This window comes from Leopardus geoffroyi, chromosome C3 (assembly GCF_018350155.1).
Source record: "Leopardus geoffroyi isolate Oge1 chromosome C3, O.geoffroyi_Oge1_pat1.0, whole genome shotgun sequence".
NCBI classification, from domain to species: Eukaryota; Metazoa; Chordata; class Mammalia; order Carnivora; family Felidae; genus Leopardus; species Leopardus geoffroyi.
Window position 1 is genome coordinate 29713407 of NC_059338.1, and position 288358 is coordinate 30001764.

At 41.4% G+C, this 288358-nt stretch overlaps 4 protein-coding genes and 2 long non-coding RNA genes across 18 annotated transcripts; 3 read left to right on the forward strand and 3 right to left on the reverse strand.

Annotated features, from left to right (window-relative positions):
- Positions 1 to 24493: 24493 nt before the first annotated feature.
- Positions 24494 to 45281, reverse strand: INAVA (innate immunity activator). Of its 2 annotated transcripts, none has more exons than XM_045456553.1 (10): positions 45059 to 45281; positions 38686 to 38834; positions 37807 to 37931; positions 37179 to 37295; positions 36232 to 36454; positions 31741 to 31794; positions 30697 to 30907; positions 30299 to 30472; positions 27774 to 28431; positions 24494 to 26445 (listed from the first exon to the last, which is right to left on the reverse strand). In XM_045456553.1, exons 1-10 carry the CDS (start codon positions 45259 to 45261, stop codon positions 26353 to 26355), a joined length of 2007 nt encoding a protein of 668 aa, XP_045312509.1. In that variant the 5' UTR covers positions 45262 to 45281; the 3' UTR covers positions 24494 to 26352. The 2 variants fall into 2 exon arrangements, with proteins under 2 accessions (XP_045312509.1, XP_045312511.1); XM_045456555.1 differs by lacking the exon at positions 45059 to 45281 and adding an exon at positions 41745 to 42000.
- A 7-nt stretch (positions 45282 to 45288) lies between these two features.
- On the forward strand, positions 45289 to 62923 carry LOC123586924. The gene is made up of 2 exons (XR_006707023.1): positions 45289 to 46748; positions 62595 to 62923. It is a non-coding gene; the product is annotated as an uncharacterized LOC123586924 (long non-coding RNA).
- Positions 62924 to 66536: 3613 nt separating this feature from the next.
- On the reverse strand, positions 66537 to 68535 carry GPR25 (G protein-coupled receptor 25). The gene has a single exon (XM_045456556.1). It carries the CDS (start codon positions 67940 to 67942, stop codon positions 66839 to 66841), a length of 1104 nt encoding a protein of 367 aa, XP_045312512.1. The 5' UTR covers positions 67943 to 68535; the 3' UTR covers positions 66537 to 66838.
- A 12362-nt stretch (positions 68536 to 80897) lies between these two features.
- CAMSAP2 (calmodulin regulated spectrin associated protein family member 2) lies at positions 80898 to 193268 on the reverse strand. Of its 9 annotated transcripts, none has more exons than XM_045456560.1 (18): positions 192193 to 193268; positions 170159 to 170418; positions 132607 to 132768; positions 121832 to 121915; positions 112067 to 112099; positions 109119 to 109260; positions 108671 to 108810; positions 100881 to 100974; positions 98774 to 98867; positions 95280 to 95362; positions 94345 to 94414; positions 91753 to 93955; positions 89232 to 89368; positions 88656 to 88876; positions 87429 to 87501; positions 86545 to 86660; positions 84601 to 84719; positions 80898 to 83837 (listed from the first exon to the last, which is right to left on the reverse strand). In XM_045456560.1, the coding sequence occupies exons 1-18, from the start codon at positions 192329 to 192331 to the stop codon at positions 83532 to 83534; spliced, it is 4476 nt and encodes a 1491-aa protein (XP_045312516.1). In that variant the 5' UTR covers positions 192332 to 193268; the 3' UTR covers positions 80898 to 83531. The 9 variants fall into 9 exon arrangements, with proteins under 9 accessions (XP_045312516.1, XP_045312514.1, XP_045312515.1 ...); XM_045456558.1 differs by having other exon boundaries at positions 87429 to 87528; XM_045456559.1 differs by having other exon boundaries at positions 100878 to 100974.
- Positions 99786 to 118252, forward strand: LOC123586928. The gene is made up of 3 exons (XR_006707024.1): positions 99786 to 99797; positions 115853 to 115861; positions 118133 to 118252. It is a non-coding gene; the product is annotated as an uncharacterized LOC123586928 (long non-coding RNA).
- A 71026-nt stretch (positions 193269 to 264294) lies between the features above and the next one.
- DDX59 (DEAD-box helicase 59) lies at positions 264295 to 286837 on the forward strand. Of its 4 annotated transcripts, none has more exons than XM_045456566.1 (8): positions 264295 to 264574; positions 265818 to 266635; positions 267806 to 267973; positions 272494 to 272583; positions 278726 to 278977; positions 279674 to 279826; positions 280318 to 280446; positions 286043 to 286837. In XM_045456566.1, the coding sequence occupies exons 2-8, from the start codon at positions 265829 to 265831 to the stop codon at positions 286304 to 286306; spliced, it is 1863 nt and encodes a 620-aa protein (XP_045312522.1). In that variant the 5' UTR covers positions 264295 to 264574; positions 265818 to 265828; the 3' UTR covers positions 286307 to 286837. The 4 variants fall into 4 exon arrangements, with proteins under 4 accessions (XP_045312522.1, XP_045312525.1, XP_045312524.1 ...); XM_045456569.1 differs by having other exon boundaries at positions 278801 to 278977; XM_045456568.1 differs by having other exon boundaries at positions 264301 to 264488.
- Positions 286838 to 288358: the final 1521 nt, after the last annotated feature.

Consider the following 288358-nt stretch of genomic DNA (forward strand, 5'->3'; position numbering starts at 1 on the left):
ACCAGGATGGTCTGGGATCTTGGAGTTGGCTTGGTCTCTACCCAGAAATGACCCATGGAAAACCCTTCTCTTTCCTTTCCTGGGAGAGAGAAAGCACGAATGGCTCAGGTCCTTGACCCCTGTATTCAGTGGCCTGGCTTCACGAAGGTTCTCTCTGTCTGATCCTGAGAGTTTGGTCCACCCTCGATGTAATGACACACCGGACCTCTGGACCTCTCTATTGCTTCCCCGGGTGCCATCTCTTGAGAGCATGCCCTTGGCCTCTGCCTCATCTCACCATGTTCCCGTGCTTTGTGAAGGTCTCCACCACCCGCAGCAATAGCTTTACTATGGCCGGCTCCTCACACTGGAACCAGTTTGCCAGGATGTGCACAGTGACTTCATCCACGGTGGCTGCCACATCTGGGCACCGAAGCAGCTGCAAAAGGAGACCAAGAAAGACTGGAATGGTGGGCAAGGAGAACAAAAATCTCCAGTGATTTTTTTGAATCTGGGTTCCTTTTATTCATAAAGAAACGTTCTTAAGGATTTGGAAAGACAGGTAAAGAAGCCAAAGCTTAGTTGAAAGGTATCGTCGCACTCCATGTGAGAAGGCATTCACCCATTCTGCAGGTTTTCCCTTAGGCATCTTTGATGAGGGGAGCTGTTGGGGATAAAGTAAGAAGTGTACCCGTGTGTGTGTGTGTGTGTGTGTGTGTGTGTGTGTGTGTGTGCACGCGTGTGTGTGTGATTATTTGAGCACGGACAAAAATATGGAAGGATACATATTTGGTTGCTTGCATATGAAATACTCAGGAAACGAAGAGGCGGCATGTAAAACTGATATAGCAGAAGGGAGGAGGCACGATGGGAAAGAACAGGGGCACCTCGGTGGCTCAGTCGGTTAAGCATCCACCCTTGGCTCAGATCATGATCTCGTGGTTTTGTGAGTTCAAGCCCTGCGTCAGGCTCTGTGCTGAGAGCTTAGAACCTGGAGCCTGCTTCGGATTCTGTGTCTCTCTCTCTCTGCCCCTCCCCTGCTCATGCTCTGTGTCCCTCTGTCTCTCAATAATGAATAAACATTTAAAAATTGGGAAAGAACAGGGGTGCCTGGGTGGCGCAGTCGGTTAAGCGTCCGACTTCAGCCAGGTCACGATCTCGCGGTCCGTGAGTTCGAGCCCCGCGTCGGGCTCTGGGCTGATGGCTCAGAGCCCGGAGCCTGTTTCCGATTCTGTGTCTCCCTCTCTCTCTGCCCCTCCCCTGTTCATGCTCTGTCTCTCTCTGTCCCAAAAATAAATAAACGTTGAAAAAAAAATTAAAAAAAATAAAAATAAAAATAAAAATTGGGAAAGAACAAAAAGGCTACAATAAAAAATAGCATGCATGACTTCCTTTGTATATTTATGTAAAATTATATGGGTCTATACGTTATTTGAAATAGAATTTTAAAAGACAAAAGCCAATCAGATGCATTTAAACGAGAGGAACTTGCTTTTGTGTGTATGCACGCATGCACACATGTATGTGTATCTATCTATGTTCACAGTGTGATCCTACCGGCAAAAAAAGTTGTCATGGACAGTGCAGTCTTTGGCCGGCTGCCAGGCAGACCCACCTAATTTACTTACTACCTGAGCAAGTTTCTTAAATTCTCTGAGTTTCAGTTTCATCCTCTACAAAATAGAGATAATAACACCTTTTTCACAGACTTACAATGAAATCAAAATAACTGAGGTCTCCCCTGTTCCCTAAGTACCCTGAAGACAAGTACACAGCCCTGTCTGTTTTCAATGTTTCTACTTAACGATCCTCCCAGGGAAATGGCCGAGGGTAACAAAACAAACAAGGGCGTTGCAAAAGGCTGTGAAATATTAGAAAGCTTTCACAGCTGTGGTCTCTTGTTTATAGAGTTTGATCAGCTTTTTTAGCGGGTACATCAAATCCTGTTGGTTCTCCACCTTTTTTTTTTTTTTTTTTTTTTAGTTTATTTATTTATTTAGAGAGAGACACAACGGGAGTGGGGGAGGGGCAGAGATCCAGGGAGACAGGATCCCAAGCAGGCTCCCTACTCAGCATAGAGCCTGATGCAGGGCTCGAACTCACGAAACCGTGAGATCATGACCTGAGCCGAAACCAAGAGTCGGATTCTTAACCGACTGAGAGCACCAGGTGCCCCGGTTCCCCACTTTAAAACTGGGTCTTGGGGCGCCTGGGTGGCGCAGTCGGTTAAGCGTCCGACTTCAGCCAGGTCACGATCTCGCGGTCCGTGAGTTCGAGCCCCGCGTCAGGCTCTGGGCTGATGGCTCAGAGCCTGGAGCCTGTTTCTGATTCTGTGTCTCTCTCTCTGCCCCTCCCCCGTTCATGCTCTGTCTCTCTCTGTCCCAAAAATAAATAAACGAAAAAAAAAAAAAATTTAAAACTGGGTCTCTGTTTAAATGCCCAAGAGTGAGTTTCACCTAGCTCCTTACTCAGGGGCAGTTGGGAGCTTCTCCCCAGCCTACTGACGCCTCCCTCCCCTCTTCTCAGCCCGAAATTCCAGTAAGGGTGGCAGGTGAATAACTGCCATTCACGTGTCCGCTTGTTTAGTTGGGTGTTATATATTTGGGGGAACTTCTCGAGTGGTTCTCAATACTGTATTTCTAGAAAAGAGCTTTAAATTCGGGAACTTCTAAAATAAACCAATGCCTGGACTTCATCCCAGAGCAATTCAAACAGAATATCAAGGCAGGGAGTAAGACGAGGGAGTGGAGTTGTGGTTTGGCATTAGCCTTTTTAAAGCTCTGCAGAGGATTCTAACATGCAGCCGGAGGTCAGAACGACTGCTCTTCAGAGAGTGCCGTCCACCTTCCGGTCTCCCACCCAGGCTTGCACCTCGTATTGTTCCTCAAAGCTGGGGCCAAGGACCACCTGTACTGCATCAACCCCGGGAGTGTTGACAGAAAACTAAGACTTCCAGGCCTTACTCCAGAGCCACTGAACCCAGGTCTCTGGGGATGCGGCCCAGGAATCTGCATTTAAACAGCTTCCCTAGTGACATGAGGTCCACTAATATTGGACACCCACTGAGCTAAGGCATTCTCTTCCGTGCAGAGTTCTGCACCTTGCATGCACATTCCCACATCCCCACATCCCTAGCAAGAGTTCTGCCAACATGACATACATCCTTGAGTGCATATATCAGCACTCCTGCCACCGTGCACATATCAGCTCATGGCAGTGGGCACCTTCCAGCAGGACAATGTCCCCCAACCTAAGTAAGGACACATTATGACACACTAGGAGAACATCTGCTTATATTCCAGTATTAGCACTGTATTATCTTCAGTTATGCTGAAATGTAATCCTGCTCCTGTAAAAAAAAAAAGTCAGGTGGCTTGAATTTTAAAAGGAGCCTATTTAAAAATATTGTGAGCCAGAAATCCCAAAACCTTCCCCAAACACTGCTGGCGGAAGTGTGATTTGGCCCAACTTTACTGGAAAGTAATTTGGCATTCATGCCAAAATCATAGAAGACATTCGTATTTTCTGAGCCAACACTTGTACTTATATTCAATATTTAAAGGAATAATCTAGAATATGGGCAGAATCTTTTGCACAGAGATGTCCATTACAGTAATACTTATAATAGTATAAAATTAGAAACAAAATGTCCAATAAATTATAGAACAGCTTTGTGATGAAATATTACATCACCATTAAATTCTGGTTTGAGGAATGCCTGGGTGGCTCAGTCGGTTAAGCATCCGGGTCTTGATCTTGGCTCAGGTCATGACCTGGGGGTCGGTGAGAGGGAGCCCTGAGTCAGGATTCTCTCTCTCCCTCTCTCTCTGCCCCTCCCCTGCTCACTTGCATGCACATTCTCTCTCTCTCAAAAATAAAATAAAATTTGTTTGAAGATGCTTGAAGAGAGCAGGATACAGAATATTAACAGGAAATGATGTCAACCCTGATGAAGAAACACACACATGGGAACACACACACATACCCCCCTCCATTCAGGCCAAAACCTGAAAGTGCGTTCCCCTGGGTATTGTGATTACTAAGGGCTTTATAATTTTTTGACTTAGTTTTCATATTTTCTAAATTTTCTACACCTTTTTTCTGTCAAATGGCTGGAACGTACTGACTCAATCAGCGGCGCTTAGCAAAAATTAGGCTTTTTTCTTAATGTTTATATATTTTTTTCATATTTAAATGTTTATTTATTATTTTGAGAGACACAAAGAGGCAGAGCTCAAGCAGGGGAGGGGCAGAGTGAGAGGGAGACACAGAATCTGAAGCAGGCTCCAGGCTCCGAGCTGTCAGCACAGAGCCCGACGCAGGGCTCGAACTCACAAACCATGAGATCATGACCTGAGTCGAAGTCGGATGCTTAGCCGACTGAGCCACCCAGGCACCCCACAAAATTTTAGAAGACTGATGAGAGCTGAGGTGGCTGAAGGAAAGAGCTATGTTTTCCCATGAAGTTGGGACAGAGTTGAGTTGCCTTAAGATTCAAGGAGGAATCACACCACCTACATTCAAAGCCTGTGACTCAAGGTAACGTCACCGTCGTTAACAATGTCCCTCAACCCTTCTGTGAGGCAGGGAGCCACAGGAAATTAGGCCTCCTCCTCCTCCACTGGCCATCCCTGGAGGTGTCCCCTGGGACACCTCTGCTTTCCAGAGGAACTACCCTCACCTGCCCGCCTCCCACCAAGGACTGCTCACTTCAGTCAAGAACATGAAGGCCGTTAAGCGATTTTTGTGGTCTCGTTCTTGGAGAATCCTGATGAGGAAGCTGAAGATGGGGCGGTTGTGCCAACAGTTCTTGATGACCATGGCCCTGCCGAGGAGAGCGGAACACTCAGGATCGGGCCCAGGCCCCAAGAGAGAGCCAACAGGATGGCACAGACCTACCTGGCCAGTAGAGTGACACCCTCATAGTGTCTTTCAGGACTGGTGAGCAGCTCCCAGCCTCCAAGTTTCTGAATGTAAGACACATAGTCCCCATACCCGGTACTTCGCATCAGCGTCTTCAGGGCCTCCACGGAGGAACTGGGGGGTGGGGAGGGCAGAAAGCAGACAGGAAGCCATCCCCCACCATCTGGGCTCCTCTCCCATCTACGGGAGCCTCCCTTAGAACTGATAGAACTCTATCAGTGAACTGATAGAGGTGGGGCAGCCTGTAGAGACAGACCCAGGCTAACATTTTACAAATGAGAACCGAGGCCAAGAGAGATGCGGGGTTCCCGCGGTGCTGCAGGAAGCCAGCAGAAGGGTAGAGAGTGGAGCGCAGGTGCACTTCTTATCCATTATACTGATTTTACTGTGGAACAGAATCTCTGTGTCAGGCCAGTGAGTCAGAAGGAGAGAGTCCTCTCTAAAAAGTCCAGTAAGACTTGTGGAAATGATGTGTGGGGAGCACACGCAGTGCCCTGCCCAGGAGGTGCAAGAAGGCTGTCCAGAACCAGCAGCCTGGGACCAGGCCAGGCAAGTGGCAGGGGGATACCTGGACACACATGGGAGCTGAGCAGACGGGCCCTGGGGCACAGTGGCTAGGAACTCTGGCCCAGAGGCCAAGGATACCTGACAGGGTCCGTCCGTTCGGTTGCATGCTGCTGATCCTGAAAGTCAGTGTCCCCTTCAACCACGAGAAAGGAGATCTGGAACAACAGGGCCATACACAGGGAGGGGAAGAAGGTCTGCACCTCCGTCCGCCGACTCGGTTCCAGAAGGAGTTCCTGGATAGCCCTGGTGGCCTGCGGGTGGGAAGGAGAGCAGGGGCATTATCATTTTATATTCCAACTCTTGCGTCCTGTCTTCATGAAATCCCTGCCCATAACCTATCACCATGAAGGGCTGGCCCCGAAAAGCCCATACTGCCAGGGCAGGTCAAGACTAAATTAGTGTGATCCAAGAAAATAAAGGGCAATTTCCAGAATGTTACTACTTTAAAGTGCTCTCATCATCGTGGTGGCTGTTTCATTCTCTTATCATCCTTGAGAGTTAAGGAGGGGTTGGGGGGGGGGTGTGTGTCTTACCTAAGCCCACTGGGGGAGAACGAGAAGCTAGTTTTTCTGTCTCCCTACAAGGCAGAGGCAACTAGAAAACCCTCCCTCCAAGCACCCCCAAGACTCTGCCATTAAAATGTTCAACCAAACACGGATATGTAAAAGGGAGAGGCTCCAAGAGCTCAGGACAGCCTGGGACAGGGCACTGGGATGTCCCCCACCCAGCCCCCAACCCCCTCTGGGGGCCCCTCCATACAATCAATGGAGAGATCTCTGTACTGTGGCTGGGCTCCTGGCCCTTCGGTTTCTGGTATGGAGTCAGCTTCTGCAGCAGAAATTCCATGATGACTTCATAGCCTTTGGGGAACGATGCCAGGATTTCCCAGGGCTTGCAAACCCCTCTGTAGAGGCAGAACCCCACCAACGTGGTCACTCTCCACAGATTCCCCCTGGAAGGGACCCTAGGCTCCTTTGCCCAGTGTTTCTAGCCCCTCTCTTTCTCCCTTCTTCTTCCTTTCCTCTGTCTCCATTTTCTTTTTCTCCTTTCACTCCTAATTTTCCTTCTTCTTCACCTCCACACCTCCCTGTTCTCTATCGTCTCACACATAGGTAAATCTGAAGATGTTCACTTGGCCTAGGAGCCTAAAATGAGAAAGCATCTCAGGCCACACTTCGATGTTGCAGATCAGTCAGAAGAGCCCCCTGTGGTGTCCTCTCTATTGCCTTGTCCAAGCTTTTGTTACCTACTCAGTACTCATTAGACATTAACAGGCAATCTTAATTTCCCCAAGATTAAGAGTCTCTCAATTTCCTTAATTTCTTTGCAGAGAAATTATGTCCTTTCAGGGCTGCGCTGGCCAAGACAGAGCAAGCACATTGCATTTGATCTCTTCCTCTGGTTAACGCTAAAAGTGCTGGTCAAGTACGAAAGCAACTACTTGAAGATTTTGAAAATGATTCATAGCAAGGAGACTGGGTGATGAAAGCCACAATTTGAAAAGGAACCCTTACTGGATGAGCGTCCCAGATTTTTTTCTTTCTCTTTTATCTCCCAACTTTGACCGGAAGCTGGCTGCAGTGTTAAACTTTGCAGCAGGCACACGAAACAAAATCTCTGAGTAAAACCCTGTCATTCTGCAGAAGATCTGGTAAAATGGGAACCTAGGAGTTGTGACTCTATGAGAGGATGGGTGGAATCTTTCTTTCTTTGTCCCTGTCCTGGGGATGGTTCCAGATGCAGAGCTGTGTAGTGGAAATGGAGGTGGCCGCAGCAACAAAGGGGACTAATGACCTAAAGAGTATGTGTGTATGGCAGGGGATCCATATTTGCTCTCTCTCTTTTCTCATTTTACTGCCCTAAATGTGGACCCAGTTGTGCAGTTGTAGTTTTTTAAATGTTAATTTTTGAGAGAGAGAGAGAGAGACAGAGTGCAAGCAGAGTAGGGGCAAAGAGAGAGAGGGAGACACAGAATCCAAAGCAGGCTCCAGGCTCTGGGCTGTCAGCACAGAGCCTGATGTGGGGCTTGAACTCATGAACCATGACATCATGACCTGAGCCAAAGTTGGATGCTTAACCGACTGAGCCACTCAGGTGCCCCTAAGCAGTTGTAGTAGCACACGTGGTAAAATTCTAAGAGAAAGCCCAACTTTCTAGACAGAGGACCTGGAAAATGCGTTTCTGAAAGCCGGAAAATACATTTCTGAAAGCCAGAAAATAGGAGAGGTCTCCAAGAGAAGAGAGAGAGAGAGAAATTCCTGTAAGTCCTGGGATCATTCCAGAGCTGCACGTATGGGACAGACCCAACAACCCCTGAGAAGCACATGCATAAGACAGACCCAAAGCAGTATAGCAAAGACTTTAAAAATATAACAGACACTGAAACTATGTCCAACAGAAGGTGAGACAGAACTTGCCGTCTAAACCATACACCAGACTGACTGCTTAAAAAAGAATCGACGTTCTCCAGGAAAATTTAACAAGACTAAGAGCCTCACAACATCATATTAAAAATGTCCAGACTACGATCCAAATTTACTTGACACACAAAGAAGCAGGATAATGTAATCAATTCTCAAGGAAAAAAAAAAAAATCAGCAGAGGCCAATCCTGAGATCACCCAGATGCTGAAATTAGCAGTTGATAAAGACACTGTGTAAATTTCAGGTGTATAACATAATGGTTTGACCTACACATATTGTGAAATGATTACTGCAATAAGTGTGGTTAGCATCCAGCACCTCACATAGATAAAATAAAAAGAGAAAGAAAAGAAAAAAAAAATCCCCTTGTGATGAGAACTCAGGATTTACTCTTTTAATGACTTTCACATATATTATATGGCAGTATTAGCTACAGTCATCATGTATATTGTTAGATCCCTAGTATTTTTTTATCTTGTCACTGGAAGTGTATACCTTTTGGCCACCTTTCTCCAATCCCACCCTCACCCCACCGCCTCTGACAATCATCAATGTGATCTTTTTTTCTATGAGTTTGTTTGTTGTTGTTGTTTTTTAAGAGTCCACATATAAGTGAGTTCATACACTATTTGTCTTTCTTTGTCTGACTTATTTCACTTAGCATAATGCCCTCAGAGTCCACTCTGCTGTCACAAATGACAGGATTTTCTCATTTTTTATGGCAAAAGAATATTCCATTGTATATAGATAGATAGATAGATAGATAGATATGGTTGGATTTAAATCTACCATTTAATGATCTGTTTTCTGTTTGTCTCCTCTGTTTTTGTTCCAATGTTTTAGGATTTCAGTGGGTCTTAGGATTCTTTACATACCTAACTTTTCATAATCTACATAGAGTTGATATTTTACAAAACTGTTTAAGTTTAGAAAAGGAAATTATAGGGCACTTGGGTGGCTCAGTCAGTTAAGCACCCAACTCTTGGTTTCATGATCTCACAGTTCATAAGTTCAAGCCCCACATTGGGCTTCATGCTGACAGTGCGGAGCCTGCTTGGGATTCTCTCTCTCCCTCTCTCTCTGCCTCTCCCCCGCTTGGACTCTCTCTCTCTCAAAATTAAAATAAACTTTTTAAAAAAATTATAAAGGAAATTATAGTGTAGTAGATTCATACCATATAATATCATCCACTAAAATTATGTTTACAAAAAGGTTTTAACTTAAGAAAATTCTATGATTAAGATGTTAAATGAAAAATATGCAAATTGGCATGTACGATATGGGCTTGATAATCCGTTTTTAAAAACCATTTAAAAAATTTTTTTATTGAGAGAAGCCGCAAGTGAGTGAGGGCAGGGAGAGAGAGAGAGAGGGAGAGAGAAGTGAGGCTCACCGGAAGAGGGCCTCATGTTCACCTGAAGCAGAGCCTGAGCTCACCTGAAGAGGGACTCGAACTCACGAACCGTGAGATCATGACCTGAGCCGAAGTCAGACACTTAACCAACTGAGCCACCCAGGCGCCCTCTGTAAACCATTTTTAAAAGGTAGACCAATTATAAATTATACTTAGGTGATAAAAGATGTTTTTTTTTTCTTTTTCAAAAAATTTTACAGGCTTTCAAATCTGCCGCAAGAAGTCCGTATGACTTTTACAATCACCCTGCTCCCAAATAAAATATATAAGGAACTGACTTGTATTGAAAACTGGGTACATTTTAAGAATAAGCAAAGTAAAAGAGTGTTGGGGGCTTGTCCGGGGAATTGATAGGGTCACCTACCTCTGTGACCCGTCTTCCATGTTGAATAGTGTCAGGATAACCTCTTCCGTGTAGGTCTGAGCCAGCAGGTAGAGGATCTTCTTTATGGTCTCTTGGGCTGTGGTTTCAGTAATTCTGTTCATATTGTGGTAAATGTACTGGATGATTTCTGGCACCTGAAGTTGGAGGGGGCCAAGGAAGAGCAAGGTTGTTTCTGGACACTCAATGCCAGCTCATCGGGAGGCATGTAACTAAGCGCCCACATAAAGTCTGTGGATGCACACAGATCTGAACCTGTCCCCAGCAGTCACTGTCCCATTCTGGTTAGGCCACACCTGTGTGGCTGGGGGCTGTCCTGTCCCCATATGTTAAGAGGGGCAAAATGGAGAGCATCAGGGAAGGGTGACTCAAGTCATGTCTGGAAAGCATGTCATGAAGAATGAAGCAAGTGTCTGGGATGAGCAACTCGGAGAAGGGAGGACGGGAGATATAAGGCCTATTGTAGCGGGAAGGGGAGGGCTCAGGTCTCACCATTTATTGGCTACATGGACTCAGCAGTGTGCCTAGTGGTGAACAGCATGGGCCCTGGAGTCACACTGCCTGAATTTGAGCCTCACTTCCTTACCTACCAGTTGCGTGACCTTGGGCAAGTTTTCATCCTCTCGATGCATTATTTCCTCATACAGAAAATGAGAACAACTTTACCCACCTCCATGGTTCTGAGCTAATACATCTACATTGGCTGGAACAGGTCTGTCACATAATAAGTGCTCAAGAAACTTCAGCTACTAAGGCTCATAGCCTTCTTGAGCCTTTTCCCCATTTCTAAAAAGAAAACCATTACTTCCTTGCAGACCTGTTGTAAGAATTCAACAAAATAACATGTGGATGAGGCTAGGACCACACATGGCACCTGGTTTTAGTAAAGTGTGAATATTAATTGATTTCCGCATAACTCCAAAAAGTAAGCTAGGGCCAGAGTCTGGAAACTATGGGGATGCAGATTTCAATCCACAAGGTGGAACTTTCTTATAATGAAAGATTCACAAATTAGAATGAGCTATGGTTTAAGGTAGTGAGCTTCCCAAAAGTGCTTTCAGCAGAGGCTGGCTGCTCAGGGGTGTTCTGGAAGGGGTTACAGGCATCGAGTGGGAGGTTGCAGTGGCTGACCTCTGGGGTGGCATTCAGCTCGAAGAGCGTATTCCTAGTCTACTCTGAGGCATTTGGATGAGTGTTCAGGCCAGAGAGAGTGGCAAGGGTAAGACTCAGGTTGCTAATTGGACCTATCATGGAGGTGTCATTAGCATCATAGAGGAGTGGGTTAGGCCATTAAAATGAGAGTGAATCTATCAATCCATGAGACCTTTAAAAATGGCATAACAAAAAGACAAAGATAAACTATGCTGTCTTAATTTTACTAAGAAACAATCCCACCTCTGACAAAAGAGTCTCTGTATTCCATTTCTGATTCAGGTCAGTGTCTCATAAATTCATATACATATAATATAGATATATGAGATCGATCGATCGATCGATAAACAGACCTCTGTCTTCACCTTGTATTCTCCCACCTGAATGAAGATGAAGGCGCCCACAGACCTAACATACTGTCTGGAAGCAGGAGAGAGAACTGAGTTCTCTTCTGGTCCTGCGCCCCCACAAGTAGCCTCCTGCTACAACTTTATTCTTCCCTTTCTGGTAGAAGTGGAGACTGGGAGGTCACCTTTTCCAATGGAATGGCCTTCCACACAATTGCAAACAACTTCTCCTTTAACTTTTTCTCCTCTGGGCTAAAGGATTGCAATTCCTTGAACCCCAACCAGTAGCAAATCAAACAGAACAAGATCCAAAACAGAGTGGAAGAATCCTTAAGTTGACCTTGAACCATTAAGTCCCTCAGAGCTGGTACCTTCCCAATCTCTGGCATAGGGTGCTTCAGGATCATCTTTAACATCTTGGAAGCTGCGCAGACATCATGCCTGCTGGCATTGGTCATGGCCTCCATTGGCACCATTATCACATCTGCTCTCTCTTCGGGGGTCAGGTATTTCCTGAAGAACTGAAGAGAGAACAACAGTTGTCTCTGCAATGTCAGCATCCCACTCTGGGAGTGCCCGAAGCCTCTGGACTCCAAAGAGACCAGGCAACCAGGGTCCAGTGGAGGCAGCCCCTGGCTACTATCTGGCTGTTCCATGGTGTGAGGCCAGGCTCCCGAGTGTCATTAGCTCTTAAGTCCTCAGGTAACAACAATGGTCCAGACAACATGATACTGAGAAAAATGCAATAAGGCATTTCTATTTTGAATCTGGAACATAATTAGGTGATTCCATTTGGAAATAAGTTCTGATGTTTTCCATTTCCATTTCCATTTGGAATTTGCAGCATTCCAAAGCAAGCAGTGACTGCCAGGGTCTAAAACAGATGTGCCTCCTGTCTCTAAATGTACACACCTCAGTGAAGCTCATGCACTCACACAAGGCACCCTCTGACTTTGCCCTCAAGGAACTTACTGTCAGGGCAGGGCAGGGAAATAGGCAGTCGTGGTGCCATGTGAGAAATGCCAGTGAGGGATACTGGCAGTGGGGACAAAGCTAGACTTGCAAGATTAGACAAGGCTTCCTGGAGGAAATACCTCCGAAATCCATACTTGTTGAAAGTGGGGGAAAGAGTTCCAGGCAGGAAACAGACTCTGCAAAGGCCTAGGGAGGTTTTGTGTGGTCACTGTGTCCTGCAAGGGACCTGGGCCAGGTGGGAAAGGGGAATCAAGACAAGATGAGGCAAGGGAGTCAGGCAGGAGCCAGATCGTGCAGGACCTCATTGGCTATATGAAGTCTGGCCTTTAGGATAAGAATAATGGAGAGTCAGTGCAAAGTCCAAAGAGGAATAATATGATGATATGTGCATTTTAGAACTAATTCTCTGATGACAGTACAGAAAATGGTGTGACAAGAAGCATGGTTGGAAACAAGGCAATCGACAGGAGGCTGTTGCAATAACCCAGGCAAGAGATTGATGGTGGAAAAGCTGTGGTGGGGCCAGAGCAGAGTGGATGGATTCAAGAGCCACTCAGGATGAGGGTGGACAGACATGGGATTAAATTGGATGTGGAAAGTGAGGAAAAGAGGGAAGGACGACTCTTGGATTTCTGGCTGGCGTGTCTGAAGTAGATTAAGCTTGAGGACACCATTGTTAAGACAAGCAATACACCCTTGCTGATTGAATAGGGTTAAAGCTAGTCCACAAATAAAGGTACATGAACACAATCAGTGAGTGGAGGATAGGGTCGACTATGCCCCTATTTTAAAACTCTCTCAATAACCTCAAACTTCAATCAACTCAAGTGCAGCTAGGGGAATGGGCCTTACCCCTCCAGCATGCTGTCCATGAGACCTTGATTTGGGGGCAGTTCCCTGTGTGGGGGAGTACTCCTCTGTGACCCCAGCCAGGCTCTCTGTAATCTCTACTTGGCCATCTTTCTCCCCTGTGAACGCTCCCCATCGGGGCATCCCATACACCCATGGAGAGCAAGGGTTACCATTGCGAGATTCTGTATGTTGGCAAACCATCCTCCGCGGAAATTCTTCTGCAAATCCTTCAGGATGATCTCTGTCTTCTGTTTCATACCTCCGATCCAAAAACAACAATTAAGGGGCAGGGCCTTCACTGGGAGAAAGGAACACACCCTCCCTCACTTCCCCTCCAAACCTCAGAGAAGATCAACAAGGTTCAACAGGTGGAGTAATGTTTGCCCAGCAGAATGGGGAGAGTTCCCTAGTGCCAGGTTGATGGGTGGAGGGAGATTGTAGTTGGCAAGGTGGTCTGGTCCCCTGGCCCCTGCTGTCCCCGTACCCATGCCACAGTGAGAACTGTTCCCACTCCCCACCCCCACAGCTAGCAAAACAGGAAGCACATCCTACTGAATCATAAAAAGCTAAGGTTTCTGAAACTTCCTCTAGGGCACATTTGCAAATTCCTCTAGCACCTCTGCAAGTGTGTGTGGCTGTCTGTATCTTTGGTTTTTCTGGGACAGAGAAGGTCTTGACCAAAGATTCCCAAGTTTGTTCCCTGAGAAACAATGCTCACTTTCTCAGTCCTACACCCAAGCAGTAGCCATGGGACAGCGGGAAGTTTTGGAGATGCACGCTGATCTCATAAGCGGCTGCAAATCTAGGTCTCCCTTTTTGCCAGGGAGTTCCTAGGATCTTTTATAACAGGGCATTTCATCAGCAATGGGTTTGGAGTTCATTTAGGTAAAGCAGATTTATTCCAGCACCCCCGCACGAGAGAACTGCCCTTTGGTGTGCCTGTCACAAGGCAGGCACTCAGTGACTGGTGCTTGTATGCTCCTGCTACTCAGCGCGTCCCCCAACTGCAGCCACATGATGGTCCAGGCTCATATCACTTACTTCTATGAAGCACAAGGATTTTGAAAAAGTAATGCAATGCCTCCGATGCCTCTACGCCGATCTCATGGTTGGCGTTCATGCAGGAGAGACCTAAAATGCCCATCATCTTCCCAGTCATCGAGAACTCCATCATGTGTTGCTGGGAAGAGGAAACCATTACCTCCTCACTGTCCCCAAAGGAGCTCCTCCCCACCATGACCATCATCCACCTCCAGCCTTCCCTTTCTTCCCACATCACTAAATTATTTGCTTGTGTGTGGCCTCTCACCCCACCAGCACCATGTTCTGTCCTGGCGTGGGGAACCTTCCAAACTGACACCCAGGGAAATGGGACAGCCAGGCACCTGAAATACGTTAGCCGATGCAAAGCTGTGGACCCATCCCAGCTCTCTAGGACAAGTTGCCCCACCAAGACTGAGATGTGTCTGGCCAGTTAGTTAACTAGGCTGAGGGCAATATCCCATGGAAGCAGAAAAGGCACGAAGGCTAAATAAACAAATAAATAAATAAGGTGCTCTAGTTAACCCTTGCAGAGCCTCAGGCTCAATCAGGCACCCCAGAGAGGCAAGGCCCATCGGGTCAGCCTTTCCTGCCACCCCAGGCACTCACCGACGGTCTAGGGAAATTGCAAATAAATCTCAGCATCCGGGAAATGGTGCCCAAGGCCCGGATCTGTTGATGCACTTTCTCTGACAGTGTTAGCCAAGGCAAGATGATCTGGAAAGGCAGCATAGAGACACCAACAACGCCTTCGATGGGAAACATCCCTCCTTGTTTTGAGTCTACATCTCTAACTGCCGAAAAGACAAACAGCTGCTCGCGCTGGCAGCGCAAATACCAAAAAGACAAACAGGAGGGAGTCGCAGCAGGTGACAGCTCCATGAACTTGGCAAAGCAAGGGTGTCTTTGGCCCTTCACCTATTACCTTCTGAGACTCTTCCTATAGAAACGGTTAAAGACAGTGATGCACTTGGAGGAGGAATTGCAAAGCAGAAGAGCTGGGAGGGACGAGATGCCGTGGAGAGCAGGGGTTCTGTTCACATCATAAATGCACAAACTCTTCCCCACTAAGCCCAAGCCAAGGTGGAAATAGTCTCCGAGAGATGAGATTTGGAAGCATTAACTTCTATTACTAGTAGTAATACTCCTAGTGACCAAACATATAAGTTGTCTGTGTATAATAATTCACTTTATCCTCCCAACAACCCTATGAGACAGGTTGAGACACCATCAGGTGGGAGAGACCTGTGTCCTGTTCGGCACAAACCTTTGGAAAAGTGTGTCCTGCTTGCAATGGAGCTGGACAGATGCCCTTCAGGGTGGCCTTTCTGCCAGAACATTAAATCCTATCGTGAACATTCGGAGGCAAAAAACAAATAAAAATAAAAACGAATGAACCACCACCCATACATACCTGACACCCAATCCAAATATTAATTAAGAATTGATCACAGGCATAAATCTAAAACCTACAACTATAAACTTCTAGGAGGAAAATAGGAGAAAATATTTGAGATCTTAGGTTAAGCAAACAATTCTTAGGTAAGACAATAAAAGTATAACCATAAGAGAAAAACTTACTATTTGGGCTTCATCAAAATGCATACCTACTTTTCGAAAGACCCTGCTAAGAGAATAAAAGACAAGCCACAGAATGGGAGAAAACATCTGCAATTCACATATCTGACAAAAGCCTTATATCCAGAATAAAGAACTCTCAAAACTCAAAAATAAGATAATAAACCAATTTTTTATTTTGTAATGTTTATTTATTTTTGAAAGAGAGAGAGAGAGCAAGCTGGGAAGGGGCAGAGAAAGAAGGAGAGAGAGATCCCAAGCAGGATCTGCTCTGTCAGCTCAAAGCCTGACACAGGGCTCAAACCCATGAACTGTGAGATCATGACCTGACCTGAGTCAAAGCCACAAGTCAGATGCTTAGCCAACTGAGCCACCCAGGTGCCCCAATAATACCCCAATTCTTAAAAATGGGCAAAAGATATGAATAGACACTTCACCAAAGCAGATATACAGAGAAAAAATAAACCCACGCAAGGTGCTCGACATCATTAGTCACTAGGAAATGCGAGTTAAAACCACAAGGAGATACCACTACGCACCCATAAGAATGACCATCTTTAATAAAACACACTAACAATACCATGTGCTGGCAGGGATGCAGGCTGGCTACAGTTCTAGTACATTGTGGATGGGATCACAAAACTATACAGCTACTCTGGCAAATACTCTGGAAGTTCCCTATAACAGTAAAATATGCACATGCAATTCGGCAATCCCGCTCCTAGGTATCTGCCCAAGTGAAATAAAGAATCTATGTATGTTCCCATTTGCAACTACGTGGACGGAACTGGAGGGTATTATGCTAAGCGAAATTAGTCAGAGAAAGACAAATATCATATGACTTCACTCATATGAGGACTTGAAGACACAGAACAGATGAACGTAAGGGAAGGGAAGCAAAAATAATATAAAAACAGGGAGGGGGACAAAACATAAGAGACTTAAATATGGAGAACAAACAGAGGTTTACTGGAGGGGTTGTGGGAGGTAAACAGAGGGGTTAAATGGGTAAGGGGCACTAAGGAATCTACGCCTGAAATCACCATTGCACTATATGTGAACTAATTTGGATGTAAATAAAAATAAAATAAAATAAAATAAAATAAAATAAAATAAATAAAAATGTATTAAAATCTTCTAAAATATGAACAGTAAAAAAAAAAATCTATGTATGTACAAAAGCCTGAATGCACATATTTATTGCAGCTTTATTCGTAATCACCCCAAACTGGAAACAAGCGAAATGTTCCTCAACTAGAGAAGGGGTACACAGCTGTGATCCATCGGGACAATGACAAAATAGAAAGGAATGGGTTAGTGATATATATAACATCATGGGTGAGTCTCAGATACACTGTGCTATATGAAAGAAGACAGACATAAGAGGCTATATGATTCTGTTTATATGACATTTTGGAAAAGGCAAAACAATAGGGACAGAAAACTGATCATCTATTGCCAGGGTGGGCACAGGGGTTGACTACAGAGTCATGGGGGGATTTTTGGCGTTGGTAGATCCACTCGGTAGCTTGATTATCGTTGTGGTTACGTGACTGCGTTTGTCAAAACCCGTAGAACTATATGCACTAGGAAGGGTGCATTACACTATATGTAAATTATACCTTAACAAAAATATGAAAAATAGAACAAAGACAAAAAGAGAGAGGAGCCCTTTGGAAAACTAAATAGGCCTTAAATGTTTTTTTTTTTTTTTTTTCAAAATTAAAACTCTTTCCGATCCTGCTGTGCAAAGTCAAACATGAAATAAGTGAAGTGTCAGGCAATCATATAATTTTGTAGGAAAAATTATGTCTAAAATAGCCACACTTGATTTTTTTGTTTTCAGAATTACCTCGAAGTAGCAAATATAATCCAAATGTTGTTGCATATAATAATAGCTATTTTTCTCATTTAAATTTCATTTATCAAGATAAATCAATAAATGAAATTTTGGAAACTACATCAAGCGGTGCCTTTGGGGGGCACCATTTATCTTTGGATAATGAGGACCCCAGTAATGGATTTCCTGAGGACTCCACCCTGATGGAGAACCAAAGTTCAGCATCTCCATCCCCCATAAACTCAAATTATAACAGTGCATTTACTAGTTCGCTTACAGTGAAGGTACCCACAAAGCACAGAAACACATCTCAACAAACATACCAGAAAGGATACATTTCAAAAAAATCAAGTCACTAATCCCAATATGGATATGTTTCCTCTCTAGACACAGCCCTCATCAAAGTTGTTTTTATTATTTCTTATAATGTTTATTTATTCTTGAGAGAGAGCGAGAGACAGAGTGAGCACGAGCAGGTGGAGGGGCAGAGAGAGAGGGAGACACAGAATCCGAAGCAGGCTCCATCCAGGCTCTGAGCTGTCAGCACAGAGTCCGACGCGGGATTCGAACTCATGAGCTGTGAGATCATGACCTAAGCCAAAGTCAGACACTTAACCGATTGAGCCCTCCAAGCACCCACAAAAAAGTTTTTTAAAGATATCCAGGCGATCCTGTCTCTTCATTTGTAGTCACACATAATGTTTTATCCAAAATTGTATTATCCTCATGAATTACCATCTTGATGAAAGTAGGTTTCATGTGACTCTGGACTACTTCCCCAATTCAAATTCAACCCCGAGAGATGACAACGTATCATAACTAAGAATATTTGAAAGGCTCTAAAGACAGAAGGAGAGAGGAAGTGGTCTCCAAGTCATTGTGATTGCTCTCTGAGGCTTGAGAACTGATGGCCTCCGTGCTGAAAAGACCCCCAGACTATCCCCATACTCCTTATCTTTCCTCCCAAAGATCAGACTTAAAATAGGGCTTCCGTTTCCCCGATTTCTCCAGCCACTTACCTCCAGGAAGTTCTGCAGCAGGGACATGTCGGGGTCCATATCCTCCATTACAAGAGCTTGTAACATGTCATCTAAGGCCTGGACCGTCTGACAAGTGAGGAAGCATGGAGTGTAGGTGGACCGACAGCCGCTGTGCTAGCTTGGCTCCCTGGGGCACTCCCCCCTGTCCCTCAGATCCCACCTCAGGAGGAAAGAAAGTGGGGGCCAGGCTAGCCCTGCTGCCACACTCCCATCTTCCCAAGTGCTGACCTTTCTTGACCTCACTGAAGGCTGGGCCAAGGCCAGTCCAAATTGTAAACCAAGTAGTAAAATGTAAGCATTGGGCAGTTCTCCCCAACAAATATAGCCCCCATGATATTCTCACCATTAGAGATTCATTCTGATAGATTAAGGAAAATTCTATTTTTAAAACTGAAAACTCTTGAGAAGATGTGGCAGTCCATTGGCCGGTTAAGTTATTCCATAAAATTTGTGGGTTTTATCATTAGACTGTCTCTTCCTAGAGAAATAGGAGACTTAGTGAGAGAGGACACAGGTAGTGTGGCAGCATGGGCCAGTCCTCGGGGAGACAGGTGATGATGGGGCAGAGGGGTTACTTCGAGCAGCACGAGGGCCATGGAGCTATGAGCTCCTGAAGGTCAGAGAGGAGGGGAAGAGGGTCTAGGAGCTAAGAGGACCCAGGAAGCCTCTGAAGATAAATCCTCTCCTGTGGAGACCTCCACCAGGAGGCGATGGTGGGGATTACCTGGAGGTAGAGACTAGCACTCTCTTTTCTGTCCAGACTAGGCATGATGAGCGGCAGAGAGAATATGCTAGAGATGCCAGCATTCACCAGATCCAGTTTCTGGGATAAGTAGAATGGTGGATTCACCTGGCTGGGGTGAGAGGGGAGGAATGACAAGAGAGCTTTGGAGGATATCAGTGGCAGGGTGGGATATGTTTCTAGGACCCTGGGGCAGAACCTTCTCTGCTCTCCCTTCTGAGGCACAGCAAACAGTAAGGACCTGGGCTCCCAAACACCTTCCAATGACCTCCTTGCCAGGAAAAGAGGTCCTGTCCTCTTGGGGAGCCTTCCCTACACTGGATGTCCTAATAGGCTTCTGATAGTGAAACTGGGGGTACGTCCACCACCCCAGGATGCTGGTAGATGAGGCAGCAATCATGGGGCCCTGCCACCCACAGCGCAAAACTCAAGTCCCCAAACCTTGCCCTTCCTCCCAACCCAAATGTTCACAGCATCAAAGGCCCAGGGGCTCAGAGGAGGTAACAGCAAGGAAGGAACCTCAGGGCCACGATGCAGAGCATGGCTCGCTGATGCACACTGCTGACCAAGACCTCGGTGGATTCTTCGAGGATTAATACCTAGAAGGGCCAGGAAGAAACAAGAATCTCTCTCAGAGAGATGCCAGCCCTTGGCTCTGGGACTTGGTCATCCTCATCCCTGGATGACCAACTCCCAGAAGAGCTTGGGTCTCTCTCACCTCAATTTTCTTGGCCAGAATGGTTTTGGGGAAGTAATCATTCATATTGCCATTTGCCTGGGCCCGAACAGTGGCACTCAAGGTTTCCACAGCCCTCAGGAACTTCAGTTTTTCCGACTCTGACTAGGGAAAAAAACCACAGAAATTTCTTGCCTGTGAACCAGGCCTCAGCCCTTCACTTCTCCTACAGGCTGCACCCAAAACCTGTACCCCAGACCCTGCCCCACACACCCAGCCCAGACCTCAGAGCAGCCAGGATGGATAGCTCACTTGATTTCCTCAACACAATTCCCCCATCCCCTAGACTGACACTCATCAATGTCCCGGTCCCCTCACAGCCCTCTGGGGACAGTGGAGCTAGGGGTCCCCATGGAAGATTCTTTCAGGTCAGATTGTCCAGGTCAGAAGGCAAAAATGGGCCGAATTTCAGGTGCTTTTCAAACCAGGGCTAGTATCCAAAACCCAAGGAAACGTGAGTTCTCATTTTTTTCTACTTTCTCCTCAGCTCTCAAAAGGTCCAGACAATTTCCTTACCGGTTGTCCTTCTTCTAGAAATTCCTGAATGAACTCACAAGCTTCTCTTTCTGACTGGCGCAATCCTGCAAAGGGATGTAGTTGGGAGGAGGCTGGCTGATCACCTCAGATGGAACAAGAAAGCAGGGCCATCCTATCCCCTTATCCTCTGCCAAGAAGGTTCAAAACCATCAGGGCCTGGGCGGGTATCTCAGCTCCAAGAACCAGCTTCTCCAGATCTAGGGCCTGGTGTGGATCTCTGAAGACTAAGTGGAAAAGCAATCATGTGGGGAATCAGGTAAGACTCCTGGCTTCTCACAGAGGCATGTCTGACAATGGACAGGTGTCTGCATCACGAATGGCCAGATATAGAAGGGTAATTATAAAGAGAGAGATCTTTAAGTCACCCCCAGTGGCCACGAACTACTGGAGCTCTCCTAGACAGGCTTTGAAATCCTGTGAATGGCCTTGAAATCTCAAATGAGCCTTGGAACCTCCCTTGTCAATTGGGCTGGTAGAGCCCTCTGGGAAAGCCTCCCCGAGTAGGGCCCCAGAGGCTGGGGGGGGGGGGGAGGGGGGCGCAACGCTAAGAACGCAGACTGAGCACCCCCAGGGTGTCAGGAGGGGTGAATCAAGAGGCTGGAGGTGGTAGCAGTTCTAGAGCGAGAAGCAACAGAAGCAACCAGACCTGGGTTCAGGCCAAGTCGTATTGCCCAGCCAGCAGAGCGCGCTGAGGGTGGGGCTGAAAGCCATAGCACAGCAGTCAAACCCCAAACTGCCTGAGTTCAAAGCTCAGCTCTTCTACTTTATTGGCTCCGTGAGCTTCCTCAAAGCAAACTCTCTCAACTTGTATGTCCCCATCCGTGCGATGGCAAAGATGATGGTTAACTATTACCGTTGTAAGGCTTAAATGGATGAATGCATGTAAAGAGCAAATTGAATGTCCCCAGCTTCAGTTCTGTCATCTTCACATGGGATGATAATCACGGTATGTATGATTGTGATGAGGTCTGAATTCATTCATTCATGTAAAATATTAGGAGAATCCCTGGCACATAGCAGGGAAATCAATGCACTCATTCTTTGGCATCTGTTTACTGAGCATCTTCCAGGGAAAAGGCCCTCTTCTAAGTAGAGCTTACAGGCCAAATGGCTCCTTCACGGAAACTCTGCCTACTATTGTTTTAAAGGTATTCTTTTTGTATTTGCTCATATAGGTTTGTATACATACATGGAGGTCAGAGAAAAGCTCACTGACTCAATTCGAGCAGTCTTGAAGGGCCGGTCCTTTACGTGAGGACCAAACCATACAGATATCTAGGGAAAGAGCATTCTAGGCCCAAGGAACAGCAAATGCAAAGGCCCAGAGGCAGGCTCATGCCTGGCATGCTCATGGAAAGCAAGGACCGTGTGCCTGGAGTGGAGGGAGCAAGGAGAATGGTAGGTGACAGAAGCGGAGTGGTAATGGGACACGTCACAAGGGCCTTTCAAGGCCTATGGAAAGGGCTACTGTAAGGACTCGGGCTTTGGCCCTGAATGGGACGGAAGCCCTGGATAGGCTTTGAGTAAAAGAGTGGTATGGTCTGACTTTTGTTTAACAAGATCAGTCTGGCTGTTCAGCTGAGACAGGCATAGAGATGCACACAGCAAGGGGGGCATGGGAGTTGGCTCCCTGAACAGCTGTGATCTGGGTGAGCTTTAATTCAAAGCCCCAGCGTCCTGTTCCCCGCCTGGCTCCAGGCTCCTCGCGGAGGCAGTTCTGAAGACGGACACCAGCCCAGAGCTGTGAAGGAGGCAGCCGGAAGTGGGTAGGCTCGTGCCCACCAGGTGACATCTCGAGCAAAGGCTGGGCCTATCACCTTCACCTCTGGAACTGCAATGAGTTGAAACACAGCCCGGTCCGGGGCCAACTGCTCACCCGTTAAGTCAGGATTCCAAGAGACTTGGTGAGTTGATCGCGACAAGGCGACTCTGCCTAATTGGTGCTTGTGAGGATATGGATTCATCTGCATCCTTGGGGCAGCAGCCTGCAGCCTGTGAGGACAGTAGCCAGGTCAGGCGTTAGATACTCCTTCCTAGGGATGCAGCTTCTCCACCGAGGGGTGAAGCTGTGCGAGGCAGGACATTTACAAGAAAAGAACTGGCTGAGCAATGCCAGTGCCAGCTTCTCACCGTCAGCTCCCTTTCCCTCCCCTATGGGAAGATATGCGACCCTCGGAAAGGGCCCTGACTCATCCCGACTTGTCTACGAGTCTTCCATTCAGGGCGTGACCTGCACGGGCAAATTTCAGCTGCAGACGTGGTCTCCTGGGGGCCTCATCACTACTGTCTAAAATACAGAATCAGGCACCAATGATGTCCGTCCCTCTGCCTCTGGGTCAAATTGACTCTGGGAGTCTTGTTGCTAAAATCCTAAAGCTCCCAGGGTGCCTGGGTGGCTCAGTGGGTCAAGCGTCCGACTCCTGATTTCAGCTCAGGTCATGATCTCACAGGTTCGGTTTGTGAGTTCGAGCCCCACCTTGGGCTCTGCACTGACTTTGCAGAGCCTGCCTGGGGTTCTCGGTCTCCCCCTCTCTCTGCCCCTCCCCCTCTCGCTCTCTCTCAAAAATAAACATTAAAAAAATAAAATAAAATAGAATAAAATCCTAAAGCTCCCTTATACCAGAGACTTCTGTCCCCCTTCCCCAATTCATCAATCCCATTCTGCCCTGTGGTAGGGGAGCTAAGAGCCCCTAAATATCTGTCCCGCCCGCCCCCAGACACTGCCCAGGAAAATCTTCTGGTGGACCAGGAGACCACTGCCTGAGCCAGTTCTCTCATTGCCCTGTCCTTGGGGTCCCCAAACTTGTGTATCCCATTATGGGCTGTTCTTAGAAGAGCTTGACAGAGGGCCTGCCCCTGCCTTCTTTTGTGTCCCCATGTGTTAGCTGGTCTCTGTCAGTCCTGTGGCTGGGGAGCTTCCTCCTCTGACTGGTTGCCCCCTTGGAACTCCCCAGCACTTGGTCGCTTTCCCTGGGCCTAACTCATCCCAATTGTCTACAATACAGAATCAAGCGCCCTGTTATGAGCAGTTCGGTTAAGTTGAAGATCCTTAGGTCCACAATTAGGACGCTCACTCCTCCAGAGACCCCTAGAGACCTGCTCCACCCACGCACCTCTACCCAGAATGGAGTCTCCCCTAAGCCTGAGAAAGCCAAGCCCCTGAAGCCCACAGATTCCCCCGGTCCCCAGGGCTCAGCACCCAGGGCCAGGCTGGAGTCACCCCTACCCGTAGCCATCGGCCCTATGTGTGCTGTGGAGAGGGACAGGCAGGCAGGGACCCCTTTACCTGACACACCGGGCACCTCAGATCCAGGGCACGCGCTTCTCCTGGGCATCGTGGCTCCAGGGGGCGCTGTGCCCCGGGTCCTATAGCGGCCCCTGCAGGGCCGGCAGGGAAGTGGGCTGAATTGGAGCTTTCCTCCCCCTCCCCTCCCCCTCCCCGCACAGGTCCCCAGGTGGGAGGGGCTGTGGGCAACCCTGCCCAGAAGTGGGGGAGGAGACCTTGTGGAAAGCGCCTCTCCCCACCACCCCAAGGAAACTCCTGCGTTGTAGAGCTTTGGAGAAGCTCCTATTTCTCATGGAAACCTCCACTCTGGGCAGGCCAGAGCTCCTAGAACCGCTTCAAGGAACAGGAGACTCAGCCCCACTCATCGCCATCCACTGCCTAGCCTGGCCTGGGGGAAGTCTTCAGACTTCCTGGAGCGGAAGTCCCTGCCGTTGAGAAAGTGGCTCCCAGAGCCCATCTCCTCAGGCCCTGGGGACCTAAGGAGCTCTGGCAGGGACTGTTCCTCATTCCATCCTGCCAGGGAGCAGAGAACCTCTACCACCCCGGCCATCCCCCTGCTCCCCAGGGACCAGGCCAGACCCGCTGGAGACCAGGCAACTCTGCCTCCCTGGGCAGGCATCTTGAGGGCTGGGCAAAACCTCTGCTCAGAAAACTTGGCACAAAAGAACCCTTCATCAGCTCAGGCCAATCACAAAGAACAGACTTTATTGACATATTTGGCACTAAAACCCACACAGTTCCAGCCCCGCAGCCAAGTATGCAGCCACTTCGCAACTGCACCAGGCATTACACAGGACAAATAAGTTAACATAAAGGACCCTCATGTGTGTGTGGGGGGGGGGGGGTGGCGGTGCTGGGATGTCTCCTGGCTCAGCCTAGGAGCTCTGGGCTCCCAGGAGGACACAGGGAGGGGAGATAGCTTTACACCAGGGACCAGAGACAGGTGCTCAGAGATAAAATGGAAGAGAACAGCATCCGAACTAGGACATTCTAACATAATGGGGCCAGAGTCCACCCAAAAAGGAGGGAGCTGCAGGATGTGGTAAGAGGGCAGTGACAGAAATGCAGGTGCTTCCCCTCAGGCTCTCCTCTCCTCCCCGGGATTCCTGACAGGCCACCTAAGTTCCTCCCTTGGCACGCTTGTGCAGTTGGCTACACTGCCTTCTGTCCAGTGGGGACAACTGTGTTTCTTTGGGGTCAGGCATCAAAGTGATTGGGGGTTTAAGCTATATTTGTAGTTTCTGTCCAAGTCCAGGCCACTCAGAGGGGAAAGGGGTCCGCACGGGCAGAATCAGAACTCTGTTCTTCCTAACACCACCAAGCTTCAACTTTGTGCTTTCTCCTTGAGGCAGGAGATCTGAGTATGTGACCAGGCAGCAAAAAGGCCCTGGGACGAGAACCCAGAGACTATCGGATGGTCTTAGCACAGGAAGTGTCCAGGCCTGCTCAAGTCTTAGCAGATGGGATGATTAATGAACGCCCTTAAGAGTGAGTATTCCCATATTTGTAAAAATAAGGACTTGCCCTCTTTCAAGGAAATCCAGTCTCAAGAGCAGAAGCACAGCTGGGTGAGGGGTAAAAAGGGCAGGGACCCCTACCCCCTGCTAGGAGAACATGCCACAATAGTGTGCCTCTCCAAAGATATCTGGAAGGTTTTCGTTTTTAGGATGATAATGAAAAGATGACAGAGAAATGGGTGGGGTTGCAAGCTCTCACGATGCCCAGAGACGGTGGTCAAAGCGTGGGCTGCTCTCCACCAAACACCACCACGGGCCAGCCCCCAGCCCGGGCCTCCTAATGCTACAGTCCGGTGAAGCCTCAAACGTAAGGCTCAGAGGTCTGGGTAGATGTGGGAGCCCACACGGCACAGAGAGCATATGGTGAGTGACTGGGGGCCCTCCAGAGGGGGTTATGGGGTGAGGAAAATAGGGCCCAGGGAGACAATACTCCACCAGGATGTGTGGTCTTTAACCTACCACTTCGTGTGTGCATCACAGAGCACATTATAAAGGGGGAAGAAGATTCTCCCCCTGTCAGGCACCCCTACAGTACCCAGAGAGCTGGGAAATGGGGGTGGTGAGGCGCACGAGTGTGCCTCCAGCTGCAGTGAGACAGGAGCTGTTCTCCGGGGACGTGCTCTGAGCCAGAGAATAGTCTGTGAGGAATCCCGACGTGGCCCTCTCTGCTCCACGTGTCCCCTGCCACTTGTCTTGCAGAAGGAGACAAATGCTGTCAGTCAGACAGGCAATGCCGCAAGTCCAGTAGACCAAGCTCTGGGGAATAAAGCATCATCATATTATTGGGATCTTGAGGACAAATCACAATATAAATCCTAAGGCCAGGGTTTCTGAACAAAAGACATTAAAAAAAAAAAAAAAAAAAAAAAGGCTCAGCTCCAGGTCATCGACCCGCGATGGGGTAAAGGAGCCGAAGAAGGCACTCGAGGCAGGGAGGTCTCGGTTCCAGCCCTGCTGTGGAACAGTCTTTTCCGGCAGCCAGGTTGAGGCATTCAGGGCACACGGTGACACCTGGCCTTGGTTACACCTGGCTGATGATCTCGCCATTCTCAGGCACAAAGACTTGCACAGGGGCCCCTTCGGGCGATCTCCGGGGCACATACACTGTGGTCACCTGCCGGGGTCAGGAAGAAAGGAGAGATCTGTAAGCCAACCAGGTAGAAATGTCAAACAGCAAACACAGGTACACCATCCCTTTCCCTTAAGGACACTGACTGACAGCTACAGGGGCCCAGGCACTCAGCCCCTGCTTTTCCAGGAGGTTCTATGTCCCCCAGTGATCACCCTTTATCCATTTTCCACTCCACTTTCTTTGGGGTGTGCCAGGCGCCCTGCCCTCCTCCTCCCCGCATTTCCTGGGCTCACTTCTTGTCACCCTCCCTGTCTGGCAGGTTGGGATAGGCTGGGCCTGGGCTGAGGACAGGTCCAAGCTGGCAGGAAGGGAAAAGCAAAAGCACGTCAGCTGGAGGGTGCGGCCTGGGACCCAAGCCAGGCCGCTGCCAGGCCAGGATGCCAGCTGCAGCCCAGAGACCTGGTGGGTGGGGGAGGGATGTGCAGCTGGGCCTGGTAGGGATCTTGGGTCTCAAAGAAGCAGCCTGTTGGTAACTTCTGGAGGCTGCAGAGCCCTCCATGCCAGGGAGAAAGAAGACAAGACGCATGTGTGTTATCCCTACTTCCAGAATGAAGAAACTGGGTCACTGAAACCAGAGTGGGCAGCCTTACCTCATGTCTACCTTACCAATCTGGTCCTTGGCGGATAAGAATACCGCTTACTTATACTTACTCTACACTGTTCTGATCATTTTACACATAATAACTCATTTAAAGTTCATGGCCCTCTGAGATAGTTGTCCAATCATTAATATCCCTTCCAGGGAGCAGGGCTGAGATTTGAACCCCCCCCCCCCCCCCCGTAGCCTGGCTTGAGAGGCTGATAAGCCTGTGCACTTAACCATTAGCCACCCTGCTTCTCAGCCCTGCAGGCAGGAGGGCTGCCGGAGGGGACGTGGACCCACAGGCAATCACAGGTCCTGGCTTCTGCAAACACTGTCCAGACTCTCCCTTTGTCCTGGGCCTTCACATCAGGAAACTTGGGGGTTAATTCGGATTGGACTTCTGCTTCTAAATACAGGCTTATCTGCTTTGCGGATCATCTGTGGAGCCTGTAAGGAAAAGAGTCCCGCTCTCTTCCAGGATTACCTCCACCAGTGTACGTGGGTGAGCGCTCTTGAGCTAGAGTCAAAATTGGGAGGTGCGTGGGGGGGGGGGGGGGTGTCACGAGTGCCTTCCAAAGCCAAGAGGAAAGGTTCTGTGGCTTGTCCTTCCCAGCTGGGGACGGCGCGGCCACCAGCCTAGTGGCATCAAACCTCTCTACTCTGGGGCCCGCTAGAATCGCAGCCCGCCCCCAGCTGGAAGGCCCCGTGACCCCGGGGCCGCCCGTACCTGTGTCCGGGGAGCCGGGGCTCGCGCGAAGCCCTCTCTCCCGGGGGGCAGGCTCCGGACGCGGAAAGCCCCCTGGCGGTCCAGCGAGTGCGGGCGGCCGCTCCGGAGGCGTGCGCGCTCGTGCCACGACTTGAGCTCCTCGGACACGGCCGCCTTGCTGAGCGCGCGGCCCGCGGGGCTGTCCTTCAGGGAGGGCGTCCGCACCAGGCGGCCGCGGGAGGCCACCAGCCGCTGCCAGCGCAGCGCGGCCGCGTCCTCCTCGTAGGCGGGGCCCAGGGCGGCGCGGCCCAGCTCCCACTCGCCGGGCGGCGGCAGGTGGCTCTCGGCCACCAGCACGTAGCGCCCGGGCGGCGGCAGCAGCTTGGGGTAGTGCGCTCCGGCCGGGACCCAGGCCCCGCGGGGACGGGGCGGCTCGGGCGGGGACAGGGGCCGCAGGAAGGAGATGTCGGGGCTGCTGCTGCCCGGCGACGTGGGGTGCGAGATGCTGGAGACGTCGGAGCCGCTGTCCTCCGAGCAGGAGTGGTAGGCGGGGTGGGACAGCGGGGGCTTGGTCGGGGGGAAGCAGGAGTCGGGCACCGTCACGGTGTAGTGAGTGGGGCGGCGGCGGGGGAAGGCGCTGCGGCCTCGGCCCTCGGGACCCGCCCGGAAGGAATCCATCCTGAGGGGGGAAGGGGAGACACACTGAGTCGGGGAGGCCGAATCTAGTCCTTTGGGCCTGGGGGGGGGGGGGCGGGTGAAGATAAACAGGTGAGGCAGACGCTCTACAAACCTCCCCCGCCCCCCTCCAGGAAGCATCCAGACACCCTCCTGGCCTGGTGTGCCATTCAACGTATCCCTCCTGCTGCATTCACACTTCTGTGCTTTGTGCAAAGCGTGCCACGGCCACGTGGGCTATTTTCAGCTGCTTTAGGGACCCTGTGTTCAGCCACATGACACCCACAGAATCCGTGGTCAGGTATCTAAGCTGGACCTGTAAAGCTGTCATGTGGTAGAGACCGTGTGAAGGAAGTAGATGGCCATGCACAAGGCAAGGAGAAGCCTTAGAAGAAACCAACCCCACCCTGATCTTGAACTTCCAGCCTCCCGAACGGTGAGACCATATCCTTGTCATTAAGCCACCCACTCTGTGGCATGTTGTTCTGGCGGCGCCACCAAACTACCATAGGGGGACTGCACGCAGGTCGACCCTCCACAAGGGGGCAGCCCAAGACCCGCAGGGGCTGAAACCCAGCCCCTTTTCCCAGTTTGCACAAAGGCACTGTTTGTAAAATAGCCCTGGGAGTATGTAAAATATAAAATTCATGGCCTGACTTGAGAGCAGTTGTCCCAGGCTGCACCCAGTCCAGTGCTGCCTGATGAGTGAATTTAAACTGACAGAAGAGCCCAGCAGTGGTGCCCAGGGCTTTCCGTGGGGTGTAGCTAACAGTGCCTTTCATAACGCTGTCACTGAAACTATCACCAAGAATACTGATAAAGCACTTGGAAAATAACATACAACTGACTCTCATTATTTGCAGATTCTGTATTTGCAAATCCCCCCCCATAGTCAAAATGCATCTGTAGCCTCAAAGTCAACACCCACAATACTTTTGCGGTCATTTGTGGACGCACACACAGAATGGTGAAGACTTTGACATGCCTAATAGGCACATTCCCAGCCGAGACCGAACAAGGCAATGCTCTGACTTCTTGTTTCGGCTTTCGTACCATAAACGAGTATTCTTGCCACAGTCTATTTAGTGTCACGCGTTTCATATTCTTGTACTTTTTCTTGGTGACTTCACTGTTTAGAATGGCCTTAAGCATAGTGCTGAAGTGCTGTCTGGTGTTCCTAAGGGTAGGAAGGCTATGTATGAAGGTGCCTTCAGTAGAATATACATAGGAGATGAGTTTTATTCGGGCATGAGTGACAGTGCCATTGGCCAGTTCAATGTTAATGGGTCAACAGCATATATTAAATAAGGTGCCTTTCAACAGAAACACACATAAAAAAGGTTATGGACTGATCGATTGACAAAAATGTTGTGACCAGAAGCTCTCGAGAGCCTCACCCCGTGCTTTCCCTAGGAGCAATGGTTCAGTATTGCTACTTTACTGTCTGCGGTGACTTTATAGGACGTCAGACTCCCACAAATAATGAGAATCGACTGCACATCAATTGAGAGAGTGAATCATCCACTGTCAGCGACCAGTAATACAACAATCTTAAACAGTTGCAAAAGTATCTACCAAGGCACATATTCTCATGCCATAGGAGAATATAGGTTGAATATAGGTTGGGGGGGGGGGGGACTTGAATTGGGTTGTGCAGAAAATAGCTTGCTTCATAAGTGACTTGCCTCTGGTTTTGCTGATCGTGGCAAAGCCTCTATTGAGAGGTGCCCCAAGAAGGGATGGAGAAGCCACAGCACTAGCCATGTGTTACCCAGTCCCACCTGTATCCTAGAAGCCACCACCCTCCAAATGTAAGCTCTCAATAGTGGGTCTCGCCTCCCCCTGCATCTCTGGGGTGACCTGTCTCTTACCTCAGAGACTGCGCCTGGCCCCTCCTCCCCTGCATCTCAGGGGTGGCTGGGGCACTGGTGCGGCCCTGCCGCTGGCCAGGAACGCTGCGGATGGGAACCACATGGTAGGAGGCAGGCTCCAGCAGCCATAGGCTGGAGGCACCGGGCCCGTCCTGTGGCGTGGTGGCTGGGCTGCTGCAAAAGAATTAGGGACAGGTCAGTGGCAAGAATGCCTCCATTCAGGGCCTCAAGCTGTGCAGAGGAAGGGGGCACCGTGGAAGGGGGCCCCAAAACTCACACCTCTCACCATCACACAGTTAAGGAGAGGGGCAGTCTCCTACGCCTTGCCCTGCCTGTACCCCCCTGGCTAAGCACAGCTCCCACCCACTTCCAGCCCTCCCCTTCTTCCCCGTCCTGACCTGGACTCGCTGTTGGGTTCAGAAGATTTTCTGGGCTTCTCGTAGGGGTGGTCCAGGCTGGTCTCCTTCCAGGGACTGTTCTGGATGGGGGCCCGCTCCAGGCCCCCAGTCTCAGGTCCTGCTGGCTTCAGCCCCTCCAGGCTCTGGGGTGGGAGAGGCCGGGAAGGTGGAGCTGGGGACTCTGGGGGAGGTTTTGGCACTTGGGATTCCTCTGCGGGGAGTGAAAAGAAACCTGGTGAAGGCAGTGGCTAGGAAATCGGCCCAACAAGAACCTCCGTGGCCCACGCCTTGCTCTCCCTCCCACGGCTGCTTATCTGGCTGTTCCAGGCTGTGGCTCCAGGCCCAGATGCTCGAAAATGTTTTGTTCTCCTTTGGGACTTCCTCACCCATAGCTCTATTTTACACCTGCCTCCTTCAAGAAACCTCCCCAGATTGACTGCCTTTAGTTCACATCATTCCACCTTCTAACCTTTGCTCCTAGTATTATATCTGCAGCTACCTTTCCGCTTACCTAATTTTCTTGTTCATGCTGTGCCCAGGTGCACTATTTCCTTATTGACCTGGACACTCCCCTACGTAGGACTGCGCTACCCTCTTGGTCCACCTTGACCCCCAGCATCCTTGAGGTTTATAAACAGGGTTCTTAATCGATGGACAGTGTTTCTTTCCCCAGTGCCATCCTCTAGTCAAAGAGGGCAAGGATTGTGGCCAGATGGCTCTTAGGGTCCCAGGGCAAAGGCAGGGACCCCAGAGCCCATAGGCTCTGCTAGAATTCACCTTTTCCTTCCCTGTCAAAATGATTGAACTTCTAGAATGGGAAAGGGTCAGCACATCCCCACCCTCAAATGAACGTGTGCAAGGGCACATAGAAATTAGCATCAAGTAGGAGCAGAGACCTGGAGCCCAGCCCGGCACTCCTGCCTTCACTAGTTCAGTAAATCTCCACTCCCCATTTGAAGTCCCCAGCAGTGAACTCTGCCAAAGCCCCACTGTCTTCTGTTATGAGCCCAATCCTGACAATAGGCCCTAAACTACCCCTCTCACCTTCCTCCAGGAGCAGCCCATCTGATAGAGAGCTGTCATCTGAGGCGCTGAGCTCTGGAAAAGTCAAAGAGGAGAGAAAGAGGTGAGGAAATCAACTCCCAGATCTGGCTTATCTGGCAGTATTGACCCCACCCCCTTCCCGATAGCGTCCCGTATCAGGAAATACCAACTGTGTACTAAATACTATATTGGATATGAGTTTATTACTCGGAAGTGGAAAAAAATCAGAAGTTAGGAGGAAACGGGAAGCCTGATTTCAATCCTAGCTCTTCCATTAGCTACACAACCTTGAATAAGCCATTGCAATGCTCTAGGCCTCAGTTTTCCTGTCTGTAAGAAAAAAGGAAAAAAAAAAAAAAGCCAGGGCTTTTTCTGACAGGGTTTCCCAGCAGTGGAAGGGAAAGGCGAAGTGTCATTCTGGAAGGCCTTTGGGATGGAAATAATTTGCCTAACGTTTCTATAGTCTTCTGAGATCATGAATACAACTGAACTCAAAGACCCCAAATCTGAGAAGCCCTGCATTACCAGTACCAAGGGCAGCGCAAAGTGGCAGTTTGAGTTGTGGAGTTGTGGGATCAATTCACAGCGATCTGATTCTTCAGTTGGTGATATGGCAAGTCACTTGCATGAAATGGGAGTGTGACATTTCTGCATGGCACAACAGCAGCTGTGACCCAGGAAATCAGAGGGAACTTACATTTGCCATTGCCCTTGAACAAACTGAAACATTTAGACCCTGAGAATACTCTACTGACCCGGATGGAATTCACAAAGTATTTTCAACTATGTTTGATAACAATGATGAGGGGAAATTAACAATAGCCAATATTTCTGTTGGACCAGTCAGTAGTTTTCTAAGTACTTTATGTATATTAATTTATGTCATCATAACCACCGTGTAAGGTAAACACTATTATCATCATGTAACAGCTAAGAAAACCAAAGCTTGCAGGAACTGAGTAACATGGCTTAGGCCAATCCACCAAAAGGTGACTGAGTCAGAATTCATACCCAGACAGTCTGACCAGAGTCTGGCTTGTCACCGCTACCTACCATTTATGGGTTCTCCTGTTAGCTAGCATCTAATGCACAATTCATTATCTAGAAAGTTCTAAGACAGTTAAACAATTCCAGTCATCTTAAAATCCTTTGTACCACGACTGGTAAACTATGGGCCCTCACTGTTTTTATAAATAAAGTTTTATCGAAACACAGCTACAGATTTATTTACATAAGGTCTGGCTGCTTTTGCACCACAATGGCAGAGTTGAGTAGTTGTGACAGAGACCTTATAGCCCATGAGGCCTAAAATATTTACTGAGCCTCTACAGAAGTTTGTCAACCTTTGCTCCACAACTTAAATGAATTAAAAAACTCTACCCAGAGTAGTTCTTAAACCACGTAGGGCATACTGCCCAAGGAGCTGGGCGACTCCCAAGTAGCCAGCTAGGCCATGCTGTGCTTGGCTCGTACTAGCCTTTGCTTTGGGGTTCAAGTGAGGCTACACCCTTTTACTGAATTCTGGTTCTCTGCCTCTAATCTTTTACAAAACCTCGGAGAATAAAGAGTGTTCTTTTTTACAGATCCGTCAAGTTGAAGAATTTGTGGGACTGTTACTATCATGGTCCCATGATGCAGCTGGGGTTAGTGTCATGTGTTTTGGTTTGACTATATGATCTGGGAAGAAAGACATCATCTCCCATCATCCCTAATCTTCATAAAAACAAGCATGTCAGAGACTCATTGGCCAAACAAATGCAATGCAAAGAGGGTGATCTGGAGACCCGCTGCTTTTGTAGAGTTAGGACATGGAGGGAGCACATCTATCTGCCAGCCAAACACAGCGGTTCCCGAGGGCCGCTCACTGTCTCAGCCACACTGCCCCCAACCCAGCCCCAGATCAACCTCACCCTGCCCTCAGGCCAGCACTGGCAGCTGGACCCCCCAGGTGAGGAGGTAACTACAGAGGTCACACCCACCAACTCTGCACATTCTCAAAGGCCGCACTGTTCAACGGGTCGCCACTAGCTGCATGGGGGTTATGTTAATTAAAATGAAATAAAATTAAAAATTCAGTTCCTCGGTCAAACCAGGCACATTTCATATGCTCTAGCGGCTACTATAGACAGCACAGATATGGAACATTTCCATCACCGCAGAAATTCCAATAGATAGCATTGCTAAAGGAAGGTATTGTCAGTCCACAAACGCATTCCGAGCACCTACTAAAATTAGAGGTGTGTGTCATGGGGGTGTGGGGGGATTTCTCATCAAATTCACTGTGGTGAATTAGTTTAACACCTGACTGCTCCCTGCCACCTGCAAGGTACTAGCTAATTACCCCCACTTGGCATAATTAGTAATTATCCTAAATTGAATAAGCCTTGTGTGGAGACCAAGGGGGCAGGGTGGCTTTTCCTTTTCTTTTTTTTTTTTTTCTGTTTGCTTTTTTTTTCCTTTTTAATTCAAAACACCTCTCAGCTGCTAACTAATTATTAATCCCTTTCTACTTCCTCCTTCTGGGGAAAGCACAGCTGGGCAGAGGAGCCAGAGAAGGAATCACTGGTCTAGAGCTGCTTCCTCCTGCGCTCCCAAGGCAAGACATTAGAACCCAGGACCTCAGGCCCACCGGCAAGACAGGGTTTGAAGGTGGAGGGTGCAGCGTCTTTTTCTCTGGTCTGGAGGGTGAAAGGCGGCCGCTACCCCAGGTTTCTTCTCTACAGCTGAGTGCACCGAGGTTTCAGAACGGCCTGTCTCCCATGGAAGGTTAACCAAAGCCCCAGGCACATCCTGACCTGCTCATACCCCCAACGAGAAGCATCACTGGTCACAATGGCAGCAGCAGTGTGATATCCCCCCACACCCTCTGCCACCCCAACATCTGCAGGCTGCCGAGCAGTACGGGGCTGAAGAAGACACAGGAGGGGCTGAGGCAAACTGGAACAGGGGCATTTCTCACTCCGCCGCCGGCTCCCTACCAGCACAGCGCAGGTAAGCCCTTCAGGGACTTCCACAAGCCAAGTCAGTGGCTGCCTTTCAAGGGGGGGGGCTCAAGTCCTGGGGATCCTGTCGGAGTGGAGGGAGGATGGAGAGCTTCTTTTCCATCTGAGCCTGGGAGACCACGAGTATTGTCTTGCACCCAGGCCAGAGCCAGTCGACCCAGAGAAGTCTGGCCATCTGACTGGGTCAGGTGCACGGTCTCCTGGGTTTACTGGGTCAACTGTCACACGGAGGTACCTCCTCCCTCATTCTCTGCTTCTGCTGGAGGTGACCTGGGAGGTGTCTGGTCACACCCTTTCTCACCTACATCAGAGACAACGTGCGGCAGCAGGGACTCTGGAGACCTGTACTAGGAGCATCCCCTTGCCCACAGCATGGGCCACTGGGCGCGGGGGGTTCTAAATACGAGTGTCCCCAACCAGAAGAGGAGAGCAGCCTCTGTGAAAAGCCAACCCAAGGTGCAGGGGTAGAAGCCGGAGGGTGTGGGAGAAGTAAACAATTCCCCAAGCCCAGACCAAGGCCTTGGTCTCCAGTTCCAAGGATGACCCCAGGCCACCCCTCCCTTCTTCACCCCAGGTCCCTCCCCTACAACTGGGCCCCATGAGAGGCCAGGGGTTGAGGCAAGCGACGGGCATGATGCCGTGAGAAGTAGAAGGTTGGGCTGCGAGTGGACTTGACAAGCTGGGTTTGCATCAGGAGAGGGCAAAGCCAACACAACTGAGGGCTCAGAACCACTTGTTGGAAGGTAACCCGGGCTGGGTGCATCAGTGTCCAATAATGGCAGGTCCTGGGCAGGGACGACTTTCTAGGTGCCCCACAGCCCCAGGTCTCTGGGCCACAGGGCTCAGGGACTAGACTAGAGGCACAGTAAGAGCAAAGAGCAGAAGTGGAGGGATTCCCCTTGACCAGGGTGGTTCTAGGTGCTTAAGGGATGGTGGGGTGTAGCACTGGGGGTGCTGGATTTCAACCTAAACATCCCACGAGTAGCCCTGGGTCCCTGAGCAGCCTTGCTCAGGCCGGGGGACAGTACGTCAGCTCAGAGCCTCAGGCTCACGTCAGCCTCACGCTTCCTGACCACATAAGCCAGCCCCTGGGGCCTGGAGGGCAGGAGGGTGGACCTGGCTACCGCAGCTGCATAGACCCTGGGAAGAAGCTCGAAGTCAGCCTGGGGAGCACCTTTCTGCCTAGAAGGCCTTCTTGAGGGCAGTGGGTTTTGAGGCGGACGTGGAAGGAATGGGACGCTTCCTAAGGAGATTGGGGGAGAGGGCCTCACGGGATGGAGAAGCCCTGGGCCACAGCTTCTTGGGGTTGCAGAGGGTCAGGATGGGGTAGAGGTGGACGGAGGAAGCAGGTTTCCCAGCTAAAGCCAATCTGGACTATTAAACACAGTGCTGGGCACGAAGGTGAATGCAGTGGCCCCGGGGCCATGCCACCTAAGCTCACACGAGGCCCGCGTGGCCCGGGACGGGACTCTCAGGGCGACCGGCTCACCTCGGCCCAGGGGCAGGGCAGCGGCGGGAGGGGGCCCGCTGGTGCGCCGCTGCTCGCCCAGGCAGCGCTCCAGCTCCCTCAGCTTCTTCTCCTCCTGCAGCATGGCATGCTTCCGCTGCCGGCGGGCCTGCCTGCTGAGGTTCCCCTCCCGGCACAGGCGGCGGGCCGCTTCGGCGATCTGTAGCTGCAGGGCTAGCTCCCGCTCCAGGCCGCTCAGGGGGTCCTGAGGAGTGGGAGAGGCAGGGGGCTCGGTGGCCGTGGGGACCCAGGTAAGGGCCCCGACGGACCCCCAGCCCGGGAAGCAGATGGCAGCACGGGCGGCCCTGGGGCCCTGGGGCGGAAGGTGGAGCGGTGGGAGATGCCCGAGAGCAAACCTGTGGGCCCGAAAAGCCGGCACGGGGACCCACCCGCCAACCTGCCCACTGAGCCGGGCAGAGCGGGCACCAACGTGGGCCTCTCTCCCTCCTGACCCCAAGGGCCGGGCAGGCGAGCCCAGGGGACACTTGCCACCTTTCGCACCATGGGGAAGGGATCCTGGGGCCCGAGCCGCCCTCTCACCACCTGCCTTCCCCCGCTGAGAAAGAGGACAGCCCTAGGGGCCAGAATAACCTGTTTAAATGGGCCATTGCCTCCCTGGGCTGGTGGTTGAGCTCTTAACTGATCTTCTGCCTACTGGCCCAAACAAACCCAGGGTCCTCTCGTGAGTCCCCAGCTCTTGCACACCTTCCCCATGGCCACTGGGCTACATGTGAGTGGGTGCCCCTCATCGACACAGAGCCGAGCACCCTGACTGGGTGTGATGGCGGGGGGCGGGGGGTGGTGGAGATTGCCAAAAACCAGGAGAGGCCCCTGTGCCTCAGAAGCTGCCCCTCCAGACGGTGAGGCCTTGGCTCAGGGATCAACATTTGGGTGGCGGGGATGAGAGACAGCCCCCTGAGGTGCCTCACCTCTCTGTGCAAGGCCCGCTCGTCCAGTTTATAAGCTGCTCCAATCCTGCGGCGGACCTTGGGGGCCTTTTCCCCTGGTTTGAGGGGATACTCGGCCGGCAAGACACCCGTCAGCTCCTGCAGTGGAAGCAACGTCAGCCAGGCCCTGCTCCAACTGCCCAGCCCTTGGCCAACCAAGCATAGCCGGTACCCCCTTTGCCTGTGCCCATCCTTCCCCAGAGGCCCCTGCCCACTCCCCACCCCATCCCGTCCCCCAGGCCTGTCTCACTGGCCTCTTCAGGGCACCCTCTGCATACCCTCCTCTTTCCCTTCTACCTTCTGCTCACCCCCGCCAGAGATCTACTCTGGCCCTGGTTACATTCCCACAGGCACCTCTGTCAACTCCCTCTGTAGCCCCTCTGTCTTTCCCTCCCGTGTCTGGGGGCCCCACCTTGGCTACTTCCTTCGCTCAGGGCCGCTCAGGGCCCAGGTCAGGGACTCCAGGCACCACACCCCCATCTGATTTCCAGAACTCTCCCCCAAACGGGGTTCCCTTCCCTCAGCCCAAACATCCCCAAATGTGGCTCTAGGGCTCCTCCGGTTAACCCCAAGTTATTGGGAGGAACCAGGGGCCGGCCGAGGTTCTCACCGCCTCCCTGAGGCAGAGTCTCTTCAGCTCCTCCAAGTGTGCCTCCAGCCGCTCTTCCAGGGCCCTCTGCTGCTTGCGCACAGCGTGGGTCAGCTCCTTCACCGGGGACACCGGGCTGTCAGGGCCTAGGGGGGCCACAGGGCACTGGCTCAGGGAAGCCGAGGTGGGTAAGCCCCTCTCAGACACTCGTTAACTATCCCAGGCCCACACGTGTACACACACACACATACATACACACACACACACACAGCCTCATGCCTGCCCACTGATCGCAGATCTCAGGTGCTGCGGCCTGTGTGATAACTACAAACGCCACATCTCCTGGCTGTCCGAGGTGGCAACATGACAGCTCAAAAGGAAGGGCCGCCTCAACAGGCCATCTGCAGGTGGTGGGAGGGCTACCCGGTCAGGGCTCCGTTCTCACCCTTCTCACCCTCCACCCACACAATTTACTGTTGCCTCCTCCTCCTTCTCCTTTCTCCCTCTCCCTCTCTCTTTTTCTCTCTCTCATTCACACACATGCTTCTTTCTTCTCTTCTGTCAAGACCAGACCAGGCCCACAGACTCAGGCCAACCAAAGAGACAGGACCTTTCCATCAGCCAGATAAGACTTTTCTACTTCTTAGTAATCACTAGGGCCAGAGTTGCAGAGACCTGTTCCAGATAGGATCACACCTCCAGGCCAGACCATCCAGGAAAACTGCAGTCCCTCTCGTATTTAGCCCCCAGAAGAGGCCTCTCCCACCCCTCCTGCCCTCCCCCTACTCCAGTCTTCCAGCTTCTCAGCCTGGCCGGCCCTGGGGCCTGGGGCCTAGGGCCTGGGGCCTCAGAGAGGCAGGGCTAGGGGGCCCACGTGGCGGGATTCCCCAAACCACTCACCAGACTGCAGGATGATGCCACTGTCAGTGTCGCTGACCTCATCCTTACTCTCCATGGTGGATTTCTGGGAGGAGGGGGCACAGAGTAGGGAGGGGTGACACCGTTCCCAAGCTGAGCCAGGATGTGTCAGTGGCCTGCAGTTTCCCCAGCTTTTAAGAGAACAACAACAAAAAGATAGATGTGAAACCCCTTAGTTACAAACAGAGCCTAAGGATCAGATATCTGAGGGCACGGGGAGTGGAAGTGAGGGCCTTATTTCTGGAACAGTCTGGCCTGGGGGGTTCTTAGCTCTGGGGGTGCTACCGAGAAGGCTCTGTGGGCCTCACCAGCAAAGCCGCTCTCAGGGGCTCTCTGGGCCCACCCTAGCCTCCTGCCTCCTCCTTCTGAGAGGGGCCTCTCAGCCCAAGAGAGTCAACAGCAGCGGTGGCCACAGGGACCACTGAGCCTGGGGACAAGGACAAGGAAAAGAGCAAGAAAGAGAATGAAAAGGAAAAGATAAGAAAAAATGGGTGGGAGGACAAAGCAAGGAGGAAAGGAAAGCAGGAAGGGGAAGATGTCTTCTTGGGGCACAGCCATCGATCGCCATAGGGCTGACTGTCCTCAGCCCGAGAACCCAGGAGGCATGAGACCCATCCCGCTGCCCCAGTGGGTGACAACACTTCAAAACTGGCTGGGCACTGGGTACCCACCCAAGCCTGTGCTCTCGGGTCCTCAAAGCCCAGGCTACCCTGCCCTCTGGACCAGGGTATGCATCCAAAGGCAGGTGCCAGAGAGCTGTCCCAAAGTTCTGAAATAATTCCCAAGCCGCTATGTCTAGGAGACCCCTCAAGGAGGAGTCAGCTGAGATCCCCTATCCCCCACAGCCAGAGGAGACCCGGCGTGTGTGTGTGTGTCAGGGTCACGGGGGAGGGGGAGGGGCTGTGTGACTAGAGTGGAAGCCGCCCGAGGACAAGAAGTCCACCCACTCCTCTATCTCCCTGGAGCACTTGGGTGGCACAGGTACAGTCTCAGCGTGTGTCGGCCCAGCTAGGGGTACCAGTCTCCAAAACAACACCTGCTCCTCACCGAGCCCACATCCCTGGGTCAGGGTCTCAGCTGGCCGCGGCCTGGTAGCTGTTGGCTAGAGCAGGGGTAGGGAGGGGCGGGAGGAGCCCAGGCAGGCGGTCTGGAAGGAGAGCCCAGCCACCTCCTCACTGAGTCAGCCCATTGAGCAACAGTCCAAAAGTCCTCCTGAGTTTCTGTCTGGAGCTTATCCTGCCTCCCCACGGCACAGGGCCACGGGGTGGAGGAGGTGGGCTCCACCCCTCTGCCACCAGCCAACAGCAGAGGCAAGTCAGCCCTGGGAAAGCCGAGCAGAACCCAAGGCCAAGAGAGGGAGAAGGGACTTCGCACAGCAGGTCCCCAGTAGGACCTCTGCCTCTTGAGACTGGAAGAGCAGGACCGATGGAGTGCTTTTATAGACCTCTATAAATGGCACAGGCCAGTGAAGTACCGTGGGCAATAGCAATAAAAAGGTAGCCTTGATAACAATATGTACCTGCACTGTGAAATTGCATTTTTCCCAGAAAGTCCAGAGAATGGATGATAGGATGAAGGAAAGAAAGAAAGAAAGAAAGAAAGAAAGAAAGAAAGAGAAAAAAGAAATGTTTACATAGGGCCTTTGTAAACATGCCAAAGAGAGAGACCAGCCCGTGTTCTAGAAACCCAGAACAGGGTAATTAGTGTGAGAGTTACCTCTGCATGGCCCATCCCTCCCAAACCTTCATGCCCCCTGGAGATGAGAGCAGGACAGAGGGGCAGGCGGCTCACCCACCTCCCACCTGCCACGGGCAGCCTCTGACCTTCCCCAGAAGCCAGGGCCCGGGCCCAGCCAGAACTAGGAAGCAAGGGTGTCTCAGCTAGCACGGTGAGCGTTCTGCTTTGCACAAGGGAGGAGGTAATGTGGGAGAGAAGCCATGAATTAGTCACACTTGCTAATTAATTATTAACCACGAAGGAGTTGCCTTGGCAAGTTACGATAACTCAGCCCCTGCTTTCCTCCTTGACTGGTGTGGTGTGTAGGGTTACGTGGACAGAGGGGTGGGTATGAGAGGAGAGCCCCCTTGGCACACCCCCTCTCCTCCAGTGTTCGCCGCCAGGGTCAAGGGCACAAGCTGCCAGGGTCTGATGCTGGGCACACTCTGGGCTAACTCACAGCTCCAAGCGAAGCAAAGAGCACAGGACCCAAAGTTGAGAGCTTCAAGTTGTAGTTCGGCTACTGCCTGTGTTGTCCTGAGAAAGTTACCTGGCCTGGCCAGCCTCCTTTCCTCGTGGACACAAAGACTAGACAGTGTCCAGGGAAGGCCCTTTCCAGCTCCCCGCTCAGAATCTGGACCTCTTGGACAATGCCGGGCTGAGCAGGAACCCCAAACAGCCATGTAGCAGTCGCCCTCATGTGCCCTGCCAAGGCAGCTCTCCTGGCCGTGGGGACCCTGCCCCGGGAGCCCAAGGGATCAGCTCAGCTCCAGCCTCCACCAGCACCACAGGAGTCCCTTGAGCCTTAGATATTTAAGGCATTGCTTTCAGATAAAGGCAGTTCAGGGAACATGCCCAACCCCTTCCCAACACAGGAATCTCTCCCTGCCCTCCAGACCCTCAGCTCTAAGCGGCAAGCCCCAGGGCTGGGTCCTAAGAAGCAGCCCACCTGACTGAACAATGTCCCCAGGAAAAGGCAGACAGGAAAGAAGAGGCATAGAGGAAGGAAGGGAAACACCAGTGCAGCGTCCCTCAGGCTGAGCCACTGAGGACCCTCCTCGATCACCCATGTGCCCCCAAAACCAGGTCCTGGGCCTCTCGCTTCTTCCTGTGGAGACTGAGGCCTGGGGACTACAGCAAAACTGTGGCAAACCTACAGCAAGGGGCTCCTCATCTGGGCCCACCAGCACCCCCCTATCATCCCACGCCCCAGACACAAGGCAGAGAAGGAGGTGGTGACGAGGGCTACTACAGGGGCTCCCCCCACTCCCGGGCCGGCCTGCCCCCCAGCCCCAAAGACCTGTTCCACCCTGCCCTGCTCTCACCTGCTTCTGGGGTTTAGTCCAGGATTCCGGGAAACACCCCCGTTCCCAGGTCAGGGGGCCGAGGGGTGTCGCATGTCGCCTCAGGGTGTCCCAGGCCACAGGCCAGTCTCCCTTGTGCTCTCCTCTGACCTGGCTCCAGCTCTCTACTTGCCGCTGCCGATGGCCGCCCCTCCCTCTGGTCCCGCCTGCTGGCCTGCCTGCCTTTCCTTGTAGGCTGCCTTTCCTCCTAGGCTGCCTGCCGGGCCAGGGGAACCAGGTTACTTGTTACGACTTGAGTCAGAGGGGAGGAGCAGGTGAGCAAGTCCTTCCCTGAACTAATCCTGCCGTGGCTGTTGCCAGCAGGCAGCTCCTGGGCCTCTACGCTTCCGGGGGTGGGGTGAGGAGGGAGAGAGGGGCTCCCCGTGGACGAACCCCAGAGGAAGGCAACGGGGGGGGGGGGGGGGGTCATGTCTTCACGGCCTCAGGGGACTCCAATGCAAAAGTGGTGAATGGTTAGGGCGCACAATTGCTCTCCTAACCCTTAGTCTCCCTAGCAAGGAGAGAGGTCAAGGCATTCGAGACCCCCAGGAGCAGGGTGAAAGGCCACCGTCCATGGGGAATACCAACAAGAAGTTGACAGAATGACAAGAATAGGTCATGACTCTTTCCATACACAGTCATGGAAAGCAAGGCCTGGGTTTTGTCTCTCCCAAATCAGGTTTAAGGAAATTTCAGGCAAGGCAGTAACTATGGAAGTCCATATGGGAAGGCTCTAGGGTCCCCAAGAAAGCAAGAGTGGTCTCTCTTTTCATCCTAGTCATTTCCTCCCAGGATCATCAAGGCCTATTTATTTCTTACATCCATCCCTCAACAGGGTCCACGGTGCACTAAGCTGAACCCCAGTCCTAGCCCCTACGCCACAGGACAGCCACTGGACCCCAGGCTCTAAATCCACTCCCCAAACATGAGGCACCAGGGACTGAAACGGAACTTGTTTTCTACGGAAAACAAGCCTCCACTGATCCTCAGACAAACCCAAAACTGTTTAGAATTCAGCCCACTTCACTGGGGGAAGCAAGGGCTAAGGCTACCTGTGGCTCCACGTGGAAAACACATAGACGTGATACAGATTAAGGACTACACCCCTCAAGGCTTACATGGCACCACCTCCCTTTCTCCCACTCTGATGTTCCCACTGTGTCCGTTCACGCTGGGGTATCAGCACCTCAGCATCTCTCTGGATTGCTCCCCTCTCCCAGCCCATCTCCAAACGCCCTCCCCTTCCCCGTGGCTGGGCAGGTAGAAGTGTGCTCCACCAAGTGTCCCCTGTAGAGCAGAGCTGTGTCACCGGATGGAGTTCCTGTCTGCCTCCTTCCCTTCACCTGCATCCCCCACAGTCCCTACACACATACCCAGCTCACCTTCACATCCTATACACACTCTCTTTCCAAACAATGCTAGCCCCAGAGTCCTCCAGGCTGACCACTTCCTCCTCTCCCCAGGCTGAGGCTATGGGGAGGGCCCCCCCAACCAGGGGCAGACCCCTCCCGTGATGTGGAGCCAGCTTTGGGTGTCCCAAAGAGCCTGCAGCCCTCCCCTCCCCCTACTGGCTTGTCACATTCTTCCAAAGAAGACAAACACAGAGAGATTGACTCTGAGTGGAACTGGTCCCCTTCTTCCACCTTGCCCATCCCCCAGCTCCAGGTGGGGGGTGTTGGAAATCTCTGGAACCAGCCCATGGCATGTTTTTAATGCACAAAAAAGAAATGAAGAGAATCACCAGGAGAACGAATTATATTACAGTTCTAAAAACAAGCACATAGTAATATATAATGCTTCTTTATTAATGTTAAACGGGATGTGGCAGTGGATAGTTTCATAGAAGCGATGAATGTAAACGATGCTTCGAGACAGAACAACTGCGACGTGACCGTAAACTATCTGTGAATTCTATCAACGGCAAAGCCACAGCTTCTGCCGATGGTTTCTTGCCTTCGTGATTGAAGGCAATGTTAAATGTTTGTTAAAGGTTGGTGTGAAATAAAGATATTTCTTCCCATCTAAGTTCACAAACCCTCTGAATTCTATCCACAGATGCTTTGGTGCCCGGGACCTGGTGAAGAACCCCACTATCAGGTAATCCCCCCTCTCTGAGTTCAGAGGAGAGAAATACAGATAATCAACTCACCGCATTGATCCTCTGGAATTTTTGTAAACCCCCTGCTCCCTCAAATTCACATGCAGCATTTCCTGACCCAGCAGAACGTGAGGTCTGGAATGCGACTAGCCAACCAATTCTCCCAAGAACCCTAGATCCAATGGGTTGGATCTCACTGTCTGCCAGGCCACTCAATGCAAAATACCAAAAGGGAGGTGGGTAGTACCCCCAGGAGCTGGATGGGGTTCAGTGCCCTGCTGCCGGCTGGCCTAAGGGATCAGGGTTCTCAGATCAGTGCCCTGCCCCAACCCCCAGAGCATCAACACCCAGAGCACAAGTTGGTGAGGACGTGGAGTGTCCTTGAATAAAGTCAGAGTACTTGGAATCTGATTGTTCAAAGGAGAAAAACTGCATGTCTTTAGGATTTTCACTTCCCAAGGAGAAGTGCTGCATCAGGAAACTTCCACACTCTGTGGCCATCCACTCCCACAGGTTCAAAAAGTCCCTTTGAGTTTCTTCTGATACACGAGATTGGAAGTTCTCGAAAGCAAGAGCCTCATCTATCATCTTCACATTGCCTCCAGCACCCAGCAAAGAACAGTCTCAGGCATTCCCAAGATCCCACTTAATGAATTAACAGATCAATGGTCAGCCGCCGGAGCCAGCAGTGCAGAAAGAAGGGGAACAGCCCGGGACCCTCAAGGAAGGAGGGTGGAAGAGGGTCCTTTAACTGGTTTCTTTCTCCACTCTTCTCCGTCCCCACTGGGAAAGGTGTTCGCCTCCAGCAGGCGATGGTGGAGTGGGTTCTAGCCAGGAATGCGCCCTGAAATCAGACCTCTCGGCTTTCCTTAAAAAGCCCCTTTGTCCGGTCCACCCTGCTCCCCTCCCCCACCGCGCCCCTCCGCATCCAGGCGGCCCGAGACTTTGCTCCTTTTGTTTGGCTGCTTTCTGGCTTCCCGGAACCTGGCCAGGGGATCCACAGGCGTGGGGAAGGTCGAAGGAGAAGGGTTGAGGAGTCGGAAATGTGCACTTTGGGTAGGAACTTGAAATTCCCACCCCCTTTGTAAATCACTCCGTTCCTGGTAGGGCCAGCTCCGCTCAGGCCACGGACCAAGGGTTCAGGAGCTGGAGCCCCCCAGTTCGCCCGCGCTGCGTCCCCCTAAGTTTTCCCCCTTACCTGTCCCATGGAGTTCTGGCGCCGCCCGCCTGTCCCCGCGCCCCCCGTTCCTGCCTCGAAGCTTCAGGACCTGTTTGTCCAGGCCATCTTCTCTCTCCCCGACCCTCCTCCCGGCCTTCCCTCCCGGGAGGTATTTCATTTAACTTCGGCATTTGCAGCATCCCAAATGTTAAAGATCCCAAGACATCTGTCCCCTGGGGCATACCAAGGCCCAGAGGAAAGAGGGGAAAGACGCAAGAAGGGATTCGAGATTCCGATCCAAGAGTCGGGGCGGGACCCCATGGCGGGGTGGTAAGATGCCAGCGAGAATGGGTACCCTTTGGGGACCCCGGCCCGGGGGGGTGAGACTGCCCCCTTCTCCCGCTTTGGGACGCCGGCGTGGCGGGACACCCCCGGCACTACCAGTTTCCTCCGCCCAGGCGGGAGGAGGCTCCTCTCTCCGTCCGAGGGCCGCCTTTCATCCGCGCGCTCCGGCCTGGCCGGGGGCCGTTTCCATTCCTGGAGACCCCGGGGTGAAAGAATGAGAGGAGCCGGCAAGAGGGCGCCGCGCCCCTCCCCCGCAGGCCCCGTCCCCCCTCCCCGCGAGTCTGCTTCCCCCTCGCTGGGCACCGCGGTGCTGCCGAGCCACCGCGCGCTGGCGCAGCCGCAACCGCCTCCCCCTCCTCCGGCCCGAGCCCAGTCCTCCTCCTGGGCGCCGGCTGGCCGGGCTCCGCCGCGCAAGGAAAGGAGCCCACTCCCGGTGAGCGCCTCCTCCTGCTGTTACCGCTAGCCTGGTGCCCTCCCTCCCTCCATCCGTTCACTCACTCACTCACTCACTCTCTCACTCACACGTCCCTGTTTCCATTTATGCGAGAAGTTTATGGAGCACCTACGAGTGCCCAGCACGGTGGATCAAAGTTCAAATTCTTCCCTGGATGATTCCCCAACCTAGGCGAGTAATCAAGTAGCAATAGCATCAATGAAGCAAGGGCTGAAATTCAGAGCAGAGAGAGAGAGAGAGGCCGTGCGCGCGGCTGGGCCAGGCTGAGGGTCGCAAAGTCTGGCGGGAGAAGGCATGTGCCCGGGGAACTGGCGGGAGAATGCAAGAAGGATCTTGAGGCAGCTATGACGGGATATACGAACGCATAGTGGCAAAGAAGCACGGGGACCTAGGAGCTGCGCGGACCTTAGGGTGTCGGATGAGGAGGAAGGAAAAGAATGAAAACAAAGACAAGGCTAAAGTGGCAGGCAGAGGTTCATCAGGAAGCAGGGCAGCTCTGTCTGGTCGTCCACGTTTCCACCATACTAAGAGGGAGGGCTCACCCGTGTTCCACCCACCAAGCTGTGTGCCCTGCCTAGATAGAGGTGGTGACTTTTCCTCATTTGTACAAAGGCACTATATGAGCTAAATTGACTGAAGAGCCTCGTGGGCTAAGTAAGGATTTAAGGTTTTTATCCTGAAACTGAAGAGAAGCTAATTGTATTAGTCAAGGTTCTCTAGAGACACAGAATCAATAGGATATATGTATATAATACATATGAGAGAGAGAGAGAGATGGAGAAAGAGATTTATTTTAAGGAATTGTTTCATTCCGTTGGAAATGCCGTCGAGTCCAAAATCTACAGGGTGGCCTGACATGCTGGAGACCCAGAGAAGACAGCAGTTCGAGTCCAGAGGCAGTCTGCTTGCAGAATTCCTTCTTCATCAGAGGTCAGTCTTTTTTCTGTTAAGACCTTCAACTGATTGGATGAGGCCCACCTACATTATGGAGGATAATCTGTTTTACTCAGTCTACTGTTGGTTTAAATATTAATCTCATTTAAAAGTACCCTCACCGGAGCACCTGGGTGGCGCGCAGTCAGTTAAGCATCAGACTTTTGATCTTGGCTCAGGTCGTGATCTCTCGGTTCAAGAGTTGAGTGGAGCCCCGCATCCGGCTCTGCACTGATGGTGTAGAGTCGGCTTGGGATTCTGTCTCTCCTTCTCTCTGCCCCTCCCCCACTTGTGCTAGCTCTCTCTGCCTCTCTATCTCTCTCTTAAAATAAATACATTAAAAAAACTAAAAATAAAAATACTTTCACAGAGGGGCACCTGGCTGGCTCATTTGATAGATGAGTGTGCAACTCTTGATCTCGGGCTTATAAATTCAAGCCCCACATTGGGTGTAGAGATTACCTAAAAATAAAATCTTTAAAAAAATAGAAAAATAAATATACCTTCACAGAAACATCTAGAACAATGGTTGACCGGATATCTGGGTACCACGGGCCTAGCCAAGTTGACACCTAAAATGATCCATCACACTACTGAAAACTGTCGATCCGGAACCTAGGCAGACTCCGTTTTAGATCACTTTGATGAATGAGCGAATGGAGCGGGGAGCATTCAGAAACAGCTTTTTAGGAGGTAGACCTGGCCTGACTTCACAGTTGACCGACTACAGACGTGGCAGGGAAAAAGAGGGAAGAGTCTAGGGGTTCCCAGGTTTTTAGCTTGAGGGTTCAGCGTAAGATGTGTTCACCTGAGGACATTGAAGGTAATGTCCAGTGAGCAGCCTGGCTGGGGGTTCTAAAGCCCCAGGAAGTTTGGAGAAGGGGGCTTGAGAGCCACTACAGAGCTGCAGCTCTGGGAGTAGGTAAAATCACCCAGGAAGGGTGTGGACAATGAGAACAGGACAGGGAAGGGGGTGGGATCCTGGGAACGTTTAAAGGGGTAGACAGAGGGGAAAGTGCCTTTGAAGGTAAACATTATTGGGGCACCTGGGTGGCTCAGTCGGCGTCCAACTTCGGCTCATGAGCTTGTGAGTTCAAGCCCCGCGTCGGGCTCTGTGCTGACAGCTCGGAGCCTGGAGCCTGCTTCTGGCTCTGTGTCTCCCTCACTCTCTCACCCTAACCCACTCACATTCTGTCTCTGTCTCTCTCAAAAATAAATAAACATTAAAAAAAAATGAAGGTAAACATTATTATTATTATTACTCATGCAGTGGGACAATTTGCTGAAATATTGATTTGCATTCCTTTTCCCTTCCCATTCACCCCTCTCTTTTGTCTGGGTGGAAAGTGGAAGCTTCCCAAAGGCCTTAGCCCTAAGCCTGCTGAGACAGTGCCAGGGGTCCCCAGGGACAAGGGCAGCGAGGTGGCTTTTGAGAGCCAGGAAAAAGAGGTGCGATGGCCTGGGAGTGCAAAAGAAAATGATGTGTGTCCTGAGCAGCAAGGACCTTCATGCAATGCCCTTCAGAGGCGGCAAGACCTCAGCAGGGCTGGGAGGTGGGATGCTGGACCCCAAGTTTCTAGCCACGACAGGCTCTTGCACCACACACATCCAGGAAGCAGGAGCCCAGGCTACAAGAGGTCCCTGGGGGCTACAGCATCTAGATGTCCACCCTTACCCTGCTTTCTGGCATCCCCCTAAACCTTCAGGATTCTGCTGGAGAAAGTAGCCGGTTTTTGCCATCCCAGCAGGCCCAGAACAGAATCAAATTGATTTAAAAGAAAAGAAACGACCTGTGTGCCTTGCAAACCTGAGTTTGTAGCTGGGGATTTGTAGCAGTACTATTATCTTCATTTAGAGATGAGGGAACTGAGGCCTAGAGAAGCTAAGTAATTGCGTTAAAGCCACACAACCAGTTAAGTCTCTCTCTCTCTCTTTTTTTAATTTAGATTAAATTTAATTAATTTGTTTATTATTATTTTTTTTTAATTTACATCCAAGTTAGTTAGCCTATGCTGCAATAATGATTTCAGGAGTAGAATCCAGTGATTCCTCTCCTACATATAACACCCAGTGCTCATCCCGACAAGTGTCCTCCTTAATGCCCCTTGCCCATTCAGCCCATCCCCCCACCCACAACCCCTCCAGCAACCCTCTGTTTGTTCTCTATAGATGTCTCTTATGTTTTGTCCCCTTCCTTTTTATATTATTTTTGCTTCCCTTCCCTTATGTTCATCTGTTTTGTCTCTTAAATTCCACATATGAGTGAAGTCATATGGTATTTGTCTTTCTCTGACCAATTTCACTTAGCATAATACCTTCTAGTTCCATCCCCGTAGTTGCAAATGGCAAGATTTCATTCTTTTTGATTGCCAAGTAATACTCCGTTGTATAAATATGCCACATCTTCATTATCCATTCATCCATTGATGGACCTTTGGGCTCTTTGCATACTTTGGCTATTGTTGATAGCGTTGCTATAAACATGGGGGTGCATGTGCCCCTTCGAAATAGCACACCTCTATATCCCTTGGATAAATGCCTAGTAGTGCAATTGCTGGGTCGTAGGGTAGTTCTATTTTTAGTTTTTTGAGGAACCTCCATACTGTTTTCCAGAGCGGTTGCACCAGTTTGCATTCCCACCAGCATTGCGAAAGAGATCCTCTCTCTCCACATCCTCGCCAGCATCTGTTGTTGCCTGAGTTGTTACTGTTGGCCATTCTGACAGGTGCGAGGTGGTATCTCATTGTGGTTTTGATTTGTATTTCCCTGATGATGAGTGATGTTGAGCATTTTTTCATGTGTCGGTTGGCCATCTGGATGTCTTCTTTGGAAAAGTGTCTATTCATGTTTTTTGCCCATTTCTTCACTGGAGTATTTGGTTTTTTGGGTGTTGAGTTTGATAAGTTCTTTATAGATTTTGGGTACTAACTCTTTATCCGACACGTCACTTGCAAGTATCTTCTCCCATTCTGTCGGTTGCCTTTTAATTTTGCTGATTGTTTCCTTCGCTGTGCAGAAGCTTGTTATTTTGATGAGGTCCCAGTAGTTCATTTTGGCTTTTGTTTCCCTTGCCTCCGGAGACGTGTTGAGTAAGAAGTTGCTGTGGCTGAGGTCTAAGAGGTTTTTGCCTGCTTCCTCCTCTAGGATTTTGATGGCTTCCTGTCTTACATTTAAAATTTTTATTTTATTTTTGAGAGAGAGAAAGACAGAGCATGAGCAGAGGAGGAAGAGAGAGAGAGGAAGACACAGAATCTGAAGAAGGCTCCAGGCCCCGAGCTGTTAGCACAGAGCCGGACACAGGGCCCGAACCCGTGAACCGTGAGATCATGACCTGAGCAGATGTCAGACGCCTTACTGACTGAGCCACCCACACACCCCGAAGTCACACAACCAGTAAATGACTGATGCAGGATTGGAAGACAGATCTTTCTAATTCCATAGCCCTAAACCAGTGGTTGGAAAACATCAAACACCTAAAGGGCCTATCAGATAAAGTGAAGGAATGAAGTATGTCAGGTAGAAGAATTCTGGCATTCCAACATGGCCATATTTAGTTTGTCCCACTACAACTTGTACCTTGGCCTTGGCATGTGTTGTGGCTGGAGGGGAGCATGGAAAGGCGTGGTAGAGACTATGGCACATTCCAACACTGAGGTTCTGTCTCAAAGGTGGTTGTCACTGCAATGTCACAAGCAAAGGGCTTCTATTTTAAAAACAAATGCTGGAAATCCAAATGTTTATGCGAAATCTGATTTGTACACATTTGACTTTTTTATTAAAAAATCAAAAGGAGTCAAGGGGCGTCTGGGTGGCTCAGTCGGTTAAGCGTCCGACTTCGGCTCAGGTCATGATCTCCCAGTATGTGGGTTCGAGCCCCGCATCGGGCTCTGTGCTGACAGATTGGAACCTGGAGCCTGCTTCGCATTCTGTGCCTCCCTCTCTCACTACCGCCCCCTCCCCTGCTCCTGCTCTGTCTCTATGTCTCTCTCACGTATAAATAAACGTTTAAAATTTTTTTTTATTCAGAAGGAGTCAAGAAAAATGTGTCTGCCCTCCTTGGGCTGAAGTTTGAGTTGCTGCTGCACAGCTCTGAGCACAGGGCCTGGGGCTGATTTGAACGGGGTCTGCTGAAGCCGGGGCTTGGGAAGCAAGTGTCCTGGAAGCAGAAACCAGAGCCCTCACTGGGAACGGACTGGTTCGTCCTATGGAAAGAAGGGAAGGGGTGCAAGTTGGGAGAGGTTATCAAGTCCCCAGTACGTTCCTCTCCTCACTTTGGCTGAAGGGGCAACCGTTCATCTCTGTCAGGTGGTTATTCCTGAGAAATGGTAGAGGAGGGGTCTTGGGAAAAGCTCTCTGAGCTTTGGCTGGAGAGGAGAAAGAGGAACAAGCTGGGATCTCCATGGCGTAGCTTCTAAAAGCCTCCCGGGGGCTGGGCGGCTGCCTTTCTGCACTGCACACAGCCCTCCCACACACACTGGGATGGGGACTCGCCCCAGACCTCTCCCTGCCCACGGGTGCTGCTGACTCAGGCAGCCTCGGGGCCGCAGGCCCAGCAGAGGATGAGGCTCACCTTGTCCATCCTCCCCTCCCCCTCTCCTTCCTCTATGGGCTGGATGAGGAGAATGAGTCGATTCTCAGCGGCCCAGACAGTGCCCCGTCGATGCCCTCAGCAAGGAGCTCTTTGGAAACCCCAGAATGACTCGGAGCCGGAGGCCCTGTTTCCTTTCCTGACCGCATCCTGCAGCTCGCAGCAGGGGGCAGGTGCAGGAGGGGCAGTGCCCGTCTGCCTCTGTCTCTGTGGGCTACAACCTGCTCGACGGGGCGCAGGCTGGCTGCAGGCAGGTGAGTAGCTATGGGAAATGCATATGACCAACTTCGGGGGTCAAGCCAGGCGGCTGTACTTAACTGCCTCAAGGGAAGAGCACCCCCTTAAGAAACTGGGGCTGGGGGACACGGAGTCTAGGGAGCCGCTTGGAGTGCAGGGCAGACCTATCACTGGGACTCAGACTCCCAAGTTGCATGAGATGGGAAAGGACCCACTTCCCCAAGCCACACCAGCATCCTCCAGGCCAGCAATTCTCAGCTGGTTTCTGAACGCGGTCCGGTCCTCTCCACAGTGTTCAGGGTCCTGCCCCTTACCCTCCCCGCCTCCTCTCTCTCTTCTCTTTCATCTTTCCTCCGCCTTCTCTCATTCCTTCTACCCCTTCCTCTCCAGCTTCTCCATCCTAGCCACGAGGGCTTCCACAGGATTCCAGGGACCGCAGGATTATGTCTGAGCACCTGTACAGAGCACTGGCCTCTGAGCCGCCTTCCTCCCCCGTCCCTTACTCTGCAAGCCCCTGTTGTAACTTGCTCTCCCCGGTGGGACCACCAGGGGGCGAGAGTTGAGCGCTCTTGGGTCTGGACCAACTACGTTCTGGTCTTTCTTCCCTGCGCCCTGGAGAAAAAAATCTTGAGAGCAAAAGTGATGGAGGGCAGAGTGGAGTTGCCTGTAGGCTCTAATCTGGCCTGAGACTCTTCCATGCTTCTTATGGCCCAGCTGGTGCAGGACGTGGACCCTTCCTCTCCGGAGAGCAGGACTGGCCCCTCCTTCACTGCAAGCCCCAAGTCCCCAGCCTACCTTCCCTTCCTTCTGGGACTACTGCCCAGCAGGCCCGAAGGCCCTGGGCTCTAGCCATTCCCTCTTCTGTTTCTAGAGACCCACAGAGAACGTGAAACTAAGAAAAGATAGTGAGTTATGTTAAAAACAGCACCACTACAAAGATACAAAGTTAATACCAGAGCTGAGAGAGCAGTGACTTTTGGGGGGCTTTCAAATGTGGCAGCATCCAGATAGACAGGACACCTGGGTCCCGAGGGCGCCTCTGCTCCAAGCTCTCCACACCGGCCTCCCCTTCCAGTTCCCACAAAGAAAGCTCATATTTGCTTGTAGTCAGATGGCACGTAGTAAAGACACTTTGTCAGCCTGGTCCCCACTGCATTTCTTCCCTGGCAGGGTTATGTGTGGTAGAGAATTCCCAGGCCCCTGGGAGCAGATCCCTGGCCGCCCAGCCCCTGTCTGAGCTGTACCTCAGGAAGGCTGAAGACTGGGCAGCTGACAGGAGACGTTGCGGGAAAGGTGGAGGGTAGGGTGGCGGTGCCTGCGGCTCTCACTGGGGCTGGATTATTATCAGAATTCTAATAACCGGTTGCTTTTCTCACAGGCCTAGAGATAGAGGTGCCCTCCAAAATAGCACTTGACCTACATAGGGCCTTTTCCTCACTTTGCCTGTTAGGTGGTTATTAACCAGCTCAGGTACCTAGTTTAGGAGAGACATAAAAAGTATGTTTTGGAGTCAGACAGCCTCAGTTTCTTCATATATAAAATGGGGGTGTAGATCAGATGCCTTTTAGAGCACTTGGGTGGCTCAGTTGGTCGAACGTCTGACTTCAGCTCAGGTCATGATCTCATAGATCATGGGTTCGAGCCCCACATCGAGCTTTGCCCTGACAGCGTGGAGCCTTCTTCGGACCCTCTGTCTCCCTCTCTCTGCCCCTCACCCTCTCTCTCTCTCTTTCTCTCTCTGGGGCTCATTAAACATTTTTTTTTTTTAAGTAATAAACATTTTTTTAAAGATGCTTTTTAGCATTATGCTTTGCCCATAGTAGGCACCTAAGGAAAGGCAGTGATTTTTTTAAGAGACATTTTTTCCCACATTCTTCGTCTTAAAAGAAAAATAAGTTCCTCGTCCTCACACCCAACTCTCAGGGAAAAAAAAGAAAGCAAGAAACTTCTGCATGATAATTACATCTTCAGTGGTCCAAACCTGTTTACTGGTGACCAAGTTTCACTTCCTGTGGTTTTGCAGCTCGAGGCTTCAAAGGGCACCTTCCTCCTGTGACCAGGCCCGAGCCTGGGGCCTTGGCATGGATCAACTAGAAACAAATTAGTACCTCACGCCTCTGTCTCCTCTTAAAATACTCCACATGATGAGAAAGGAAGAGAAAAGAGTGTGTTTTAAAGGGAGGGTGGTTTAATTTGAGGTACGATGCTGTTGAAATCAATTGAAATGGTCCATAAACCCGGTGATGTGTGACCTCTTCACACCTCCCACCCCAAAGCTCTTGTCCCAACCCCTCTGCACCTGGTCAGTGCATTTCCATCTATTTGTTCATAAACACATGCACTGATGTGTTCTCAGTGCTTTGATAGCTCTGTGGGAGGTTGGTGGAGAGAGAGGGCTGAGCTGGTCCTATGGAATGGTTGAAAGACGCCATGCTGGGTCTGATGGAGGGTCCTGAAGCCAGGGTTAGCTAGGCGCTCATGATGGACAAAAAGCCCCCTCAAGCTGAAACCAGGAAGGAGAAACCAGTTAGTTTGTCCAAGAAGCTTCAAAAATGCCTTGGATGCTGGAAAGTAAGTGATGTCTATTTTATATCCTTGCCCACTGCTGAGAGCTGGGATTCTAGCAGGAGCAGCTAAGAAATTGAAAAATAGTCTCTATACACCCAAATGCTGGGGTGGAGTCTGGCCTAGGGACTGGGGGCCAAAGAGGAGTTGAGCTTTACTTATCATTTCTGTGTGGACTTTTTGCTGTGAAAATGTATTCTTTATTCATGTGTAATTTCTGTAATTAAAATTAATAGTTTAAAACTTTTTATTATGAATACCTTCCAACGTAAGTGAGAGTCTAGTATAATGAACTCTCATTTATCTATCACCTAGACTTACTGATATCAACATTTCCCTATATTTCCTCAGTTTACCTTTTCTTTAGCAAAATATTTTGTTTTATTTTTTTTAATTTAATGTTTATTTATTTTTGAGAGAGAGACACACATACACAGAGCATGAGCAAGGGAGGGGCAGAGAGAGAGGGAGACACGGAATCTGAAGCAGGCTTCAGGCTCTGAGCTGTCAGCACAGAGGCCGATGTGGGGCTCAAACCCATGACCTGAGCCGAAGTCCGATGCTTAACCGACCGAGCCACCCAGGTGCCCCTTTAGCAAAATATTTTATTTTATTTTATTTTATTTTATTTTATTTTATTTTATTTTTTCAACGTTTATTTATTTTTGGGACAGAGAGAGACAGAGCATGAACAGGGGAGGGGCAGAGAGAGAGGGAGACACAGAATCGGAAACAGGCTCCAGGCTCTGAGCCATCAGCCCAGAGCCCGACGCGGGGCTCGAACTCACGGACCGCAAGATCGTGACCTGGCTGAAGTCGGACGTTTAACCGACTGCGCCACCCAGGCGCCCCAGCAAAATATTTTAAAGAAAATCCTAATCATGGTGACATATCACTTGTAGATGTTTCAGAACGCACCTATGAAAAAAATTGGACACTTTTCTTACATAATCACATGACTGTTATCACAATAACTCCTTAATATCACCTGACACCGAGTCACATTCAAAGCTCCCCAGTTGTCCCAACACGGTCTTTTCAAGTTGGTCCGTTTGTATCTGGATCCAAGTAAGGTCTACACTTTGCATTTGGCTCTTTTAATCCTGTGTAGGTCCCCTTCCCCCACCCGATTTTTTTCTTATCATGTCAGTGCCTTGTTGAAATCAGGTCAGTTGTCTCATGCCCTACATTCTGTGTCTTATCTGCTTGCCTCCCCACATTGTCATTTAACTTACTCCCGACCCCCGTATTTCCTGTAACCTGGACATTAGCGGCAAAGGCTTAAATAGAGTTCGGCGCATCATTTGTGGCAAGAACACCTCACAAGTGGTGCTGGGCGTCCCATCCGCCTCGTCATCCTCCACCCTCACCATCCTCGGTTGTCACATCGTGTTGTCTCTCTTATCACTGAGAACTAATCCCTGAGGTGACACGTCAGCATCTTGTAATAGTCCAGCTCTCGCCTCGTGGTTTTAGCACCCACCAATGATTGTTGCCTGAACCATTTTCTTAGAGGTTGCACAAGGTGATTTCTGTTTCTATTTAAAATAATTTTTTTCTGGGGCACCTGGGTGGCTCAGTAGGTTGAACATACGACTTTGGCCCCGGTCACGGTCTCGCAGCTCATGGGTTCGAGCCCCGCGTCGGGCTCTGTGCTGACAGCTTAGAGCCTGGAACCTGCTTCAGATTCTGTGTCTCCCTCTCTCTGGCCTTCCCCTACTCGTTCTCTCTCTCTCTCTCTCTCTCTCTTTCTCTCAAAAATAAATAAAAACGTTAAAAAAAAATTTTAATACACAAAATAAAAGAAATAAATAAAATAATTTTTTTCTTAAAAAGCAATAGACTGCATTGTGATGTGAGCAATCACGTTCTTATTGACCTACCTTCCAAATTCAGATTGTGATAGAAGAAAACCCCCAAAAGACGCCTGTATTGATTTATTATATTATATTTTAAAATAACTTCCCTATTCATGCAGTCTGCTGGGGAGCCCCTGGCAGGCTCTGGTCAGGAGTCTTTCAGGTCTTGAACCTCTGAGAGTACCCAGAGTATGTATGCATGGATTTCTCTTGGTGTAGGACCACAGAGAAACAGGTTTTCAAGTGTCAAAAGCGTTTATTAAGTGGGCTGATAAATGAATTTTACATTCAGACCTAATGTAAGTTGTTTGTCTTGCCTTGATCTCCTTTTGATGGGATTGGTTGTGGTAATGGATGGCATGGTCGAGTTGTTGCCTTTGTGTGTGTGTGTGTGTGTGTGTGTGTGTGTGTGTGTGTGTGTGTATGGATTGTTTTGCTTTGATTGTTTAATTAAAAAAATTTTTTTAATGTTTATTTATTTTTAAGAGAGAGAGGCACAAGTAGGGAAGGGGCAGAGAGAGAAGGAGACACAGAATCTGAAGCAGGCTCCAGGCTCCGAGCTGTTAACACAGCTAACATGGGGCTCGAATCCACAAACCATGAGATCATGACCTGAGCCGGAGTCGGACACTTAACCGACGGATCCACCCAGGCGCCCTGATTGTTTAATTTTTAAATGATGGATATGTGTTTCCAGCCTTTTGATGAGTGCATTTTATAAAATATTTAAAATATTTTTGAAAGTAATAAATTCGATATATCTCTGGAAAACAGATTGGACCTGTATTCATGGGACTATGGAATCTTTGGTCTGACAGGGACCAGAGAGGTCCCCTCATCCTACCCCCATCCAGGGCTGACTGTCCACCTCTGGACACAGTTGTTCAGCAAGGCTGTTGCTATGTATAAGTCTCTGAGTCCCACTCATTTCAGGGAATGCTTTGGGCTCAGCAGGAAATTCCCAGCCCTGAAAGACAGAATAACCTGGGTCTATACACAGGTTTTCACTCAAGAGACACTGTGATCAACCAATTCTCTGGAAATCAATGATCTACAAAAGTGACTTATTCAGAGGACAGAAGTCTTTGTGTACTTTTTAGTTTCAAGAAAAAGGAAAGAAGAAAGATAACATGTTGCCCCCAATTAACGGTCCACATGGCTTTTATTTCCTTCTTTTACACCAGTAAGCCCACATTTCCCGTCTTATTTGTGTGTGTAGGATAGAGACTCAAGCTTCGGTGGTTGTTCTGTAGAGGAACTGGAAGTCTTTAATTTGTGTAGCCCCATGGCCTCGCTTACTAACTGGCGCATCATAAATGCAAAATAAAAATGAGTTGAATCCATGAATTTGAGAAGAGAAATCCAAAGCCATGGTATAGTGCAGTTCCAGTCAACAATAGTTTGTATTGTTTGTTTTACTCCCAATAGTTGTAGCAAACATACGATGCTTAATACGTGTCACATAGTTCTAAGCGCTTCCTATTTGAACACATTTAACTCCTTCACATGCCCAATGACATAAGAAGCATTGTTCCCATTTTACAGATGAGGATTTTGAAGTGGAAAGGGTTGAATAACTTACCCAGGTAACAAAGAAAGTGAGAAGCAGAGCTGGAACTTGAACGCGGGCAGTGGTACTGGTTTACGGACTAAAGCCCTACGTTATATTATCTTTCACCGTTGGTTCATTAGGGTCTAAAATAATAATAAACAACTACTGACATGCCCTTCATTCCACTAATGTGTTGTGCTACTTTTCAAAGTGCTTCCAAAATGCATTGTTCATGAGTCCATGGCCGCTGTTCTTGAGGTGAGGGGGTTTCCCTGTTTCTGCTCCTCACAGACCAGAAGAGGTGATAGAATCCCACGAAGGCGGCGAAGGAGAGAGGCTGAAGGAGGGGGAGCAGGTGTCAGGGAGTTTCGTTCGGTTTGGAACAGACGTTCAAAACCAGTCCTGAGCTAGATGGGAAAGCTGCTCACTGCAATGTATTTATCAAAGCGAAAGCTCTTGAGCAAGTTGAATGTCTAATATGGAGGATTGTTGTGTTACATGGTGGTTTACCCACAGAGGGAAACCTTCAAAAACGACCATTGTGAAATCTACATAGGGGCAGAGAAAAACGTTTACAGTATATTCTGCAAAAACAAAACAAAACACAAAAACACCCAACAGTGACAACAACCCCCAAACACCAGAATGCCTCATGAGTAACAGCAATGTAAAATGTGACCATGATAGAGAAGGGTTCGGGAAGAGAATGTGCAAACAAGAAAATGACTGCAATTAGGGTGGGGGGTCTGGAGTTATTTTACTCTTAATATGACATTTTCTCTCTTTATGCTAATAAGAACTTAAAAAATGAAACCTGAGAAGATTTGGATCTATAGGTTATTGAAAAAAAAAAAACCCAAGATTTTGTTTAAAAAGATAGAAATTCAGCAAGCCTCGTGACCTACATAGTATGTTGTGTCTTTGTGTGCATAGGGCCCAGTATGGGGCTAGTATAAGGCATGACCTTCTCGCTTTGGGGGGTTCGGGGGCTGCAGTGAAGAGACATATTGGATTAGAGAGGGGATGTGAGCATGCACATCATGAAGACAGTCATTTTCAGAGCAGGGTGAGTGAGATTAATCACCCTGTGTCTAGCACATCTCCCTGGGGCAAACCACAGCCTCTACCAGACGCTGGCAGCCGTTGTCTCGGGTCTGCACTTCAGGCTTTGCTGCCCACCAAGGCCAAGTGCCTCCACTTTCGCTTGCCAGTTAGGACTATGCAGGCAACATGGTGGGTTTTCGCACTGTTTCTCCCATTTGGACCCCTTACCTCAGCACATCTGTGAAGAGCCCCATTCACCCTCTCAGATGCCCAAGTTCTCCTTAGTGAGAGGACCCTGATTATATTAGTCTGGATTCTCCAAAGAGACAGAACCAACAGAAGAGATACAGTTCTATGTCTATTTATAGACCTGTCTCTAAATCCATCCATCTATCTATCCATCTATCTCTAAAGACATTTATTATAAGAAATTGGCCCACACCCCTGTGGAGGCTGAGAAGTCCCAAGATCTGCAGCTGGCAAGCTGGTGACCCGAGAGAGTCGATAATGTAAGTTCAAACCCAGTCTGAGTCCGCAGGAAGAAGACTGATGTCGCAGCTCTGACGGCAGAGAATAAATTCCCTCTTACTCAGTCTTTTTGTTCTCTTCAGGCCTTTGATGGATTGGGTGAGGCCCCCCCACCCCACCTCGGGGAGGGCAACCCGCTGTACTGAGTCTGTTGATTCAAATATTAATCTCATACACACCTAGGGACACACTCAGAATAATATTTGACCAAATGTCTGGGCACCTCGTGGCCCAGTCAAGTTGACACATTAAATTAACCATCAATTAACCACTGATCTTTTGATAACAGAAGCAGGGTGATTTCTCTGCAGGGCCAGTAATGGTGGCCTTGACCTCAGTGTGCCCTTGGTTTAGTACTGATTAGTGATAAACAGGGCAAGGCAGGTGCTGGAGGAGTAATAGAAGATGGAAACCGACTTGAGCTGTGGTCCAGGATGCATGGGATTTGTGTTCTGCTGTGTGTGTGTGACCCCGGCAAGTCATCAAACCTCTTGGGACTTTAGTTCCTCCATCTGTAAAATGGGGATAATAATACAAGCTCTTTAGAGAAGATACTTGCACAAGTTACATAAACTCAACGAGACTCAACTCTTTAGTCTGTAGAACAGGGACAATAAATTCTATACCTCATAAAGTTGTGAGGATAAATAAGACAATATATATAACCTTTAGCTCGATGCCTCTCATATAGTATGTGGTCAGTAAATATTAGCTGTTATTTTAACATCTCCTTCAGAGGGATGTTGTGATCACACATTATGTATAAAAAGTCTTTGGAATAATACAATAAGATGGCATATTCTTTCAAAGTTTGGTGGAAACCAAACTGACAAAATATTTGTTAAAATAATAATGCCTACACCTCTAGAGAGAACATAAATTTTTCAACAATTTGGCACAACGTACCAAAAGTCTCAAACTGTTTATAATCTTTGATGAATACTTTCACTTCTAGGAATTTGTCCTAAGAAATGAATAAAAGTTTGTTATAAAAATCTTTGTACAAGGATGTTCATCATAGAATTATTTATAAGGGTGAAAACTTGAAACAAGATTAGGGGGTTAGGGACTCCCGGCTGACTCAGTAAGAAGAGCATGTGATTCTTGATCTTGTGGTCGTGAGTTCAAACCCCGTGTTGGGTATAGAGACTACTAAAAAAATAAATAAACGTAATAAAAAAAGATTAGGGGCTTGTTACATGAATGAGGTTTTATTTCATATATTGATGTAATGTTACCTTAAAAACATGTTTTAGAAAAGTATCTAATGATATAAAATATAGCATATTGCTAAGTGAAGAAAGCAGGCTACAGAATAATGTATACATTGGTGCTTGGCTGGCTCAGTTGGTAGAGCTTGTGACTCTTAATCTCAGGGTCGTAAGTTTAAGCCCCACATTGGGTGTAGAGCCTACTCAATTAAAAAAATTATATTATAAATTTTATATTATAAATAAAAAAATGTATATCATATACATTATTTTGATACCAAAATAATGTATATGATATACATTCCACATATAGTTACTGAGTCCCAGTTTTGTGCCAGGCACTGATTATACACTTGGGAACACAGTAGTCTTTGGTCTCATGTAGATTGTCCCCAATTTAGCTGAAAAAAAAAAAAAACAACAAAGGGCACGTCTGTATTATCATCTACATAGGAAAATATTCTAAGGTGTCTCTTCATGGTGTAATAATGGGTGTTTTTCATTTTTTCCTTTATGTTTTCCATAATATCCATTTTTATTAATAAAGAACCTGTGATTAATAATCAAGGGATATTAGGGGAAAACTTAACGATTACGGGAAAACTCTTAAAAATTAAAAAAAAAATTTGAGTATAGCTGATGCACAATGTTACATTAATTTCGGGTGCACAACAGTGGTTCAAAAACTCTATAGGTTATGCTGTGCTCACCAAGAGTATAGCTACCGTCTGTCACCATACAACACTATTACAATATCATTGACTATATTTCCTATACTGTACTTTTTATTCTCGTGACTTATTCATTCTGTAACTGGAAGCCTGTATCTCGCACTCCCCTTCACCTGTTTTGTGCACCCCCCCGTCCCTCGAGCAATCACCATTTTGTTCTGTGTATTTCTAGGCGTGAGTCTGCTTTTTGTTTGCTTATTCATTTGCCTTATTTTTTCGATCCCCCATCTAAGTGAAATCAAATGGTGTTTGTCTTGGAAACTCTTAAAATTTTTAAGAGAGGGCCTGGGTCAGGGAGTCACTGAGTATGACTGGGTTCAGAATGGAGAGATCATCTCTTTGGGTCTCACACGGGCGGGATGGCAGGGGAAGAAGAGAGGGCAGGAGAGTTAAAGGTTTGAGCTGCGATGTTTGCTTCTCTGTGACCTTGACCAAGCCTCTTTACTTGTCAGTTTCATCATCGATACAATGGAGCTAATCGTTCCCGCTTGCTTTGGGGTCACGATAATTGATGAAATCATGTGTATGTGCTTTTTAAAAATTTGTGATGTGTTACAGAGACCTAAGTGGTGTTATTATTACCTTAAGCAAGTGACTTTCACCTCTGATCCTCAGTGTCTTCTTAGAACGGAGAAAATGGGTCTCTAGCTCTAAGTTACTGTGATGGAGTAAATGTGAATCTCAGGCACAGTCCACTCTTGTGGAAGATGTGATTAATTACACACCCAATAAACACTTTTTGGCTTTGATGATAATGACGAGGAAGAGTGATTTCACATCTTTGCTTCCTCTTTTCCTCTCACTTACCAAACATTCCCTGCTCCTTTGGCTGTGGGTCTTTCCGTCATTCTCCCCACAGGACTGAGGCTGGAGGGCTCGATGCCCAGCAGGGGTGGTAGGGAGCTTCCTGCTGGCCACTCAGCCTGGGTAAGGGAGGGATTTAGATCTGATAAACTCTGCCACCTGAGATGTCCTCACAAGTGTCCAGAGCCCTCTCTTTACCCCCAGAGTGACATGGGGGGGGGGTGACACGGGGGTGAGTCATATCACCAAGTACAGCTTTGCCAACTCTGCCATTCTTCTGAACTCCCCAGATCACTCATCACCCCGGGAGGCCCTGGGTTCCCACACTGTGCCCTGAGAAAGAACCCTGGGGTCAAAGGAGGTACCAAAAAAAAAAAAAAAAAAAAAAGCCCAGAATTAGTCACAAGAATGAAATCAGAATCACACACAGCCCATGTGCCCAGGCTTTGACCAGGTGCTGACCTTTTTTTTTTTAATATATTTTTTTAAATTTGAGTATAGTTGATGCTGACCTTTTAAAAACCCAGAGCAGCTCCACCCTTCTTGTCTCCACAGAGAGGGCGAGGGCGAGGGCCTGGGTGGGGGTGGTGGTGACGGGGACGGGAAGGGGGCAGCCAGGCCTGGAACAAGACAATCCCAAGGGCGGGGCTCCTGTGGTTTGTTTGTCTAAAACACCACAGCTTGCAAAGTACTTTCAAGAACATGATTTCCTTTGATCTACCAGGCAGACCAAGCAGACATGATCATCTCCATCCTTCAGATGAAGAAAGTGAGGCTCCTGAGGCGGAGAGATACCCCAGGACGGGTGGCCAGCTGGGACAGTGGGAGACCGGACCCAGGCTGATTTTAGCCCCAGCGCATCAGCGGTTTCACAGCCCTTTGACAACTGCCCTTAAAAAAAAAGGTTATAGAAAATTTCAAGAATGAAGAGAGGGAGGAGAGAAAGCATCTGTAATTCCCTTACTTTGACACAATCACTGCTAACATTTATTGAATTCTCTAGACTTTCTTGTGTACCCTTTTCTCAAACATACATAAAACGCAATAACCTTCCTCTTCCTCTTCACAGTGCATTGTATTATTTTATACTGCGATGTGGTTCTGATGAGCATTCCTTCGACAGGCAGTTCATGAGCGCCTACCGCATGCCCGGCAGTGTTCCAGGCACTGGGGATACAGCACTAAATAAAGCAGACAAACTCCTTTCACTATGGAGCCCATATTCTGATGGGAGAGACAAACAATGAACAAAAAATTAAAATAGATGACATTTCTTACCTTAGCACCAAGAGGAAAGAAACATACCTATGATGCTTAAAACTTGGGCTAAAGAAAGAAAAGAGCAAAAGATAGTTTTTATCCAGAGGACTTTGTGGCACATAATGTCTTGCTTCAACAAAACCAATGCTAACAATTATTTAGCTTGAAGTGTGGGGGTATTTAACGCAAGTAATTTTGTCACCTTTTTTAAAAATTTTTTTTAATGTTTTTTATTTATTTTTGAGAAGGAGAGATAGAGCGCGAGCAGGGGAGGGGCAGAGAGAGAGGGAGACACAGAATCTGAAGCAGGCGCCAGGCTCTGAGCTGTCAGCACAGAGCCCGACCTGGGGCTTGAACTCATGGACCACGAGATCATGACCTGAACTCAAGTTGCATGCTTAAGTGACTAAGCCACCCAGGTGCCCCTAAATTTCTTTTTTTTTTTTAATGTTTATTTATTTTTGAGAGGGGGGTGGGCGGAGGGGCAGAGAGATGGGGACAGAGGATCTGAAGAGGGCTCTGCGCTGACAGCAGTGAGTCTGATGCGGGGCTCAAACCCCCGAGAACCATATGATGAGGACGAAGCTGGACGTTCAACTGACTGAGCCACCCAGGTACCCGTTACCTTCTTTTCATTTACTGTCAACATTTTCCAATCTGACATTAAGCAACATCTTAAAATTTGCATAACAGTCCCATTATACTAAGGAGGGCATTACACCACTGTTGAATATTCAGGTTGTTTCTTTCAGGCGTAAGTCTTTCAGAATGTCTTAGAACGCAGTGCATCAAACTTGTTTTATTCAGGAGTACTGGCTTAGAAGAGAGTGGCAGACAAGAAAGCACAGGGTAAAAGGAATGAACATTTTGGGGGGATGGGTATGAATATTTTTAAAGCTGTGGATATTGATTGACAAATTGCTTACTTCTTTTTTTAAGTAGGACTGCCCTTAATTTTTTTTTTTTTTTTGAGAGAGTGTGTCCGTGCACCTAATTGTGAGAGGAGAGAGAGGGAGAGAGAGAGAGAGAGAGAGAATCCCAAGCAGGTTCCACGCTTAGCATGGAGCCCATCCGGGGGCTCGATCTCACGAACCCAGAGTTCGTGATCTGAGCCAAAATTAAGAATCAGAGTCTTAACTGACTGAGCCATCCAGGCTCCCCAACTGACAAATTACTTTCTAAAAGAATCTGCCGCTTACACACCTCCCAGCAATCTGTGTGGGAGTACTTATTTAACCCGTTCTTTCCTGAACCTGTGCCTCATCTGCCTCCGTAGCAACTGGAAGTTTACTGGTCCCCTTTCATTCTTGACTGAGTATAAAAGAAAATTGCCAAGGGACACATGGCAGACTAATTCAGTGACCTACCCAAACGACGGGAGAGAACTTTCTCTCCCCATCAGCCATAGTTCTGCAGTGGGAGAGAAACATTGAGTTTCAATAATTCCTGCAGGAGGGGCTATGAAAACTCAGGCATGGAGAAGCCTTCTTCCCGCCTGCCTTCAGGGAGCTCAACTGGTAAATCAGGAGAAGTAAATTGGCAGGAGTGGAGGTGGGGATTCACTCAGAACAGCCTCGTCGTTGGACGTTTTGCCACATGCAGACCCAGATGAGAGCCAGCTTCCCCATCCTGCAGCCCCACCATATGACACAGAATAATTTCTTGCCCAGAGAGGAACGGTGAGGATGAGAAGAGCCATGATATACTTGAGTTCTTAAACCTTAGTGTGTCTGAAATTTGTCCCACTGGCACCAGCAACCCCACAGGCTGCAAGGCTTGTGATTCTCTGGGTATGTGGGAGGAATGTGGTTAACGTTTCTTAACAGCCTCACCTGCTAGGGGCAGCTGACAGGTGGGGTCAAGGTGGAGTGTGACATTCAATGCACTCTAATTCAACAGCCCCAAATGCTGAACGCAAATGCAGGTATTAGGTAGGGGGTTAAGCAGCTTGAAAATGAATGCCCAGGATACAGAACCAACCTCACATTGCCTTGCCGATCTGAGTGGACACTGCCCCCAGAGCCTACAACTTTATGATTGGCCTGGTGGGGATCTGGCTGGGAGGTGGTTTTCAAGAATTACATTCCTTTCCCTGCCCCCACTAACATTTCTTTAGGCCAAATCCCCTTAAATCAAAAGTATACACACCGAATTTCCAAACCCTCCAGAAACCTCAAGGGGTAAGTTATAGTCAGAAAATGGATAGATAGGCCCAAAAAGGATAGGAAAAAATGCCCAATACATACTTAAAATATCACATTGACAGATACCCTTTTTCAAGTGACACCTGGCTGGCAGATGCTCTTAAATCTGTTTTTATTCTCCCCGTAACCTTCAAAATGTGAAACGTCCTTTAAAATAATAAGAGTAAATGGGCACCTGGGTGGCTCAGCCGGCTGAGCGTCTGACTTCGGCTCAGGTCATTATCTCCCAGTTTGTGAGTTCGAGCCCCACATCGGGCTCTGTGCTAACAGCTCGGAGCCTGGATCCTGCTTTGGATTCTGTGTCTCCATCTCTCCTGCCCCTCCCCCTCTTGTGCTGTCTCTCAAAAATAAATAAATGTAAACATTAAAAAAAAATTGAAATAATAAGAGTAAATGATTTGCTGCCTTTCTGTAGGATTACTGCACCCACAGGTGGTACAGGTCTTTGACCTCACACCAAATTCTGATCATCCTGAGGGCAGCCTCAACTACTGGCTTGAATTTTGTCTGGCACAGTATTGGATTTGCCTCCTGATGCTCATTTCACTCCCATTGCTCAAGTAAAAAAAGACACGGTTGTCAGATTCAGGCTAGCAACAGTGTTTATTGAGAAAGGTGAACTGATGCAAGAGATTCTGGTGTCCCTGGCCAAGTGACAGAGACTGGTGAACGAGTTCAGAATCTTCTGTCCAGAGGGAAGGGCCGAGATACTTTCCAGGGTGAGTCCTTCAGCTTCGTGGGAATGGGGAGAAGATACAAAACCAGGGCAGGCCAAGCACATGTAGGGAAATTGTCCGGAGGGATAAACTGGGCAGCTCACGCTGGGGCTGGTTCCCATGGCTTTGGTGAGCTTTGAAAATGAAAGTCTGAACTGATAGTGACTAATGATACAGCAAAGACAGCTACAAAGATGACTAAGTACGAAAGGGCTGTCGATTCCCATATTCTATAGAAATTTTGGAGAATGAGAGGGCCAGAGAGTGTGACTTCGAGAAGGTATTTCTCAGAAGGTAGTAGCTATTTGTAGGGGTTCAGAGAAAGCATAGCCGGAGACAACAGTCACTCTTGGGGGAGTCTGGGTTTGGTATTCTGGCCCGTGTTATTCCCGATGGGGCAGAGGAGGAAACCCACTTCTCCTTCTTCTACTTGGCGAACATGTATGTGGGTGTCCAGATTGCTGTCTGCACGGTCTCATAGGACCTTTATTGGACTGGAGAAAATTACGCCCCCCCCCCCCACGCCCACTGGGCTGAGAGAACAGCTGGTCTCAGCAGACTGGTTTGGGGGCGGAGGTGGGAGAGAGTTCAAAAGGCGCTGAGGTTCTGAGAAAGCTAATGAAGGAGACCCTGGGAGTCCAGGCAGCGCCGGCTGGGGCGGCCCGCAGCCAGCAGAGAAGGCATGTCTGGGGAAGCCGGCACCACCCCCACCCCCCCCCCCCACGCACTCCCGCGGGTCTCGTCCCCCCGCGGGCTCCGGGGCCGCCACCTCCACCGGGCCGGGGCGGCTACGGCACTGCCGAGCCAGCGTTCGCCGGCCGGGCTCGCTCCCAGCTGCCGGCCGGACTCCGGAACACTGAGCTGTCGTCCCTGCAGAGCGAGGACACGGAGCTGCCCCTGCGCGCCGGGCGGTCGGCGCGCAAGCAGACTCCGCGCCAGGCCCGGGCGCGGAACGAACGGTCCAGCAGCAGGTAGATGAGCGGGTTGGCGCAGCTGTTGACGAAGGCCAGGCAGGTGGCGATGCTGAGGCCCCAGCGCAGCGCCAGCAGCAGGCCGCAGGGCAGCGGCACCGCCCCCAGGCGCGCCAGGTGGAAGACGGCCCGCAGGGTGCCGAAGGGCAGCCAGGAGCCCACGAACGCGCTCTCGACGGCGAAGATGATGCGCAGCGAGTTCCTCCGGGCCCGGCCCAGGTGCGGCGGCCGGCGCAGGCGGCAGGAGATGCGGCAGTAGCAGACCAGGGTGACGCCCAGGGGCAGCACGCAGGTGAGCAGCAGCACCAGCAGGCTCAGGCCCTGGAAGGCGTCGGAGGGCTCCTCCCCGCACTGGCTGCCCCCGCCGCCGGGGAGGGGCTGCAGCCCCCGGTAGGCCAGGGAGGGCAGGCCGGCCAGGAGCGCCACGGCCCACACGCCGCAGCAGACGGCCAGCGCGCAGCGCGGGGTGCGCAGGGGCCGCGCGTCGAGCAGCTTCACCACCGCCAGGTAGCGGTCCACGCTCAGGCCCGCCAGCAGCAGCGCGCCTGCGCAGCGCGTGCCGGCCAGCGCGAAGCCGCTGAGCTTGCAGAGGCCCTCGCCGAAGGGCCAGCGGCCGCCGCTCGCCGCCGCCGCCGCCCACAGCGGCAGCGTGAGCACGAAGCCCAGGTCGGCGGCGGCCAGGTGCAGCACGAAGGTGTCCACGAGGCGTCGCGGGCCAGGCCGCGCGGCCAGCAGCCACACCACGAAGGCGTTGCCCAGCAGGCCCACCACGAAGGCCGCCAGGTAGAGCGCGGGGATGTAGGCGTAGCCGTAGGGCAGGTCCGGGGCCAGGCACGGCTCCAGCTCCTCCAGGGCGCCGGACCCCGAGTAGTCCCAGGACGCCGTCCCGGGGCTGGGGCTCCTGGGCTCGGTGGGGTGCATGGCGGGGGCCGTCGGGCCTGTGCCGGACGCAGCCTGGGTGCGGGCTCTCCCAGGGAGAGGTGGGGGGTTGCTCTTCACGGCCGGTGCCCAGCACCTCCCTTCCTGCCACCCTCGACCCAGGCAAATGCGTGGGCAGGAAGGTGGGGGAGGAGGGGGTGGAGTGGGAGGGGCAGGCTCCTGGGGGTAGAGACCAACGATTTGGGGCTGGCCCCAGGCGAAAGACGGGGACCTGGCGGAGGGGGCTTCACAGCTGGATCCTCCGAGGACAAGGCCTCGGGGCTGGGAGACCCGCTCTGCCCCCCAGGGGGAGTCTGATGTCAGGTTGCAACAGGTGGCGGGTGCCCGAGAGGCTTCCTCCCTTCTCGTCCCCCACTTCGCTCCTTCCCATGCTCCGCGCTGCTGCTTTCTCTAGTTTTATTAGGGGTGAGGGCCTAGAACCCCAGCTGAGGGTTTTGTAAGGCTGGTGCCTCAGCCTGCTGCGGGTCCCCCGTCCTCTAGGAAAGAGGGGTTCTGCTATCTGGTGTGCAACGGGGTCGGGGTGAACTGGGGAGCCTGTGGCTTCGGGGCCTGCCTCCTAAGCAGGCATCGGCCATCAGAGCTCTTCAGCTGTTGTAGGCTCAATGTCTTAACTCAAACAGTGGCTTTTCTGACCAAATCAAGTCTTCATGGAGCCACGTGGGAAGGTTTTCAGCTAGAGAGGGAGAGCTACCCAGCTAGAAAGGATCAGAGCCTGGGATTTTAATCCCAGCTCTTCTCTATCTGCCCTCATCTGGCCAAACGTCCCTATTAAGCCAAACACAGAAGTAAGCTCAGTACAAAAGATGACTCAAGATGGTACCCAATTTCGCAGCACATTAGTTGTCTTTAATTAGGAGTCAGGAGTTTAGAGAAGGATGAAATCCCTTACCTACTGAGGGAGTCAGGGGGAGATTCATGAAAGGGTAGGAATGATGCCTGACTTTGAAAGGAATGGGGGCCCCAGGAGAGGATGGGTGAGAGAAAGCTCACCCTTACTCCAGAAGGTGCCCTTGCTTCTCCCCATTTTGTTTGGTTGATGATTTCCTTGGTTGTGCAGAAGCCTTCTATTATGGTGTGCCCTTTCCACATCAGGGATTTGGGGCAACTCCAGTTAGGTCGGGATCCTTTTTTATCTTTTCAAAAAGTTCTTATAATTTTAAAAATTATTTTTAATTGGATTATTTGCGTTTTGTGTTTAAAGTATAGTTGACATACAATATTAGATTAATTTCGGGTGCACAACATAGTGACTTGACAATTGCATAGTGCTTACCACGAGTGTAGTTATCACGTCACCGTGCAACATTATTACAATATTACTGACTATATTCCCTATGCGGTACTTTGCATGCCTGTGACTTATTTGTTTTATAACTGGAAGTTTGTACTTCTTAATCCCCTACCTAATTTGCCCACCCTCCAACCTTCCTCCGCTCTGGCAACCACGAGTTCTCTGTATTTGAGTGTATTTCTGTTGTTTATTTGTGGGGTTTTTTTGTTTTGTTTTGGATTCCACATATAAGTGAAATCAAATGGCATTTGCTTTTCTCTGAATATTTTACTTGGCAGGATCTTGGTCTTTTTTTATGGCTGATTAATATTTCGTTACATAGAATTAGAGTATACATAGAATAGACAGTGCACACACACACCACATTTCCTTTGTTGATTTGTCTACCAATAGACACAAGTTGCTTCCATATCTGGACTTTTGTAAATAATGCTGTGATGAGCATAGGAGTGTAAGTATCTTTTTAAATTAGTGTTTTCATTTTTTTCTGGGTAGATTCCCAAATGTGTGATATTTCTGTTTTTATTGAGGAACCTTCATACTGTTTTCCATAGTGGTTGCACCTGTTCACATTCCCACCGGCAGTGCATGGAGGTTCTCTTTCCTCCACATCCTTGCCAACACTTGCTATTTCTTGTCTTTTTGGTATTAGCCTCTTTGACTGGTGTGAGGTGATCTCTCGTGGTGTTTTTGATTTGCAATTCCTTGACGATTAGTGATGTTGAGTATCTTTTTATGTGTCTGTTAGCCATCTGTATGTCTTCTTTAGAAAAAGGTTTGCTCAGGTCCTCTGCCCATTTTTTAGATTGGATTATTTGGAGCGCCTGGGTGGCTCAGTCGGTTGAGTGTCTGACTTCAGCTCAGGTCATGGTCTCATGGTTCATGAGTTCGAGCCCCGCCCCAGGTTCTGTGCTAACAATCAGCTCAGAGCCTGGAGCCTGCTTCAGATGCCGTATCTCCCCCCCCCCCCCCCCCAGCTCATGCTCTGTTTCTCATAAATAAATGTTAAAAAATTTTTTTAATTGGATTGTTTGTGTTTTCTGGTGTTGAGCTGTAAGTTCTTTGTGTATATTGGGTATTAACTCCATATCAGACACATCAGTTGCAAATACCTGCTCCCATTCGGTAGGTTGCCTTTTCATTTTGTTGATGGCTTCCTTTGCTGCGCAAAAGCTCTTTATTTTGGTGTGGTCCTGCTTGTTTATCTTTGCTTTTGTTCTGGGTCCGAATTCTTCCTAGCAGACATCCCTCCCATGAGATACTGTGCTGGAACCCATGTTTCAATATGTGTGCTCTCCCAGACCCCACCACACTGTCACCAGGAGCGAGTGACTGACCCATTGGGTGGATTATCAATTTTATTTGATTCAGTTCACTTAACAGTGAGCTCCTTCATGTGGCAGGCACTGTTTTCAGGCATTGAGAGAGAGATGCCACCTTGACCTTGGAAGTTCGTTGTTTAGGCAGGGGAGATAGATACATATACAGTATGTGCAGGGGCCAGCCTGCCAGAAGTCAAACTGGTAAATGTGAAAAGCAAAGTTCTCTTGGAGCTTAGAGGAAAGAACAGTTACTTCTGATGGGAGGGGGTATCAGAAAAGGTCTTCCAGGAGACAGCCCTTGAGTTTAGGTCCAGGAAGGAGCTGAAGGGTGAACAGAGCGGCAGTACATGGGCCCAGTGTGACCAGAGCCCAAGGTGGGAGGGGGGTGGCAGGAGAGGAAGCAGGGAGCAGATCACAGGGTGATCTTGATTTCATTCTGTAGGTAGTGGAGAGCCACTGGACCTTTGAGGGTAGGGCATGACATCCGTCTGTTTTGAAAGGATCACTGGCAGAACTATGGATTGGACAGGGTGGAGGCCCAGGCCCCAGAGTGGACTATTGTGATTATTTGTGTGGGGATAGGGAGCATGTGAAATAGATTACTGGCAGTGGGGACAGAAAAACGAGGATCTGTTCAAGAGATCATTGTAACATTGTGGATCTCAGCAGAGAGGAGTCAAAAGATGGGTCTGGGTGGCTGTGTTTGGGAACTGTATGAATGCTGTTCATTGGGCCTGGGAATACAGAGAGGCATGTGTGTGTATGGATTCTGTTTCTTGTTGATTTGAGGTCGGGTGATGAAATCATGTATGATCAAACCGGAGCACTTCTGAGAGTGAAAAAGGATCTATGGTAATTAACTCAGGCCACAAACCAGGACTGTTCTGGGCAAACCGGGACATACGGTCACCCTAGTTTGAGGTCCCTGTGGCCCATGGGAATGCCCAGGGAGTGGGAAAAATTACGGAGAGTTGGGCATGTCTGTGTCTAGGCTGTTCTTGTCAAGACTGTTTCTGCCCGGCCAATTACAAGAGGGGGACAGGCACACAGGAGAAGAGGCTAGGGAGTCGTTGGTTTCTGGCCTGTCCCTCCATGGGCATCCCAAACCTCAGGCTTGAATTTCCTCTGAAGACCACCCAGAGAGGGTGAGAATCTGTGGGCTGCTGGAGACTCAGAGCAGTTTTTCTAATGTCTGGTCACACGGTTGCTGGTGAGTGGCACTGAGGCTGGGTGGCCTAGGGGGCCTCAGCCTCCTTCCCTACAAGGCTGGCAAGGACAGCGCTTGCTTGCCAGAGCCTGGGGACCATCGGGGACGGGCCCGGTGCTGCTGGACTTCACCTCCCCTCAGGCATAGTCAGTCTGGGGCAGAGAAGGCATGAGTGACCGTGAAAGCTAGAGATGAATGGGCCAGGAAACCACCAAGTCGAGAAAGAAGAATGGGGCAGGGGACTGAGAGGGAAGCCTAGGCAGGGGACTGAGGGGGAAGGAGAAGTAGGTTGTTTAGCAAAAACACAGAGATTCTGGCTTCCTGGGGCTATGGTCTCATACCCGAGGGAAGTCTGTGGCCCAGGGCACGTGGTGGATTCTCTGTGCCATGGCCAAGTCCTGTGGTCCTTTGTGGACCTGTCTGGAGGGGAGGAGGCATCAAAGACTGGATAGATTTCTATCCAACTTGCAGTGACCAAGGCTAACTAACTCCACGATACTCTCTCTCTTCTCCTCCTCAGGGGGACTCCCCACAGGATTAGAAACAAGCCAACGAATAGAATATTCTTCCTGCTTAGCTGAGAATCTTGGCCAGTCTCTGACAGGTGTCAACAAAGCAAAGCAGAAGTGGTCTTCCCTCGTTCTCCGTCTTGCCCTCAGGAGCCTTCTCTGGCCTCCGTACCTTATGGGCCTTCCTCTCTCTGGACCGACTTTGTTATGTGGGTCAGCCTCGCCTTGCGCATAGAGCTTCTCTCTGTCCATCACCATGATTGGTACGAGCCTGAGAACAAGCTACGTAACAAAATACCCATTGCTTTGAACTAGGTTACTTTCAAGAGTAGGTTCCTTTAATTTCTGCCCTTTTATGAGCTATATATATAAGCTCTTACCTCTTCTCCCCCGCCAATTTTAATTTTTCCGTACACAGAATTTTAACCTTTAGGGAAAATTTTGAACGTGATATTTGCCTTTTTCATGATAAAAGCCATGTAACTAGATTGCAGAATATAAAACAAGCCAAGTCCACTCAGGCCTGGTCCTGCACTTTGGTGAATTTCTTTCCGACCAGAGAAGGAGAGAATTTATTTGTAATCCCATATTCTTAGATTTTTTTTTTTCACATTCCATTTCAGATGTTCTCCACATATTTTTTTACACAGCTACTTCAGAGTCATTTGTAATTAGAATGTACATACTTTTATAGGCTGCTTTTTTTGATTAATGCCATATAAATCCACATTTTTCTAGACTGCTTCTAATACTTTGATTTTGAATATTTTGGATTTTTCTAGTGGTTTTTTTTTTTTTTTTTTTTTTTTGCTATTCTAGAAATTTGTAACAAATAGTTGCACGTATGAACTTTTTCTTTCACATCGTCCTCATGATATATGGTAAAAGTCTGAAAATGGCTTGATATAGATGCTTATAGTGACAGTAATTGTATGGCATTGTACAAGGGTAACAGGTTCAACATAGTCGTGTTAGAAATATTCATCAGCAAAATATACTTTTTCCACTTTAATAGGTAATGAGGTAAAAGTGGTTCCTCATTTTAATTTACATTCCCTTGAATATAAATAAGATTCAAAGTCTTTCCATACTTAATTCCTCTTATGTGAACTGTCTAATCATGTCCTTCATACATTTATCTACTATAATCTTATATTTTTTTATTTATATGAACTATTTAGGATTAAGCATTATCCCATTTATTGTTTAATGTTTATTCATTGTTTTTTATTATTTTTTATTAAAAATTTTTTTTACATGTATTCATTTTTGAGAGACAGAGAGAGACAGAGCACAAGTGGGGGGTGGGCAGAGAGAGGGAGACACAGAATCCGAAGCAGGCTCCAGGCTCAGCCCGATGTGGGGCTCGAATTCACAAACTGTGAGATCATGACCTGAGCTGTCAGATGCTTAATCGACTGAGCCACCCAGGCGCCCCCTGTTGTTTTTAATTTTAATTTTTTTAAATTTACATCCAAATTAGTTAGCATATGGTGCGACGTTTCAGGAGTAGTTTCCTTAATACCCCTTACCCATTTAGCCCATCCCCCTGCCCACAACCTCTCCAGTAACCCTGTTTGTTCTCCGTATTTATGAGTCTCTTCTGTTTTGGCCCCCTCCCTGTTTTTTATATTATTTTTGTTTCCCTTCCCTTACGTTCATCTGTTTTGTCTCTTAAAGTCCTCCTATGAGTGGAGTCATATGATATTTGTCTTTCTCTAATTTCACTTAGCATAATCCCATCCATGTAGTTGTAAATGGCAAGATTTCATTCTTTTTGATTGCTGAGTAATACTCCATTGTATATATATACCACATCTTCTTTGCCCATTCATCCATCAGTGGGCATTTGGGCTCTTTCCACACTTTGGCTATTGTTGATAGTGCTGCTATAAACATGGGGGTGCATGTGTCCCTTTGGAACAGCATCCCTGTATTCCTTGGATAAACACCTAGTAGTGCAATTGCTGGGTCGTAGGGTAGTTCTATTTTTAGTTTTTTGAGAAACCTCCATACTGTTTGCCAGAGTGGCTGCACCAGCTTGTGTTCTCAATAATGTTTATTTATTTTTGAGAGAGAGAGAGAGCACAAGTGAGGGAGGGGCAGAGAGAGAGGGAGACACAGAATCTGAAGCAGGCTCCAGGCTCTGAGCTGACAGCACAGAGCCCGACATGGGGCTCAAACTCACAGACTGTGAGATCATGACCTGAGCTGATGTCGGATGCTTAACCGACTGAGCCACCCAGGCGCCCCAAGCATTATCCCATTTAATTCCAATATTTTTCCAGACTTTTTTCTTAGCTGTTTTTCTTTTTTTTTTTTTTTGGTTTTACATTTTCATAAGGTCAAATGTGTTGCTCTTAGCAACTTCAGAGTTTAGAATGTTACTTTTTCTTTGATCTGAAAACATTCAATTGTATTCTTGTTAAAAATAATTCTCTAGCATCTTTTTTAATCTACCTAAAGTGTAATTTTTTTTTTAGATTTCTGTCCAATTTTCCCAACACTGTTGAATTAAAAATATTGTTTTAAACCCTGCGGTGTTGTGATGTCAAACTTATTAAATACGTATCTTATATGTCATTGTGTCTGCTTGTGGTCGGTGAGCAAACAGAACAGGTCAGATTATTAGCGGCACGAGTCTGGCTTCTGCATCACTTCATAACGTGACAGCGGGGCGATCTTGGGCTCCAGTTTCTACATCTTCAAATGGGTGGGATTCTGTGTACCTGATTGGGTGTCGTGGAGGTCATACTAGCCCCAGCGGAATGAAGGCCCTGTCCCCGAGTGGGGGATCCGGTAGAGGCCCTCCCCTCCCTATGGGCTCTGCACCTGCACCCCCGGCACACTGTGTTCCAGCCTGCACTGCGTCACGGAAGACTGCCCTTGTGTTCACCTGTCTTGATGCCAGACTCGCCTCCTCACGCCGCTTCTCCTCCCCTCCAGGACATGATGTTTTCTTTGCACACAGTGGGTGATCAGCAAATAATTTTGGGATTGCACTGGGAATCCAGGAGATAATCCCCATGGGGGGGGGGGTCTTTGAGCCTTAGACAACCAGAGCTCCCTGGGCCTGGCGTCACCGATGGTGAATTTCAGAGAGTGACAGAATGCTGCAGACAAACTGCTGACAGGACCAAAGCGCAGACAGATGGCATTACGCCAGCGCAGCTGTGGCCGACAGGGAGGTTAACAGTGACGACTCCGCGTGCTGAGTGGGAGGGCGACCTTGAAAGCCATGTTTCCTTGGGCGTCCACGCCCTCTCTTGCTGAGTTATTGAATTGGGAATGGGGAGTCCTCTGTTTTACTCACTGTTCCTGACTGGTTGCCAAGATGAGGTTTCCCATAGACCACATCCCTTTGAGCCCCACAGGAGAAGTTTGTGTGTGTGTGTGTGTGTGTGTGTGCGCGCGCGCGTGCGCGTATGTCAGGCAGGGGTAGTAGATTAAAAAAGGCAAGGACAGTCCTTGCCCCTGCCCTGCAGCCTAACCACCTGAGGGATGGCGGGCACACACCAGGGAAGGGACCCCACCCTGGATGCCAGAGGCCACGCAGAATGTTTCAGATGTTTCTTTCCGAAACTTTCAGATACTAAATCTGGGGTGGCCGGGAAAGGACAGCGTCTGAGTTAGACATGAGTGTTTGGGTTCCAGCCCACGCTGCTGAGGGGTGACTCAGTGTGAAAGCCTTGTGGCCCACAGCTGTGTAATGGTCCCCCGGCCTGATATCCCCCAGACTTCATGTTGGTCCTTAGGAAGCCTGGGGGAGGAGTTAGGGTGGAAGTGGAGGGTGAGGGGAAGAGTGTGGCTTTCAAGGAAAGTAAGGCTCCCATCTATCTGCCCTCCCTCGCAGGTTTCCACAGCTCAAAGGTTCAAGGCAAAAAAACCAACCCATCAGAAACTTAAAAGACCAGCAGCAGGGAAGTCCCTCAATATAAAAATGGACCCAGAATTTGTTTGGAAAGGAAGTAACATTTTCTCTTTGCAATGATTCTGCCCACAGAAGCTTCTAAACTGGGACTTGCCATTAACTTTTCAGTGACTTCACAGAAAGTTGGAGTGGGAAAGTTAGTGTGCATTTCCCGTTATTCGCAGCAGGAATTCAGCAGTGTTCCGTGTGTGTGGATAGGGATGCCCCACCCCTGTGCTGTGATTCCACCACTGACCAGGGAAACCAGTTTCTAAGGTCACCTTCAATTCAGACTGACTGTAAACAGCCCCTTCCTACCACGGGGCAAACACCTTCTTTCTTTTTTTACATTTTTTAAAATTTATTTGTGAGAAAGAGAGGGAGAGAGAGAGAGAGAGAGAGAGAGAGAGAGACAGAATCCCAAGCAGGCTCCACAGTGGCAGCACAGAGCCCAATGCAGGGCTCCAACCCAGCAACTGCCAGACCATGACCTGAGCCGAAATAAGAGTCGGCCGCTTCATCAACTGAGCCACCCAGGCGCCCCAAGGACTGTCTGTCTGTCAGGCAGCATTATGGATACCAAGATTTTGACATGGTGCTTCCTCTCAAGCAGCTCACACACTACCTGAGAAAATGAACTATACATATCTTTGACGTGAGGCTGACTGTGATATCCTGCCTTCTATCAAGGTCAGAGCAGGTCAGCCTCTCTGAAGAAGAGGTGTGTTTACAGGAAGGCGCACTTACAACATGGCGAGTGAGACCATTCGTAGTCCCAAGTGCCAAAGGGTTACAGATCACAACACCCCAGCCCCCTCCTCTCTCACCCCCATCATACTTCTCGTGATTACTTTGATGAGTTACCTTGAAACGTCAATTTTTTCTGAGTTTTAGTGTGCCTCTTGGGGTGTCTAGGAGATGTTCTGATGTCGCTGAAAAGCCAAGTTGGGGCAAGCCTGTGAGGGCTTTAAATGCTGCTCCCATGAGTCTGAGTTCTATACTGTGATCATAAGGCCCTGTGGGAGTTTTTGACCGGTGGGGATGACAAAGTGAAAGCAGTGTCTGAGGAAAATTGGGTACCGGTTGGCGGGACTGTTTGGGGTGGGGGGGGGGGGGAGCGGGCAACAGAACTAGGGAAGGACTACTTGGATGCTCTTGCAAAGTTGAAGTGCCTGGACGCAAGACTGGTGGCAGTGAAAATGAGGAACAGTTTAAAAGTGTGAAGATTGACGGGATTTGGTGGTTGTCTGGGCATAAGGCGCCTTCCCTGTGGGAAAGAGGAAGGAGTATGAGAAAACGTGAAAGGTTCCGGCCACGGTGGCTACATGTGCGCCAGGAAGGAGTCGGTTTTACTAGGAGGTTGATTCCAGTTTTTTGAGGTTGAGGACAACGGAATTTCCAGGTGAAAGGCCAAGATGGAAGCTGGATGCACGAGTGGGGCCACAGGCCGCTTTCGGGGCTGGAAGTGGAGATTGCGGGCCGAGGGGTCGGTGGAGCTGGTGCTGGCAGCCTTCTTGGACGGAGACTAGGAGGACGAGCAGGGCACGGAGAGCTGAGCCGTAATTCGGGCAGGGGCAGAGCACGAGGAGCTAAGAGAGAAAGTAGGGAATCGGAAGGTCGCTGTCACAGCCACCAGTGGTTTGAATTTTCAAGCTGCACTTGGGTCCCCTGAAATGGTATGTGTGAACCACAGGGAGTCACAGCAGGGAAGTCAACGTCGAATTTCCATTTTTAGGGCAGGAGTATCTACAGCAGGAAATTCGTGGGGGCCTAGCAGAAATCAAACTAAATTTTGGGCGTGATTTTGAAGTTGACCCAGACAGTACGAGGCAGCCTTCTTTCATTTATTCATTTGACAAATAACTTCGGAACACCTATTGTGTTTAGGCACCGACTGTAAGGATAAAGAAGCTAAGCATGAACTGCCTCACATGCAGATGTGTCCGTGGTTCTCTCAAGTGTTCAAGGTCAGCCCTCTGAGGGGACTGCACAGCCAGCCTTTCTGTGTCCGGTGGGAGGGGACAACAGAGGAGCGAAAACAGTGCAACACAGGTGCCTCTGGCTAAGGAAGTAAAGAGGACGCAGTTGACAATCAGCTAGTTTTGTCAAGCGATGATGATCATAAAGTAGGCCCCTAAGACTCAGCTGCCAGAACCGAGGTCTCTGCAGTTCAAAACTCAAGTCGAAAGAACACTAGGATGTGGCATCTTACTGGCTTACCTGCCCTTTACTTTGGGTCCACACTCTATTAGCGCATAGAGTTTATCAGATGTTTGTAAAGGTCTAACCGCATCCGCCCCCAGACAGCGGGCTCCTTGATGGAGGAGCCCCCGTGTCTTTGTGACCCGGTCTCTTGCACCTAATTACTGTTTTCTGGATACATCTGATCAGCCTGCTGGCAGCATTCATTTATTTCCACCACACCTGTAATTTCTCCATTCTTCTGTCCTTAGAAGTCGAGATGTTTGAGAGCACAGGAACACTAGTCTGGTATTGGCTGCTGTTGTGTGGATGCTGGTTACAGTTATTAGGTGAGTTCTCAGTTTTCCTTCAATGGTAAATACGTTAGTGACCAGTGCAACTGTCACGCTTTTAAGTATTTTTTTCTTAGAAATTTTTTAACGTTTACTTATTTTTGAGAGAGAGCGAGCGAGTGAGCACGAGCGGGGGAGGGGCAGAGAGAGAGGGAGACACAGAATCCGAAACAGGCTCCAGGCTCTGAGTGTCAGCACAGAGCCCGACGCGGGGCTCGAACCCACGAACCGCGAGATCATGACCTGAGCCGAAGTCAGACGCTTAACTGACGGAGCCACCCAGGCGCCCCCAGACTTCTAAGTAGTTTTATTACAGCAGTGGAAAACATGCAGTGTGTGGCACAGTGAAGGGGACGTGAAATCGCATTTAGGTTCCAGCTGTGATGCTGCCACCTCCTAGCTCTGGGTCCCTGCTAGTTCCTGACCTTGTAAGCCTCATCAACCTCATCTGTGAAATAGAGATGTTAATGGCTCTTCACAGAAAGCAAAAGAAATAAGTAAATAATAAGAAACTTTAAATCCTAAAGCAGTATTAACGTGAAGAGTTTCTATTTACTTCAGGCTTGAGAGCCGCACTTCCTTTCTCATGTAAACATGCAAACCGTAAAGTATGAATAACTGGGTGGAGTCAGGAATCACTGCAGCTGAATATAATCGTAAACTTGTGGCACAGCAAACGACACATGCCATCCTGTGTGTTGTTGAGCCCTGTGATGCTTCTGATGCCAACAGAGGCTACTGAAGAAAGGAACAGATAGCCACCTAAAATAACGGATTGAGGTTAAACAGAATAAAATACATCAGTGCTTTTAAGTACCGTGGTGACTTTGCTTAACATGGTTAAAAAAAAAAAAAAAGCCTCAGTGGGTCTTAAAACATTTTTTTGTCAACTTGTTTGCTTGTATCTTCTTCAATGGAAAGTGAAAGAAGTCATTTTTTTTTTCCTTTTTCTGACATAAATATAAGCCACTGTGGATAGAGGAGTTTAGTTGCAAACACCACAGTGACATGGGACAGAAGCACAGACGAATTCTTGCTGTCTGAGCGTCTGGACTTGGAATCCCGAGGTGCTCGCGGGCCCGCACACCACACAGGCCAGGAGCACACGACCGAAGCTAGAGGCTAGATGGCCTCACGGGAAGAGCAGCTGGGATGCCCCAGCCCAGACACACACACTGCTCCCTTCCCAAAAGGACTCGGAAGTTTTCATTTGCTTCTTTTGAAAGCAAAACTGTCCTTTAACGAGATACAGATTTGTATTTTAAGCATTTATACACTTCCGAGGGATGACAGAACTTCACACTCAATTTATACGTGTGCTTTTCCAATGCCTGACTCCTAGGTCAGAGTATTACAACTACGTTTCTTTCACTGGATGTTATTCTTTATTACCTCTGTGTGGACAGGTTACAAAATAAAAACACTCCTCTGCACTGCAGAACATTTTCCTCTGCCTAGTTAGGAACTATCAAGTAGCCAGATCGTGGAGCACCCTCTTAAATTATGTGTGGGTTCTAAGGCACCTTGGTTTCTATGTCCTTCTCCAATACTGCCTGAGTCTTATGGTTAAGTATTTTTATTTCTGAAAATTACATTAGAAAGTATTGTGGAAGCACGGCTCTGTTCTGAGCTTTGAGTACCCTGTCAAAGGATCAAAGGTAGAGAGCCATGCTTCTGTTTAGCAATGGCAGATATTTCTTCAGGTATATAATTATTAATGAAGATTTTTGTCGTTTTGTTATCAGGTCTTTTTTTTTTTTAATTGCTCCGGTCTGAATGAACAGAATCCTCAAAATCAAAGTGAAACTTACAGAGTAAATCAGGAACTGTTTTGGCTACGATGAGTTCATCAGCCATTCAATTTCAAAGGTACAGGGTGTTAACTGTGGTACAATTTAATGATTCACCAAAGGAAAGTGATTTAACATGGACAGAATTAACGTAAGATGAACAGAAGCATTTATACACCACTAGCACAGAAAGTTATAGACTTTTTAACACTGCCTAAGTCAGTATTCAGATAATGCCTAATATCATTAAAAGTTGCCTCTTCAAACTGTTACGTTTAAACATAGGTTAAGAGAGAAACCATACGATGAGTTCACCCAAGTTCAAACATTAGGGAAAAAAACCACAGTTTATTCAGGAAACAGAAAAGGAGTCATTTGGTGCCATGCTTTTTATTCAAATGAAAGGGGAAAAACTACACTGTACCAGGAAATAGCAAATAGGACAGTATCTTACAGCACAGCATCTTAAAAAAACCTGTAAGCAATGCTCTAGAGTGGACAGGTAAGCACACCATACGCCGTACATTGCCCAACAGTGTCCGTGAAACCATAATTAAAAAGCTGAATTTGGCTTTAAACAGCCAAATAAAAACTGTAACAGTCATTCTAAAACAAAACTGAAAAGTCAAGAGGAATGAAAAGCTTTCCAAAGCTGTGTCAAATAGCAGAATTTGACAGGCTGCACTGGAAACCATGACAAGTGTTTGGCAAAACCTAAGTGAATAATCGTCATAGTAATTTGACCTCTAATGATGAAAGCACCAGTGTGTTTCAACAAGGTTGATGGAAATCTCCAGACTTCATGAAATGGCATAATTTTCCTTTGTATAGTTTTTAAAACATAATTTTTTTAAAAAGCTGCACCATAATAAAAAAAAAATCTGCAGACTTAAAGAAATATATCCATATTCCTTCTGTATTAATAAAGTAAAATATTATACTGAGAGCAATGAACTTTTGTAGCAATGTTCACATTCTACCTTTAGACATTATGGACATTCATTGTTGAACACACATAAATTTAAGAAAGGGTGGTCCTACTTAGTTTTAAACAGTCCCTCCACTGTCTTGCATCCAATTTTTAAAAATTTAATGGCCAGGTAATATCACAAAGAAGATGGACTTGATAAGGGAAATTTGATTGAAAAGAACAAATTTAGTAATGTAAAGTGCTTATTCTCCTTTTGACTATTATTTACCATATTTTGATTAGATTTACTATTTTTTAAACTAGTCTTAATCTAAACATGTATCTGACAATCATTTCCTTCTGTGATAGAAACTGTTGTCTGAAAGGTAAAATGTGCAATTCCCCATTCTTAATATTCATATATTATATACACAATATGTATACACTTAAAATATAAGAGTTACATATCCTGGTCTCTTACATGCAAACAGTAGATCACAAATAGTTTTGAACTACACATATATCTTGCACAGGTATTGGAAAAAAATCTGAAATTTTCTTTACAGTTTTAACAAATATACATAAATATAAGAACATAAATTACAGTAAAATATTGACAGCGTTTGAGAAAATGTTGATAACCCAGATGCACTGATGCCTAAAGGCCTTATAATAATAGAAAAGTACAGTTCAGGGACATCTCATTCCTATTCTCTTTTAAAATAAGTAAATACATCATATGAGATATTAGTTATTTCTCTAAACACCTCGATTAGAGAAATGTATATATTTTAGTCTCTACTTCCCACAAAAGAAAACAAATCCCGCATCTCATTTATGATACAATACTGTCTCTCCCCTCTACGTTTACACAGTTATCACAACACTGAAACATAACAGGGTCACATGATCATTCAAGTCTTTTCCTGAGAATGAAGTTTTTCCCCAACTAACCCTCTGATATACATTGTTAAAGGAACAAAGATCATGAAGAGAAGATTTCAAGTGTGTACTTTAGGCTGTTCCACTTGAAGAGAATAAAAAAAGAAAAACTCAATATAAGTAAAATAATGTGAAGCTATTTTAAAATTAAAATGTAGCCCTTTGTACATGTTTAAAAATCCTAAATATAATTTTTATGTCAGTTATAAATATAAGGGAAAGACCTCTCGAGAACTTGTGACAGAGGCCCTACATCTTCAGATTGAAAGACGACTCTCAAAGTGTCATTTACTTCTGCCAGCTTATAAAGTGACTTACTTTAAAAGAGATAGAAAGCCTTTTTTGTTAAAAGAACGATCTAAATTATTCTGAGTTGGCCAGAAGTGGTGTAAAAACAGCACTGATTTAATCAGCAATTTCTTATACACATTCTTGGTTAAGCTCATGTGGTTTAAAGCGAACCTACTAGCAGCTCTTGACAAAACCTCCTCTTATTTAACAGAGAAATGTTAATACTTGAGTGAATAATAAATACAGAATTGTAAATACTTAGAATAATTCTTGCAAATGCTCTAACACCATTAAAACATGAGGGTTATTGTGAAACTAAACACTAGTGTTTCTCTTAGCATCGTAAGAAAGGTGCAAGTTACCTCTGAAGGCGCATTTCCTACGCTCATGGTCTCCACATGAAACAAAATACAAAGGTATCTTAGAATAAACCTCCAGGAGAGAAAAAAAAGCAAAATCAACTATCTGAAGACAAGCATGTACATTAAAAGGTTTAAAAAAAAAGGAACAAATAAAACATACAGTTTGTAATCTTAGCCACATCTCAACCCTAAGTCCAACTAGTGTCCGTGAGAATTCAGTGCTTCAGTGTGTCTAATATCAAGCAGGTAAACCCGATGACACAAATCTCCATTTGTGAATCAAAACGTGTCCTTCATCACCTGGACTTGGACTTACCAGCTACGTCAGCACCTTCTGCGCTCCAAAATACTGTGGTTTACATTCCAGTTGTTCATGACAACAGAGCTTAGTGTTCAGTTTCAATTAATAAAAGTCTTGTTGGCAATTAGAAAGATTCTCTATAGGCAGGAAAGATGAAGTGCAAATTTACCGTAAATGTTCTGAAGCAGATACTTCCCAAGTCCTATGCTTTAGTGGGTAGGAGTTTTTTGGGTGTTACTGGTCTCTTGGTCTGCCATAGATGACTATGAATGGTAATGGCATCGACACTGGCAGATAAAGTTTTAGCAGGTATGTGGCTAAACTGTTTCCTGTCAGAATTATATTTGTAAAGTCCCTCAATCATTTTTTTAGTGATGGATTTAGGGCCTATCCCAGTCAGTTTATTAATTTCTTCAGTTTCTGGGCAGTAAGTATACAAAGACCTGAATTGGCAGCCTGAATCCCGGAACAAGATTAGAAAGTTGTTGGCATCTGACTTCTCCATTTCCTTTAGAATGAAACAAAACAAAACAAAACAACAATAAAAACTCTTAAACATTTTGCTGTATAAAATTTATATAACTAATTCTGAATAGGCAAGATAAAATGTATATTATAAAAGCAAACTACATTCTAATTAAAAATGTATGTGAACACATTACTACTGAGGTTCGGTTGGCTTTCTGTGAATATTATCATGTAGGAAACTTTTTGTTTGTTTGTTTGTTTGTTTATTTTGAGGCAGAGCGAGTGAGAATCCTGAGCAGGCTCTGCACTGTCTGTGGGGAGTCTGATGCGGGGCTTGAACTTATGACCCATGAGCTCGTGACCTGAGCTGATATCAAGAGTCAGATGCTTAACCGACAGCCACCCAGGTACCCCTGGTGTAGAAATAGCTGCCAAATCTTGATCTTAGTCAAACAAACATTAACAAAACAGGCACTGATGATCTCCTTTGCAATACAGCCTCATTTTAAAAAAGGAAAATTATGTTATTTACATTTACGAAACATGAATGAGTGACTGGACAAAAAAAAAGAATTTATAATTTTACATTATCATCCAAGTCCATCCCAATCTTAATGAAGCCTGCAGTCTTCTAGAAAAGGGAACTAATTCAATCTAAAATTAAAACATAGTTACAGATCTTTTATATGCTGTCGAAATCCCAGCAGGGGATGAAGAGCATTTTCTCTTGGATTGATAGGAAAGATTCTTAATTACAATTTTACAGTTGTTGCCAAATTTAATTTTTATGCAAACATGCTTACCTCCAGTATTTTTTTCTTCTGACCTTCATTTACTTTTCCAGCCAAACAGCAATGAGCTAAAGCATTTTGTATTATGTGCTTATTGGATTTTGCACTGGGTTCTTTGTAGAGCTTTGGTCCTGTAGTAAGAATTTAGAAGCAAAATAAAAATACCATTCCTAAGTGAGAAATACTACCATGTTTAAATGATACAATTGTTTCTATACTGAGGAAACACTGTAACAAGAAGTCAAATTCTGTGTTTGAAGGCCTCTCCTGACTGGCTGTATACTCCATTAGAAAAGTCTTATCCACACAGGGATGTATCTTGAAGATATTCCCAAAGCTGCTCTGGGAGAGTAGTGCTGCAAATTAGACATCGCTAGGATTGTCACACTGTCTGTGTCACCTTTCTCAGATCTGATAAGGTTACTGGTGAACTTCAAGCAGAATGAATCCATGAACAAATATACCTTTTAAAAAGACAAGAAAAAGCTACATCTTTTTCTTCTTCCACATATATTAGTTTTTTAAGCATTTGCTTTCTTTAACCAATGATACTCCTTGGTCTGGAAAGCACACTTTTTGCCATTTTCCTGGAACATTCCTACTATGAAGGGAACTTTCTACTATGAAGTCTCCTCGCTTCATACTAACTAAAACTCTATCCTGGAAGGCAGGGACTGTGCCTTAGGGTCAGTAGTGAGCTGAGAAACCAGTTTTTTTTTTGGGGGGGGGGGGGAATTAGCATTTACCTATTTCTGGGATATAAATTACTCCTACCATGGCTAATATCAAGCTGCCAATGGTTTTACAGCTGCATAATTCCTGAAAATTTAGCAGTTTAGCCCTACAGCAGGAGCTGGTCGGGCACATCGCTGCTACTCTGTAGCTCTAAGTTTGGAACAGCAAACCTGGTAAACATGATTTTTAAGTGAACCTAACATAGAAGCAGAGGGGAAAACCAAGGAAATACTGTCCAATTCCAAGCATTAAAGGCTGTCAAACTGGCCACAGGAGGAGGCTATTAAAAGCCACTGAATAGGGAGGGGGAAAGTAACAGAGTGAAGTACACATGGAAAGTTGGCAAGTTCTAGCCTCCTTAGACCTTCTTGGGGCTTCCATTTCCAGTGGGTCACCAGCAGATGGAGGCACTCTCCACTGCCCCCTGCTCCACCCCTGCATGTCCTTCTGTGCCTTTAACACTTCAGATCTCAACGGCTGCTCACATTTCTTCTCGTTTTCCCTCCTGCTGCACTTCTTTAAAAGCATCTTACCTACACTCTGTTCTTCAACTTGCTTTTGCTTCAATAACGCCTACCCAAACAAAGTCTGGAAGAGGACCTGATAGAGATATGTGAGGCTGGATGATCTCCTGGATCCAATGCATTCTTCTTATCTTTTAGAGCCCCTTAATACTTTTTGTTTTTAGTAGGCTCTACGCCCAAGTTGGGGCTCAAACTCACAACCCCTAGATCAAGAGTCACATGCTCTACCGACTGAGCCAGCCAGGTGCCCCACCCCCCCTTAACATGTTTTAAAGATGCACAACTCTAGATACCTGAAATCCCGATGTTAGAGAGGCCTTTGTGGATTCTAGCCTTTTCTTGGTACTTAGGACCTATGTATTGCTGAATAGAACCTCTCTCAAACTTCTTCAGACCCAAACCACAACACAGAAATGGCCAGCATTTTAAAGAAGTAGACGGATGAGGTGTAAATGTTATTGCTAATTTTGTTTAGAAATTGATCTCAATTCATCTGGGACAAGTCACTACCTCCCTAAGTGCAACTGTATCATTGAAACTGAACTCCCTGTAAGGGACCATCTGCACTCAGTGTTCTTGATCATACTTTCCCATGTCTAGACCAAGAGATGAGCCCATGAAACGGTAGTATAGCCTGTATTTATTCTCATGACTGTGTTAAATTAAAATGTTTCCCTAAAAATGGACAGACACTAACCCGTGTATTCTGTTCCAGAAGCCACTGAAGAAGTTGTTGATGCATTTTCCCAGTCCTTTTCCCCATTTCGACTGCCACAACGACTTGGAGACAAGAAGCCTTCTACAGACTCAGATCTAAATGGTAAATAAAATATTTTTTATGTCTCAAACAAAAGAAGAACATTTGGGGGCCAGAAGGGTATAAGTGACAGTTCCAACCCAAATCACCCTGGAAGCTTACAAGTCAAAAGATGCTGTAACTGTCTTACTCATAGCTATACATCCAAGTGTCTGGACACAGCAGGCACTCCATAAGTCCTTGCTGACGGAAAGGATGAGTGTTTTCCATATGAAAATTGGCAGTTACTGGCTTAGGATGGTAATGCAAAGATTAAAACTCAACGCTGATGCCTGTCACTACAAACACTCTCTTTATATATGGGTATTATAGTATAATGTAGTAAGATATGACCTTTAGTTTTTAATCTATATCCGACAGAGACAATAATACAAAAGAGATCTTTCCTAAGTCAGGCAACCTACTTCGGAAATATTCTAAGGGGAAAAAACTATATTGCATGGGAAATAAACTAGAGAGGCTGGCGCTTACATAAAACATGTACTATTTCTGCACACTGATTTTATCACAACCATATCAGCAATTACTGTCAATGTTTTACAGTTTATAAAAAGTACCTTATCAATGTCAGGAACTAAAATTCTAAAAGATAAAAAACAAATATGAATAGACCTCTTTATATGTAAATTTCTTTTAACGGAAACACAAATAGTCCCAGTCAGCAAAACTATAAAAAATTGTGCTATGATTCATTCATTATAAAATACAACATAAATGTGGGGAACATATTCTTTCTATGAAAAATGTTCACATTATGGATTTACCTTGGTGTCCTCTTGCCTGAATGCACACTCTCGTTATCACCTGTGTTCAGTGATGCCAAAGAAAGGCTAGAGACTGAAAAAACACGATAAATTCGTGATCCTGAATAAAAACAAAATTAGAAATTTAAAAGGAGCAGCTAGAAAAGAGTCTGTTCATTAGAGAACACCAGCATATGAAAATTGAGCTTCTATAGTTTTTTTTCCTCTTTTAATCTAAACACATAATATGCTTGCATGCATATATACACAATTTATATTAAATTAGCACACACACAATTAAAATTAGCAATGAACTGGGGCGCCTGGGTGGCTCAGTCAGTTAAGCATCTGACTCTTGATTTCAGCTCAGGTCGTGATCTCACGGTTTGTGAGATCAAGCCCTGCCTTGGGCTCTGAGCCGACCATGTGGAGCCTGCTTGGGATTCTCTCTCTGCCCAACCCTCCTGCTTATGTGCACATGCACTCTCTCTCAAAATAAATAAATAAACATTAAAAAATAAATTAAATTAGCAATAAATAAAATTAGCTTTTAAGAAATAACAGTAAAACTAACTGTTGTTAGGATTTATTCCACAAGGAAAGTGGTAATATACATTGATACTTTAATCATAAGAAAAAAGTTAACAAAAGAGGTCTCTTTAAACAGTCAACGTTATGTTATTTTCCCTCAGTTTTAGAATCACTATGGGAATACTCTAAAATTCTCCACAGTGTTTAGTTTTAATGCAAATTTTTTTAAATGTCTATGCATGTTAAATTTTAAGAAAAGACACATTCTCTAAGTTCCAAAAATTATAGATTTGGACATCTGACCATTTCTCTCTTAAAGGAGGGACTCATGAACTCTTGTTTTTATATTCCTTATTATACCAGTGTGTTTCTACATATTTCCATGCACACAATGTGTATCCTTAAATGTACGAGTATAGAGAGGGTAGTTAATAATTCAGAGAGATTATATCTGAGGGCAGAGTTCCCTACTAGGTTAGTATTTAAACTGCATGTTTCAGCATTCACATGTGTTCTATTGAATATATGCATGCACACATAACACATCAAGTCATTAATGTGCTCATTTGCTTTGCTCATTTTGGTTTTCCAAATAAGGAGCATGCATCATCTCAAATAACGGATCCAATTTAGCATACCAAGGCACAGTTGAGTTAGTATGACAGAGCAGGCTGGTGTTTTTTTTATGAACAGACTCTTCATGGTAAGCTGTGTTACCTGGAGGACCTTTTATTGGTGTTTTGGGAGATTCGATATGGTCTCTGTGAATAGATTTGGGACGCTGTTTTTTTTGTTTTGCTATTTGAGGACGGGGTTTAATTACTGTATCCATGTCTTCCATCAGCTTCAGTTGTTTTCGCCTCATATATTCTTGTCTGATAAATTCCCTGCGTGCTCTCTCGTCTTCCTTCTTCTGGCGCTCTTCCTCAGTTTTACGCCTAAGAAACCAAATGGTTAAATTTCTTATTCTGTATACTAAAGAAACCAGACACTGGAGAGTATGTGGTGTGAGAAGGGAGAATTATTATATTTCAGCACCTTGGGAAAAAATGGTTTGGTTAAAATATGCTTGAGATAATTTAGAATGTTAAAATATACATAAACATACCATTAGTAAATGACTGCTTAAAAAAAAGTATGTTTGTGTGTAAAAACCAGTGAAGTTATTTTAAACCAACGTTTCTGGAGAACTTTACTTTGAAATGCCTCAAACTGAGGATAAAAATGTACAAGTAACCAATACTTCGGGAAAAGAAAGCACCAGAAATCAGCATTAATTCAGTTGTCTATTACCTTGTCTCTTCTTTCTTATGCTCCATTTCCGCTTCCAGCTGCTGCTTCCGAAGTTGAGTCTCCTTCTCCCTCCGTAGTCGCTTCTCCAACAAAGCTGCCCGTTTCATTGCCATATCATTTTCTGCTTTTTGATCATCCTAAGTAGGAATTCATTGAAAAACATGAAATGTTGTAGGCACCTGTATTCTTATTTTCAATTGTGGTCACATTTGTAACTGAAAATATGAACTATCCTATTCCAACCCCACCATACATGGACACATTGCAGAAATTATGGAGGAAAGAAATGAATTAAACTTACTTAATTACATGTTTTCAAAACCTATTAAGTTCACAAAGAACAACCATAAAAAGGAAATAAAGACAAGATTTTTTTGGACCCTAATAAAAAACTTAAAAGTAGGGAGTTTCCCCTCAGTTTTTAAAATTGCATTAAAATTGGGGCGCCTGGCTGGCTCAGTCAGAAGGGCATGTGACTCTTGATCTCAGGGTAGTGAGTTTGAGCAGTCCCACGTTGGGCGTGATTACTTAAAAATCTTTAAAAAAAAAAACTGCATTAAAATTTTGCTTAAAATATATACTCAACAAAGAAAACTCAAGTAAAAGCACCAAAAAATTACCTACACGGTTCTATCACATAAATGATGGAATGGAAATGAAGGTGTAGATGTGCTTGCCCGTTGGACACTAAAGCATTTCCTCCCCTCTGTGTTCCTTTCTCTGCAAGGAACAGAGGTAACAAGGGTCTCCAAAATTAGTAAACTGTATCCAATCATGTCTATAGTCATATTCTACTAAAAAATAGTCATTTTACACGGTTAAGAGACAAAATATGACTCATGTTCAAATTTCTAAACATTAGAAGAGGCATAAAGGGCAATCACCCTGAGATCAACTTTAAAATAAGTTACAAATTTCCAATATTGAATAACCAAAAGTAGAATTAGCAGTTATAATCACTTCAATATTCTTGGGTTCTTATTCCAGTAGGATTTGCTGTTTCAATTTAAAATCTTTTTTTTTTTTTTTGTAAATTTTCTTTTAATGTTTATTTTTGAGGGAGAGAGAGAAACAGAACACAAGTGGGGCAGGGGCAGAGGAGAGGGAAACACAGAATCTGAAGGAGGCTCCAGGTTCTGAGCTGTCAACACAGAGCCCAGCACGGGGCTTGAACCCATGAACCATGAGATCATGACCTGAGCTGAAGTCTGCTGCTTAACCGACTGAGCCACCCAGGTGGCCTTCATTTTAAAATCTTAAATTATAAACTGATGCTGTTGGGTATTGTCTTTTTTCTCTGTATTCCAGCAGTGGAGCTATATAGGATCAGAGATGATCTACTTCATTAGTCCCTTAATTAAAAAAACATGAGTAACACATCCACGTGTTTCTGATTAAAAAAATTCTTTCCTATATGTAATTTGGAAAATACAGGAAAACATAAAGATGAAGAAAATGGATGATAATTAGGAGACAAATGTTAAAACGTTATTAGGCTTTTCTTATTTTTCTAATACCTATAATACATTTTAAGATCTTCACCATCAAGAGATGATATCATTCAATATTTGTGTTAGCTGGCCACAGTACATTATATCCAATGTCAAGATTAGGAGTCATACGCTAGAACTTTATCCAATGCTTTTAAAAGGAGCTATTTCAATGATAACTGTTCAAACTATGTATGTTGTTTTTAAATGTTTCACCTTGGGGCGCCTGGGTAGCTCAGTTGTGAAGCATCTGACTTCAGCCCAGGTCATGATCTCACAGTTTGTGAGTTTGAGTCCCACATCAGGTGAGCTTCTGCCCCGTTTCCGGTAAAACACGAGCCCCGGGTGAGCCCCACTTCTCTCTCTGCCCTTGCTCACTTGCACCCTCTCTCTCTCTCTCTCAAAAAAAAAAAAAAGTTTCACCTTGCAAGATTATGCCTGGTCAAATTTTTCTTCAAGATTTTTCTTTTTTTTTTTTTGAAAGTTTATTTATTTTGAGAGAATCCCAAGCAGGCTCTGCACTGTCAGCGCAGAGCCCAATTCGGGGCTTGAACCCATGTGCTGTGAGATCATGATCTGAGCTGAAATCAAGAGTCAGATACCTGACCAGCTGAGCCACCCAGGAGCCCCCACCTTTTTTTTTTTTTTAGATTTTTAAGAAACAAACATAAGGAAAGATGTTGAAAATTAAGAAAAAAACAAAACCTAAAATACGCTTACACACAATGCCAAGTTATGTGCTTTTCACAAACTGGCAATCTTTGAAGAAACCCAAATAGCTGACCATTTTTTAAAAGGCTTTTGTGAAAGTGAGCAAGAGAGGCAGTGGGGCAAGAACAGTGTATCTACACATGTCTGGTGGCTGTGGTGAAAGGAGGCCTGTTCGCTGTGCTTTAATGTTACTATGGTCCACCAAGGGGAGCACCAAAGTGTACTTTAGGGTTAATGGCAGCTTGTAACAAAAGGGGCTACAACTAAAAAAGCTACACCCATCTAATGATAATGCCTAAAACTGGGAAGATTAGTATTACCTTAAAAAAGAACCCACAGCATACTTTCTGGTCATCATCAAATTGTTCCTTATCACTTTCTCCATCATATTTTTCAACGGATACATCAGTCTTTTCAGGAGGTTTCAGATCTGAGAGGGAAACTTCAATCAGATTAACATTTTTCGGAGCAGCAGGTGGGAAAACAGGTTTAGGAGGAGGCTCTGAGGGTTGGTTCAGGTGGTCCTCATTTGGTGTCAGACGTACTGTCTCTGTGATAGGCTGCGACAGGACTTCAGAAACTGTGGACTCAAGAGGCTTGATCTCCTTTTCTTCTGGGTTATGTACATGCTCTCCCAAAGTCCCTCTGGGTTCCAATTCCTCCTTTTTAACTTCTTCCTTAGGTTTGGATTCCTTTAACTGAGGTTCTCCATCATCCCCAAAACACACAAACGACCTAGTCTGAATAGGAACTTGACTTGGTGAAAACCTCCGTAACCGAGGAAGACTATCCACAGACCGAGGGGGCGTCAGTGTTCGATTCAAAGGTGTTATTTTTAATTCATTTGGCCTAGGAGTCCTTTGATTCTTAACAGAAAAAGATGTGCTCTTCCTGTTGGAAGACTGTGGAGATGGGTGGGTAGGACGGGGGGAGTCTGACGAAAAGGGTGCGATGGTTGACGACAGGCCCGCCTGCCTGGAGGGTTTAAAATCTCGAATCTGTTTTTGTGGAGAGGGTTGAGGAGGTGAAATCACCCAGGACTGTTGCTCCCTCATCTGCATTAACATCTCCTGCTGAAGGGACAAGCGCTGCATTTCTTGTTGTAGGAAATGCAGAGATGAATTTAACTTTTCAATGGACTTTGTATATTCTAAGATCTCTCCTTCGTTTAAAGTTTCCTCTGAGGGGCTTGCCAGGTTCCACTGCTTCTCTGGATCAACGGGTGTGGTTGGAGACTTTAGCCATTTGGCTTGAGGATTCTCCATGCTTTCTTTGATATCTGCCAGAGACTTACTCCTCTGTCCATTAGCCTTTTGCAAATCCTTTTCTTTTGCTCGATCAGTATATACTTTCTCATCTTCTGCACCGGCCGCTTCCTCTCGAAGAGGGGAAATCCCTTCCCCTTTCTTTTTCACAACAGTAAGAAATGCCGTCCTTCCCATTTTCTGCCTCTGTTTAGTAAAAGCGGCTTCCATTTTCTTCTTCTGGGCTTCTATAGCACGTCTCTTTTCTTCAAGTTTCATCCTGAGATGCACCATTTCAGAGGCCAACAGCTGGGTAGTGTCCCGTCCTTGTGGAAGGCCTGTTTCTTCTGGAATTTGTCCCCAAGCAACCACGTGAGGGATATTAAGTTCAGAGCCCTCTGGTGTAGTTTTCTGAGAACTGCTTCCGCTACTTTTCCCATCAGTATGGTTCAGTTTCCTGAATTTCTGTTCTGCAAAGCTGGTCATTTTAACTCCAGAACTAGAAGAAGCACTGCTACCTGGCTGAGACTTGGTACTTACAGTACTTGGACAAGGACTCAAAGCTTCTCTGGGATTGCAGGTTCGAATATCATAATCCTGAAGAAATTTAGAGGCATCGTCCATGTCAGAGTCTAAGCTCACAGTATAATCTCTCAAAGAAGAATCTTCATCCATAGTTTCAGGGATGTCTTCTGAAGGAACATGAATTCCAGTGTCTACTTCAGTATTGTCAGTTATGGGACTCAAGGCACCTTTTGTATCAGTTATGTTATCAGGACTAGACTGATTTAGCTTGATGTTTGAATTTAGGATACTCATTTCCTGGTTATGAAGAAAGAAGCCATTAGCAATCTGATCTGGCTGAGATGTATGGGGAGATTTTTCAGTATCATGAATTATTTGTAATGCTTCTTCAATGCTTGGTGTCTCAATCTGATTGCCAAACTCATCCAGAAGTACTCTGTTTTGTAAAGCTCCATTTGGAAGCTTATAATGAATATTCTCATTAGAATTTAGTTCATTTGTATTAAGGGGCATGTAAGATTTGAGGTCACTGTGACAGTCTGTATTAAGTTCTTCTTCAATGCTTTCTGCTTCCTCTTCTCCATTTACTGGCTTGAAGGACAAATTTTTCCTAATATTTTTAGATACACGATTATTGTTCAGAGTAAGTCCTTCATTACTAATAGAACGAGTGATTCCTCGGTTTGGAGTGGATCTGTGTACAGTGTTTTCTCTATCAAAAGAAATATCAAACGAAACTCCATGCACTGATGATCTAAAAAAAACATTGAAAGAGAAAATCCTTAAACACTCCCAGAAATGATTTGGTAATCCTTTAATAATTATTTGAAATGATACTTCCTTTCTTTTCCCATTCCTCATAATCCTATTGTCCTCAAGGTAAGCATAGGGCTACCAGGCGACCTTTAACAAATTTAGCCCCATTTGCCTGTATTGCCCTTTTCAAAGTTAGGTACTAATTAAAAGTCTACTGCAACTTGGCTATCAACAACAGCTATCAACAGAATTAGCATTTCTTTCTCTCTTTTTTTAATTACTGAAGTATAGTTGACAATGTTACATTAGTTGCAGGTATACAATATAGCAATTCAAAAAACTGCACTTGATAATGTGAATATACTAAAAATAATTCCCTCTGTTTACCTTTTCTCTTTGGGCCACGTCCCTATGAAACCATCAACATAGGACATAGATGAAGACCTTCTAATTCCTCCTTCAAATGCAAAAAAGAAAAAGTCATTGAAAGTATGTAAAAAATTTTAACTTACAGCAACTTAACAGATTTCAAATATTTGCAGATTAATAGCACTAAAACGTAAGTAGTTATATATGGAGAAGCAGATATCATTTTATTAAGAAAAGCAAGTACATCCAAGGGATACAGGTGTGCTGTTTCGAAGGGACACATGCACCCCAATGTTTACAGCAGCACTATCAACAATAGCCAAAGTATGGAAAGAGCCCAAATGTCCATCGATGGATGAACGGATAAAGAAGATGTGGTATGTGTGTATATATATATACACACACACACACACACACACACACATACATACACACATATATACACAATGGAGTATTACTTGGCAATCAAAAAGAATGAAATCTTGCCATTTGCAACTACGTGGATGGAACTGGATGGTATTATGCTAAGTGAAATTAGTCAGAGAAAGACAAATATCATATGACTTCACTCATATGAGGACTTTAAGAGACAAAACAGATGAACATAAGGAAAGGGAAACAAAAATAATATAAAAACAGGGAGGGGGACAAAGCATAAGAGACTCATAAATATGGAGAACAAACTGAGGGTTACTGGAGGGGGTGTGGGGGGGGGATGGGCTAAATGGGGGAGGGGCACTAAGGAATCTACTTCTGAAATCATTGTTACAGTATATGCTAAGTAATTTGGATGTAAATTAAAAAAAATTAAAAAAAGAAAAGTACAGAGAAACAGATCAACCTTTTTGTGTGTATGTAACACTTCAAAAAAAAAAAAAAAAAGACTGGATATTTTTATTTACATTTATTCTCAATCATTTCCCAGTTAACCAAGGCTTTTTCAAAAATATTACCTGAGGCTGAAGAATGAGCTTGGGTGTGTGAATGTCTAGAAGGCAAATGATGATGAGAGTGTGTAAATGCAGCTCCTTCCCCACTGCAATGTAAAATAAAAATGTTTTAACATGTTTTAGTTCTTTTATATAAACTTTGCATAAAATGGCTGAATTAGAAACATTATCACCTCTGATTCTTTATCCTAAATAAAAAAAAAATTAAGAAAACAATATATTGTTTAAACCAAAAGTAGCAGTGCATATATGTATCTATATTTTATGTCTTTTAGTCAAAGAGCCTGAAATATTTTCATACACACCTCAGTGTCCTTGTGAGGTGAAATATGGCATATTATTTTCATTTTACAAATAGAAAAACCAAGAAATGAAGAGGTTAAATGAAAGTCATCCATCAGTTTGAAATATCTTGGTCAAATTTAAATCTCTTGAAAATACAGGTGTAATAAAAACCCTTGCAAAAGATCCTGGAAGCCTCCCTGCTCACATACCTCTGTCTGTACATCTCTAACAATTACATCAAAATCAATATCGCGAGCTGCACCTTGAAGACTTCAATTCCTATAAAGATATGAAGCTTTCCTGTTATTTCTTCCTATTTAATTCCACCCTATTCAAACTAACGCAGGGGATTAGGTAGTCTAGTTCTCCAATTAATAATGACATTTGGCCTGAATATTTCTCCAAGTTTCAAGTGTGTCGTAGCCTACCATGTAGTCAAGTGCACAAGTTAAGCATCCCCACCTCCAATGAGTTGAGAATAAATTGGGGAACAGGTTGTATGTAGTGACTCTGTAGATCCCTCAAATCACGTTATCTTTTGGCTATTGTAAACCAAGAAGATGTACTAGTCAACCAAAAAGTTCAAAAGTAAACAACAATGAATGCTCAATCAGTGAGCAAAAGCTCACTAAAGGCAACAAAACCTGACGAACTTGCGTGCCTTTGTTCTCTCCAAAGCAGATGTTTATCTGCTTCCCTGTGCCTTTCCTCCCTGAACTGCAGACCATATTTTCTCTCAGTTTTGTCTGTGATCGTTTGTTAGGGACTATCAGGGAATACTCAATTGACCCCTGTCATGTTTGTTTGTTAACCCTGCCTCTAAAATCACCCAGTTTCTACTCTCCCTTACATCTATGATGGGAGGCTAATCCTGAATATACAAGTTAGTAATTAAAATATATTCACTCTCTTCTTCTCCAAATAATGGCTAAAGCGTTTTAAGTTCCTATTAATTGTTTCACTTCCACATCTGCATAGAGACTTTTGATCTGGTGTAACTGCTGAGCAACTTAGTAGCCAAGTGTGTGGAGTAGCTGCTACAAATGTCTTTTGCTTTTTCCGTCTTCCTTTTTTTTTTTTTTTTTTCCCCTCATAACTTCATTATTTAGAGGCAATCGTGTTTGTACATGTGACTGCATTATTCTCAGAAAGTGTCGAAACTTGACTCCTTCCTGAAAAGTGGTTTATTTTTATTTTTTTTAGAGAGACAGTGAGCGAGCGTACAGGCAGGGGAGAGGGGCAGAGTGAGTGAGAGAGAGAGAGAGAGAGAGAGAGAGAGAGAATCTTAAGCAACATGGGGTTCTATGCCATGACTCTGGGATCATGACCTGAGCTGAAATCAAGAGTCAAACACTCAACCAACTGAGCCACCCAGGCGCCCCTCCTTCCTGAAAAATTCTACAATGGGAGAACTCCAGTGAACCACATGGAGACTTTCGGAAATGAGAGGATTACTAGGATCCTAGACTGACAGCTACACAGTATCTCCTCAAGGAAAAGAATTTAGACATCCATCTGTAGGAAAAATGAGTAAGGGTAGCCACTCAGCTTATCCGAGAAACAGAAAAGAGAGTTTTCCAGAGGGTCTTAAGACATTTTCCAGGTTCAGAAATGTGAAAAGTGTCCAACTCAGATTCCTAGAAATAATAATTATGGGGTAATCGAGTCTTGAAGTGGAAAGTTTTAGAGATTTTATTTTTTTAATGTTTATTTTTTTTTGAGAGAGAGAGAGAGTAGGAAAGGGGCAGGGAGAGAGGAAGACAGAGAGAGAGAGAGAGAGAGAGAGAGAGAGAGAGAGAGAGAGAAAATGAGTGAGTGAATGAATCCCAAGCAGGCTTGGTGCCGTCAGCATGAAGCCTGACACGGGGCTCAAACTCACAAACCGTGAAATCATGACCTAAGCCGAAGTCAGATGCTCAACTGACTGAGCCACCCAGGCACCCCATAAAGATTTTAAAGATTTAATAGTACAAGAGTTAGAACCTAGAATACTGAATGCCTTCTAAATTTTCAAAGAAAGGAAATGTCACTGTGTAACCAACCCAGGAAAACAATGAGGAAATTAACACGTAGAAAAATGTTTCCCATGGGAAAAAACACAGAGAAGCTCCTAGATCAGCAATATCTTAACCTCTTCCTGGAAAATCTCAGGCATAGTTACAGAATAGAAAACTTAATGGAAGTAGTAAGACAATTCATAGTAGTAAATCAGAGGGTAAGGGAAGGAAAATGCTTTCTTAATTTGTAGGAAGTACTTCACAGACATCAGCCAGTTCAGAGGTAAGAAGCCCTCACAAAGGGATGAGGGTGTTCTGAGGGTTCTGTCAAGGTCCCAGTTTCACACTCATTTACACCCACTTGAGAGAGTGTGTGAGCAGTGGGTGACAGCTCAGTACAAGCTCATATTTTTACATTAAGCCAAGAATTCATAAAGTATTTTCAATGTCTTACTCATCATTTTTAAAATGTACTTGAATGGATTTGCTTGAATTTCTAAACCACCACAAAATACATCGATTTAAAACTTTAAAAAATCAGATAAATTAGGGAGTCCAAAGTCAATATAAATGTTAGGTTCTGATAAATACACATAAAAAGCTACTTATAGGATCTGCTGAAAAACATTTTTAAACAAACTAATGTCTTTACCACATGTTTGGGTCAGAAATCAGGATTATCCTGATAGTAAATTTTTACTTTGCTTTGAATTCAGTTCCTGATATTAAAAATTAAAACATTACATATAAAGATTCAGTATTACAGTAAACATTTTATTGTGATCTTTGATTAGCTATAGTAACCAGCAAAGAAAACAAGAGAGAAAATTAATGTCAAAGATTTTAAAAAATCATTAAAAAGTTTTAAATACAAACAGAATTTTAAAATTTCCCCCTGAGGCCTAAAAGTTGCCTACATTTAAGCAGTTCTCAATTATAAACAAGTTCCACAGCGAAAGTATGGTTTTAAGCTGGTTATCTGAACTCAGAATGTATTCTCCCACTTTTCAGTGTGATTCATAAAAACCTATTTAAGAAACACTCATTTCTGCGTAAATTTCAATTACATTTAAGTTAAAACAGGCTATAATTCCGTAAGTTAATTTAAACTTATTTCAAAGTGCAACTGAAATTTTAAAAAGTAACAAAATTTTATTTTTATTTCATTAGCAAGTAGAATGGAAATAGTGAAAATAAAGTCACTCTGGAATCTACCTTGAAGTGAAGTCAGAACTACACGAACCGTCCACAATGTTTGTTTTGGCAGCATTCAAGACAGGAACTGAAGGCATATCGTTCATAGGTTCAGCTACAATGAAAGATAAAAGCCTCAAAATTATGTACTTAGCATGTTCCAACATTATTTCATGAATTAACCCCAATTTTTCTTTATTTAAAATTTTCTTCTTAAATAATTTTCAAAGGTAAATTTTAAAACTCTTCCTAAACTGTTCTGGCTTAAAAAAATTCACTTGATTAAAGCTAACTGATGGGGTAGGGCAGGGAAGAGGCCTAACATAAAATAAATACAGATATTTAAAAAATAAATCTGAATGTCTAATTTTGCTGAAGCTCTTATAGAATCTGTTACATACAGTCATTTTTGTCCCTTTATGAAATAGCTGGTGTTTTGGCAATCAGGAGACAGAATTTCACTGGTCAATAATTAAACCCATTGGTAGAGTTTACATTTTTGTAAATAACTCGGGGGAAGACTCCATTTACTTTTTGCCTTTGAAACCTAATGTAATAGCTATTGAGTATTTTGAATAGTGGGCTTCACAGATAAAAATCACAGAAAGCAGGGGCGCAGGCCTGGGTGGCTCAGTTGGTTGAGTATCTGACTTCGGTTCACTTTAATGTCATGATCTCACATTTCGTGAGTTCGAGCCCCACATTGGGCTCTGCACCAACTGCCTAAAGCCTGGAGCCGGCTTTGGATTCTGTGTCTCCCTCTCTCTCTCTGACCCTCCCCTGCTTGTGCGTGCTCTCTCAAAAATAAATAAAACATTAAAAAAAAAAAATCACAGAAAGCAGTGTATGTGAAAATTCTATATTAATTGTAAAAAGTTGTACAAATATTGGTTATGATAATTACTAAAGACACCTGACTTCACTTCATGGCCTTAGGGAAGATCTCGGTTTATCTGTAGGTATTCTTTGATACAGGATGGCTTAATATTCAGAGTCTGCCTTAAGCAGCTTAGAGATGGAACAGATGAAATACTCTTTTTATTGCGTATTTCACAGAATTTTGCCTGAGATGGAAAGCTGGAAGCAAGCTCATTCTACTCACTAGAGTTACATGCCTCGTTTGACTACATCTTTTTTCCTTCTTCTTGATCTCCTTCTTTTAATTTTCTTAGAAGGGAGGGTACAGGGAAGAAAACAAGGTAATGGCAAGAAAAATACCAAAATCTGGAGCCAAGGAAAGCAGCTAGGTAGCTGGGATGCACAGTAATCATGTTTTGTGTTTGGCAGGACACCCACTGGCAGCAGAAAGAACTGGTCCCATAGTTATGCTGGAAGAAAGTTCTTTTTGTTTATTTGTTTTTTGTTTATGTATTTTTGAGAGACAAAGAGACGAGCATAAGCAGGGGGGAAGGGCAGAGAGAGAGAGGGAGACAGAATGTGAAGCAGGCTCTAGGCTCTGAGCTGTGAGCACAGAGCCTGACAGGGGGCTCGAATTCATGAATTGGAAGATCATGACCTGAACTGAAGTCAGACACCACCCAGGCATCCCTGGAAGAAAATTCTTTAGTGGAACTAAACTTATAATTTAGGATTCTTTTTTCCCAATAGAAATAAACCTCTGGTTTCATAATGGAAGCCAATGGAAAATCTGTTTGTTTAGAAAAATGATTTTTTTTGTTCTTTATTTCCAGGGATCTTTACAGTGACCCTCTTATTCCGTATTAGTTTCCTTATGTGCAATCAATACATCATGATACTGTAATAATCATAAAACATACCAGGCTTTATATATAATATATATATAAACCTTTTTATGGTTTAATGGTAAATTCAAATTCTAGATTAAAGCCAAGCCATCATTTAAGTGGATTCTAGGGAACAATATTAAAAATTCAGAATCTAACGGGGAATAAAAGCTAGAGATGGGGATAAAAGATACAACAAGAAGTAGGCAAACAGCTGAAGCTAAAAGTTCCACCACACAAGGCCTCAAATTCAGAGCCGTTCTCTCCTACATCACCTGTATCTCAGAAAATTTACCTGTTTTATAACAATAATAGGATTCTCTCAAATAGAATAACCAGGTGAGGTTATATAAACTTTGTTTGTTTACAGGAACACTTACTACCTCCTTGTGGACGAACAACACGAGGCTGAACAAATGATGGCTTCACAACTTCAAACCACCAGAAGAGTTCTGCCATGAACACCAAATAATTACTCTACATAAGAGAGTTAAGAAAATCAGAAAAAAAAATAAGTAAAACTTGACCAAGAAAGTAACGATAAATATAATTTTATTGTTTTACTTATTAAAACACAGGTTTAAATCTCATTCATCATTGGACTATATTTACTCTAGGTTATTAAATCTGGGACAGAGTATTAACACTTTTAGGTAAAATTTATACAGCTATTCAAAACCTCTTTGCTGCTTTTCTCTACATTTCCAGGATTGCAGTCCAATTTATGTGGCAGGCATTGATACCTCTGTGTAGAACTTTTAATATGTAAGATACTCTTCATCCAAAGTCGGTAAAAAGAAAAACAGCCTTTGACACCAAAGAGTGTCTATCATTTAAAAAAAAAAAAAAAAAAAAAAAAAAATTAAGCTCTTTCCAGATCCCTAGAAATTTCTCCAAACCTTAATCAGGTATCTATTGGCTTGATGATGCTAAACTCAACAGTAATTCAGGTACTAAATAACAAAAAGATTCTAGATTGTTAAAATTATTAATTTTGAAATACATTATTTATATACTATATCTACCTAACTTTGAAAAGGTAATAGTAAGTTAACAAGGTCATTTGCCTCTTATGATTTATATTTGAAAACGTGAATAACTTTTAAAATAGCTTAAAATTATAAGAAATACAAGAAAAGACTAAGAGGGTCCTCAAAAGCACATTTCTACTACAAGCTTATATTTTAAGATGTATATATCCTGAAAGCTATAAACCATGAAAAGTTATTTTAATTGTAGGCATCTGGCAAGTTTAAAATATAGCACTATACAAAATCTGTTTTTATAATACTTAAAATAGTATGCCTTTAAATTGTGGGTATTTGGCATCTTATTGTTACTACTGATTAATATTTAAGGAGATCTTATTTCATATTAAATTTCAGTTTTCAAAATTATCATTGGAAATATCGGTGTTTTCCAATGCCTTGCCCTCCTCCTACCTGTTAATTATGAATAATCCTCAGAGTTCTATATACTGTCATTTAGAGTTTATCCATTCTCTGTTTTCTCATATTTAAGCTGGTGACTTTCAAATATTCGTCTCTTACCTGACAGTTCCAGAAGGCTACTATGTGTGTAGGAAGTGAGAGAAAGAGAAGAGTCAAGGGTGACTTAGGTTTTTGTCTTCAGTAACTTATAGTTTCCCATTTAATGAAATGGAAAAGATTGGGATAAATAGGTAGTGGAAGGAATTCTGAGTTAATACTCTTAGATGTTCATTAGACATTTAAGTGGACTTGTCAGGTAGGTGGTTGAATGCAGGAGTTTGGAGTGTTATACAATATCAGGCATGATTGGTGAAGAGAATTTGGTAAGTTTCCTACTTTCAGAATTTGCTTTGAACTATAAATTCCCAGAATATTCAAACATATACAATATATACTATTTTAAGCAGTCATTAAAATTTGATATTTTTAGAAAGGAAATGAGAATGCTCATAATCCCTAAGGCTATGTGTTGGATCCCATCCCTGCTTACCTCCTCAGAAACTTTACATTCTTAATTATATTTCTTTCTCCTATATATTTATCCTTCCCCTCAACTGAATCCTTCCTACTTGGCTTTTAAACATGCTCAAATCTCCCACATGAAAAACAAAAGAAAACCTTCACTCAGTAACTCCCCATTCTCCGGTTTTTCCTTACTCCCACCTTCTTACCTCTTCACACACTTCTCTATGGTAGGCCTGTGCTAACGATCTCCTTTCATCCTTCCTGCTCCCTAATCCACTCCAGTCTGGCCTTCAGGTGCATCATTCCTCCAAAAAAGCATTTGCTCAAGTCACCAATGATTTACATATGTTGCTAAATCAAACAGATTTTTCAGTCTTCATCTTACTTGACCTCTCAGCAGCATCTGATATTCCTGATGTCTCCCCTCTTTGTAAACTGCCATCCACACCCGTCAGCTACCAAATAACTCCCATCTGTACTTACATATGCAGTGGTCTACAGAGCATTCTCTTGGATATTCCAAAGGCAACTCAAATGTCCAGAATTGAACTAGTGATCTTCCCCACAAATCTGACCTTATTCCAGTCTTATCTCACTGAATGGCATCACTATCCCAGTATGCAAGCCAGAAATCTAGGAGTCCTCCTTGATGCCTCCTTCTTTCTCCCTCCACATATCCAGTTCATCACCAAAGCCTGCAAATTTTGCATATCCTAAATATTTTTGGAATCCACCTACTCCTCTCCATATTCATCATAATTACTCTGATTCAAACTGTTTCCACTTCTTGTTTAGAACACACTAGCTTTCTGACTATTAAGCCAAACAAACTTTTCAAAGTATAACACCCCTTCCTCTACTTCCACTGCTCTTGGGAAACTGGTTATGGGCTTTAAGAAGGTACTTGATTGGGTCCTTTTTTAATTTCTCCAGCTTCATCTAATACCGTATTTTCCAGGGTTCCTCAGGCTATCAGACTATAAAGTCTAGAAGGACAAAGCTCGTGTTCATCATTACATCTTCAGTTTTTAAAACAGTGCCTGGGGGGCGCCTGGGGGCTCAGCTAGTTAGGCTTAGGACTCTTGATTTTGGCTCAGGTCATGATCTCATGGTTGTGAGATGGAGCCCCACATCAGGCTTCACTCTGAGCATGAAGCCTGCTCGGGATTCTCTCCATGCCCTTCCCCTGATCATGTGCTCTCTCTCCCCAAAACAAAACAAAACAAAACAAAACAAAAACAATAAAAACCAACCAACAAACAAAACCAGTGCCTGGTACATAACAGATGGCCAATAAATATTTATTGAATGAATAAATATATAACAAAAGGTCACCTGGCAAAATACCAAACTGTTGACAGGCAATATCTCTGGGAATAAGATCACCATGATTTACAGTTTTTCTTTACACTTATCTCCACAGGGTATTTTCTAAAGCCAAAGTACAAAATTATATTTAAAGTATTGGTCCTAGGTTCCACTCTACTAGTGTATAGTTAACTGAAAGCTGTCTAGATCTTTTGGAAAAACACTAAGTGTTCAACTGAATTGTCAATTCGTAAGAAATTAATATTTTAAGGACTCTGGTGTTCAGTATCACTAAACATGGGAGAAATGCAAATCAAAGCCACAAGGAGATAACTACCTCACACTTGTTAGAATGGCTATCATCAAAAAGATAAGAATAATCTTATCTTGGCAAGGATGTGTTGGCAAGGATGTGGAGGAAAGGGAACCCTCGTACATTGTTGGTGGGAATGTAAACTGGTAGAGCCACTATGGGATGCAGTGTGGCAATTCCTCAAAAAATTAAAAATAGAACTACCATATGGGTCTAGCAATTCTACTTTTGAGTATTTATCTGAAGAAACAGAAACCTGGATCTTGAAGAGAAAATCTGTATTCTTGTGTTCATTGCAGCATTATTCACAATAGCCAAGATACATACATACATATATACATATATATATATATATGGAAACAGCCTAAATGTCTGTCAATATCAGATCAATGGGTAGAGAGAATGTGATGCATATATACAGTGGGATATTATTCAGCCACGAGAAAGAAGGAAATCCTGCCATTTGCAACAACACTGATGTACCGTGAGGGCATTATGCTAAGTAAATAAGTCAGACAAAGAAAGACAAATTCTGTATGATTTCACTTATCTGTAGAATCTAAAAAACCTGAACTCAGAAACAGAGAGTAGAGTGGTATTTACCAGGGACTGGGTGGTTGGGGAAATGGGGAAATTTTGGTCAAAGGGTAAAAACTTCCAACTCTAAGTGAATAACTGGGAATCTAATGATTATAGTTAATGATACTATATTGTATACTCAAAAGTTGCTGAAAGAGTAGATCGCCACAAAAAAGAAATGGTAATTATGTTACATGGTGGAGGTGTGTTAACTAATCCTCAGCGGTAATCATTTTGCACACTTTAAACTTATACAATATTGTATGTCAATTATATTCAATAAAGCTCAGGGGAAAAAATACTTTGGTATTTTTTTTGGAAGATACCATGTTTGACCACAAGATGTCAGCATAGTAAGAGACAGTTTTCCCAGTAACTAAAGCTTAAAAAAAATCATTTCTTTCTGGATTTATGATAATTAAACAGCAATAAATCTGTTACCATATTCCAGGCATGATACCAAATTAATTTCACTTAAAAGCTTTTCTTTCCTTTTAGTTAAGACAGACAACTGTAGGGGCGCCTGGGTGGCTCAGTCGGTTAAGCGGCCAACTTCGGCTCGGGTCATGATCTCACGGCCCGTGAGTTCGAGCCCCGCGTCGGGCTCTGTGCTGACAGCTCAGAGCCTGGAGCCTGTTTCAGATTCTGTGTCTCCCTCTCCCTGACCCTCTCCCGTTCATGCTGTGTCTCTCTCTGTCTCAAAAATAAAATAAACGTTAAAAAAAAAAAAAACCAGACAGACAACTGTACATTAACATTCTTAAACAATGTAAACAATGCTAAAAAATTAAGATACAAAAAACACAGAATTTAAAGTATGCTTTAACTACTCTCCCCTAAATTCTAATCACACTCAGAAGAAATCACTGTTAACAGTTTTGTGTTTATCTTTCTAATTGACCTTTTTCCATGCATTGATTTGCATACAAATACAAAAAAAATTGTTTTTAATATATAAATTACATCATACTATGTTTCGTACTTTAATAACATCTTGGAGGGCTTTCTGAATCAATAAAAAATACCTACACCTCCTTCCTTTCAACCAGCTTGGCTATATGACAAAATATTTTAATTAGGTCCTTCCTAAGATGAATTGTTTCTAACTATTCACAGAAGTTTCTAACTGTTTCTGTTTCTAACTATTCACAGAAGTCATACATGACTTCTGTGCATTTCAAATTTGATTAGACAATGGCACACTGGTGTCTAAAAGGACCATACCAGTTTATACATCCACCAAGAGGGGAAGAGAGTGCTCACTCCCTTTATTCTCATAAACACTTGTTATTAAAGTTAACCAAGTAACAAGGTGCCCAGTATCATAGACCAAGCAATCCCTTAAAGGTTTGAAGTCTTCAAATATTCAATGGAAGTCAAAGTTGTGATTCTAATAATTTAGCAAAGAATACGGAAAGTGACCAAAGCCTTCTCTGCAGTTACTTTTTTTTTTTTTTTTTTTAAGCCCCTTTATTTTACCCATCCTTCCACCTACCTTCCCTCTGGCAACCACTAGTTTGTTCTCTGTATCTAAGAGTCTGGGGGTTTTTTGTCTCTTTTTTTCTTCGTTCATTTGTTTTGTTTCTTAACTTCCACATATGAGTGAGGCCATACGGTACTTGTGTTTCTCTTTTTTATTTCATTTAGCACTATACCCTCTGGGTCTATCCATGTTGTTGCAAATGGCAAGATCTCATTAATTTTTATGGCTGAGTAACGTGTGTGTGTGTGTGTGTGTGTGTGTGTGTGTGTGTGTACACACCTCATCTTTATCCATTCATCTATCGACAGACATTTGGGCCGCTTCCAAATCTTGGCTATTGTAAATAATGCTGCAATAAATATAAGGTGTATATTTCTTTTTGGATTAGGGTTTTCATTTTCTTTTTTAACAATTTTTTTTAAGACAGAGAGAGACAGAGCGTGAGTGGGGATGGGGCAGAGAGGGAGGGAGACACAGAATCCGAAGCAGGCTCCAGGCTCTGAGCGGTCAGCACAGAGCCCGACACGGGGCTCGAACTCACGAACTGTGAGATCATGACCTGAGCTGAAGTTGGACGCTCAACCGACTGAGCCACCCAGGTGCCCCTTAACAATTTTTTTTTAATGTTTATTTTCGAGAGACAGAGAGAGACAGAACATGAGCTGGGGAGGGGCAGAGAGAGGGGGAGACACAGAATCCGAAGCAGACTCCAGGCTCTGGGCTGTCAGCACAGATCCTGATGTGGGGCTCAAACCCATGAACCGTGAGATAATGACCTGAGCCGAAGTCGGATGCTCAACCGACTGAGCCACCCAGGCGCCCCAGAGTGTTTTCATTTTCTTTGGGTAAATACCCAGTAGTGGAATTACTGAATCGTATAGTAGATCTATTGTTTGAGGAACCTCTATACTGTTTTCCACTGTGGCTGCAATTTGCATTCCCACCGACAGTGCACAAGGGTTCCATTTCCTCCACATTCTCTCCAACACTTATTTCTTGTCTTTTTGATTCTAGCCAGGTGTATCTGTCAGTTATATATTTTAAATATGCCTGATGTAAGAAAATGTCTTTATATCTGGATCATGCCCAAGTTGATTTAAACATCAGAGCTACATGTTATTTGTTGGCAGTCCAAGGTAAACAACTTAAACAAATGTACTTGATCTTATGTCACCATGTATTTAATGAGATGATTTCTTTTCTTTGTGATTACAGAGGTAGTATTTAAATTTTTTAACAGACAAGTTTAAGAAAAGGCATTAACAAAATATATATGGAAACAGTTATTCCCCAACTTCCATTCTGATCAAAATAAATTAACGTTTTTATTCTGATGCATCAGATAGTGGGGAGTGGGCACTATTTTTGGTCAATAGAAATAGTGGCTTATTTTGGAAATGCCTTTACCATTGGCTCTATCTTCTACCTGTGGTGATCCAGAAATGAGTGAAAGAAAAAACAGGTATCAGAGAATAAGAATTTAAAGAACCCCAAGGCACTAATCTTATGGTAAGAGGGGTCCATTAGCAGTTTGTTAAGGCCGACACTGTGATTGGAATGATAAAAAAGCTGTTCCTCTCAGCCAGACTTAAAAAAATCTATTATCAGATGATTTATTCCTAAAATCCTGAAACAGAAGTGGTCAATTTAGGTCTATAAAAGACAGAAAAGAACTTTGTAGCTATGGGCTGCTGGGAATAATGAGGTATTGTGTCACATCATGAAATTCTGGGACAAGTGGCTGCTTTTTAACTCACTCAGGAAATTCTGGGACAAGTGGCTGCTTTTTAACTCACTCAGAAGCAGTTATGCCTGCCACACATCTCTCTTCACTACTACAAAGCAAGTTCCACCGGAACAGGGATCTTTGTTTTGTCCACTTAATTATCCCAAGCACCCAGAATACTACTAGGTGCTCACTAAACAGTCCTTGAAAGAATGGCCGTAAGCAGCGGCCTGAGACTCACAGGCAGTGTGTGTATGACATTCTGAAGCAAAGCACACACTCATGAAATTGAAGTCCTTTTTAAAAGGTTCATTTCCAGACTATTTTCACATTTCCTTCCCTTCTTTCTTTCCCTAGGTTTTGTCTCAAGTCCTGGGACCTGAATGATTCCTTCTTCTGGACATATTCCATGGTCTTGTTGAGCGGTGAAAGTGACCAGAACCTCCTTTGTGCTCCCTCCTTTATGCTGTATTAGCATCTACCTAAGACTCAGAAACATGTAGTGGCTTATCCTCCATTGTGCTAACATTAGGGCAATAGATCAATTTTGTACTATAACTTTAAGTTTAGCTTTATATTGTAAAAGAAACCTATAGCTAACAGTGTATTTAAACACACACACACACACACACACACACACACACACACACACACACACAAAATAAGCAGAAAAATAAAACTTTTTTCAAAAGCTCTTTTGACTAATATTACAGTTAATTTCTAACCTTACTATGCCATTTATATATCTAGTTATATTTTTTTTCCAAAAACTTAAAGCAAAACACCCAAAAAACCCAAGAACAAATTACCTTTATGGATGAAGCAGCATACAGCATATCTTCCAGGGTAAAATGGCAACACTGGTTCAAATATTCTTGGCAAAATTCTTGAATCAGCTGCAGATTATACAGGCTATCGGCCAAAGACATGGTTTCTTTCAAACAAATATCTTCAAATAGGAAAAGAGCAAGGTGATGACTTGGGGCTAATTTGATAATATACATTTCATATTCATTTTGTAACTAGTGGCTTAGAACAAACACAATTACGTGGAATCTGGTTTACACACTCATACGAACATAGTGGTCACTCCACAAAAAGACTTAGCACTACCACACCTACTCAACTATCTTCCTCAGGATGATACGTAAGAAGGTTCTTTAAAGAGCCTTCATTACTTACTAAATACTGTTACTGTTGTCTTAATATCTGTTACCATCTTTCTGTAGCCCAGCAATATTTCACTGGAACACTTACCCTCTAATCTGACCACACCGGGACAATAAAAATGAATAAGAGCAGCTAAAGCACAGCCATCTGTACCATCTTTCAACAAATTTTCTACCAATGGAATGCAAGGCAATTGCTTGAGCAATGTTTGCTCCTTCCTATAACGAGCCTACAATGAAAAAAAAAAAAAAAGAGAGAGAGAGATGAAAATAAGTAACTAGCAGCCAACATACAGGAAAAAAAAAAACAAACAGTATTGTAGATTATAGCAGTAATGCAAATCAAGAGAAATAAAAACTACTCACCAACATCCTTCTTTTCTAAATAATACCAAATATTACCAAAGTAAAATACAGAGCAACAGCATTATAGTTCCAAAGTACTTAATATAACATGATATTGCCAATTTATATGAAATGACATTTAGCCTAAACATTTAAATATAAAAGCATCACAAAATAGATTCTGGACACTTTGTATCCAAATTGTCAGTTCTGTCCTTTTGCAGATACTAAAATGCATTTATTTTAATGCTAGAATTTAGACCACAAGTTATTTTATGGGAAGAGCAAGAGTGCCACTTGAGCAGAATTGTAAGAATTTTCAAAATTGGGGAGCAGGTCTAAGAATATGATACTATTCCTACAGGAAATTTGGCAATAAGAAATATCACTTTGAGGAGCTGGAATATCACCAAGATATTCTGGCTTGGTATCTGAATGTTAAGATAACATAAATGAAGTGTAGTAACTGTGGAACTGAAAAAACCCTCCCAAGTGAGGTTTTCTTCAATGACAGAGCAAATGTAAGGATTTCTGTTCCCCCTCAGAAAAACAGAAGAAATCTTTGTTTTCCAAAGACTGCCTGGTGTGACCAGATGCAACTTTACAAGAGTTTTCTAAAAACCGAGATGTGCTGTAGAACTCAGTGGTGACAAGAACAAGCCCTTGAGTCAGATGACCTACGTTCAAATCCTGTTTCTGACATTTACTGGCTCTGTGATCTTGGACAAATCATTTAAACTCTCATTTCTCAGTTTCCCCATAGGTAAAATGGGAATAACAGTACCTATTTCACAGGATCACTGAGGGATGAAGTACGGTGACGCCCGTAAAGTGCCATGCACACTGCTGGGCACATAGCCAGCAATAACTAAAGGCTGGCCTGCTACTAGCTATTAGCTCTCCTAAAGCCAAGAGAATAATGCTGATGACTTAAAGAAGATGCATACCGAAGTGCTTTATTAGGAAAATGTATGATTATATTGGTTACTGACATTTTAAGTTTTTTAAAAAGTAACCAAAACTAACTTTTCTTCTAACTCCATCTGAACTGGTCATCTCTACATTTTATAATTCAAATATAATTATGAAATAAAATACTTTTGTGAGAATAAGAACAGAAACATAATTTACTGAAAAAGAATATTTACTATTAGGTGGTGAAGTGATATCCCTCAGCAAAGTATATGCATTAATGAAGAATTATTTATTCCTATTTCTGTCTACCCAAGATTCATGGAACATTTTTTCCTTTTGAAGATTTTCAGAGAGCTTGTTCTTTTTAATCAGTGCACACCAGGCATCCACACTGAATGGTATGTTCCAAACTCAGAGTACCTATATTCAGAAAAAATTTACATACATGCATTATATAAATTCTTCAATGGATTATTGATTTTAATATCCTTAGAAAACTCCCTTACTTTGCTGCTAGTAGACAGTTTAAAATTCAACCATGAAAAAAGAGGAGACAGGAGGTGAAGGGAGAGGAGAGAAAGAAAGAAGAAATCAACCAGTAGCATCTTCTAGCCTTAAGCTACCCTTCTCACATTTGGTAAGTAAGCCACAGTTCCAGATCCTTACACCCCTTTCTCTGGCCAGCTAGAAACAAAATAGTCTCCCTCTCAGAAATCCTCCAAACTGGCTGGGCTCATTCCCAAACTTCCCAGATCTCTAGGAGTAGCTTGTTTTCAGCCTACAGTCTGAACTGGACTGAGTCGAGCGCTCAGGGTCATGAAACAAAGAACTGAATTGTGTAACTTGTCCTACTGCTTGCTGCCAAGTAGCACTTCTGTACAAGGCACACACACAAAGCCTTGTGAGGCTTTAGCACTAAATGCCAATGGTTTAGAATAGACTATCAGGGATTTATGAGTGGTATGCTAAAACATTTTCCTGAAGCTTATATCCTAGAAGATGTATCAGGTAAATCAACTTAATCCTCAAGTCCTGTACAACTCCCATTTGCAGTTCATGAGAATTATAGAGTCTTTTGCACTTTATCTTACTATATGGCTTTATAAAGTTACTGCATGGAGACATTCTGTATTCTTTCTACAAACTGAGAAATTTAGCATTTAAAGGGGCATCATATTTTCTCTTTCAACATTATATTGTATTTCTAAGTTATATTTTTATTTCTGAGGGCATAAAATACTTCTTACGTGGTCTATACACCCAGATTTAATCCTGAAAGAATCACCCTTCAGGTCAAATCAGAACTGAATACAGTTTAGGTCCAATACTGGTAGGACCACAGGGAATATGTCACTTTTTATCAAACAAAAAATGTACCCTACAACTCAGGCTGAAAGGAAATGATTCCTTCAAAAATATTTTAAAATACAAAAAATTTACATATACAATTCATACTCACTTTTCTCCTAAAGTTATTAAAACTAATGAGAATCTCTATCCATACATTTTTTTTACACCTATTTACCGACAGTCTGTAAATATCAGTAGGACTAGCAAAATAATGGTTACCTTAAACTATTTTTAAAGCTTCTAATCCAAATTTTGGCCAGATTTTTTTTATCTCTTTATTTTACATTATGATCAAATACCATAAAATCCAATCTCTATGCAGCAACTAACAGAATTACAGGAAATGATTATACCAGCAAGACATAAACAATACCATTCTGTAATTACACTTCTGGAGAGCAAGTTGAAGTAGTTGGGCAAACTTACTGGAACCAGTTTCCAAAACCATTTGGAAGGAGACTTCAGAGGAAGCAGCAGGGAAAAAAGGGAAAGCAAAAGGTAAAGGGAAAATTCATCAGAATGGTTTTTAATTAACAAGTGACAGTCAAGTTTCTGAAAGTGGAGTTCCAAGTTATAGTTCTCATAGTGTTTTTTAAATGTTAATTAATACTTTAAATATACAGGTTCCTACTAATAAAGACCTCCACCTTCTCCTCCCCTCATCTCCTCTCCCAATATAAAAATTCATTTTTCAGATATTCAGAATATTCTGTATACTTTGGCAGCAAAGAATTTTATTTCTGAGTTCTAGAATCACACATCATATTAAAAAATAAATCCAGGGGCACGTGGGTGGCTCAGTCAGTTAAGCATCTGACTTCTGATTTTGGCTTAAGTCATGATCTCACAGTTCATGAGTTTGAGCCCTGCATCGGGCTCTGTACTGACAGTGCAGAGTCTGCTTGGGATTCTCTCTCCTCCTCCTCCTTCTCCTTCTTCTTCTTCTCTCTCTCTCTCTCTCAGTAAATAAATAAACATTAAAAATAAAATAAAAATAAAAAATAAAACTGTATCACAAAAAGGGAAGTAGAAAGATTCTAGAGCTAGATTTGCAATCATTATCATTCTTAAACATTAGTAAAGCAAATCCGTTCAGGCAGTGTTTCTTTCCCAAGGGAAAAGAAGAAAGACTGTATCAGTAAATATACGAATAAAGCAAATCGCATTGCAGACTTGAAAAACATAATTTCTTTCAACTATATGACAATTTCATTTAATTAATGGACGGAAGACTAGTTGGCAATTCTTACTAAGATTTTTACAGAGTCTCTAGGGCAAGTAGCTACTTACATAAAGAGAATATAAATGTTATTAATTTTACTATCTGGAGGTATCCCAAAGAATATAATTTTATTTCTTCAAAATGATAAATACAATAAACTCATAATTTCAGTTAATATGAATTAATAATTTGTGATTGTTTAACTCTATTTCCTAGCACAATTTCTAACAGCCCTGAATAAACATTTGTTGAATGAACCAAACTAAATGGGGTCTGAATTAAAATTCATATTCAACTTTTATGTAGAAAGTTTATCCTACAGGGGCTCCTGGCTGGCTCAGTCAGTGTGACTCTTGATCTCGGGATTGTGAGTTCAGGCCCCACACTAGATGTAGAGATTACTTAAAAATAAAATTAAAAAAAAAAAAAAAAGTTTTTCCTACATAAAATTAACTGTAAAAATAAGACTATTTGGAAAATAATATGAATAAAGTATTTTCAAGAACTTCAAGAATCAGAAAAAATGTCATCTCAAGACTCAGAAAAATTCCAACTTTCCATAAAGAGAGAACATGTCCAGTAAGTTTTTCTTATTGCATCAGGAAGAATAACCTTAACAATTTTGTTGCATATATTTTAATCTGTCATTTAACCAGAAGTCTTTGGCAACTGCAGTTATGATAACCATAAAAAGTATAAGAGCAGAAGCAAAAAGAAGGAAGCCACTGAGAATGTGTCAGGATTCCAACGGATAACAGAAACTTCAAAAACGGGTTTTCTTCTTTTTGAGACTAGAAAAATCCATTATACGGAAACTGATAAAAAGCAATTTATTGCCAATTATTCAAAACAGGAGAGGTGTAAAGGTTCAAGTTACTCCATATATCTTGTAAAATATTCAATGTGACTTTTCACTAATTCAGACTGCTTTGGCCTTCTTCCCACCTCTCCACTGATCTAATTTAGTGATAGCGATCCTATTCAAGGGAACAGGAAAACCATATAGATTGGCTATTTGAAGGAAATATGACTAAAAAAAAAAGTAAATATACTAAAAGAACAAATAAATATCTATGCTATTCATCATTATAAACTCATACTTCAATAAGTTCAAATATATAGCAAAATTTCCTTGCTGAAGGACAACTGTATTTCTGAAGTGAATAGCAACTTCCCCTCCTTTTACTTTTCAGAGAACTAGGCAAACAGCAACTTCAAATCCTGTTTTAAGATGTAATTATGAGACCAAACATTTTAAAAGGCCACAGACAACAAGTGAAAAATTTCTTATTTTTATTAAGTCCTTACTGATGACAGGGGCCAACCTGGGCAGTTCAGATTTTCTGGAATAGTTCCCATTTCCAGCATTCCTTTGCACTGTCTTCAACACACATATGTATGACTCATCGTAAATTCTGGTTAGTTGTTTTAGGACTTGCCATTAATACTCCCCAAATAGCTCTATGTCATCCTCCGGGTATCTATAACCTCTCTGGGATTTGGGATAATTCCTGAACTTCTAGGTGTTCTCAAGCCACTTTGGGAGGATGCTGGTTTGACCGGGCCTTTCCTGGAGACCTCACAAAGTTGGAATTCTTTAAGGAGTTAGTCAGAGCTGTGACCTGTCACCTCACGACTCGTGAGACCGAAATGTCTTCTATTTTGTAGGTCTGAGAGCTATGCTACACTGCCAACAGGAGTGTAAAATGGTACAAACCCCTTGGAGACTTTGGCACTAGCTACCAAGACTACAAATGCATTTACCTTCCAATCTAGCAATCCAAGTCCTAGAGTATTTACCCTGAAAATCCAAGAATACAGAAGGACATTATTCTTTGTAGTATTATTTGTAATTGCAAGATACTAGAAAACACTTAAATGCCCATAGGAAAGTGGTAGAATAAACTATGGTACACACACACAACAGAGTACTGTGCTGCTGCAAAAAAAGGATGAGGAAGGTATCTAGGGACTGTATGGAGTAATTTCCAGGATATACTGTTAATGAACAACACAAATTGCAAAAGATTAAATATATTTTGTTAGAGGAGAAAAAACATATATATATATATATATATATATATATATATATATATATAAAACAGTATATATATCTGTTACCTATATATAAAACAATATATAATACTGTGATATATATATATATATATATATATATATATATATATATATATATATATAAACAAAAATGAGGATAAACCAATTGGTTACCTACAAGGGTTAGCAGGGAGTGAGGGGTAGGAAAGAGGTAGAAGAGATACAGGGAGGGAGTAATACCTTTCTGATTATCACTTTTGTCAAGTTTTGACTTTTGGAATTAATATAATTTGGAAATCATATAATGTTCTATATGTTCAAAAAAACCAAAATTAAATCAACAAGGATGGTGCAAAAAAGTCACTACAACTAAATGAAAACAGAAACCAATAAACCCAAATATATTTCAAAGGAATAACCCAAGCAACTTCAGAACACAGTATTTTGACCATATATTATCAGTCTAAAGAAAGAAGAATTATATTGTACTACATGAGATGACAGATGTTAACCAATATACAGTGCCATATGTCAATTATATCTCAATAAAACTGGGAAACATATAAAAGCATTATAAGGGTAAAACAAACCAAAAAAGAAGAAGAAAAAAGAATTGCAAACAAATCTTAAACTCCTTAGTGGGTTTCTTTTTCACATTGGTATACACATAGAGACTCTGAAACTATTATATACATATTGTAGTATTGAGCAAATTAAAATTAGTACAGTTGACCTTGAACAATACAGGCTTGAAACTGCACAGGTCACTTCCACATGGGTTTTTCTAATAAATACAGTACCATCTTGGAAATGTATTTTCTCTTCCTTATGATTTTCTTAATAACATTTTTTCTCTAGCTTACTTTATCATAAGTATTCAGTATAAAACACATATAACATACAAAATATTGTGTTAATGAACTGTTCATTATCAGTAAGTAACTGTAGCCTTATCAGTAAGGCTTCCAGTCAAGAGTAGGCTATTAGTGGCCAAATTTCTGGGGAGTCAAAAGTTATAATCAGATTTCTGACTGCATGGGTGGTTGGCACCCCTAAGATCCTGCATTTTTCAAGGGTCAAATGTAAATATCAAAGTATGTCATCTCAAATTATTTACTGTAAAAGTAAAAATAATAACCATGAAGTTAAGAAACCAGACAATATCTTAACCAACTAATGAAAATCAACATCACCTAGTGGGGCAAATGGGTATCATGTGCCTCTTGATATAATACTGTGAGAAGGGCACAACTTACATAGCATTCCAGTCTAAAAAAAACAACCCCTCAATTTAATTATGAGGAAATATCAGAAGAAAACAAATGGAGGGATTTCTTTAAAAATGTCAAGGTCACGAGCAAAAAAGAATAGCTAAAGAACTAGTCCTGTTTAAAGACTATAGATATGACAACTAAATACATAACATGATCTTGTACTGAAAAAAAATTATAATGTACAATTGAATGCAACTGGGACAAGTGACAAAAGTGGAATATAGGCTCTAAGTCTGATCAAAGTATGATACTGACATTAAATCACTTGTACTTTGATTATATAAACAAACAGCCTTGTTCTTAAGAAATACACCTTGAAGTACAAAGGGGTAATGGGATATGATGTGTACAACCCTCTTTCAAATGTTTCAGAAACATTTACATACATATGTGTTTGTGTATGATGTATGTGTGTGTGTGTGTGTATATATACACACATACATACCTGCATACACACACATATATAGAGAGAGAAAATTAATGGGGCAAAATGTTAGACTGATGAATCTGGGTCAAGAGTATACAGGGTTCTTTTCTATCTTGAAACCTTTCAGAAGTCTGAAATATTTCAAAATAAATGTTCTTAAAAAGCTACATTAAGGGGGCACCCGGGTGGCTCAGTCAGTTAAGCACCTAACTTCAGCTCAGGTCATGATCTCACGGTTTGAGAGTTTGAGCTCCATGTCAAGCTCTGCGCAGACAGCCTGAAGTCTGCTTTGGATTCTGTCTCCTCTCTCTCTCTGTCCCTCCTCTGCCCACACTCGTCTCTCTCTCTCTCTCTCTCTCTCTCTCTCTCTCTCTCTCTCTCTCTCTTTCTCCCTCTCTCTCTCTCAAAAATAAACATTAAAAAAAATGTTATATTAAGTCTATACCAGTCCAAATCTTTGTTGAGTCTGTATCCAAATGTATCCAACACCACCTATACATCTGTTAAAGAAATCTGTTCTACAATGTTCTTAGGCAAAGATGAAAATCATAGTGCTAGCATACCTAACTCATATTTACATCTCTCTAGGGCAAGCCATCTTTGTAAAATATTGCTTGGAGAAAAAATATCACGGTACCATCTCTGAATTTTAAATATGTTTAAAATGCTAAGTTCCTCATTTAACTATACTAAATAGGTTGATAATACAACAGAGGCATATTCTAGATTGGGAAGTTGCTTTACCAGTTACCACAAGTAAATGACTATGAAACAAAAATAGTATATTGGCAATAGGTATAAAGAAAGAATCAGCATTGACCACAGAAGTCCACACAAGAATAAACTATGATTATAGAATAGAATCTTAGGGGTAGAATTCCTTAAAAATGATCTAATTTAGGCAGGTGAAGTCTTCAAAATTATTTGACTGAAATAATGGTATGAAAAAGAAACCAGGTAAATAAGAATCAAATCAAATGATGTATCTGAGAATGATGTACTATATTAGAACTTTAAATGTTTTATGTATTTATATATGAAATAGGCAACTTCATCAATTACAAAATTATAGGTTACAAATCAATGTTCCCCAAAGCATGCTGCAAATAACAGTAATTCCACAGGATGTTAGTAGAAGTCATTCACAGAAGAGGTCAAAAATTAAATATATTTGAGAAACAGGCTTCTTATGTAGGCCTTCAATGTACTAAAATGGGTTTTAGTGCCCATTTTTAAAGGGGCACAGACAAGGCAGTGTTTCCCAAATGTATTTGACTTTAGACTCTTTCTTCTGGGGTGCCTGGCTGGCTCAGTCAGTAAAGCATGTGACTCTTGCTTGATCTTGGGGTTGTGAGTTCAAGCCCCACATTGGACACACAGCTTTAGAGCTTACTTAAAAAACAAACAACAAAAACAACTGGATTTAACAACACTTTTAAAAACTTGATGTTATTTTAAAAAATTTCTTTCCAATAGTATCTAAAGTACTGTTTGAATAAAAAGAATTTTAAAAGTTGGTCATAGTTTTTAATTGCGTGGAAATTCACATAGGCTGAGGTAATCAAGCAAAGATGTAGAAGCATTCACCTACTGTCTCACTGGGGAAAGTGTGGTCTATTTTGAGACTATACCTTTAAATGAAAAGCAACTAGAACTCAGTTAATTTCTTTTCTCCAAAGGCAATTCCTTAATCCAATTCCCACCCTTCTATAAAATATCTCACCAGTATTTCTGTTTTAAAAGTGAAGAATGTTGCACCGAGTAGACATGTATCTTTTAATACTGTGAGAAACAAACTTTACTCTCTATAGAGCTACTACTGTAAATTTAGGAATAAAAACCCATGAATATCCAAATGGTCTACTTACCAATTCCTAAATATACATTTTACTTGTAACTTATGTTATTCCCTATGACCTAGTGTCCTCCTTTGCAAATATCATAAAACCTACTAAGGCCATGTTCAAGTCCCACATCTTCTAGAAAACCTTCTTAGGTATTCCACAGTTATCATAAAACTACAAGTAACATATACACATATGAAACTTTATGATAACCAACTGCTGAATATTTTCACTAACCTTTTGCTTTGAATTCCTTACTTTTACTAATATATTGAGAAGGAAAAATTTGAAAATCATTTTAGTCACAGAATTTAGAAGCCATTTAATTCAACTTTAAAATTTTTGCAGATAAAGAAAATGAGGCCCAGAGAGGTCAAGTGCCTTGGTAAAAGTCATGAATTTAATCAGTGGCAGAACTATTCTACTCTGTCTATACTCATTTTGCCATAGCACTCTGTACAAACCCCTTAAGAGAATGAATGTTGGGCTTAATGTCATGGCTATAAACTTTAGAGATATTTTACGTAGGGTTGCCAGATTTAGCAAATAAAAATATGAGATGTTCGTGCAACTACACCAAAAAATTGTTGGTGTTTATCTGAAGTTCACATTTAACTAGGCATCCTCTTTAGAATAAAAATGAATATTAGAAGCAAAAGAGCAACTTAAAAAAAAAGCAAACAGAAAATAACATTAGTAAACTTTTTAAACAAAACATTTTCCTAAAACATGGCACTACTTAAAATGCCTTCCTTTTAAGAACACCAACCAATCCAACAGTCAGAAATACACCATTAGCAGATTTAACAATCTAAAGAAATAGCTTTGGAATTCTACTTTTCATCCAGCATTAACAATATACAGTGTAAGTATCCCTCAACGTATGTATGTATTTTACCAAGAAGATGGTTGTAAAAAAAAAGTTTCATAAAATAGATTTTATTGAACATCTAAGTTGGGAATAGGTGGGCAAGGACAAAAAGTTAAGAAATATCCAACACCATGGGCTCTGTCTATAGCTGGATAAATCATAGAAAACATGGCTAGCATCTGGGTCACTAGGCAAGCTAGCTTAAGTAGGTGGAAGGCATGGCAACTTCCTACCAATCGCATAGCAATAAGGAAGAGCAAGTCATTCTCTCATCCCTAAAAAGAGGACAGGGTGAAGAATGTTGCTTTTGTAGGAATAAAAATCAAGAATGAAATGATTAAATTTCCAGCCAAATCAACTAGTTCAAATGCCAAAAATCTCACTGTTAGGTAATAGAGACTGCTTTCCCTAGTTTATGCTGTCACAGAGTGATTCTTCATGATGATGATACCTACTTTGCAGTAAGACTATGTAAAATTGACATTGTCAATTTCACATAGATTTCACAGAGATTCTATCAATGGGAAAAAAAAGAAAATTCATTTGAAAATAAAAACGTGTTGTGCTAAGATAAAAATATGTATTAATCCACATATTTAAAAATGAATCACATTCATTCCTTCATTTACTCAGTCATTCACTTAACAAATATTGGTTGTGAGGTTAATATGTGAAATTGCATGGGGAAGTGCTATTATAACACCAAAGTGGTAGTGGCGTCTGGGTGGCTCAGTTGGTTGAGCATCCAACTCTTGGTTTCGGCTCAGGTCACAATCTCATGGTTCGTGGGTTCAAGACCCTCATCAGGCTCTGTGCTGACAGTGCAGAGCCTGCTTGGGATTCTCTCTCTCTCTCTCTCTCTCCATCTCTTTGCCCCTCCCCTACTCATGCTCTCTCTCTCTCTCTCTCAAAATAAATAAATAAACTTAAAAAATAGTTTTAAAAAAGTCAAAGAGGTATAATACAAGTAGTGTCCAGATTCCATATAGCTTTTAAGAAAAGTAAGGCTTACTTACTCTGTTCAGAATACAAATGGCATTTTTCCCCCAACAGAAATAATGTTTATTGGGTCCTATGCCAGCATATAAAATCCCTATTTAGTTCATGATGTGTATGCAATACTATAGGATTTAATCATTTTTTTTTTTTCAACGTTTATTTATTTTTAGGACAGAGAGAGACAGAGCATGAACGGGGGAGGGGCAGAGAGAGAGGGAGACACAGAATCGGAAACAGGCTCCAGGCTCTGAGCCGTCAGCCCAGAGCCCGACGCGGGGCTCGAACTCACGGACCGCGAGATCGTGACCTGGCTGAAGTCGGACGCTTAACCGACTGCGCCACCCAGGCGCCCCATAGGATTTAATCATTTAAATAATCATGGAAAAAGGTCATTAGTATTATAATTTAGGATGATGCCATCTAACTTACTCCCAATTAGTTCCAGGCACAAAACTGGGGGCAGAGGTTTCAACTCCTACGGGATGAGAAAGAGAAAAGGAGGGAAACTAATAGGAAAGGACGGCAATGGCGGGAGGTGGGGGAGGGTGAGGAAGCAGGAGGGAAGAGAGAGGCAGAAGCTGGTAGAAGGCAGGGAAATGGAGTATGTGATCTGGGTGATGAAAAAAAAGATTTCCATTCTCATGTACCTTTAGGGGGAAAGGACATCAACAAAGTTAGAATGAAGAATCAAGTATGGATAGTATTTTCAGGAGCTAGTCAGTAAGCTAAATGAGGGAATTCACTGTGATGCCGAAACATCAAGTTCTGACAAAATTTTAGGTGGTCTCCCACAAAGTTTTCTGTTGAAGTTGATAATACACAAAACAGCTTTCCCTTTCCTTCCTTTTTTCTCTTTCTCTTCTTACAGAGGTATCAGTGACCAGGAGCATTAGCCCAAAATGAATAGAAAAACTGTATAATAATAAACTTTAAATAATCCAAATTGGAAAATAAGGTCGCTGAATAATTATAATTTCTTACACCTCAATTCAAATGCTACACAACATGATTAAAGAGCTCTCATTATAACAAAAACACAAATTTTCAAAGAAGGAAACTCTAAAAGCCACACGAATTTTTAAAGAATGAATCCATACTAATGTTGCTTCTTTCTTCACAGAATAACCATATGTACAACTTACAATTACTGGAATATATTTAAAAGGCTGGTCTTAAGAGAAGTCATTGTAAGGCTGGTACACTGAAAATGTTTTCTGTTGTTTCATACGTTTTGCCAAAGGCAAAGTCATTATTTCTGCCAAGTACTCCACAAATTGAGTTCTAATCATTAACAATTTTTCCTAAATACCTCCACCCGATTAACCTTCATTTTGCACTTCTTCTCACTTGGTATTTATGACCTTTCTAGGGCACACAACACCACCAAAAAACAATTTAATGAACATATCTATTAATTAATATATGTATTTCCCAAACAACACATACATGTGAACATACATAGTCTCATAAAGACACCTTATTTTCTTTGAAATATATACCTTTTGACCTCCTGGAGCTTCAACTGTGTGATGTTCTTTCAATTTCTGTTCTTGTTCCATAATGTCTTTCAAATGCTCATTTACCTTAAAATATAAAAACACTAATTTGAATTTATATTCAAATATGATGATAAAATAACATGCACCTTGAAAGGCCTGTGGTCAGATCTCTGATGTCAAATATCAGTACTATTCAAATGAGAAAGTTTCATTTTCCCAACCAGAAAAAAGTATTTTACAAGTGTTTCATTTGATATTCTGAAATTAATTCATTAATTTATTAAACATTTGTTGAGTACCTACTATATGTCAAGAATTGCTTAGAGTGCTAGAGAAAAAAGGGTACTCAACAACTTCTAATTTTAATGCTTAGGAAACAATAAAACTTTATTTTTTTAATAAATTTTTTTTAATCTCTTATAAAAGAGATTAGCAAAAAAAATTACTTTCCCTAAAATTAATGTTTTCTTATCGTTAGAAAACACTTTAGGGGGCGCCTGGGTGGCTCAGTCGGTTGAGCGTCCGACTTCAGCTCAGGTCAGGATCTCACGGTCCGTGAGTTCGAGCCTCAATAATTTCTTGATACTTCTGAGCCTTAGATACTTTTTAATAAAAGCTATTTCATAAAGCAGTTGGGATATTATGGCTCTAAAATGGTCCCCACTGATCCCCTGGAGTGTGGGCTGGACCTATATTTCTAACCAACAGGACACAACTAAGGTGATGGGATATCACTTCAGAGATCAAGTTACATAACATTCTAATTTCCATCTTGCTAGCCAACTCCAGCTGGCTTTGATGAAGCACGCTGCCAAACTGTTAGCTGCCCTGTGGAGAGGCCCACATGGCAAGAACCTGCCAACCTTGCCTTCAGCCCAGAGACAGTAAGAAACTGGGGCCCTCGGTCCAACTGGCTGCAATGGACACTGCCAACAACCACATGAACTTGGAAGTGGATCATTCTGTAGTCATACGTTGAGATAACACTACAGGTCTGGCCAATGCCTTGACTGCAACCTGGCCGGACTCAGAGAGAATGCAAGGAAGCAGGGCCTAGATCTGTGACCCACAGAAACTGATAATACTGGAATAATTAGAATAAATAGGTAATTAAATAAATAAGCAACTGAGAAAACACAGAGGACAACAGAAATAATATATAAAATACACCAAGTAAAGTACATGATACATAGCACATGTTCCATAGATTCTTATAAACAATATATCCTCAAAGTTATACCAGATAGTTAAATCTCTATAAGGGCTTTAACAAACCTTAATAAAATACTTTAAGGTGATGTAATGGTATAAGTCATCCTAAATACCAAAATCATGATTATAAGAAAATTTTACATGTTGATAATTCATTAACTTTCATAATAGAATAAAAGAAAACTACAAGACATGTTGCAGACATGACAAGACATGACATGCTACTTAACCTACTTGGGTACCCAAAACAGTGAAGTGAAATAATTAGCTTATTATTATAATAGTTAGCTTTATGAATATAATAATCAGCTTATTAATAATTATTAATAATTAGTTCCCAAATGCTGGTTAGAAAGTTCTACTACTGAAGTTGAATCATGATATTTTTTTGTACATCTCAAGGAAAAAAATTAAAGGGATGTGATGTATTAGAGAGCTCATCATGACTCAGAGGGAGGTCACCTTCTGAACAAGTGCTGAGGACTAGTGAACTAGAGAACAAAAAACAATATTTGGCTTTAGTAGTATGAATTAGGTAAAAATAAATTTGTTAAAATGATATATTAGATTTAAAATATCTATTAATTTAAAAATATACATTAGCTTTTAATTTTTTTCATTTTATTTATTTATTTATTTATTTATTTATTTATTTATAATTTTATTTCAAGTGAGTTAATATACAGTGTAGTCTTGGCTTCAGAGGTAGAACCCAGTGATTCATCTCTTACATATGACACCCAGTGCTCATCCCAAAAAGTGCCCTCTTTAATGCCCATCACCCATTTAACCCATCCCCCACCCATCCCCCCTCCAGCAACCCTCAGTTTGTTCTGTGGGGAAGCCTGACTGACTCAATCTATACAGCATGTGACTCTTCATCTGGGCGTTGTGAGATCCACCCCCACGATGGGTGTATAGATTACTTTAAACATTTTTTTTTTTATTTAAAATACAAATAGTAATGTGTACCCTTGCCTTAGTATAAGTCTAAAGTTATTCAGTATTTTACCTTCCTTGTGAACAATACAAAAACCTCAGAAAGCCTTTAAATCAAATCATACCCTTCCATCTCCATGCTTTTTCATTCAGAATTATAGTTTGCTTCTTATGGGCCTCAAAATGAGATATTATGATTTTTTATAATACTTATTTAGATTTACACAAATGTGTAACAATTCTGCTTTTTATCATCGCTTCCTGCATCCCACCTCTTTTTTCTAGGTTCAATTTCTTTCTTACTGAAGTACAATCTTTTAGTAGTTCTGCAAAGGTGAGTAATGAACTGCCTTTCTTTGTTTGAACAAATCTTAGTATCACCTTTAATCTTGAATAAAAGGTCTAGAACCCTAGGTTCATTATTATTTTTCTTCAGCACTTTGAAGACTCTGCTACATTGTCTTCTGCGTGCAAATATTACTACTGAGAAGGCTACTACAGTCTAACTGCCATTCTTTTCAGAGGCTCTGTCTTGTATTTTTGGAGTTCTGCAGATTTATGATATGTGTCAGTATGGATCTGTATTAATTTATCCTGGTTGGAACTCATTGTGACTCCTGAATTTGAAAGTTTGCATCTTTCAATGGTTGTAGAAAACTTTGTATTTCTTCAAATATATTCTCTCTTCCCCGCTTCTCTCTGGTAATCTCTTTTTGGAATTCCAATTAGGAATTCCATTAATCTTGATTTCATATATTCCATCTCATCTCTCTGGGCTTCATTCTGGGTAACTTTCTTTCGGCAAGTAATTCCCTCTTTACATCTAATCTTCTATTTTAAACTTTTGATTTTTAATGAACATTTTTGATTTCTGAAGTTATTTTGGTTATTTTTCCGTTATGTCCCCATGGGGCCTTATTCTTTCCTATAGTTTTTATTCCATGTTTTATTTCCAGTCATTTAAACATTTATTTTTGGGGCCCCTGAGTGGCTCAGTCAGTTAAGAGGCCAACTTCGGCTCAGGTCATGATCTCACAGTTTGTGAGTTCAAGCCCCGCGTCGGGCTCTGTGCTGACAGCTCAGAGCCTGGAGCTTGCTTCGGATTCTGTGTCTCCCACTTTCTCTGCCTCTCCCCCACTTGTGCTCGCTCTCTCTCTCTAACATAAATAAATAAAATGTAAAAAAAAAAAAAAAAAAAAAACCCACACATTTATTTTTATAGTCTTTTCAGACTGTCCTTACTCTCTGAGGTTCTTGCAATGTAACCCTCACTTCTCCATGTGTTTCATAATTTTTGATTGTCAGTACTTTTGAATTTGCAGCAAAGACTCTCCCTCCCCTGCTGCCTTTGGGTGTGGAAGTGAACTTTCAGAGTATTTTTAAATTTGCTTCTCTGACAGGTGCCAGAAAGATTATTACTGGCCTAGTACTAGTATTTTGTTAATTTGTTGCCTTCTCCCATTTTCCTTGATCATCAGCTAGCTGAGTGCTCATCTTCCTGCATGTTCAGTTAAGGAGGTCTCTTTCCCAGACCTAGAGGGAAACTCATAATCAGCCTAAGAAAATCATGATAGCCTCATTCTTCTTGCTAAAAGATGGTTTAGGTACAGGCAAAAGAATCTATCTTAGACAACAGGACCTCCTGGTGGGAGGACAATCTGAGGGCAAGTTTTCTTTGTAAACAGAAGAGTCCAGAAGACCCTCTCATCTTTGCTAGACATTATTGTGACTGGGTATGATCCCTGGAATCACTGGTGCCATTATACAACCACAAATGGAAACACTGTATAGAATTAAGAATAACAGAATAGAGGGGCGCCTGGGTGGCTCAGTCGGTTAAGCGTCTGACTTCTGCTCAGGTCATGATCTCGCAGTCTGTGGGTTCGAGCCCCGCATCAGGCTCTGTGCTGACAGCTCAGAGCCTGGAGCCTGCTTTGGATTCTGTGTCCCCCTCTCTCTCTGCCCCTCCCCAACTAGCACTCTGTCTCTTGTCTCTCAAAAAACAAAATAAAAACGATTAAAAAAAAGAATAACAGAATAGAAAAGAAGGAAAGCCCCTATATTCTTGTTGCTGCTGTTGAGTCCCTAAATTAACTAACCCTGGATATGTCCCACCTTCAGATATGTTGCTATGTGAGATAATAAATCCTTTAAGCTACTTGTATTTGGATCTTCTGGCAGTTAAAATCATGGCTGATGTGCTCCCTTTCACTGAGGGTCCAGCTTTCTGTGCATCTTTTGTGGGTCTAAATAGAGGTTGCAGTTCCTACTTCCCACAGCAGGCAAAACCAAGGCCTTTCCTTGTGTCCAAATGACTTTAAAACTCTAGCATATGCTTGATAGCCCAGTGGGAGAGCCACCAAAACTTCCAGGCCCCACTTTTCCTGGCACCTGAGAACTTCCTTTTCCTTCTTTAATGCTCACCTCTGTAATATAAACTTTTCTAATTACAGTTTATCAAACATATGTCTAGGTGTTTATAAGCAGGAGGTTGTAGTCTTAATCCAACATGTTGCCAAAATCACTAACGTTTTCTGTCTTGGTAATTTATGTGCTACAAAGCAGCTTTATAATTTACATGCATCTTGACATATTTTGATCAATTTACCAATTGTGTGGTGGGGAGAGTTAGGCAGAAAGAGGTGATGGAACTAAAACCTGGGAAAGTTTATAAGTTATTCTGTTGTTTTTGGGGGGTGGTGTGTGTGTGTGTCTTCTTTTTTTTTTTTTTTAAGGTTAAAAAAGAAATACTTTCTAATTCACTGCTATGTAGTCACAACTGATCTATCAGTTTGGAAATGTCTTCATGATTTTTTAAAAAGTTTTTATCTAAATTCTGTTCAAAAAGCAAATCGGTCATATATTGATACTTTAAACCATTATTCATTCATTTATTCACACATTCAACAGCTATTTACTGAATGCTAGTTATGTAACAGACATTGTATTAAGAGGCTAGGGATACAGTGATATATATAAATCCAGAATGGTCCCTATCCTCATAGGACCAAAAAAAAAAAAAAAAGGGCAAGAGACCCCCAACTCCACCCCACCAAAAAGGCAATTTATTAGGAGAGCTGTAAATAGAGAGATAAGAAGAAAATAATGGGGGTGAGAGGGAGGACCTATTTTAGGAAGGCTGGGTGTGTCGGAGAAAGCCTCCATGAGAGGTAACTTTAGCTGAGACCTAAAAATGAGAAGCTGGCCATGGTAAAAATAGAAAAAAGAGTATTCCAGACAAAGAATAAACAATATAAGCAAAGGCGTTGTGGTGGGGAAAATCTGGTATGTTTGAGGAACTGAAAAAACAGTATGGCTGAAACATGGCGAGGAAAGGAGGGGTTACAAGATGAAACCGGAAAGAGAGGTGGAACCAAATAATGTTAAGGTTCATGTATTCATAACTTGTGGGTACCCCTGCATGAGTCAGTCATTTAGTACAATCTTGTCTTCTGTGATTTTGCTTATTTTTAAATTCAAATTCATTTTCTGCCAATCATGCTATTTTCGCCATGTTATTCTCACTTTTCTATGGTAGGTTTTTTTATACCTATGGGTGTATTATCCAGAAAAAATGGCAACTGGGTTAGGGTAACCCAAAATAAGAGCCAAAAGGAACAAGGACATACTAAATCTGAGAGGCTAGAGTGAAGTCATGATGAGAAAATAAGTAACAAAGCTGGTGTTCATAGATTGGAGCAAGAAAAAGTACACTAGGAGGTTCAGGTTGAATCAAATGTTTTCAACCTCTATCTAAAAACTAAATAGGATGGATATGGCCGCATAAAGGTGCTGAACATTCTTAAGTGATTTCTTTATCCTTCTATAAATTCCCAAAGTTCTAAAAGGCCTAGCTTAATTCTGTAGCTTTACCTACCTCTTTTATTTATTACACATCATCTCTCTGCCAAACACTGAACTAGTCTAGGCACCAAGACTAAAAAAAGAAAAATGGGCATTGTACCTATCCTCACAAAGATTACTCTACTTAGATTTCTTTTTAGTGTTCTTTTTTAAATGTGTATTTATTCATTCTGGGGAGAGAGAGAGAGAGAGAGAGAGAGAGAGAGACAGAGACATTGTGCGCACACAAGCAGGGGAGGGGCAGACAGTGAGGGAGACACAGAATCTGAAGTAAGCTCCAGGCTCCAAGCTGTCAGCACAGAGCCCGAAGTGGGGCCTGAACCTATGAACGTGATATCATGACCTGAGCCGTAGTCGGACACTTAACCAACTGAGCCGCCCAGGTGCCCCAAGATCATCCTAGTTTGTTTAAGCAATTAAGCAAAATAATTACAAACTCTCGGAAGTGCTATGATGCAAAGAAGATGTGTTGCAGCAGAAAATAAGACTTGACAGGTGTCCACTTCAGACAAGGTTGTGAGGAAAAAGTGCTGTCTAAATTGAGAAATGACGTGGGGTGCCTGGGTGGCTCAGTTAGTTAAGTGTCTGACTCCTGATTTTGGCTCAGGTTATGATCTCAAGGTTTGAGAGACCAAGCCCCACATCGGGCTCTGCGTGGAGAGCATGCAGCATGCTTGGGATCCTCTCTCTCCCTCTCTCTCTGCCCCTCCCCTGCTTACTCTCTCTCTCTCAAAATAAATAAACACTAAAAACATAAATACACTGAGATGAGGCAGCTGGGTGGCTCAGTCAGTTAAGTGTCTGACTCCTGATTTTGGCTCAGGTCATGATCTTACAGTTTGTGAGTTTGAGCCCCACACTGGGCTCTGTGCTGACAGTGTGGAGCCTGCTTGGGATTCTCTCTCCTTCCCTCTCTACCCCTCCCCTGCACTCTCTCTCTCTCTCAAAATAAATAAAAAAAATATTTATCAACAAAGAAAGAAACAATGGAATGGAAGCCGTGCAAAAACCGGGAGATGAGCTGCCCAGGAACGGGACACATCATGATCAAAGGCCCTGTGGGGAGGCAGACAGCTAGAATGAAGTGAGTGAAGTGTGAAAGGAGAACAGTGGCCCCAAGCTGAGAATGGAGAAATGCACAGGATGTAGGCCATGGTGCATTCTGCATTTTAAGTGTAAAATGAAGCCCCTAAAAGTTTTAATAAAGGAATGACATGATTCAAGTTACACTGTTAAAAAGATATTCTGAGATTTTGTTCTGATAACAGTGGAATAGCATGTATCACACTAAGCTCCCCAGAAGAGCAGTTATAAACTGGATAAAGTACAAAAAAAGCAACTGCTGAAGGTATTGGAGAGCAATCAAAAGCAGACAGAAATGGGAAAGGATGTGACCTTTGAAAGGAGGCAATATGCTGAGTGAAATCTATGTTTTTCAAGGGCTTTCTCCTCAATTCACACAATGCACAGTGGATAGAACCAAGCAGAAAACTAGCTGTGTTGGATTGAAGAACTGAGGGAGAAATCGGAGACTGTCAGAATGGCTGGATATTGAGGAAGATCCTGGAAAAGAAGGAATCACGGTGGAGGGGCACCCCAGTTGCACATCTAAACCGCCCTCAAATCCTTGGCTGAGCCCTGAACTATGCACGTGTAGGAAAGACTCAAAACAGTCAAGGGGGCGGTGGGGGAGGGGGGAGGAAGGGGGGGGGGAACAACTGCTGAGAGGCTGAAGAAGCTGCCTGCTACAGGGGAGCTGGTGTGGCACTCGAGTCCCACACCAAGGTTAACACCTTGGGTTCTCCACCAAAACTTTAGAAGGGTCACACATGATTTAGAAGTAAAGGCTGAATTTAAGAGGAGTACAGAGAAGTATTCACTCGATTTGTCAAGATGAAAGCCAACTCCCAAACCAACTCAGTATAGGGGTGGGGATGGGAGAGAATGCAGAGAAGGCCAGTGAATGAGGAAATAACTCTTTGGAGAAGTTCTGTGTATGGAGGAATTGGGTTGGGGAAGTTTTATCAGAATGGGAAACACTAGTGTAAGTCTGTATTCTTGTAAGAATGGTCCAATAGGGAGGGAGAACTGGATGATGCAGAAGAGTGAGGGAATCACAGTGTGGTCCACAGACCAGTAGCATTAGCATCACTGGAGCTTCTTAGAAATGCAGACTCTCCACCCCAACCCCAACCCCAACCCCAACCCCATAAAGTCAGACCCTGCATTTTAACAAGTTCCCTGGGGACTCTAACGCACATGGAAGCATGACAAGAACTGAACAGAGGACCAAACACAAAGACAAGGGAAGAAAGCAGAGTTCTAGAGTAATAAGTAATGAGAAACTGGTCTTTGACAGGAAGGGGGAGGGGTCACTTTCTCCACTTTAAAAGCAGGAAAGAAAGAAAGACAATGAATACTGATGTGGAAAAGTTTACAGATTTGGTAGCAAAAAGAAAATTCCCACCTGATGACTTCCCATCTCTGGTCTCAAAAAAAGGATGAGGCAAGGTCCTCAACTGACAGTTAACAAGGGATGGGCTATGGAAGGTCTGAGGATTAGAGAAGAAAGGATGAAATAATTTTCAAGTGTGGGAAAGTGAACTTCTTAGGGACACACTTGTTGGCCTGGCAGTAAGCACTGAGTATTTATTTGAAGTCTGTGCTTATAAATTTAAAGCGAAACTAGCTTCTTTGTGTAAATTTCTCCTTTATATACATAGCTGCACCCTAGAGAGAAAGCAGGTAACTGAGCTCAACCAGGGTTGTGTCACATAAATCACAGGGAGAGAAAAGGAGGCAAAGTAGCTGACAGTACTTGCAAGAATCTAGTTCAAAAAAGAAATCTTAACTGAGACTGTAAGAATTAACAGCCGCAACTCATGATGGAACTCATGATGAAGCTGAACACTGTTAACAGTAGGGGTATTTGAGTAAGTGAAGGAATTATTTAAGAATGAGATGTTTGTGGGGTGCCTGGGTGGCTCAGTCAGTTGAGTGTTCAACTCTTAATTTCAGCTCAGGTCTTGATCTCACGGCCATTAGATCAAGCCCCTCCATGCTCAGTGCAGAGGCTGCTTAAGATTCTCTCTCTCTGCCCCCCTCCCCTGCTCACACTCTCTCTAAAATTAAAAAAAAAAAGAAAAGATTAATTAAAAAAAAAAAAAAAGAATTAGATGTTTGCAATAAGATGTGAAGGTTACATCCTGATGATTGTCCAGAGCTAAGGAGGAAGAAATCAAGGAACTCCAGGAGCAGAGTATTAAATGGGCTTTCTACCTTGATACTGATAACGATGATAAATGAAGTTTTTTACATTTAGCTTCTCGTTATGCAAGCATTCAAGGAAGGATACCTGAAGGTACAATTTCTTTTAGATCTGCTCAGGTCTTGCTCATGGGTAAGGTTTCATTTTTTTCTGGAGTGATAGTTACAAACAAATGCAAATCAGGAGGAATTAATTACTCAATTTGGCAAAGGGAGTAATAAGCTGACAATTTAAGCATCTTCAGAGCATAAATAACTAATCACAGTTCCATAAAAATTTCCAAGAGAAATCTACAATCAATACAGTCTTATGCAACTCAGTCAAGCAAACCTAAGAATCAGAGAATAGGAAATAGGAATTACTTCATTATTAGATTCAAAAAATACTCACTGAACACCCACAGTGTATAGAACACCCTACTCTGAGTGCTGGAAATTTTCTAATAATCTGATATGAACTAAATCATTATTAAATGTAATTACAGATATTGTAGAATATACAGAAATCTATTTTCATCATTTTAACAGATTTTTTTTAATCAAAAGGTAATGGGAAATTTTAAGTAACTTAAACAACTTTAGCTTTCATTTTGATTTAAAACAAAAACAACATGGGGCGCCTGGGTGGCGCAGTCGGTTAAGCGTCTGACTTCAGCCAGGTCACGATCTCGCGGTCCGGGAGTTCGAGCCCCGCGTCAGGCTCTGGGCTGATGGCTCGGAGCCTGGAGCCTGTTTCCGATTCTGTGTCTCCCTCTCTCTCTGCCCCTCCCCCGTTCATGCTCTGTCTCTCTCTGTCCCAAAAATAAATAAACGTTGAAAAAAAAAAAAAATTAAAAAAAAAACAAAACAAAACAACAATGGAGTGTGCCTTAGTCTGTTCAGACTGCTGTAACAGCAATAATCACAGAACAGGTGGCTTATAAACAGAAATGTACTTCTCACAGTTCTAGATGCAGGCAATTCCAAGATCAAGGGGCGCGTAGGTCTGGTGTTTGGGGAGGGCCTGCTTCCCGGCCATCTTCTTGCTGTAACCTCACATGGCAGAAGGAGCAAGGGAGCTTGCTGGGGCCTCTTTCATGTGGGCATTAATCCCATTAATGAGGGCTATGACCTAATCACCTCCCAGAACCCCACTTCCTAACACCATCACATCAGGGGTTGATTTCAACATAAGAGGGGTGTCTCGGTGGCTCAGTCATTTGAGCATCCAACTTTGGCTCAGGTCATGATCTCATGGTTCATGAGTTTGAGCCACATATCACGCTTGGGGCTGTCAGTGCAGAGCCCACTTCAGACCCTCTGTCCCCCCTTCCCAGCCCTCCCCCGCTCACATTCTCTCTCTCAAAAATGAATAAACATTAAAAAATATATTTCAGAATAAGAATTTGGAGCAGACAAAACCTGCAATCTACAGCAGAGTGGCAATATATGATTAAAGATTGTACTTTTTCTGGTTAGGAGACTCATTTTTACTCAAGTGAGCATATTCCTACCTTGTTTATCCAGTACATGACAGCATCCTCAATATCATAGGGCAAATCCGTGGCTTGAAAAAAAGCTGAGTACTGTTGAGCACAGGCAATTACTTTCTCTATACTGACCATTTCTACGGTATAAGCCATCATTAGGGTATCTATCATGGCCAAATGAGCACTCTGAAAATATAAAACAAGAACAGAGTTTAAAAATTACACTTAGAAACTGCTATTTATATATTTTACAATATTAGTAACAATTCCTAACAAAAAGTAACAGAACTAAAGACTACAGAAGATAAGCCTTAACAAGAAAGCACAAATGAGAGATAAGCTAACTGAACCAAACAAACTTATCACTGAAATAATTAGTGAGGATCTTTAAGACACTCATTCTCTTCTATTCAGGGAATGTTCCTTTTCCTGTTTTTCCTATTTTTGATAATGTTGTAATCATTTACCCATAATACAATTTACAAACTTCAGAGCATCTTTGACTATGCTCTTTCCTCAAGCTTCATAACCACATAGTAGAAAAAGTTTATAGATCCTGCTTCTAAAATGTCTCTCAAATCTGTCGTCTTCCTCTTTCTGACTGCACAGTTCCCGCGCAGACCATCAACATATCTCACACTTGAACAAGGCAAAGGACTCTCTGATTCTCCTGGCTCCAGCTTTTTCCTTATCCTATTCGTCCAGCAACCCAGGACCTCCAGTCTTTCCTTTGCCTTTTTGTGTTGTGCGTGTTTGCTTGTTTTTAAATACAAAAGTGTTGTTACACCCTGATGCTTGAAAGTTCCAAACATTACAAAATACATAAAGTAGAAACTACCCCTCCTGGTCCTCCTCCCCTAGCAATGTGAACAGTTTGGTAAGTATTCTTACAAAAAAAAATTTAACGCACACCAAATAGATAAACATTTACATCGTTTCCTATTCGCTGGCATTATAAACAATTCTACAACACTGTATTTCCCCAGGGATAATTCTTCACTGTGGGGCTACTGGACCCAAGAGCAATCACATTTTAAGTTTTCATAAATAACCATTAATCTGCTCCCTAGAAAGTCTGAAGCAACCTTTATCTCCCACCAAGAATGTTATCACTGTGCCTGTTTCCCCACATTTTTTTCTTTGTCAACATTTGGTACCATTCACTTTTTATCATATGTGTCAGTCTGAAAGGTTAAAAAAAAGAAACACACATACCCTCATTTGACTTTGCATTACGCTGAATAATGATGAGCATCTTTTTACATGTTAAGCAACCAACTTGTATTTTGTCCCTTGGAAAACTGCCTGTTCATATCTTTTGCCTATTTTTCTCTTTGAGATGTTCATCTGTTTTTATTTCTTGATTTGTAAGAGCTCTTTATATATTAGGTATATTAGCTCTGTGTCATTCAGATAGCAAATACATCTTCCTAGTGTGCCTTTGGATTTTCAACTTTATTTGGAGTATAGTTAGCTACAGAGAAGTTCTAAATAGATACTTGGTAAAATCTGTCAATCTTGCTATTCTCCTTTATGACGCAGAACTTATCTCACGTTTGCAAAAGGTTTCCTCACCCCACAAATACAGAAATATTTTCCTCTATTTTTTTCTATTGCTTTAAATCTATCTAGAATCTGCTTTTGAAGATATTATAAACTAGGGACTAGTTATTTTTCCAAATCAGAGATTTCATTATATCACATTCTCTCACGAAGTCTACCTCATTTACTTTATATTAAAGTCTATACTCCTTAAACAGAGGTAAAGTACTTTAACAGCTGGTCCCTACCTATTACTCCAGCCTTTTAACTTACCATTTCCTTCCCCCAAATCACACTCCTTTCAAAATAGCCAGAGAAGACTGCCATTCCCCAAATCTGTCACCAATTTTCAAGTTTCCATGCCCTTGCTGTTGCTGTCCTCCTTATAATCTAGACTAAGTCCTGACATTGGCCTGATTTTTATCTTCATTCTAAAGGCTTTTTCCAATTCACTTTCCAATCAAAATGACTCATTTTTCCTATAGAATGAGTACAGGTTCCTACAAAATAGTGTTTATACCTGCATTAAATTCTGACTTATCTCAAGTAGGGCATGAGCACTGGTATTTTTAAAAAGTTCCCCAGAAGCCAGGGCTGAGAATCACTGACTTCTCTCATCATAGTACAGTTACCTGTATACAACCCTGTTTCCCTCGTTAGACAGTAAGACTCTTGAAAGCAAGGACATTATCTTAGTTATATTCATACTTCCTACACCTAACATGGTACCTGGCAACTAGCAAGAACTGAAGAAAGTTGGAAGGGAAGAAGCTAGTCTGGGGGGTCACCATAAGGAATGGGGAGCTAGCTTTACACTGGAGCTTAAGAAAGTGGTTTTGACTAGGAGGTAGTAGACTAGCCTATCAAAAATTTAGCACTACTTATAGAAAGGCAGATACTTTATCTTAATAACAACAATCATACAACCAATGGTGACTCCTACTTATTAAGTCTAACTTATGTACCAGATACTGTGCTAAGTATGTCATTAATATATTAGTTCTTTCATGTCAAATCTCTTCTGAAATAAAGCCGGAGATAATATACTTTCTACAACCCTCACAACTCTCTAAAGGAAATATCACTTACACATTTCATATGTGAGGAAGCTGAAGTTCAGACAATTAAATAGTTTGTCCAAATCTAATGGGCTCTTTCTATTGTATCATGCAGTTGGCAGAAATTAAGTTATTTAGTTAGGCAAGAAATATGTTTTGGAAATTCTAAATAAACATATGCACGAAAGAAAAATAAACATAAATAATTGTTTCAAATTCAGATATTTTCATGTTCTACTCTATCCAGTAAGTCTTTTCCAGACTGCTACTGCCCAGGTAGCCCAGTTACTCCTTCAGAGTTGAAGCGGCACACTGTTATCACTTCTAGCACCTCCTTTCACTCAAGTCATTTATTTGTATGTGTCCTCTCCATTCAACTCTTCTGGCCCTAGTGAGCAGACTGTCTTTCTCATCTTTGTTCCTAGCACAATGATTTAAGGAAGAAAGTTCTCAGAAATCAGTATTTGATAGCATTAAAAAGCATAATTTGAACAAAAAGGTGGGAAAACATTTCAAGAGCCACTAAACTATTCATGTACTCTTTACCACCAAGATTTTTTCTCTTGGCAATTTATTCTACAGACATAATTTGAGAGGAAAAAACAGCTATGTGAATGAAAGTGACCATTACAGTATTATATATAACAAAAAGGAAGGAAACAATGTTACAACCATAATGAGCTATTTATGGTATCCTGAACTATTTAACAATAGGGATATGCACAATACAATACTGAGTAGAAAAAACACCGTACTATAATAATGTTCAAGATACACACACACACACACACACCCCTATACATACACATACATATATGTATATACATACAGGTATGTATATATACATATAATATATATAAAAAGAGGAAAGGAAAAGGTGCAAAGAAAAAACTTACTTAGAAATTACCTTGTTATAGTATGCAAAACACACACATAAAATCTATAGTTTACTTCAAAAATTAGGATGCTAAACACTAAGTATGATTAGTAATACATTTTCAAAATAAAAACATTTTCTCATATTGTCCTTATAGTTATGTCTATATGATAATCACCCACTTCTTTAAACTAAACTTTCAAATTTTAATATGACTTTTTTTACCCTTTAATTTTACAATATGAGGTACAGATAAATTAAAAATTATATAAAACAGAAAGTATATAGTGAATCTAGAAAAGATCAGTAGTAAGAAAAAAATAATAAGCTCTAGGTCACAATCAATATAGAGTAATTTATATCTCTAGATAAAGCACACTTATTTAATTTCTTACCTGAAGAGTTAAGATCAGAATAACAACAACTACAGCTAACACAGATACTATGTGCCATGTAATATTTTCAGCATGCAATGTCTTCAGCACTTGTATTAAACTCATTTAATACAACAACCCTGTGAGAGGGACTATTATTATACCTGTTTTCTGGATGAGAAAATTGTGTAACCTGTTCAGGGTTACTCAGCAAGGAGGTAGTGATGTAGGGATTCAAACCCCGAGGTCTGGCTCTAGAGCCCATAACCATCTCACATCCACACTGCAGATTCCTCCCAGTGCCCCACTCTATGGCGCTGCATACTGCAGCAGGAGGCAAGACAGAATCTTGCAGTTCCAACAGCCGTGGCAGAAGCAACAGTTGTGCACTGAGGCCACCGGGGGGCAGAGCAGAATATGCTAGGATCAGCAGTATAAAGACTGCTTACGGAATAAAAAGCAGTTCCAATGAAAAAGGAAAGGCTACAGAATTCCACTGAATTTATTGAATAGAGCTTAAAGTATCATACAAAGGCCTGTATTAGGTTCTGTATCTGTGTTACAAAAATTGTATTTTTGTTACCTCCAATCAGTGGACTCTACACAAAACAAGTTACATTTATGTATTAGAAATTAAAGTTAATGCTATTACACAGAGGCATCTGGGTGGTTCACTTGGTTGAACATCCACCCCTTGATTTCCACTTCCAGTCATGGTCCCAGGTCATGAGACGGAGCCCTGTGTGGAGCCTGCTTGGGATTCTCTCTCTCTCCCTCTGCCCCTCTTCCCTACTCATCACATGCTCTCTCACTCTCAAAAAAAAAAAAAAAAAAAAAAAAAAATTAAAAAAAAAATTAAAGGGGCACCTGGGTGGTTCAGTTGGTTAAGCACCCGACTCTTGATAGCAGCTCAGGTTGTGATTTCATATTTGGGGAGACTGAGCCCTGCCTCAGACTCTGTGCTGAAGGCACAGTGCCTGCTTGGGATTCTCTCCCTCCCTCTCTCTCTGCTCCTTCCCTGCTCTCTCTCTCAAAAATAAAGGTTTTTTAAAAATATATTTCCTTTAACATTTATTTACTTTTTGAGAGACAGAAAACAGTTTTTTTAATATAAAAATAGCTATTAAATAAGGAGAAGCATTTAAGTGTTATAGGTGAGAAATTTATTAGTCTCAAAAATTAGTAAGATATAAGTCCTAGTATTGCATGTCTTTTATTATTCTTATATCAGATTTAGACATGGACCTTAAAAAAAATTCCTAAGAAGAATCCAGGTCTTGGCCTACTGTGGTATAGTAGCTATTAAGTGCCCATGTCCAAGTAGTCCTAGAAGGGTATAAGAAGGAGCCAAGACTTAACAAATCAATCATGAACATGAAGTATTTGAATCATTCTGCTAAAGTGATATGCACAGCATATACATATCAGACTGGGGTTTGTCAGAGTTAATTCCAATTCAGAAAATTATACTTTATCATTTATTTATAAAACAAGTTTACTGTAAGCTTCATTTATCTTTAATTAACATGGAGATAAAAGTAAAACAGCACTTATAACCCTACTGAGATACCACTACATATCCATTAGGAAGGCTATAATTTAAAAATCAGATAATAACAATTGTTGGCAAGAATGTGGAGAAATCAGAACTCCTATACACTGCTAGTGAAAATGTAAATGATGTAGCCCCTGTGCAAACAGTTTGGCGTTCTTCAATAAGTGAAACAAAGGTTACCATTTGATCCTGTTATTCTTTTAGGCCTATATATCCAAGAGAAATGAAACTATGTGTCCACACAAAAACTGTTCACAAATATCACAATAGCCAAAAAGGTAGAAACAACCCAAATGTCCATCAACTGATGAATGGATATACAAAATATATACATTCTATACAATGGAATACAATTCAGCAATAAAGAGTGATACATAGAACACAGATGAACCCTGAAAATAATATGCTAAGTAAAAGATGCCAATCACACACACACAAAAATACACATCATATTATTCCATTTATATGAAACGTCCAGAATAGACAAATATATAGAGATAGAAAGTAGTTAAGTAGATGCTTACTTAGGGTTGGGGCGGGGGGGTGGGGAGATAGGATGGGTGACAGTAAAGGGTGTTAAGTAGATGCTTGGGTCTCTTTTCAGGGTGATACAAAATTTTTTAAATTGTGGAAATGCCTGCACACATCTGAATATACTAAAACCCACTGCACTATACACTTCAAATGAGTGAATTATATGGTACGTCAATTATATAACACAAGCTATTGCCAAAATAAAAAATCAGATTAATTTCTGATGCTCTCCTCCCACGCTTTCAGTATAAATACCCCATAAATCACCATTTATGGCTTTAAGTAATCCATTCCATATGTTTGCAAAGTATCTTTATAAATATTTCAAGGTGAAAGGTGATTTCTTTTTCTAGGTAGTGAAGTATTTTAGTATTTTAAGGAATGTCTAAGAAAGATCATAAATGATCTTTAAAAATAAACTATATATATTTTATCTAGATTTTTTGGAGCCATAAGAAATTGAAAATAAAAAACTGCAAAAGGAAAATAGAATTTACCATATTTATTTATTTTTCTTTTTATCATCAATATATAGATATTTCCTGCTTAAAGATATGCAGAATGCAAACTTATGGAAATAAGCAAATGTTATTTTTAATAATATCTAAAATGCCTCATTGTTTAGAAAAATAAATCACCCTTCAACCTTGAAGTAGCCAGAATCTTAGAGATAGATGTCTATAGTTGATATAAAAATTGAAATTTTCAAGAAAAAAAATTATGCCTTTTAATTGTTTTAATGTTTAGTTTTGAGAGAGAGACAGAGTATGAGTGGGGGAGGGGCAGAGAGAGAAAGAGAGACACAGAATCTGAAACAGGCTCCAGGCTCTGAGCTGTCAGCACAGAGCCCAAAGTGGAGCCTGAACTCACTAATCGTTGGAGATCATGACCTGAGCGGAAGTCAGATGCTTAACTGACTGAGGCGCCCAAAAATTCATGCTTCTAAATCATAAGGTCTGTCCTCTGGTATAAGGAAATCTTCACATATCAAAAATCCAGCCTATCAAAAGTGAGTTGATCCAAAGAGCAAAAAGCACTAGTTTTAAACACAAAGTCAGGAATATACGTTGACCAACAAAGATTTTAGTTGTTACCTACAGGAGAGTTAGGGCACTGTTGTTCCTGACATACTGATGTTGTACCCGAGCTGTATTAAACATGGTCAGGACCAAAAGTGCCACTGTTGCTCTGCTATCACCAGATGGAATGGTGAAAACGGCAGCTATGCCAAAGGAGACGACGTCCATGGGATTCAAAATACCCCTCTCATGAGATTCAACATTAGTTCTGCCCAAATTTAACAAATAGAGCACACAGCAAAACAGCTGAGAGTTCTCTTTAATCTGTTTCTATAAGGGTAGTATGAGCATCTGGTTTATATTCTGTCATTTACATTTGGTGAATTTGACAATCACAGTACCCAATGGTGAACTATTTTCAAGATCACTTGAAGCAAACTGATACTAATCTTTACTGAAAAAGAATATATACAAAAAAACAGTACGGCTCAAACATCTATTAAAAGCCCCTGACCAATGAAAGATATTATGTGTCCTGAGGAGTTCCATCAACTTCATCTGGAATATGTTTAACGTCTAACAGCAAGTGTACTTTAAATGAGGTTCTGCTGGGTGGACATATAAAGGAACAGCATACCAGTAGTCAAACAAATATGGTAAACAAAGGAAATAGTTTACAGCAGTGGTTCCAAATCTGGCTTATCATCAAAAAATTACAAATTCCCTAGCCCAAACCTTAGAGATGGTGATTCTTTAGATCCCCAAAGAGGCCCCAGAACAACATCCTAACTGGAATCTTGCCTCCAACAGTCTCCACAGCCACAAGAAATTAACCTTCTACAGCGCATCTCTAATCACAACATTCTATAAGCAAAAGCCTTCCATGACTTCCTAGAGCCTACCAGAAACGTCCAAAATTATTTGATTAATGAAGTTCTTCATGATCTTAAAATAACCACTCGTCAGGTCTCATCTTCTGCTACATCTTATTTGAACCCTATGGTCTAATAGCATAAATTAAGAAGAGCAAGAGCTATTTAAGTAGAGTGCCTGGGTTCAACCTGGACTCTGCCACCTACCATATGGTTTGGGGCAAAGTCCTCAATTTCTCTGTGCTTCAATTATCCTCATCTGGAAAATAGGATAACAACAGTACAAGGCATTTCATGCTCTAAAAAGAACATGGTTTTATGTTAAGAATAGGGTTGGGGTGGACTACTCAAAAGCCATGCCATTTTGTAAACAGGAGGTAACCTGGATTGTCCAAGCAGACAGCTCATCCTGGCTGGAAGCAGCTGCAGTATACATTGAAAAACGCACAAAAACAACTGTAGAAATGCTTCCGGCACTCTAACTAGAGCATGGCTGGTGGACGGTGAGATAGTGCTGATGGAGGTAGATCTCAGCTGGTAAAGCTGTATTAAGGTGGGCACAGGTGGCAATGCAACTGTCCCCAGGCAAGAGCTGCATCAGGCTGGGGATGCACCTCTCTGGGAAGGAGTCCTGGGGGCAGGTAGTTATTTTAAGATTCAAATATGGAAGAACCCTATGGTTTCAGTTTTGAATTATAACCAATAAAGAACTCATGATTATATACATCTATTTTTCCTAGCCTTAACTTGAATAAAGGGCCTAGAAGCAATAACTACTAAAGTAGCAATAAATACGTTTGTGCCCAGATCTTGGTATCTAAATAACAGTTCCCCATTAAAATAAAACTAAAGCTCTTTAGAAAATGGCTGATTCCAAGTCAGAGGCAAAAAAAAAGAAAAAAAAATACAAAGTGAGCTTGGAATGTACAGGCGTGTCAAAGAGAAAAAAATATTCAAAGACTGATGGGGAGATGTCAAAAGATTATACAAGCCAGCTTGCATGGGGCTCCCACTGGCCAAATATGGGCCCACATGGGTATAAAAAAGATTCATGACAAGGGCACCTGGGTGGCCCAGTCAGTTGAGCATCGGACTTCGGCCAGGTCATGATCTCACAGTTCGTGGGTTGGAGCCCCGCATTGGGCTTTGTGCTGTCAGCGCAGAGCCCGCTTTGGATCCTCTGTCTCCCCCCACCCCCTGCCCCTACCTGGCACATGCTCTCTCTCTGTCTCTCTCTCTCTCAAAAATAAATACTTAAAATAAAAGATAAATGACAATAATGAATTATAATACAAGGAATTAAAAACAAAAAGCATCCATGAGTTCATGATGATAATCATTTAGGGAGAAAGAAAGACAAAGCTCTTCTTTACAGAATAATGCCAAGTAAGAAATGTAAAAGGAATGACAGTATTTTAAAAATCCCCATATTGCAACCACCAATGCTGTAATTAATTTGGCACAGATCATCAACAGACTATGAAACCACTAGGTGGAGCATTACTGGGAACAATATGCAATCAACTCCACATAATGCTTCCCAATTACAAAAGAAAATATGGTCAAACTTAGTGTCACCAATAATGGGACCAATTGACATGATATGCCTCCTGATGAGATTCAACTGAAAGTATACAACATGACCTATGTAGCATTCATGCCAAAAAATTTCAATCTGAATCTAATTAGGAGGAAACAATCAGACAAGTCAGGATTAGGGTATAGTCTACAAACTAACTTGCTTCCATTCTATGGAATATGAATGCCATGAAATAATAAAACAAGGTGGGGGGAGACAACTGTTCTAGACTTAAAGAGAACAAAAACATGACAGCAAAAAGTAACAGATGATCTTTGATTGGTCCCTGGCTTGAAAAAGGAAAAGAAAAAGCTATAAAGAACATTTTAGGCATGATAATTGCAGAAATAAAAATATGGACTATGTGTTAGATAATATTATTGTAACATTTAATTTCTTGGTGTAATTACGGCCCTGTGATTATGCAGAAAAATGTTCTTGTTTTCATAAGATTCTGGAATGACTGTGTGTGTGTGTGTGCACACACACACACTAGCAGAGACTCTAGAAAGAGAGAGGAAGGGAAGGAAAGAGGAGAGAAGATAAAAGCAAATATGGCAGAATGTTAGTGTCAAATATTTTTTAACTTTTTAGCAAAACAAAGTTTTGCTAAACATAAAACTCATATTCATTTTTCACAGAAATCAGTTAAGTACATTTTATACATACATCCTTATATATGCTATACCTAAGTCAGGTAAGGTCTAAAGATGAATTTACAGATCTTGTACTGATACTCTTATCCCAAAACATTATGTTTATAGAGCAAGCTCTGTCTGAGTGATATCTGGCTAAAACTGGAGCTGCTAATACATCCACAGAATAAGTGTTTCTGTTTACTTCTTTAATTCCTAGGTTATTGGTGGCTTTCTTCCCAAACTATACCTCATAAGGAATGTATTTCAAATGTTTATTTGTTCAAAAAAGAAGTCATTAGATGGGTACAGGAAAATACAAAACCTTAATGTAGTTCCAATTAAGCAATACTTGTCAGTCTTGTTGCTACCATCAGATATAGTACCTGAGAAAGTTTCAATAAGCCAAAAAAAAAAGAAAAAAAAGATTAAAAAATCAAGAAAAACAGCTTTAAGAATGAAATGCCTTCAATTGGGGTTTCAAAATAGAAGCCACTTTACTGCAGCACCTGAATTAAGCATCTGACTTCGGCTCGGGTCTTGAAATCACGGTTTGTGAGTTCAAGCTCCACATCGGGCTCCACGCTGGCAATGCAGAGCCTGCTTGGGATCCTCTCTCCCACTCGCCTCTCTCTATATATCTCAACATAAAACTTAAAAAAAAAAAAATTCAAGCCACTTTACTGATACTATAAATATGGAAAGCAAGACACAAATGTTTTTAGGTCACAACACTGTCCTGGCATCAGTAACATCCAAATGAATCAGGTTTCTTTCCAGGAATCCTTCCAAAACCAATTTTATTCTTGCGCAATTTTAGATCTGAAGTGAAAATAAATTGTATTCCTTTTAGCTATTATTTTGTTTCATCATATACAAGTAATCATTTTTTTGAGAAGACAGAATTACTCTCAGCAACTTTCAAATATAAAACACAATATTTTTTTAAAGTATAATTGACATAAAACATTAAATTAGTATAATGTTAGCTATGGGTTTGTCATATATGGCCTTCACTATGCTGAGATATGTTCCTTCTATGCTCACTCTGTTCAGAGTTTTTATCATGAATGGATATTTAATTTTGTCAAATGCTTTTTTTGCATGTATTGAGATAATTATATGATTTTTATCCATTTTGTTAATGTAATATATCACATTGATTGATTTCCAAATATTGAGCCATCCTTGCTTCCTGGGAATAAATCCCACTTGATCATGGTGAATGATCCTTTTAATGTATTTTTTAATTCAGTTTGCTGATATTTAGTTGAGGATTTTAACATCTATGTTCATCAAGGGTATGGGTCTGTATTTTTTTTTTTTTTTTTGGTAGTGTCTTTGGTTTTGGTATGAGTAATGCTGGCTTCATTGAATGAATGTGGAAGCAATTCTTTCACTTCTTTTTTTTTTTTTTTTTTTGGAACAGTTTGAGAAGAATAGGTATTAACTCTTCCTTAAATGTTCAAGAGAATTCACTTATAAAGCCATCTCACCCCGGACTTTTGTTTAAGTAACCATTTCTTATATCAATACATAGAGGGGTGCCTAGGTGGTTCAGTCTGTTAAGTGTCTGACTCTTAATCTCGGCCCAGGTCATGATCTCATGGTTCAGGCTCTGTGGAGCCTGCTTGCAATTCTCTCTCTTGCTTTCTGCTCCTCCCCCACTCACGCACATGCTCTCTCTAGTTTTTTCTCTCTCTCAAAATAAATAACCTTAAGAACAATTCAAAGCTAACTATGTTATTTTGAATTAATTTGTACAGAAATAAATTCAACTTTTTAAAAACCCTAGGAATAGAAGTCGGGCAATAAAAACCCATCATAATTACTAAAGTTTACTGATCTCTTATTATAGGTCAAGTACATTAGATGCTTCACAAGCACTATTCTATTTAATCTTCACAGTCACAGAAGGTAGACAATATTTTCATTCTTCAATACCAATAAAAAAACCATAGCTTCCAGTTTTAGAACTAGTCCAAAGTCAAACAGCTAATTGTGCAAACCCTAGTCTGTCCTACTCTAGAAACAAAATAGTCAATCACTACAATTCAGCCTCGCTGGCAGTGAAGCATTTGCCGAAAGTCACCGAAATTATTTCTGCTCCAAACTGTGGCATTTCTTTTTTAATCTTAAACATCTATTCTTCAAAAACATTTTTGTGATTAACTTTTTATTTTGAGAAAACATGCAATTGTAAGAAACAACACAGAGATTCCATGGACCCTTTACCCAGCTTCCTCAATGGTAACAACTTCCAAGTCCATAGTACAGTATCACAATCAAGATACTGACAATGATACAATGAAACTACAGAACCTTCCATCACCAGGATCTCTCCCTGCTGCCCTTTGCTAGCCACATGTACTTTCCTCCTGCCCTTCCCTCTCCTTAAACCCTAACAACCATTAATCTGTTCTTCACTTCTACAGTTTTGTCATTTAAAGAATGTTACATAAATGGAATTATCCACTATGAAATTTCTGGGGTGTCTTTTTAAAACAGCATAATTCTATGGAGATTCATGTAAGCTATTGTATATATCCATAGTTTCATTCCTTTTTTACTGCTGAGTAGTATTCCAATAAGCCTCTTAAAACACTGATTTGAGATTACAATAATCAATACTTTTATAAATGTGAATACATCAGCTTGAACTACACATTAACATGCAACACAAACTATCTCACTTATACCTTTAGAAGACTGCTAAATATAGTAAACTGAAGTACTAAATTATTTAATATAATGGGTAGCTCAATTTTCCCAATTTACCTTTCTTGTTTAAAGTTTTAACTGAATTAAAGTTTTCACTCTCAAAAAGAAGAGCCCCAAGTTATAGGCACAGTTAAAATTTAAAAAATAGTGGGGCACCTGGCTGGCTCAATCCATGGAGCGTGCAACTCTTGATCACAGGGTCATGAGTTCGAGCCCCATATCAGGTGTGGATCCTACTTAAAATAGTTTATTTTTGGTCAGTATTAATTTAATTTTTAACCTAACTAGTTCATACACAAAGTAAACGCCTGTGAGGGTCTTTCAGGAAAGGAAATAATCACAGGAGGCAGCTGCCCCAGAATATACCTTTGAAGGAGAACACAGGAATAAGACCAGAAATATAAGACTTTCTTGTTTTCAACTTGCGGTAATATTTCAAATTATCAAAGAAGTAGTAATATGAGGCAGCCTACTCAGAGATACTCATATAAGCACAAATACACATGCATGCATGTACACACACACACACAGAACTGCCAAACCATAAAAGTCTAAAAATGTTTTTAAAAATTTCACAAGTACTTATGTGGCAATGAATAAAATACACATCTTTTCTGTGCTTTTAAATGGAATCATCAGTCAACTATTCCTTTTACCCATGAGAAAATTTTAAGCTAATTTCTATGCATTTCTTTAGTTTTTAGACAAAATATCACAGTATCCAGAAAGTTCCCTCTCACCACTAATCCCTACCTCTAACTAGATTAGGATTAGGTGCCCTCTGATAGGTTCCACAGCACTTAACAGTAGCAGTTTCCATAAAGTAACTGCCTAGTTTCTTGTCTGCTTCCCCTTCCAGATTCTAAGTGTCCTAAAAGCAAGGAATGTGTTCCCATGATGAAGCTCCACATTTAACACACATTAGTGATCACATTTGCTGAATGAATATGCATGAAACACATATTATAGTAATGACTAGAAGACTTAGAAACTAGTTCTTCCATGACATTGAATACAATGTGCTTGTCCATGGTACCCATTTTGACAAAGGCAATTATTTTATACATACATACATATATATATATATATATATATATATATATATATATATATAGTTTACTTCTTTATTTTGAGAGAAAGTGAGCACAAGTGGGGGAGGGGCAGAGAGAGAGAGAGTGAGAGACAGGGAGAGGGGGAGAGGGAGGGAGGGAGGGAGGGAGGGAGAGAGAGAGAGAGAGAGAGAGAGAGAGAATATGCCAAGGACACTCCATGCCCAGCACAGAGCCCAATATGGGGCTTGATCTCACAACTGCGAAATCATGACCTGAACCAAATCAAGAGTCAGATGCTTAACTGACTGAACCACCCAGGCACCCCTTGCTGGAGACTATTATTAATTATTTTTAAATCAGACACCTTAAGATATAATGCTATGCTTGAAAAATAATTACTATTATAAAAAGAGTAAACACCACTCTACCTAAATCCTCTAGAACCAAGTCATTTTTCAGTCTAACATTCATTTACCATGTAGACTGGAACGTTAAGAACTTTAGAGGAGGGGCACCTGGGTGGCTCAGTCAGTTAAGTGTCCAACTCTTGATTTTGTCTCAGGTCATGGTCTCACAGTTGTGGGATTGAGCCCCATGTTGGACTCTGCACTGACAGTGCAGAGCCTGCTTGGGATTCTCCCCTCCTTCCCTGTCCCTCCCCTGCTCGCTTGTTCTCTCTCTCATAATAGAATAAACAAACCTTTAAGAAGGTGTAAAAAATGTACAAAAAATGAAAGATTCCTGGATGAGCTTAACAGCAGAGGAAGCACTGAAGTAAACTTGAAGACACATCAAGAGAAATTATCCCAAATAAAGCACCAAAAGAAAAAAAAAAAAAAAGCATGAAATAACAAAAAAGAACAGAGCCTTAGTGACCCAGGGGACAACAGCTATGTAAATGTAGTACAAAAAAGGGGGGGGGGGGGAGACAGATATATTCAAAGAAATAATGGTTGAAATTCTTCCAATTTTGGTGAAAACTACAAACTCACAGATTCAAGTAGTTAAAAAAAAAACAAATCCCAAACAGAAAAGCTCATTAAGGCATATCATAACCAAACTGTATAATAATAAAGAAATCTAAAAGTAGCTAAAGAAAATGGCACATACATACAGAAGAATGGTGATAAGAATAACATCTGACTTCTCTCAGAAACAAGGCAAGCCAGGAAGTAGAATGCCATCTTTATTGTTCTAAAAGAAAAAGTTGCCAATCTAAAATTCTATAACTAGCAAAAATATCCTTCAAAAATGGAGGAAGAATAAAGACATCTTTAGATAAGGAAACACTGAGAAAAGATGACATCAGCAGATGTGCACTACAAAAAATGTTAAAGGAAGTTCTTCAAGCTGAAGGAAAATAATACCAGATGGAAACTAAAATCTAATCAAAGAAATGAAGGCACCAAAAAAGTTTATATACACACAAATATGAAAGATTTTGCTTCTCTAGTTTTTTAAAACTCTTGCCAAAAAAGAAAAAAATTCTAAGGTTTATAAAAGCTGTACAAATCTCATACAAAGGACAAAACAGAGGGGTTCCTGGATGGCTCAGTCAGTTAAAGCATCTGACTTCAGCTCAGGTCATGATCTCATGATTTGTGAGTTGAGCCCCTGTATTGGGTGAGCACAAACCCCGCTTTGGGTGAGCCCTGCTTCTCCCCCACACCGCCACTGCTCTCTGCACCTTGTGGGAACTCTCTCTCTCCCCCCTTCCTCTCTGCCTCTTCCCACCCCATATGTGCATGTGAACATACGCTCTCAACAAAAAGAAAAAAGAAAAAATTAATTGGCCTCCATCAAAATTTAAAATTCCCTGAAAGAAGACACCATTAAGAAAATGAAAAGGTAGGGGCGCCTGGGTGGCTCAGTTGGTTGAGCATCCAACTTCGGCTCAGGTCTTGATCTCACAGTCTGTGAGTTTTAGCTCAGAGCCTGGAGCCTGCTTCAGATTTTGTGTCTCCCTCTCTCTGCCCCTACCCTGTTCACACTCATGTCTCTCTTTCTCTCTCTCAAAAATAAATAAACATTTAAAAAAAAATTTTTTAAAGAAAATGAAAAGGTAAATCACAGATTAGGAGAAAATATTTGCAATAGATGTACAGTATTTGACAGAAGACTTGTAGTCAGAATATATAAAGAACTCTCAGAGTAATAAGAAAATAAAAAGCCCAATAAGAAAATCAGAAAAAGATTTAAACAGACACTTCACAAAGGAGATTTATGAATGACCCAATAAGCACATTAAAAAAACACTAAATTACATTAGTTAACAGGGAAATGCAAATTAATTCACAAGAAGACACTAATTCACACCAGACTGGCTAAAAGTAAAATGATGATACCAAAACTGTTGGCAAGGATCTGGAGCAAATGGAACTTTCATACACTGCTAGTGGCAATATAAAAAGCATAACCACTTCGGAAAACTGCTCAGCAGCTACTTAAAAGTTAAATATACACTTACATAAATATGGCCCACCAATTCAACTCCCAGGTATTTACCTAAGAGAAACACAAATGTTCGCTCACCTACTTATAATAGGTGAAAAACCTGGAAACATCAATGTCCAACAACAACAGGTGAATAAACAAATTGTGATATTCACACAATGGAATAATACTAAGCAATAAAAGGAACAATCTACACATAATATGGATGCATTTCAAAAATATGAGCAAAAGAATCCAATTTTAAAAGAATTCATACATTATGCTTTCATCTGTATGATATTCTAGAACAGGCAAAAATAACCTACAGTGACTGAAAGGAGATTAATGGGATCCTGGAGTAGGGTGATGGTCCGAAGGCAAAGAGACACAAAGGAATTTGGAGGATGATAAAAACATTTTATATCTTAACTGGAATAGTAGTTACAGGAATGCATACATTTGTCAAAACTCAAAACTATTTACTGCAAACAGGTATATTTTATTTTATTTAAACTATGCTTCAACAAGGTTTGTTTTTAAAAGGAAAGATCTGACCTTAGGAAGTCATTTAGACCTCATGGAGTTTCACCTTCCTCTGTTAAATGTGGATAATACCTGATTTATCCCCTCACAACATCACTTGAGATGTGTACCAAAGTAGTCAAAAAAGTTCTAAGTGATATAAAGATTTACAGTGTTTTTATTACTTAAGGTATTAGTCAGTATATGACTACGGAATTAACCTACAGAATAGTCTATTATTTAAAGATAATCTTCTAACTTCATTGTAATCATTTATTTTTATGTTTTCCCAAACAAACAGTATTATCCATTAATAGTTTAAGGAATTAAATTAGGAGATTTCTGTAACATCACCTTCACGTGCTTAGTCCATTAATAAAGGAGTTGCCAATGAGCCATCAAAGACATGTAAGCAGGAAAGAAACAACCAGCACCAAGATAATAAAACCCTGTCTTTATGAAAAAAACACTAGAATAGATTATTATATCCAACAGATGCAGATTTAAGTACAGAATATATGTATTTTCCAAATGTCCTAACCATAGTGACCTGGGCAAGATTTATTTTTATGATAGTTTATATATGGCAGCTCAGGCCTGTCCACCACCACTCAACATAATTACTGCCACCTTATGCCAACAATGTAAAATGACAGCTATGTTCTTTCATTTGCTAACCAAGATGACATTCCTAGTATATTTTAACCAGGCACATGTGGTGTACTTCAAAGTATGTTTGTGCTTTACAGCTTTCCAGATTTGAAAGTTTCCCAGGCATATGTGATGCTGAGTCAAAAACTGCTTCAAATCTCAAATCTAAAACAAGCTACATAAAATACACTGAAATATGCTTTATCATATGAAAATAAGCATCAATAAAAGCTCCACTTAACCCTGAAAAAACTGCCTGAAAGGAAGTCTGTCAGCAGATTTCTTTCAGCTGGGAGTGTATGAAAAATCCTCCCGACAGTACTCACTTTACCAGAAAAAAAAAGAAACACAACACAATCCTAGCTGTCTCTAATTTGGCCCTACCACCCAGTCAGGCTTCATTTCCCAACACTACCTATGAGAAAGACAAAAAGGAAGGTCACGATGTCTTCCTTGGTAACTACCAATCCTAGGTTTAAGAAAATGCAAAGACAATTTAAGACAGAGAAACAACAGGGGAAGTTTCACCACATTTGAACATAGCTCTGGCAGAAACTCAAACAGCATAGTAAAAGCACAAATACCTTTCCTCCAACCTACCAAGTTTCTAGAGGTCACCCACTTCCTTCTAGATGAATGCCCGTTGGCAAGCAGTGCCCAGACTAACATGGCGTAGTGGTGGGACTAAATGATTACATTTTACCTAAGCCAGTCTCATGGCCTCTACACACAGACACTGACCAGAGCCCACAGAGCAACAGCTGTCAGAAAAAGCAAAGAGCTACAGATCTGGGAGGTACCTCACTAGCTAAGTTGCAGGGATGCTCACTTGAAAGAAATTCAAATACATGAACCAGTGTGCTTAAAATGGATGCTAGTCAGCTACAAAGCTATTTTCCTTGCCCCTCCCCCCCAAATAACCTGATGACATAATTCTCAAGAAATGCTCCTACCTACAACAGAACTGTCAAATCTTTACTCTGTGAACTCTAAGGTGAAGAAAAATGCAAAGAGATCAAAAGTCTCAAGTTTTGTTTTACCCTCTTGGATGGCAACACATGACTAGCACGGCTTCAAAAAGTGGACAAGTACTGCCCATATAAAATGCCACCTTCATAATTTGGGTAGACCAAGATATATATAAATCCATTAAAACATTAATTTGTAATGAATCATTAAATATTGACGTTATTAAACTTAAATTCTAATTTAGATCATTAAAATTCAACCAGTGATGCTATTATTTAATAATGTTATTTAATAAAAGATTAAAAATTAGTTTTCCTTGCATTTTCAGGCCTTCTCCTTATAACTATAGGGAAGCTAGTGGTATGACATAAACTTTGTTAAAGATGAGAAGGAAAAGCTTATTATACACAAGTGGTACCAAGACAGTATTGCAGGTGATAAAATGTCAAAATATCCCCCAAATTTCTGAACCTATGTGCCGCAAAAATTTTTAATTAAAAACAGTACTTTTAGTTTTTATTTCAAAACTACTTTAGAAAAATCTGTAAGATTACTATACATATATCCTGATGTTCTGTATTTATTAAACAGGCTGCTAAAATATTTTCCCTATCTGAGATAAAAAGACCAAAAAATGATTAGCAAACTGGGGGAAAAAATCAGAAGTAGGTATCATATAGATCAAGAAGACTCTGATACAACTCAGGGTTGTTCAATTTTTATCCTACACTTTTGACTCTTCTCCACAGTATCTTCTATTCTATGCATTACTTAAATATTTGTGCTTCTATACATGGCCTTCTTTTCATTCTGAAATATCCCCTCCCTGGGAATTTTAACCCCATGGCTTCAACTAACCATTACTACTCAGGTGGTTCCCAAATCTCTGTCTTCAGCCCACACCTCATAGGGCATGTCTTCTTAGTGGAAGTCCTGAAGGCATTTTAAACTTAAATCTATCCAAAACTAAATCCATGATCAATTATGCACTCTACCATAGCTATCTCCCCCATTTCAATTCCTTCCTCTCATCTTTTCCCTATTTCAATAAAGGTCACTACAATATATAGTCAGCCTGCTTAGCTAGTAACATAGCCTCATTATTTCTATCTTTTAAAAACTGAACTCTGATCATGTCATTGTTTTGCTTAAAAACCTTTTGGTGTGAAGAAGTCCAAAACATCATCAACAAAGGATTAGGCAACTAAATTATGGTATTTTCATGCCACAGAGTATTGGGAAGCCTTCAAAAATGAGTGTATGAATCTATATTCACCAATATGGAAAGATGGTTATGAAGCCTTTCTAGGCACTCTCCCTATCCCTAACAACATGGTTTGCCATGGCTCCTCCAGCCCTAACTCTACCTCAGGACTCTGCTTAATTTCCTAATTTGCTAACAAATAAATTCCTCCCATGATTTGTTCAGATTTCTGAGGCAAAGAATCTGATCGCTGCACTCATCTTATGCAGGCAACTGAGCAGAAGCCACAGGTCACTTACTACTCTTTAAATTTTATCTATGCTTACAAAAAATGGCTCTGGCCAAAAAAATAAAACTCTGTATCAGCTTTTATAATTAAAATATTTCTAGATCAATACAATGCAACTACATAATGAAAGAATATGAGCAAAAATTTAAACTATATTGTAACTGGATTTAGTTCCTAAAATACATCCTTAGTATTAATAGACCTAATTATATCTCATGCATGCTTCACTTCATGAAAACAAATTGGTAAAAATACAGGTGTTACATATGAAACAGAATTGTTAATTTTTTTTTTTTTAATTTCACCTTCATTGAAGAATAAGTGACATATAAAAGTGTAAGAAACTTAAAGTGTACATTGTGGTGATTTGATACACCCATATTAATTGTTATATTCTAACAACACAGCTGAACACAAAAAGCAAAGGTAGAGTCTTTACTCTTTTACCGATGATTATCTGAAACTGGATAGACACTTATTATGTTAAAACGATAAAGTAGAAAGCTAACAATCTAATCACTTAATCAAATTCTATTATAAACTCCCTGAGTTCAGGAGCCTCCCCCAGAACACCTAATGCTGGAAACTCAATAAATACTCACTTTAGAAATAATTACAGTTCACTCTATTCAAATCTGTAGGAAAACCAAAACCAAATCTCCACTGCTCTCTTAGTGGTAATTCTAAATGACTTCTCTTTCAAAATATACTTAACTCTTCATTTAAATGTTCACTAACATCTCTTATTCCTTCACTGATTCAGTTATCTTCTATGACCCAGGTACTGGAAATAGGAAAAAATGATCAACATGGAAGCTGATTCTGTCTTTGTGAAGCTGATTCTGTATAAAAAGCATACTTTCTATTAGCCTTGCTTGGGTGGAACAACTGTAAAGTAGTAAACATTTTTCCCTATTAAGAACTTGATTTGAGGAACTGCACCTTGGCTCGAACACATATAAATAAACTGAAATCTATAATACACCTTTCCTAAAAATGACTTCTAGAAGTTTACAAAAACAGGCTTTAACAGATAAAGTTTTTTAGTACTTATAGTGTATCAGTACCATCTTTCTTCATTTATCACAGAAAGAAAAGTCTCAATAATGGAGAAATAACAAATGTGGTAATCATTTCACAATATAGTAAAACCTTGGTTTGCAAGCATAATTCATTCTGGGAACATGCTTGTAATCCAAAGCACTTGTATATCAAGGCAAATTTTCCCACAGGAAATAATGGGAATTCAGATGATTCATTCCACAACCCAAAAATATTCATATAAAATGATTACAATACTGTAATGTAACACAAAATAATAAAGAAAATACAAAATATAAAGAAAAATAAACAAATTAACCTGCACTTACCTTTGTAAACCTTCGTGGCTGGTGTAAGAGAGACAGGAGAGAAGGAGGTTATTGTGTAGGACAACTTTCACTATCACTAACAGAATCACTGATATCTATTGGTTCAATGGAAATCTTTTTCTGCATGGGGGCCATTGTATACACTTGCATAGATGTTGACTACAGTACAGTATTAATAAACTCTTGTCATATACTGTATTTAATGTAACTGGCAATAAGGCAGCAGAGGAAAGGGTCTCTGTCTGCAGGTAGCCAGAATGACCTAGAATGAAGCTTACTCTTGCATGGTGAAACAAATAACTGTCCATAGGTGCTCTGATGTGACAAAAAATACACTATTGCCAGTTGTGGGCACCTTCCAATGCTCTGAAAAATCACTGATTTCTGCCAAACGCTGCAGTCTGAGACCAAGCATCCGAGCATGGGAGAGGATCACCCACAATCCCTCAGAGAGAAAGAGAGAGAGAATAACCACTGGCTCAGTTGTGATCATGTGACATTCGCCATCATGTACTACTCATGTTGCAAGACATCGCTCATTTGTCAAGTTAAAATTTATTAGAAATGTTTGCTTGTCTTGCAGAACACTCACAGAACAAATTACTCGCAATCCAAGGTTTTGCTTATATGCATATATCAAATCATTATGTTGTATATCTAAAACTAATACAGTGGTATATATCAATTACATCTCAATAAAAATAAGACACTAAAAGAAAAAGCGGAGATAAATGCAATATTCTATGTCCTTTCAGATTATTACACAAGATGTTTCACCATGTCTCCTCCAACTAATTTTAAGTGTTTTTTTGAAGTAGCTTTATCATATAGACAAAAAATTTAAAATCTGAATCCTTTTAATCATAAAGTTGACTTAAGGAGAAGGAAATATTCTTTCTCTTCTGAGCAACCCCATCCTTTCCTTTACTCCATACCCAAGAAAGAGAAATACTGGTAAGAAATACACTCCAAAACACTGACTAGGCCCCCACATTTTGCAGGGATGGTGTATTTAAATATCAATGTCATCGCTAGGTCATGCACTGCCTCTTCTCTGTTGGCTGCCCATGTGTCAGCAGTGCTCATGAGCTCAGGACCTGCTCCCTGTAAAGGAAAGGCCAGTCGTCCTTCTCTTGTTCTCTCTTCTCTATGACCAGTAAGATATGAAGAAGATCTGTGAGAAAAACCAAGTTCTTTCCCTCTTCTTTAGGGATTTTCCAAGAGAGCTAGAGGCAGCACCTGCCTGGATGCTATCTTCTCCCCACTCCAACTCCTTTCCCCACCTTCAGTCCTCACTGCCTGTCCCTCCTTCTGCTTCTCACTCAAGTTCTCCCACTCCTTCCACCACTGAACAGTTCTCTACTTTTTCCTGCCCTCCCTGCACCCTTGCCCATGCTTCTCTCTCTTATTCTCAGGTTCTTTTTCCTCTGAAACAGGCAGGATAGCCACTGCCCTACTGGAGTAATCAGTCCAACGTTTGGTTGTGACAGGAAAATAAAGGACATCTTATTATTACTTGGTTCTAGGCCAACATAACTAAGGACAAGAGCCCTTTCACTTGGGCCAGTGTAGCACCAGAATTGTGTACTGGGGGCCAGAACCAAACCTGAGCTAACACATTTTAAATGTTTTCTCTGCCATGCTTTGCTTTTTCTGCCTTTTCTTTCAAGTATTTCTCTACCAAGCAATCTGAAGTCTTACTCAAAGGACAACATGAATGTTCCTCAGCTCCCTGACCAAATACTAAGATAACAGCACTAACTCCTTGCATTTTCAACACTTAAGACTAATTTTTTCAAAAGAATATGCTTGGGAGAACTTTATGATAGGAGGAAGAAGCTTTTGAATGTTCTTACCTGTTAACTCACTGGTTCATCACATAAGAAATAGTGATTTTATATTAGCACATAGTACTATGTACTTACTAAAGTTCTCACACACGTGTCTTTTCTTTCCAGTCTTTTCTCAAATTATTTTGTCTTACTATAATGTTACTATATTAAAATACTGACAATCCTGAGAAAGGAAGCTTTTCTGCTATAATTACTATAATGGCTTTTAATGATTCTCTATTCACCTTCTTTTCCTAAGTGCTTTCATTCAGTCCCATGGACTTCTAATGCTCATGACTCTCAAATTTAAATCTCCACCCAGGACTTCTGAACTTCAGACTCACATATTCAAGTACTGACAGCCAAAAGGCACTGAGAAGTTAACATGTCTAAAATACAATTCCTGATTCTCCAGACGCTTCACCCCATGCTTCACCCCACCCTTCTCGCTGCCCCCAACCTCACCTTCTACAGCTATTCTCTACAAAGCAACCTGAAAGCACTTTTTAAAAAGTAAACAAGATCAAACTCATCGTCCTACTTAAAATCCTCCAATGATTTCCATGTACACTCAGAATAAAATTCAAACTTCTTATCGTGGTCTACAGGGCTCTACCTGCTTTGGGTACAATCTTTAACCAGGTCTCATACCACTCTCCCTATCAATCTTGCTCATGACTAACCTCACTGGCCTTCTGTTCCTAAAACATACCAAACTCATTCCTACATCAAGGCCATTAACCTTACTCTATTCCTTTTTGCCTGGAATGTTCTTTTCCCAGACTGTCACATGCCCATTCCCTCTGGTATTCAGGTCTCAGTTCAAATGTCAACTTTCCAGACAGGACTTCCCTAACTACCTCCTATGAAAATATCATGTTCCGCTTCTTCTAGCCACTTCTTCTGGATTTATTTTCTTCACAGCATTTTAACTATCTGAAATTGTTGCGATTTGTTTAGCTTTTTACTGCTTGTCTTTGCTACTAAAATATTAGCTCTGTGAAAGCAAGGGCTTAGTCTGTCTTCTCATTACTACATCCCATTGCCCATGCCGAGAAATTTTCAACAAATGCTTACTGAAACATGTACTTCATATTATACAAATTATATAAGCTTATGGTAAATAAATGCAACCCTAAAACTTCAATTCCTGAAAATGTTTCCTCCAGGAAATTCTCAGTTAGGAATCTTATCACCCAGACATGAAGTTTATTTATTTTTTGGACAACCTATCAATTCAGGGCCTTTGAATTTGTTCCTTCTGTCAGCAATGCTCTTTCCCCTTATTTTTGCCTAACCGGATCCTCATCTAGACCTCTGCTTGAATACATTCCATTTAAGGGTGCCCCTAACTATTCTAATTAAAGAGAATAGCATACAATTCCCTCAGATCACATTATCCTGTTTTTACTTTCTTCATAGTCCTTACCATTCTCTAAAGTCACCTTGTTTTGTTTACTTGTTTGACAGCTTAACCATAAAGTAAAATGTACAGATTCAGGCAAAAAATAATCAGCATTCTTACATTCCTGCAAGTTTATCAGAAGAACTTCCTGAAAAGAAAGATCTCTGGGACAGCTTTGTAACATATCTCACTTTGTAACATAGTTCACTGTAACCCTCTTTAGCCACAAAACAGTACAGACTCGGAAGGAATCTGAGTATTATAAAGATTGTTTTTTTATTACAGAAGCTCATTTATCCAGGTGTCTGAACACAAGCAAGCATCCAAATGGCACAGTTGTTAAAGTTTTTTTTTTTTTAATGATCATCTATTCTTTTTAAATCCACATCACTGACATGAATTAAAAACAATTTGTTAAACTGCTATAATCCACCAAGCTGCAAAAATGGATTGGTATCACAGGGTTGAGGTGGGAGATCCCTCTGTTCAACACACGGGGGAGGGGGGAGAGGGACACCTACAGACAACTGCTATGAACACCCACTGCTCTATAGCAATGGACTATAATTGTGCAAATTAGAAAAATCTACATTTCTATATCAAACCTGCTGAAACATCTCAATCTCTGTGCTCCAATTATATATGTATATGTATAATTACATAGTAATAATTATGTATCATATATAAACTATCTTCTACTGTACCATCTACTGAAGCTTAGTAACCAACAGCGAATATATACTTATCTTTCTTCTTGTTTCAAAAGATGAAAAGTCCTAGCTAATATATGTTTAATTAATCTTCAATAAACATTAAAAATTATTGCTGACAGGTCTGTAATATCAGACAACGTCCTAAGTATCTTAGCTTTTGCTACTTCAAATGAGTTACGAAGATGGCATTAATTACAAACAAAAAGAATATAAAACTTTCATTATTGCAGAGTGAATTATCAAAACATTAACTGGAAAAGATATATGTACTCCCATGTTTATTACAGAATTAATATTGTAAATACCAAGATACAGAAACAACCTACATGTCCATCAATGGATAAAGAAAATGTGAAATGTGAACACACACACACACACACACACACACACACACACACACAATATTATTTAACCATAAAAAAGAATGAAATCTTGCCAACTGTGAGAACATGGATGGATTTAGAGGGCATACGCTAAGTGAAATCAGTCAATCAGAGAACAAATATCATATGATCTTACTTGTATGTGACACCTAAAAAACAACAACAAAAAAACAAGCTCACAGATATAGATAACAGACTGGTGGTTACCAGAGGTGGAGGGTGGGGAGTGGGCAAAATGGGTGAAGGGGGTCAAAACGTATGTACAAACTTACATGACTTAAGTTATGAGGATATAATGTATAACATGGTATCTACAGTTAATAATACTGTATTGTATATTTAAAAGTTGCCAAGAGTAAATCTTTTTTTGTTTGTTTATTTTTGAGAGAGAGACAGAGTGTGAGCTGGGGAGGGGCAGAAAGAGAGGGAGACACAGAATCCGAAACAGGCTCCAGACTCTGAGCTGTCAGCACAGATTCCGATGTGGGCCTTGAACCCACAGACCATGAGATCATGACCTGAGCCAAAGCCAGGTGCTCAACCGACTGAGCCACCCAGGCGCCCCACTAAGAGAGTAAATCTTAAAAGTCCTCATCACAAGGAAAAGAAAATTTTGTAACAATGTATGATAATGCCTGTTAACTAGACTTACTGTGGTTGTCTCACAATACATACAAATATCAAATCATTACGCTGCACAACTAATATTACATATCAATTATGTAATAAATAATTCAATAAAAAAACAAAAAAATATTTTAAAAAGTTTTCCATCATCTTTAGAGGCTAACTATGAAAAGGCAAACATATTAAAAAAAAAAAAGGAATTATTACAGTTTTTGAATTGAGAAATAAGATAGATATCAAGTGTCATTTCACGAAAATTAATCTGGCAGCAGTATACCATAGAGATTAGATAAAACAAATCTTAAGAAGGCAAGTCTACATACAAACTCTATTCCCATATTTTCTCTCATTAAAACAGAAACCATTGACAACGGCATATTAAAATACAATTAAAAAATTTTGTTTACATTTATTTATTTTTGAGAGACAGAGAGAGACAGAGCATGAGTGGGGTAGGGACACAGACAGAGGGAGACACAATCAAAAGCAGGCTTCAGGCTCTGAGCAAGCTGTCAGCACAGAGCCCAACAAGGGGCTCAAACCCACAAACAGTGAGATCACGACATGCACCGAAGTCAGATGCTCAATCGACTGAGCCATCCAAGAGCCCCAAAATACATTTTTAAGAAAAACATGGGAATGTTATTTAGTTTTCAATACCAAGACTGTCATTTATTGCTCTTCTCTAGAATAATAAAGGAATTACTGAGTTGGTTTTTTTTAATTTTTAAAAAAAATTTTTTAATGTTTATTTTTGAGAGAGAGACAGACGGCAAGCAGGGGAGGGGCAAAGAGAAAGGGAGACACAGAATCTGAAGCAGGATCCAGGCTCTGAGCTGTCAGCACAGAGCCCCATGCGGGGCTAGAACTCAAAAATGGTGAGATCATGACCTGAGCTGAAATCAGCCGCCCAACCTACTGAGCCACCCAGGTGCCCCTAAATTGGCTTTTTAACGTGGGTTTATAATCCATTCATGGGTCATAACATGAAGTCAATTCAGTTAGTCACAACTAATATTTTTTCCAACTAAACTGAACAAAAATCAAGTCACAAGTATAAATACTTTTGTTTCTGTAATATACATATAACTAACTAGACTATGGTAAATACATTTGCAGTAAAATGTACTTCTGTGAGTCACAGCCAAAACAATTTCAAAACTCCAGACCAAATGATTGCTAGGGTCTTTCGGCTCTAAAATTTTAGGGGCAACTGGGTGGCTCAGTTGGTTAAGTATCTGACTTCAGCTCAGGTCATGATCTCACTGTTCATGAATTCAAGCCCCGCGTCAGGCTCTGTGCTAATAGCTCAGAGCTTGAAGCCTGCTTCATATTCTGTGTCTCCCTCTTTCTCTGCCCCTCCCCTGCTTACGCTCTGTCTCTCCTTCTCTCTCAAAATAAACATTAAAAAAAAAAAAAATTCAATTTTACCCCTATAGCTAAAATCAGTCTTCAACTGGGGAAAAAAAATCAGTGAATGGCTTTTTCTTTACTTAACGTACAGCTACAGTTCTAATAGCAAGCAACCAAATATAAATGTTGAATTAACTATGCTAATTTAAACAAAAATTGGGACTTATTGAGAGGACACTAGAATAGTTCACAGAACCTACAGAAGAGCTGAACCACTAAGCTCAGAACGACAGACACTGAGCAGTTCCAAGGAACTCAGCAGCAGGGGCTCACAGACTTCTCTGCCTAGGGCACTGCCTTGGTATGACAGGGTAGTTCCAACCACCTACTATCACTGTGCTGTGATGTGCTCTCCATTTAGGGTTTCAGAGAGTCTCAGTAAACAATCCAATCAGCCCACCATACACCAGGTATCTTCACCCTTAGCAATGGCCAGGAGCAGGGTCAGAAGTGTATACATGGTCTCTGGAGAATTAAGAAGTTGTCCACCATCCCATTCGTCTAAAACATCTGTTCTTTGTGGCCAGAAATTAGCACTTCATTTATTGAGCCCTTATGAACCTGACACAATACTTGGGTCAATGTGATAAATATATACAATATGTATACTAAAACATTAAGTTGTGCACCTTAAATATATGCAGTTTTTGTCAATAAAGCTAGATAAAAAAGGGGAACTACAAAATATGTTTCAATATATAAAGAAGAAAATGGATTTGATATAAGAACAAAACTTGAAATATAATGAAAATATACTGAACGTTACAATATTTTTCATTTCACGTGTTTTTAAAAACTTAGATATTGTAATTTCTATTTTTCTAAACCAGCATTATGAAAACGAATCCTAAAATATTTTTAAAATAAAAACAGTATTTTGCAAAGTGAATCACTCTATTTCTTAAAATATGTAACTTTATATGCCAATGGTCACTAAATGAGATACATCACTTATATAAGAAAAGAGTACCTGCTATGGTCTAGATGTTTGTATTCTCCCCAAATTCTTAAGTTGGATCCTAATGCCCACGGGAATGGTATTAAACGATAAGGCCTCTGGCAGGTGATTAGTTCATGAGGGCAGAGCCTTCATGAATGGGATTAACACCCATATAAAAGAGGCCCCAGAGAAATCCCTGCCCTTTCCACCACGTGAGGACACAATGAGAAATTGGCAGTCTACAACCCAGGAGGCCTTCACCAGAACCCAACCTGCTGATCCTTGATCTTGGACTCTAGAGCCTCCAGAACTGAGAAAAATTAGTTTGTTCTTAAATTACTCAATCTGTGGTATTTTTGTTACAGCAGCCTGAACAGACTAAGACAGTCCCCTTAGTGACCAAAACAATCTCCTTTCCCCCCTACTACTCCTATTCTTGGGATTCCCCTTCATTGCTGCACAGTCTCTCACTGTTATGACATTGTACTTCATGCTGACATTCTCTGCAGACCTCCCCAGAATCAGTGCACATTATAATCGACAAGGACAAGGAAAAGTATGGCAGCACAATCTACCTGTAGAACAAGTATTGGGTTAGGAGTCAGGAAGACCTGGGAACTATCTCTGCTCTGTCACTAACTAGCTATTTGATCATGATCTGTTCACTTCCTCTTTCTATACCTCTTTCAGAAGGAACTAAATAAGAATCGATTAGGGGTGCCTGCGTTGCTCAGTCAGCTAAGTGTCCGGCTTCAGCTCAGGTCATGATCTCGTGGTTTGTGAGTTCAAGCCCCGCATCAGGCTCTGTGCTGAAAGCTCAGAACCTGCAGCCTGCTTTGGCTTCTGTGTCTCCCTCTTTCTCTGCCCTTCCCCTGCTCATGCTGTCTCTCTCTGTCTCTCAAAAATAAATAAACATTACAAAAATTTTTTTAAAAAAGATCTATTAAACAAATCCATCCATAAAGTTTCCTCACTTGTCAAAAGGAGATGATAGTAACTGCCCTATCTTTTCCGTTACAGAAAAAACAAAAATGTAAATGCATTATAAACTATTAAGCACCATAGAAACAGTAGCTTTTTTACCTGAGGTCTAAGTGACATATAACAGTATATTAGTTTCAGGTGAGGTGTACAACATAATGACTCAGTATTTGTGTATATTGTGAAATGATCACAATAAGTTCAGTTAACAACTGTCACCATACATAGTTATGTGGATTTTTTTTTCTTGTGAGAACTTTTAAGATTTGCTAACTCAGCAACTTTCAAATACATAATATAGTATTATTAACTGTAGACACCATGCTGTGCATTACTTCCCCATGTCTTACTTATTTTATAACTCTAAATTTCTACCCTTTGATCCCCTTTGCCCCTTTTGCCTACACCCTACCTGCCACCTCTGGTAACCACCAATCTGTCCTCTGTATCTATGAGCTTCTTTGTTTTGCTTTTCGTTTTTTTAGATTCTATATACAATCTCACTTGTTTTCCTACTTGTTAGCCTGGCTGGACTTTTTGAAAGGCCACGTGGTATAAATGTTATAAACATGGCTTTGGAGGCAGCAGACACAAGGTTTAAATCCTACCATCATGCTTTATCACCTATTTGGCCTTGGGCAAGTTAATGCACCTTAAGGGTGTTAGTTTCCTCACCTAGACAATTTGTAGCCACTTCTCTCACATGTTGCATTAACAACTGACATTTATCAAATATGCTCAATTCTGCTAATCCCTCATTCCATCCTCACAAATCTGCACCTTCGGTCCCATCCCAGTTCCACACTGCAGCTCTTTCAATCCCACATAACCCCTAGGGCAGAGATCATCCAACTTCTTCACCAGTGTCTAACCTAGTATACACAGTAGGAACTAAATATCTGTTAAATAAATGAATTCCTATCTGTCCTCATGGTAGATATATAACATAAACTAAAAACACAGCAAGATATTCTAACAAAATGCATATCAATCTTATTTCATTTTCTGTATATACAAAGACTCACTTTCATTTATGTACAATCTTTTTTTTTCCCCAATGGTCACTAAGAAGAAAAAAGAAACAGGACAAAACAGAGTCACCTCTATCTTTCTCATCAAAAATAAGAGATTTAAGATTTCTAAACTACAAAGCTGTCCCTTTACTTGTTTGTTTGTTTTTACCATCATTATATGAAAATATCAGGGTTCAAAAGCACCAGGAGCAACAGAGGATGGAGAAGCTAACTAACATCTAGACCCTTAGCCTCCCAGAAGAGAGTGAAACCAAGAAGCTATTTTTTCTCAGCTTCTAGTAGTTAATAACCAGTTAATTAGAGTTGATACAAAGGATAAAATCTTTCTGCTGGTCCTATTCTAGCTTCTCTTTTCCTTCATTTCCCAGCTCTGATGAGTCAAAAATCCTCTCTACCTTAAAAATGCTTCTCCCAATCAAACTGTCTTCTGCATCTCAAAGGCCTCTGCTTTAGTTCAGGTCTCTGGTTATTTTAACAGCCTCATAAGTGCTATCTCTTTCACAATACCACCAGGGTGAAATTCTGTAACACAAATCTGATGGTATCCCTTCTGGTTTAAAACCTTATACTGGTAGCTCCCTATCATTTCCAGGATAAAGTACACACTTGGCATGACATAAAAGGTCATTCATGCCCTGTCCCCATCTAACTCTCTGGTCTCATTTCTCATCATTCTCTAATACGTACCCAATTTCTAAAGCTACAATCAAACAAACCCCTTGCTTTTCCCTAAGCATATCATGATGCTCTCACATTTCCTTTTAACATCCTGTTATATTTTCATATATACCACCTTATAACATGCCCTTCATGTGCCTACCTAGTAAATTCCTTCAAAACTCAGCATTAAGAGTAGGACCAAGTTTGCTGCCTCTATACTCCTAAAATATATGTATTATAATTTGATTATTTTACTATAATTCCCAGTAGAAAGTAAGACCCTAGAGGACAGAAACTCTTTTTAATCACAGTAGATAATACACAGTACATAGCAGAAGCTCCATAAATAAACTAAATAAGTTAATAAAAGGCCTGAATGACTTTAGTTTTATTATGAATATAAAAGGTTTTTGTGAGATCATCTGGCAAAATAAACACCAGTCATCAAGTTATTCCTACAAGAAAGTAAACCTGGAGTTCTAAATAAATTACTACAAATAAACACTAATTCAAACATAATAAACATGGTTATAAAATATCAAAAGATAACATGAACTGGTAACTAAGGTGTATATAATATGTTACCTAGAAATAATGGAATCCAAATTAGGTACATGATTTTTGGGAAAGAGAAAATTGAGATCCAGCACCACCGGTGAATTTTAAAAACCCTCTTCACCAACAACTAGGAGCATTTAAAATAATTTTTCACAGACAAGTTCTGCTCATAACTTTGCAAGGCATTATACAAGGGTGACTAGAAATTAATATCTCAACTACTATTGTAATGTTACATTTATATAATCTTCCTCTAAAGCACAATTTTTAATCTTCTTAAATAGGAGGAATTTTTTTTTAAGCCTCTACGTGAGTAAATTACACTGGGTTCCAACAAATGATGCCACCATGGAAATCCATAAGAATAGCTCCCAAACAGGTTCAATATGTTGGAAGGGAGAAAGGCAGAAAGGAAGACAAAGAAAAAAGGAACAACACAATGTTCCTGAGATCAGCTTCTCTGTTCTCAACATCTTTCATATGTCCAGCAAAAATAATGGTAACTAGGTAACTTCCACATTCTTAAAATCAAGACACTCATATCCACCCAGACAGGCTCTGTCGTAACTCTGCCTCATCATCTATTAACAGTCAAACAAGTCAAAGGCTACAGTTACTCCCTACCAGAGGAAATTAATATAACCTTCAAGACAGGAACAGAATGGGTAAGTTACTTTGAAAAGAAGCATGGACAAATAACCAAGATTTAAACCACCAGTCAGATTTCCTGGTAGCACACCATTTCTACTTCCTTCTTCCTCTCCACTTTCTACTTTCCTATTACCTATTCCTACTATCGTATTCTAATTACCTCCCCATTACCCAGGCAAAGACAATCAACCAATAAAATACATACATACACACACACACACACACACACACACACACACACACACACACAACACACGTAGTACTTAAGAACTAGGATTTATAGTTAAAACAGAGATGGTCTGAAGACTGCCTTCACTGGTTACTATGATTGCTCTGTGACCTTACTTAGGTTCTCAAAGCCTCAGTTTCTTCATCAGTAGAACAGAGACAATATATTTTCCTGTAAGGGTTATCCTAAGAATTAAATTATGTGAGATCAGTATGTAAAGTGTAATCACACTGCCTAACACAATAAACTAAATAAAAAGAACCACCAGAAAGTCTGAGAAGTGAACAAGTATACAGACAGATGTAAGCAAATCAGAAAGATCTGAGAATTAATAAACTGCAATATTTTACACTAAGTTGACACTATAAGAGCTCACAAAGTATTCCACAGTGTTTTGCAATGTTTTATTTATTTACTATAGGCAGAAAAAAAACAAATCAACAAAGCACCACTACCATCACCACCACCATCAACAAAAACCAAAGAAAAAAATATGAAAACGTACATCCTGATTTGTAACCAAAAAGAAAATTTAAAAATCCTTAACTTCAGCTCATAGCCTCTTCATGATCTAACCCCAACCTATTTTTTAGCCTCATCTCACTTTTATGTCTCCATGCAGTCAACACTGTAACTTGCAATACAGAACCTAATTTCACACTTCAAACTTGAGTCAAACAACTCCTTCAACCCAGTTACCATTCTTACCCCATCCCTTTTCCTACCCACTGAAACCCTATTAGTCATTCTGTCCCAAGATGCCCTCCCAGATCCTCCCTAGCAGAAGTCATCACATCCACCTCTCAGTTCCCTGTTGCTTAAACTTACATTTAGAGCACCTACTTCATGCTAATGAAGTTTTCCTGCAGGCTTCTTTCTCAGTGTCATTCAAGGGAGACATTAATGGTCAGCTGAATACAGACCACAAAATGTGATAAAATGAAATAACACCTCTTAACATACAGGAATATCCTTCTTTAGGATAAAAAAATATTTCTATCATCTTTCTATGTTTTAACCACAGCCTCACTGCCCTTCCCATTACAATAAAGCAGTTTAATGGCTAGTAGCACAAATGTACAACTTTTTAGCTTATATTTTCTAAATATCCAAAAATATCCATTATAACAATACTGACACTTCATGAGAGAACATTTTATGCCTTACTTATCAAGTGGCCTAACAGCCCACTCTAATCTCCATTAGGCAAATAAAATATTCAATCTTTTTTTGGTAATCATTAAAAGAAAGCAGTTCAGGGGCGCCCGGGTGGCTCAGTCGGTTGAGTGTCCAACTTCGGCTCAGGTCGTGATCTCACGGTTCGTGGGTTCAAGCCCCGAGTCAGGCTCAGAGCCTGGAGCCTGCTTCGGATTCTGTGTCTCCCCCTCTCTCTGCCCCTCCCCCATTCATGCTCTGTCTCTGTCTCAAAAATAAATAAACATTAAAAAATTTTTAAAAGAAAGCAGTTCAAAATAAATTTTGTTTATATAATGATTGTTCCAAAACAAGATTTGACTAATGTTATTTTGCAAGTCATATGAAAATCAATCTCATTTCATACCACACATACTATATACAGATTTACTTTATTGACTTTTGCAAATATCAACTCTTATTTCCCACATATGCAAAAATGGTTGGAAAACTGATTCACAATCAAGAGTTTGATTTGTAACCAGGCTAGACAGCTAGGTAAACATGACTTCAGATACTTAATTGCACAAACTTACTTCAGATTATAGCACTGTAAATTAGAAAGTCACAATTCTAGTTCATGCAGATTCTTAGTTTTGCTACTACGTAACAGTTCTACCTTAGGCAAATTACTTAACCTCTCTAAATTCTAAGTATCACATATACAAAATGACCCTGGGTTAGATAAAATTTCACATACATTCTCGATCATAAAAATCACCCACAACACCTGTTTAAAAATACATATCCAAAATCCTCTTCTAAACGTCCTAATTTCGCAGTTCTGACAAGAGGACTGGAGAACTTAGTCAAAGTTCCCAGGTACTCATGTTCCTCATCATTGGGAAGTTTTATACATATACTGGTTTCTGATGTCTAACATTCTTTCTGGGTATAAAATTCTGTGAATTTAAGATTTTATGACACTGATCAAATCCCCCAGCCCAACCTGACTGAATGCAATTCACATGCAAATTCATTTTGCTATGGAAGAAAGTTCAAAATCTTCTCTGTACTCTTAAGTTGTCTTTTTCAGCATTTGGCTCCATTTGCTATAATCCCTCAATTTGCACATTATCCTAAATACCAGTATTTATTTTGGCAAATAATTTGACAGATAACATGATTTGGGCTACAATACTTTTGGTTGAAGGATATTCCCATATGATTTTAGTGTATACAACTCCTCCTCTGGTAACCATTCAGTCATACACTTAATGCTGATTCAAACACACATTAAGGTCAGTTCTCAGAACAGTATGCATTCTAACACTGTGTATATTCTTTTCATTTGTGTCTTACAATATTTATAACATTCAACAGGCAAATCATAACTACAATCCCTTCTAACAATCCTACAGATGATGATTATGTGCTGAATGAATTTTAATACATTATAATTATTAACTGGCTTTAAAGCAGTTCTGAAATACTTTCCCATTGATGTAAATATAGAAGAAAACACTTTAAAGGTTATACTCTCAAAACAGGTCTATAAAAGCACTGTGATAAAGAAAAAAAAAACAAAACAAAACATGTTCTCCAACATGTGTTCTCATTTTTCAAAAAAAAAAAAAAAAAAAAGGCATTTTTCTCAATCTTCACCTACCCAAAATTAATAAAAACTGCTTAGTCAAACTTGCCTTCTAGTTACGTTGATACTTTTGCCACCACCACGCAACTCTTTTCACAAAAGTCTGCAAAGCAACATACAGCGATAAAAAGACCCCAAAAGCACTAAGATAATTTGGAGATGAAAGTGGGGGGCAGAACTGGCAGTCAATACACCCAGTGCAATTAAACACACCATTTTTCATTATACTTCCCAAAAGGCAGGACAAAGAAGGAAAACTGAAACTTACTGCTCTCATCACTCTAAAACAAAACAAAACAGTTTCTTAAAGAACAGTCTTTAACAGTACTCAGAGACGTTTTCTCACATACATTTTAGAAAAATGGTAATATAATATTACATTGTCATCAATCAAAATTTCACAGCACCGGAGAAGCTTTAAAAATCAAATTGTGACAAAAGCTGAAAGTATACACCTAAAACACAGGTCAATAAAGGTGACACTGTAAAGAGTCAAGATGATGTAGTCAAATATGAAGTGTCCTAAAAACCCACGGAGAGAAGTTAAAAGCAGACAAACAGCAATTCTGTATCACTTAAGTCACATTCCTTAAACACTATTTCCTGCAATCAAATTTAAATGTGTTCATAGCTATCACCAGGATCAATATAGTGTGAAATAAACCTGATGGTAATGCAACTGGCAGTCTTCCGAACCCCTCATTTTTTAATAGATTGTACAAATACCTTCATATTTTATCTTCACATGCACAAACTGCACTAAGAAAATAATGTAGAAAATATTAAGTTTGTTTCTTTCTCATTAAAGAGGACCTAAAATACAGAATCTATCCTAAGGACAACTAAGTTACCTGATAGATCAAATGGTGTCTGAAAGGGCAGCTACTAAGCAAACACAGATTCACAAAGTCATTGATGTGCTTTAAAATGATCTACTTGGCCTTGAAATAATGGAAGCGGAAACAATCATAGCAGGAGCATCCAATCCGTGCAGTGATTCTGGAGAGGTCAAACGTGAGGTACTGCGAGAACACCAAGTGGAATTCTGCTCACCCCTAGTGCTGGCAAACCATTCACATATGTGATATGGACACAAAGCACAATATAAAAATCAGAGGGTAACCCCCGAGGTGAATGTAGAGTCATCAACGCAAGTTGAAAATCTCATATCAGCTAATAAACATTCTTAGTTATCCTTAATAATTCTAATATGAATCCATAAATTTATTAACTAAATTTTTCTTAGGACATTATTCGCTATTCCTCTTAAGTAACAAAACAGTTTTGTTTTTTTTTTAAAGAAGGAAAATAGGCAGAAAGTAGGTCACCACCTCATTTAGTACTAGATTTGGTAAACTAATTTTTGTTCATCCTTCTTCAACTTCATAATTTCATATATTTCTAAATATATTCTTATACATATATCCCTCCCTTTCTATTAGTCTCATATAAGATCATGATTTAATCAAATGTGTTTTTCCTTCTAATACCCTGCTTGATGGTGCTCAGCGTTTTGTGAACTTAGGCGAAAGTAGCACACCAAACTGAAGCAACATACAATGAACCTAAACTTTGAATTTGTCTCCAGAGACTCATGACAAAGCTCCTGCATGCTTGTCCCAGGCCAGCTTAGAGAGCGTCATTCTGTATGTTGTCCACAAGAATATATTACTAGTCATTGAATAAACTAAAATATATATGATATGCAGAAATTCACCAAGAGGTCATTGAAGCATGCAAATGAACACTCACAAATCTCATCTCTTTCCTAACAAGAATAAAATCAAGGATACATTTTCTATCTCCTCTAAATAGTCTCTATGATGGGAAAATTAAATTTTTAAATTACATAAAAATCACTTTAAAGTAGCTGGAAAGAATTTAATTGTTTTTCCTGGGTATCAGAATGGCACCAAACATTCCAAAATAGTTTATTAAAATCTTCCTTCATTTGGAAACGAGGTTTATAAGAAAATGTTAAGTTTTTAAACTCTAGGCAGAGAGGACAATCCAATCTCAAAACATAATTTCCTCCATTTTACAATACAATTCACACTCAAAAGTATACACTTCAAACTAAGTAACCTTGGGTATACAAAGACTCACCATCTGTATGGGTTTCTTGTGCAGATCTCGTTCAGTTACCAGTTTTTCTTGGTCAGTTACATAAAGACCTTTCTGCGCTAAAGCCTGGATTACAGCATCATGGCCCAGAAGGGGTTTCGCAGCATCACTCTTGAGAATGAGACTCCCAGCACGGCAGTATAGTTCAGCCGAAAGAAGTAAATTAACCACGGGTGGTTTGATGTGTTCCTGGTCATACTGATCTGTGTAAAATGGCTCTCGAAGTTCCTCTGGCACATTTTCTATAAAGATTAAGGGGAGGGGGGGAAATTCTTACAATATGTTTATAAAGAAACACAATTTAATAATCATTATGTCACAGAAGATTCCTTCCAAAAATAGCAATACCCTTTAACTGAAAAGGTAATTTATTAGAGCTTGGCAGCTAATCTGGAATGGAAAAGAGAAATTTGCTTTACAGAAGATATTGTTCCGAGTATACTCTAGAACAAGATTACAAAGCAAAGAAAAAGTTTTCTAAGTCTAATGACTCTGGGGAAAGTATTCCCGCATGCACACTCAAATCCATAGAATGTGATAAAAGATTCCTAGAAACAAATTTCAGCGAATACTCTCACATACAAGCAGTCAACCAGAAAACGCACTCTAACGGCTATTACAGGGGAAGCTAGGCCTTGCCAACTGACAGCATAAAAATCACTTAACTGAAGTTGTATAGCTAATCACTTGCAAAGCAGAAGCTGCCTAACTTATTCTTTCCCTCTATCTCAGGCTCTCTGGTCTCTCACCCTTCTTGCTTAGCCTGATGAATCTATTGAGGGGCAGTTACAGCTATAGTTTAGGGGAGAACTACTCTCAAAAATACCTTAAACTAAGGGTGCCTGAGTGGCTCAGTTGGTCAAGCGTCCAACTTCGACTCAGGTCATGATCTCATAGCTTGTGGGTTTGAGCCCTGCATTGGGCTCTGTGCTAACAGCTCAGAGACTGTAGCTGCTTCAGATTCTCTGTCTCCCTCTCTCTGCCCATCCCTGGCTCATGCTCTGTCTCCTTCTCTCTCAAAAATAAATTTTTACACGTTAAAAAAAAACTTTTTTTTAAATCCCTTAACCTAGAGGCACCTAGCTGACTCAGTCAGTTAAGTGTCCAACTCTGGACTTCAGCTCAGGTCATGATCTCACAGTTCACAAATTCGAGCCCCACGTCAGCTTCTGCACTGGCAGGCAGTGTGCAGTCTGCTTGGGATTCTCTCTCCCTTCTCTTTGCCCTTCCCCCCACCCCCTTGCCCGACTCTCAAAAATAAACAAACATTTTTTTTTTTAATCCCTTAACCTAGTAAATCACTGTTCTCTCCGCCTTATCACTCTCCGTCTTACCCCAAAAATCCCTCCTGGACACCCAACTAACACATTCAGTGGAGACACAGAAAGGAGAGTCTACAAATGGGACATGAGAAGGAAACCAAATTCGTCTGAGTTTCTTTTCTGCTAGCCATTTCCCTTGAAGAATGTCAAGTCCCACTCTCCCAACATCTACTTCTGAATCAACCTCAGGAGCTGCTTTTGCATCTGATGGCAGCCAGATCACTAAAAAAGCAAGACAAACAAAGCACTTCTTACTGTTTAACAAGGTATCTTGCCTTCCTCTTCCCACTCCTTACCTGTGAGCTGTGCTCTTAATCAAAGCCAACACAAGAATGAGGTTTGTCTTCCAAAAGTAAAGGCAGGCATCTAAGTTAAAAGTTAACATGGAGCTACAATCATAGAACCTGATAGCTCTGGCTAGTCTGGCATGACACTTAGCCATTTCCTTGCCTGCCTTCTCTTTGAAAAGTGAGGTTTTGAGGCCAACCATCCCCCATCACTGATTTTAGGAGTCTTCTGAATAGGCAGTTTTAATATAAGCTCAAAATAAGCCATAGTACTAATCAAAGTGAACATTTTTTAAATGTATTCACAAAGTATTAGTATACTTCTTAGCAATTTTCATCCTAAAGTTTTTGAAGAGTTCCTATTATTTAGAAAAATATTTTCATCATGGGGTGCCTGAGTGGCTCAATCAGTAGAGCATATGACTCTTGGTTTCAACTCAGGTCATAATACCAGGGTCATGGGATTGAGCCCCTCATTGGGCTCCACACTGAGCATGGAGCCTGCTTGAGATTCTCTCTCCCTCCCTCCCTCCCTCTCTCCCTCCCTTCCCCTCTGCCCCTCTACCCTGCTCATACTCTCTCTCTCTCTAAAATAAAGAAAAGAAGAAGAAAAATATTTGCATCAAATATTATAGTAATGATTGCATGTTCATTTTATATACCAGCATGGCTCTGAGGAAATCCAAGGAATTAGAAATAATCCGTACCTTCAAGAAGCCAATAATGTACAAAAAGACTAGACAGACAAATAAAGGTAAGCAATTCAGAAACAATGAATGATTGAGCACCAACTGAAAGAAACTAAGTGCTAAATGAACAATTGTTCTAAATGAACAATTAAGTGCTTAAAGTTCAAAGCAGGAAGCATCATACTGGGCTGACTTGACTTCATCTTAAAGAAATAGGATAGGAAAAATAGGCAGAATTTGCTTAGTCAAAAAACAAAAGTCTATCTAAACAAAGGGAAAAGCAAGGAGAGAGTGGAAGGAAGGAAGGAAGGAAGGAAGGAGGGAGGGAGGGAGGGAGGGAGGGAGGGAGGAAGGAAGGAAGGAAGGAAGGAAGGAAAGAAAGAAAGAAAGAAAGAAAGAAAGAAAGAAAGAAAGAAAGAAAGAAAGAAATGATGTGAAGAGATACCAAACTGAACAATTTGGGTGGAGAAAGGCATTCACGTAGGATAGGAGTAAGCAGGAAAGCTGTGATGGGAGGTTCAGATAAGACAAAAGTAATATCTCTTTTAAACACATATATAATAGCCAAACATTTATTTAATAGCTAACAAGGAATTACTTTTAGTTTTAAAGAAGAGTGATATGACGTTTGGGGACAAATAATCTGGTCTTCAATACTGATGGAGGTAAATATCAGACATAAATAAGGAAATGAAGACAAGAATAAAAGACATGAAAGACTGCTTAGGGGTGCGCCTGGGTGGCTCAGTCGGTTGAGCACCAGACTTCGGCTCACGTCATGATCTCAGCTCATGGTTCTTGGGTTCGAGCACCGCATCAGGCTCTGTGCTGACAGCTCAGAGCCTGGAGCCTGCTTCAGATTCTGTCTCCCTCTCTCTCTGCTCCTTCTCGGCTCTTTCTCACTCTCTCTCAAAAATAAATAAATGTTAAAAAAAAAATTTTTTTTAAACTGCTTATAAAACAAACCCAAAAAGGACTCAGGAATAAAGCAAAGGGAGGGGGTGAAGATGGCAAAAACCATTAGGCCTGGGTTATCTGGGAAACAGTGGTATCATTAATAGAAAAAAGAAAATCAGGAAGCACTAATTCTGGAAGCAAGATCATAAACTCGGTTTTAGACATGCTGATTAGAAATGACAGCAAAAATATCCAAAAAGCAGCTGGGGATACAGGACTCTGGAAAGAGGTCAAGAGTAGATGTATCAATTTGGGATTTTGGTGACATCTAAAAATATCATCCTCATTTAATAATTGAAAACACTTCTTCCTTCACAGCCACATTAACCAGTAGTGAGCCAGCCTTAATAGCTGCCTCAGCATGATACATAAGCCCAGTATAAACTACAGAATACAGTACTGGTAAATTAAATTTAGTATCATAGGAACTAAAAAGAAGCTATTTAGTAGTACAACTCTAAAAGAGAATTTATTTAAGGTAATTATTATAAAATGTAGGCCTAGTAGATTTTTATTTACTGTAACAATAAAGAAAACGACTTATATGGTGACTTGGTATCTAAACATTAGGTGTGCAAAGAAAAGTGACTACTAACATCATCAGGATTACAAATTTCTCTACCATACCTGTACATCTACCTAACATTCATCTATTGCTTTTACTAATCTTTCTAACAACTTGGTGAAAGCGGCAAATCAGACAATATACAGATATATATTTAGAATATAGTAACACTAAGGACCTTTGTGTGTCAAGACACTGTCCTAAACATGCCTTCTGTCATTCAATATTAACAATTCTCTTACCCCTATTTTATAGATAAGGAACCCAAGAAAGGTTATCTTGCCAAGGGCACACAGCTGATAAATGCAGTCCTAGCTCTAAGCCATCTAGCTAAATAGCTTAAAAAGTAACAATGGTTGGGCGCCTGGGTGGCTCAATCAGTTAAGGGTCAGACTTCAGCTCAGGTCAAGAACTCGAGGTTCATGAATTCAAGCCCCACAATGGGCTCTCTGCTGTCCATCAAGAGCCCTAAGATCCTCTGTCTCCCTCTGTCTCTCTGCCCCTCCGTCACTCGCTCTCTCTCTCTCACAAAATATATATATATATTTTTTAAATAACAATGGTTGGCCAACATCACAAGGCTAGAAGGTAGAAGACGTGCAGCTAGGGGCTACTTCCATTTTATTATGGCATACCCACAAACCCAAGTTACGAAGTTTTAAAAAGATCCCAAGGCAGGGTGCCTGGGTGGCTCAGTTGGTTAAGCATCCAACTTCGGCTCAGGTCATGATCTCACAATTCATGAGCTCGAGCCCCACAACAAGCTCTGCACTGATGTTGCAGAGCCTGCTTGGAATTCTCTCTCTCCCCCTCGCTCTCTGCCCCTCCCCCACTCATGCACATGTGTGCTCACTCTCTCTCTCTCTCTTAAAATCAATAATAAACTTTAAAAAAAAAAAAGAGTTTAAAAAGATCCCGACACAAGAAAAAGGGAAAAGATCCACAGCAAGCCAAAGAACATTTCAAAAATATGACAAAAACAGATTTTCCCACCCCCCCAAAAGAATGCAAAACTGCATATTGAGTAATATAAAATAGGTCACTTTCAAAAACAAGTCTTAAAGAACTAAACATGCTTAAAAGACGACTTCAAAAATGTCTATCATTTTGCTAACTATACAAAACTAATTTTTTTAAGTTTGGAACTGTAGCACATTGTGAAACAAATGAACTGAAACAGGATTTTAGGAAACAGACAAAATCAAAGATAAAAGGTTTCACCCTCTCACTCACCTCCAGAACACAAAAGGTAAGAAATTAATGCTTAAGGAATGGATGAGTGAATCACCACTCCTAGAATTGCAAAGGATAAGAGACAAGTTTTTCTTGTGTGCCAGGACTTAAGCAGAACTTACCTTAATCGTATCATAAATCCTAACTAGATCTAAGTTTTGAAATTAACAATCACCTGAAATGCTTGAAGTACAAGTAAAGGGAGTAGACAGTAATTTACTCAAGGCAATTTTCTATAAAGATGGGCTAGTTACTAGTTGCATACATATGCCAGCAAATGATACAGATTTCTTTAAAACAATGAAGAGTAGAGAGGTAAGAGGGGAATGCATTTCAGAAATTATCATAATGCTCGGTCATGTGAATATTGCCTTATTTTCCAAACCTAAAAAATTATTTCTAAAACAATTACTGAGAGAGAACTAGTGAGTTTCAAACACTCCAACTGAAAATAATCCATAGACCTTGAACTTGAAATTAACCAAGACCTAAAAATGATCAATAACATGGAAAAAAAAAAAACAAAAAAAAAACCCGACACTACCAGTAATCAGAGAAAGTTACAATGAGTCATTTTTTACCTACAAAAATGGAAAATTATTTTTAAAACCCACTATTGACAAAGATGTGCTAAAATGAGTACCCTTATACATGACCAGAAGGCAAGGACCAGGTCTATCTTATTCACCAGGATATAAATCCCCAGCACCTAACTTAATGCCTGGTACATGGTAAGCACTCAATACATACCTGATAAATGAATGAAAATGTTATTCTTTAAAAAATATTAGTCATTAGTCTTGTCCTAAAACAACTCTAATATTTCAAAACTCCCCTCAACTCCCAGATTCTGTGCTAATAATCATAATTCATTCCTTGCACCTGCTTGGAAAACTAAAGTTATCTCCTAGGCCACGCTTTACTTCTGCCAAGAAGTAAAACGCTCAAAACCAAACCTGTTTTCAGTTAACCTACATTCACTACCATTAGGAGGCAGCACGATATGGGGTACCTGGGTCGCTCAGTCGGTTGAGCAACCAACTCTTAATTTCGGCTCAGGTCATGATCCCAGGGCTGGGTGGGGATTGAGCCCCATGTCGAGGGCTCCATCTGGGGCTCCGCACTGAGCATGGAGCCTGCTTAAGATTCTTTCTTTCTTTCTCTCTGTCTCTCTCCTCCCCTTGCTCTTTTCCCCTGCTCTTTGAAATTTAAAAAAAAGGGGGGGGGTGGGGCAGCATGATATAGTGGGGAAAATTGGGGCTTTGGGAAAAGTATGGGCAATGGAGTTTAAAAGGTGAGTCTGAATTTTAGCAGTTACTTGCTAGGGGATTTTGAGTGCACTAATTAACTTCTCTGAGTTCAAGTTTCTCCATATTTTGCACACATACCAGCTCCTCCTCCTCCGGCTTCAACTTCCTCTCCCTCCCCCAGCCCACTATGCTCCAGACACCCAAGTCTTTCTGTTGCTACAGCATGCCAAGTTCACGCCTTTTGGTCTATGCGCTCGCTATTCCCTCTGCTTCTAACATTCCTCAATCTAACCTTCACATAGATAGCTCATTCTATTCAGATGACAGCTAAATGTCACTTCCTCAGATATACCCTCCCTGACCACCCAATCAGTCATCCTATTTTAATTCTCTATATAACAGCTATTACTATCCTATAATATATATTTGTTTATTTCTGCCTCTTTCCACTACAACGTAACCTCAAGGAGAGCAGGATACTTCTTTGTCCTGTGTCACTAGTGCCTAGAATAATAGTGCCTGGAACACAATAGGCACTCAAATGTTTACTAAAAGAATGACAAGTACCTAAACACTGAGCTTTGCCTTCAAATGAGATGCCAATTAAAAGTGAACTCCCTCTACCCTTCCACTTACCAAATGATGTGTTAAGTGCTGTTCAGCATTCCTGAGCTTAAATTACCTCCTCCACTCCTCCTACTACCCTGTGAGACTAAAGCACCTCTTCCAAGCCCCAGATCCTTATAAGCCAACTACCCTACCCAACTCTTCACTTGGATGTCACAAAGAAACCCCAAATTCAAAATGGGTGCCAAGTTTCTCACTGACAAGGGGAGCTACAAATATAGAAAGGGACTAGAAATGAACTAGAAAGACTAGAATGAACTCTGTGGTGTTGGGACTAAAATGCCAAGTGTCAGTATGAACACATGGTGTTATGTATCCATCTATATACAGAAAAAGAAATATATTTACTTTATGCTATGTATGCATATGTGTGTTTCCTAGCTCTGTCTGCTAAACTCCAGTAGCAATCAGCCTAGCACCTATATCTTGGTTAAGGAAATGTCCCTCTGGCTAAACATCTGTCCTTGGGGGCTACCTAGATGCCAACTGGTTTCTGGGTGCCTCCCGGGCACTCTTGCCCAAATCCTATGGGCAGTGCAGAGATGGTTCCATGCAAGGGGGCAAGAGGGTACATCTGTTGGTGGAAAGACAGGTGGCGGTGGCAGCAGTGATGACAGGGGGTACAAGGGTGGGTCAGCCAAGGGAGAAAAGAGAAAAGGACAAGAAAAAAGAAAGCCAAAGAAGATGGCAGGAGGAGGAATGGATTGGGAAATGGTCTCTAGTTCCTGGATCTCCATCAGTTTTTGCCTGGGAGAAGGTACGTCTCTGTGCACTTTGTTTTTCTTCATACTGTCTGGGTATTCTTGGGACACTGCCAGCACCAGCAGCCATCATCCCAGCCATTCAGACCAAAGGCAGAGGGGATATCTGCTAAATAGGGGTCCACACTCGAAAGGAGGGTATAAGAACCTAAAGAGGGGAGGCAGCCCAGGTGGCCCTTGCAGAGAACTGGCTGCCTGTACCACAGGCCAAAGGAGGTTTGGCAAGAGCTAAGACAGTGCCCAAGGAAGGGGCTTGAGCCCCAGCTCAGCATGCAGCTCAGGGTGCTCAGTCTATAAAAGTGTCAACATCATGAAAGACCAAGACAGACTGAAGAACTATTTCAGGTTAAAGGAGACCAAAGAGACAAGTCAACTAACTGCAATGCATGATTCTGGACTGGATCTTGGAATGGGAAAAAAAAAATTGCAATAATGACATTAAGATAATTGGCAAATTAGAATTTGGACTGTGGATTAGATAATAATATTGTATCAAAGTTAAGTTTCCTTATTGTTATAATTTTACTGAGATTATATATAAGAAACATCCTTCATTTTAGGGGATAGACTAAAGTATTTGGGGGTAGGGGACACAATGTCTCTCATGCATTCTCAAACAGTTCAGAAAATATTATGTGTATATATATATACACACATGTTTGTGTGGGAGGGAGAAAGAATGATAAATGGGACAAAATGTTCACAACTGATAAATCTGGCTAAAGGGTACTCAGGAGTTCCCTGTACTATTCTTACATGTTTGAAATTATGCTGAAAACACTATGAAACCTCAAAATGTCCCAAATCAGTCTTTTCCTCCACATTTGTTCATCTTCCAGCATTCCCCACATCGACAAACTATACCACAATCCATCTAGTTGCCTAAGCCAGAAACCTAGGAGTCATCATTAATGCCTCCTTCTCCTTCAACTCCCAAATAAAATCCATCCCCTTCTCACAGTCTCAACTCACATCTCTTGGGCCCAGGCAATCAGTGCTTCTCATGTGAATTACTTCATTTACTCCTAATTGTCTTCACACATCTACTCTTGTCCCTACTCTTGTCAAAGCATTCTCCACCCATTGCTTATAGGCAATAAGCAAATTTGATCATGTCGCACACGCCACCACGAATTCTAGGGTTTTCAATGATTTCCAACTTCTTTAAGGATTAAAATCCTCCCTCCGACCTTAGAAGGAAGATCCCTGTCTCCACCCACCACCTTGTATTATGCATCCCAGCTAGCCACATTCAGTTCCCAACAATCACACTTTCTTACACTTCAGAGCCTTTGCCTTTGCATATTCTGGTCACTATTTAGAATGCTCTTTCTCCCTATTCTTTACCCTTTCAGATTCTTGGGGGCCAGTGACCCACACAGTTTGGCGCAAATTCCCCCCAGTTAAGGGAAGGAAGTAGCATTTATTCTGCCTTCCCTGTACCTCAGTGTAATGTACTTTCACTTTCTAGACTCTTCAATTCTACAAAGAATATGTTTTTAGTTTGTAAAATATAGGTGAAAGCTTTTAAGTATAGATAAGCACTAGTAAGCAAAAAGTTTGTTAAACATAGAATTCAAATATGTTAAATAAAGGTAAGTGGATTGTATCATGTATGTTTAAAAAGAAAAAAAGAATTGGGGCGCCTGGGTGGCGCAGTCGGTTAAGCGTCCGACTTCAGCCAGGTCACGATCTCGCGGTCCGTGAGTTCGAGCCCCGCGTCGGGCTCTGGGCTGATGGCTCAGAGCCTGGAGCCTGTTTCCGATTCTGTGTCTCCCTCTCTCTCTGCCCCTCCCCCGTTCATGCTCTGTCTCTCTCTGTCCCAAAAATAAATAAAAACGTTGAAAAAAAAAAAATTAAAAAAAAAAAAAAAAAAAAAGAAAAAAAGAATGAAAAAACCCCAAAAGATACCAAATATTCATGAGGTATCTAGACACTAAATATTCATGATATACTAAACATATATGTAAAGCCCTAAATACTCATGCTATATTGAATATGCATGAGACAAACGAACAAGAGACGATGAACACTAAATATACATGAATACTTAATATCCACGAGTCCTTAATTTGGCCACCTACTGGTAACACCCATTCTGGCCTACTTGTCCTCTGACCAAGTAACACAAAGTCCAAGGCTATTCATCAGGCTTATTGGAAACCCACAGCTGTGCCCGGCATGCTTGTTGGCATGCTTGTTCCCTGTGTCTGTCTGATAGAGCAAGTGTGTATCACTGGCCTATGTGTCACTGTGGGCCTCCTTGTTCAAACTTCAACTCTGGTCCTGTGACCATACCATCATCATTAGGGAAGGCTAATGTAGCAGAAAGAGATGGACATATATAAACACTGTATATTGCAGGATTCAGAGTATGGTTCTTTCTCCCTGCTTGCACTCTATCTTAAATGTGTTAACTTACCTGATCTCTTTCTCCTTGCTTCTCATTGTAAATTGATTTAACAAACCATAGGATTTAACCATTTGAATTAGGTCTGTGAGCTCTTCTTTTCTGTGACCTCTGGAGTAGTTTGCCTGGTAATTTACTTGGAAGCTATCATTTATGAAGGTAATTTCCCACAAAGGGTAACCATATACTAAAAGTTTCTTTTTCTTTTTATTTATTTATTTATTTATTTATTTATTTATTTATTTATTTATTTTTAAGTAATCTTAATGCCCCACACAGACCACAATGTGGAGCTGGAATTCACGACCCTGAGATCAAGAGTCAGACGTTTAACCGATTGAGCCACTCAGGCGCCCCAAGAGAAGTTTCTATTTAAAAGACCTTTCTCACTAATATATGAAATCATGATAGAAAAAGAGACAACTAGACATTAAGCACCTCCTGGTAAAAATACACACCACCTGTGAAGTATGCCAAAAAATAAACTTGAATCTACAGAATTCTTTAGATCTAAATGGCAATTTATGGAAACCTATTAAATAATACCATGGAGATCCAGACTTGGGAAATTAAAAAAAATTTTTTTTGAATGTTTATTTTATTTTTGAAAGAGAGAGAGAGAGCGTGCGTGTGCATGAGTGCAAACACGGGGAAGGGGCAGAAAGGAAGACACACAATTGGAAGCAGGCTCCAGGCCTGAGCCGTTAGCACAGAGCCTGACACAGGGCTTGAACTCACGAGCTGTCGGATTATGACCTGAGCCAAAGTCAGACGCTTAACCAACTGAGCCACCCAGGTGCCCCCAGAATTGGGAAATTTTAAAGGGCAAACACTCTGGTTCCTCCAGTAAATAAATGGAAGCAAGACAAAATGACACAGAGGAAGAGCCCATATATTAAAAAATTTCAAAAAAAAAAAACCTTCAAAAAAAAACCTTAAAGAGACATACCAACCAATTGCAAAATATGACCCTTATTTGGATATAGATTGGAACAAATGAAGTGCAAAACAAAAAAATAAAGACTATTTATGAGACAATCAGAGAAATCTTAATACTAAGGATACGGAGTGGTATGACAGACAGTGCTGTGATGATGCCAGTACCATGATTATATTTAAAAAGAGTATTCCTGACTAGAGATACACACTAATATTTATAGATGAAATGATACAATGTCTGGGACTTGCTTCAAATAATGAGTGTGGCCAGAAAAATCAATGTAACTGATAAATCAACATTGGCTATGAGTTGATGATCATGGAGGTTGGGTGAAAGTATATGGCAGTTTACTGTTACTGGACATATTTGATATTTTCTAAAATCGAATGGCTTTGTTTATTTCAAGAGAAAGAAAAAAAAGAAGAGTACACAACTTTCAATGATTAAGAAAGAGCTCTGAGTAGTGTGATATATGGACGTGGATGGATGTGAGGCCTGGAACTACTACAGCCATTTGCTACCATGAGAAAAGACAGCTGGAGAATAAAACTCACACATAAAAAAGGGCATAGCTAGGGGAATCACAAAGAAATGGAAATGGGACCTGATCAAAAGTCCAACTTATCTCAGAATTTTTTTGGTTATATGAGCCAATAAATCCTCTGTATTGTAAGCCGATTTGAGTTGGATTTTCTGTTACCACAAGTGAAGATACTCTCATTAACTTTCAACCTACTATGGTCACAGTTTTGCTTCTACATTGCCCTCAACATGTCCTCAGCCAAGTCATCAAAAACTTCATCGGTGTTAACTCAATGGAATTTTATGAGACTTCTCGCTTAATCTGTCTCAGCAGTACCTTATACCTCCCTCATCTTCAGTGTTCTCTTCCTATGCTTGAGATTCCATACTTCCCTGCCTTGTTTTCCTCTTCTCTGGTTACTCTACGTCTGGCTCCTTTGCTGGCTCTCCTGTGTTAGGGTCCCCTTGTCTCTCCTCTGTACTTTCCTTCAAAGTGACTGGCAGTTACTCTTTTTATAACCATGTATGTGTCTCATCCCAAAGATCTTCTAAATTCCACATATGAATTTTTAAGGCCTAATGCACACACCACCATTTTAGATATTCCTCAAACTCCATGCTGTTCTTTGCACATACACACAACCTGGCTCTCTTCCATTATTCCCTTTCTCAGTAAACAGAAGCAATCTTAACACTCCCCACAATCTCATCTTTGTTCCCACATGCCCAATCACCAAGTCTTATCTTTTACAGTCACCCACTTCTTTCCATATCCACTGCTGCAGTCCAAATTCAAGTTGTCATCATCTCTCACTTGGACTATGACTTCCTACTTATTTCCCCTTTGCAAATCTTAGTCTCTTTTCAATACATTTTCTACTGTTTTTAAGAGATCTTTTTTTTAATGTGGTAAAATACACATAACATAAAATTTATCATTTTAATCATTTTAAGTGTACTTTAAGAGATCTTTTAAAAAGCAGACTTCTGATGATGGCACCTAGCTTTAAATAAATGGCAGTGACTCTGGGTCCAGATGGAAAGGAGACTTTTCACTAGAACTACCCTGACATACCTTTTGAGTTTTCAATCTGTGCCTGTCTCATCTGTTCAAAAAATATTTTGGGGTCAAAAAGTAAATTTTCAAGATATCATCACAATCTTTAGTATGTATTTTTAAAAAATGGAGGTGGCTGGAAAAAAAGACAAATTTCTGCTATTTCAAAATCTATTACATTACAAAGTTCTACAAAACTATGAATTAGAGAAAAATTAACAAGGTCAGCAACCCCTTTATTTGAATGTCATCAAAAAAGAGAAGGGAAAACAAGAAGACAGCTGAAAAAGAGAATCTGGAGAGCAGTAGAAAATGCCAGCAGAAAAAAATGAAACCATCTACATTTGACCCTCGAACAACCCAGGGGATTAAGGGTACCAACTCGACCCCCCCCCCCCCCGCCATGTAGTCAAAAATCTGCATATCACTTTTGACTCCCCAAAAAACTAATTACTAAGAGCCTACCGTCAACCAGAAGCCACACCAGTAATATAAACAGTTAATAACACATTTTACATGTTGTATTATATACTGTATTCTCATAATACCTAACTTTTCTTAATTTTTTTTCAGTATTTCTAGACGATGCAGTTCATCTACAAGTTTTTTCAAACTGTCACAAATCTCCAAAAAGTTTTCCTATATGTTTATTGAGAATAATCTATATATACGTGGATCCACGCAGCTCTAATCCATGTTGTTCAAGGGTCAACTGTACTTTGAAACTTACCGTGGTTGATGACAAACATCTTTTAAAATATTTCAAATGTTTCATCAAATGTCTTTTATCCAAGAGCCTAAAGTACTCAGAATCTGCATGCAATTCCCATTTGAAAAGATTTTTGGGTGTTTTTTAATGTTTACTTTTTTTAAGTTTATTTGTTTATGTTGAAAGAGAGAGAGCGAGCAGGGGAAAGGCAGAGAGAGAGTGAGAGAGACAATTCCCATTTTAGAGACAGAAAATGGTGTGGGGGCACCTGGGTGGCTCAGGTCATGATCCCAGCTTGTGGGAAGGAGTCCCACACTGGGCTCCACACAAGAGGGTGAATGAAGCCTGCTTAAAATTCTCTTTCTCTCTCCCTCCCTCCCTCTGCCCCTCTCCCCTGCTTCCACTCTCTCTAAAATTTAAAAAAGAAAGAAAGAAAGAAAGAAAGAAAGAAAGAAAGAAAGAAAGAAAGAAAGAAAAAGAAAAAGAAAAAGAAAAAGAAAAAGAAAAAGAAAAAGAAAAAGAAAAAGAAAAAGAAAAAGAAAAAGAAAAAGAAAAAGAAAAAAGAAGGGGCACCTGGGTGGCTCATTTAGTTAGGCGTCCAACTTCAGCTCAGGTCACATGAGTTCAAGCCCTGCATCAGGCTTGCTGCTGTCAGCACAGAGCCTGCTTCAGATCCTCTGTTCCCCTCTCTCTCTGCCCCTCTCCTGCTCACTCCCTCTTTCTTTCTCTCTCTCTCTCTCAAAAAGAAATAAACATTTTAAAAAAGAAAAAAGAAAAATGGTGTGAAGCAGAGAGCTGGGAATTGGTGAATATGGCACTTCCAAAATACCTTTTTAAGATCATACACGCACACTCCCAGGAACCTATGTTTATGAAATATGGAATGCAGAGATGAACACTTATTCCGGTTAACGGAAATTCCATCTCTTTATCTTAAGAAAATAGAATACTCCACAAACATTACTAGGCATAATACCGCAGAGTACAGCTGTAAGGATTACAGAACAAGCTCAGTGGCCTCCCTACTGCTATATGCCCAGCCTCTAGTTTGTCTAGTTTGTAGTGAAAAATACTTTCAATAAAAATAATTCTTTGAAGTTACTATAAGAAATATAATCCCATTCCACACTGTGCACAGAATATGTAAAGGTAGCCTAAGTGTGAGACTGATAAATTCTAACACTTCCCAATTTTTTCTTCTAGTGAACTCAAAGCAGCATACACATGCTTATTACCATGACTATTCAGCAAGTAGGGAAACCAAGACAAAGAGTACTTCAGGAAAATGCTCCAGAAAAAAAAGGGAATAAGTGGTAGTATGAGAACTGCAAAGATACTACTGTACAGGCCTTTAATCTAAAATGTCATGTTGATGAAGAATCAATGTTAAAGAAGGAAAGGAAAAACTGTGCAAGGCACAGGATTGGAAAGTGATCAATGTCATAAATGAAAACAACTTTTATCTCAGCTAAAGCACCAAGCTTGTCACTACTAATAAATATGTAACATTTAAGTATTATTATTTGTTGTCCATCGATGAATAAAGAAGATGTGGTATATATATACAATGGAGTATTACTTGGCAATCAAAAAGAATGAAATCTTGCCATTTGCAACTACATGGATGGAACTGGAGGGTATTATGCTAAGTGAAATTAGTCAGAGAAAGACAAGTATCATATGACTTCACTCATATGAGGTCTTTAAGAGACAAAACAGATGAACATAAGGAAAGGGAAACAAAAATATACAAACAGGGAGGGGGACAAAGCATAAGAGACTCATAAATATGGAGAACAAACAGAGGGTTCCTGGAGGGAATGTGGGAGGCGGGATGGGCTAAATGGGTAAGGGGCATTAAGGAATCTACTCCTGAAATCATTGTTGCACTATACGCTAATTTGGATGTAAATTAAAAAAATAAAATTAAAAATAAATAAAGTATTATTATTTGTAATGTACCAATGGAAAAGGTCCATAAACTAGTATACATGGAAAACTAGATAAAGAGATGGAATTTCCGTTAACCGGAATAAGTGTTCATCTCTGCACTAAATTAGGGAGGGGGAGGAGACTCTGAAATGACAGACCAATGCTAAATATATTTTATATTTCTGTACTAATTTATTAAATACCAGGTTTGTTGAAGATTAAATAAACTTTAAAATTTTTTTTTACATTTATTTATTTTTGAGAGACAAAGACAGAGCACGGTGGGGGAGGGGCAGAGAGAGAATGAGACACAGAATGCGAAACAGGCTCCAGGCTCTGAGCTGTCGGCACAGAGTCCAACACAGGGCTCAAACCCACAAACCGCAAGATCATGACCTGAACCAAAGTCGGACGCTTCAGGGACTGAGCCACCAAGGTGCCCCAGATTAAATAAACTTTCAATTCTGCAAAACAAATTTAACACTTATATTTGAAAGGTTTTCATGCATTCATGCCTTCACTTCCAATACTATACAATTGTAATGAACTACTGGAGTTCCTGGGTGGCTTGGTCAGTTAAGCATCTGACTTTGGCTCAGGTCATGATCTCGTGGTTCATGGGTTCGAGCCCCACATCGTGCTCTGTGTTGACAGCTCAGAGCCTGGAGCCTGCTTCGCATTCTGTGTCTCCCTCTCTCTCTGCCCCTCCCCTGCTTGCACTCAATCTCTCTCTCTCTCTCTCTCTCAAAAATAAATAAACATTAAAAAAATAAAATTGTGATGAACTACAGAAAGCATATATAACATAGAGGTTAAAATACAAATTTTAGTATCATAAATAAAGGCTTAGACTATAATTCTGGTTCCACCACTTACAAGTTGATCAAAGGCAAGTTATTTAAGCCCTCTAAACCTGTTTGCTCATTAACAAAAAAGGCAAACTATCCAATTTCCTAAATTCTTATGTTCCATTTGAATACTTCTGAAATCAGGATGTCTTACAATTAATTTGGACTTTAATGTACAAAAACCCTTTTTAAATTGCATGTATATCTTAAAATCGTTATGGCAATAGTTCTCAGGCTGGGGTCATTTGGCCTCCCAGGAGACATTGAGAAAGTCTGGAGACATTTTTGGTTGTCACACCTGGAAATGACGGTGGAGAATACTACTGTCAACTAGGCCAAGGATGCTGCTAAAATCCTACAATGCATAGGACGGCCCTCCACAAAAAAGAATTACCCAGCCCATAGTTCTGTGGTTGGGAAACCTTGCTTTAGAGTTATAGAAGAAATAAAATGGTTTCCACTTAATAGGGTCAGTCTCAGAATTAAAAGAAATAATAAATACAAAATGTTCAAAATTGTACTTAGCACAAAATATGTGTTTAACAAATTAGTCATAGCACTTTTTCAATCCAATATGCTTAGAATAATTTATCTACAAAATAAATACCAAATTCCTTAACCTGGCTCTCCAAACAATTCTGTTCCAATCTACCTTTCAAGCTGGATCTCCTACTACACTTCATTACATAAACCTCCCCAATCCTACTATGTTCTATGTTGGTTTCAGAACTCCATGCCTGCACAAACTATCTCCTCCATCTACAATGCCTACTTTCCATTCAGCCTGACTCACCTCAGGATCAAGTCTAACTACCACCTCCACTTCAGAGGTCTTCCTTCACAGATCACTGACGCTGGTGGTACCCTTTCCCCCTCCGTTACCTCTCCCTCCCTCTAAATGTCACCATTCCAGTTACATGGCCCTTATATATTTCCTGAACTTTACTACAGTCACACCCTGTATCACATCTCCCTTATCAGAACGGCATGCATGGTTTAAAAACCTATAGGCGCGCCTGGCTGGCTCAGTCAGTAGAGCATGTGACTCTTGATCTTGGGCCTGTGAGTTCAAGCCCCACACTGGGTGTAGAGATTACTTAAAAAAATAAAATCTTTAGGGGTGCCTGGGAGGCTCAGTCGGCTAAGCATCCGACTCGATCTCAGCTCAGGTCTTGATCTCAGCTCAGGTCATGAGTTCAAGTCCTGCATTGGGCTCCACACTGGGCATGAAGCGTACTTAAAGAAAAAAGAAATAAAAATAAAATAAAATCTTTAAAAAAATAAAAACAAAATAAAAACCTACAGCATTTGACACTGTTAATGAGACCACCCCCTTGAAAATTTTCCTTCCAGGGCCTCAGTATTATTATACTTTCTTAATTCTCTTTCTAACTCTCTGATTGCTTTAATTCTGCCTCCTTTTCTTCAGCACCCCCTCTCAAAGTAAAGTGTTCACTACCCTACATTCCATCACCCTCACATCTACTACAATTTCAGTTACATTTTATGCACAGAAGACCCTGAAATTATTATTTCTATCCTCAACTTACCAATCATACTCCATATCTACATTATTAGCTACCTACTTTATTGGATTTCTCAGATAAGATATTTGGGCAACATGGGGCTGCCTGGGTGACTCAGTCAGTCTGTCCAGACTCTTGATTTCAGCTCAGGTCATGATCTCATGGTTCGTGGGATCAAGACCCAAGTTGGGCTCTGCACTGACAGCCTGGAACCTGCTTGAGATTCTCTGTCTCTGTCTCTGTGTCCCTCCCCAGCTCTATAAACTGAATGGCTCTGGATGAGTTCCCTAAACCTCTGAGCTTCATTCTCCTCATCAGTAAAATTGGAATGATTAATAGTTTCCATCTCTTAAAAGCTGTTATGAGAATTAAAATTATGTAATACATGCAAAGTGCCTGATACACAGCAAGTACTTAATAAATATTAGCAGCTTTATCATTTCCACTCTACTATAAGCTTTCTTGATATCTTGCCTTAACTCCTGCAATAACTTCCCTAACTGGCCTCTCTGCTATTAGTCTTTCTTAACCACAATGCCACCCGTTGTCATCACAACCTACACATGTATATAAATTAGAGCTTACATAGGATTTTGACAGCAAAATATATTTGGACAAATGATTTTATACTACTAAACTAAATAGTATGAAAAGGAGAATGATTTTTTTAAAAAGAGAGAATAAGGGGCACCTGGGTGGCTCAGTTGGTTAAGTGTCCAACTTCAGCTCAGGTCATGACCTCATGGTTCCTGAGTTCAAGCCCCACGTCAGGCTCTGTGCTGACAGCTCAGAGCCTAGAGCCTGCTTCAGATTCTGTGTCTCCCTCTCTCTCTGCCCCTCCTCTGCTTGTGCTCTCTCTCTCTCTCTCAAAAACAAATAAACATTAAAAATTTTTTTTAAAAAAGGGAGAATGACAGTTGATAAAGTTGAAATGATATATTAACACTAGGAAGTGGGCCTTAAATTCCATGTTAAGAATTTCAAATTCAAGAATTTCATAAAGAGGTTTTGTACCCACCATTTTCCCTAAAAGATTTAGAGGAGCAGAACATTTAAAGCAAACTCAGCAATATCATTGCTTAAATGGGTTAAGCTGTTCAAATACAGCAGAGACAGTACAGCTTAACTTGCCCTTTTGGAATTTGCTTCAAGTAATGAGCATCTGTTTATTAAAATTCATCCAAACAAACTTATTCTTCATTTGATCAAAACTGTATCTGTGTTATTCTACAAAATAAGCTATTAAGATTTGGGCTATTTGGAATATTTTCAATGTAATGAGAAGAATATAATTCAAAGCTTCAGAAATAAGACTTCAAATGAAGTAAAAACTCCAACTGCTTTCTAGGTATTACAATACTAGTGCTTTATTTATTTTGTATGGTTCAATAACTTCATTCTATGTCCATCATTGATTTCTAGCTATCATTTTAAATGACTTTTCCAACACATATGATTCTAAAATTGACTACTTTTTAATATATCAAAAGTTAGAAAGTTTCTCATAGAAAAAAACTAAATTAATAACTGAAGATTCTTATATCATCGTTAAAGAAGCAATTTGGTAAATCACAACTTCAAGTTGGGCTAATATTTTTGAAAGATTAACTGAATACCCTTAGGTAATACCTTTGAAATACGTTGTCTGTTAACATTTGCCGCTTAAATGTTTGCAGAAAATGAAGAAAAAAAATTACATAAAAAAAATGAAGTGACTTTTCTTCTGTTCACTCCATATAAATGTATACTTTGAAAGTCTGTTGATTAAAGAATAAACAAAATGTACAAACATAACATTCTCAATAACGTATTAAATTCTGTTACTAAGTCACCCTCTTAAGGTCTTCTAACTTTGGTTCTCATTCCATTTTGAGTATGATCTTTTTATCCATTCCAACTGTTGCCAAGGCAAATGTAACCAAGTACCAATAATATTCATCTAAGCCTTCAGAGAGTATGTTAGGAGTTGCCCACTCTTTAAAGAAAATAAAAAAATAAATAAATAAGACTTCTAACATGTACTATGTGCACATTTTTCACACTCTGCACAGTGGTATAAAGAGCAAAGACTTCAGAGTCAGAAAGACCTGAGCTGGCATGCAAAATCCACCACCTGCCAGATGTTTAATCTCAAACAAATTAAAAGCTCTGAACCTGTTCCCTCATCTGTAAAATGAGAACAGTATCTACCTTGAGGGTTGCTGTAGGAGTAAATGAAGCAATGTACTTAAAGTACTAGGCATACAGCAGGTATACCCTGCCCCCACCAATGCCATACCCTTGGGAGTCAGTCAAATGAAAACATATCTCCACCCTTACTAAAAGTGTGATAGTAGGAAAGTTGTTTAACCTCCCTGTGCACTGGCATCCTCATTTTTTAAAAATGGGGAACAAACTCCTACATCACAGACTTGCTGTGAATCCCTAATGTATAATTTCATGCAAAGCATCTAGCAGAGTGCCTGGCACACAACAGATTCATTCCATTGATATTAGATTCCTTTCACTTCCCTTCTTTTTAAGTGTGTTCAATATGTGTTCCTCAAGCGGTCCAGAATCTGGCAAACTTGCCTGACATATATCCCGAAAGTAGGCCATTTTCTGGTTAGTAGCCTTTGTGAATCGAGGGCAACATTCTGACATCTGTACTATAAGCATCCTCTCAGTTTCAGAAGGAAAGAAAGTATCCGTGTTATTCCCCTACCTTCCATTTCATACACATTGCTTTTCCACATAGGTCACCACGTAAATTTCCCTCTGCCTTTCCAAAATACTTAAATAGCTTTCATTTCTCCTCCAAATGGATATCAGCTTCAGCATGCTACTTACGTTAAAACCAAAATACATCTATTATTCTCATTGCTGATATCAATGGTGCCAGAAAATAAAAATACACGGACACTTTGTGCTTCTTCCTTCCTATGTGTTACTCTACACATTGAGTTCCAAATAAATCTTTAAAATGTAAATTATTTCAAGATGAGTTTCAATTACACTTACTCCTGATGCCAGTTTTAAAACCTTAACATCTTTCTACTTCAATATCAAAATATGAGAATTTAAATAAAACAAAGTTGTCATAAACATAAAGTCACGTTAAAGTTTCCTTCAAAACGAATTAAAATAATTTCCCAAACACTGAGATTCCTTTGCTAGTTAACTAAAATGTGCAGCTCTGAAAACATCCAGCTATGGATGATGTTTAAGAAGAATGAACGAAAGCATTAACCCCCATATTTTCACAGCCTTCGGAGTGGAAATAAGTCATTCTCCTCCCACAAAAAATTAAAAAAAAACACCCAAACTTAGATTTATTTAACATCTGGAGAAATATCTGCAAAAACTGAGAAACTTTTCAACCAATATTTTACACATCCAAACTTTATTAACTAGGGCAGAGAAACCTTACAAAATGATTCCTGAAGTTATCAGAGGAAATTTCCTTACACGAGCATCTTCCTATGAAAAGCTCTCTAATTTTTTCAGGGCTCTACAACATGGGCTCCTGAAGCAGCAGCTAAGGAATTACAACAGGAGGCCCTTTTCCTGTTATTTTGCAAAGACTGGGTAACGGAGAGAATGTTTCATTGCTACCCCACTGTACAATCTGTGTCAACAGCACATGCCCTCAAAGAAACTCGACTATTAAGAAAAAAAAAAAAAATCCCATAGTAGGGAGTGTTTGTTTCTCTTAATTTATGAAACCAAGATACCGTTGGTAAAAGGAATATATCTCACTGATAATAGGAAATGAAAACAGCATCCCACAATCAGCAAGCTGAATATTGGTTTTAAATAAGTGGTTTAATAGAGCCTGGAATGTGTAGGGAAGGATGATACAGGCTTTAAGAATGCCAACAAAAATCAACACTGCACTTCGACACAGGCCACCTTACATTCTAGGAAGCCTGAACAGCAGCCATCATTACAAATGTCAAAATCAATATAGTACTATGTGCCGTCCACGTCCTTCAATAATCAAAGAAACCAGCTCAAATTTCTTGGTGGTGTAATCACAATTATGACCGAGGGGGAAATGTACGCAGCACGACGAGGCAAATAACCACAAAACCGCCCCAAGTAAAAACAAGACAAAACAGCTTACTGAACACAACAAAACACCTCTGCTACCCAATAAAAGAAATCTGGGTAAAATCCCACCTGACCATTCAGGAGCACCTGGCTGAAGACCAAACCTGCCTAATTTCTCCTTTCTTTCTTGTCTTCCCAGTCCCCCATCATCTCCCTGAACCTGTGCGAGAACACACGCACCGAGGGGGCATCCGATGATGGGAGACAAAAAAAAAAAAAACAAAAAAAAAACAAAAACCCGGGATGTGTACATCCTAAGGAGAAAGACGGAAGGGAAGACGCCACTTACCTGTCCCAAAGGCTTTGGCCACCAGCCAGGCCAGATTGCAGGCGATTTTGGCCCTGGAGAAATCATAGTGGTCAAAGGGCTTGATGGCTGGAACAATGAACGTCTTTCTCATCTCCCTGGGGTCTGCAGCATCCCCCATCTTTCACGGCGGCTCGTCGGGAGGTCCGGGCTCTAACCTTCACATGGTGTGGCCGCGCCGCCGCGGGGGTCGGGAGCGGACGAGGGAAGGGCTCAAACCATCGGGGCCGGGGCGAGGCCCGCCCGGGCGGCGACGGGGGAGGAGAAGCTCAGCTGTCCGCGCCGCGAGCCTGCCGCCTCCCGCGGGAGCCGCCGCCGCTCCTCCCGGGCATAGGAATGTGACGGCGCAGCGTCCGTCCGTCGGTCCGTCCGCCCGCCCCGCGCCGGCGCCCCGCCGAGCCACCCGCCCCGCGAGCGCGCGTGTAAGCGAGGCCGCCTCCCCTTTGTCTCCGTTTAGTCACACGGGCTGGGGGGGAGGGGGGAGGCTGGAAGGGCCCGGAATTTTAAGGAGGGGGGGGGAGGCTTTAACAATCACGTTGTGGAAAATGTCCCCGCCATCGCGGTGCCCGCACGCCCCCGCCTCCCCCTTCCCTTCCCGCGGAGCGCGGAGACCCCTCAGGCCCCGGCGGGCGGAGGGACGAGCCGGGCGCGCGGGACGGGGTGGGCGCCCCCCCCCCCCCAGCGCAGCCCGGTCGGGGGCCGCCGGAGACCGAGCGGAGGAAAACGTCAAAATCACTGCGGCTCCCAGGCCGCCGGCGGCGCGGCCCCTCCTCTGCGCTCCCCTCCCGTCGCCGTCTCCTCCTTCTCCGGCCGCCGTCTCTGCCGCCGCCGCCGCCTCCCGGGCCTTCCTCCCTGCGGACGGCGAAGGCGGCGGCCCGCGAGAGGCCGTGAATCCCGGGCTCTCAGTCCTGCCTTATCAGCTATGCCCCCTCGTATTTTTTCCCCCCTTCTGCCGCCCGGCTCGGTCGCTCCCCGTCAGCCGCCGCCGCCGCCGCCGCTGCGGTTTTCCGGCTGCCGCACTGGATGGAGCGAGCAGATGCGGGCACTGAGCATGCGCGCCGGCGCCGCTCCGGCCTGCGCCCCCGCCCCGCTTCCCTCCGGCCGCCGAGATCCCGGCCGCGCGCCAGCCCGGCCCTCTGAGCATGCCCAGCCTCGCTCCCGCCCGCGCCCCGGCTTCGGTGCGGCTGTTTTTTAATCATCGCTTAGGAGCGCTCGCCTGAGTGGACATCCTCCTCGTCCCTGGCGTTTGGCTGCTGCGGCTGCTGCTTACACTGCTGAAAGAGGAAAGGGAAGGAAGGGAGGGGAGGGAAAGGCCTAGCAATAGCTCTCGTACTTTAGCGACCCAGTGGCGAGGCAAAGAGCGCTGACATTTGTTAAAACGCTTGTTATGGGTCACACAGCCTGCTGCGAAGCTGAGGTGCATGAAGCCCGTTTAGAGCTCGAGGTGACCCTACAGGGTTAGGTGTCCTCGCCGGTTGACCACGAAATTATAGAGATGAATGGCGTTGACTGCGTTGATGCAGTCACACACGGACGGGGCTTCGCCAGGATTGAGAACCTGCGAGGCTCCACACCTGTGTTAATTTCATTACATCAGGATATTCTTCTTGACTCGATGCTCTCCGTTTAAGCGCTCTCTCTAGGTGAGGGAGCGCATCTGCCAATGCCTGTCTGTTTCCTCCAAATAAAGCATAAATTCTTTCACACAGCAAACTGCCACCCACCGTGATCTGGCATCGACAAACCTGTATGGCTTCATTTTGTCAGAGCTGCTCTCCATTTTCCCAAAAGGGCACGTGTTCTCAGGTCTCCATGTCCTCGGTGTGGTCCCTCTGTCCACCTGGCTTACTCCTACTCGACAAGCCTCTTCACAGTGATCACTTCCTCCAAGAAGCCTTCCCAGACAGTTCCTGACACAACCCAGTCAGGGCTGTCACATAGGTTCCCCTACTGTTCCCAGAGCACCCTGTTCTCATGGGCTGTCTTTCCTACTGGTGACAGGGTTTTTCACCAGCACCTGTACATTGCTCAGCCCCCATAGTAGTTGCTCAATTAACATTTAGGGAGTAAGGATGGATGTCTTTGCAGTTAACGCTTAAGGTGATGCGACTCACTAATTCCTCCTCATTTTGCATTTAAAACATTATCTAATTTTAATTACTGAAAAATCCTGTGTTCTTCATTTTTCAGGTGAGAAAACCAAAGCTCAGAAAAATTTAAAAATTAGCCAATAACGCACAACTAGTAAACTGGCAGATCCAAGATTTGAACCCAGGACTGTCCTTCTGCAAAGCCTGTGTTTTAACTACTAGGGCCTCCCTGACATTACCTGCCCTTAAGATAGAAACAAGACATATAAAGTATGAGGGGAAGGGCGTTGAACCCCACAATCCAAAAGGGTAGCTCCACCAGCAAGCAGGCCCTTTTGATCCCATTTAATCCCTGCAATTACCCCACCCTAAACCTACTAGAGCACTACCGATAAGTCTTGCTAATAATGTGGGCTAGGAAATGAATGTAAGAAGGAGAATCCACCATAAGGTGGTTGATGTCATTTTGTAATAAGTTAATGAATATTAAAAACATATACCTCATAGGCAAGGCCTTTTGCTAGGTCCCATAGGGGATAAGAAAATTAACATGTGAATACTAGTTTACAAAGCACATTCCCATTAACTACCTTAATTTTCATATCCATTCTGTGAAATAGGAATTATCATTATCTTGCAATTCTAGATGCAGGAAGGAGGGTCATAGAGGTTAAGATTTCATGGCTGATTCATATCTGGGTCTGCCTTCCCAAACAAGCACCAGTCTTCTGGCTCCACTCCTTGGGCACCTTTCCCGGTTCCTGTTCTCTCCCTAGATTATGAAGGCTGACATGTACATAGATAAATGTAATACAATGTAAAGGAGGTAAGTGCTATAAGAGTTAAATAGTGCAGAGAGAACATCTAGCTGAGGGATCAGGAAGGTTTTTTTCAAGACTTCTGTTAAATCCAATGTACTCAAGTTCACCTTCAACTGAATTCTAGAGCAACAAATCAAATTAAGAGAAACCTATAGCCTGGACATGTTGAAGAGAGATACTGAAACATTTTGCCAGTCATAATAATCTGCAAGTCAATACAAGATTCTCAAAGCCAGAAACCATGCCTAATCGACTTTATGTTGCATATGTGACCTAGCACAGTGCTTTGTTCACAATGGGTGCTGGGTAAATGCTTGTCAAATTTTATTGAAAACCATTTCAACCTAAATAAACATGATGAGGAAGAGAAGGAAACAAAGACAGTTGCTCTGACTTGTCCTTTGATTCAGTGGTGATACATTTAGTAGCAATGGCATTACCATGACCCCAGTTGGGGAGGAGTGTGTTTGGGGGGGGGGGGGAGGGCAGCCTACACAAAGAGCAGCTTTTACTTTCAGGGAGGCTGTGAAACTTGGGGTCATCGTAGGAGGCTATTATTAACAGAGAAACACCCTGAGTACAAAGAAGAAGGATTCATTTTCAGGGAGACGGACACTCTAATAGGGTGTTCTTTGTGACACCTGCAGAATGATCTCTTTTAAAAATTGGAAATCTCTGCAGAATACCACTGTCAAAATTGAGTGCTCTCCACTACCTTCTTAAGATACCTGACTTCACTAAAAACAAAAACAAAACCCAATGATTCTTTGGGCCAGCATGTCCAACTGCACAGCTATGTATTTTTTTTTATCTACAGCAATTGACTCTATCCATTAGGCAACAGTTATACTATTCCTACATATATAATTCTCTTTCTCTCTATTTCCTTTCTCCTGGAAAAATCTATGATGTGAGCCAGACTTTCTTCTTTGTGGCCATCCTCCCTTTCTCTGGCTTTGGACAGATTTCATAAATGTATTCATTCATTCATTAGCTAATATTGATTGCATACCTGGGTGCTGATAAAGCAATGTTGAACAAGACAGCTGAGGAAGCAAAATTTTAATGAGAAAACATGGGGATCTCAGGGCCAAGCAGTCCGGCTCTCCTTCGTTGTCTTGTCTCTATCTCTATAGGCTAGAAGCCTTGTTTCTTCACTTACAGAAACCTTCAGGGGCGCCTGGGTGGCTCTGTCGGTTGAGCGTCCGGCTTCGGCTCAGGTCATGATCTCACGGTTTGTGAGTTCGAGCCCCGTATTGGGCTCTGCGCTGTCAGCTCAGAGCCTGGAACCTGCTTCAGAGTCTCTCTCCCTCTGCCTCTGCCCCTCCCCCACGTGTGCTCTGTCGCTCGGTCTCTCAAAAATAAATAAATGTAAAAAAAATTTTTTTGAAGAAAAAGAAATCTTCAGTGTATCCCCTCAAAAACAAAGAAACAAAGAAACCATTAAGCACTACAAAGTTATTTTTTAATTGAATGCATGTTTACATATACTATCATCCACTTTCAAATGGTTACAGCGATAGAGGGTAACTCTTACTGAGTACTTTGTATCAGGCCCACTTTTACATTTGTGTAATCCTCACCACAATCTACATATCTTCATTTGGCAAATGGAGAAACCAAGGTGCAGAGGATTTAAGTAAATGGTGAGGACCTTGTGTGATTTTGAAACTCAAGGAATTAGAATAAGTAAAAAATAATAATAATAACTTTGTGGTACTTTGTTTCTTTGTTTTTGAGGGGACACACTGAAGATTTCTATAACTGAAGAAACAAGGCTTCTAGCCTGTAGAGATAGAGACAGGACAGTGAAGGAGAGCTGGGCTGCTTGGCCCTGAGATCCCCACATTTTCTCATTTAAAATTTGCTTCCTCGGCTGTCTTATTCAACATTGCATTCTTAGCACCCAGGTGTGCAATCAACCAGGTTAATGACCAAAGAGGGGCACCTGGGTGGCTCAGTTGGTTAAGCATCTGACTTCGGTTCAGGTCATGATCTCATGGTTCATGAGTTCAAGCCCTGCATTGGGCTCTGAGCTGGCAGTGTAGAGCCTGCTTGGAGTTCTCTCTCTCTCTCTCTCTCTCTCTCTCTCTCTACCCCTCTGCCCCTCTCCCACTTTCTCTATCTCTCTCTCAAAATAAGTAAATAAACATATATATATATATATATATATATATATATATATATATATATATATATATATATATGAATGACCAAATAGAGGGGGAGAAAAGATTAAGCTGATGACAATAAGATGTTTGGTTGGCTGAAGTTTTGCAGCATCTGATAAACCAATATGGGATTGAAAAGTTTATGCTGTATATCCAGCATTCTATCATTTCTGGACACAGTTGTGGCTTCCATCTGAATAGCTAACAGAATTTTATAAGGATTACCTCATCAACCTTCACAACAGTTTCTGCATGGCCCATGTGGTATGAGGCCAAATGTGTAACTGAGCAACTGAAACTCATGACTTCCCCAAATCAGTACTGTGAATCAGTCCAAACTGGAAAGTGAATGCTGGCTCTCACGTTCCCAGGCACAGCATTATATTTTCCCAGATCCCAAAGACATTTTTCCTTTATGTATCCCCTACTTAAACCAAGGTCTGGCTCGGGGTCAAACACTGGTTTGGGAGTAAAGACCCTGGGTTCCGTTACTGATCTGCCATACGATTCGGGGGAACATATGTCACTTCTCTGCTCTCTGGTTCCCGCTGCTGTAAAACAAAGAGGTGAGTTTGGGCAACTTCTAAGATACTTCCCGGGCCAACAGTCTTCAGTGGGACGCTGGCATCGATATACTTTACGAGATCATAACTAAAGGCTAAATCAATCAGATGCCTCGCATTCAGGATTTAAATCTTTTGAGCAGGGGTGACTTTTTTATTTCCAGAAAGCTTTATGATGAGACTATTGGGAAAAGCTAGGAGGGGTTACAGAGCAGGAAATGGAATCCTTCCATGAAGGCAAGAACCAAATCAACACTGGGATGAGAGAAGAGGATGGATATAGCTGTTTGTTAGTAAATACAGGAGTCCTACCACTTAAGTCATCAAGATCTAGAGTTGTAGAGTATCACCTAGTCAACCAGGAAGATTTGGGGTTGGGTTATCAACTTCTTGATGGAAAAAATTTGAATGCCCATCAGTAGAGGAAGGGAGCAACCCTTCACGTAAGGATCCATTGCAACAAATGGAGAGATTTCCAAGACCTCTCTCTCTCTCTCTCAAAAATTTAAAAAAAAAACATTAAAAAAATTTTTGATAAAAAAATAAAAGTCATATGTATTCATGGAATTACCCTGGATATTCCTAGAAGAATGCACAAGAAACTGAGGAGTAGTCGAGAGACCTAGTTTTCTCTTTTTATGCTTTGGTAGCTTTTGATTCATAAGCATTATTACTTATTCAAAATATAAATTAGCATATATGTTTAGCTAACTTCTTCACTTGTTCCTGCAGTGTAACTTCTGCTCCTACCACACTACTGAACTGCTCTCACAAAAGTCCTCGATGAGCTCCTTGTTTTGATCCTTCTGCTCTAGTGTCTTTGGCCTCCGTGGCATGTGGCACTTATGAGTGCTCCTTTGTTCTTAAATCTACCTTCCCTCAGGCCCCATGGCCTTCCTGGGAACACCTGGCCTTTCTCACCCTGGTCTTTCTTTCCTATTCGCCTCTCTGCTGCCTTTCGCACCTTCTCTGTTTGCTCACCCAGCCAGTAGAGGAGCTACTCAAAACTCAGTCCTTGGTCCCCACCTTCCTCGACACTCCGCTCTTGCCATTGCAATGGTGTCTTTATGGCTTCAATTCTCACTCATCCTTATGCAGGTGACTCCCTAATCTGTGTCTCAACTTCTCACTCCTCTCCTGACTTCCTAAACCTGCTGGCCATTTCCACCCAGATACAGCCCTAGGACCTCAAATTGAACAATCAAAAACAAACTCCCCACACCGCCCTCTCACAGGGCTTCTGGCCACAGTCTCCCAAATTCTGCAAAGAGCACCATTCCATGCTTAAACGTCATCATCCTGAAGCTCTCCTCTCGCATCCCATCCATGCAAGCCATCCAAATAGCTCTCACTTCCATTTACTCATTTCTCTTCCCCCAAATTTCTCATCCCCTCTCTTTCACTCCCATTCAGTGTCTCTCTCTCTCTCTCTCTCTCTCTCTCTCTCTCTTTACTGTTTTTATGGAAGCATAGATGACACACAATGTTACATTATGTCAGGTATACCACATGGTGATTCAGTAAGTCTGTATGTTACCCTGTGCTCACCACAAGTGTAACTACCGTATGTCACCACTGGTCACTACTACAATACCCTTGACTAGATTCCCTATGCTATGCTTTCATCCCTGTGACTTATTCATTCCATAACTGGAGGCCTGTACCTCCCACTCTCCTTCTCCCATTTTGCCCATCTCCCACCCTCGCCCCTCTGGCAACCATCAGTTTGTTCTGTTGTTTCTCTTTTTGAACCCACACGTTCAAACCCATCATCTTCCTAAACCTGAATTTTGATGATTCAACAATATTCACTTTAATGGTTTCAGACTGCACGTCCAGTGCTGTCCTAGACCTTTCAAATACTGTATCATATTTAACTTCATTGGCATGTAAAATAGCATGTAACATAGGGATTAATCTCATTTTACAGATGGGAAATAGGGGCTCTGAGAAGTTAAAAGAATTTCTCAAGCCTCCATGGGAAGAATACAGCTAACACTGAAAGTCACAGCTCCTGATCTCAAGTTCAGTAGTCTTTCCATCCCCATTCATCTGCTTGGTGGCAATGCCTTGCTTCCTGGATGTAGTCTAAACCTTTGCCTTGACTTTGAAGATTCTCTGCAAAATAGCCTATCCATATTTCCCCAGTACTCTCCTATTCATAGCAAGCCAAATTACTCTCAAGATCTTCAACATATTTGATCCTTTCCAAGCCTTATTGGTTTGGATAATTTTCACCTTCCTCCGTAATGCCCTCCACCAGACCAACATAAGCCATCAAAATCTCATCTTACAATTAAACCTTAAATGCCACCTGTGCCGTGTAGCTTTCCCTGCCCTCTGTCCCTAGGTTTCCCTGATCTATTTGTGCTCTGTTATGGTATGTTTGGGCTCGAATTAAAACTTTTTCTGTGTACCGTAAGAGAAGAGACAATCTTATTCTGCTTTATAATCTCCTTCAGTGCCTAATATATAATAGAGCACACATAGTATTTGTTGAATAGTTGAAAGAATCAGTGAATTAACAGACCAAAAAAAAAAAATACATATTAACACACATTCTAGACCCGTGGAACAGATGAATATAACGTAACTAGCTTATATGGGAATAAAAAACGGAAAGTTGATCTCCTTAATACTGTAGTGGTTCTCAGGGGTTCCTGAATACTAGTCTATTATGTTTTATTGAAATATGTACTGAGAAAATGTAATAATTTTTTCATAAAACTAATTTTTTCCTCTTAAGGATGATTTTATTTTTTTTATTATGAGGTTAGTCCCTTCTTGCTTTTTTTTTCCTGTTAAAATGTCCTTTCTCTTGTGAAATAATGGTGATCATTCATTATGATGGTGTTTTATTGTATCCTCATTGGTAAAATAAAAGGCTAATAACCCTATGTTCATTACTCTCCAGTTTATTTATTTATTCATTCATTTAGGAAACTTGGCTGCTTTGTGAAACCCCAAAGTCTGGAGGCCACGGCTCTAGTCAACTGAACTTCCAGATTAGCTTCTTAAACAAAACTGGCTCCAAACAGCATTCAGAAAAACAAAGCCAAAATCTGTTGTTTTTGTGTATCATATTTGCTATGGAAACAGTTATTACTGTAATTTCAAATATGTTGGTATTTTCAAACATGTTGGTATTTGAACAAGTCATGGCCTAAAGGCTAAGTTGTTGTGGGGGGTTTTTTGGCCACTAAATATGTAAATCAAATCTTCCTTTAAAGCACTAGTTAGCTATGCTTAAACTTTTGTGGACCTCTTTCAAAATAGATTTGGAACTATTGGTAGACACAGACAATGGCCATTCCTTTCATGATGATCTACAGACAGCTGAAAAAATATACTGTACTTCTTTCTGATGTTCGGTCTTTTCAGTCAGGATAATAGGAGAATTCTGAATGTATGATTTTGATTAACGGGAACAAGATATGGTGGCTTCCTTCTCCTACTTCAGTTTTCTCATCTGTTGCCCATCTTCCTCCTAACTTTCTAGATCAGAGAAATGTAACTTCCTGTTTAGTTTCTTATGTTGCTAATTTAAAGGTTCTGGATAAAACTAGAAGAGGAAAATTACAGCTTGACTTGGGAATTAGAAAAGGCAAAAGCTTGTGGCATGCAAAATGGTATTCTTTTTTTTTTTTTAATTTTTTTTTCAACGTTTATTTATTTTTGGGGGGACAGAGAGAGACAGAGCATGAACGGGGGAGGGGCAGAGAGAGAGGGAGAAACAGAATCGGAAACAGGCTCCAGGCTCTGAGCCATCAGCCCAGAGCCCGACGCGGGGCTCGAACTCCCGGACCGCGAGATCGTGACCTGGCTGAAGTCGGACGCTTAACCGACTGCGCCACCCAGGCGCCCCTCAAAATGGTATTCTTTATGGAAGCTAGAGAAGTCAAAACGTTATTTTTGCCCTAAACATTTCACTTTTAGGTGATTCAAAATGAAAGCTGGAATTGAAAAGGAAAGAAAAGCAAATGTGCTGAGAAAGTCGTCCACCATTCCAAAATAAAAGAGGTTTCCTTAAAAATAGAAGCAATACTCTCGTGCTTTTGCTAATCCACTTAAAATCTGCTTAAACCTATTTCTTACTGTATTTTAAAACATTGTTTGTTATATTACACTGGTGGACATAATTCAGAATAATGACCACTTGTACATAAAATGGAATATTTTATTTGTTTGGAATTGGAAGTACTAGGAACCACCTGGATGTGTGCAAACAGAAACAATTATCTCCCCCACTGAGTCTTGTATGTTTTTGTGAATATCCACATAGAGGGGTTGGTTCAAGCGGGTTGGATACCCTTACACCATTTAAGTTTTTATTTCACTGGAAATACATGTTATTGTTTATCTTCCATGGGCCACTTTAGCTAGTGTGGTTAACTTTTTAGAGTCGGGGTGGGAGTGGGAAATGGGAGCAGAAATGTGGGGGCGGGATCAGAAGAAGGTGGATGTAACCGCAGCCTGTTCCCAAATCCTGGCCAGCAACTTTTTTTTTTTTAAGTATGTTTTTTTCTTTTCATTAAAAGCAGGAAAATACCATAAATAACTTAAGGAACACTACCTCAATACAAAAAAAATTTAGAAAACATCCTTCTAATTGCAAGTGAGTGCATTTTTTATACCTAAAACACAATTTTTCTCTCATGATAAAAGGAATCCAGTCATTTCTTTAAAAAAAAAATATGGGGGCGCCTGGGTGGCTCAGTTGGTTAAGCGTCCGACTTAGGCTCAGGTCATGATTTTGGAGTTTGTGAGTTCGAGCCCTGTGTCAGGCTCTGTGCTGACAGCTCAAAGCCTGGAGCCTGCTTCCGATTCTGTGTCTCCCTCTTTCTGCCCCTCCCCTGTTTGTGTTCTCTCTCTTTCTCTCTCCTCTCTCTCTCAAAGAATAAGCATTTTTAAAAATTTAATTAAAAAAATACAAAAAGTACAAAAAAAGCTGGAGCATTTGGGTAGCTCAGTTGGTTAAGCATCTGGCTCTTGATTTCAGCTCAGCTCACAGTCGTGGGATCAAGTCTTACAGTGGGCTCTGCATTGGGTATGGAGCCTGCTTAATATTCTTTCTCCTGTGCATGAGCACTCTTTCTCTCAAAAAATGAAACGAAACAAAGGAAAACAAAAAGCAAATGAAAAAATAAACACTTATAATTTCATCACCCAGAGACAGGCTTTGTTTATCCTTTCATTCATTTTTTACTAAAACGAGCTTGTACTGTACATCCCATTTATAACTTGTTTCTTTTATGTAATACTATAGTTAATAGACCTTGATATTAACATTATTATTTTTTGAAGTTTATTTATTTTGAGAGAGAGAGGGAAAGAGAGGGGAGGGTGGGACAGAGAGAGAGAGAGGGAGAGACAGAGAATCCCAAGCAGGTTCCCCACTGCCAGCCTGGAGCACGATGCCGGCTCGAACTCACGAACCATGAGATCATGACCTGAACTGAGAAGAGTCTGACTGAGCCACCCAGGCACCCTGATATTAATATCAAGGGATATTAACATATACTCATCTAAAACATCAACTTAATGCATAATAGAATTTCATCATATGGGTGTATTGTTTTTAATTTTTAAAAACTTTTTTCTAGGTTTTTAATTTGTTTTGGGAGAGAGAGAGAGAGAGAGAATGAGCACACGTGGGGGAGGGGCAGAGAGAGAAGGAGAGAGAGAGAATCCCAAGCAGGCTCCACACTGTCAGTGCAGAGCCCAATGCAAGACTCAGGCTCAGGAAGCGTGAGATCATGACTTGGACTGAGCCATCCAGGCGCCTCTACTTTTTAGGTTTTAACCAAGCCTCTATTATAGGATATTTTTGTTATTTCTATATTTTTTGTCTTTAGGAATACTGCCATAAGGAATTCTCTCAAAAGTATACCTTTGCCTATTTCACTGATTATTCTTAGGTATGGATAAATTCTTAAATGTGAATTGCCAAGTCATTTTTGTATGTCTTTTGATATATATGCTACACTACCCTTCAGAAAGATTGTACCAAAGATTTATTATTAGGGTGTTTGTCTTCTTCTCATATCGATTTGTGAGAGATAGACATTAAACACATTAACTCTTTTTCTGTCAAATACAGTCATCTTTCCAAGTGATCATTTCTCTTTTGATGCAATGTTAATTACTGCATTTTTTGGATGTACTTGTTTTTCTGTAGTGAATTCTGTCAATCTTTTCATTTCCAGTTTCTGCCTTAGATGTTAAACTTTAAAAAGCTATTCATCCACTGCCACCCCACCGAAAGGACATGTAATGTAGATAAACTGTCATAGGCATTTTGTTGTTTTCAAGTAATTTTCACACCCAATGTGGGGCTCAAATCCACGACCTCAAGATCAAGGGTTGCACGTTCTACTGACTGAGCCGGCCAAGCTCCCGTCACAGGTGTTTGGTCTGCAGAAATATTGAGCCTCCACTGTTTTGATCTCTAGAACATTTTTACTCTATGTACTAACACAAGCATTTTAATCAGAATTATACCCACAATGCTGATTGTGAAGATAGTGTTTTCAGAGAGAGTGTCATTAGACTAATTTCGTTCTTTGGTCAACTGTCTCTGCTCTGTAGTTAAACTATTCCCAATTTTGTTTCGATTTTTTTTTTTTTTTATGTTCTCCTGAGATTATTTTCACCGGAATTAGTTATTTTCCATGTAAATTTACAACCGAGATTTTTTTTTTGTATGACTCTCTTGTTTATATCAAATTCTAACAGCAGCTTGCTACTGTAAGTTTTCTTCTGTAGCCATTATTTTTAACAGGTTCAATTTCCCTGAGTCACATTTTTATACCTATAATTTTGTTAAAAAGATGTGATTCTCTAAGGAATTTTTTATCCATTACAACTTTGACTGTGTGCAGTCCAGGCCATAGTCTGTGTGTGTGTGTGTGTGTGTGTGTGTTATTATTTCTACTAGTAATTTTCATTATGAATTGAATAAAAGAATGATGGGGTCACAGTGATGTAAATGTAATACCTACCATACAACACAAGAGAGCAGAGAGTAGAACGCCTTTGCCAGCCCAAGGAGAGTAAGTGACATGGTGGCTTAAAATATGTTCAAAATTCTTTAATTTTCCCTTCAAAAGATAGAGACTGATTCCCCTTCCCTTGAATTTGGGATGGAAAAAAGAGACTCAATTCTAAAGAATAAGAAAAAAGCACAAAGGACAGTGTCCATAAGCTAATCATTGGAGAGACAAGGTCATAAAAGGCATTGCAGCTTTCTGCTTCTTCTCTCTTGGGTCTCTTGGTCTGGGGAAATCCTGCTGCCATGTTGTAAGGACACTCAAGCAGCTTATAAAGAGGTCTACCTGGTGAACAGCTGAGACTGCTTGCTAGCAGTCATGTGAGTGAGCCATCTTAGAAGCTCACCCACCAGTCCCTGGCAGGCCATCAGAGAAAGTGAACAGCCTCGTGGGAGGCTGAGCCATAGTGACTCCTAGACTTTCCCTAGACTTCTGACCCTGAGAAACTGCATGAGATAGTTTTGGGTTAATCAATTATGCAGCAATAGTGAAAGGATATGACAGTGCATTGGGGGAGGGGTCACTAAAGTCTTCCTGGAGATGGGACCTGGGGAGTGATTTGCTCTCCACCAATGACATTATAGCAAATGTTCCTCTCTGTTTTGCTTCTCCAACCCCCTCTACACACTTTCTACTTTCAACCTCTCTACCCTCCTATCCTTATCCTTCTTCCCCTCCACATTCTCTCCCTCCCTCTCCTTTTATCTTCCCAATCAAATAGCAATAGGAAGGGTTGTATAAACCACTCTGGATCTTTGGTAAGAAGAAAAAAGCTTTGAGGATTACATTTTACTCCCTCTAAGAAATATTCATTTCCATGGTTTATATGACTTATACAAACACAGATTTATATGTGATAGACTGATACTCCTTCTCCTCCCTCCTCCCAATCCTCCTAGAATGTTTATTCATTTTGTGCCCATTGTGGATGGGCACCACAGAATTTCAAATGAACTCTTTAGAAAATGGCTATTTTATTTATAGCTGAGGGAATATTTAAAAACAACTACAATATGGGGCACCTGGGTGGCTCAGTCAGTTGAGTGTCTGACTTTTCAGCTCAGGTCATGATCTCAAGGTTTGTGAGTTCAAGCCCAGCATCAGGCTCTGTGCTGACAGCTAAGAGCCTGGAGACTGCTTCTGATTCTGTGTCTCCCTCCTTCCTGTCCCTCCCTCCCTCATTCTCTCTCCCTCTCTCTCTCTCTCTCTCTCTCTTTCAAAACTAAATAAACACTAAAAAAATTTTTAATTAAAACAATAATAAAAACAACTACAATATAAAAACAGTGATTCTAGACAGTCTAATTAGATACTTGGTTTTTACTGATGAATAGAACTAAAAGAATGGATCCACAGCCCTAAATGTCTTTTTCCAAGAAGAAAATTTGCTGACAGAGACAGGATGAATCGCTGAAAACACAGAAGTAAAGCCTATTTGTCCCACTTTTCAGAAAGTTTGCATTTTGAGATTTTGGTAAAATTGCTTATAGGGTTGTCCATTCTACCTAGAACTCTCTTGGCCTCAGTTGTTCACCAAGTGGGCCTCTCCAAGGCTGCTTGAGTGTCCTCACAACATGGCAGCAGGGTTCACGTGGAGGATTCTCTCTCCAAGAGCAATAGTTATAAAAGACAGAAGATGTAGTTTGTAGTTTAAGTGATAATAAGATTTTCAGTTTGTTTATTTACTCCTGTTGCTCACAAATAAAACATTTTAACTGTCTCTTACTTTTGGCGGGGGGTGCGGGGGGTGGTGGAGGTTCATTTCGTTTAGTAATTGGAATCATGCTGCATGTACTGTTCTTTATATGCTTGTTGGAAATGTTCCCAGACCAGCACATTCCTTTTATCACTGCATAATATTCCACAGAGTTAGTGTTACCATCTTGATGGACATTTGGGTCGCTTCATTCTGCTGTTATCATTATGCCCACTTTTGTGCACAGATTTGAGTACAGGGGCTGGAATTTGAGAGGGAGAGTCTCAGTTTGAGTGCCTGCTGATCTGAGGTGATGGTGCCTCTTACTTTTTTAAATAGCTCTCTTGGCAAATACTCTTGGGGATCCATCAGCTATAACGTGTTTTGTGCCTCGATTTCTTTCCTTCAAGAAATTCTTTTTCACCAGACACTTCCAGCTGAACATCTAAATGGATAGTAAATTATTCTGTGGAATAATTGCATGTGATAAAGCAATAAAAACTCAAAAATAGGATGACCTCATTATAGCGTGACTCTACACAGAACTGTCTCTTCTGAAACACGGTAACTAATCACAGTAAATGTTGGAACTAATACTTAGTCTATAAATTGCCTTCCAGGCTAATAAGCATCCCCAGACAGAATTCCAACATTAAAAAGAGTGTCACCGCCTTAAATTTAAATCTAATGAAGATTAGAAGCAACATTCAATTTAGAAAAATCATTTCTACTCAAAGCTGCCCCAGTTGATGAAATGCTAAAATAACAATTGTAATTCAAAGGACTGTATTGTGTTTCTTTAGACATTCCAAAGGGACTGGAGAAAGTGCTGAGTAAAAGAATGAAGGGAACAGTCCTGCCTGGAGGAAAGATGGGCCAAGTGGCCTCAGAAGCCTTGTCGAATCTTTGAGTTCTGTGACACTTCCGTGATTATGCACAATTTCCTGGAACTTTTAAAAAACGATTTTGTCATCACCTTTTAAAACGTATATATTAATAGTTGTAGTTTCAGAACAACATTATGCAGTTTTCACTACAAGGTGTTTTTTTTTTAACTGATTCTCTAGGATCCCAGATACTTTTTCTTAGAGAAAACTCTCTAAAAGGAAACAAATCACGACACTTTTCCCAAAGGGAATGTCCTAGCTCTTCCTAGGTTCCAAATCTAGAACTAAAACTACACTATGTAACAAATACTTGCCAAGAGTATGATTGGTTTTTGATCAAAGATCTTCCTGAAGCACCTACTTTTCCAATTGCATCTGTTCCCCAAAAGTCTTAGAATAAAAGGTGAGAACATAATTCGTGAAGGAAGAAAATCAGTTTCTACATAAAATGTGTGGTTTGTTTTACTTGGTGTGTGTTGTTTTCAGAATTTGTTTAAGAATATTTAAAGAAAAAAAACCTAATCCCTTGACAGAAGGCTGTATGATGAATAAAGCGTTCCAGCCAAGTTATAAACCTCAGCAAAGGGAGGTTTAAATGGCAAGCGTTGGGCAGGACAGCGTCCTCACTCCGGCCCAACTCTGTGCAAACAAAGAGGCATTCATGAGTCTTGTCAGCCACTTAATGTTCCAGTCTGTCACCAGCTAAGCATAAGGTTCCCAGAGCTGTTAGTGAAGTTTATCTGGAAAACTCCAACATGACTTCGGCACTTTTATTTCATTAGGTAATAATGTGCATTTACAGTTCAGCAAAACTAAGAAACTTCAAGCTCAGTGTATCCCCCAACCAAGCTGACTTTTGTTTGCTGGTTTTCTTTAGCTACCTCCTGACTAGACAAATCGAACAACCATTAAAAAAAAAAAAAAACAAAACACGGTTTGCTTTTTAACTGTGATATAATTCACTTTAAATTAAAAAAAAAAGAAAAGAAAATCACAGTAATCGCAATGGAACTGTGTGTAGGCAAGTTCCTCCTTTGTGGGTTGCAAGCTTATTTTAGGGCCTAATTAGAGAAGATTCTTCTTTGATACTTTCTCTACTTGATTTTAAGGAATGTGTTACAGAGAATGTTCTGCTGGAAAAGCAGAAATAGAAATAGTACAAGAATGGATTAATACAATAGTTCCCAACTCTCCATTTTTATGTTCCCCATGTCACTTATCTATTAAAATACCTAAAGCAGAAGAAACATGCCTCATTTTATTATTTTTTTTATGTTTTATTTATATTTGAGTGGGGGGCGGGGGGGGGGAAGGGGCAGAGAGAGAGGCAGACACAGAATCTGAAGCAGGCTCCAGGCTCTGAGCTGTGAGCACAGAGCCCAATGCAGGGCTTGAACCCACAAACCGTAAGATCATGACCTGAGCTGAAGTCAGAAGCTTAACCAACTAAGCCACCCAGGCACCCCTCCCCATCTTGAAATAAGAGTGTTGAAGAAGACATTAGTAACTGTAAAATTCCGTGGCCTCAGTGAAATTAAATCACATCTGGCATCTAAATCTGCCTGTTCAAGTAATTTCTATAATTACATAAAGAATTACCCACTCCATTACTTTTCAATTTACTCCCTTTATTGTTGGTCTTTAAATTCTTTTCCTCTTTCCTCTTATTTGTGTCTTCTCCTGTTTCCTTAGCAGATTCCTCTTTCTCTAACCCCATTTTCTACACCAGCCTGTTTGAATTTCCTTTATCATTCCCTCATTTTCATTAAATACTGCTGTCTTCACTCTTTTACCCTAGTGAAGCAATTTCAGAAGGCACTGTTTGATTTTAAAGGATTTCTTCATTTGCTGTAAGTAGAAAACACTGTTATGAAATCAATGTATAAGAGGCATCGTTACTCAAGTTCAAAATGTTAGAATAATATTTCTAACATCATGCAATATGTAGTTATCATATTAAGTAACTAACAAAACAATTCAAAGTTATAAATCAGGCAACATTGGTTTTACTATATAAAAAAATTCCTTCTTTCCAAATATTTTTCTACTGGATTTTAAGAAATATGTTACAGCGAATATAACAGAAAGTTACAGAAAATAATACCATAAAGTGCTGACCACTGATGTTTGTCAAATTTGAATATTTTGCCATATTTGCTTCAACCTAAAATTTTTAAAAAAATTTTTTCTTAATGTTTATTTCTGAGAGACAGACAGAGAGACAGAGAGGCAGAGACAGAGAGACAGAGAGCACGAGTGGGGGAGGGGCAGAGAGAGAGGAAGACACAGAACTCAAAGCAGGCTCCAGGCTCTAAGCTGTCAGCACAGAGCCTGATGTGGGGCTTGAACCCACCAACTGTGAGATCCTGACCTGAGCTGAAGTTGAACGCTTAATAGACTGAGCCACCCAGGCACCCCCCAAAACTTTTGTTCTTAAGTGGGCTCCATGCCCAACATGGGGCTCAAACTCAGGATCCTGAGATCAAGAGTCCCATGCTTCCTGGGCTGAGCCAGCCAGTCACGTCATGATTCAACTTTTTAAAAATACAATGTTACAGATGCAGTTAAAACCTTCTATATATTCTATCCCCGTTTCATCCTCACCCTCTGCCTCCCACGGATGCAGTTACACACCAACTGTTTTTCCTCTGTGTCTTTTTATAGTTTTATTACATATGAATATGTAATAAAATACAGTACTGACATACATTTTTTAATTTTATATAAATGATATCATGCCACCTTTCAATGCTGAGAGTTGCCCATGTTCACTTGCTTAGCTCACATTCATTCATTTTGATTGTTGTATGGCATTTTTTTGTATGAATATACCACCATTTATTTATCCATTTTATTGTTTGTGGATATCTAGGTGATTTTTAATTGTTCACTGTTGCAAAAGGTGTTAGAATAAATATTCTTCTGCCTATTTTCTCAGGCATGTGTATGAGAGTTGCTGAGGATTGTGAAGGTGCACCCTTCAATCTAAATATGCATTTCTAAATTGCTCTCAGAAGTATGCGAATCCAGGCTCCCACCGGCAGGGTATGTGTCTCCTGTTCCACATCCATACCAGCACAGGGTTTCACTTTTTTTTTTTTTTTTTTTTTCTGACCTAATACGTGAAAATGCTAGCTTGGTTATAATTTGCATTTGTACCATTTGTATTTCTCTGATTACAAGTGAGTTTTCTGTGTGTTTGGTTCACCGTAATTGAATTTCTCCTTTGACTTCCCTATTCATATCCTTTGCCCATTTTAGTTTTAAGTTGTCTTTATTCCACTTGGAATTTTCCTCTGTGGATTGTGTGTGATAGGCATGGGATTTTATTTTATTTTTCATATGACTGATCAGTTTTTCCTCCACCAATTATTGAAAAGTTCATGCTGGAGCGCCTGGGTGTCTCAGTAGGTGGAGCATCGGATTCTTGGTTTCGGCTCAAGTCTTCATCTTGCGGTTTTATGGGTTTGAGCCCAGCATCGGGCTCTGCATTGGTAGCGCAGAGCCTGCTTGGGATTTTCTCTCTCTCTCTCTCTCTCTCTCTCTCTGTCTCTGCCCCTCCCCCACTTGCACTGTCTCTGTCTTTCTCAAAATAAATAAATAAACTTTAAAAAAAAGTTTGTGCTTTCTTTACTCATGTACTCATGTGTAATGCCCTATACCTTTTTCATGTATGAATGGTTCTATTTTGCAAGTCTTTATTTCTTGCTATTTATCTATTTTCCTATCGTTAAACTAACATTAACTCTAATAGCCACAATCTTTCTTACCGTAGCTTTATAATACACTTTCTTACATGGGAGGGAAACTTACTTTATTTTGTTCTTTTGCCTCAAAACATCTCTTCATGTAAGTTTTAGGGTTTACTTGTCGAAACACTATAGAGATTTTGGTTGGAATGACAGTGAGTTCAGAGATTAATTGGAAACGAATGAACACTTTTTCTTTTTTACAATGTTGAATCTTTTAATGAGTAAAATATATCTCTACATTTATACATGTCTTCTTTTACTTCTTTCAATTAGTTTCAGATTATTTTCTTAAAAGGTCCCTAACATGTTTTGCAAGGTTTACTCCTAAGAATCTCAGGGATTTGGGTACTATTTTTTTTTGTTACAGAGAAATAAAGTTCACTTTTTAAAAACTCTCTTGTTCTCATAACTTACTGATGCTCTGAATTTTCTATAACTGTGATAATGAATCACGTGCAGTCTTTTATAGTTTAGTTTCTTTTTAAAAATTTTTTTACCTTTCTCTTTCTTCATGCCTTACTACTGTGGTTTGAACTTCTAGTACAATGGTGACTGTAAGCTGTGATATAGCTGGTATCTTTGGTTTGTTCTTGACTTTAAAAGTAATGTTTCTATCTGCAAAGCTAAGGACCATGCTGGCATAGAATTTTGCTAGATACTTTATCAGATCAAGGAAGTTCCTTTTTATTTCAAGAGCTTGTAGTTTAGATTTGTTTTCATTAAGAATGACTGAACATTATCAGTTTTTATAAGGGCTACTTTTACACATTTTTGCATTTATATTCATGATTGAGATTATATACATTTTCCTTATGTTCGTTCTTTCTTTGTCTGAATGTGACATGAAGGTGGTCTCAGCTTTATAAATTGTGCTCATATGCATCTGTCTTTTCCTAGTAACCGAAATAGTTTGTGTAAAATAGAACTATCTTCTTGTTGAAGATTTCGTAAAACTTTCCTGTGAAACTGTCCATGACTGACTGTTTTTACAGGAAGAATTTTAACCTTCAAGTCAATTTATTTAAAGGTTGAAAGTCTACTCGGGCTTTCTACTTCTCTTGAATCAGTTTTGATCAGTCAAGTTTTTCTGGGAAAATTTTCCATTTCATGTATGTTTTCTAAATTTATTGGCATGGACTTCCTCATAGCATTTTCTCATTATTTCAGTCTTTCTCAGTATTTGTCTTTTTTCTTGTTTCCAAAACACTTCTTTGTGCTTTTTCTCTTATTTATCTAATCAATTTTGCCAGAAACATAGCTATCTTATTAATCTTTTTAGGAACCAACTTCTGTCTTTATTGATCTATTGTCTCTTTGTCTTCTGTGTTGTTAATCTCTGTTCTTTTTTTTTCCTTCCTTCTACTTTCTTTGGATTTACCCTATTGTTCTCTTTATTCATTGAATGGAACTCATTTACTTTTAATTTTTTTTCTTTTTTAATGTGACTATTTAAGGTTATAAATTTTTTTCTAAGAACTCCCTAGTCTTTGGCCCACAAATTCTAATGTGTAATACATTCATTATTTTTCAGTTATAAGAATTGTATTTTTATGTTATTACTTTTTTGACCCTGGAATTATTTAGAAGGGTGTTTTTATTAAGAAACATTTTTAACATACAATGAACAATGACATCCAAAGTCTATCAAAATTTTGCCCAACATATAGGTACGTGTTTTTAAATCTCCAAGTGTAAGGGTGCCTGGCTGGCTCAGTCCATGGAGCATGTAACTCTTGATCTCGGGGTTGCAGGTTCAAGCCCCATGTTGGGTGTGGAGATTGCTTAAGAATAAAATCTTTAAAGGGCGCCTGGGTGGCTTAGTCGGTTACACGTCAGACTTGGGCTCAGGTCATGATCTCACGGTTCTTGAGTTCAAGCCCCACATCAGGTTCTGTACTGACAGCCCAGAGCCTGGAGCCTGTTTGAGATTCTGTGTCTCCCTCTCTCTCTGTCCCTCCCTGTCCTGCACTCTATCTCTCTCTCTCAAAAATAAACCTTAAAAAAGTTTCTTAAAAAAAGAATAAAATCTTAACATTAATTAATTTCCAAATGTATGAGATTTGTACTTTTGTGGTGTTGTTAGTTTTATTAACAATGTGTACTTAACTGCTTTGTGTTCAGAGTACATCCAATGTATGATGTTGATGATTTGATATTTGCTCAGATTTTTCTTGTGGCCTCCCCTGCGATGTATTTTATATACGTTTCACATATGCTTGGAGAGAATGAAATTTATCTAATTATCATAGAGGCCATTTTTAGGCCACAGGCTTGAGCAATGGAAACTTGATCGAGGCCGAAGGGCCTGAGCTGACCACCAAGCTGCGTGCAAACAGGCTCATTAAGCAACCCACCTGGAGATAACTGTAGGCCTGACCTGACCAGGTACAACCAGGCACAGTTCCTAAGATTACCAAAAAGGGGAAAATTTGTATGTTCCCATATTCCCTCACGCCCCCCTATAACTGTGGCCCCTCACCATCACCTTGTCACAGACAGTCTTTTCTCTGTTGTCCTGCCCACCTCACTGTATCCAATAAACTTCTCTTTTGTTCTGCCCCGAGTGAATTCTTTCACCACCCACGCCACTGGCCTCCACCCGGTCGGGATGCCCCATAATAACTGGTGACGAATTCTTCATATATCCATTTGATTAAGTTTGTTGTGTGGGTTTTTCAAATATCTGTAGTTTTTCTAATTGTTGTCTGCTTTATATATCAATTACTGAGCGAAGAATATTAAAATTTCTCCTCCGTGTTTGTTGACTTCTCAGTTTCTCCCTGTAGTTTGGACCACTTTTTGCTTTGCATAATCTGAGACTATGTTATTAGGCGCACACAAGGTTAGAGTTATTATGTCTTTCTGGAAAAGTATTTCCTTTTAACATTGGATAATTATCCTCCTTGTGCCCAATAACCCTTTTTGGCTGGATTGTGGAGCTTTCTTTTTGTTAGCATTTACCTGGCATATCTTTTCTCATCTTACCTTTTCAAACTTGGTGTCCTTATATTTTAAGTTTCTTGCTTATTGACAAGAGACAAGGAGGCTACCCTTGAGGCTCATTACCTCCCTACATGAGGTAGCTTGCTGTGAAGACAGCTCAGCGAAACAGCTCAGTGAGAGCTCAGGCTGATGCCGGCTCCTCAGTAATGCCAGCTTCTCTTCCTCATCTATTCATTTGTCCAATCAAGAAGATCCCAGGGGACCTGGCTGGCTCTTGTGACTCTTGATCTGGGGGTTGTGAGTTTGAGCCCCACATTGGGTGTAGAGATTACTTTTAAAAAAGTTTTTTTGGGGCGCCTGGGTGGCTCAGTCGGCTAAGCGTCGGACTTCGGCTCAGGTCATGATCTCACGGTCCGTGGGTTCGAACCCCGCATCAGGCTCTGTGCTGACAGCTCAGAGCCTGGAACCTGTTTCAGATTCTGTGTCTCCCTCTTTCTCTGACCCTCCCCTGTTCATGCTCTCTCTCTCTCTGTCTCAAAAATAAATAAATGTTAAAAAAAAATTTTATGAGTGTTTTTTCATTAAAAAAAGCCCCCATTGTTTTATTGTCAACTAGATGTTCCATGTCTCTCCTTCCAGCTTCCCTGGAAACATGTAGAATGATTTTTTTCAATTTTTTAAAAAAAAATTTTAAGGCTTATTTTGAGACAGAGACAATGAGAGTCGGGGAGGAGCAGAGAGAGAGAGAGGGAGAGAGAGAATCCCAAGTAGGCTCCATGCTGCCAGTGCAGTGATGTGAGGCTCAAACCCACAAAGCCATGAGATCATGACCTGACCTGAAACCAAGAGTCAGATGCTCAACCAACTGAGCCACCCAGGCACCCCAGCATGAACTTTTCAATGATTGGTGGTGGAAAACTGATCAGTCATGTGAAAAATAGAATAAAATTACATGCCCGTCACACACAACCCACAGAGGAAAATTCGAAGTAGAATAAAGACAACTTAAAACTAAAATGGACAAAGGATATGAATGATAAAGAGGGAGTCCCTGTCTTTGGATTTTTTAAGCGACACATTTACAATGCCCCCACTTACACACATGTCTCTGCGGGATAATGAAAGACAGGAAGATCATGTACCCTCCGCTGCTCTCTGCCTCTACGTTTCCTCAATGAACAATACTTTAATTTTACGTCATGTGTAGCTAGTGGTCTAATTAGTCTGCTCAGGCTGCCATAACAAAACACTTGACTGACTGACTTAAACAACAAAAATTTATTTTATTTTATTTTATTTTATTTTATTTTATTTTATTTTATTTTATGTATTTATTTTTTTTTTATCCATCATCAGGGCTCCTGCTGACTCAGTTTCTGGTGAGCGCTCTGTTCCTGGCTTGCAGCCAGCAGCTTTCTTGCTGTCTCTTCACACAACCTTTCCCTGGTGTGTGCATGCCCACACACACAAACACAGGGAAAGAGAGATGGGAAGCTCTCTGCTATCTCTTCTTCTAAGGATACTAATCCTATTACACCAGGGCCCCACCTTTATGACCTCATTTAACCTTATTCTTTCCACCAAAGGTTGGACTTCCACGTATGATTTGGGTTGGGGGAGGGGGGGAGACACAGCATTCAGTTTATAACACGTGTGTCCATGTTATTTTGCCCAACACTTATACGCTGTATCAAATTGATTTTTGAAGTCTCACTGGACAATCGATGTCTGCTATTTGAGCAGATTATCTCCATTTATGTTTAGATTTATTTCTACCATCTTACTTTGTGCCTCCTATTTACTCTGCTTTTTCTATGTATTCTTCCACTTCCCTTATGTTTTTTGAAATATCGTTTTTTCATGTTTATTTTTGAGAGATAGAGGCAGAGCGTGAGTGGGGAGAAGCAGAGAGAGACGGAGACACAGAATCTGAAGCAGGCCCCAGGCTCTGAGCTGTCAGCACAGAGCCCGACGTGGGGCTTGAACCCACGGACTGTGAGATCCTGACCTGAGCTGAAGTTGGATGTTTAACCAACTGAACCACCCAGGCACCCCTGAACATCTTTTCTATGTGTAGGGTGTGCTGTGTGTTTCTACGCATTTTTATTTAACCTTCTTGGTACCTCTTGTGATGCCCAAATCTGAGGATTCATGTCTTTCATTATTTGGTAGTGAAAGTTCTCAGCTGTTATATCCTAATGTTGCAACTTGAGCTGCTTCACGATGTACTTCTCCTGGGTCATCACGCATATCTTGTGGGGGGACTTCTGGTAAATACATATATGAGTATGAAACATATAAAAAATGAACACCCATTCATTTTCCTCTGGTGTAAAAGCTTTATTCCTTGGCACTTGAGTGCCAGGTCTATAATTTCTGTAACAGGCAGGTTACCACTGCGATGCCTGCTTTAACTCCCTTGTAAGCAATGATATCCACGAAATCATGGCTTTGATGTGCTAGTTTTAGTTTCCTAGCACACATTAAAATGATTATTAAAATGAAATAATTCATCCACGTGACAAAAAATTAAAATAACCTAACATCCTCTACATGCACTTGGGAAATCTTGGCATTAGCTGAAACGTAACACCGTTTGGCAGAGTGGCCGCTGAGGTTGACCTGTGGTTAATGGTAGTCACTGAACATATTTATGCAAGTGAGTAATATAATCAGGTGTTGCTTCTGGAAAGATCATATTAGACATAGAGATCATATTAGAGAACGGAGTATCAAGGTATTGATTCTGAAAGCAAGAAGATACATGTGGAGACCAAGGTAGTGGCATAGGGAAAAATGATGAGCTCTTATATTAGTTCTGACTGTTCTTAGCCTGATGGAGGTGGAGAGAGGGGAGCAAATTTCTAGGGTAGCGTGGATAAAACCTAGCGAACAATTGGACAGATATGAGGTGAGGAAGAGGGACTTTAAGGGAGATTGGTTGGAATGTGAGGCCATTAACCCATATCAGTGAACCCCATGTGATACACAGGTGTTCTGCTTTTTATTTTTGCCCCAAACAGATGTGTCTATAAGTCATTCTCTCAGAAGGGAAATATTTTTAGTGATTAATGTTATTGTTTCTCTAGGGGAGTTGTTAATTCCTTACAGTTCCATAGTCCATATTGGAGTCATTTTCTAAGTCTGTTGCGGGGGGGCGGGGGGGCTGGGCAGCGAGAGAGTCAGACAACTCAGGTTTTACGTTGCTTGAAGCTTGAAGCTTCTATAATTTTACAGGCATAGGAAGTAGGCAGTTGGGAGAGGGAAAAAGAATACAAAAATATGTTCCTGTTTAATTTTACAAAAACATTTGACCAGGTGCGTATGTTGCCTCTCCAAGGGCCTTGGAAAGGGCTCAAGGGTGTCCCCACAGCTGAAGCTTCATTATCTTCATGGTAAATACACCTCTGCTGCTGGTGACTCAGGCGAAAGGGAGGTGGTCCCTTCCGTTATTCCAGACTCTGTTTTGGAAAATTGCTTCCTGAAATAAACAAATACTAAGCTCTGAAGAACCTGTAAATAGTTCTTTACACAAAGCCAGTAGTGATAAATCCAAACCATATTGGGTTTGGAGTGGGTTGAAAAACAGGCTTTGTGCCCCTGACCCATTTTGTTCAGCCCCTTTTAGGCAGTAAGAGCACGGGGCGTTGCTGTTCAGATCCTCGCGGTGTCCCCAGTTGAGAACCCCCACTTTCTCTGAGGTTACCCTGCTCCCTCCCCACCTCAGCCCCCTCTAGTCTCTTTCCCCTCCTGATGGTCTTTACTTCCTTCCCACTTTCTAGAATGTGCCACCTCTTCCTAAAAAAATCAAGTCTTCTCATGTGTTTGTTAAATTGTAGAGCCTTGATCTAAGCTCCAGGTCAAGTCCTCCTCTTCTCTGTCTGTATTCTGCGGCTGGGTACAGGGGATGGAGTGAGCCTTAGCTCAGATGAGTGTGGGAGGGCAAAAGAGGAAGTTTCCCTGCCCTGGACTGCCATATGCTTTTTCTCTAAGCATCTCAAAATTTATCTTGAAGACACACACATTTTGCTCCAAAACCCTTCGTATGGTCTATGAGGGATGACTACCACTGAAACACTTTAAATGGCACCTGGCCCTTCTTTCCGGACTGGGTTAACATTGCAATACCCTTTGCTATTAACAGTGAAGAGTGCTTACCCTAATTGCTAGGTTTCTCCATTGACTATGGAAATTTGTGAGGGCTTAGGAAGCTGGAGGCGAGAAGGGAATTAATTCACTTTTCGATATCATGAGTTTGAGGTGTCTGTGGTCCCTGTAGATGTAGCTGTTCAGTAATCAGTTACAAAATGTAATTCTGGAGCTCCCAGGAGAGATCAGGGTGGTTAATAAAGCTAAGGAGCCTCCGCTCACTTAATCCAGAGACATGGATGCTATTGCCCTGGGGAGAGTGTCTAGAGTGAGGAGAAGCACAGCAGAGAATCATAGGAAACAAAAACCTTGGGGAACTGGGGAGAAAAAGGCGGAACCTTCAAGGACCACTGAGGCCCAACGAGGGGTTCAGAGATGAACCAGAAATATGAATAGACTAATCGTAACAAACACGTGCTCTTTAGTATGTGCCAGGGTTATTTTAGGTGTTTTACACGTATTTATTCATGACATCTCACAACAGCTCTTTGAGGGAGCCGCTTATTATTATCTCTATTGTGAAGATAATGAAATGGAGGCAGAGAACGTTTCAATAATCTTGATACAGGTGGCACAGCTGGTAAGGTGTAGACAAGATTCACAATTAGGTAGTCTGGCTCCAGAGCCCGTGCTTTTAAACCACAGCTCTGTATTATCTCCCCAGAAGCTAAGCAAGGAGAAAATTTCAAAACGAGCACAGTCTGGTATTCAGCACTGCAAAGGGCTCAAGTGAAATCAGGACTGGAAAGTATCTAAAGGGATTAAATATTTTGAGATAAGTGGTGATCTGGTTGTCCAGTTTTCCTAGCACCCTTTATTGGAGAGATTGGCCTTTCCCCATTGTAAATTCTTGGCTCTTTTGTCATAAATTAATTGGCCATACATGCATAGGTTTATTTCTGGGCTCCGTACTCTGTTCCATTAATCAATGAGTCTGCTTTTATGCCAATACCATACTGTTTTGATTACCACAGTTTGAAATCAGGGAGCATGGTGACTCTGGCTTTGTTCTTCTTTCTCAAGATTGCTTTGTCTTGTTAGAGTCTTTTGGGCTCCACACAAATTTTTAAGACTGTGTGTTCTATTTCTGTGAAAAATATATTGCTCTAGACACTCTAAACTAGTTTTAAAGAACTAAGGGGAAAAATGAAGGGTTGGCTGGTTGATCCGTGAAATAAGCCAACGCAGATTCAGATGATGACAGATAACCTGGACAATTCAGTTTCTGGGCTTGCCTTCTTGAATGATCTAGATTATCTCATCATCTTTCATTTTTCTCCATACAGTAGTAGTTTCTCAACATAAACTATGGCTACTTGCTTCTTTTGGAAGCAAATGATTTTGTGCTTAAACTGCCTTCTGCTGTCGTAGGGCACACAAGGTTCTTTGTGGAGAAAAAAAGTCAGAAAATGGAAGTTAGGATATGATTTTCAACCTAAAGTTTGAAGGAGACCTTGAGTTAAGGATTTCTTTACATTGTTTAAGTCTTTGAAATGAATCATTGTTGATTCATGGTCCAGCTATTTTATTACTGAAAGACTGAAATTTTTTTAAGATTTTGTTTTATTTCATTAAAACATTTTTTAATTCATTTTTTTGAGAGAGACAGAGACAGAGACAGAGCGTGAGCAAGGGAGGGGCAAAGAAAGAGTTAGGCATAGAATCCAAAGCAGGCTCCAGACTCTGAGCTGTCAGCACAGAGCCCAACAGCGGGCTCAAACTCACGAACTGTGAGATCATGATCTGAGCCTAAGTCTGACGCTTAACCAATGGAGCCACCCAGGCACCCCTTAAGATTTTATTTTTAAGTAATCTCTATGCCCAACGTGGGGCTTCAACTCTCAACCCCAAGATCAAGAGTACATGCTCTACTGACCGAGCCCGCCAGGTACTCCTTCAAAGACTAAAATTTTGATTTCTAAATTGACAACAGTATAAAAAGTCTTCCTTTGAGAAACCAGTATGCTTTTAGAGCAATTATTTCTATATCTGTCCAGAGATGACCTTGCAAAGGGCTAATGATATATAATTACCTATATAGGGCAAAGCAGGTCGCATCATCTCATTTGGTTCTACTAGTATGCTTACTGATTTTTTTTTTTTTAAGATTTTATTTTTAAGTGATCTCTGTTCTCAAACTGGGGCTTGAACTTACAACCCTGAGGTCAAGAGTCACGTGCTCTACCAGGCATCTCCTCAGTATGTTTATTGATTATGTAGAGGAAAATAGATTATTGTTCCCATTTCAAAAATGGAAAAAGTGGTACAAGCCCCTATTGGAAACCTAGCCCATAGATCATTGGTGAAATAGGAAACGAGTCCACAGTTTTGATTCATGGTTCATTGAATTATACAGATGTCTGCCCTGCTTCCCATGAAATGACCTGATGCCTTGTTTTCTATTTTCTGGTTCTCTTTCTGTGCTGCATTTAGTTGGGAATTTTTTTTTTTTTAATTGGATGTAAGGTCTAGTCATTCTAGCATTTTGGAAGTGGTTGTTAAGTGACTAATCCGGTTTTCTGGTTCGTATTGGGAAGTCCAGAAGATATTTAAGGGCAATAAGCACTTGAGAGAGGTCCCCAGGAAGTGGGGAAGGACCATGGAAAGGAGGTGGGCAACCGCTGAATCATCAGCAACATAAATACCACTAACAAACACTCACTAAGAATCTATCGCCTGCGAAGTCTGGAGATCCAATGGGAAAAAAATAAATAAACCAAACAAATAATCATAACAGAAACACAGCCCTTGAGGAGACTGTAATGAGAGGTGGGGCCTAAACATGAAAATAAATGACAATATAAAGCAGTGAGGCTAGGTGCACGATGAACATATTTTCCAAAGAAAACTGGGGTGTGTGATCTAAGAGTACTTATGGACAGAAGAACTTATTTTATTGCCAATCAGCAATATGGAACTCAGAGAAAGGAATGGCTCTTAAGAATCTGGGCTGGTTAGGGGCGCCTGGGTGGCGCAGTCGGTTAAGCGTCCGACTTCAGCCAGGTCACGATCTCGCCGTCCGTGAGTTCGAGCCCCGCGTCGGGCTCTGGGCTGATGGCTCAGAGCCTGGAGCCTGTTTCCGATTCTGTGTCTCCCTCTCTCTCTGCCCCTCCCCCGTTCATGCTCTGTCTCTCTCTGTTCCAAAAATAAATAAACGTTGAAAAAAAAAATTAAAAAAAAAAAAAAAGAATCTGGGCTGGTTAGACTTTGTGGAGGAAGTGGGGCTTGAAGGGAAAGCTTTCAAAGAACACTGGAGTATAACCAAACAGAAAGGAGGTTAGGAAGGCATATCAAGAAAAGCAGAGATGACAAGGATGTGGGAAGTTATACGTAATTGTTGTTTGGAATAGAGGGAATAAGTAATTAAGATATAAACCTGAAGATATGTCAGGGACAGGTGATGGAGGGTCTTGAATGCTGGCTAAGGACATAGGACTTCATGGGCATAACCCGGCTATCCAATGGGCTGAACTTGGATGGGTGCAATTAGGAAATGATTTTTACATACCAGCACTTCCTTAAAGCATACTCAGAGTAGGATTTCTCTTCTCCACCCCTTAAGTAACTTTTTGAGCAGGGTCCATAGTTTTCAGGGCAAATTTAGGGCTTTTGCCAAATCTCAGTAAACATTCCAATCCCTCATTCAATTTAGAATTCCTCTCTTGCCCTCAGCTCAGGCCAGACCCATAGTTTGGGAACCACCAGCGGGTGAAGGTCTGGTCTGTTCTAGTTCTGCCTCCTCCCCACCACTGCTCTTGACTTCTTTAGGGTTGGAGACAGTGGTGCAGAAGGGATTAGAGGAAAAGAAGCAAAGGCTGTTTCTCACATCTGGTGATGTTTGTAATTCTTTTTGGCTACTTAATGCATGGCAGGCATCCAATGCTGGCTCTTGCACAGAGCACATTAGTAAGGTCTTTGGAACTCCCACTGGATGTCCTGACGCAGCACTATTGTCCGGCCTGTATCATTTCCATCCTCTGGTGTGTCACCCACAGCCTCTTCTAACCCAGGCAGACAGTTCTCTTCGATGGGGTTCTTTCAAGGATATCTTTGCATGGTATCCACTTGGTCCATAGGAAACATTGCACATCCTTACTCTAGAATGGATGCCCCTTCCCCAGAATAGCAGAACGCTCTCACTGCTGCCTTTTCTCCTTGTTCCAACTCCAAGGGCACCTCTGGCAAGGCTTTTCACCCTGTGAGTTTTATGTTCCTTAAAGTAAATCCATTTTAAGCCAATGATGCCTGTCAACTATCTCCAAAATGAACATTTAGTGTATTCCTCTTTGCTATGTGTTCTCCAAGCAGATTATTGCATACGTTTGAGGTATCATGTGGGAAAACTTGGGGTTTACATTTTGTTTTAAATGCTTTATTTGATTTTTTGAATATACAGCAGTAGCCCATAGTTCTAATAACAAGTGAAATAGCATGGAACAAACGTATATATAAAAGATAAAGCTGGGGAACTGGCTAGCTCAGTCAGTAGACCATGCAACCCTTGATCTCAGGGTTGTAAGTTTGAGCCTCATGTTGGGTGTAGAGATTACTTAAAAAAACAAAATCTTAAAAAAAAAAAAAAGGTAAAGCTAATTATCCCCTCTGTTTCCACCTCTGCCCAAATACCATTTATTCACTGCCACTCCCCTGGGGTAACCAACTTTAATATTTTGTTAACACATATACAAATATATGTCCAGATACACTGGGATTTCTTTACCTGTAAAGAAATATAGAAATATATTTACAAATGTAAACAAAATCCATACAGTTCCAGATTTTCAAAGATCTAATACTGTATCCTGATTTTTTTAAAGTGCCCTCAGTCTGTGCGTTCTAACTTATTTTTTCCTTTGACAGGTTGTCATAGATTTCTCTGCAAGTTAGTAGATATATATCTATGATGATATTTTCTAATTTATGCATAACCTCTCTTTCCTACACACACATTATTTTACATAGAAGAGTTTACTCCATATATACTAAAGTGTGTTAATTTTGTTTAGTCTTTCCATTTTATCTATTTATTTGCATTTTCTCCTTGTCTCTTCCCCTACTCCCCTTTCCTCTGTCTCACCACTTTCTCCTGCAGGGAACTTGTATGAACAATATGATGCATATTTTTCTATGTTTTCTCCGGACTCATATAACTGTACATAGTTATGTAGATCTAAAAATCATTTTTTGCTTTGCAATAATGATATTATATTATATGTTCTGCTTTCCTACTTTAGTTTTATCATGCAATAAAACCTTACCAAAATCTCTTTATCTTGGGGCAACTGGGTAGCTCAGTCGTTTAAGCGTTTTACTTTGGCTCAGGTCATGATCTCTCAGTTCGTGAGTTCGAGCCCCACATGCTATGCTGACAGCACAGAACATGCTTTGGATCCTCTGTTCCCTCTCCGTCTCTCTTTGCCCCACCCAACTTGAGTGCGTGCGCTCTCTCTAAAATAAATAAACATTAAAAAAAATCTCTTTATGTGGACTGGCAGAATGTGAATATGTTCTTCTTTGTGGCTGCATAATATTTCATAGTCTGAATGCGTGTAATATACCCATCCATTCCTCTCTCACTTTGTTTCAATATTTTTAACTATGAATGATGCTACAGTAAACACCATTGTGCAGATAGCCTGGGGACTTTTATTTCTAAGAAATGGATTTCCAAAAGGAGAGCCAGGTTGAAGATGTGTGTCGTTTCAATTTTAATCAGTATTGCCAGATTCCTTTCCAAAAGACTTTACATTCACACCATAAATGTATGAGAGTAATTCTTTCTCCCAGGCCCAGCCAAAAATAGGTATTATCACTCCTTTTAACTTTTGACAGTCTAATTAATAAAGAGAGCATTTCATGGCTATTTTCATTTGCATTTCCCTGACCCTTAGTGAGTCTGAGAATCTTTGCATATGTTTTTTTTGGCATTGTGCATTTTCTTTTCTATGAACATTGTCTGCCCACTTGGGGCATGTGTGTGTGTGTGTGTGTGTGTGTGTGTGTGTGTGTGTTGGAGGGTTTCCATATCAATTTGTTATAGTTCTTTGTACGTTATAGACATTGGCCCTGTTCTTGTCATAAGCAACGTATGTTTGCCCACTCCATCGTTTATTTGTTAAATTGGTATTTGCTCTAGTTCAAAAAGTTTTTAATTTTTATATTTCCAAATATGTCTTTGAAAACAGGAATCTGGGGGCATCTGAGTGGCTTAGTCGGTAAAGCATCCAACTTCAGCTCAGGTTATGATCTCACGGTTTGGGGGTTCGAGCCCCACGTCAGGCTCTGTGCTGACAGCTCAGAGCCTGGAGCCTGCTTCGGATTCTGTGTCTCCCTCTCTCTCTGCCCCTCCCCCACTCATGCTCTGTCTCTCTCTCTCTCTCTCTCTCTCCCTCTCTCAAAAATAAACAAACATTAAAAAAAATGTTAAAAAGCCCAGAAAACTGGAATCTGAATTTCCTATTCTAGTTCAGAAGATCTTTTATTCTAAGTTCATATGTCGTTGCCTGGCTATTTTTGTATAATTTTTATTGTTTTATAATTCATGTGGTCTGACACAGGATATGTCTGTATTTTTTTCCAGATGGATAACCAGTCATGCTAACACCATATGGTAATAAACTATTCTTTTCCTCCAAATAGAAATACCACCTTTGTCTTGTATTAAGTTCACACATGTCTGGGGGACTTTTTCTGGATTCTGATGGTCTACTGACCTGATTGGTCCCACACCAATGCCACAGAAATTTGATGGCATTCTGACATTTCATGAGGCAAGTTCTCTGTCACTATTCTTTGTGTGTATAGAGCTTTATTCTTCCATATGTGCTCTAAGATATTTTGACCCAACATTCTCTCACACTCATTTAAAAAATCCAGTTAGAATTCTAATTGGAATTGCACTGAATTTGTATCTTAATTTTCAGAGAGTTGCCATTTTAAAAATGTCTTCCCATTCCAAGAATGTGATAAATCTATCCTTTTGTTCAGATCTTGTTTTAAGTCCTTTCAGTAAGATTTTTACTTTTCTTCATTTAGACCCTTTGTGTTTTGAGAAAAAAAAAAACGACACATTTATTTCTCTCATTTTTTTGTGCCCTTTGAGATACTGAATAAAATCTGAAGTTATTTTATATTGAAATTTTAATTAAGATAATTATGGACTTGCATGCAGTTGTAAGTAATAATACAGAGACATCCTGCATGCCTTGTACCCAGTTTCCCCCATGGTAACATAGTACAAAACTATATAGCACAGTATTAAAACCAGGGTATTGACATTCTACAATCCACCAATTGTATTCAGATTTCCCCAGTGTTACCTTTATTTATTTATGCGTGTGTGTATATTTTGTTCTATACAATGTTATTATACACGCGAGTTCCTACAGCCACTATCATAGTCAAGATACTCAATAAAAGGAAAAAAAGTTACTGAATAAGTCTATTACCACAAAGGTCCTTCATATTCCTCTTTTATAACCACAGCTACCTCCTTTTCCCTAGCCTCTGGAGCCACTAAACTGTTCTCTATTTCTGTAATTTTGTCATTTCAAAAATGGAATACACATGGGCTTATATATGTAATCTTTTGGAACTGGCTTTTTCCCCCCTCAGCATAATTCCCTGGAGTTTCACCCAAGTGGTTTTGCACAGACCAATAGTTCATTCCTATTTATTGCTGAGTAGTATTCCATAGTATAGACGTACCACAGTGTGTTTAACCGTTCACCTACTGAAGGACATCTGGGCTCCTTCCAGTTGTTTCGGCTCTCAGGAGTAAAACTGCTCTGAACATTCACATACAAATTTTTGTGTGAGCGTAAGTCTTCACTCCTCTGGGATAGAGGCCCAGGAGTGCAGTTGCTGGGTTGTACGCTAATTGCATGTTTAGTTTCATAAGAAACTACCAAACTGTCTCCCAGAGTGGCTGCAACATTTTACATTCCCACCAGCAATGCTTGAGGGTTCCTGTTTCTTCACATCCTTGTCAGCATTTGGTGTTACCAGTAATTTTTACTTTTGCAATATTGAGATGCATGTAGCGAAACCTTATTGCAGATTTCATTTTTATTTTCCTAATGCTTAATGATGTTGAACATCTTTGCATGTGCTTTATTTGATATTTATAGAGCCTCATTAGTAAAATGTTTATTCATATCTTTGCCCATTTTGTAATTGGGTTGTTTGATTTCTTACTGAGCTCAAAGGGATCTTAATATATTCTAGATGTGAATCCTTCACTAGATATGTGGTTTGGAAACATTTCCCTCTAGCCTGTAGTTGACTTTTTCATGCTCTTCACACAGGCTTTGGGAGAGCAAATTTTTTTAAAATTTTGATGAGGTCAGCTTCATTCATTTTTCCTTCTATGGTTCATGTTTTTGGTGTTAAGTGGGAGAACCCTGCCTACCCCTAAGTCCCAAAGATTTTTCCCTGTTTTTTTTTTTTCAAAAAGTTTTATAATTTCACATTTTACATTCAAGCATGAAATCCATTTTGAAGTAACTTTTGTCTCATGTTTCGAGATTTAAGTCCAGATTTTTTTTTTCCTTTGCAGATCTGTGTGTTCCAACACCATTTATTAAAAAGGCTATTCTTCGTCCAGTGAATTTCTTTTGCATCTTTGTCAAAACTCACTTGCGCATATTTGTGTGTCTATTTCCAGGTCTTTATATTGTACCACTAAACTGTGTGTCTTTCCCTCCATCCATACCACACTCTCATAGTTACCACAGCTATTTTTCAAGCCTTACTATCGGGTAGAGTGATTCCTCCCATTTTATTCAAAACAATTTGTCGAGGTCGTTTTAGCAATTCCAGGACCTGCTCCTTCCTATAGAAATATTAGAATAAGCCTGTCTACATCAACAAAAAACTTGTTGGGATTTTTTATAAGCATTGCATTAAAGTTATAGATCAATTTGGGGAGAAGCAACATCTCTACAGTGTTTAGTCTCTCTGTGCACGAACACCATATGCCACTTCATCTATTTAGGTCTTCTTTGATTTATAAAATTTTATCACTTTTCATAATTTTCAGAACACAGATCATGTTCACGCTTTTATTTATTTTATTTATTTTATTTTATTTTATTTTATTTTATTTTTATTTTTATTTATTTATTTATTTTTGTTCACACTTTGAAAAAACATGTGCCTCATGGGGCGCCAGAGTGGCTCAGTTGGTTAAGCGTCCGGCTTTGGCTCAGGTCATGATCTCACGGTTCGTGGGTTCAAAGCCCGCGTCAGGTTCTGTGCTGACAGCTTGCATCCTGGAGCCTACTTCGGATTCTTGTCTCCCTCTCTCTCTCTCTGCCCGTCCCCCACTTGTGCTCTCTCTCTCTCTTTCTCTCAAAAATAAAATAAAATACATACCTATTTCATTTTCTTTGGAGTGACTGCAAGTGATACTGTGTTCTAAATTTCATTTTCATGTTCATTGCTAGCATGTGGAAATGAGATTGGTTTAATGTCATCGTGCATTCTATGATTTTGTTGAAGCGTTCTAGGAAGTTGTGGGTTTTTTTCTTTGTAGTTTTATGGTTTTATTAACACAAACATGACATGCACTGAAGCTGTCTGTCTATTCATGTTCTTCACTGCACAGCCTGGCTTTGGGATTATTGACTCTGATGGGCTGGGTGGCTGGTCTTTGCACCACGGTTCTGCGGTTCTTGGAGGAGAGAGACGTGGTGAGCAATCTCCACAGTAAGATTTGTTGCACATTACTAACACTTCAAGCTCCTTGACGTTGAGGGCTAGGAATTTGCAGAAGCCCCTGGACAGTGTGTGCTTTGCTTTCCTGCTACTCCCATAACCCATGTTGGACCTCAGGATCTGGCCCTTGTCAGTGCACCCTCTTGTCAGTGCCTCTGGGTTTCCTCCAGTTGCACCTAATTTTGACATGTTGGTCTGACTGATGCCGAATGAACTGCTTGGTCCTCTTTCCAATCACTATGTTCAGCTTTATATTATTTTTTATAGTTATAATATCTTCACATTAACTCCATCGTTGTACTTTGGTATATTCAATCGCTGTTCTAATTTCTTAGTTCATTTTTAAATTAACTCATTAATTAGAATTTCTTAATTCTAATTTTGTTCTTTCAGTTTTGCTTCTCTTCTTTAACAGTAAGGACATTCAGTTTGCCTCTGAGTTCAGGTTCTGCTGAATTTCTTAGCTTTTGTTCTGAAGTGTTCTTTTCAAAGCGTTTTAGATAAGTTTGTGATACGGGGCGCCTGGATGGCTCAGTCAGTTAAGCATCCGACTCGTGATTGCAGCTCAGGTCAGGCTGTCATGGTTCATGGATTCGAGCCCCACATCGGGCTCTGCACTGGCAGAGTGGAGCCTGCTTAGGATTCTCTGTCTCCCTCTCTTTCTGCCCTCTCTCTCTCTCATAAATAAAGAAATATTAAAAAAAAAAAAAAAAAGAATAGGTAGTTTGTGATGGGAGTGATATTAAAAATATTGAACATCTCTGGGGCGCCTGGGTGGCGCAGTCGGTTAAGCGTCCGACTTCAGCCAGGTCACGATCTCGCGGTCCGTGAGTTTGAGCACCGCGTCGGGCTCTGGGCTGACGGCTCAGAGCCTGGAGCCTGTTTCCGATTCTGTGTCTCCCCCTCTCTCTGCCCCTCCCCCGTTCATGCTCTGTCTCTCTCTGTCCCAAAAGAAATAAAATAAAATGTTGAAAAAAAAATTTAAAAAAAAAATATTGAACAACCAGTATTTGTGAGCACCTACCAATCAGGATGGATGTGAGCCATTAGCATCAATATAGCTGTTATCAGTGCACATTAATGAATATCCACTCCCATTTATAATTTCAGTTTTTATTCCTTCTTTGGACCAAAGATAATCTAGGGGTGTGGGGGTGTGTTTGTTCATTTCCAAGTAGTTATATAATTCTACTTCATTAATTATTATGAGAATGAAATGAATTATTACATGTGAAGTACTTAGAACAGTACCCGACATAATGAATTTTTAAACAATGCCTGCACATATATTGCTAGATATTTTTACTCCGAGTCACTTTTTAAAAAAATTATTTCATCATTAAAGATCTATGTCTTGGGGCACCTGGGTGGCTCAGTCAGTTAAGCGTCCGACTTCGCTCAGGTCATGATCTCACGGTTGGTGAGTTCGAGCCCCGCGTGGGGCTCTGTGCTGACAGTTCAGAGCCTGGAGCCTGTTTCAGATTCTGTGTCTCCTTCTCTCTCTGACCCTCCCCCATTCATGCTCTGTCTTTGTCTCAAAAGTAAATAAACGTTTAAAAAATTTTAGAAAAAAAAAGATATATGTCTCTCTCTCTTTTTTTTTTTTTTTTTTTTTGAGGAATGTAAGGATCTATGTATGTATATTAAATATAGTATATTGAGGGGCGTCTGGGTGGCTCAGTCGGTTGAGCGTCCGACTTCAGCTCAGGTCACGATCTCACGGTTGGTGAGTTCGAGCCCTGCGTCAGGCTCTGGGCTGATGGCTCAGAGCCTGGAGCCTGCTTCCGATTCTGTGTCTCCCTCTCTCTCTGCCCCTCCCCCATTCATGCTCTGTCTCTCTCTGTCTCAAAAATAAATAAACATTAAAAAAAAATTTAAATATAGTATATTGATTCATTTCTTCTAAGTTCCTTATTTTTGTTTATTTTGTTCCATTCTGAAAAGGATATGTTAAAATATCTCAACATAATTGAATTTTTATGAGGTTTTCCTTGTGTTTCCATTAGCTTTTATTTTATCTATGTGGTGGTTCATGCATTTTTCGATTCTCCGAAGTCCCCTATCTTTGAATGTGGACTGGATTTAGTTATTGTTTTTAATGAATAGAATAATGCTGCATGACTTCTGGGGCTCCACCTGCCTCTCTCAAAGATAAGTAGCTCTGGGGGAAGCCAGCGTCAATATCATGAGGAAACTCAAGCAGTCCTAGAAGAACTGATGTGCAAAGGAACTGAGGTATCCGACCAATAGCCAACCAGTTTGCTGGCCATGTGAGACCCCCAGTTTGCATGCAGATTCTGCAGCCCCAGTTAAGTCTTCAAAGGACTGCATCCCTGGCCCACATCATGAGTTCACGTTTAAGGGACTTTAAGCCAGAGCCCCCTAGCTAAGCCACTCATGATCCATGAAAACTGTGAGAGATGATAAATGCTTAGTGTTGTTTCAAGCCATACATTTTGGGGTAATCTGTTATGCAGTCATAGATAACTAATACTGTGCTTCTAAGCTCTCCTCAGATTAATTTGTTAGTGTGCTTTCTCAGGTCTTTTCCTCAACCGGTGGTATGTCTATGATATATTTTCTGAATGCTTGTGTAGTTACAAATACCTTTCCAAACTAACAAGTAAATGATAACTTGCCTGGATACAGAATTCTTGGATTCCTTTTTTTTTTTTTTTTAAGTTTATTTATTTCGAGGGGCACCTGTGTGACTCACCCGGGTAAGCGCCAACTTCTGCTCAGGTCATGATCTCTCAGTTAGTGAGTTCAAACCCTGGGTCGGGCTCTGTGTTGACATCTCTGCCCCTCCCCTGCTTGTACGTGCACACACTCTCTCTCTCTCTCAAAAATAAATAAACATTGAAAAAAGTAAGTTCATTTATTTTGATATGGGGGAGGGGCAGAGAGAGGGAGAGAGCGAATCCCAAGAAGGCTCCACACCCCATAACTGGGAGATCATGACATGAGCCAAAACCAGGAGTCAGACGGTTAACAGACTAAACCAGTTAGGCGCCTCTAGAACTCTTGAATTTCTGGACATTTTTCTCAGTACTTTGTAGTTCACTCCACTGTTTTTTAGCCTCCAAAGCTGAAGATAAGTCACATGCCTGTATGATTATTCTTCTTTATAATTTACCTTTTTTCTCCCCTGGAAATGTACAAGATTTTCCCTTTCTCTTGAAGTTCAAGAATTTTACCAGTATATTCCAGGATATGTTTCTCATTGATTATGCCTGGAACTTAGTAAGCCTCTTGAATTTGCAGACACTGGTCTTTCTTTAACACAAAAATGTGTTCTTCTATTATTACCTCTCCCCCAACTACTTATTTTCCTCCTTCTGGAAGCAATCCTTTAGGCTCTATATTCCAAACCTCTTATCTTTTTGGTTTATTTATTTATTATGACTTCTATCTCTTTGTACTTTTGCTCTGTCATTTGAGATATTTCTTCCACTGAATTTTCCACTGAATATCAACAACGACCTTCATTTTATTAAATTTTTACTCTGACAATCAGGGTTTGATTTATCTTCCGAGCATCTCTTTTATGCTGCACTTAGATCTCCTTAGGGTTCTTAATAGTTTTTTCTTGCTGTGTAGTTGCTGTCTGTTCCATCAGTTCTCTCTAATGTAAGGGAACTTAATTTGGTTGTGTGATTTGTGCTTTCTCTTTGGGATTTAGGTTCTTGGGAATAGCTAAAGTATCAGTGGCCCTGAGAACGTGGAAGGGAAGCGGTCAATGATCGAATGATGGCATAGTGGCAGACATGTCCTCAGGAATGAAAGAAGCCCTCCTGCTCTCTGATCTCTTCAACTTCTCCTGGCCTCAGTTTGGTTCCTCTCCAGCTGCTTGGGGTCATGGAGAACATGCACAATTAAGCAGGGCAGAAATCAACCTGCTGGTAGGCCAGCTATATCATGACACCACCATCAAGAAGTCCAACCACCCCTCCTCGGTAGTTGGGCTACCATTTTCAGGTCTTTGCATCAGGACTACCCCACTCTGCCCCCAGCTTCCTTCCTGCCTACAGTCCAGAAAGTATCACCTCAGGCCTCTGATTCCCAATGCCCAGGTCCCTCCTGCCTCCCAAGTGGGCTGGCAGATGAAGTTAGAATGTAGGCAGAGTTGGAAGTAGAGGGAATGTCAGAGACATTAGGCTCTATCTTTCCCTTGCATAAATTTGAAATTAATTAGCTTTTCATACTCATCCAGATTACCTTTCATGTTAAACGGATAGTGTGAAAATAAAGTCTTTGTGAAAAGAAAGAAAGAAAGAAAGAAAGTCTTTGTGAGTTATCTAAACATAAAAACATACTTGGAACTATAATTTCAAGGAACATTAAAAAAATGTTTTTAAGTTTATTTATTTATTTTGATAGAGAGCGAGTGAGCAGGGGAGGGCCAGAGAGAGAGAGAGGAACAGAGAGAATCCCAAGCAGGCTCTGTGCTGTCAGTGTGAAGCCTGATGCAGGGCTTGAACTCATGAACCGTGAGTGAACTCACGAACCATGAGATCATGACCTGAGCAGAAACCAAGAGCTTGATGCTTAACCAACTGAGCCACTCAGGCTCCCCTCAAGGAACATTTTATATATCCCTCAGAGAACTCAAGCCAACCAAATGATTTTTGTTTAGACTTTCCAATGTGAATATTTGTATGTAGACATCAAGCAGGAGAAATGTCAAACCTGGCAGAAAATCTTGACAAATGGCAGAATCTATGGTTTTAGAATGGAATGGTTATTTGGTCTGTGTGCAAACCTCAGCACATTTCTTCCTCTTCTTCTTTTTCGTATCCTCTGGAAAGCTATAATTTGAATTTAAGAGCAGTAGTTAGGAGCAAAATGCTAATCAAAATCAGAAAACCATGTATTACGTGAGTGAGGCTCTATGTAAAACAGAACTCAGCATCCATCTTTGAAAATCTGAAGAACTTTTTCCAATCCCAGCATTAGTCCCGCATACATCCCAAATTTCTTCTTGTGGATCTCAAGACTTCCCCAGATTGCTTCTCTTCTTAGCCATGACCAGTCTAGTTTTTCTTCCAGAAATCTTTTTTTCCCAAGGTTTGCCAAGGTTAGAGGGGGGTACTCCAGCTAGTTTTGAAGCAAACACACTAGTCTTTTCATTTTAAGGGTTTTCACTGCTACACATTGAGAAACAGGGGATTACAAATAAACAGACACTGGAAAAGTTACAGAAGCTTAAGAATTTACCGAAAGATATCTTAAATACGTGTCCCTAGGTCACAGTAAAACGTATCTGTGGCTAGGAGGCCTTGCTTAGCCTCTCTCTTTGGCTGCTTACATTGAGAGTTGTAAGAGCAGGCCTCACGGACCTCCTTCTTCCATTTGCTATCACTCTGTGTTATTGCTTTGGCCACAGCTCAGGAAGATCATCCTCTTCTTGCCAACACTCTCAGCTCCTTTCCTTTTCTATCAGGCTGAGATATTCCAATTATCTTATTTAAGTAGAACTTTTCATGGGCCCTTGTAGTCCATACAAGTGTCTACAGACATTTGAGGCGGGTCATTTTACATCCCCAGCAAAGTTCTGTGTTTATAATCGTCACACAGGACGTGCCACTTCAGGTTATTCCTCAACATATATCACAGACTGAAAGAATTATGAAGGAATTTGTTCTTACTTTTCAGTAATAGTCACACGTAATTAACAGCTCCAAGTCTAAGTGGATGATGTAAGTTTGAGCAGAGGTTGAAAGAAAATTTTAATGATTATTATAAAGGTCTGGAAAAGAAGACTACGTTAGAAAAGGTAGAGTTTATCAATCTTGATACTGTTAGCATTTTGTGATCATTCTTTGGGGTGTAGTGTATTTCTGAGTGTGCGTGCGTGCGTGTGTGTGTGTGCATGTGTGTGTACATGTGTGTGTACATGTGTATGCGCGTGTGTGTAGAACCCTCCTGTGCATTGCAGGATATTTAGCAGCATGCCTGGCCTCTACCCATTAGATGCCAGTAGCATTTTCCCTCCAGTTGTGACAACCAAAGAAATCTGCAGACATTGCCAAATGTCCCCTGGGGGTAAAATCACTCTCAGTTGAGAATGACTGGGTTGAAGGAGTTAAAATAGTCAGCATAAAGAAGGGCTTTTAGGGGTGCCTGGGTGGCTCGGACAGTTGAGCGTCCGACTCTTGATTTCAGCTTGGGTCATGAACCCAGGGTCTCGAGATTCTCTCTCTCTCTCTCCCTCTCTCCCCTTCTCCCCAGCTCATGCAGTCTCTCTAAAAATAAAAAAAAATAATTAAAAGGAGGGCTTTTAATTATAGTGTCCAAATATATGAAGGGCTCTCACGCTGATGACAGCCATCAGCAGCTTCTTATTTCCAGAACAGAAGAATTTCAGCTCAAAGGATTTGGATAAAATATAGTTGATTAATTTCTTGTGAAGCGTGTTATGTACTGACATGGGTTACTGAAAAAGAATGAAAGTCCTTTCTCTGCCAATCTTTAAAATGAGAAAAAAAAAATCCCTTATTTCTAGGGTAATTCTGATGCAATCAGACCTTAGAGGAGATGTCCTAGAAGACCTTTCAGCCTGTATCCTTTGGTCTGGCACACTGCAGGAGCCGTCTAGGCTGCGACCGCATTACTGAACTATAGCACCACCCCATTCATCACATGGGACTTCTCCAAACAGACAGAAAGAAGTGTGAGTGCTTCTTATTATTTTGACATTATTGGAAACAATACAGGAATACATAAAATCGTCCTTCAGTATTTTCCTTTGAAGACATTTCTCAAGGGATGTGGAAGAAATGCGATTAGTCCTATGTTACATTTGGTACTATCTTATTCTGAATTATTTATTCACTTTAAGTGGTAAGATGAAGTATTATTGGTGCTTCTTAAGAACCACAGAATGAGACTGTGGAGTCTGTATAAAAAGAGAGTTGGTTGCCTAGAAAAGAAGCTACTAGAAAGAGAAAGAAATTGCTTGATACCTCTGAAAACTTATTTATACTCCCACCTCATTCCGGAAGGATTTAAGGATGATTCTTGATAATCACCAAATTTTTTAAGCTCTTGAATCTGCAGGAATATGAGTTGGTTGGTAACGTATGAGAAAGAATTCTTGAAGCCTGTAATCAAACTAGTGCTTCAAATTCTGTAAGTACGGTGTGGAACAATGATGCTTTGTGACATCTTTGCTATGTGATAATAGCAGCTCACTCACTGAAATACCTGAACTGGTCAGATATCTTACTTGATTTTTAAAAATTATTTTAGGGGCACCTGGGCGGCTCAGTTGGTTGGACGTCCGATTTCAGCTCAGATCATGATCTCACAGTCCATGAGTTCAAGCCCCACGTCGGGCTCTGTGCTGACAGCTCAGACCCTGAAGCCTGCTTTGGATTCTGTGTCTCCCTCTCTCTCTGCCCTTCCCTTGCTCACACTCTGTCTCTCTCTCTCTGTCTCTCTCTCAAAAATAAATAAACATTAAAACATTTTTTTAAATAAATAAAAATTATTTTAATTCTTTATTGTATAATTTGACATTTTGGAGATTTAGAAATTGTCTCACATGCATCAGTTAGGATTTTTTTATTGCAAGTTACAGAAAACCCACTACAAACTAGTGTAAGGATAGAAATAAAAGAAAAAAAATGGAAAAGAGGATTTGCTAGATCTTGTAGCTTAGAAGTCCCAGTGTACAACAGACTCCAAACATGGCTGGATCCTAGACTTAAAAAAAAAAAAAAAAATGGTTTTGACCATCATACTCCATGTAGCAAGATGGCTGCAGAATTAAAGGAGAGTCTGCTTTTCTAGTGGCTGAAATGAAATCATGCGCCCATTCCTGAACCAGTCATTGTTGTCTAAGGAATGTGATATTCTAACTAGCTAGGCTAGTTAAGTCACAAGACACCCCTGGATTCAAGAATGGAAGCATGTCCACAGAACTACGTGGACTGAAAGCAAGAATGGATTCCCAAATAAAAACCAGAATTGTTGGTGGGGCGCCTGGGTGGCTCAGTCGGTTAAGCGTCCGACTTTGGCTCAGGTCACGATCTCGCGGTCTGTGAGTTCAAGCCCCGCGTCAGGCTCTGTGCTGACCGCTCAGAGCCTGGAGCCTGTTTCCGATTCTGCGTCTCCCTCTCTCTCTGCCCCTCCCCCGTTCATGCTCTGTCTCTCTGTCTCAAAAACAAATAAACGTTAAAAAAAAAAAAAATTTAAAACCAGAATTGTTACTGGAAGTAGAGTGAGTGCTATTAGGCAGACAAGAACAAATGTCCATCACATATATATTACCTGTATTTGGGTATTTCACTAAAACTCTTAGTTTAGGACACATGATCATTGTGATATATGGTGTGATATATGGCTTTTGTTTAGAGTTACTGGAGCAAAGACCGTCAATAGTTCCCTACTATGCATTCTCCTCTTCTTCCAAATTCTTTTTTTTTTAATTTTTTTATGTTTTATTAATTTTTGAGGGAGAGAGACAGAGACAGAGTGCAAGTAGGGGAGGAGCAGAGACAGAGGGAGACACAGATTCCAGGCTCTGTGCTGAGAGCTCAGAGCCTGACAGGGGGCTCGAACTCACGGACCATGAGATCATGACTGGAGCCAAAGCCAGATGCTTAGCCAACTAAGCCACCCAGGCGCCCCCTCTTCTTCCAAATTCTTAAGGGAATTTTTATCCATGCCCATGGCAATCCAGAATAACACTACATTTCCCAGTTCCCTTACTGGTATGTGTAGCCATGTCACAAAGTTCTAACCAATAAGATGCAAGTAGAAGGGATGTATGCAATTTCCATGTCAAATCCTAAAAGGGAAAGTGGATTAGTTTACTCTTTTATATCAATATGTATTTATTACATATATAATTACGCTAATAATATAAAATATATGTTATTTATTATATATTTTTAAATAATATACTTTATTAAATATTATAATAATATATATTAATACAGATTGCCAACATTTCAAAGAGCAAGAAATGTTTAATCAGGGGAAGACTTAAGATAATGGCTTTACAACCATTTTTAAAAGATTTTAGCATGCATGCTCTCTTTTTAACCACGGAAATAACTTTTTTTTTTTTTTTTCAACGTTTATTTATTTTTGGGACAGAGAGAGACAGAGCATGAACGGGGGGAGGGGCAGAGAGAGAGGGAGACACAGAATCGGAAACAGGCTCCAGGCTCTGAGCCATCAGCCCAGAGCCCGACGCGGGGCTCCAACTCACGGATCGCGAGATCGTGACCTGGCTGAAGTCGGACGCTTAACCGACTGCGCCACCCAGGCGCCCCCGGAAATAACTTTTTAACTTCAACGAGGCATCACAGTAATTAACACTTTTCAAAACTACTAGCCTTTTCTGCTCTAAGTTGCTGGTATTGCCCAAAAGGAGGGCATTCTCCTCATTCTGCTTCCACATTTGCTGGACTCCAGGTAAGAGTTGCTGCCTTAGCGGGGAATGAGAAAGCTGTCTTCAAGAATTAAAGTGCCGTTTCGGGAGATGGGCAGACTTGTTCTTGTGCAACAATAAAACTTCATAACAAACCTCACCAAAATGGAATATGGCTGAGATTTCCTATTTTGGGAGGTGTTTAAATAGAATGGATGATTATTTATGAGAGGTGCTGTCGAAGGGGCTTATGCCTTTCCACCTCTAATTTGGATTTTAAGATTCATATCCACTTGAAAAGTGACCCTGGGGCTAGCTGGGAGGCCAGGAGGCTCTCTTGTTGCTTTGGAGTTAAAACTGCACAAAATGGCTTCCTTGTTTGGTTTGAAATATTTGGTCTTCTAATCTCTCAGTTATTCATATTAAAACACTCTGGGGGGAAAAAAACCCCAAGGACAAAACAAAGAAAAAAACCAAATGTCACCATCTCAATCCAAGCTGTGCTGCAGTCCACCTCTACTAGCCTATTATCTGGAATTGACTGTATGAAAAATCAAATGTCTAAAGCCCAAGGGTGACAGTAAATTTGTGAAACTGGTGATATTTCATTTTGGAGTTTTCCCTTTCTTTATATGACCCCCTTTTTCTGGGCACTTTAAGCAAAAGATCATCATCTTTAAGACTTAGGTCCTTTACTGATGCCTGCCCTTGGGAAAATGAGCTCACAAACTCAGTTAAGCCTAAGAACTTTTGGGAGTGCTGACTTTTGGGAGTGTTCTACCCTGGACAAGAAGGGTTAACCAAGAGGTACACCTTTTTGATGATAGGATTTACACCAGCAAAAGTCAACGTGAGTAGGTGGGCTTGTGATCTTGTTTTTGTCTTTAGTAGGGACAGCCATTTTGGCAGCTCTTGAAATTTTTGTTTCTTACAATCAGTTTGTTTAAATCAAGAACCAAATAAGGGTTGCATGTTCCTTTTGGTTTATCCATCTCTTTTAGACTGGGTTCCTCCTCTGTTTCTCTTGTTCTCCCTTTCTTTGTTTTTTGTTTTGTTTTGTTTTGTTTTGTTTTTTTAAGTAATGCTGGTTTTTTTTTTTATTTAAAAAAATTTTTTTTCAACGTTTATTTTTATTTTTGGGACAGAGAGAGACAGAGCATGAACGGGGGAGGGGCAGAGAGAGAGGGAGACACAGAATCGGAAACAGGATCCAGGCTCCGAGCCATCAGCCCAGAGGCTGATGCGGGGCTTGAACTCACAGACCGCGAGATCATGACCTGAGCTGAAGTCGGACGCTTAACCGACTGCGCCACCCAGGCATCCCTCTTGTTCTCCCTTTCTTTTCCTTGTCATTTTTCCTTTTTCCCCCTAAGATCTGAATTTTGCTAATTGCATCCTACCAATGTTGTTTAAAGAACTCCTGTCTCTTATATTTTCTGTAAACTAACACATTTCGAGGCTCCATCAGATTTAGGTTCGATTTGTTGGCATGAACATTTTGTGAGCGGTTTGTGTACTTTCTTCAGGAAGCACAAAGTATTTGTCTCTCTCTGTGGTGCTAAGATCGATCAGCAGATTCAGGCAAAGCCAGTGAATCATGCACTATCACGTTCTCTGTGAGGTTTTCCCCTCATGCTTTTAGGAGCCGTTGATGATCTTTTCTTAACGTCCATTATTTCATTAGAGGTCCCCACACCGTGATATTCTAATTAGATTATGCCTGCTTCATTTATTAAAAGGAAACTTTATTTCATCAACGAATGGTTGCCCTCATGTATGGTTTGTACAAGAAAGACAGGCAATTGTTTGATTTTTTTCTTCTTATTTATAAAGTTTTAGAATTATAAGTTGGTTCCTAAAAGAAAAATACTGCTCTTTCTACTCTCAACAAGGCTACATGTGGGGAGAGAAGGGGGGGATCTCTGTCGCTAACTACCCAGAATTAGCACACAGTGGTTAGGGGCTCAGTCCCACAAAATTGTCCCTAACTTCAGCTACTAAATGCAAATTTCAGGTACTGTTACCAGCTAGACTCTAAGACTCAACATCTATGCTCACCTGCATGTACCCACCAGCCTTTGTCACACATTTTTCCTTAAGCTCTTCTGTCCCACTTATCTCTTAACTCAGGCAAAAGACCCTATGGGCACAACGTCCCATGATGGAAACTGAAACTTCCCCTCAAGCAATAATGACTGCCCGAAGGAAGAGCTCTGGGGGCCCAGACCTCCCAGACTAGTTTGAGCTAAGCCCCCAACCTGTGTCTGCACAGATGGGCCAAGCAGTGACCTCTGGAATGACCCACAATTCCCTTTAGCTCCTCATAATACTAAAATCTCTGCCCAAGGGAGAGCGCAAGCCTCATTTACGTAACATACAATGTATGTAATAGACATGCTTCCTTAAGGCTCGTGTGCAACCTTAAGCCCACCTCTACATATGATGACAAGGCTCCCTTATCTAAATACTCATCCTAGGGGTGCCTGGGTGGGTCAGTTGGTTAGACAGCTGACACTTGATTTAGTGCAGGTCATGATCTCAGAATTGTGGGATCGAGCTCTGTGTCCAGCTCCATGCTAGGCATGAAGCCTGCTTGGGATTGTCTCTCTCTGTCCCTCTACCGCTGTGTTCTCTCTCTCAGTCTCTCTCTCTCAAGCATGCATAAATAAATAAATAGATAGATAGATAGATAGATATTCATCGTAACCCTAAATACAAAGAACCCCTTTACCCCTGTTTGGGGAGACATAGCAGCTTTGGAAGTTATTCCTAGTGATCTCCTTATTTGCTGCAAATAGTTTCCTTTGTGGGATAACTCACCTAGTGTAGTTTCTATCTGTGACTCACCAGGGAGGAAACTCATGCTATTTGGCTACAGTTCCTGTGCTTCTGACCAAATGGCTACAAATCAAGGGTTTTCACAACCCTCCCCTCAGGTCTGATAGTTTGCTATAGTGGCTCACTGACCTTGGGGAAGCACTGACTATTACTGTTTTATTATAAAGGATACAACTGAGTATCAGCTAAATGGATCGGGTGTGGAGAAGGAGTGTAGACCTTCCATGTCGTCTCTGGGCACACCACTTTCCCAGCATTTTGGTGTGTTCACCAACCCAGAAGCTCTCTGAATCCTGTTGTTTAGATTTTTAATCATGGTTTCATTCTGCGGGTGTAATTGATTAAATGACCATTGCTAATTAAGCCCATCTCCAGCCTCTCCCTCATCCCCCTAGGCCAGAGGTGGTGCTAAAAGTCTGACCCTCTAATCAGGTGGTTGGTTCCCCAGACAACCAGTCCTCCGAAATCCCATAGGTAAGGGTTTTTCAAAGCCACATCATTAACATCAATGTAGGTGTCATTGAAAAGGGCTTGTTTTAAAGAACAAAAGATGCTTCTCTTTCTCCTATCACTCAGGAAATTTCCAGGGATTTCGAGCTCTGTGCCAGGAACCCAGTGCACAGACCCAGTACATATGTCTTATTATGTCACAGTTCTCTGGCATCTTCCAAAGATGACTCATTGGGGTTTCTATTTTTCTTGTTTTTTCTATCATCATGAAATGTTTTTTCTATCTGATATGAAATGTTGGGGTTCAGGAGTGAATGGTCAAGAAAGAATTCTTGAGATGTCTTTGGTGCAAAAAGGGTGACTTTATTAAAGCACAGGGACAGGACCTGTGGGCAGAAAGAGCTGCACTGGGGTTGCGAGGGCTGACTGATCATATCCCTTCAAGTTGGGAGGGGGTTCGGGATAGTGAAAATCTCTAAGGAATTTGGAAGCAAGGTTTTCAGGACCTTGAGGAGCTCGCTGCTGTTGGGATAAGGTCATTTACTACTGTCTAATAAAACCTTAGTCATGAGGACCTTAAGATGTATATCAGTGGGCCATTTGCTTGGAGGATGATTACTAACACATATCTTGGTAGGGGGCGGGGGGGGGGAGTAGAGATAAAGGATGTTTCCAAAGAGATTTTTACAGGATCCTGGAAATCGGGCTAATGTCAAGCTAAGGTTGCCTTTTGCCTCTAGCAAACTATTAACTTTAAGGCAGCTAAGCTCCTTGAGGAAGGTCACGCTGGACTATAAGTTGTAAGGAAGTTAATTTTTTTTCTTCTGCCCTTTGTTCTCCACATCACTATCTACCTAGAAGTAGAACATAAGTAAGGCTAGGTAAAATTATTGCTAATACACTCTTTTTTCAATTTTTACATCATGAAAGGAAATCAATTCCATATCCAACTGTATTACACATTTAAGCCCCTATGGTGTTTTAGTCCACACCAGCTCCTAAAACAAAATACCACAGCCTGAATAGACTGTCGACAACAGAAATTTATTCTCACAGTTTTGGAGACTAGAAGTCCAAGATGATCATCATGCAAACTGATTCAGTATCTGGTGAGGATCTACTTCCTGGTTCATAGGTCATGCCCTATCGCTGTGTCCTCACATGCTGAAAGGGGCAGGGAGCTTTCTCTAGGGTCTCTTTTATAAGAATGTTAATCCCACTCATGAGGACTCCACCCTCATGCCCCAAGGATCTTGCATAGGCCTCACCTCCTAATATTATCACACTGAGCGTTAGGTTTTCAACACATGAATTTTAGGAGAATACAGACATTCAGGTCATAGCATATAGGTTTGTTTGTTTTGTTAAGTAATTGAAAAGTAAACTAAATACTGTTTTTGTTTTGTTTTGTTCTGTTCTGGTTTTTTTAGTAATAAGGTGAAAAATTAAAATTAAGAAATTATAGACAGGGGTGCCTGGGTGGCTCCGTCGGTTAAGCATCCGACTTCGGCTCAGGTTATGATCTCAAGGTTCGTGGGTTCAAGCCTCGTGTCAGGTTCTGAGCAGGCTCTGAGTCTGTTTCAGATTTTGTGTCTTCCTCTCTCTGCCCCTCCCCCCTCTCAAAAATAAATAGACATTAAGAAAAATTAAAAAAGAAATTAGAGACATACAAATTGATACTTGCCTACTTATAGAAAGCCAAGAGAGGTCATGATGAAGCATCCGTATTCACAGTAAAATTTTATTTGACTCAGGAAATGTAGCCTCTTCACATTTCTCAAATGGGAATCCTAAACCAGAAATATTTGTAATGCTTTTTTGAGGTGTTATTATTTGGAGTAATCCAAATGGACTACTTACCTAAATCTTTTACCTTCCAGAGAAACAGGCTCTCCAGCCTGGCAGTGCAAGGTTTTGAATGACTCAACCTTATAAAAAGTACTTTAGGTGTAGCGACAAAACTAATTAAGATGGAAAATTTCAGGGGCCAAAAACTCTCTTTACCCCCCCAAAAATCTGCAAATGGCACTTGCTAACAGCTTTCACTCCTCTGAGAGCCACAGTTACCTTGAGCTGGAAAATAAGTTTCAATCATTTAAACTGATAACTTGCTAGATTATTAAATGCTTGTAAGTCATTCAAATTTTTTTTAAATGTTTATTTATTTTTGAGAGAGACAGAGAGAGACAGACAGACAGAGTGTGAGTGGGGGAGGGGCAGAGAGAGAGGGAGACACAGAATCGGAAGCAGCTTCCGGGCTCTGAGCTGTCAGCACAGAGCCAAACATGAGGCTCAACCCCATGAACTGTGAGATCATGACCTGAGAAGTCAGATGCTTAACCAACTGAGCCACCCAGATGCTCCTAAATCCTTGTAAGTCATTCAAATACATATTTTTGATATGCCAAGTACGGCAAAGGTGAAATCCAAAGCAGAAATCCAGGGTCTCTGCCCTCAAGGAATTACAGGAAAGTGGTGAGGCAGATAGGAAACAGGCAAGCAATCTCTGTAAAGGGCTCTGATAGAGCCTGAGTGTGATTTTTCCCCCTCCAAAATAATTATTACATAATAACCCTGAGTGAAAGGTGTATCTTGTATTCGACTATATTAGCATTTCCCGGACACTCACCCCACTAATCTTTTGCTTAAGCATAGTCTCCAAGAGATGCAAACACAATGACATCCTTGGCTCTTGACACAACTTAAGCCCTTCTAGAGCTAATGCTCTGACAGCAGTTTCTAACACAGTTCTGGGTCTGCCTGCCATAGAAAGGCCTTTCATGTATCCTCCTTGGAATTCAGGGGAAGTCACAAATGATCAATTAATTATGAAAAGATTATTTATGTAAGTGGTCACTGAAACCAGCATTAGCATCCCGAAAATATCTTTTTATTTTTCTTTCTTTAGCTCCAGACCGTGTGTTTAAAATTTATTTATTTTTGAGAGAGAGAGAGAGACAGAGACAGAGACAGAGAACGTGAATGGGGGAGGGGCAGAGAGAGAGGAAGACACAGAATCCAGGCTCCAGGTTCTGAGCTATCAGCACAGAGACCAATGCTGGGCTCCAACTCACGAACCAGGAGATCACGACCTGAGCCAAAGTCAGATGCTTAACTTACTGAGCCACCCAGGCACCCCCAGACCCTGTGTTTAAATGAAATCAACACTTGGTATAAAAATGAAGTCTGTTACCCCCATTCCCAATTTCCAGGTGCCTCTGTAGAACTCCTGCTAATTTTTAGAACATTGAATTCAACACAACCAAAATACAAACAAAGATTTAAAACTTGAAAATTTTTGCGAGGGCTTCTTTTCATGCTTTTCAAGAGCATGTATCTTCTTGCTTCGTGTAATAATAATAGTAATAATAATATCTTATATTTTACAATGCTTTTCACTTTTGGAAGGGCTTTTCTATGAATTGTCTCAGAGTCTGTGGTCTGTGTCCCCTCCAATTTTAATGTAGTCATTTCTAATTTCATGGTCTATGTCGGAGAAGAATTTGAAATTATAACATATTCATGGATTTTTCTGCTTAAATGAGTATGGCCCTTCAACTGAGTAGATCTCTTCTTAGCAAGTGTGAATTGACAGTTATTTTCCTTAAGCCCAGTTATTATCAGGTACTGATTGATCCACCCACTTGCAGCAAAGTGATTATTCAACCTATTAACATATGCTATATGTAATAAAGAGAAAATCCCCAATTGTTTAAAATACTTTTATATAATCCCTCAGACTATTTATAATCTGTTTAAACACATCTGTTAATTCCCACAGTATATCATTATACTATCAAATTGAAATTTTTTTTAAATGTGCAATATTCATTGTTATTTGTATTTATCACTGTTAAGGGATTATAACCAAATGATAACTGGTCATGGGGTAGGGGAAGGAACAAGAATGCAATCTGCTAAAGTGGCTTAAAGTATTAAACTCGATTTGCAAAATCACATTGAATGTATTACCATCCAAATTAAGATTTTAAAGTACAGAAGTTTCTTGCAATGCAGCAAACAATGAAAAGTCAAAAACGGAAAGGCATCCAGCCTGAAATGAATCATCACACAAAGTGAGAAAAATAGGAACACCCACAGATTCCATTATTTGAAGGGGGGAAAAAACTTCCTCTATTTTACAGTAGAGAACAGTAAAGAGATGAGGGAAATGGATGGGGAGAATGTCCTTCTTCCAAGGACAATTATTTAACTTAAGAATGAATGGCCTTGGGGCGCGTGGGTGGCTCAGTCGGTTAAGCGTCCGACTTCGGCTTATGATCTCGTGGTTCCTGAGTTCTAGCCCCGTGTTGGGCTCTGTGCAGACAGCTCAGAGCCTGGAGCCTGCTTTGGATTCTATGTCTCCCTCTCTCTCTGCCCCTCCCATGCTCATGCTCTGTCTCTCTCTATCTCTCCGTAATAAATAAACGTTAAAAAAAAAAAAAAAAAAAAAGAATGAATGGCCTTAAACCCATGAACCTCTATACTTAATTCTAAGAAGTCATCTTGTTGAGATAAACCCTGTAGCCAATAACTTTGTTTCTCTTTTCCTACAACCAGAAACACTTGTTCATTGTAGAAGATACAGATGAACAAAAAGATCAAATCAACATAAGCCCATCATCCAGAAATAGATACTGTTAACACTTTTAAAAGCTTTATTGGGGTTCACATACTGTACAATTCACCCATTTCAAGTGCACAATTCAATGTCTTTTAGTATATTTACTGGGTTGTACAACCATCATCACAATATAATTCTAGAACATTTCATGACCCTATAGAGAAACCCATTAGCAGTCATTTTTCATTTTCTCTACCACACATTACCCCTCCTCAGCCCTAGGCAGCCATTAATCTGCTCTCTGTCTTTCTAGATTTGTCTATTCTGAACATTTCAAATAAATGGAATTGCGTTTTGTGACTGACCTCTTAGACTTAGCTTAATGTTTTCTAGATCCAAGTTGTAGCATGTATCAACACTTAATTTCTTATTGCTGAATAATATTCCATTATATGGATATACCATATTATGTTTATTCATTTATAAGGAACATTGGGCTGTTTTCACTTTCTGACTGTCATGAAAAATGCTGCTATGAATATCATGTTCAAATTTTTGTTTTAACACCTGTTTCAAGTCTCTTGGAATCTGGGAGTGGAATTTCTGGATCATATGTTAACTCTGTGTTTAACATTTTGAGGAACTGTCAGTCTATTTTCCAAAATGACTGTGTCCCACCTTACACTCCTGTCAGCAGCATACAAAGGCTCCGATTTCTCACATCCTTGTCAACACTTATTGCCTCTTTTTTTTTCTTAATTAGTGTGAAGTGGTATCTCATTGAGGTTTTGATTTACATTTCCCTAATAGCTAATGATGCGGAGCATCTTTTCATGTGTTTATTGGCTATTTGTATATCTTCTAGGAAAAATGTCTATTCAAATCCTTTGCCCTTTTAAAAATTAGGTTATTTTTCTTTTTATTGTTCAGTTGTATGTCTTCTTTCCATATTCTGGATATAATTGTCTTATTGGATAGAAGCATTACAAATAATTTCTCTCATCCTGGGGTTGTCTTTTCACTTTCTTAATGACACCGTTTCTAGCACAAAGTGTTAAATTTATCTATTTTTTTCTTTTGTCTCTTGTGCTTTTGGTGTCATACCTAAGGAGGTTTTGCCTAACTCAAGGTCACAAAGATTACTTGTATGTTTTCTTCTAAGAGTTTAATATTTTTAGTTCTTACATTTGTGGGTATCCATTCTGAGTTAATTTTTGCATATGGTATGAGGTAGGGATCCAATTTCATTCTTTTGCATGCAGATATCTAGTTGTCTTTGTTCCGTTTGTGGAAAAGGCTACTCTTTCCCCTATTGAACTGTCTTGGCACCCTTCTTGAAAATCAAGTGACCATAAATGTAAAGATTTATTTCTGGACTCTCAATTCTATTCCACCGATCTATGTATCTACCTTTATGCAACTATTATCAATATTTGCCATGGATCCTTCCTCATCTTTTTTCCTCTCTGTGTATTTATTCATATATTGTTTTTTCAGGACAATCATGTCATACCACGTATACAGTTTTTAGCCTGTTTTTTTTCCTTAAGAGATCATTAATATCCTCCCATGTCATTAAATATTCAACATGAGTTTCAATGGTTGCACTAATTTCCATTGTATATATGTACAATGATAAGTTGAATGAATTCCTTGTGGTTGAATATTTAGGCTGAGGCCAGAATAATATTATTTTCAAATAATGTAATCAATACACCCTAAATACACTTTTATTTGTATCAGTAATTACTTTATAACAAAAAAACCTAGAAAGGGAATTGGTAAGTATGAATATTCTTAAGCATTTGATACATACTGTTATTGTACTAATTGATTGGCAATGTACAAGAGTATCAGTGTTCCACACACTTATTAAAGGTGGATATTATTTTGAAATCTTGACCAATTTTGCATTCACGTATTACTGTGGATTCACAAGAAGAGAAAATCTCAAAACGAATAGTTTTTGCTAGATTGACTAAAAATCAAATAACGAGCTTTTCTCCATGTCGTAAAAATCTTAAAAGTTAAATGTTATTTTCTTTCCTGTGTGAAGCACCGATTGATTTCCTTCATGGAGTAAACTGCCATTGGAAGAAAACATTTCAAATGAAGTAATCAAGTGATGTAGACTCGTAGAGATGGTGACCAGTTCTAGCAGGGTCTCACTTGATTAGTTTATATTGACGTGGTCATCAAAATTGAGGCTAGTCATACACATCCAGAGAATAAATTTGGTCAGTATATTTAGGGTTGTTTGGTATCTGGTGAAACGATTCACAATAACCGACTCACAAAAGCTGGATGTTGAAAATAGAATGCCCACCTATGAACTTCTTGTGAGTCATCTCACTGACACAGACCAGATTGCTCATGACGTTTGCTCAGCGCATGTTTTCCCTTGCGTGAGGCCTGGCACATAGAAAGTACTCGATAAACGTCAGCCACTGTTATTATTGATATTTATTATTATTTCATCATTATCGTTATAGTGCCATGACTATTGTTTCGCTCTTGTCTTTATTGGTAACACATTCTGATCTTTGGTGTGGCTCGATGTTTTGGGGTCATGCTCACTGGAGAATTGAATGAAATGCATGCACAGTTTTAACAGGCAGAGGGGTTGGATGGGAGGAGAAAGAATATATGTAGATACGGACAATTTTATGGGCCAAAATCTATGCTCTTTTCTCACTATGGTCCCTTTCTCTTTTTGCCTTTCTAAGGAAATGATGCTCAGATTTGGGTGAGAGTAAAATGTATTTGAAGTTCACAATCAGGTTACCATGCCAGAAGATTGGGTTGGGACAAACTTTTTTAGCTTTTTCCTTTCATATTGTGTTTGGTCCCTTCTCTTTTTTTATAAATATCTTCCCCTCACGAAGCCAAAGAGTGGAAAGACCAGGCCTTATGTAAGGCATAATTAGTCCTCATCCCACCTGCCTCACTGCTCTCCTTTTCTTTTCTCTCTCTCTCTCTCTCTCTCTCTCTCTCTCTTTGTTAGAAATTTCCATTTTCATATGGATGGTCCATTTGACACTTTGGTGTCTCAGTTCTTTAGCCTTTTTTTTAAAAATTTATTTTTGACATATAGACAGAGAGACAGAGTGTGAGCGGGGGAGGAGCAGAGAGAGTGGGAGACACAGAATCTGAAGCAGGCTCCAGGCTCTGAGCTGTCAGCACAGAGCCCGATGTGGGGCTCAAACTCACAGACTGTGAGATCATGACCTGAGCTGAAGTTGGATGCTCAACCAACTGAGCCACCCAGGCGCCCCTACCTTTTCATTTTCTTAATGGTGTCTTCTTTCAGGGAATTTTAAATTTTGATGGAGGCCAATTAATTTTTTCTTTTTTCTTCAGACTGTGAGATCATGACCTGAGCTGCAGTCAGCCGCTTAACTGACTAAGCTACCCAGGTGTCCCTCAGTTCCTCAGCCTTCTTGGCCTCTAAAAATCCAATCCTCTACCAGACCTCACTCATCCATGGTCACATTCCTTGCTTTGTCATGACAATCACTGCACTACCTCTGAAATTCTGACTTCAAGAATCCCACTCTCTGACCACCATTACCCATCCTTCGGGCTCCCCTTCTCTAGAACTCCTGCTCCAGCAATTATTCGACCTCATCAAGAACTCCCATCCATAAATTCTATCATTTTCTCAACTGTAATCCTCTACCCATATCATCACATCCTCCTCTTCACCCTGCCAAAAGTCTATCGTTAACATTTATAATTACTTCCTGAAGATATCCTTAAAATCCTTGCCACTCTTTCCCTGAGTTCTACCTGTTGTATTCATTAGGAAAGTCCCCAACTCTGGTTATACCAAACAATCTGCCTACTTTGGGTCTATACTAGAGCAGCTGAATATAACTCAGCTGGTCTTATTTACCATGTCCACTAGACTTCTTTAAATTCATGGCCCCAAATCTCAACTGGGTGCTTAGTATTGCTTGACAATCCTATTATATGTCTTGTAATGTTCTCTTTCCCACTCTTCAAAGCAACGATTTCACACCTTCTATCTTTTGAAACCTCCTAAATTATGGTCATAAAAAAGTAAAGAATAAAGGAGAAGCCTAGGCGATTCAGTCGGTTAAGCCTCTGACTTCGTTTGGCTCAGGTCATGATCTTGTGGTTCGCGAGTTCAAGCCCCACATCGGGCTCTGTGCTGACCGCTCAGAGCCTGGAGTCTGCTTTGGATTCTGTGTCTCCCTCTCTCTCTCTGCCCCTCCCCCACTCATTCTCTCTCTCTCTCTCTCTCTCTCTCTCTCTCAAAAATAAATAAACATTAAAATAATTTAAAAAATAAAGCAGACCATCCAAACTACAACTACAACCACCCAGACTACAACTTACCTTCATGTACACCCATGTGATTTTCCTTCTAATTCTCTGGATCAAGTGTCCTAGTTCATTTCTAAGGTCAGTCCTTCTACTTGTGTTCTGGATTCTATGTAGTTTTTCATCTTCAAGGACTAAGCTTCGGCAATCATTTCCTCTCTCATATATATCATACATTTTCCCCTTTCTAATGGCTTATTTCCACAAACAATATATCACAATACCTTCTATAAGAGAAAAAAATTATCTTGACCTCATTTGTCCTTCATTTCTAATTTAGTTTCTCTGATCCTCTTCTTAACAAAATTTCATGAGTTAACTAACCATAATCACTGACTTAACTTGTTTCCTCACATTTTCTCCATAGTCCATCCCTGCCGGCAAGAGTCCTCTTGTCCAGGTTATTAACAGCTTTCTTCTTACCAGACATAATGGTCACTTCTCTATTCTTATCTTGAATCTCTGAGCATTAGGGACACACTCTCTTTTTCTTGAAATGTTTTCTTCATTTGACTTCTAGATCAAAACAATCTCTGGGTTTTCTTTTTATCTTAACGAAGTTTATTCTCAAACCCTTTGCAGGTTATTTTTCTGCTCAGCTTTGAAATACTGAAGTGCCAGAAGTCTCTGTCCTAGGGCCCTTCTCTCTATATACACATGCTCCTTAGGGACCATTTCCTGTGGCTTGAAATTCCATTTATAATTTTGCAAGAGGAACAACGAGAAAGAACTAGAAGAACTAGAGGAATATTGTACAATTGGTACACCAATTTTTACCTTTGAACTTTTGTACAATGACTGTTACATATTCAAACAAATAAAACTTTAAATAAATACGTGGCAGAGAAATTAATTTCTCTCCTGTTTAACTCACAATTAATTAGAGTCTTCTTTACATCTTGGCTGACGCAGAGGGATGGGTTGAATTTGTAGGGTAGAATAGGGGTAACTACTAGTGTTAGGGTTCTGGAAAGGCAGGAGGGTTGGGATCCAAACTCCCAGGGGAAGAATCAACCTTTGGTAGAAGGAGGGGCACATCCTCTATTGGCACAGAGTAAAGGAGTTAAGAATCAGTGTAGATATGGGAAGGTTATGTGTTTGATAAGAATCTGAAGCAGTTCTTATGTGTGGCTTCATGTTGTCTATGAAATAGGGGGAAAGTTTCTCTACTCAGAGTGAGGGAATGAGATAGTGGAAATTGGGGGAAGGGACCCTTGAGGCTTGGAGGTAGTGATGGTTTAAAATAATGGTTACTGGGGTTCCTGGGTGGCTCATTTGGTGGAATGACTCTTGATCTCAGGGTTGTAGGTTCGAGCCCCACGTTGGGTGTAGAGATTACTTAAAAATAAAAATCTTAAAAAAATAATAAATAAAATAATTGTTGCTATGAGTGGAAGTGCAAGTTGACCAGAGAAAAGCAATAAAATTGTTGAGGGCCTGATTGTAGCTGGTGATCATAAATTTATAGGGTGCCATGCAGCAGATATATATGAGTTGTGACTTTCTTGCATGAAATCTAGGTTCTGCCAGTAAATAGTTGTTTGATCTCAGGCAAGTTAGATCAACTTTGTAACTCAAAGTTTTCTTCTTCATAAAATGGAAATTTATTCACTCATTTGTTCATTCATTCATTCATTCATTCAACAAATATGTATTGTCCACTACATGCCAAGCATAGTTCTTGGGTTGGGGATAGAGTAAAAGGCAAGAAAAATTATCTTCCATCATGGAGCTCATGATAATTGTACCTCCCTTTGGGATTTCTGTAAGGGTTACATGAGATTCTAATTTCATCAATTTCAAGATGTACACTATTCAAACCCCCCCCCCCCCCCCCGCCCCCGACAACATTTTAAATCTCTGAAACTGAGATGTATCTTAGGACTAATTTGACAGGATGTTTCTCTTTTCTTTGTGTTACATAAAGTAATGGTGCCTCTTATAATCGACAGAGTTCCAGATTCAGTGAAATATGATCAGACTTGTAAATGCTTAATAAAGTGTTTAGTAAACTATGCATTGCAGAGCCACTTTTAATAGCAGAAAATTGGAAGCAACTCAAATAGTTATCAACAGGAAACCAGAGGTATAGTGCAAACATCCAATGGAGAAAGGGAAAAGAGTAAAGAGTATTTCTATACACTATTATAAAGTGATCTCCAGGATATGTTGCTAAGTGAAAGCAAAGTACAGAAAAGTGTCTGTTGCAATTACTGTTTCTCTAAAAGGCAGATGTACATATTTGTGCACATATATAAAATATTTGCTTATATTTTCAAAACTGGAAGCACAGACAAAAATTTTTTTAAATTTTAACAATGACCTGGGGGCTCCCTGGTGGCTCAGTCGGTTAAGTGTCCGACTTCAGCTCAGGTCATGATCTTGCAGCTCGTGAGTTAGAACCCCACATCAGGCTTGCTGCTGTCAGCCCAGAGCCCGTTTCAGATCCTCTGTCTTCCTCTGTCTCTGCCTCTTCCCCGCTCACGTGCACACCCTCTCTCTCTCTCTCTCAAAAGTAAATAGACCAAAAAAAAAAAACAAAAACAAACAAACAAAAAAAAACAACCTGTGAGGAAGGTAGGAATAGGGCAGAAGAACCAAAGATAAAATCTAACCTTTTCAGAACATACACTATTTTTGAAGGGTGCCTGGGTGGCTCAGTTGGTTAAATGTCTGGCTCTTGATTTCAGCTCAGGTCATGATCTCACCGTTTGTAGGTTCGAGCCCTGTGTGGGGATCTGCACTGCCAGTGTGGAGCCCACTTGGGGTTCTCTCTCTCTGCCCCTTCTCCCCTCAAAATAAAGAAATAAACTTAAATAAATAAATAAACATTAACAACAGCAACAACAACAAGGAAACTGCTTAAGTATTAAAAAAAAGAATATACACTACTTTTTAGATTTAATTTCAAATCATGTAAATGTCTTACATAATTACAAAACAGCACTAAATCAAAATGGAAAAGAAAAACAACTCCTAAAACTCAAAAGCAAAATGAAACAAATGAGCCCACTGGTACATTGATTTCATGTCTTAACCACACAGAAAAGAATTATTTTACATGGATTCAAAACACAATAATTTGACTATACATACCTAGTGGAATAGATGTGAAACTTTTTTTAAAACTTGAAAGACATTTAAAACTGTTTTCAGTAATCATATGATTAGTAACAATTTTGGTTGTCACTCTGAAGTTATTCAAATATTATTTTTTGCAAATAAATAATTACGTTAATATTCTTAGAAACCAAGATTTTTGGTATAAAAATGATACCAGTATAAAGTCAAAGGAGTTAAATAAACTTGTAATCTTGTAATCCTAAATTTAAATTGAATGAACTCATGAGGAAGAAGAAGAAGAAGGAGGAGGAGAAGTAGAAAAAGAAAAAGAAGAAGAAGGAGGAGGAGAAGGAGGAGGAGGAGGAGAAGATGATCATCTTGGTTCTGTCCACTAAAAAGGTCTAAAAGACAATAATCAAGTTAGTAGCAATTAGCATTCCTAATGCTTAGACTGTGGCTTTTAAATACCATTTTCTATTAAAGGGAACCCAGGGAACCAGGCTCCTGGCAGAAATATCTTCCCAATCTGGGGCAAAAATATGTAAGATGATTCTGGACTAGGCTCTGTCATACCAGAAAACAAGGAAACAAAGACTTTTGGGACTAATTATGTCTGAAGGACCCAGAAGCCAACTTAAAGAGAGTCCCACGTCCAAGATGGCACAATTTCAGCTTCAGAAAGAAAACATTAGTGACATGAGCTGAAATGCATCAAATATGTTAAAATCTTTGAGTTCATAAAGATTAAAGAAAAAAACCCCAACACCTTCATAAGGTCGTATTTGGAGGATGCTAGGGAACCAATTTCTCAGATTCTTGGTCATAAAGCAACACCATTAATCAGCACATTTCATGCCTTGACAGGAGTCTGTGTAATTCTGGTACATTTCTGATCTCAGTGAAACAGCTCAGGCTTATCGTAGGCATGTTGGAATTAACCTTCACAGTACAGAATCTAAATTGCATACAATGGAAAAGGAAGACAGAGATGGCAGAAATGTTGGGAGAAAATAGAAACATTAATAGACTATCAGTCCCCGTGTGGATGAAAAATGATCACGGTGGGAGAAGCTAGACAAGTAAAGTTAGAAGGAAAGGAGGCTATTGCCAGATTTTAAAAAAAAGAAAAAATACATATCTGAATCGGTGCTCTCAATTTGTCCCACTGCTGAGAAATTTAGAGTTCCTTGGAAAAACTTAAGATGCTCTTCTCTTTCTCTTTCAAGGATTTAATGACCCAGCAACATCCCTAACCTTGAAAAGGAGAATCCAGTACAGCATTTTTACCTCTGTAAAATGAATCCATACTGGCAGCAGGTTTCTAAGTGTTCTGATGGTCATAGCTCTCATATGGTGTCTTCAGAGTGTGATGGCCTTACAATGTTGAACTAGTCAAACCTGTATGCATTTCCCTTTGCTTACAAAAGAAGACTTTATAGCTCAGCACCCATCTATTTTTCCTTAACTCCCCAATGACATCTTTGTGAGTTCAAGTTTTAGGAGGAATGTCAAATTATAAAATAGACATACTCTTAACAAGGCATCTCCTAATTTGGCATCCCACAAGCATCACTGTCAAGAATTCTGTACTTCTGTGAATGCATCTGTACTAGGAACTTTGGCAGATAGAACAATATTAATCACTGAGGTCATAAACTCCATGCTGTATTTGAGATTAGTAGGAAGATATTTCTAAAATTATCAATAATAAAATAGCTATCATGGTATTGTATTTAGTTCATCTATAAATGCTTTTATCTTCATGTTATGCTTTGTGGTTAAAGGTACGTAGTATATAGGGGCACCTGGGTGGCTCAGTCGGTTGAGCGTCCGACTTCAGCTCAGGTCATGATCTCATAGTCCATGAGTTCGAGCCCCGCGTTGGGCTCTGTGCTGACAGCTCAGACCCTGGAACCTGTTTCAGATTCTGTGTCTCCCTCTCTCCGCCCCTTCCCTGCTCATGCTCTGTCTCTCTCTGTCTCTCAAAAATGAATAAACATTAAAAAATAAATAAATAAATAAAAATAAAGCTACATAGTATATATTGAACTTGGGTGTCAACTATGACTTCTGTTTCATGCTCCATATCCAATCCATCAGGAAGAGCTATTAATCTAATTTCTACAAATCTCTTGATTCTATCCACTTCTCTGTCTCCACTGCCACTACCTTAGTTCAGCCTACCATCTTTTCTGGCTTGAATCACTGCCCAAGCCTTCCTACCTCAGTTTTACCCCCCTACAATCTTTCTTCCACATTTGCAGCATGAGAAAAAAACCTTAGTTGTGCCACTGGCACTGAGATGTTGGGGTCTTTTGTTACTGCAGCATAACCTGACCTAAGTAGACTGACACACCTGACTCCTTTCAATTCCTTGGATGTGCCTTTCCCTCCTCTTTTCTTTCCTGTTTTAATTGTTCCAATTCCTATTCAGCCTTCAAATCTCACTTAAAAATTTTTTTTTTAACATTTATTCATCTTTGAGAGACAGAGAGAGACAGAGCACATATGGGGGAGGGGCAGAGAGAGAGGGAAACACAGAATCTGAAGCAGGCTGCTGGCTCTGAGCTGTCAGCACAGAGCCCGACATGGGGCTTGAACCCACGAACCACGAGATCATGACCTGAGCTGAAGTCAGACACTTGACTGACTGAGCCACCCAGGCTCCCCCAGATCTCACTTTAGATGACATTTCTTCTGGGAAGTTTTCCCTGATCCTCCAAGTCTGGATTATGTGCCCATACTATACATTCCTAGGACATCCTGTGCTTCCTTTCTCATATCTAGCCCTCACTACTCTGTAATTGTCTCCCCTCCTCTACTGTAAGCTTGGGTGAGAACAGAGACTACATCTTTCTTGTTTATCACTGTATTCCCAGGTCTGCCACACGGTAGATGCCACAAATCTATTGAATGACTAAACAATTCAATTTTTAGAACTTGAAGGTGTTGTCATATGACTTATCAGGAAACTGCTGTAGAGTTTGAGCTGTGGTCTGATTCATTGTGATGGTACAAGTGAAAAAAATATCAATGACAGGCCAGTCATTATCAATCTGTGCTTGACTGTCCTTACCTAGATGTAAATTTATACAGGTTTTCCAAGCCTCCCTATTAAAAGAGTAAGGAGTAGTTATAAACTAATAGGTGTGAGACAGAAGATTCCTGGGATGAAAGAATGGTAGGCATTATTATTTCCATACATGTCTCAACAGCACCTGAGAATAACACACAGGTCAGCTCACATCTTTGCAGCATTTCCTGTTCTAAGACACAGCTTAAGGCAAACTCTCAGAATGGTTACGGAGGATGTATGCATTCCACAACTCTTGTCTAACTGAGTCACCCTGGATATGTTCCTGTCCCTCCCTGCCATAAAGCATAATGCATAATAGGAATGTATTAGTAATGCCATCTGTGATTTCCATGTGAACTACTATAGGGAAGGTTTTCTGCGGTCCCACAATTAAAAGACCCTCATAAAATGATGTCAGTGAAGACTTTTTGTGAAGAAAACAGAAATAGCAGTTTAGATTAATTAGATAGTGCTCTGGGAGACCTAAGAGGAAATTTGAATCTGAGCCCTTTATTTTTTCTTAAGTTTATTTATTTATCTTCGGAGAGAGAGACAGAGAGAGAATGAGCAGAAAGAGAGGGAGAGAGAGTCCTCATAAGCAGGCTCTGCATTGCCAGCACAGGAACCCGGTGTGAAGTTCAAAACCATGAACTGTGGGATCATGCCCTGAGCCGAAATCAAGAATCAGACGCTTAACTGACTGAGTCACCCAGGTACTGAGCTCTTTATTAAAGAACATACATCTGAGACCTGCATGGTTCTGAGGTTTGACTTATAAACCCTGGAAGATAAAGGACTTGATGTTAAATATTAGGCTTTGTTCCTTAGGCCTAACTCAGGAGCGGAAATGAGTTGTAACTCACTAAGCTGTGCATTAAGAATGAAGCATCCCACATGGAAAGACTGACTAGTTTTCTGAAAGTAGTAGTAAAAATACATGAAGGTGGGGCACCTGGCTGGCTCTGTTGGTGGGGCGTGTGACTCTTGATCTCGGGGGTCATGAGTTCGTGCCCCATGTTAGGCATAGAGATTACCTGAAAGTCTTAAAAAAAAAAAAAAGAATACATAAAAAATACAAAAAGAAAAATACAAAAAAAAAAAAAAAAAAAAAAAAAAAGAAGGCATATGGCAAAGGGCCAAAGCTTCTAAGAGAAAACTGAGGAAAGCTGGGCAGGGTTATGGAACGCATATTAGCTGCAGTTGCTTCTGAGGCTTCCAAGGATTTGGGAAGTGCTGGGAACATTAACAATAGTGGTTAGAGCGACATGATTTGAGACCTAATGAAAAACTTAGGAGTGTTGGGGAGCCTGGCTGGCTCAGTCTGTAGAGCATGTGACTCTTGATCTCTGGGTTGTGAGTTCAAGCCTTACATTGAGCGGAGAGATGACTTAAAAAACAAACAAATAAACAAAACCTGTAGTCTAGTGGATTTAGGAGACAAACCTGGGCTTAAATTTCTGCTGTTCCACTACTACCTGTGCAACCTGGAGCAAGTTGCTTCATTACTCTATTTCCTCATAGTACAATGGGAACAAACTACCTACTTGATAAGTTTGTGCGAGAATGAAACATGATGTTTGTAAAATGCTTTACATACTGCCTGGTCTTAGAGTCTAATTAAGTGGGGACTATAATCAAGCAAAGATCTCCAAGGAAGAACTGGGCTGCCCTATAATGTAGGAAGCTGGCTGCCTCTAAAATTATTCAATAAGTCCATTGGCTGTGTGGCAACGTGCTGTGAAATCGTTCCTCCTGTATGGGCATGAAGAGTGTCAGGGGTTGTGACTGCACTCCAGTGAATGCATTCAGATCTAAGATCCTATGACCATGCTAGTGCTTAACTAACTTTATAAATATTGATTCTAAAATAAAACAGCCCCAAAATACACACAACTAAAATTGCAGGAACTATAGGGGGAAATAGACAAATCCACCGGTATAATGGAAGACTGACTGAACTCTTTTATTTATTAATGGGTAAGAGGACTACTGATGGACAAATGTGAACATGAACATTTGAACTTGAACTCCTAAGCTTGATTTATTTAATATATGTAACTATATATTTATTAGAAATAAACACTCTTAGGGCACCTGGGTGGCACAGTTGGTTAAGCGTCCAACTCTTGATTTCAGCTCAGGTCATGATCTCATGGTTCATACATTCGTGGGTTTGAGCCTCGCAACGGGCTCCATGCTGACAGCCTGGTGTCAGCTTGGGATTCTCTGTCTCCCTCTCTCTCTGTCCCTCCATGCTCACACATATGTGTGCTCACTCTCTCTCACGAAATAAATAAACTTTAAAAAAAAGCATTCTTGTCTGACTTAGAATATTTGCAAATCTGATCAGGGACTAGTTCATAAAGCAAATCTCGAGATATTTTGAAGAACTGATGTCCTACTTCTTTTCTGGCCACAATGCAATAAATATATATTTTAAAAATATACATATAAAAATATTTACCTTGAATTCCTGAGAAAGCCTGTCTAGTCCTATTACTATTAAAGACAATAAATCTCAATGTAACAATTTTTCCATACACACAAAAAAACCCTCCATGCCCAGATTATTTAGACGAAATTTAGAGAGATTATTTCCAAGTTTAAAAAAAAAATTGTTGGGGCGCCTGGGTGGCTCAGTCGGTTGAGCGTCCGACTTCAGCCCAAGTCATGATCTCGCGTTCCGTGAGTTCGAGCCCCGCGTCAGGCTCTGTGCTGACAGCTCAGAGCCCGGAGCCTGTTTCGGATTCTGTGTCTCCCTCTCTCTCTGACCCTCCCCTGTTCATGCTCTGTCTCTCTCTGTCTCAAAAATAAACATTAAAAAAAAATTTTTTTTTTAAATTGTTTTTAAGTAATCTCTATATCAAATGTGGGGCTTGAACTCATGACCCGGAGACCAAGAGTCCGATGCTTTACCAACTGAGCCAGCTAGGTGCCCCCTTGATTATTTTAATCTTATATATGTTATTCCAGAGAATAGGGGCAAGGAAATATTCCCCAACTGAGTGTTTGACGCCTGTATAACCATGAAGAGTGTGAAAAAGGAAAATTATAGATCCATCTCACTTATATGCACAGATTAAAAAATGTTAACATAAAATATCAGGTATATGAAAGGTAACGTATTATGGCCAAATGAGGTTTATCTCAGGCATACAAAGATGTTAAAATTTGAAAAACATATAATTTTTCATCCCGATAGCTCAAGGAAGGAAAAAAAGCTTTTAAAGTGTATTTGAGAAACATTCAAAACACATCATTCTTGGGGCGCCTGGGTGGCGCAGTCGGTTAAGCGTCCGACTTCAGCCAAGTCACGATCTCGCTCGTCCGTGAGTTCGAGCCCCGAGTCAGGCTCTGGGCTGATGGCTCAGAGCCTGGAGCCTGTTTCCGATTCTGTGTCTCCCTCTCTCTCTGCCCCTCCCCCGTTCATGCTCTGTCTCTCTCTGTCCCCAAAAAAATAAATAAACGTTGAAAAAAAAACAAAACAAAAACAAAACACATCATTCTTAATGAGGAATCATGTGAATTAAAGGCTTTTATTTATTATTTATTTAATTTGTTTAAAATCAGGAACTAGACATGAATGTTTATTAACGTCACATTTATTCAATACCGCACTGAAATTCTGGCCAGTATAGTCAGGTAAGAGAAAGAAAAGAAAAGAAAAGCAAAACTAATACAACTTAAAATTACTTATTTTTAGAAAACTGAAACTAAAAATCATTAGAATATGCAGAGCATTTAGCGAAGTGATTTATAAAATTTGTAAAAATTAAATTATATAAATTTATAAAAAGTATATAAATTTTATTTTATAAACCGGCAAACAATTGAAAAACATGTTTTTAAAAGGGGACCATTCACAATCATAATATAAAGTATAATGAGTCCAGGAATAAATCTGATGAAAAATAGACAAGCATCTTTGGAGAAAATTAGAAATTTCTATGGAGATCATTAAGAAAAGCCTAAAAAACTAGAGATATATAGGAAGGTAATATTGTAAAAATGTCAATTTTCTTCATGAGTTGATGTACAGAAAATGTATTTCCAATCATAATCACATCAGGACTTTGTGGAAACTGATATGTTGGTTCTAAAATGTGTATGTAATAACAAAGGTCCAAGAATAGTAATAACAAAGGGCCAACACGCTCCTGAAAAAAACTTGCTCAACTGGATAGCAAAACTTACAAAGGTAAAGTAATTAAGACAGAATGGTATTAGCACAGGGATAGAGAACTTGGAAGAGAATATATAAGTCTGGAAACAAACTTGCACATTATGAAACCTTGTTATGTGACCAGAGATGTCATTGTAGATCACTGGAGAAATTCTAGTCAATAAACGGTATTGGAAACATTGGCTGGCCATTTGGAAAACAAAGAAATGGATTCCCATTTTGTACCAAACAAAACCCGATTCTGTGTGGACTAATGATTTGAATGTGAAAGGCAAAACTTTTAAAGTTTCCTCCCAAATTCTAGGAATTACTTGACTTTAGGGAAGGCAAGAATTGTTTCTTTTTCTTTCTTTAAAAAAAAATTTTTTTTAATGTTTATTTTTATTTTGGAGAGAGGGAGAGAGAGTGGGGGAGGGGCAGAGAGAGGGAGGGGACAGAGGATCCAAGCAGGCTCTGTGCTGACAGCTGAGAGCCTGAAGTGGGGCTCGAACTCATGAACTCAGAGATCATGACCTGAGCCAAAATCTGATGCTTAGCCAACTGAGCCACCCAACGTGTCCCTCTGAAGGTTTTCCATAAACCTACCTGCCCACTCATGCATAGTCTCTCCCTTTATCAACATGTCCCAACATGTTTCGTGGTATGTTGGTTACTATTGATGAATCTATGCTGATTTATCATTTTCATCTAAAGTCCACCGTCACCTTAGGGTTCACCCCTGGTGTTATACATTCTATGGGTTTGGACAAATGTACAACGACAGTATCCACCATCATGGTATCATACAGAGTGCTTTCACTGTCAGAAAAACGTATTCATCCCTCCCATCCCCCAGCCCGGGGCAGGGCAAGGACTTTTTAGATGCCCAAGTTGCAAACTACAGAAGAAAAGATGGACACTTTCAGCTACATTAAACTTCAGAACTTTTACTCATCCAAAGATTCCATAAAGAAAGTGAAAAAATCTTGGACTGGAGGCTGGATTGGGGGGAAAATTGCTCTAAAGAACATTATCAGAACATCTGGGCTGAGTTTCAATATAAACTGTGAATTGGATGTTAGTGTTCTATCAGTGTTAAACTACCTGAATTTGAAAACGGTTCAATGTTAACTATCTAAATTTGGAAATGGGTATGTAAAAGAATATTTTTGTTTCCAAGGATACATGCTACAACTTAGTCCCAAATAGATGAGCAAAAGTGCTGTGTATATTGTCTATTTTATACACAAATATAGCAAACTGTGAATTGATGTGAATGGTATGTACACAGTTCACTGTATTTGTCATGAAGCTTTTCTGTAAGTTTGATATTTTTTCCAAAATAGAGTAAAAATGTTTTTTAATGTGTGAAAACCCATGCTATAAACAGGGAGAAAACATTTCCAACACATGCAACTGACAAAAAGATCGGTATCAAGAATATATTTTTATTTATTATTTTTTAAATGTTTTATTTATTTTTGAGAGTGTGAGCAGCGGAGGAGCAGAGAGAGAGGGGGACAGAGGAGCTGGAAGTGGGTTTTGTGCTGACAGCAGCGAGCCTGCCCAATACAGGGTTTGAACTCACAAACCGTGAGATCGTGAACTGAGCTAAAGTTGGACGCTCAACTGACTGAGCCACCCAGGTGCCCCTCAAGAATATAGTTTTTAAAAAGTAAAACCCTTCAGGGCACCTGGATGGCTCAGTCGGTTATGCATCTGACTTTGGTCAGGTCATGATCTCATGGTTCGTGGGTTTGAGCCCTACGTTGGGCTCTGTGCTGACAGCTCAGACCCTGGAGCCTGCTTTGGATTCTGTGTCTCTCGGACTTGCTTCGGCAGCACATATACTAAAATTGGATTCTGTGTCTCCCTCTCTCTGCCCCTCCCCTGTTCGTGATCTGTCTCTCTCTTTCTCGAAAAGAAAAGAAAAGGAAAGGAAAGGAAAGGAAAGGAAAGGAAAGGAAAAACTCTTAGAAGAAGAGAAATAGAAATGGACAATCAACATATGAAAAAATGCTCAAGTTTATGGTACAGATTTATTCTCAGTAGACTAGCAAAAATTAAGAAGTCTGATAATAATAAGGTTTGGAGAGAATGTGGAGTAATAAGAAAGGGCCGATCAGTGCTGCTGGCAGCATAGATTGGTACCACCACTTTGAAAACATTTCAGCATTACCTTTTAAAGTTGAATACCCCATACCCTCTGACCTAGAAGTGGTGCTCCTGGGTTCAAATGAAACTCAGGCACATCCACAGGAGATGTGCACAGAATGCTCCCACCAGCCTTGTTAGTAATTACGAGGGGAAGATTTGAGTTTTGTGAAGGCGTGAGATTATATAATTGCAGAAGAATCACAACAAATTACAAATGTGACAAAACTGGGTAAAGTACCATACTATTTTTTTAAGTGTTTTACACACCTCTATACCTTTCCCTTTTCCTTTTTTTTTTAAACTGCATACTCTTTGATCCCTCTTCGTGACAATGATTTCTGTAATGTTGTTTATGTAGAGAGAATAAAAAAGACTAAGTCTTTCTTTTACCATGGTTGATTGAGTTTTTTTTAATTATTAATCTTTAAGATGTAAAAAAAAAAAAGTCTGGACAGAATCACTGTCTGTGACCTACAAACTCAAGGATTCTGATAAATTTTACTTTGAATGATTCCCATCAATAAAGGAAAAATGTAAAGTGCATTTATAATGATATAATCATGAATACATTCCTGATGGGAGAGAATTTCCATTTGACTTAAGCACTGGTCAGAACACCATTCTCTGCTTACATTTTTACAGATCTAATAAATTTTTACAGACCTGCTTCTAGCTCCCTCCATTTCAAACTATATATTTTTCCCTCAACATGCATATACTTCTGATGCTGGATGCTATAGGACACATTCATATCCTGATACGACATTTGTCCCTGCCCCTTCCTACTCTGGGATGGGAAGCAAAAGCCTAACATTAACAGACTGCAAACCCATAAATACATTCCACTAAACTCAAGTAAACGTATCTGCAACTCAACCCACCTTGGCTGGATCCCCAAATGCCTGCTGCTATCTATCACCACCCAACTTGAGAAGTGTTGACGGAGGGGAAGCCGGAGTATAAAGAAAAAGTGGTCCTAATCCATCCTGGTTTAAATACTTCTTTGGAAGATTTTACAAAAACATATGACCGTGTGAACACATGGACAAGGCTCCTCTTTTAGGGCTTTGGAAGGGACCCATGGGAGTGGGTGCCCTGAAGCTCAAATTTCATTAGCTTCACGGTAAATTTGCCTCTAATAAATACAAAATACTGAAGACAATTCAAAAGTACATAGGAAAATACACGTAAACAACTTTACAGATACAAAATATTATAGCAGTAAAAATGAATGCTTTATTGCTTGCTTACGCTTAACAACTTGGAGGAATCAAAGAAACAAATGCTGAATGATAAAAAGTGAATCCCACACGGCTAGATATATATTGTTTTTATAAAGCTCAAAAAGAAGGAAAAGGAAACAATGTATCAATTAGGAATGCATCCAACTCTGATAAAACTACTAAAATGGAAAGGAGAGAGAAAAGAAATCCAGCATAGTGTCGCTGAGGGAAGCAGCAAGGTGTTCAATCTGAGATGAAGGGATACATGCTTATACTAATAACGTGGCGGAGTCACAGACTTTCGTATTATCAGCACGCTTTAAAACTTAACGTTAATTGTTCAAAATGCTATTTTGTATGCACCAAACATTAGATTGAAAGTATTTCTGAATAGGTAAGAAAAATGTTGAAGTCGGCAAATTTGGCTTTCCTCCTTCCTTCCCCCCTGCTTTCTCCGCATCATGTGGCTCCAGAGTCTAGCAAAGCAGAGAAATGGCAATCCATGGGGACCAAAACCGTGACTTGTGTTATTTTCTGTTTGGTGATGGGTGGGGTGGTAGTATGGAAATATTATCCAGCGTATCAAATACATCATGTTAAACTTACTCCATTTAGTTTTAGAGTTATTTTGCCAGCTAAAAGCAGAACGGGTTTTCAGGCCTCTGGGGCGTCTGCCCCTCCCTTTTACACTCAGACTTCCCACTTTCTAAGTGTACCAGGCCCCCGCGCCACCCGCTTCAGTCTTTCCGGGCGGTCTGTTTTTCACCAGTCCTGGCCCACTCGATTACGTAAATTCTTCCAAGAGGATCCCCAAACCCGCCCCGCCCTGCAGAACTTGGCCAGCTCCCGCCACGCTCCGAAGTTTACCAGTAGCCGGGAACCGGGAAGGGCAAGGAAAGGCGCGGAACTTCCCAGTCCCCGCCCCTCCCTCGTTCCTCCCGCCCCCGTCAGCTACTAGCCAAGCTCCGCCTCCCGCGGTAGCCCCGCCTTCCCCGTCGCCCTGAGGCGCGCCGCGGCCTCCTTCCAAAACCCGGAGAAGTGGATTCTGCGCTCCGCACGGCCTTTCCTAACCGTGGTGTGGCCGAGCGGGTCCAGGCTTGTCGGCAGGAAACTGGGCCCAGCGCCTGGAGGGGAAAGGCGGCCCCGAGCGGGAGCGGACGCGCCCCAGGCCTGCGCGAGTGAGCGTGCCGCGGGCCCCGGCCGCTCGGGCCTCCTTCCCGTCGTGCTCCCTTGCCTCTGGGACGCGGGGCGCTAGGCCGCGGCGGTAGGATCCCCCCACCCCGTACACAGTCCCCCTCCCACCCTTGTAGTCGCGGGGTCCCGGGCCTCCGGCCGGAATCCGGCGCCCCGCCCTCCCCGTCTCCTAGCAGCGCCGTGACGTGCGTGCGCCTTAGGGTGCGGGGCTGCGGGGCGGGGGTGAGGGGCAACGCCCGAGGGGAGGGTCTGGGAGCGCGCCCCGGGAGGGATCCGGCGACTGGGAGGCCGCGCAGCTCCCCGCTCCCTGCCGGAGCCGGTTCCGTTTTCGCCATTTGAGGACCTTGAGTTCCAAGCTCTTCCCTGCCGACACAGAGCCGTCCCTCTCCCCACCTCCTTGACATTCGCGGAGACTTGGGATAGTAATTCTAGACCTTCAGTTGCATTTTTGTTGGAATTTTTCTGGAAAAATTGAATCTGGTAACTTATCCTAAGAATTTTTTTTGAGAAAGGTGTTTTAGTATATTTAATAGGCTCAAAATTAGGTTAAAAGCCTTGTTTCACAGCCCACAGTCATTTTGCAAAAACATTTTTGGTGGAGATAGGCATAGCAGTGGTTGAGAGCTTGCACTCTGGAGCCAGAATGCCTGGGTTCTAACACTTGAGAATGGTGTGAGCTTGGACAAGCCACTTAATCTCTAGCTGGCCAAGTTTCCTCATGTGAAAAATTATAATAGAATACATAATACAGCATAATAAATATCTATATATGTCCGGGGGGAGGGGCGGTGGTGCTAACCTACTTTCCAAGCTTGTGAAGATCAGGTTAACAGGTCTTGAAGCGCTAAGCACTGTGGATCATAGCAATACATACGGGTTACTTATTACATCAAAATAGCATTTTTTCTCTATGCCTTGTGGTTTTGATTTTCGAGATTCCAGCTGTGAAGTGTTTCTCCTGTTTTGTGAAAACGTAATAAAAGGATTTACTCCAGAATTTCTGTAATATTTGGTATTTCAAAGTGCAAGTAGCCAGTAAACAGAAGCAGGCAGTATGCACAAGGCTGAGCTAAGCAGTGTGCAAAGTTTCACCACTCCCATGTGTAAGGAAAAGGGCTGTCTGTTTGTTTTCACCAGAGGAAATTGATGAATGGCAGAAAAGCTTGCTCTAAGTAGTGTCATGATGCCTTCTTCTATTCCTTTCAGGCAAAGCCCAGGAACACTAGGCTGACTGCAAGATAACCATACTTTATATGTGAATTTTATTCTTCATTGAGGGTTAAATAAATCTCATTATATAATTTCCTCAACAGAATATCAGAGGATGTTTGTTCCAAGATCTCTAAAAATCAAGAGGAATGCTAATGATGACAGCAAAAGTTGTGCAGCTAAGAAAATTAAATCAGATGCAGAAGACCTTCAGCTGGATGAAGGCAGAGATGATTCAACTGATGCTTTAGTTACAAAAGAAGCCACGACGTCAGACAGGCCCAGCACAGAACCATGCCCTTTCCCCAGCACAGCTGGCCAGTTGGCTGAGGTTTGTTTGGTTGGACCTGAGCAGGACGCAAAGGATAGCGATCTTTCTGAAGAGCCTGTAAAGTCATTTTCCAAAACACAGCGCTGGGCAGAACCTGGAGAACCTGTCTGTGTTGTTTGTGGTCGTTATGGAGAGTATATCTGCGATAAGACAGACGAAGATGTGTGTAGTTTGGAGTGTAAAGCCAAACATCTTCTGCAAGTAAAGGAAAAGGAAGAGAGATTAAAACTCAGCAGTCCTCAGAAAGCTGATTCTGAGCCCGAGGCTCCACTTAATGCTTTTTATGTCTATAAAGAGCACCCCTTTATTTTGAACCTTCAGGAAGACCAGATTGAAAATCTTAAACGGCAGCTAGGAATTGTAGTTCAAGGGCAAGATGTCACCAGACCTATTATTGACTTCGAGCATTGTGGTTTCCCTGAGGCCTTAAATCTCAACTTGAAGAAATCGGGCTATGAAGTTCCAACCCCCATCCAAATGCAGATGATTCCTGTAGGACTCCTGGGAAGAGACATTCTGGCCAGTGCGGATACTGGCTCAGGAAAAACAGCCGCTTTTCTTCTTCCTGTTATCACTCGAGCTTTATGTGAGGTAAGAGTTCACATGTGTTACTCTCAGAAGCAAGTCAGGCATATACCAAGTTTCAGCCTTAATTACATTAAAGCTGCAAACTGAACTATAATCTTAGTCGTTAGTGCTCTTAGTGATTTTGCTTCTGATGGTAGTTTGTATGAAGAACATAATTTTAGGGAATTTTCCTTTTATTAGATTGGACCAAAGATCTTTTCCTTGAAGGTCTTAAAAATTGCCTTCCTTACAAAATATCTTCAACAGATTTTCTATTCAAGAAGTAAACTTTTGCTCTGGGGAAAGAAATGCTGCTGACTGGGTGACCTGCAATTTTTGTGTCCATTTAGCCTCCTTGGATTTTGTGTTTTGAAAAAACTGATTTATACCAAAGTTAGAACGCTATCGTAGAGTTCAAAAGCTACCCTTAAATGTGATTCGTGGTTCATCTTAAAATAATGCTGCCTTACTTTACTTGTGAGTTTATAGTGCATAAAGCACCCCCCCACACACACATAATTACTTTAACCACAATGTTTACCAAGTACTATTGAATTTGTGGGGTCTGGAGTAGGGCAGGAAGGGAAACCAGTGGAAAATGTAGGCAAAGAGAGGAGAGGTAAAGGAGGAAAATTTGGAAAACTAAGAATTGTAGAAGATAATGTGAGGAAAAAATAAAAGAAAACACCTCATGTTTAAAATATAGGTAAAACTCACTGGATGTCCAAAACAGAGCTACAGTGCAGGAAATAGGACATTTGTAACAGTAAGTGAATCCATAGGAGAGCCAAGGGTGGGATGCCAAGCTTTAACCAGATCTTCATGGTTTTCTCTTCAGAGGAGCATGGCTGGAGATTGCAGAGTCCATTTGACTGGGAGCAAACTTTCGGTTTTCCCACCTTGGTTATTGTGGCTGCTCCTCCCTGGCCCCAGTTTTGATTTTTCATTGTATGTCTGTGTTTTATAAGAAATGGGTTCAATTTACACTTGATCTTAGCCAAAAGGCCGAGAAGCGATAGAAATGGGTTCAATTTACAACAGTGTTTGGAGAGAACATCTGCAGTGAACAGAAGGCAGGAGGGTTCATATCCAGTTGGGCTGACGGAACGTTCCTAGAATCACTTTGAAGATTTAGTCCACATCTGCAGGAATTAATTGCCAGTGCTTTTAGACTTGTTTTTCCCATCTTTGCAGAGCAAAACTCCATCTGCACTCATTCTTACGCCAACAAGAGAATTAGCCATTCAGATAGAGAGCCAAGCTAAAGAATTGATGAGTGGTCTGCCACGCATGAAAACTGTGCTTCTGGTAGGGGGCTTACCCTTACCTCCACAGCTTTATCGTTTGCGACAACATGTTAAGGTGAGCACCAATTTGGTAAAATGCCTTTGAAAAGCATTGTAAGCAATATGGGAGCTAGTTGTTGTTCTGTTTATTTATTTATTTATTTATTTATTTATTTATTTATTTTTTTGCCCTTAAGGAATGTGATTTTAGGTCAAACCTTTTTTTTAACTTTATTTATTTTGAGGGGGTGGCTGGCAAGAGAGAGGGGGAGAGAGAGAATCCCAAGCAGGCTCTGTGCTGCCAGTGAAGAGCCCAGTGCAGGGCTGGACCTCATGAACTGTGAGATCATGACTTGAGCTGAAACCAAGAGTCGAACACTTAACTGTCTGAGCCACCCAGGTGCCCTTAGGTTAGCCTTTAAATTCTTGCCCAGCAAGCCTTAATTTTTTTTAAGTTTTTTTTTTAATAAATCTTTTACTGTTTTTAATGTTTATTTATTTATTTTTGAAAGAGAGAGAGGGAGCAGGGGAGGGGCAGGGTCGGCGGGGAGAGAGAATCCCAAGCAGGCTCCACTATGAGTTTAGAGTCAGATGCGGGGTTTGAACCCATGAACCAGGAGATCTTGACCTGAGCTAAAATCAAGACGTTTAACCGACTGAGCTGCCCAGGTGCCCCTTAAGTTTGTTTCTATCAGAAAGGGACACAATTTATTGAGTGTCTGTCATATGCCAAATCCTGTTGGATGTTTTCACCTGCATTATCCTATTCAGGTTTCATATTTGCTCTTGAAGGTGGGTTGACATATCCCATCTTCTATGGTTGAGAAGTTGAATCTCAGAAAGATGGGATTTATCTAAGGATCCATAGCTACTATAAAGTGTGATTTCCTTTTTCGTTTTTTAAGTAGGCTCTGTGCCCAACATGGGGCTTTCACAACCCTGAGATCAAGAGTAGGATGCTTTACTGATTGAGCCAGCCAGGTGCCCCTAGAGTGTGATTCCTACAGAGAAGGAGGTTATCCCATGTAACCACAATACAGTTATAGAATCAGGAAATTAACATGGATACACTGGAATGCATCAGGAATTAATGTTGCTGCCATCTACTCTTCAGACCCCATTCATGTTTTACTAATTGTCCCATCACCTTTTTTTTTTTCCTAATAGCACAAGAATCCAGTTCAGAATCATATTTTGCATTTAGTTGTCATGTCTCTTTCATCTCCTTCAGTTTGGAAGAGTTCTTCAGTCTTTGCTTTTTTTTAAAGGATTATAAACTGCTTAGTTTGAAGAAGGCCCCTCAATTGATTAGATTCAAGTTATGCATGTTTGAAAGGAATATCATAGAAGAGATGCTTTGTTTTTTTCATTACATCCTTGTAGATGATACATAATGTCAGTTTGTCCTTTTACTGGTGATATTACCTGTAAAGTAACTGTAAAGTTTTATTTTTCTCTTTGTATTTTGAGGAGTATTTTCATACTGTAAATTTCTTGTGCTTTACCACATTTCAAGCTTATTCTTTATATATGTGTATACATATAATATATACATATATATACTTACATAATATATAAGTATATACATATATACCTGTATATATATGTATATACTTATATCAGTATAGACTCATGATTTCCTATTTCATTTAAAGGATTATAATCTGGGGGCACCTGGGTGGCTTAGTCGGTTGAGCATCCAACTCTTGATTTCGGTCATGATCTCACAGTTTTTGAGTTTGAGCCCCACATCGGGCTCACTGCTGTCAGCACAGAGCCCACCTCACTTTGGATCCTCTGTCTTCCTCTCTCTCTGCCCCTCCCCCACTGTGCATGTGTGCTTGCTCTCTCTCTTTCTCAAAAATAGATGAACATTAAAAAAAAAAGCTTCTGTCTCTCCCTCTACCCCTCTCCTCTGCTCTCTTTCTCTCTCTCTAAAATAAAAAAAATGAATTAAAAAATAAAGGATTATAATCTGTTATTACCATTATTTGTTTTGATTCTCCAGTAGTCCCCAATTTGAGCAGTGGAATCACCATCAAGTTGGCTTCTGTGTCCTTTTATTATATGCCCATCATTCTTTGAGCACTTTGTTTCTTTCTGTCTGAAGAAGATGTTCATGCTTCCATTGTTCTTTCCTTGCCTCAGCCCTGGAATCATGCTTTTCTCCAAGTGGCCATGATTCCTTTTGCTACAGGATAGTATTTAGAAACCAAGACCTGGGCTCTAGGTTGGGCTCATTGCTGTTGGCTTTTGCTATTGAGTTATCATTGCTTCTAGGACCTCTTAGTGAATAGAGGGAGGGAATTACTCCATAATTGGGTATTCTGCATCTGTATTTATCGGAGACCATGAGTTCATGTCGATACTTGCAACTCTAATTAAACACAACAAGATTTGTTTTGGGGTTTTCTGTCTCCGTGTTTGTAACCCTGGCAGTGAGAAACTTGCTACCCATTATCTTTTATATATTTGTTTACTTGACCAATCCTCCTCTATGTAACCCCTTGCCCGTCCTCATCTCTGTCCACTGCCACAGAGTGATGCCTTCTTACTAGGCTCCACCCTGCGCCCTCTTCGCCCCCTGAGACCACCAACACCCTGTGCAGGGCCACCTTTCTATGGAGGCCCCTTCTCACCCTCCTATCTCTCCCACTCCCTATGCTGGGCCGTGTCTTTCACAGATGCCCTCTGAGAAAATGTGTCTGTCAAGGGGCACCTGGGTGGCTCAGTTGGTTAAGCATCTGACTTTGGTTCAGGTCATGATCTCACTGTTCAGGGGTTTCAGCCCTGCATCAGGCTCTCTGCTGTCAGCGCAGAGCCTGCTTCCGATCCTTGGTCTCCCTGTCTCTCTGCCCCTCCCCTGCTCGTTCTCTCTCCTTCTCTCTGTTTCTCCTAAAAATAAATAAACATTTCAAGAAAAAAATCTGTCCAAAAAGTGATCTTTCAAAAGCCAGGGCAAAATAGCCACCTTTTCAGATGAACAAAGCTGAGAGAGTTTATTACCAATAGAGTATCTAAAGGATCATTAAACTAAGATATTCCACATACAAAGAATCTGATTCTGGAAAGGAAGGTTTAGGATCAAAGAAAGAATGGCGAGCAAAGACAATACTAAGCATATGGATAAGCGTAAACAAATATTGACCAAATAAAAAGTAGTCATGAACAATTTGTGGGTTTAAAAAAAAAAAAAGGAAAATACTGGCCAAATGTAGCATATAAGTGCAGAAAGGTTGTGATTGGTGTAAATCAATTGCCCTTGATTGTTCAAGAAAAAGGTACATATGTCAATTAATTTTAGATTTTATTAAATTACAAATATTTGTTAAAATTCAAGGGAAGCGCTGGAAGAATGGGAAAAAAAAAAGTTTCTAACTTCCAAACCGGCAGAATGCGGGAAAGTAGAAGAGGAATAGAAGGGATGAACTCAGGGGCGCCTGGGTGGCGCAGTCGGTTAAGCGTCCGACTTCACCCAGGTCACGATCTCGCGGTCCGTGAGTTTGAGCCCCGCGTCGGGCTCTGGGCTGATGGCTCAGAGCCTGGAGCCTGTTTCCGATTCTGTGTCTCCCTCTCTCTCTGCCCCTCCCCCGTTCATGCTCTGTCTCTCTCTGTCCCAAAAATAAATAAACGTTGAAAAAAAAATTAAAAAAAAAAAAAAAAGAAGGGATGAACTCAGTTCAAAATAATTGAAATGGATTTAAATGCTTACAGTATTTCTGAAGAAACCAAGCAGAGCTCTGTAGCTCTATGGATACAGATCCTTACAACCCTGAAATTTTATCATTCTCTGTGAGCTTGCCGTTGTGTTGCTGTGTCCTTGAAAAGTGGAATACAATTGAATTTATTAGATCATTTGTAACTTGACTTTTCGCCAGGCACCGTCTCATGTAATCTTTATAATAATTATCATTTCCATTTTATGAATGTGAGAACAGAGGCTCATGCCATTTATTAAGTGCTATAGGTAAGACTCCTACTGAAGTTTGACTAAACAGCGCCTACTTTTAACTACTCCTTCAACTATTATAAAACTGTTAAGAGCCTTGAGCAACTTTAGAAATCATTGTGCCCAACCTTTTAATTTAAAATGAAATAGCAGGCCCAAAGGGGTTTAGGGATTTGCACTTGTTTACGGAGCCAAATAGCGGTCAGCCTGCCTGCAGAGCCCTTCCTGGTCTGGTCTCTGCCTACTTTCAAGCTTCATCCAAGTCTTTCTTCCCCTTTTTTACCTCGCGGAAGCCTCTGTGGCCTTCCAGCCACAGAAGGTTCTTGGATGTTTTCCTTCCACCTGGTCCTCTCCTTGCTAGCTCTCACTACTTCTGTGTTAGGGTTTAGCTTATATGTTAGCGAGGACTGGACAGATGCCCCCATTTATTGCATACCATACTGGCCTCATGAGTATTTATCTGATCCTTCCTTTGTGTTACAAGTTTCATGAGAGCAGAGACTACATCTGACTTAATCATCATTGATTCTGAGTACCTAACCTCAGTGACTGGCACATATTAGCCACCCAGTAAGTATACATAGAAAGAATGAATAAAGGAAGGAAGGAATATTATCTAATTTATTATCTTTTTCTCATTTATTCAGGTTATCATTGCAACTCCTGGGCGACTTCTGGATATAATAAAACAGAGCTCTGTAGAACTCCGTGGTATAAAAATTGTAGTAGTAGATGAAGTAAGTAGTGTTACTTAGAACATTAGTTACATAATTTTATATAGTTTATGAAAAATACATTATAGTTATATAATCTCACTGTGTGTTCAGGCATTTTCTCCCCAAAGGAAAAAAAAATTAGGGATTTTTTTAAATTGCAGTGGTCATTCTTAAGCTAGTTCCTGTGTAGCATTGCAACTACCCTAAGGTATAGTGCACTGAAATTAAACCACATTAATAAATAAAATTAACTGTCTTTTCCTAATTGACAGAAAACACAAATCCAACAGCTACTGTATTCTCAGTGATAAGTTTTTTAAACACTTGACACTGGCTATCATTTGTCTACAAAAATAAATGGATCAGTGGCAAATAACTATTAACAGGGATTTTGGAAGTAGCTGAGAATGCTTAATTGGATGACCTTTTGTATTTTTTTTCTACGTGGTCATAGGCATTTGTGGTTGTGATTTTCAGTGGTACATAGAGCAGATAAGCATTTTTATATTTTTGGTTTGCTTACAAGATAAAATAAATATGTTAGTATCTGCTGATATTCCACCATGTGAACAAGCATGAGGACACAAAACCATGTGTCAGCCCAGGCTGGACATGTGCCGGTTCTGCCTGCAGGGCATTGCACTTCTGCCTTCACACACGTCCCAACAGCAGTCACAGAGCAGAGGCCCAGCAGGGGTCACAGATGTGGGGTCCAGGTGCTGACCAGTGATGGCAACCTGGCCTGCCTTCTGTGGGGCCCAGTAAGTAGCAGTAGGGTGCCAGGGGGTGTGGAAAGAACACCTGGATGAGACTGCAAGACTGGGATTTGAGCCTTTACTCTACCTACTGTGGGATGCTGGGCAGGTCATTTAATCTTCCAGACATTGTGAAAATGTCTCATAGACTGAAAAGTCCTGTAAAAATGTAAAATAATGTTATTCAGTCCTTTATTATTTTTTTTCTGTTTTTTTTCCCTTATATATTTACCTTTTTTTTTCCAGTGAGAATATTTAAGTTCTACTCCTTTGGCAAATTTCAGTTATACAGTATAGTGTTAACCAACCATGGTAACCACATTGTGCATGTCAGACCTTACCTGTTTTATAACCAAAAGTTTTTACCCTTTTATCCTAAACCTCTTCCTGTTTCACCCACTCTCTAGCCCCTGGCAATCATTTTTCTACTACTTTCTATGAATCTGACTTTTATTTTCTTATGTTGAACTTTTTTATTTTTTTATTTATTTGTTTTTTTTAATGTTTATTTATTTTTGAGACAGAGACAAAGCATGAACGGGGGAGGGTCAGAGAGAGGGAGACAAAGAATCTGAAACAGGCTCCAGGCTCTGAGCTGTCAGCACAGAGCCCGATGGGCGGCTCAAACTCACGGACCGCGAGATCATGACCTGGGCCGAAGTTGGCAGCTTAACCGACTGAGCCACCCAGGCGCCCCATGTTGAACTTTTTTAAATTGCACATATAAGTACTATCATACAGTATTTGTCTTTTTCTGTCCAGCTTACTTTAATGCCCTCCAGGTCCATCCATGTTACTGAAAATGTAAGAAGTTTGTCTGAATAATAGTCCATTGTGTATACATACACCAGATTTTCTTTATCCATTCATCTGCCAATGGACACTTAGGTTGTTTCCATACCTTGGCTATTGTGAACTGTTACTCAGTCCTTTAAAAGGTGCTGCTAGGTCAGCATTTTCCTGGTGTGCCTTTTGGTTCAACTGATTTATTGCATTGGATTATCATCAGACTTACTGCCACCCTGCAAGTATGAATGGGCTTCCCATTGTTGATAAGCCTATGTTCTTAAGTTCTTGCCATCTTATGAGCCTGAGAAATGGATACATTGATTTTAAAGTTTATTTCCATTCCTGTTTGCTTCTCTTCACGACATTTCCATCTTTGCCAATTAATAGGGTTTCACAGGACACCTCAGTGCTATGCTCAGAATACAAAAGGAGTATTCATTCAGCAAACCTGTACTGAGTGCTTGTTATGTGCAGCCTCTGTCCCAGCTCCTCAGCGTTTAAGGAAATGAGCTGGTAAACAACATAATTGGTCATGTACTGAAACTGAAGTCAGCATAGAAGTGCTATTCAGAGTCCTTGGCTCTGAAACCATCCATCAGTCCCGCAGATAGACTTTAGGTCTTCTTTCCTCTCTGACCTGTATGTAAATTGACCAGCTCTAGATGAGTTTGGATGGAATCACAAAGAAATTTTAAATACTATTCAGGCCTACAAAGTGCTGAAACCTTATTGGAGAAAAAGACATATACACTTTAAATTAAGCAAAAGCATTATCATATATACTGAAATACAAAGTACTAAAGTGTGTAATGTAGGCCAGGGAATGGCAAACTCGTGCTGTAAAGGACCAGATAGTAAATATTTAAGGCTTCAGGGGCCACTTGGTCTCTGTTGAAACTGTTCAGTACAACCATAGACAGTAGGTAAATAAATGGGTATGACTGTGTTCGCATAAAACTTTACAGAAACACACAGAGGTCTGAGTTTGTCCCAAGAGCCTTAGTTTGCTGACGCCTGATATAAGCTGTTAGTAAAAAAACAGGACTATGTATGATATGCTAATTTTTCAGTGCAATTAAGGACCAAGAGAAAGAAAGAAGAGATTGTGTGAATTGGCACTGTAAAAAATGGCCTCTCTGAGGTAATGGGATTTGACCTGGTCGTCCACAGATGGAAAAGGATTTAGAAAACTAGAGAATGTATCCAGTATTCCAGGTGAAGAAGCTAACATAGGCAGAGGCAGAAAGGCCAAGTACATGCACTGAGAGACCAACCAGCTTGAAGCATTCTTCCTGAGAAATAATAGGAAGTAAAGTTGGGTAGTTAGGGTGGGGTCAAATTATAGAGGGCCTTGAAAGGGAGGAGGAAGATCTTGGATTTGATGTGGGAAACAATGAGGCTTTCAAAATTATTGAGTTGGGGTGTCACAAGTGGAAAGTGGTAGTTGAGCAAGGTTATTCTGCTCCGTGCAAGAGAAATTAAAGAAGAAAGAATCTGTGGGACAGAGTGGCTAGCAACCCAGACAAGAGGTGAGTAGGGTCAGGGACAGGGCGGAGGCAGTGGGAGTCATGAGGACATCTGAGAACCACTGTAAGTCATTCATGAATCTTCTGATGACTGAATATGAGAGAGGATGGAGAATAAGGTGGTTGACGTGACTCTATAAATGCTGGTTGTGCCTCTAATTTTAAGTAAAGGGCAAGTGGGTAAGAGTTGGAGCTTGGCAATAATATTTGAGTTTGGTTTTAGAAATGTCGAATTTCTTGTGAATGATGGATGAAATGCTGTGTGGATATGAGAAATGTGCATTAGCATCCATGAGACACACTGGTTTCTCTAAGGGAGGAAGGTTAGAGAGGGACAAGGACTGGGGCCAAGTGTCTGCTTGTGGAGTTTGAAGATGAGTCTGTAAACATGGTGTAGTTTGAGAGACCAGGAAGGAAGTGAGAACAAGTAATATCCCTGAAAAGAGAGGTCTCTGTTCTAAGAGGACAATGAAGATAAAGGAAAAGGCATGGAAACTAAGATAATTCTTTTGGAATTAGAAAATCTGCTCTGTCTTCCTACCTATTCTTTGGCCTAGAATTCTCTCCCACCCCATCCACCTGCTCTTCCTTTATGTGTCCATGGCTCTGAAACCTTCTGTCAGTCCCCTAGATAGACTTCAGGCCTTCTTTCCTCTCTGCTCTGTTGACCTATATGTAGACTTTATAATTTCTTTTATGTTCCTTGCATTATCCCAGTAATCAAGCACAGTGTTTGCCCAGGTTTCCCTAATGGTAAGAATTACCCAGTGTACTCAGCGAATGTAATAAAAGACCAGACCTCTTATTTGGATATGCTGACTCAGTAGGTCTGAGTTGGAGTCCAGGAATATTTAAAAACTCATTCTGGGTGATTCTTTAGGGAGATTTGGGACACACTGACTAGTGAACTGCCTGACAGTGCTTTTTCGGTGCTTAGACTTGATGAATGCTTGTTTGTTTATCAGATGCATTTTTGGGGCTTTTTACATGCTAGACACTGTCCTTGGTTTTGAGGATACGATGGAAAGTGAGATAAGCTCTGATAGATGTATGTGCACAGGTAGTGTGACAGAGACAATAGGGGTTTTCTCAATTTGGTATGGGAGGAGGGCTCTCTGAGTGACTTTGATGCTGAAATCTGAACAAAAAGGAGCCACCACACAAAAATCCATCTGGAGGAAAGACTGCTTCCATCAGTCTTCAGCTAGTGTTCAGGAGCTGATGTGGGAGTGATCATGGGGTAGTTGGGGATAGAAAGAAGGCTGGTGTGGCAGGGTCGTGGGACGTGAGATGGGGGAATGGTAGGCGATGAAGTCAGAGAAGTGGATGAGGATGAAAACTGGAAGACTGCTTAACAATTGGATTTTATTCTACATGTGATGGGAAATTACTGGAGGGTTTAAGCAGAGGAGTAACAGATCTGATTGATGTTCTAGAAGATTCTGGATGCTTGAGGTAGATGGCTTCTGGTGTGGGGGTGACAGGATGAGGAGGAGTCTCACAAATGTGAGCTGGAAAGAAGTAGCTGGATTTGGGGGTGTGTTAGTGTAAACAGATTAGATGCAGGGAAGCTTGGATGAGAAGAGAAACTGAGCGAATTTATTTCTGATGGCCTCTCTATTTTCTGAACCGGGAGAAGCAAGGCCATCTCCTGAGATGAGGGGGGCTTAGTGGGATTATTGAAGAAAAGCAGGGGATATTTGCAAGACATAGCATGGGTGTGCGCGTGCTCTGTGTCTCATGGTAAATTGAAACGTTGAGACTTACCATGCTGTGAACGTGGTCCCAAGTGTTTTATATATTTTATACTCATAATGTATCCTCATTAATGCTCATAGCAGCCTTATGGGGTAGCTGCTATTATCATTCCCATTTGTAAAAGGAAAAACTGAGGCTTACAGCCATTCGTTACCTTGGTTAATTTAAGGTCATAGGTAGAGTCAGGTTCAAACCCAGACCATCATGATTATTTTAGATTTTTAAATGTCACAGAGTGAATATTAAAATGTGTGTTCATACTTTAATAGTATGTTACTGGACGCTTAAAAATACAATGCCTTAGTCTAAATACTCTAAAATAGTTAAATAACTTATTTTTCAAAATTATAGATAGCTAGATTGTATTTAAAAATCAAGATAGCCTTAATCTTTATTATTTTGAAGCAGCTTTAACTTAATTTTTTTCCTTCTGTTTGCTTAGTAATACATAAATTGTTTTTAAAGACCAGCAACACAGGAGTATATACCGAAGTGGAAGCCCCCAACAGTAAATGTTTTTACTTATTTAACATTTTATTATAAATATGCATCCATGGTTAAAAAAAAAAACAACTTTGCAAGAAGCTATAAAATGAAGAATTAAATTGCACCCCCTTCTACAGCCTGCAAGCCTTCTCCCCAGAGTCAACAATTGAGTTTCTTGAGTGTATACACAACTGGTATCATGTTATACATAGTGTTCTGTACTTTGCTTTTTTCCTGCTAGCAGTGATTCATTATAACTTAATAAAAGGCTTTCCAGGGGCGCCTGGGTGGCGCAGTCGGTTAAGCGTCCGACTTCAGCCAGGTCACGATCTCGCGGTCCGTGAGTTCGAGCCCTGCGTCAGGCTCTGGGCTGATGGCTCAGAGCCTGGAGCCTGTTTCCGATTCTGTGTCTCCCTCTCTCTCTGCCCCTCCCCCATTCATGCTCTGTCTCTCTCTGTCCCAAAAATAAAAAATAAACGTTGGAAAAAAAAAAAAAAAAAAAGGCTTTCCAGTCATAATTAATGATAGCAGAGGGTTGTATTATGTGGATCTACCATAATTTATTTACTAAATCCCCTATAGGTGGATATTTAGGATATATACATTTTTTTTTGCCACTGTTAATGCCATAAAAACCTTTGTATATCATTGAAAACCTGTAATTACCCAATATATAATTTTATATAAATATGTATTTTCCCAGTTTATCCTTTACCTTTTGACATTGTGGTATATTCTTCTGTGTAAAAGTTTTTAATTTTTCATGTTCATAATCATTTCAGTTTTTTCCTTGGGTGGCCCAGGGTTTTAATGTCCAGTAGGACTAACTTTAAAATGATTTTATTTTAGGCTGATACCATGTTAAAGATGGGCTTTCAACAGCAAGTGCTTGACATTTTGGAAAACGTTCCTAATGATTGTCAGACCATTTTGGTTTCAGCTACAATTCCAGGTAGCATAGAACAACTAGGAAGCCAGCTTCTGCATAATCCTGTGAGAATTATCACTGGGGAAAAGAACCTGCCTTGTTCCAGTGTGCGCCAGATTATTTTGTGGGTAGAAGAACCAGCCAAAAAGAAAAAATTGTTTGAAATCTTAAATGTGAGTAGTTGCGCAACCCTGTTTTGTAGATTGTGTTTGCATTTTTCACAGTCCTTAAGATTGTGATTTTTAGATGCAGCCTTTGGGGAATTTAGTATAGATACTTAATAACTAAATTGCTTTACCTCAATTCTGTGGGATCAGATAAATATTTATTTATATAAGCTTACTGTATGGATGCAGAATTGCCCTTTTTTCCCCCTATTATAGAAAGATGTTTAAATATCAAGACTATTCTTAAGTAATATTTTTTGTTTGAAAAATTTTTAGTAGTTTTATATATCAGGTTAAAGACAAGTTCTTTCTTGATCATTCTGTCCTTGGGAAATAGAATCTTTTAGCGGTAACTTGTTTAAGCAGAAATTTGTTAAGTGGGTAATATGTGCAGCACAGTTACTTAAAAATAAGGTATTAAGTTAAATATGTTTGTATTTACTTATGAACAGTATTTAAAATTTTAAATTGCACTCAAAATTTTAAAATTATTTTTGCAATATTAATGAAGTATTGGAGAAATATGAACAGCAGGAGACTGTTGTACTTCTGTTTGTGCATATTTAAAAAACATTCATTTTAACACTCATTTTTCCTCTATAAGCCTGTTGATAACTAGCTTATACTAATGCTTTCAGAAAAACTTCCCATTGTAAATTATGTTGTATGAATAATTTTAAACATATGTTTTTCGTTTTTCAGGATAGGAAACTCTTCAAGCCTCCAGTGTTAGTATTTGTGGACTGCAAGCTGGGAGCAGATCTGCTGAGTGAGGCAGTGCAGAAAATCACTGGTCTAAAAAGTGTGTCTATACATTCGGAGAAGTCACAAACAGAAAGGAAAAACATTTTGAAGGTTTGGCACTCAGCATTCTGTTTTCAAGGGACCCCCTATTACCAGCTGGTTTTTAAAGCGACCTTTTTTTCATGACTGCAAGAACTTCAGGCAAGCAGTGACTGTCAGCTAATTGTTCCTCTTGCTCAGGCTTCTGTGTTTTGGGAGCAATAAGCCTGTTCCCTACAGGGTTATCTGCTAAATAGATTACTAATTCAGAATCTACCATTTCTGAAATCAGGTCAGTTTAGACGGGGGCAGAGCAGTAGTTCACCCTTGGAAAGGGTTTGCTTGAGTACATTAAGAGAAAACATTTGATGGGGTTGGGCGGGGGGTGGTTGGGAAGAATTTAAACCACACAGATTTCTCAGGTATTCTAAGACCTTTACTTACTGAAAAGATACTGCAACAACAATGTTGAAGAAAGTATTAAAAGAAGAAAAGGTATCTGAATTAGATAAAACCATATAAGATAAATTCTGAATAATGAAGTTTGTTGCTTTTTGGGGAAGGGATTACTTGAAGGAGACTATGAAGTTGTGGTGAGCACCGGAGTCCTGGGACGAGGCCTGGACTTGATCAGTGTCAGGCTGGTTGTCAATTTCGACATGCCTTCAAGTATGGATGAGTACGTGCATCAGGTAAAGAGATTTTATGTTTCCTCCCTGAGTTCTCTTGGGCAAGGCATTGTCAATAGAGTGGTAACTAAAAAATAAAAAGTTTTGGGGTGCCTGAGTGGCTTGGTTGAGCATCTGACTCTTGATTTTGGCTCAGGTCATGATCCCAGGGTTGTGGGATCAAGCCCTGAGTCAGGACTTAAGATTCTCTCTCTCTCTTTCTCTCTCTCTCTCTCTCTCTCTCCCCCCCCCCCTTCTGCCCCATTCCCCTGCTTGCTTGCTCTCTCCCTCTAAAATAAAATAAATGAAAAAAAGTGAGACAGTATTCTAAAAAAGAAAAAATAAGTTTTATCATAGACCTAAAAAGATTTTATAAACTTTATATAGTTTTGCTTTTAAAACATTATATAAGCTAAATTTTGTTTTTAAAAACTCTATGTGTGCCTAAAATGGATTAAAAAAATAATTGGAGGGGCGCCTGGGTGGCTCAGTCAGTTAAGCGTCCGACTTCGGCTCAGGTCATGATCTCATGATTCTTGAGTTTGAGCCCTGCCTTGGGCCCTGTGCTGGCAGGTCTGAGCCTGGAGTCTGCTTCAGCTTCTGTGTCTTCCTCTCTCTCTGGCCCTATGCCGCTCACACTCTGTCTCTCTCTCAAAAATAAACATTAAAAAATTTTTTTTCTAAACAATTGGAAATAACCTAAAATATCAGTTTAATAAAATTTTAAGTAGTGGTTTTTGTTTTTAATTTCCTTTCTATTTTTTTTTTTTTTTAACATTTATTTATTTTTGAGACAGAGAGAGACAGAGCATGAACGGGGGAGGGTCAGAGAGAGAGGGAGACACAGAATCTGAAACAGGCTACAGGCTCTGAGCGGTCAGCACAGAGCCCGACGCGAGGCTTGAACTCACGGACCATGAGATCGTGACCTGAGCCGAAGTCGGCCGCCTAACCGACTGAGCCACCCAGGCGCCCCATCCTTTCTATTTCTTACTTAGCGAGCATATTAAATAGCGTTTATAATCAGGGGGAAGAAAAGGCTTTGTTTTAAATTGGTCTATCTGGCCGAAATAAAATTGATACGTTAAAGTATTTGTTTTTTTTTAGGAATCTTGTCTTCATCTCTTCTTCATATCCTTATTTGTTCTAGTCTTTCGCCTATTAAAGTTTTGTTTATTTTGCTGCCAAAGATAACAGCAGGCTCTTCTTTCTAGCAGAAATAGAGCTTTCTGTTAGCGTCGTGTTATCTCACTGACTGCTACCTGTCTTCCTTCTCCGGCATCACTTACAGACTTTTCAAGTAAAGCCTTTCTGTAATGTTCTTAGAATTCCCTCTGAATGCCACATTTACTTGGATCACCCACTGAAACGCTTTTAGTGCCTTTAATGCATTGTTGCTTTTATTTTTACTTAGATTTAGTAATATAGCAGTGCCTCTCTCTCTCTTTCTCTCCCTTTGGTCCCACCTCATTTACCTGTGCATCAGGGAATTGAGTATTACACAGGAGTTGATTGTTCAAATAAATGAAGTTTATTTTCTTTTGAGTTTTTAATAATTTTCTAAAAATACTAAAATACTTAAGAAGCTTCTCTGCTTCTTTAATAGAGCATACTGATTACAATTATGTAACTTTTTCTTGCTATCCCAAAGTCAACCCTATTGCTCTCAGTTATTCATGAGTTATCGTTCACATTCACAGTGTACCCTGAGCAATGGCCTCAGGGGGTGTTGAGTATGTAGAGTTTCTGACTTCTACTCAGAATGGCCCCATATCCTTCTGCTTTTCTAGTTCTTATATCTGGGTGTGTTTTGTTTGTTTGCTTCAGTAATTGAACGGTACATAAACACAATAAGAAATAATACAAATAACAAAAGATATGAAGTGAAAAATAAGTCTCTGTAAGGTAACCCTCCTATTTTTGAGTGGTTACAACAGTTAATGGTGCAGAAATTATAAAATGCATGTTTATGCACAAGTACACATGTATATGCGTACCGTGTTATGCTTATTACTTAAATGGGACCACATTACTCCAACTGTTCTATGCCTTGCTTTCTTTATTAAATATATCTTAGGCATCTTTCCTTATTAGCACACATAATAGGTACCATTTAAAAAATATTGATATGTATGGAGTGCTTACTATATGGCCAGGCACTGTTCTAAACTCTTCAAATGTTTTTACTTGCTTTCAATTGGGCTTGATCTATTTTCATTGCTACATGGTAGTGTTTTGTATGGATTACCATAATTCAATAAATCCTTTACAATTTGATGGATAATCAAATATTTCCAATATTCTGTTGTTAAATAATGCTGCAGTGAACATCCATCTATACAGTTGTTTCTCTCATGCAGTATATTTATAAAATAGACTTGGAGGAGACTTGCTAGGTCAAAGGAATGTGTATTTTATTTTATTTTATTCTATTTTTATTATTGTTTTTTAAGGATATGTGTATTTTAAATTATAGTAGGTATTCCCAAGTGTTTGCTTTTAACTTAGGGGGTAGGGACTTCTGGGCAAATAATTTGGAATTTGTTGAGTCAGCTTTTAGAGTCTAGAGAGTATTGCAGTTATGTTCTTGAACAGCTTATGTTACAGTATAAAATATCTCAGAATAAATTATGTCTCAATTGATAGAACTCCCATGCTATACAACTCACCACTTGAAAGTCAATTTACTGGTTTTTAGCATATTCATATTGTTGTGCAGCCATTACTACAGTCAATTTTAGAATATTTTTATCCTAAAAAGAAACCCCATACCTGTCCCTTCAGCAGTCATTCCCCATTCCTTATCTCTCTCTCTCTCTCTCTCTCTCACACACACACACACACACACACACACAAAGACACACACACACACACAGACACACACACACACACACACACACACACACACACACACCTTAAGCAACCACTACTCTATGCCTGTCTTTATAGATGTATCTCTTCTAGACATTTCCTATAAATGGAATCATAGGTATGTACTCTTCTCTGCCTTTTTTCACTTATCACAGTGTTTTCAAGTTTCACTCAAGTTGTAGCATGTATCTGTACATTTTTTATTACTACATTATATTCCAAAGATATACTGCCTTTCTTTGTTCATTAGTTGCTAGACATTTAGCATGTTTCTACTTTCTGTTTGCTATGAATAATGCTGTGTGTATCCATGTACAAGTTTTTTTTTTTAATTTTTTAATGTTTATTTATATTTGAGAGAGAGACAATGCACGAGCAGGGGAGGGGCAGAGAGGGAGAGATGGAGACAGAATCTGAAGCAGGCTCCAGGCTCTGAGCTGTCAGCACAGAGCCTGATGTGGGGCTTGAGCTCACAAGCCATGAAATCATGACCTGAGCTGAAGTCGGACACTTAACCGACTAAACCACCCAGGCGCCCCATGTACAAGTTTTTATGTGGATGTAGGTTTTCATTTCTTTTATTTTAATACCAATCTAGTTAACATACAGTGTTATATTAGTTTCAGGTATACAATATAGTAATTCAACAATTCTGTACTTTAGTCAGTGCTCATCATGATAAGTATACTCTTAATTCCCTTCATTTATTTTACCCTTTCCCTTCCCCGCTCTGGTAACCATCAGTTTGTTCTCTATGGTTAAAAGTTTGTTTTTTGGTTTATCTCATTTTTTCTTTGTTCATTTGTTTTGTTTCTTAAATTACACATATGAATGAACTCACATGGTATTTGTCTTTCTCTGACTTATTTCATTTAGCATTATACTCTCTAGGTCCATGTTGTTGCAAATGACAAGATTGCAGTCTTTTTTATGACTGAATAATATTCCATTACACACACACACACACACACACACACACACACACACACACACCCCACATCTTCTTTATCCATTCATGTATGGATGAACATCTGGACTACTTCCATAATTTGGCTATTGTAAATAATGCTGCAGGGGCGCCTGGGGGGCTCAGTCGTTAAGCGTCTGACTTCAGCTCAGGTCATGATCTCAAGGTTTGTGGGTTTGAGCCCCGCATTGGGCTCTGTGCTGACAGCTCAGAACCTGGAGCCTGCATCAGATTCTGTGTCTCCCTCTCTCTCTCTGCCCCTCCCCGACTCATGCTCTGTCTCTGTCTTTCAAAAATAAATAGATGTTAAAAAAAATTTAAATAGTGCTGCAATAAGCATTGGAGTGCATATTACCTTTTTGAATTAGTATTTTCCTGCTCTTTGGGTAAATACCCAGTAGTGGAATTACTAGATCATATGGTAATTCTATTTTCAATGTTTTGAGGAAACTCCATGCTGCTTCCCACAGAGGCTAAACCAATTTGCATTCCAACCAACAGTGTACTAGTATTACTCTTTCTGTACATCCTTGCCAACATATGTTAATTTTCATTTCTGTTGGGGACACACCTAGGAATGGAATTGCTGGGTCTTATAGTAAATTTGTGTGTAACATGTTGAGGAACTGCTAGACTCTTTTCCAATGTGGCCTCATGATTTTACATTCTCACCAGCAATATATGAGGGTTCCAGTTTCTCCACATCTTTATCAACACCTATGTTATTTATGTTTTTAAGTATAACCATGCTAATGGGTATAAAGTGATATCTCCTTGTGCTTTTGATTTGCATTTCCCTAATGACTAATGAATATCATTTCATGTACTTACTGGCCCTTTGTGTATCTTCTTTGGAGAAATACCTTTAAATTCTTTGCCTATTTTTTAATTGGGTTGTCCTTTTATTATTGAGTTGTAAAAGGAATTTATATATTCTAGAAGATCCTTATCAGATACATGATTCGCAAATCTTCTCTTCCAGTTCGTGAGTGCAGCTATATTTTATATTAGTTTTTAGTTTTATTGGAAAAATTCGGTAACATAAATAAAGCAACATTTCTTCTCTTGTGCCCAGTCTCATTCCATAGATGGCCATGTTTTGTTTTGTTTTTACAACGTTAAAAATGTCCTATATATTGGCAGCAACGATCTAATCATTTAAATACTCTGAATATAGACTTTGTTCTACATTTCAGTTAAGGAGCAGAAATTGACCATGACTGTGTATTTACCCCCTTCTTCTGAAGAGTTTCTCAGTATATTTGGAGACAAGTAAATTTTGTTCCTTATCATGTATTTCCATCACAATTTTGTGTTCATTTAATTTTATCAAAATGAGAACTTTATGCAAAAATGAGTTCACTTAAATCTCACATTTCAAGGCACTGAAGTACTCTAAAGAGTCCTCTTGCTCTAAACGCAGTAGCTTTCAGAAAGTTTTTACCTTACCCCTATCCACAGTAAGAAACATCTTCATGTCATTGGCCACCCCCTCACAAGATACCGGAACTGAAACACAGGGTTCACAAACAATCCTTACTGGTATTATATGTAATCACTTTCGTATTTTCTGTTTGAGCTATTTCATTAAAAAGATACTGGTGGCAGTCTACCTAAATTGATTTCACAAAATACATTGAGATGTACAATACAAAAAGTGCTATGGGAATGATGAACGTTAATCTTAGTAAAGCCTCTTTAAATACTAATCTTAATTTTCTTGCAAGAGACATTAAGGTTTTATATGAACATTTTGAAAATGTCCTTTGCATTTCATTTCAGGTTGGAAGAGTGGGGAGATTAGGTCAAAATGGAACAGCGATTACTTTCATCAATAACAATTCAAAAAGACTCTTCTGGGATATTGCAAAAAGAGTAAAACCCACAGGATCCATTCTTCCCCCACAGTTACTAAACTCCCCTTACCTTCACGACCAGAAAAGAAAGGAACAACAGAAAGATAAACAGACACAGAATGATCTGGTTACAGGTGCTAATCTTATGGACATTATTAGAAAACATGATAAAAGTAATTCTCAAAAATGACTTGTTATACCACTGAACAATTTTTTATTGTGTATGTTGTCCATGAAATTTCTGTATCTTATTACTGTATGGTTTGAATCAATGGGACATGTACATGAAGCAAAAAAAATTTAACATAATTTAAATTTTTTTAAATTGAATATCAGATTTATACCACAGTATTATATTTATTTCCCTTTAGCTCTCATAAATTAAAAAAAAATCGGAAAATGAATTGCTAAATAAAATAAAATTTTTTCTGTCTAGACAAAGCCTTTTTTTTTCCCCCAGTACTCTTGGAGCTGCTGTCAGAGCTGGACACCTGCACAGCGAGCAGTCAGACTCAGAATGGTGATAGTTTTGTTTAGTGTCCCCAGTGCGCTGCGGGCACATTGGCACTTGGGTCATTGTTGAATAAATGAATGTTAGGAAGAAAGTAAATGATGGAAACTGGAAGAAATGATTGGTGCTTCTTTAAAAGATCAGTGTGAAATATGTTTTATTCTCAGTTGTTTTCCCTTCAGCTTGGTAAACATTTTTTTTTTAATATAACTTACTGTCAAATTGGCTTACATCCAACACCCAGTGCTCATCCCAACAAGTGCCCTCCTCAATGCCCATCACCCACTTTCCCCTTTCCCCTGCACCCCATCCACCCTCAGTTTGTTCTCTGTATTTAAGAGTCTCTTATGGTTTGCCTCCGTCCCTCTCTGTTTGTAACTATTTTTCCCCTTCCCTTCCCCCATGGTCTTCAAGATCCACATGAGTGAAAACATGATATCTGTCTTTCTCTGACTTATTTCACTTAGCATAATACCCTCCAGTTCCATCCACGTTGCTGCAAATGGCCGGATTTCATTCTTTCTCATTGCCAGGTAGTATTCCATTATATATATAAACCACATCTTTATCCATTCATCAGTTGATGGACATTTAGGCTCTTTCCACAATTTGGCTTAACATATAACATTCCACAATGTTATACTTATTATGGGCTGCTTATCAAAATAATGTCAAGTTATGTTAATGCTGCATTGCAATTACAGTTTTATGTTAATGTCAGTTTGCTAATTCAATTGATAATATTAAATAATGGAACGAAGGATAGGTGTTTTGCTTTGATACATCAGTACTTTCATTTCTTTAAAAAACTGTTAGTTTCAGTTTACTTGCAGGATTTAGATAGTATGTTACATAAATATTGACACTTAAGCTTTATATCCTAAACGTCCTCCCCAAAGGGGCGTGGCAGAGATTTATGGAACTAACTAGAGTCCCTCAGTAGGTAGTTTCTTAATGTCCCCACCCAAAGGAAAGTACGAGGTCAGAGGTTCCCCAAAGAATGTGACCCTCAAGACTCTGGCTTTCTCTATCCTGATTCTATGTTTGCTAACTGTTGAGTGGTAAGTATGTCTGATTTCAAGGATGAGGCAACCATTAAGGTCCCACGGTGCTGTAGCCGGTGCATTGGGAGGCTGAAATCCAAGCATCACCACCATGCTCAACATATAAAAGGGGCCTTAAAAGTGTTGATAACTGGGGCGCCTGGGTGGCGCAGTCAGTTGGGCGTCCGACTTCAGCCAGGTCACGATCTCGCCGTCCGTGAGTTCGAGCCCCGCGTCGGGCTCTGGGCTGATGGCTCAGAGCCTGGAGCCTGTTTCCGACTCTGTGTCTCCCTCTCTCTCTGCCCCTCCCCCGTTCATGCTCGGTCTCTCTCTGTCCCAAAAATAAATAAACGTTGAAAAAAAAAAAAAAGTGTTGATAACAATAGAGAAAGGGCACTTTTTCAGTAGTCTCAGACTTGTGTATAAATAAAAGCAGTATAGAGAGATGAGAGCTTTGCAAATCAGTATTTTTAGAAGACTGTATGAATTTAAATCTTCAACTTTTTAAACCATCACCAGTGGGCACTAACATCTTTTTTTTAAGTAATCTCTACACTCGACGGGATTGAACTCACAACCCCAAGATCAAGAGTCACATGCTGTACCACTTGAGCCAGCCAAGCACCCCTAGAAGACTATATTTAAACAAAAATAAATAGTGTTGGGCTATAATGTAACCCCACTGGTC

Bases quoted from the DNA above. Each gene is read 5' to 3' on its own strand.
- CAMSAP2 (XM_045456557.1), bottom strand. From the start codon at position 192,331: ATGGGGGATGCTGCAGACCCCAGGGAGATGAGAAAGACGTTCATTGTT. The intron at 95,363-98,773 runs GTAGATTCCAGA...TTTACATTGCAG, and splicing joins AGTTCTGACTTCACTTCAAG to TGGGGAAGGAGCTGCATTTA. The intron at 87,529-88,655 runs GTAACACAGCTT...GTTTTTATTCAG, and splicing joins ACCAATAAAAGGTCCTCCAG to GATCACGAATTTATCGTGTT.
- INAVA (XM_045456553.1), bottom strand. From the start codon at position 45,261: ATGCCCCAGGGGACAGATGTCTTGGGATCTTTAACATTTGGGATGCTG. The intron at 31,795-36,231 runs GTGAGCCGGTCG...TGACTTTTCCAG, and splicing joins TGCCCTGCCCCTGGGCCGAG to AGCTCAGCGCCTCAGATGAC. The intron at 30,908-31,740 runs GTGAGAGGGGTA...CACTCCCCGCAG, and splicing joins TGGGCTGCTCCTGGAGGAAG to AGGAATCCCAAGTGCCAAAA.
- DDX59 (XM_045456566.1), top strand. From the start codon at position 265,829: ATGTTTGTTCCAAGATCTCTAAAAATCAAGAGGAATGCTAATGATGAC. The intron at 266,636-267,805 runs GTAAGAGTTCAC...CCATCTTTGCAG, and splicing joins TCACTCGAGCTTTATGTGAG to AGCAAAACTCCATCTGCACT. The intron at 272,584-278,725 runs GTAAGTAGTGTT...ATTTTATTTTAG, and splicing joins AAATTGTAGTAGTAGATGAA to GCTGATACCATGTTAAAGAT.
- GPR25 (XM_045456556.1), bottom strand. From the start codon at position 67,942: ATGCACCCCACCGAGCCCAGGAGCCCCAGCCCCGGGACGGCGTCCTGG.